Here is a 269502-nt window from a genome sequence, read left to right as displayed (position 1 = left end):
ATTTAGCCAAAGTCCCCTAAATGGCTAAGTCGGACAGACTCACATCACAGGAGGGAAGTTGTCTCCTTTTATTGACGACTGTTTTTATTATTTTTTACTTCGTCTCCATTCACAGAAATCCTTTTCTCTCATTTCGTCCATCTGATGAGCTGAAACTGATGCACTGACTTGGTGAGCTGATAAAAATAGAGGAACACGGAGGTAAACGGTATCACACGCAGCAGAGAGGAAGTGATTTACAGTCGATATTTAAAAGGGAAGCACCTTCAGTGTGAGAGTCAAATCAAGCAGCAGACTCGCGTGTGGTTTCACTGTTTTCTCTCGTTTTATTGGAGGCGGAAGGTAAGACACACATTTCACTTTAGTTTTCTCACAGACCTGACCCACCCTTCAGTATCTACAAAGTACTTCCTGTTCCTTCTCGAAAGCAAGAGCTACATCCATCGTACATGTTAGAAACAGTTATTTTAAAAAAAACAAAAATAGAAATAAAAATGTACAACATACACTTGATATATATAATATAATTTTTGCTCTTTTTTTTTTACAGAGGTAAAAATACTAAGCGTAAAAAATGGGTCTAATTCATTACAGGGAGTCTTTAAATTTTTTTTTAATCAATTTTAAATACACAAGGAGATAAAGAGGATGCGTTCAGGCACTTGTAAAATGGCTCTGACATGTGAGAACACACTCAAACACCAGACAACGAGAAAAAGATTTGACGCCGACTCACACACACACACACACACACGCGCGTGCACGCACAGTCTTTCCAATCTGATTGGCCCCCGTCCCCGATACATCACATCATCAAAAAGGATCCGATTATAATAGATCAGTGTTAGTATGTGATAGCATATTCAGCCGATCTAAGTCGCTTCGGATCAAGGAGCAGGAGGAGAGGGGAAAGGGATGTGGGATAAACACACACACACACACACACACACACACACACACACACACGCACACACACCAAGGACGTACTGGGACAGAAGACAGGATGTATGAAACAGACACAACCAGGGAAGGAAGAAGGACATCCTCAGGCATTCTGCATTTCAACTACAGTTAGTGACATTTCCTTGGCAAAACAATCGGGGATGGATGTTTGTCTCCGGGATTTCGGCTGTTTTTCAGACTCCCGTTTCTTTTCCAAAGGGACCTCACTGATGTCCTGCTTTTTGTTTCTTTTGTACTTCTAAAAAAGCTCATTGTGTTACCGGTCACATCCCCAACGCTGCCATCAAACCAGGCTTAGACGAGAACAAAAAAAAAAGCACCCGAGCAGTCGTCGGTTTAGTGTTGTGCTGTCAGTGTGGGGGCGTGATTGGCTGGCTCGAGTGTCACTTAAACGCCAGGTGACACGGGCAGGAAAGGACAGCGGTTTTTGTTTTCCTCCCTCGCCGGATGTTTGTACATCGACACACCCAGTGTGACCTCAATGACCAAACAGTTTCTTTCTCATTAAAGGACACGTTCACCCAAAAATGAACACTCAGTCACCATTTAATTATTCCCATGCCGACAGAAAGACCGGTGAAGTTTCATACTGCTTTTTTTTGAGTTTCTGGCTGGAGATTTGTCTCAAAACATGTAAAAGCAACTGAAATAAAACTTAAAATGGCTTCATACTGGTGTACCACTTCAGGAGGGGTTTTGAAATAAGTAATCTAAAAGTTTTTTAGGAGAATTCTGCGACACTGTTTTGCCGTCGAGCTCCAGAAATGTTTTGTGGACTACGAAAACTTCACCCGACTTTTCCATCGACAGGCGGGTCGGTAAATAACGACTGAATTAATTCAACCGAGCTGTTGTCGAACATCTGGTGTTATTCTTTGTGGGCATGATGATGCACCAAATCTGGCACGGAGGGAATAAGATGCTGTAGGACGGAGGAATAGAGCACGCCAGTCACAAACTAGAAATAAAAACTGTGGTCTCCGCAAGTTTTCTCTCATGTTAATGTCCGAGTTTGTTATATAGTTTGACACTTTGGGAAATACTCCTGTTAAAAAGTAAAGACAAACATTTTCTAGAGACCAGAAGAGATTCCAGGAAGTCACTGCATCCGGACAAGAAACAATCCAGCACAAAACCCCACGAAAACCGCAACATGTCTTTTCTTTTTAACACTTCTTTTTTTTTTAAACAAAGATCTTAAACAAGTTAGTTAATGAGCTGTGGAAGTGCTGGTCGGCGGATTCTGCTACCTCTGGAAGGAGCCAGGCTAGCTTTGTGAATGCTAAGCTAAGCTAACTGCCTGCTGGCTCGAGGTTAGCTTCATATTTTAAATGCACAAACATGACTGTAGTATCGATCTTCTAGTCCCTTTGCAAAAAAAGCAAAGTATTTCCCAAAATGTCTCCTCTCGACAAACATGCAGGCTTCGCTTTTACAAATAATTGTGAAATCAGACTCACTACACTGACGTAGTGACGTTGTACGCGTTACAAAATCATAGATGATTATATGTTTCTTGCAGAAAAAAAGTCTTCATACTAATTTTCACTATAGCAACAAGATTTGAACACCTATATATGTTTTTAAGAAGCGTGTTTTTGTGTGTTTGGGTCACATGATCGAACAGTTTCCACATATGTGACCGGCGCGCTCCGCTGGAGAGGGGGGTCGGCTCAAAGAGGGGAGCTGATTGTACATCGCAAACAAACTAGAGTCCTTAGTTTAAACACTTGACGTGAGTTATTTTCTTTACAAAAATAGTTTAAACTAAGTTTAGAAGAGTGTGTGTTGAGGCTGATTGCTTCGGAGCCGTAACCGCGCTCACACGTTACATTATCGCAGACATTTTCAGAGGGACGGGGGGGGCGACGTTAGGAGTTAGAAACATTTTAAGGCATAACGGGCTCCGACGTTAACGGTACTTGTGATTGATTTTTTTCAGTCCTTAAATGAGGAAATCAGAGCCTTAAACTTTCACACCCCTTCGAGCGCATGTTAAGTAAAATACAATCTCCCAAAAAAACTGACTGGGATTCTGGATGGGTTCCTGCTCCAGGCGGTAGTTTAGGCACTGTTTGAAAAAACGTGAAGAGGAGCCGGGAGACGAGGTGCTCGAGCGCCGCCTCATCGGGTGAGTAAATCGCGGCCCAGCGCGGCCCTGTTTGCTGGTAGGTTAACTCAGTGAGAAAATAAATAGGATAAAAACACGAATCTTTGGGATATTAGAAGAAGATTAAGGTGAGTACCACGTTTGTTTCAGTGAACAAAGAAGATGTCGATGCTGGAGAGCTATGTGGACTATATACATTAGCTTTACTATGAGCTGCAGTACAGACAACAAAAGACCTCGGCGCACATTGTAGGCATGCACATATACCATCCACACACACACACACACACACACACACACACACACACACTTGTCGCACACACACACACACGCAGAGAGGTGTAGTGTCTGATTTCTCTTGTAGCTGGAGTCGAGCTGAGCGGGCCTGATATTGGAATATAAACAAAATGGCCGCGCGTACAACAAAGGAGAGAGAGAAAAAAAAATAGAACAGAGGAACAATTTCAAGTTCTTTGACGCCGAGTCAGTGTACAAAGTATAAAGTACCTGCATATGTGATACATGACATATAGGTCAGCTATAAAAAAAAAAGGCCCCCTGAAAAAGAGTGCTCTCTCACTAGAAACAGAGCATGAAATGGCCACGTGGAGAGCTGAGAGAACTGTCTGCCGTAAGGGGGAGCTTATCTTCCCAGGCCGTTCAGAAAATGCACCAACTGTTTTTTTTTTTTTGGCTTATTTCAGTGTCTGGAATTTGTAGAGAAACCCAGAGAAACCAAGGCAAGAGAGCGAGCAGCCGCGACCACATGTCCCCTCTGTGTGTTTCCCCATCCTTCCCTTTCCCTGTGCTTGCGTTGGGTTTAGGTTTTTTTTTGCCGTTTTCCTCCGAGAGGTTTTTTTCCGAACGCGGCCGCTCAGCTCGCGGCCTTGTGTCGGCCCCCGCAGCAGCCGCACCTGAGCCCTGCCCGGTGGCAAGCGTGGAGAGGCGGGTAGAGGCAGAGGCACGGCGCCACCAGAGACAGGCCGAGCAGAGCTAACCAGCGCGAGCCGAGTCGGCCTCCCCCGCTGCCCTCGCCCCCGTCACAGGAGCAGGGGTCTGAGTAGTCCCCCTCTGGGTCTGACATGCAGTGGTAGAGCATGGTGTCTGCCAGCCACATGCAGCTGACCCGCTGGATGCACACCCGCACGGGGTCCGGCGCATCCTGGCACCGGCCTCTCCTGTTGTCGGAGATGTAAAAGGCCTCCCCGCAGTGCTCGCATTGAGCGCGCTCCACCCCGTCCTCCTTCCGCCCCTTCCCCCCGTTGGTGGACGGGGAGGAACGGGGGAGGAAGGAGTGGGGCTGGGAGGAGACCACAGAGGAGAAGCCTTGGCGATACGAGCCGCCGTGGCCCTTATTTACCAAGGGTCCAAGGGCAGGGGTCAGAGTCTGAGGGCGACAGGGCTGGCCCCAAGGGGTAGGTGTAGTCGTGCTTCTGCGCCTCCGTCTTGTCAAAGTGGACGTAGGACTCACTGTCGTCCATTTGGATGAACTTGTCCCGCACAGTGGCGTGGCGGTAGTCCTCGTAGCCCGTGAGCCAGGGGCGATCTGACATGCGTCCATGAAGGCGCTCGGTAGTTCGCTCCCAGCTGCGCTCTCGAGGGTTGATGCGGACGATTTCCTCGTCTTCCTGGAAGGTGACATGGCGGGGAAGCCGAGACAATGGCTGAGGAGAAAGACAGAAGGAAACTTGTAACCAAATACAGTTTGTTCAGCTTTATTTTAAAAAATCATGACAAAATCATGAAAACGGTTTCATCAGAAGTTTAACCAGAATATGCCGTCTTGGAAGGAACACCTGGTCCTTTGCGCTCTTGCTGTGATATAACTAGACGTTCTTGGTCTCACCTGGTCCATGAAGTAGTGGTCTGAGAGCCGGTAGGGGTCGTGGAGGTCGTGGCGATGTCCCAGCATGCACTTGTGTCTCTGCGGAAGGGGCGAGGACTCGAGCGGCTGCAGGGAGCTCTCCAGTTTCTGGGAGGAGTTGGATGAGCTGTCTGTGGTGTTCTGAGGGGACAAACAAACACAGGATGCGGGCTGAAAGCTGCACTCTGATTGGATACGGCAAACAAATTGTTAGTGCGAGAGGACGCCATGATTGGACAAACAAAAACAGGAAGCGTCGGCGCAGCTCTGATTGGGAAAAACAGGAAGCGGGAGCTCGCTGCGGATCACTTTGTGTTGGTCCGACTTTGAAAGCGACATCTGACCGAAAACATCAGCAACAGTCACTCAGACAAACATTACAACTATGTAACCTGGTTGTCGCGTTTATTTAGAACATTTCTGATAAATGAGGTTACCGTGGAGACGCAAGAGTCGAGTGATGTCAGTGCAGGTGGGATTTATTTCACTCTGGAAACTCAGAATTCCCAAATTAATTGGAAAATAAGTTCTTTACACAAATTATTCACTTCAGCCTCTAAGCTAAAAGGTTTAGGTTGCTAAAAAATGGATGCACGAGTTCGGCTGTGCGCCGAGGGTGTAAATATTGTCTTTTCAAATCAAATTTGGGATCTAAGTGTTCCCATAGACTTGGATCATGCCGGGACAGGTCACATGGAGCCATTTTATGTTTTATTTTTTACATTTCAAAACAAGTCCCCATCTATATCAGTTGTTGAGGAGCTCCAGAAATGTTTTGTGGACCACGAAACTTCACTCCAATTTCCATCCGCATGAGGGCGAGTAGATAAAGACTAACTTTTTTTTTGGTGAACTTACCCTTTAAATTCTACCAATTGTTTCAGCACTGCAACAAATAAAACAACAAAAACAGCACCTGCACCTGTTACACACACCTGAACACAGACTACTGTTGGTGTCGGAGCGACTTGTTATGAGGAAGCCGGCGTTCAGTTTTCCCAGTATCACCTCTTGTGGCCTCTCCTCCTCCTCAACAACCTGTCCTCCTTCCCTCAATCTCACTTCTACACATTCCACCTTTCCTTCTCTCTTCTCCACCGCTGTGTGTGTGTGTGTGTGTGTGTTTCTGTGTGTGAACAGTATCCTGTCCCCTTTCCGCTAAAGGCTGTCAGGGCTCGACTCCAAGTCAAACCTTGGCCAGACATTAGACAGTCGGGGCCGCTGCCGTTGTAGCGCTCAGACAGGCAGATTTCAGACAGGCACAGAGGAGGGCAGCCTGCAGTGTGCCAGCTGACAGGCCGGTCGTGAGGACTCCTGTCTCATTGTGTGTCATGGACAGAGATATTCACGGTGTGTTTGGCCTAAAGAAGGAAGGCTGCAGGTGTTTTTGTGCGAGAAGAATCAAAGCCGAGCAGAAAATCAATTTAGAAAGACATATTCATATTCTGTCTTTGCTCATTCTGTCGCCTTCCTGCGCTGAAATAAAGTTAAGTTTCCAAAAATCACTCTCTGCATTTCTTTCATTTGCTCCGAGTCCCACACGGCCAGTCACCATAGAAACGTGTATCAAAGGTTAACAAGCTCCTCCGTCACTGAAAAAAAGTTTTTACGTGGTCATTTTCTGCCAGCAGTTTCAGATTTATGTGCCTCCTTTTTTTTTTGCAGATGTGATTTCATTCCACGAAAAAAAAAAAAAAGAACAATTCCACCTGACGAGCCCCCCAAAAAAGATTTGATTCCAGTTATTTGATTGTTCTCATTCCGCTTCGACATGTGTTGGAAAAGACTAAAAGAAATGAAATCTGTTTCTGAGTTTGAACATTATTGGAAACACTTCTGACGATTTAAGTACAAAACTCAACTAAATATATAACAGAGGGCCTCGTTTTTAATGCAGCTTTAAAGCAGAAATGTTACGTATTATATCTTAAAGGGTTTAATAAAGGGGATTTAAAATGTTTCCTGAATGTTTACTCCAAATTTAAAATTTGAGCTCGCGGTGAATCTACAAGAAAAGTCATCTTACTCAGTAGGATTAATCATCTGGGGACCATCAGTGACGACATTTCTAGGCGTTCGATCCAAAATTCATGGAAAAATTCCAGTCTTGACCAAAGTGGTGACCTGACAAGGCAATGTGACAAAAAGCATCCACCAAAAAAGAGCATAACCCAACGGAACAAGGGCCCTGACGATGATTGCAACCGTCCTTTGGGTCTGTGGGAACCTCTCAAATTGAAAACCAACAGAGTTCCCTGCAGTGAGTCATGACACATGAGTCACTGTCAGATAACATATCACTCCGGAAGTCCCTCAGCCTTTCTTAAACTTACTGAAACTGACAAATTCTCACTTCGCGTGTCAAAACCTGGCACTCCAACGGGCCTAAAACCAACGCTACAGATTATATGCCAGAGGTATATGACCCAGATCTGCTGTGTGTGTGTGTGTGTGTGTGTGTCTGTCTGCTGAAGCTATCCCTATTATATCCTGCTCCCCACATGGATACCGCCATGCAGAGAATTTCCCCCAGCTTTCTTACAAAGCCCTCAGAGCAGCCGGCCAAAAATAACATAACATGCTGCCTCCGCTCCGGCCCCGCCCCCCTGGAGAAGACATTACTGGAGGGGGGGGGGGGGGGGGGGGGGGGGGAGAGAGGAGCTGATACGGTTTAAAACCAGTCTGACTCTGGCCTCCACCACGGCTGCAACTAATTCAAAACACAGACCAGACTCCTCTGCTGCGAGCTGGAGCTGCACAAGAGGACAGAGAGGAGTTGAGGGGGAGAGTTTGTATTTCTGGACATCCTCGCTCTATATATTCTCGGCTCAAGGCTGGACAGAGGGCATTTCAAGTTATTTTCTGACACAAAACATGTCCCGACTCAAAGCTCGGGAGGATTCATCCTTCAACAGGCCCGTCTCGCTCTCCTGGGATGAGCCCAGAATTGCTTCAATAGCTTTCACTCCCCCTGTTGTGAATGAGCCAAAATAGAGACAGAGCGAGGAGACGTGCTGAAGGGAGGGACAGAGGAAGGGTTGGGTTAAGTTTAGGTTTGGCGAACGAGGAATAATTTAGGGAAGTATGTCCATCCTAGCTCTCCCCCAGCTCTCCCACCGTCCTCCCCGGTCCTCCCACTCCACCCCACCTCCCCAAAGGCTGTAAATCTGCTGCAGCATTTCCCTCTGTCCACGGCTGGCCGCATCGCAAACTCTGCCGCCACCGCTAACTTTAGGAAAGGTCATTAACACAGGGTAAGCAAGCGGTACCGCGTATCCCATAATTATTAACCTATGAATTTTTTCTGCCATTAGTGATGTTACGTTTGACAAGGCCGATGGTTGTTGACATGATGAGGCTTGTCTTGACATCACACCGTTCACCAAGAGCATTTTCTGTATTTATGAACAACAAAATATGACAGAAAACCATTTTTGGGAACAAATTATTTGTACTTCCGAGTTTTAGTTTGAGAGGGGATTATGAGCTGTACTGCAACCAGCCACAAGGGGGCGATTGCAAAGTTCACCAAGCCCTCAACTGGAAGTTAGTCGGCTCAGTTTGCGGAAGTCTGTAGTGTGCACGCTCAATGGACCCCATAATGCAGAAGATCCAGGTATGTTTACACCCTGGAAGTGGAGGTTTTTTAGCTTCATGCGTCCACTGAGCAGCTTTTTATAGGAATAGGACGGGACTCTGCCTGAGTAGCCGTTCGAGGTCCCCAGTCAGTGAAAATCTGAGTTCTGATCTGATTTGATGTGTCCTGAAGACTTGACCCGAAACAACCCATACTGATAGATTGGACCCTTTCCCATTTTCCCATCTACTGTAATTCATGACATGATTGGGAGCAGATGATTAACGCATTGAAAGAGAGGAATTTACATTGGAAAATCACCAGTCTGCACCAACCTTTGCCTTCTTTGTGGGGACCAGTTGAATGAATAGATCTCCTTTCACTGACAAAACCAATCCTGTCCAAGTTCAAGAGAGTTTCAATGTTGGTAAATTAGAAAAATGAAGGCTAACTCATTTGTTCAAAATCTTCTCCTCAGCTGTACTAAAGTTGAGCAGCTGAGAGTCTTATTTGTGTGAATATAGCAGCTTTTTGAGTCACAATACCGAGAGAAGTTTCCTCGGATTTATTGCCCTGAAAGCTTCTACTTTCCTGAAAACCCGACGCTCCATTTTCAGGGATTGCTCCGCCCTCCCTCCACCACCCCTCCTCGTGTGTTTGTATGCGTCTCTGTGGTGGCTGTACACTCCCAGCAGAGCACCTATTAGTCTTGGCCCTTACAGACAGCTCGAGTCAAAGATGAACCACGAGGCACTTCCTCTCGTAAATCACCGGCCCTGCACTAAGCTGGGAAACAGCTGCTAGCTGCTAGTTTGGTGGCGACTCTCTTTTTTCGACTGGGAGGGTGGAGAGGGTGGGGGTCAGCAGGAGAGAGCGAGGTGGTGGGATACAGGAAGTGACCCCGTGACCCTGCCTGCTGCTCCTGGTGTCAGGTTGCAGCGTGGGGGGAGGGGGTCCTTCATACTAACTTAAGGTAGAGAGGCCTTGACACACAAACAACACACACATACTTCATGTGCTGTGGCAGGTATACGTGACAGGGAGGGGATACTGAGTGGAGTTTAAATACTTTCTGCTGGATGGAGGAAACAAAGTCTTGAGAGTTGATCAGTGTGAACTGGCAACTTTTACTTCAGCGCCTACTAGGAGTACTTCCTTTTAAAAGACGGATCCTGTACATGTTTAGATGCAGACTGGAGATGTTGAAGACGGACAGGAAGAAACTGAACGACCGTCCAGAACCAAAACAGCCTCGTGTTAAAACAAGGCAGAGGCTGTTAGTTGTTCAACGTTAACGGGCAGACAGGAACTCTGATCCAAGAAGTTTGTGTGTTTGTGAGTTGTGCATATGCAACGAAGGCAGCCTGTTGCATCTACTGTCTTATCTTTTATCCAAAAAGTTGCACCCTAACCCGAAACCCTTGTTTTGATAAAGCAGCGTTAACCCATCATTTTCACACCACTGTCGCTAATAAGACTAATAAAGTTGAAATGGTGCTTGCAAAGAAGCAAATCTGCCTTTTGAGCTTTCCGGCCAGATCTGCTCATTTAAACAAAAAGCTGCTGACTTGTGCCAACAGCACGGGACAACCCGCAAAAAAACTAGGGAAACATGTCTGAAAATGAACTACTCTTGACACACAAGTCCTTGACACTACTGTTACACCTTATTTTGTTTGAAGATAACACATAAATGAGGATTTGTGGCTGTAACAATGGGCTAACTTGCTGAATTAAACGACTAGATCGACCTCTATAAACCATTTTGCATGTAGGAAACAGTAAAGCTTACTGTAAAGACGTCGTCGTCACCCAGCTCGCCCTCGTTCTGGAGTGCTGTGGAGGAGGTGGTGGAGCCTACACAGAAGAAAACAGGAGCAGGCTTTAATTCAAGGATCCAACACTTACCGGATGATGCATGTGTGAGGGTAACCCTGAAGCTCATCCACTGGCGGTGAACAGGAGATGGACTTTGTGGGCACGTTAACAGAAGCCGAGGAGGCAGTACAACGATACGGGAACATCTTGGCGTCCCATCTGTCATCACTCATCGAGTTTAAGGCTCAAATTATCTCAAACTCTTTCAACATTAACTGTACACGTTTGGAAAGACATGGACAGTGTTTTAATCGTCACTTCTACCCCGGACAAGGCTTAAAAAGTCAGCTGCATCTGGTCCACTGCGACTTTGTTACCCCTGACTTATCTACAACCGCTCCTAGTTCCACTGTGGCTCAGCGTACCTTCAGCCAGGTCCTCGATGGCTTTCCGTACCCCCCTGTCGAACGCTCTGGCGTCAGCTGGACTCTGGAAGGACAGCCCACACTTCCTGTCCTCCACTTTCCAATGGTGAAATGTGGGCGTCGCTATGGTGTACACAAGGTCCTTCCTCAGCGGACAGTCCAGGATCACCTGTTTTATCCGACACACGTCAGCCATATTTAACACAACTCATCCTTAACTCTCCTCAACTTTGACATTTTGTGGTTGTTTGTATTTTACCTGTTTGTCCCGCAGCCGCTCACCGCGGATGAGGAACTGGGAATAGCTGGAGGCCGGCACGGGGGCCAGCTCTGGTGGCAGGAGGCGGCACACGCCGACCCGGCTCAGAGCTCCCCCGTCCTGGGCCAGCCAGCCCCCACTCGAGTCGTCCCGCGTCATCACCACCGCTTTCACACGCACGATGTAGCTGTCACTGGAGAGAGAGAGGGGAAGAATTATTGGAATGACAACTGACATTGTTATAAAACAACCATACAGTTTGACAGTGAAAGCAGCTTATTATGACACATCGTTAGGCGGTGACCTCTGGTGGCAGCAGTAAGTATTATGGCAGCAAAGGAGGAAGTCAGGTGAAGTAGTTTGAAGAGCAACAAGTCTGAGAAAATGTTACTAAGGGTGTGTGTTTAATGATCGCAGAAGAAAACACTGTTGAGATAGAGAACATCTTTAGGGAAAGACTCCCTCTCCACTAAATCAATGATGTGAATTTTGGATAATAAACCAGCAGGTCCGAAAGCAGGCGCTCACATGAAAATACCTCTGACACTTTAACATGACGACATGTTTTCTGGGAAAAAACATCAAATGAGCAAAGTTCACGGTGGGTTTTGGACATTTTCTGTATCCGGTGGAACAACTGATCACATGATCTTCCGCATTCAACGATTCTGTTACCACTATTTTCATTTTCATTGTCTGCTTGATAAATTCTTGGCGCTACCATATCTCAACACGCCACCAGAACAAATTCCTTGACGTTTGTTTTTGTCAACGAGATGCTGTATCTCTTTCATTTCCATGTAACTCTACTTCAAATTACTTTGCAATCGATTACCTCTTCAAGAGAACTGTGAGTGACGCCTGTGAACATTTCAGCTGATAATGAAAGCATTCAGAAGAGCACAGGAGGTTTCAATCATCGCAGAGGAACACAGCAACCTCAGCAAACACGTTTGGTTACAGAAAATTGTCCTGATGCAGACGCTTAGCTTGCATTTCATTGCTTGCCCAATCAGCTAAATTGATGATTCTTATTTTGCCGTTTGGCTTGTATCAGGTGTCACGTGCAGACAAACAACCACCAAAGAAAATGTAGAGAAATATAGACATAGTCTGCCGGTTCTTGGTAACTCTGCCTATAAACAAACAATATAACAAAGAATGGCATTCAAGCCTCAGAACTAAAAATCCTACCATTACATCCTGACCTCTACATGTCAAAAATGACTCTCCTGAAGTCTTAATTCTTCTGGCAGCAGTCTCACAGCGAGTTAATGCCACAGCAGTTTATTATAGAGCTGGAATCACACAGTGGCAGAATGTTTGAGGGCGTCTCAAGTCACGACTTCGCCCGGTCCTCGCTGCGCTGCGGTGGGAGGTGTTGCACCGGGACGAGTCAGACAGAAAACACAACACAAAGCTACATTACATTAAAGTCAGTGTGTGTGTGTCTTTTCATGCTTTTTTCTCAAGAGAAATCATTCAATAAATTAAATTCTTTCACTAAAAATGTAATCAATGACAATTTTAAAAACTGATTCAAAATGTCCAGCAATGTGGTGCGTCCAAATGCATTCAATGTTGTGATATCAAATGATAACAATACAGGCTTATTATAATATATTGTTGAATTTGGATATGATTTGGAGAATAAAAAAACAGGTGTACATGAAAGGTAAAGAAACCTGTATCTACTGTGTCGTGTGTTAATATTAAGAAAAGGGTTTCTTCTTCCTGCTCCTGTTTTGTTCTCGTAATGTGTTAAAGTCTTGTGGGGAAAGAACTGTATGCTTTGTCTTGTACAATTGTTCTTTTGAAAATCATCCACTTAAATGACCAAATATGAATTAATAAATTAAATTACTCATGAGACAACGATGAGTCATACTCAGCATGGGTTACCATCTCTGCAAAACATTTCCCTCGGTTAACCCTGCAGCTATATTTGTAAAAATGTTCCTTCCAGTGGTCTAGTATATAATAATATTATATAAGATTAACTGTGATGTGCCGGTTTTAATTCCTACATCCCTACACTCACTATGGGATAAAGGAAAAACATCCAAATAATGACATCTATAAGCTGGGATGGCCCTTATTTCAACAAGATGCATGCATTACTCCCAGCGAAATTAAAGAAAAATATTGAAAAACGCCCCATTTTTCAGTATTAAATAAAGTGACAAAAATCTCTTGGATCCGCACCGAAAGTTATTGGGGTCTATTCTGGGCCGTGACCCATCTTGCATCCAAGTTTGGTGGAAATGTGTTCTGTAGTTTTTGTAAAATCCGGCACACAAACCAACTAACCAAAAAACCTGACAGGGTTGAAAAACATAAACATCCTTTGCTGAGGTAATTATATGTTCAATATCAAGAAAACGTGCGAAAATGTAAAGATTTGAAGCGTCTTCACATTAAATAATCAAGAAATAACATAAAAAACAACTAAATTCAAAATCACCTGATAAGACAGTACTGATTGTTTCCTTGTTGCAGCGTGAGTAATCTGAGGATTAGCGTCTTTTCTCTGTATTATATTGTTAAAAGTCACTACCTCAGGCTCATTTTCCACTTTTTTCTGGCGTTATATAGACTAATTATTATCACTCAGTAAAAGGAAACTCACAGATGATTTGATAATGAATATTATGATTAGGAACAGCCTAATTATCACCTAAACCTGAGGAATTGTATTCTAGCTTCACACCAGTTGGTTCGTGTACACACAGCAGATGAGGAACCTCTGCAGTCAATAGAGACGTCAGTGCTTCTAACATGAGACGACACAATGGAGTCTGAATGGTAAAATACAAGACATTCTCAAGCATTAGCATGACAGCCACCACCCTCACAGGGACACAATGAACACAGTCAATCCACATGAATGATCTGACAATAACAGGATGTACCTCTGTGTATTGCATCGATGCTGCGCTGTGTGTTCGTACGCGCGCGTGTGTGTGTGTGTGTGTGTGTGTGTGTGGGAGAGGGTTGAAGAGAGGGAGAAAGAGAAACATGGAAAGAGGGAGGGAGGGAGGAAGAGTGGGAGTGAATGAGAGAGGTGTTGTTATATAATTAGCCTACAGACAGTCCCAGGGATTTGATGTACACACACACACACACACACACACACACACACACACACACACACACACAGGTGGCAGAACTGGTTCACCAGCTCCCACCCACACACATTCATAAAAGTGACTGAATGACAGACTGACTGACTGGGTGACAGCAGACAAACAGCTCGTACTGGAAAGCAACTACAGATTCACCCACAAGGTGTGCACTTTTATGTAAACACACACACACGGGCGCACACACACTTAAAATGAACGCTTCCTCTGAATCCGCCTTTCTCTAGTAAAGACCTTTCCATTGAAATATGAATTACGTTTCCTCTGTTACAGTATTGAAGACAGACAAAACCTGCCTAACAAAGTATTAAAACTGATTTTCGGCCTTAAGAAAACAACTTGTTATTAGCTAACTGAAGCTGTTGTGGCACAGAACGTAGGCAGGTAGGATTTTATTTGACATGTCAAACCGCAGCGGGTGGAGGCAAACAGTCATTCAGGTTTTGCCACGTGGGAAACTTGAATGGCAACAAAGGAAATAATAGACGCTCGAAATAGCAACGTTCTATTTATATTTCTATCACTTTCGTCGCCTCGGAGGGTCTGGGTAGCAAACTAGCTCGCTAGCTTGAGTATAAAAGGTCAGCTGGATGTCTGGTAACCAGCTTTTTCAAATAACTGAGTAAGATTATTTCATGTAACTACTGTCGGATGTTGGTTGTCACGTTAAGAGCGGTTGAAGTTTACATGCTGCCATGCCGGATTTTTCTGGTTAGCTCTCTTGATCGGTGTTGCCAGATTGGTTGGATGCATTCCAGCCTAATAACACCTCATGATCCACCCAAATGTTCAGGACAATAAACAACACTAATGAATTCATCAACAATGGCAAACGCATTATAACAAGTTATCAAAATAAATCACCCTGGTCTTGAAATAATCTCACTGGCCTCCTTGTGTGCTGTATATATTTTCTTTGGACGATGTTGGCATTAGTCAGGTTTGCTAAGCACTCTGCCTTATCTGACAACAAATACTGTAATTAGAAGAGTGTTGACTACTGAGCAGACGTTGAGTTCCTGTTGGAAGTCGTAGTTTGTATGTAGGTTTCGGTGCTTGTGAAGAGCCGAATACTCATTTCATTTCCAATTTCTGCCCCTCAGAGGTTACGAGGGGTTGTCGTTGAAATCTCCCTTCGTGACATGGGACAAACCTTTCAGACCCTCATAGGGCAGAAGTTGGAGTCTTTGATGGCGTTTATGTAAAGAGACGCAATCGGACATTTCGTATATGTTGTCTTCCGCTGTGGAGATTTCACTTTTTGTTACTATGGCAATCTTACTATTATCACAATGTGATTTGCCATGTCTGATGGAGACAGAAAAGCATGGCCGGTCTGAGAGATCCATAACTTCACGCTAACAATGGAGTCATCAAATAATAATTTAAAAAAAAGCTTTATTACCTGGTTACTCTTTTTAGGAATAGTTAATCCTACCCTGCCAGTCTGCCTGACATCCAGAAACGTACTCAGCGTAAAGATGGCGTACAAAGAGCGAGACGAAGCTACATCTTTGTACACTTTGTATATGGTGTACATTATAATTACACAAACTAGATGCACAATGGCGCTCTTGCTTGCAGTGATTTCAGAGGAAAGACACTGCAGCCGCCGTCCGTCTACTTCCGGCTCACGGCCCCAGGAAAAAAATCTCGAGCCTGTGCAGAACGTAAAACCCGATCCGATCTGATGGAACGTATACATGCACGAATAATGCGACTATCAATTGAATAATCTAGGTGTTTTCGGTCCGATTTTAGTCAGACTAAGGTGTATACATGCATCTTAAAAATCCGATCATAGTCGGACTAACACAGTAATTCGGTTTTCTCGAGTGTCATGTAAACGCACTGAGTGCAAAACCTAATGGTATGGCTAAGTGGTGGACGCTAGGGGGTGTTTCGTAATTTGGGCGGTGATTTCTGCCTCCAGCGCAGCTCTGACACCGACAAATGTTTAAAGTGAAAATCCCAAATTGCTGCCTTCAAATCAAAGTACCGCAGCGGTTTGACATGAGTCAAACACATGTACGACACATTCACATACAGAACCGCACATCCAGTCCACCCACATACAGAAATAACACCAAATTCTCTGCTATATAAGCTCAGGCGCTTTAAGATACACGATACCGGCTATCAGCTCCCTGAGATGAACTTGTCACATTTTGGGCTGTCTTGTGACCCGTGTACAGAGCCCCGTCTGCCGACAGGCCCTATAATCTGTGGCTGGAACACACAGACAGCCACAACCAGCAGCAATGCGCTACTTTAATACACTTGGGAGTGACCACACATTCTGGCACAAATACACACAGACACACACATACATTTGGGAACTGTGAATCTAATTCTGGCCCCACGAATGCGGCACGAGGTACCGATGCTGAAAAAGGACTGTGATGCCTACTTTAAGAAAAGGTGGTAGATGCACTATTAATACTCATCTATTTGGGTGGAATTCACATACACCATCTTTACCTTTATGCAAAGTTTTTCAAACATTATGGTTGCCTCATATTTGGACACAAAAATTGTGCTTCAGGTGGTTTACAGTTGCTACAGTCTGTGCTATGTTTAAGGGCTGCACCGTCTCTGTAAGCTGGCATGAGGATGCAAAGTGTTAAAAGTGGAGGGATGACTCAGTTCAGGAGGACGATAAGGTGGAAGTCACCACCGCACTGATAAGGAAAGAGCAGGTAATGTGTCACATCCTTTTTTTTTTTTTTATTCAATATGAGCTGCTGTCATCAGGTCAAAGGTGCAGGGTGTGTCTTGCTTCCACTTCTTTACTGTAGTTGCCAGACATGTTGCACAATTTCTTTCCCCATACTGTTGCCCGTTGGTGGTCAATGACCGGTGACTGTTTTTTTTTATGTCTTTATGCCACGTTTTTTGATTTACTGCGAGCTGACTTCCTCCAAAACATGACTCACAAGCTCTTTCAGTTAGGATGGGCACAGGCCATTATAATAATGATAATAACATAGTTTGAGTGATAGCACAGCGAGTATCATGGCAATCACTCACAGAAACATATTAAACAGCCTGGTATGCAAACATACCAACGTTTCATTGACCACACTGCAGCCATCACCATCTCTTCACCCACAGATGTAAAACAGCATAGACAGGTTATGGTGCCCGATTTCCATGTTCACAGCCACTTGTATATTTTATCAGGAGGAGTGATTGATGCTTGCTACTTTGGGTACCTCTCAGTGCAAATACTGATGTCTAGCATGCTAGTTAAACGTCCCAATCGCCAGAATAAATGTTGGTGATATTCGTTTCTTCATGTTACAATTTCACATTTCTTTAGGTTCAATTTCAAAATCAAACTCTGTGCTTATGACCTGGTTAGGTTTAGGATAAATTATGTTTTGGCTAAAATAGCTGTTTTTATCACCACAAACGCGGCTGCAGATGTCCAGACTTCCTGTTATAAATATGTTTTTTGGGGGAGAAATTGTCCTGAGCTCTCTTTAAAAAATAATGATGTCACACTTACAAATGTTGAAACGCAGTCTTGAACTGTGGTCACTGGCTTGCCCGCCTTCTCATGTAAACGTGAGATGAAATGTATCATAGGAATTAAAGTATGATATGCACGACATGTAAAAATATGAACGCATCAGTGGTTTGCAGAAACGTTGACTGCCAAAATTTTATCCTGGTGACTGGGCCGGACAAAAAAACATGCTGGACACACAACACGGGTGTGTTATTGTCTTCGATACGTTGATACGGCTAATGTGTGAGGAAACCAGCAGACACAGAGCAACATAAGCAGTTCATCAGAAGTGTCTCATGTCCATGATTCACTCTTCTTTTAGCTCCATTTTGGTCTCCACCGACTCCAGAAATATTTTGCTCCAATGTTGAACAGCTAGTCAATGTTGAAAATAGTGACTAGAACAAACTAAAACATCAGGCTGAAAGATGTTAACAAGCAAGTGATGATTTAACGTAGGTTCATTATGAACTATTATTATGAACTCGTACAAACACGTAGTTATGCTAAATCTAAAATTTGGATTAAAGCTGCTTTAACAAATCGTTAAAGAGAGGAATTATTCAAGTTTTTGTTCAATGGCATTTATTTATTTGGGCTGTAATGGGAAAAAAAGTATAACAAACAGCCAGTGAAGAGTGAAATATAACCTGCAAAATGTATTAAAATTAGCCAGTTGATTGTTTCCTCTACTGTAAACAAACAATTCTATACCACATAAGCCTTTAAACTGGTCGTCTTGGTTTCTGAATTTCACACAGTTCTTGCCGCGCTGTGTTTGAAGTACCCGTTCTGTACCTTGTATTTCTGTTCCTGGCCCGCACCTTTCAAGCAAGTCCGTATCATAATGAGGAAATGAGCTGTGGGTGGAGGACACACCTGTGGCGTCTCTGCCAAGTCACTTTAGTGCTGCACTGTCAGTGAACTCTGAAGTTCCTTTTGTTAATTTTATTTGCCTGTCAGCCAACACCGCCGAATGATAACTGGAACAAATAACTTTTTACTTTCAGAGCGTGTACTGTGGGGGCTGCAGCCCACTGAGCCGGAGCCTGCAAATACCTGACGTGGTCTGTGCTTAACAATATTGCAATAAAACAGTAAAGGGGGCTGGGAAGCAGTCTGGTTATCAGGTCTGGAATCCAGCTCATGTGTGACAGATAAAAGGGCCAGTGAGGGCAGCCCAGCCATGTGTGATAAGGGCGGCTATACTTCCTCTGATAAGGCATGACTGGCCGCGCCTCTGCCTGATCAACAGAGCCACACACACACACACACACACACGGGGTCTGCCTATCTCTGTGGAGCTCCACACACGCACTCACATCTGCAACGATCAGGAAGTGGCTGAAAAAAAAGTGCCTCACGATCAGGATGATTTCATTATTGGTTGGTACTTTTGATGCACTGAATGGTGACAGTGTTCTTACAGTAGGGATAGCTGCCACGCCACATGTTCTGAAACAGTTTATTAAAAGGATACGTTCATCCAAAAATAAAAATAAAAATTCGGTCTGAAAGTTAAGGTGAGGTTTTGTAGTCCACAAAACTTTTTCTGGAGCTTTGCAGCAGAACAGCGTTGCAAATAAACAAGTGAAGCAGCTGGGGACTTGTTTTAAAGCAAACAACAAATGTCTCCATACAGCTTGTGTAGCATAATACACGTCTGTGGAAGTTCCAAGATCCAAAAGTGAAAAGAAAAGACCTTGTATACACCTTTTCTTAAAGCTGAACTGTGCATGAAGGGGGTTTCAAATCGGTTTTGGGATCTTGGAGCTTCTGGAGACTTTAATTTGTAATTGTTTTATAGCTTCATAATTCATTGACTAATTAAATCATTGATTTTAGTTGTCAATTCTCTCTCTTTGAATTTACAGTACACACTGAAAAGTTAATAAAAAATATGTACTACAGAGTTACAGCTACAGTTACTATATTTGATGCTGGGCAACTTAAAAGCTGCAGTTCTATGGAGTTTCATCTGCATTTTAGTCTATTCCTGATTTAAAATAAGTGCTGGGAAGGAAGAAAAGGAGCTGATCAAAAGCATGGGCACAAATGTGTGGGGGGGATAATAAGTTGGATTTTTGTTGCAAAAAACAGTCAATTATGACAAAATAAGGTGAATTATGTAAAAGGAATGCGTTTCATTTTGGCTTACATTCATAGTTTCATTTCAATGTGTGAATGGAACGGAGGTGAGAAACAGAAAGAGAGAGCGTCAGGGTGAAGCGAGTTCATTCACAACTATCGACAGTCGAGGCTCCTGAGGGGACGTGTGATCGGCTTTCTGTCAATCAGCCGCTCACACGGAGCGCTCACATGTCCGGGCAGCACAAGACTCGATGCTGCTGCTGAGAGTGAGTGCGACTGTGTCAGTTGACATAACAGAGAGGTCACTAATACGCAGAGGAACGTTAATGGAAAACATCCCATATCCAACTGGCCAATCGCACTGCAAGTACAGACCCATTCATGATTACGCTGTCACAGTCTCACCGTGTTCAGCTCTGCAGTGCAGGACAAAAAAACATGCCATGTGCTCGGTAACTCAAAAATATATTAAAATGAGAGAAAGCAAAGCCTCAACATAACACTGAATCACAACTAATATGTGATTAACTATCAGGATAATCAAGATACTTTGACGTGTGTATGTTCAGGCGAGTTTTGCAGCCCAAAAACATGTTGTCCTACAACACGTGGATGCCGTCATCCCTGAAGTGATTCAGCAGCATGGAAACCAAACACAAAATAAGCTGATTGGGTCTAAACCTCTTAAAAAGCGACTGAAAAGCCAACAAAGACCATTTAATAACGTCTCATATCCTCTTATTCTGCGCTAGGCTTACCGCTCAGGGTCAAATACAAGCGAGGAGGGGTTTTCTAATCTTTCTAATTTCTAATTCTCTCTGTATGTGCGATTGGCATCCGTCAAAGCGGTGGCGCCTTTGATAAGGTGTACGTCTTCGTTTACATAAACTGTCAGACGTCAAAGGTTTATCTCGTAATTGGACGGCCTGTGATGCAGCTCGAGGGCACCTAACCAACTGAAAAATTATTTGCATATCGAACACTAGGAAGTCTGTTCTCTGAGGGCTTCCCCAGTCATAATACGCTGGTACATTTAGCACTACAGGCGGCAACGTTTCCTGTCGCTATTTACGGTCTTCTTAAGGAGTACTTTTAATTTGACGCCGACATGAAAACATCCCGTTTTCAAGGAGCATTTGAAATAATTTGAGCTGTATATGATTGCAACTTTTTCAGGACAGTAAACCATTTCGTGGTGATGAGATCTGCTATAAGAGTGAGGAAACTCAAACCAGGACAGAGGAGAACTGAGACTATCTTGCGTGTTGCAGAAGTAAACTCATATATACACACACACACACACACACACACTCAAATAAATATCATGTGTTGAGAAACTTGGCACGGGTGGAAGATAAGATAAAGCATAAAAGCGTTCAGCCTTGGTTCTCATCTCTTTTGAGACAGATCAGAAACGATGATCGGCTCGAGCAGCCCGGTTACTGAGGAAGACAAAGTTCACCAAGTTCATCCACTGGAGAGCTGAAGAGAACCTGGATTGTTGTATATGTTGTACCGAGGGGAAAAAACACCCCCCGAATGAAGTGAATGAAAACTCAAGCTATTATAATCTTGGTCATCCAGTCAGCTGATGAGCAGAGATTAGTAAAAGAAAAACAGGCAAACAATCCGGGTCCATTGTTTGGTCTCTAGATATAAACAGCTCAGGCCATTATATAAAGGCTCCGGATAGCAACCAGTGATGAGCTGCTCTGTAAAACACAGGAAATACTGTGAACAAGGATCTGTTCCACATGATGTGTCTGTGAGTGTGTGTGTGTGTGTGTGTGTGTGTGTGTGTGTGTATGTGTGGAGGGGGAGTACAGAGAATAGAGAGAGCAAATGCAAAGGGTCTGCGAAGGAAGTTCATTTGTGGACATGAAGCGTGTGTCGATATTCTCTTTCTTTGTGTGCTACTTGTGATCAGTTAGCGACATTATACATTAAGCCTACCGTCCGTGCATCTTTATACATATATTCATCCACGTACATCCACTCCGACAGACTGTTTCTCTAATTAAAACGACGGGAAAGTGCTGTGCCTATTCTCTAGCTCGTCGTCTTTCTTTGCCGTTCTCTCCTTTTTGTAATTACGTGATCATTCTGCCCACAGCACAAAATAAAAGCGTGTGTAGCGCAGCTCAATAAGCCCCATTCAACTCTCACTTTCCGCGCAGTCTTATGAATAGTTACATTTACGCAGTCTTGTTGCGGCATATGCAAATGCAGCACACATACAGCACATGTTAGCTCGCCACAAATAGAGTCTGACAATAGGAAACCTTTCAGCAGCCTAAAACATCAACAGGAAATGTCGGGTTTCATGGTCAGTCACTCAGAATAATCGCTGAAGAGAAAGCCAGCAAGACCATTTTCTACACTACTAGTAACCTCGATAGAGCAGAATGCAATGTAGCGCCAACCCACGTTGCCTTTAAAGTCAGCCTCAAGGCCCCATTTTTCCCTTTACTACCATTAATCTCTCTACATACGGTTCATTCTCAACTTGCGGATGAATTCAACACATCCAGGTTCTCTGGATGGTTTGTGTTTTGGGAATATGCAGGAAATAACTCGAGCAAGATACAGGAAAAGACCGATCGAAGGAGAGCTTTTTCAAATGCATAATTTCATTTTTGGTTCGTCAAAACCTCTGTTGTGTTTTCAGCTGCCAGTCGGTTTCGCTTCTGCCATGAATATAGACATCAATAATGCAAATGTGTCACCGAGGCGTTTCAGGAGAAGCGTGTTCTGTAGGAAAAAGGAGCTCCTGTAACTAAGACCTTTCACATGAACAAGAACCTATATAAAACACTGAAGGAAATGGAAAAAAAGGAAGGAAGGAATGTGAAACCTCTTCTGTTATAACTATTATTTATTACAAGTTGTTCTGCCAATTCTGCATTGTATCGGTAATGAACTTTATCCACTGTCCCAAAAATCCACACCTGTCAAATTTATTATAGTCTCGATATGTGCGAGGAACAGAACAGTCCTGCCGAGGGAACATGCAGACCTGCTAACGCCTCGCTGCTGTGTTTGCCAGTTGATGAGTGCTTTTTGTTCGGCGATGGATTATATTTCCTGGCTACGTTGACCTTAGCTGAATGTCACCGGGCATCTTCTGTCCAATACTGACTGTGCACATGCTGACCCTGCAGCAGCAGCAGCAGCACACAACGGATCAATACATCCTCTGCTTGTGTTGTGACTCTACCGGCTGTGTGTGTGTGCAAGAAAAATATTGTAAATGTCCTCAGGAAGGACAGGGCAAAGAGGCACATCCGCTCCAATTTAGGACACAGTTACACTTTAGGATATGTAGTCAACGAAACAGAGCATGTGTGCGTGACTCACATTGCCTGCCAATTCCGATGTGTGCGTGTGACTCAATCTCAATCAATAGAAAATCCACCCCTGCTGAATACAATCATAAGAGAGGTAGTGAAATATCTCACCTTTGACACAGGCAACATAATCAGGGGAAAAGTTACACTGCTGCACCTTTTAACACGACACAAAAGGTATAAAGGTGCGTCTTTTATCTAATGACCCTCCTTAATCCCATAATGGCTTTCGTATTTGATAAGGCAACCACAATACACAAACTAGCGGATAATAACACAATACACACTTTGGCACGAAGCAGCACTGTAGCACCAGAAATACGCAAAATAATCAGCGCGAGGCATCTTACATTTATACCGAACTTTTGTGTACGATGCAAAAAGGATAACGATAAACTAACTTAAACTTGAGACGAAAATACATGTTAACATTATGTTGAGTAGACATTTATCATTATAATATTACAGTTACTCATCAATGTTTTAAAACAACACGGTTCAATAACCCTTAAAAATACTGGAAGCCAATCATATGCTTTTAGCCGTTAGCTAGCCTAGCTAAGATACATCAACAAGCAAGTAATGATAGATGATTGCAGTAAATGCATTCATAAGGCCACCAATCTGCTGCTGTTGGATGTTTTAGGACAGCCCGGTCTGGATGTTAGTCAGCCAGTGAGAATCAAGAGATACACTGGCAGCTATTCACATCCGCGTCCATTAAAGGGCTCTGTGGAACTTCTGTGTTGTGCTGGAAGCCAATAGCCAATGTATGTTAGTGTACTCCATTTCTAAGCTAACGTTAGCTCCTGGTGCTCTGCGGACGTGCAACCTCAGTCCTTAGTTGGGGTCGACTAATGTGGCATTTTCTAGGCTGATACAGATTATTAGATTTCGAGGACTGGGTGTCAAAATGTAAAACAACCTGTAAATAAATAAACAATCGCACAATTTACCCAAGTAATGTCTAGGTACAATTTTCAGGTACTTTGCTTGAGTATTTGTATTTTCTGCTACTTCATCTCCACTGCAGTAATTTGACAAATTTAGTTTATAGTCACTTTGCAGCTTCAGATTATTTTATTGTGTGTCTGCTCATATATGACCAAAAAAAGTGATTAATATATGAACATTTCTACAAATTGTTACACAGAGCCCCTTTGATACACACTTGTACTCTTGATTATAGCATTAGCATTAACTCACAAACTTGTTTGACAGATCTTTGGAAAGAAATTTGACTTGTTTGGCGTAAAATATCTACATAGTCCGAGGACAAATTGCTTTTGTTTGCTAACTTAAAGTCATTAGCCCTTAGCTAGCCCTGTTCCGTGAATACGTGGTGGGCGTGGCATGCGAAAAGACACATCGTCACCATAGAAACGCTTCCTGGCCCGGAAGTGGCGGGCAATTAAGAGTTCAGCCGTTTATTTAGAAGTTTATGACTCGGAACAGGGTCATAAAGATAATATCCACTGTCAAAGAGGAACACTGGGAACATTAAAAGAGTTTTAAAAAGACGTACACGGCAGCTCAAAGTGGAGTCAGGTTAGTTCAAACACCTGTTTAATTTACATGAAGGCAGCTAGCCCCGGATGGCGCCTCTCGTGTGTTAGCATTACATTAAGCTAACAGCCTACATGACAGACACACACTGGGGCTGGGTGTCGGCCCGTTTCTTCCCCTCCTGTCCCCGTGTGACAGACAAACAGAGTGTAGCTTAGGTACGCTAGCTCCGTTGAGCCGAGTGCGGCCAGCAGGCATGAATGGGGACGTGCTGAAGGTTAGAGGGCTTTTATGAATGAGCCGGCGTCACGCCACAGCAGCGCAAACATCCCCTACGGTGCCCTTCGCCCTTCCACCCCACCGCCGACTGAGAGATCTGCAAGGCAGGCATTCCTACCGAGCACAGCCCCGTGTAGCCTGACAAGACACAGAGAAGTTGTCCACACGGGGCTAATGGAGCTGTGAAAACGGCGCCTGCTCGTATGTGTGCACATTTTCACGTTTTTTTAAAAAAAAAAACACTATTACGATCTCTCCTTGTGCTGCTTTTTAACAACCCCCAGTGTAGATACGATTCGCACGAAGCTGCAGCTCCTTCTCGGTAAAGCTAATTTTAAGTGTCCAGCAGCCTCCATATAGGCACGAACAGGTCTGCGGGGCCTAGACACATCGCACGGCTCCGCATTAGCTTCGTTTCGCAAGACGCAACAGCCCCGATCCACCGAGTCCTGCCTGTCAACACACCAGCGGACAGACGCCAGCTGATCAGCCTCGATTCAAGGAGAAACACACGCGTATTTTTTTTTATTCAGGGCAAGTCGTCGTTTACAATCTGTATTTTTTTTTTTTATGAATGGAGCGCGGTAGGCTATGCAAATGAGGGCGATTGAGAAAGAGATGGCGGATGAGGCATATCGGATATCTCATATCCTGTGAGACTTCCCCCTTCGGTTGGAAGCAAACATACAGATGTGGCCAAATAACCTCTGTAAACGCCGCAGGCTTTTTCTTTTTTCTCTCTCTCCTTCTCTCTATCCCTTCTTTCTTACAGAACGACGCACAAACAAGAGGTGCGTGATAGCCGCTGCTGTTTGTGTGTTTATAAAAGGTGTAACTTCGGGGCGTGTTTGAGTTTCTAAGTTACGCTGCAACAGGGCCTGCTCTGCTCTCTCGCTTCAGATCCTTTCAGAAAATGTTTCCGATCCACCCACGCTTATTCCCCTCCTCCTCCTCCTACTCCTCTTCTCCTTTCTCTCTCTCTCTCTCTCTCTCTCTCTCTCTCTCTCGCCTTTCTCAAGACCCAGTCTACACCAAAAGGTGGGGGCCCTAAAAAGAAAAAGAAAACCCCTCTTCTTCTTCTTCTTACAACACTGTCAATGCATTTTTGCTTTCCAGCAGCATCGAGCACCAAATGCTCACCGAGAAAGAAAAAAAAAACATGCAGGAAAACACACATGAAAGCCAGCTTTGTGAGAGAGGAGGGGAGGGGGGGAGTTTAAGGCTGCACATTCCGCCAAGTTGCCCTGATCATCTCCAACTTGTAGGCACAGGGGTGAAGCGAAAAAAAAAAAAGACACACGGATAGGGGGGAAATCTCATAGAAGCACAGTACTTACTCGTTTGGGTGTGTTTCTTCTATCATTTTCTCGTTTCACCTCAGGTAATGTACCACGGCGGTTGCATACTTTTCGCTCGTCATTCTTTCACCGCGGCTCCTCCGATTCTGTCTCCAATTCCGCATAAATCCCCCCTGCGCCTTTGTGCGAGTGTCGGCTCTCTGGCTGAGCCTTCGCCTGGCTGATCCTCCGTCTTCTTTTTCCTCACTTTTTCTTCCCCCCCTCGGAGCCACCCAGCCTCCTTCTGGATCGCAAATGCTTCCCCTGTCCTATAACTTTAATCCCCCCATCGCCTTCAGTAGGTAACGAAGCCTATACAGACAGTTTAGTAGCCGAATCCAGCTCTTCTCTTCTCCTCGCTCCCCCCCCCCCTTCCCCAAACACACACACACACACACACGCACGCACACACACGGACACGCAAGGCACACACTCCGTTTTTAAGTCCTAAGGCGCATGTTTTCACCGACGACTCCGGTTCCAGTTGTGCGTAAAAAGCGCGTCGTCGCTGTTGTTACCGAGGGGTGGCCCCGCTAGAGCCCCATCTCTCTCTACTCCATGTTGGATTGCAGGCAGCAGCCGAGCTGCTCCAACGACGCCGGGGGAGGGAGAGGGGGGAGGAGGAGGCGGAGGAGGAGGGGGGTGCTGGGCGGAAGCGGTGACGTCGGTCTACATTTTGGTGAAGGGCCACAATGAATGCAAGCCGGAGGGGCCCTTGATAAATGACCCCCCCCCCCCCCCTTCTTTCCCATCTCCGGATCCCTGATTTTAAATCCGGACATGTCACCTTTGTTCTCCCATAAAAACCCTTCTGCATCTACTTTGCTTTATTCCACAGGAAAAACCAAAAATAACACAGTGCCTTAGAAGGATTATAAAATATTAACTAATCACAAAAAATACAAGAGGGTAAGAATGACTGTGTGAACCAAAAGTAGCCAGTAGATTGAGTTATCATTTTCTTGAGTAGCTAAAAAAACAAATAAACAAAGTAAAGTGTGATGAAACAAAAAAAAAAGATTAAAGGGATTTTCAGGTTAATCTCGTTAACTTTTTTTACCACCATATCTTTAAGAGACTTCCAGGTAATCCATAGCAGCTGTGTGCAGTCTTTGAGAAGTAAACTAGTCTGCAGATTTCAGCGTTTTAACACCTATTGATCTCCTAAAGTGTTGGGAAGTTAGATGATTAGCCACTTTTGTTTTCGTTGAGTGCTGCCAGATTTGTGTTCCTGCTGCAAACAGTTGCCAGCATTGTTTTCAGGTTCACGGCTGGGCGAAGAAATCAACACGGCCTGGTTTTAAAGCTGGTCGTGCAGCTCCCTCAGCTGGTGATTCATACATCCTACATGCTGAGAGAGAAGGACTGAAATATCCTATTATTAAAATCATCCTTAAACAGCAGTCCTTTATATTTTGTCAGTATTTATATTTTTTAAAACACAAATTGTACTTTTTTTTAATGACATAAGCTTAGAATAAGTATCCTATAAATTATGCTAAACTACTTTTCATGGCTTAATAAAGGTAAATGGTAATAGTACACATTAAATCTGTCAGAGCTACTAGAGCTTGACTGATACTAGATTTCTGAGTCTGATCCCAATAGATTTGAGTCTAAAAACATATTCAATATCAATTATCAATCAATATTCTTATTTTTTCACATATCATAGAGGCCTACATAGACACATTTTTTTCAATGCTCAGAAAAAAAAGGTTTCTGACCAAAGGATTGCAGTAAACAGTTTTACTGTACATAATTTAATCAAAATGATCATTAAACAGCAGTCATTGTTTATTCTGCAGTTTTTTTTTTATTTTGAAAACACAATTTGTACTTTTTTAGGGCAATATTCAACTTTTTCCTATGACATAAGCTTTATATAAGTAGCCATATGAAAGGCTAAATTGCTTTTAATAATTACATCTGGAATTTTGTTGCCAGTGCTGATAGATATAAGCGTAAAAAACAAACATATTCTTTTGTTTTTGCAATGATCCCTCAAATGTGGTTATTGAACATGTGTGACAGAGATAGATATGTGTAGGCCGACAATGAAGGTGGAATATTTTATAGTTTAAACTGTAATTTTCCAAATTTCATCAGTGCACCAAAACAGGTAACAGAGAATTTTATTCTTTATTATGTTACTGAAAAAATAAAAAGTCTTCATATGGGTGCATATAGAAGAATACGTTAATACCAGCCAATATCAATGACCTACAGCCTGGATTGACCTGGATCTAGTTAGTAAACATTGTTGATTAGCCATTCAACTAAAAGAAGATAAGGGAGATTAAGGAGAAGGTCAGCACACATTGTGATCGTGGCCTATCAATCAAAGAAGCAACGGGAGTGGATCATAGGATCAATAGCACAAAAAACCCCAAACAATAGTTTCATCACAACTTGGGTTTCAATTGGCATGTTTCACAGTCCGTCAGTAAACTTAGAAGTCACTGTCAGGATGTGTCGGACATTTACTGTTTATCATTGAAGCTGGGAACAATTTCTATGTTAAAATCCAGTTGATCAGCTATTTAATCAATATAAACCACATATACAGTGTTGTATAATTAAGAGTTAAGATATTATGATAAAATATTACTTTTTTCTGGCTGTATGTAGTCATCTAAATCTTCTACATACAATTGCATGAATGTTAGTATTGCTCTGCTCTTTGACTCTAAGGCAACATTTAAATCTACAAAGTAACTAGTAACTAAAGTAATCAAATAAATGTAGTGGAGAGAAAAATACAATATTTAACAAGTACCTCAAAATATTGGGATAATTTAACTACACCAACACTGGGCATTACCACTAACTGCTGCAGATTCACCTCAGTTATTGCATTTACATGTTGCTGTTTGTTCATCCAAAAGGGATTCATTCATTTTTAATTTGTTGAAATGACCCATCATTGTATTTTTTCCCAGTTTGTGTTTGTCTGGCAGAAAAAGTACTTGCATTTGTACAAAGTGTGTGATATGTACAGTTGACTGAAATTTCATATAGAGGATTTTTGTGTATGTTTAAGTTTTCAACCTTCGAATTGAGCTGCTAATATATAAACCTGCCAGTAAAGTGTATTTTTTAAAGAGATGGTGATTCATAGTTGCCCTCATTATTTGTCTCCAGAACAAATTGGAGTATACCTTGCACTGTCTGAGGATTTGGATGCTGGAGTACAAGAACCTGCACGCTGACGTTTTAATAGTTTTCTTCTGACCAGGTAATGACGCTCAAACTTGTTTTTCATGTCATGCACCAACTGGGAACAGGTTTAGAGAGTTAACGAAGTTATTGTGTTATTAAGTGTAGTGTTATCACAATACCTAAATGAGTTTCATGGAGCCAGATGAATGGATTATCAACCCTTGTAGACTGATATTTCATTGTTAATTTGAGAAATAATGACATCATCTTGAACAGTCACCTGGGGTCTACACTGCCACCGTGTGGTGTAAAGATGAAAGTTCAGACGTTTAGTATATGAACTCAAAAAACACAGAAAATGTTTTTAAATAATGAAATAGTTTTTCTTCCAGTTGCAATTTCTGGTTAAGAGCTGTCTTTGTTACCATAAAAAGTACACCTATGTGGGTATAGTGTGTTTTTTCCTATGTTGCTGTGTCTGGTTTCTGTCAGTGCGTGTTGTTTTTGTATCGTTATGCTGTCCTAATATTTGCTTTATGTTCTGTATGTACTCCATGCAACTGAAATTTCCCCTCAAGGTATTGAAGGGTCATTTATCCAAAGCTCCCTTGTGTATATAAACACTTAATGAGTCCACTCATACAAAGTGAGCCTCCCATTCATCATCACTCGAGTAAATACTGCATTTACTCTAATTTTTCGGTTTCCCAGCTCTGGGAGACAGAAATTCATAATATTCTTATTTCACAGTAATATAACATAACATCACTGTTGCTGTTTTTTTTTATCCGTAATGAAGGCCACCCAGTCAAAGTAGTTAAACTGATAGGATCGTTAAAAAACAGTACACAGTACTGTAAACGAATAGTTTACAATGTAAAGCCTTTTACTGAAAAATGTACTTTGCTGTTGCTATTTTATTTGGATGTTTGACTGACGATGTGCAGAATGAGTTCGAAACAATACAGTAATGTTTTCACATTGCTGAAGGAGGAAAAGTTGCTCTGTGCCTTAAATCTGAGTTGAGCATGTTGACGTCCACTTGTCCGTATACATCCTTCATGTGATGTGTAAACGGTACATACAAGATATCTGCATTTTTGTTATACTAGATTTTTTTTTAATAAGGGGGGAGTGGGTGGGTTTTTGACAACAGTTGATTAAACTTAACAAATTCACAGTTTTATGTCTGAAAAGGTGGATGTGCTGATAACACAGAATTTGGAAACGGGTTCACGAGACTGCATCTGTGTCATTATAAGGCTATTGACCAAGAGCTTAATGTATTTGTGTAAATTTGTGCCCCTTTCCATAATTCCCAGTAGCGGGCCTGTCTTAAAGTCAAGCCTTTTGTGCTTCCTCCCCACTGAGAAAATATCTCCTACTGCTTAAATCTTTGGCAACTCTGTGCATGGGTGATGTAACGTAGGCAGTGACAAGGATGCAGAGGACTTTTCACAATGGTACAAATATATTCAGCAAATATTTTTGCAAATAAATTAATCAACTGGAATAACAGTCCTTTTTGTTATCAGCTTGACTCTTTCTTACTCTTTCACAATGTTTTCTGTGCTCAGTTCAGGAGCAGCTCCAGTCACAATGCTAAATACATAGAAGTTTTTAATGGGGTCAATTTGTCTCTAATTCAAACCACACCATGTTGCGCTCCCCCACCTCATGGAGACCCCTTCTGAGTATCACAAAACATTCATCAGCCCTGACTCCCTGACCTCTCTGCATCCCCTGCCTCCCCCCTCTGCCCAATCAGAATCAAACCAGACAGCGTCACTCTGTCTGTAACGTTTGTACATGTACATAAAAGCCTCCTTTCCCTTCAAGAGCGCTTACGACCCCAAAGCCCCTCTTCCTCCTCCCTCCGACCCCCTATCACAACACTCCACATCCAGGTGATAAATGAGGTTGCCCCAGTGTGTGGTATCAGGTCAAAGGTCGACCTAACAGTTCTTGTGGGGTTTGAGGGCAGATTGAAGTCACTGGGACGTTCATTACCATTCTGGTTAAGCTGCAGCCTCGTTCTCCTTCATCACCACAGCTCTGTGCTGCTCTGTTCCAGCAGAGGGAGACAGAGACTCACATGACTGCTAACTCCAGTCCAAACAGTGAAAATGCTTCTCAAAGTATAAAGAAGGTAATGAAGGAGCTTTTTGTATTTTTCAAAAAATATCCTAAATGTGTCAATTTGAAGATTTGGCTAATAACACATTGATCTCATAAGGCCACTCCTTTGAACTTTGCTCATTCAACTTTGCCCCTGTTTGACACAATGTTAAACTTCCTGGAGCTTACTCACCATTATATAGTGATGGTTATTGTTCAGTCCCACATCGGTCTTCTGTTAGAGCTGAAATGGTTTTTGATCCCGTTGAAGACAAAGTTGTAAACAGTTGTCTTTTTGCATGATTGAAGGCTGCAAATCAGCCGGTGTGCAGAGATCCCAGTTTCAACTAGTGTTTGTTGATTTGTTAGTTTGTCAGTTGACAGTAGGACTGTATGATATGGTAAAAAAATTATATTTACATAATTGTGATAATTACTGTAATCGTGATATGATTCAAGATTAGTAGGAATGATCATTTTTCGCACGTTATATGATGATGTCTGAAGAAGGGCTTGAGTTTGAAACGTCAATACATTTTTATGGGGGCCTTATCTGGTCTGCAAACTGTTTTTTTTTTCCTTGAGGTAGTCTTTAACTATTTTGGATATACGTACTTCTTACCTTTGTCAGTAAAATGTGAGAAACTCAGCAGTAGCTGGTTCTTTGAGAATGGCTGGTATTTTTACTTTTACGTACTTTAACGTTTATTCATTTCAAATAATTTCATGTCAATTAGGGCTGCACAGTGAATAGATGAAATCACAGCATGGCTGGGTGCAATACCTAGATTACAAAAGGTAGGTATGTAAATGTATGTAAATCTAGTGTGGACTGTATTTGTATTTTCATATTAAGGCTAACTGACCAAATGATGAATCAATACTGAGAGTAATGTTAGTTTCTCTTCTTGTCGTACCTTTTGCAAAGAAGTTGTTGGTTAAACAGACCGATTGAGACAGCAGATCAGAAAATGCTCATTTGTGTCCTGTTGGCAGTGTATGTATGTGTGTGTGCCTGTGTGTGTTTGTGTGTGTGTATGCAAGGTCAGCTCTGGGGTCATCAGTGTTTAGTCTGTGTTTTTCTCCGGAGTGGCGACTCCAGCTTTCTGTTCATATTACAGAGATTTATAGCTTAACCGCCTCAACAACGACCTTCTTGGTGATGTGCAAAATTACTTCATACTGCGTAGTCTTTAGACGCAAGCACACCATAGAACAAAAAAATAAATAAAAGAACAAGCATACATGAAGTTGTAAAAAAGGAGAATTTGAATTTGGTAGATTCAAAAAAACGTCTTTCCTACATTGACGTTATCATGTTGTCATGTAGTTCTGACAAAAGATGCAACTTTGATACCATTAAATCATCTTGGACCCAAACACTAACACATGTACCTACACCCTCACTTACATATCTAACTCATGTCCTGCCTGGCCCCTAGAAAGCTTGCAGTACTATCAAAATACACACTCCCTCTCCCACACAGCTTGGCCTCCGTGGCTCCAGCAGGCGTAGTAATGGTTCTGGGAGCCAGACTCTGTCTCCGTCGCCAGGCCCCGGCTCCAGCCCCGGCTCCAGCCCCTGCGTGTGCGACAGCAATTTCCTAAAGAATCCACAGCGAGTGCAACACTTCTCCTTTTATTTTTACAAACACACCACTGACCCCCACCACACACACACACATGCACATGCACACACATGCACAACACAACCACTTCTGAGAAACACAGAACAGTCACTTGCAATTACAACTCATCCAGGAGTATGATGTACAGTCCTGTCAAATAGCCAGCAGGCCCACAAGGGAAGCAGAGGGTCATTTTTTTCTTCTTCGACCATATTATTCAGTCAGTCTTTCTCCTGTTCTGAGACATAAAAATACACAAAAATACTCATTTTTTGATTAATTCAAGTACACAAGAAATTGATCTACCTGAAATGTGGAGAACATGGAATTTATTGTTAATCTCTCACCTTCTTTTGTTAGGGTTAAGGGCCGTCCACACAAGAAGGATAACTTTAATAACTTAATATATATATTTCGTAAAAATTGTTCTTGCCCAAGTGGATGGTCTACACCAAAACTAAACGACAGTGGCAAACATCACTTTCAGAGTGATCTGAAGATCGATAGAGACACTGACAGCCAGTCAAAATTGAATTTACCTGAGATATACTGACAACCAGTGTGTGAAACGAGCAGTGTAAAGCCTTTCGTGGCTCCAGAAGAAACTGCTTGTCATTTGATAAATTTCCCCAGTACTGTCACACAGTGGCTCAGTTGCATTGTGGGTAATGTAGGCACCAGGGTGTGAAAGGCAGTCCACTAGTCTAACACTACAGTCCTGTAACACCGCTGGACTCATTATGGACAGTTTAAAAACAATGATCAAAATCGGTACAGCATATTCTTCCTCTTTTTCAAACCCTAGTGACTACATTTCCCACAATACAACTCAATCACTAGGTGACATCACCGGAGGCAGTTTATCAGATTACATGCAGCTTTATAAGCTTAATACTACTTTTTTCACGTATGCAGGAGAACACGGTAAGTTGCATTCTGACATAATTTACATTTAAATGTTATGTCAAATGTTGCTTTATGAAAAAAAAACGAAGATGTAATAAACAAAAATGTAATGTAAGCAATTTGTCTTGGGCATCATTCACCTTATAGATGAAATTGTGCTAAATTCTGAGTGTTTCCCTTCGTTTAAGCTTCTTTTTAAGCATTAGGGAAAATTGTTGATCAAAAAAATATTTTAGTAGAGGAAATTGGAAGCAGTCACAAGGTGGAATTTAGTCTCTAGACATTATTTTATGGCATCACAACACTCTGTTTTTAAATTCAATATTAATGTCCCCAAAAATTATATAGAATTGCTGATTTGCTGATTGCTTATCTACACTCATATAAGGCCCCATCACATGTCGTCTAACATGTAACACACATAAAAAGGTCCAAACATTTGCAATTATTCATGACAGATCTGACATAAACAGCTTATCATCTGTCTAAAGCCTGCTCCAAACAAATCCACTGGTGATCAACCAACCTGATTTAATCTCCCACTTAGATTTCCAAACAAACCACACAGACCTGCATGTGCCACACACACACACACACACACACACACACACACACACACACACACACACACACACACGCTTCACAGATCTGAAGTCTTGAGTCCGTCAGCAGAGAACAAGCAGAAGTTTATGAGATTAGACGTTTGGCATCAACTATCAAAGCGAGCAACAGCAGAAACTGTGTTCCTTAAGAAGGGATCTGTGTGTTTCTGCCCGTGTGTGTGTGTGTGTGTGTGTGTGTGTTGTGTGTGAGAGGGTGGGGGTGTGTGTGGCCCTATCTAAACAATCCCCAGCAGCCCCTTTGTTGGCGAGTTGCTCCAGGAGAGCGTGTTGATGGAACCGCATCGATGTTCGGATTAGGGCACGCCTCCGTGATCAAGTGCTCAAACACTAGATAAGAGCGACAGAAACACCCTTTAATCCTGGCTAACCCTTTTCTAAATAGGATGGGATCCTCGCAGGCTCACTGGAGGGCAGGAGGGGTAAGAGTAGCCCAAAGTTAAGCAGCAGAATAGCTCGAATGCTATGATTTCTTTTGTTAGAAATAGCAGAAAGTAAAGTGTTGGATGAAAAAAAAATAGAAATTCGAAAGATATTTGATAAACATGATTAATGTGTAAAGGATATTTTGATATTTTGGGAATAACTCTGTTGTCCAACTTGCGATGGGTTACATGAGAAGATCAATATCATCTCTGTGCTTGGAGGTAAACAGCAACGTCTGTCAGACGTATCAATAATTCACATGTTTTATCTTTTCTTTTTGATAGTTACAAAAACATTTGATGCACTATGTGCTGTGCCTTACAATTTTTTTCTCTTGTGAGCTTTTGCTTTTGAGGCGCATTTCACTGGCTCTGGTCAGAGCCAGGTTAGCTGCTGAATGGTTTGAGGAGGGTAGGGTTGGGCAATGCCTGCCGAAACTGGCATATTATGATGTCCATAATGAAAGGCTGTGATGGACGAGGACATTGTCTGGGGGGAGGGAGTTGTAATATGTGTTTTTTTGTGTTTTTTTTTAAGTTTTGTGTCCCCTCAGTGTTGCTGTGAGACAGCAGCTGCTCATTCACACTGTAGTCAGTGCTATTTCCCACTGTCGCTCTAACAGCAACCTCTAACTGTCTCACCCCGTGGAGAAAATGGACTCCCGTTACTGCAGAAATACGTTCCTGTGCCGTGTTTGAAAGAGTCTTCATCTCCGCACCTCATGTCTGTAACTTAGCTGTCTTTAACCTCTAAAACTGAAATTGAAGACCTGGTTTGGTAAGAAAATAATAAATGGGACATAGCGAAGTAACATGAGCTCATTGAGGAGCAACAAACTCATTTTCATTTCTTCTCTCACATGTCAAAAACAACAACTCTCGTCTTGCAGCAAATCTGAGGGGACACACTACTTTTTTGTGCTCTCTGGTTAGGCGCCTTTTAAACCACAACTCAGAAGTCGAAGGCTGTCAGCCATTGATGATGGACGATGGCATCTTTCATTGTCCCAACCCTAATCTATCAAAATTAGCTTTAAATTTCTATCTGGCTTGTGTTTACAGGAAAAAATTCCTCCTTTTGAACAAACAACCAGTGTTGTTTTTGTCCTTGACAGTTGTATAAACTGCAAGACTTACTCCGTCCAAGCATGTCAGTTTCACATCGGAGCTAAATGCAACTCCAAAAGGTTTTTCCCGTGTTGTCTGTCTGGTGTCGTGGCTTCCAATCATTTATTGCAAGTCTCTTGGAACAATCCCATTCAGCACTCTTAAAACCACTGCTTTTCCTTTTCACTATAAGTCAGAACTGACAGGAGGGAGACACACACCTGATTAAAGGTATAGGTGTGAGTCAGGTCTTTTTTTCTCCTTTCCAGGGTAGAAGAACTGACAAAAAACCAAAAGAAAAACTCCATCAATTCCCAAGTTTAGGTCGCTCTTTCTCTCTCTCCTTCCATTTTCATTTTCACCCCTGGTTTCTCACGCTTGTGCCACAAAACTGTTGAAATTGGTTGTTAAAATACCTTTGCTTTAGCAACCTGTCAGCTTCAGGCTGATGTGTGAAAAGGTAATACAAGCTAGGCCTCTCACTGAGGGTCCCCCCGATCCCCCACCCAACCTTCACTACTGCTTCAATAGCTGCACCAAATTCACACTATTCTTAACCAAAGAAGATCACAACCCAAGTGTTTTAACACCTCATTAGAGAACAAACAATCCTGAGAGTAGTTTTTATTTGTGGCGCTCAGTATTTGGTTGTCAGAATTACAGAATCAAAAATAATAAATGTGATACATTTATTTCCCATCAGCATCACGTCTGCTGAAGGGAAGCTTCAGGGAGCGACCATGGACAGTAACACCGTTACAGTGTTATTCAGTTCAATAACACTATAATTAATGTTTTAAATGTTAATCATTTATAAGGCTGGAAAAAAATGGGTTGATACGTTTCGCTTCAGTAGACTAATTGATTAATCAGCAACTATTTTGATAATGGACTCATCATTTGAGTCTTTTTAAAGCGTGAGGATTTTCTGCATTTCTTTGTTTATATGTTATTATAAATTGTTAATATTTTGGGGTTTTGGAGTTGAAATGATCACTTTTACAGCCTTGAATATTTTAGTGATTATATAAGTGAAGCTATATCATCCTTACAGGATCTTTTGTGAAGCAATTGTCCTTTCAAGTTTAAATTTTTGTTTTGTGATGATGTTTGTACAACGCTGTGCCATGTCTCATCATCTTGTTACAGATGTCCAGTTGTTTCACGCTCACAAATACCAAAAAGTCATCTTGAACTTTGGTCTTTGGCTTGGCAGCCTTTGTGTTATGACACATATTGTAGAAATGTTGGTATGATACATATGACACCTACACATTTAAAATGTATCTGTGGTTTGCAGAAATGTAAAATACCAACAATTCACTCTCAACATCTAGATTGTTTGCTTAATGTTACTATTATTTTTTAACACAGGGCTGTTTTCAGTATGAATTATGTGTCTGTGGTTGTTCTTGTAGATGTATCTGTGTGTAACCATCTGAACCGACTTTAAAACTTTAGGGCTGTATTAAAATTCAGTGACACACATATACATCGTTAACATCCCTTAACACCCTAGTTGACACTAAGGGTGGGAATGTCCGCTCGTAACAACGCTAAACAAACATTTCTCGTAGACACGCCTTGTCCTTTCTGAACTTAACGACTTAAAGCACTCAATTAGGATGACACGAGCTGTTGACAAGAAAAACGGCAAGTCATTACACCTCAAACATGACAACCCCTGAGCGCCCTCACAAACGAGGATTGTTAATTCCTGCCTCTAGATTAAAAACACCTGTTGGTAAACAAGACAATTATTCTGTTCAGTCCGATGGGGAGCGCTGCGTTAATCATACATGCATCCTCCCCTGTTAAAAGGCAACCTGATATCTCCCCACAGAGTTCTCACTGATTAACTCGATACTCCTGACTGTTTAAAATTCATCCCACCAATGAGCGAGAAAGTGATCTCCCGTGTGTGTGTGTGTGTGTGTCTTTGTGTGTGTGTGTGCGTGCGTGTGTGTGTGTTTGTGTGTGTATACAATTGTGTTCTCTCCCCAAGATCCTGGAAAGTGTATGCATAAAATATCCCAGAGTCCCTGGCGTCAGCACAATTAGCTGTTAAATAAAATAGCTACTCCTCGACGCTTTTGCAACATTTTAATTAGACGAACCAGCTGAAGTGAGGGCCCGTTTTAGTAAAATAAACAGCACTGTTTGCCAAGAAAAAGCTCCCTGGAGGGAAAGGCACTAAGTGAGGTTGCTTGGGGCAGGAAATGAAGAGATAGCGGCAGTTTACCCGAGGAGCTGGAGGATGTTTGTTTCTTAGAAAAAGGAGAAAATGTGTGAACGCTTCTTTAAGCCAGCCTTGTTTATGTTTTCCATCTTCCTGCCAACTCGGGTCAGCGTGTGTCTTAATTTTACATCTGAATAACAGCAACCTGGTTTATGACTGACACTTCACATCACAAGGCTCCTGAGAAATAATTAGTTCTGTCAGCGTTAACAAATATCTAAACATGTCCAAGAAATATATAAAAAAGCGTCATTGTTTGTAATGACAGCAGTTTTAACAGACTTAAATAAGGGCTTTGAATTACAAGGATTTTTATTACATCATCTAATAGCTTTCAGCCAACTATGTTAGTATTGATTGTTTACATGCATGCAGCCACACAGGTTCACAGTTTAATTCAGGGGTTATTTGCCAAAGTCAGTTTAAATTGCCTGCATGTTTAGAGCACATAGACACTTAGTAGTTTAATGTGAAGAGAATTAAATTACAGTTAGAGTTGTTATGGTATGATGACAACTGTCTCAGAAAATATCACGGTTTTACAGAAAGCAGTTTTACACAATTGCTTCATTTGACAAAATATTGTGTCCTGGTTGACATGAAAGTTGTTTTAAACTTGAAATATATATGTTTTTAAAAGCACCTATAATAAAATATTCCTCAGCAAATGTACAAGTTGACACACACACACACACAAACACACACACACACACACACACACACACACACACACTGCTGCAGCATCCTCTCACTCTACTGACTATAGTCGCAAATCAAGTAATTTAGATGCCGTCGTGCTTAACACAAGGTACACAAACCTTGTTCTATTAATCTTTCTATAAAAATCTAAGTTTATATACAGTGTTGTCAGTTTTCCCCTGTGCTATCAACAATATAAATTTTGACTATCAGTGTTTTTAAGGTATTATAACAAAGTTAGTAATATTTTGACACACTAGATTTACATCATGTATAGTGTCTTACAAAAGCACTGCTTTGATACTTGAGAGTTTGTCATCCCATGTAATCTTCCGCACGCTGAGTAATATTTAAATTAAACAAACGTTCTTTGTGTATGATACACTCTCCACCCTGTCACCACCTCCACCTAACAGTATGTATGATGGTAATGTTGTGTAACTCAGCAGCTGCACTGCACTTAAATGCAGTGAAGTGGAGGAAGTCGAAGCACGAGTAGATATTTTGAGATGGATTTGCCGTAACCGCTCAGGTTGACATCCCAAAAACGGTTGCTTCAACATTTTGTCTGCAACAGGAGCCGAGTGCGTGTTCCCGGTTACATTTCCTGTCCTGACATCTGCTTTTTTTTTTCCTGCGGTAACAGAAAATATTGACTCGAAACCCCTTTTTGGAAAACTTCAGCTTCCAAACATTTCTTTTCTTCTTCTGTTCAGGTACATACATCATCTGTGGTTTAAAATGTGGATTGTGGTAGAGAAAAGTAGTGCAGGCTAAAGGGGGGAAGGAAATCTGCAACACGTAGTTTGTGTTGACATTATCTGTGTCATAATCCGGCATCAAAATGTACTTTCACACATCAGGGTCTGGCTCTGTTTTATTGTCTCATAACGAGATTTCTCCTGCACTTCCTTCTTTCGCCCTCTCCATCTTGTTGTCAAACTGTAGCAAATGAGGAATGAAATCATCATGTCTATCTTTGCCGTTGTCGTACACTTGTATTTAAGCTGGTTGATTACACCTCCATCACTTTGTTTTATCTCCTCTCATTCTTTCTCCTTTCAAACTCTTGCACATCACACCACTGCTTTCCATCTCTTGTCATCTATTCTCACTCCTTTGCTCCGTTGAGACGGTCATTCTCAACATTTCCCAGAGACTTTCAGTTTCTCTCTTGCATTCGCATTTCACTCTTTTTCCAGACTTTCCCTTGACATGCAACTGGCATACTGTCACATCTGTAATCACGTTGTCGGGGGCCATTTTCAAACATTGTCAATCGTTTTTGTTCCGCTGAGGCTGTCAGGCGGGGAAATATGTCCAAGAATCGAGAAAGAGTATTGTCAACATATAAGAGAAGAATATAGGTATTTCACAGGTATTTTTTCTTTAACTGAGGTTTTGTGTGGGTGCAGAAATGTGGTGTATTTGTTTCAGTATTTTAATTTGCAATTGAGTCCGCCGAGGAGGTCATGTTTTCACCCACACCTGTTTGTTTGTTTGTTTGTCAGCAGGATTACACCAAAACTACTTAACAGATTTTCATAAAACTTGAATGAGTCTCAGCCCAGAATTGACCCCATTTAATTTTGTTTTTGATCCAGACAAACAGAAAGATTCAGGATTTTTTTCCCTTACTTTATTTAACAGTGCAAGAATTTCTCAGTGAATATAAAATGGATCTTGATAAAAAACAATCTGGTGCATTTAGGTGGAGGGCTTCTCTGAGTGATGTGAATCTAAATAAAAATCCAGATTAAGCGGATTTAAATCTATTTAATTTCATATTAGTTTAGACTTGATTTAATTTAAAGGGTATTGTTGGGTTCTACTGAATGCCAGTGTAGTTTCCTGGTGCTAAGGATTCCTAGTGTCACCTATGACATCAAAATGTGTTTCTATACGAGTGTTTCTGCCTGTATGTCTCCATGCAAACAAAACTGAATTGGAAACTTGTAATTCTGTCATTTCTCCCCATAATCTGAACTGATAAATGCTTTGTACATCCAGCCAAAAATGCTCTGGACAAACTCTGCCACATATTGTGGAAAAGAACAATAACTCAGACACAGTAGACTTCACATTGTAGCTTTATCATCATCTCAGATACTCCCACACAGCTGGACACTGAGTGCTTAAGCGTCCTTGAGCAAGACACTGACACAGCTTGTAACATGAGACTGAACACACTGTTGTCTTCTGTATGGTGCTATGACATTGCAGAGAACTGTGCTCACATTGTGTCCACTGGGGGGCAATATAACCCCAGTGGTAAGCCACTGGTGGGCCAGAAGAACTCCCCCTGGATGTCCTCAGGTTTAGTGTCAGCCTCTGAGGGACAAAGTAAAGTGAGAGAAGCCACTCACACCAAGTATATCAACCTCTTCCTTTATTAATTAATGATTCCTCACCAGTAATGAAATAAATAGTTTTGCAGTGGGTCAATGAGTGAGTAACATCAGACCTGAAAGTTATTTTTATCAAATAAAACATTGCAATTCTATGAAAAGGACAGAATTGACACAGTGCGGTCTGGTCTGTGTTGTTCTCTGTAGATTAGTTTAATTTTTTTTTGTTTGTGTTACCGAAAATGGGTCCTCTGGCCTTCTAGATGTTATTAGTGGACAGTGGAGAGAGCGAGGAGAGATGAGAGAGCCAGATAGACTGGACAGAGAGGGTTACTTTAAAAAAGGTATTCCAATACAGTTACTAATTACCTGTTTGAAAATGTAGTCAGTAACGTAATCCATAAGTATGACAACACTAAACCCACGTAGCTCGGTTACCTTCTGTTACCTTTGGATTACCTCAATACCAATATGCAAATAAAAACAAGAGAAAATAAGATCAATAAGATAACTTTTATGTAATCTTAATCACGAGAATGTATTCTGTATCACTGTTAGTCATCCTCTTTTTTACTAAATATACCTGTAGTCTAATTTAATCTTTTTCCTATAACTTTGCTTGAATACAGTTATCTTATTTTGTATCCTAATCATGTAATCCTGTCACTTGTATATTGTTACTTAACAAGCCTGCGGATTTATTTTGAATGTGGTCACGACTTATATTAAATTCTAACTCAGAGACAGTAGAAGATCAGACTTCGTAGTGACAACGATGCACCACAGAAAGGCAGACTTTTACTATTTGTTTTTAAAAAATGATGCGGTTATTTTGTTTGTTGATTTTTATATCTTTGGACAAATACATTGTCTGGTTTTGAGCTTCTTGAGTATCCAGTAAAATACTTTTTTTTTTTTTTATTTCCTCCCTCTCCACTTCTACTTTCTCAGTTCTCAGCGAGTGTGTCTCGTATCTTTGCTGCAGCTATTTACAGCCACATAATGCCGGCTAGATAAACTCTTTTGATGTGCCGCAATCTCCGATCTCTTCCCTCTGTCTTTGATGGGAATAGGTTTAGACATGGCAATCAGGACGTATTCACGTGAAGGGCATTGATTGATTGTTAGATTATCTTTCAATGCAAAGTTTGGATTTCTTCCTTTAAAAGGGTTTATTTTGAACATGGTCACAATCAGCCGTGTTCTCAGCCAAAATAGTTTCCATGGTGGGAATTAGCTGCAGAGACAAAGTAAAGTGAACTCAATCTCAGAGTTCAGGCTGCCCAAAAAAGGTTTATGGCCTTCTAAGAAATTATTTTTGGCCTTCTGAGGGTCTCTCAAGTGTAATAAGATATTCTGTTTTGTTGTTCTTTATTCATCTTGATAATTTTTGAGTGATTTAGTGATCTTGAGAGCAGCTTTCAGATTCATTTTGGCACAGTAAAATTGACACAAAGGTGGAAAATTTGGTTCAGGAACTAACCAAGAGCAATAATTGTGCTGAAATTTCTCTGAACACATATTGACAACTGCTTATAGAGGCAGAAAAGGCAAGACAGACAGACAGACAAACAATAGTGATGTCAGGCTGCAAGTGTACGTTCAGCATCCAGTGACAGATATTGTTTTTCAATGCTGTGTTCCTGATAGATAGATAGATGGATAGATAGATAGATAGATAGATTGAGGGGAGAGAGAGAGAGGGGGAGAGAGAGAGAGATGGGGTGTGTGATAGTTCGTCAGTCCAAACAGAGTCATAAAGTGCTGCATGGTTAAGCCTGATGAATTAATAACAGGGAGGCAGATGGGTCCCAGGGGCACTGTGGGAGCAGAGCAGCATGGAGAGCAGAGAGAACACACGTTGATATCACACACACACACACACACACACACCTACACACACACACACACACACACACACACACACACACAACACACACACACACACACACTTTTCTAGGTCTGTATGACATCCATATAAACAGTCAGAAACTCATTTGCATCCATATAAAGTGCAGGGCAGACAGTGACACATGTGCATGTACTGAATACAGACAGACACATGCACACATTCAAACTCCAGTCTCAAGGTTGAAAGTTTGATCCACAGTAACAATGTCACTCGTCACAGAGGATCGAATTTCACATATACATTCGTAATATGAAGTATCGTATGTATTCAAAATCTTGTTGTATCTGACATTAAAGAATGAAAATAACCAAATAGAGAGTATAATGCAACAGCATTTTTATGTCAAATGCTTTCTCAGAAAACAATGCAGAATAATTCGCCCTCTACCATAAATCTGTTGCATAAAGTAATATTTATCACTTGTCATTCGTTCTTTAATTTATCTGCCCCTGCCCTGTGACGGTCAGTGTGGTATGGACGTCTGAAATTTGTGTAAATATTCTTTCTCCTTTCCATTTCTGTGTCCGTCTCACTGGAGAGGATGAGGTGCAACAAGACAGCAGACTACACGCCGTAAAGCGCCAGACACAGGTTGTGAAAACTAAAAAGGGAGAAATGAGGGAGAATTTGGGGAGAAAACCGGTAGAGGGCAATAAAAAAGCCTGGTTCGGTTGGTTCGGCCTACATGGAAATTTTGGCCCCTTTGCTATCAAATTCCATGGAAGAGGGACTCAAGTGTATTTTCATATGTGACTGGAGGATTTTGTTATTCACCAGTTTTGTCAGAATGAACAGAGATCGCCTCTGAAGATATCCTTGTCTGGGCCTCTTCATCAAAACACAACGCACACAGTGCCGGTCACCAATGGTTACGCCTCTGCTTTGTTTACTCGAGACAACGGCAGTAAAGAAAGTGTTGATAATTTCACGTTATGTGTTGATGCGTTTTGCAGACCTAATGAAGGCCAGTAAAGGTCAAACAATTGATAAATAAACTCAGCAAAGAGGCGTATTTTTCATAGTAATTGTTTTGTCTTCTGCGTCAAGCTCGGCAGTTCAGCTCTGTATGTGCGAGTGCGCTCGGTTTACAGTACCTGCAAGCCCCTTTATGTGTGAGAATGAGTGAGTGTAGCTGGTGCTCAGGTCTAATGATCACCATCTGAATCACTTTAATTGCCAAGTTCAATTAAAGCTGCTTGGGTCTACAATTTATTGTTGTTAAGATGCACAAGTCTTATCCGACTAAATCATCAAGTGGGGCTCCCATCACACTCTTATTTTCTCATTATTGCCTCTTTTGCTTCATGATCTGGTTGTTCTCCATCTTGCTGACTGTCCAAGTGCTGTAGAAACAAGTAACTGTGGTTGAGGGAAACCAGCAGCGTGCTTTATTTTGACCTGCCAAACTCCCGAACACATGCAGCTTTATTTTAAGGTGCCATTAATTACAATAGACACAGTGGCTGTGTTACAAATCTCTGGACTAGACTAGTTAGACTTCTAGACACCAGATTTAGAGAACGCTGTGTATCAAGTCTCTAAGTATAGAATCATACTCCAGCTGTGAATACAACATGAGCTCTCTCACTTACAGCGCAGAACATGGTCTAATACATACAATGGACTCACCAAAGCACTGATATAGCATAATGGCGGTTGTGGGCGCGAGCTGATGACACACCAGAATGAGGTGCCAGCGGAGGCTGTGTGGTAATTTACGACGGGGAGACAGGTCAAGGTTGTCATGTAATCTTCTGCCTGATGGAAAGCGTGTACGTGTGGTGGGAGGGAAAGTAGATGGTGTACGTACATGTGTGCATACAAGGGAGAGGAAGAGACTTAATTCAGGAACTGGTGTGTTTTTTTGGAACCTGTCTGATCAGGTGAATTGTATGGAAAACACTGTACCTGGGTTAAGATTGCAGTTAATCTTGGAGGGTGATTTGTGGGTTATTATGCTTAGATTTACATGTGAGAGTAGGACAGCTCAAACATATTTAGTTTAGGTTTAGTTGAAGTCGTATCCTTCTTTTATTTGATTATAATTATAGGCATTAAGTTGAACTTTTTCAAGGACTCCTTAGTTTCTGATCTGGGCCATGACAATACAGTGTTTAACGGAAATAGATAGAGCATAAGTTCACCCAAATTTTCATTGAACAATATCTCCTCACCCCATTCTGAAAATCAGGTGAAGTTAGGTAAGCTTCACAGCAAAGTGGCGTTGCAGTAATCTCCACAACAACTGAAGTAGATGGGGACTCAAAACATAAAAAACAACCAAAGAAACCGAAGTGGGTGCTCAAGCTCGACAGTGTGTTGAGGATGTAAATGTATTTTCACAGCTAGTTGTATGGAGCCATTTTATATTGTATCCTCCAAGTCCCCATCTACTACAGTTTTTACAGAAGAAAGATGCAACACTTTCCATCAGCATGGGGGTAAGTAGAAAAGGAACCTGACCTTTAATAATAAAGGCCTATTACTCACGACTTCATGGGAAGTAGTTTCAAAGACCTGTCGTGAAACCTGGCACATGATGGTTTTAAGGGTCACCACCCACCTGAAACCATTTAAGCAGCCTGGTTTTACTGGAGAACTTAGCAGGTATAAATGGCTTTTTGGAGGATTCTCACCCCCAAAATCTGATAAATCTTCTGATCTTAATCTGATCTATGCTTCTAATTATACTTTATGTGGCCCGAAAAACGGTCAAAGGTCAAATATAATCAATACAGTCTTAATTTCAACTTTATCAGTGGATGGATTGAAAAAGGATTTTTATACTCTGGAACTAGAACTTTTGAGGATGTTTATCTGATGTGACTGACTCAGGCGGTTGAGTTCTTATATTATCTTCATGTCGACATTTGAATGTATAGTATATATACAGTATTATATAATTCTCAACAGTAGGATGATTATAGCAAGCAAACCCTTTTTTAATACTCATACGGCATCACACTATGAACCTGCTCTTTATAAAAACAATTCATATTCATAAACTAGGTGCAGAGTAGATGTTTTTTTGCATCTATTTATTGACTTCCTCCCATGTCCCATCCCTCGGATCGGATCATATCTAGAGGTTTGCTGCCTCTGCCCCTCACTCACCAACTCTCCTCAACCTCCCTGTTCTCTCACTTTCCTCCTGTTGTCTGACAGAAGCAGATCTCAGCCTTCACCGAAGCAACAACTTGGTAATGACAAATTAATCCCGTTGGAAACAAAACAAAATATCTATATTTCATCAGGCGGCGGTGAGGGTCGTTTAGTGTTGTCACAACAAGTTACATGTTAAAAGGCCTTTGCTCCGTCTTTGGCTTCTCAATCCGCCAAGTTGAATAATTGAAAATATTCTCGCTGACTGTCAGGCCAGGAGATGTGGAGCAGAAGCACCATCTCTGTGAGTCTCGCAGCTTCTCGTCTCTTGTTTTCTTAAGCTCTGACATGGCGTTGCCGCATGCCTCTACGTTGGCGTGTGGGTGATTTCTCAGTTGGGTTACACATGGCATGAGTGTGGGAATACTGAGGCTGCCCGGCATCGGCTTCGCCAGCCAAAAAGTCTCCACACAGAGATTGGATAAATACGGATGGGCAAATAAAACACATACAGATGAAAAGACGTACGCAAAGCAGGGAATAAGCTCTGGCACACCGACAGCTGAATGTGAAGAGCACCACTGGCACATGGTAGATTATTTCTGAGACAAAGGTGGCAGAGGCTGGAGAATGTGGGATGCGGCACACACAGTTTGTTTGTGCACCGTAAGTGAAACATTTTGTCTTTTTGCTTCCCAACTTAAAACAGATAAAGAAACTGGAAAGAAAAGGACAATAAGGTGCAGAGTATAATGGGGAAAAGTGGAAACAAGACAGAAATTAAATAATTACACAGAAACAATCAAAGTAGGTGGTGCAGCATGAGACCAATATAATATATATATTTTTTTAATTCATAGATTAATTTAAAAATGTGGGCAATTCAGCATGTAGGTATATAGAATAACACTGGTTTTGGGGTGAAACTTGATGAAATAGTGGAGGAAAATGCTGCTGGATCCGAAGTGAATATCAAACTTTTAACCTACTTTATGTGGTCAGTTTCTGCTTTCTGAAATATTAAGTCTAGTAACGTTTAGGATACTGACATATCCGATATCCTGTCCTATTTATTTCTGTAAGTTAAACTAACCTAGCTTCATTTTAAGCACACATTGTTTTGCATCATGAATAATGCAATTTATGGATAACCTTGATCTTGTAAATGTGCCTGTATCATTCCACGTGGTCACACTGGATATAAACTCATCACAGCAGGTGCTGATTAAAGGTGCAAGAGTTTCAGCATTTCAAAATAAAGCTTGCGTTTTTGTTGAAATTTTACTTTGTGGCCATTTTACAAATGCAGAATTACTTTGAGCTCAATTGGGAGAAAAGAAAAACCTTGATGTACACATTCAATCACAGAGACTCTGCTATACAAAGCCTGGATGTCTGTGAGTGAGTATTTGGGCTGTCAGGCCGATGGCAGTCATGCATGTATGCATTTGTGTGCATTGTTTATGTGCGTGTGCCAGTTTCTCTATGTGTATGCATATGCATGCGTGTGTGTGTTGGCTGCCAAACGTGGAGAGCAGGAAGAGGAAGAGGCTAGATGGTTGGAGGGGGTGTTTATTTATTCATTACCCAGCGGCCTCCGTGGTTTCAGGGGGACATGGCAACACTTGTCCTGGGCCCTTCAGCACTGGTCTGTTTGTGGCCTGCTTTGGCCCTGCCAAAGCCTTCAGCTCTCACCTCCTCTGCTCCCTTCTCTCTTCTTCGTCTGCTTTTTATTCTTTTTCATTTGGACCCCGCTCAGGCTTTTACTGTTGCGTTCACTTATAGTGTTTGCGCTTGTACTGTTTCTTTCTTTCTGCTCTTGTGACTTTTTAGGTGACACATAACTCATTGTAAAAATGAGTCGTTTTGTCATTTATTTATTATTTTGTGCTGATTAAACAAGACACAGCATGTTTGCTTTACATGCCGTTGTATTGAGAGTCTAGACTGAATGTCACAGAGGCATTATTAGAAAACAGCCTCTGTCACTCTCATTTACTTGACTTCATTTCCCAGCCAACATGCCTGTACTGTTAAGTGTCAGTGTATGAACTTGTAGTTGAGATAAATGGCACAGAGATTTTTATCTGTCCTCAGGGAAAATGTGGGTGTTTATCTGTCTGCTAATAGTCTCAGCAAACAGCAAAGCCCATCAGCAACTGTCTCAGGGATACATACCTCGTCTTGATTTTTGCGATTCTTTCTAAATGAGACTTAAAAGTCAACTTTTCTTGATCTTCTTGACAATCAAAAAATACGCACATACTTTCCCTCTAAGTCTCAAGATTTAGCTTCTGTGAGGACACAAATAATATAATTTAGCACAAAAGACAAAGAATAACATATTGGGGATGGACTCCTATACAAACATAACGTAAGCTCATGCTGTGCTCTGCGTGACCTGACTGCTCTAATCTGCCCCATGGTGGGAATTCATCGATTCCCATAACAAAAGACCTGAGCCAGGCGCACATCTTGCTCTTGACCCTTCCCTCGATTCTCTGCCCGAGCTCGTGTTCAAACCTCAACCCGATCAATGGCCATACTGGGGGATCAATTTCTCAGGCTTTGGGGTGTCAAATGTAATATGGCATTACTTTGGCTGCTTGGCGTAAAGGAGGCCGGTCAGAGTGATGCTTCAAAGCTTTTGGTTCTCCTCATCAGTGGAACCATTCAAATCAAGATTCAGATCGGTGCTGTGAGGTGATGAGAGGGAAAGAGATGAGAGGGGTCGTCTGGCTGCCCTCCTTTTGTTTTCAGAAGCTCATTTCATTGGTACAGTCACCTTTGACTGATTGACCGTTGACTGAGTTGATAATTTGTGAAGTATATTTGTGACCCATGTGCTTCATATGTCTGTCTGCATCTTTGTTGTTAAGAAGTGGTGTTTTCTAAGCTGCATTCTCCAAAATCGTCATCTCTCAGATAAAGAAACCCGCTATTGCTGCTGCACGAAAACGTAACCACACCTCCTGATAAGTGATAACTTTGACATACTGGTGGCACTAGATGAAGGTCAGGTATCCTCAAAGCCATTACAATTCATCTTCAGGGCACCATGGATGCCTGTCCCAAATGTCATGACAATCCATCTCATAGTTGGCGAGACATTTCTTTACAAAACCAACTATTATCACAGTAGGCTTCATCCTTTTGGTACCGTAAATGTCTAAACAAAATTGAAACTATCAAGCTGTTGAGACATCTCTGATGGACCATATTGATGAATGGATGGACTGACATGGCTAAAACATCTCTTTGACGGCAAGAAATTGAAACCAAGGCCTTGCTGAATCTCATCAGTTTCTCCATTGTGATGCTTTAAACTGCAAGTGTTGTGACAAAATTTCATAGTATGGTGGTAGCACACAGAGAGACACATTAATCCAGGTCCCTGCCCTGCAGTGATGGGAGGGAGGGGTGTATAGGTCCTGCCCAGGAGGACCGTGGTCTCACCCGCTCCCCTATTCTCCCCTGGAGCTGCACACACACATTACACACACCTGACAAGGCAACAGGGTCATTCTTCAACACGGTCAAGAATAGTTCTCTGATGGCTAAGATCAGGTTTAGAATCACTGTTAACTTACGTTCCGCTAATATTTAAGTGTGTGTTTGTTTTAAAGATGTGGCGATAGATTACTACGAATACTTTATGTTGTAAAATGTCACTCTGCGAGGAGGGAGAAAAGAGTGCAGCACTTTTTCTCTTGGAATAATAACGTCATGATTCAAGAATGTGTTTTGGGAAGCTATACAGTTTAAAACATTAAAAAACAAAAAACAAGGACATTAAATAAATGATGTGTTAAAATCAGTGTTTGTATTTAAGTATTTTACGTAAACATATGGACTAAAATAACTAAAAATGAATGATGGGCGATTTGGCAGCAAAAGGCACTCAAGTATGAATGAGACCCTTCTTTGTTGAGAAGAAGCTGTTGAATTATTGATAGATTAGGAATGTGTTGAGGTTTTCTCCTAGTTTACGTTTACATGCACACTAATATTCCGCTTTTATTATGAATGTGACAATTGTGGATTTTTAGATAGTAGCATATTACTGTTGGATATCCTGAATTAGGCCCTTATTCTGAATGTAGCATTTTCCGATTAAGATAATATGATGTAGGAAATGGTGATATTATTCGGGTTTTAGGAGCGATCACTAGACATACATACAGTGCAATTGGAATATACGTCTTGTGAGAGACTCTCCCTCTCACAACAAATGTGGGAGGCAAATGTGGGGATGACAGGGAGGCACTGTTTGCTAATCAGAATATGTACGGCTGCATGTACACGGAAACGTAGTGTAATATTTGCTGCTTTTTCAACTGACAAATGTTATATAGAGAAATAATGTGAAAAAAATGTAATATTTTGCACATGTAAACATGAAGACTTGATGTTTTGAAGCTCAAGTGTGGAGGTTGAAGATGAAATGAGGGGATCTGGGTGCATCTGTCACATGGTGCTGAACCAATCATGTCTTTATCTTTATGTGTTGTAGATTATCCAGTTGGAAGTACATCTGCAATACACTGTTAGCAAGATTAAACCATTGCATTGTATCAGACTTTATGAGCTCTAATTTAATTTGGAATATTTCTTTTCAATAAACATGTTTTGCAGAACAAGATTAATAGGCCCGAGCCTCTCTGCAGAGCTACAGTGCTTCATAGTAATGCTGATTTTTTTTTCACATATTTTACCTTTAGCAAAAAAGAGATCAAGATTTGGATATTACACTGGGCGATGTTTTAATTCTGATTATATTTCGATCACTTGTGTAGCCTTGATTCTCATTTTCTTGCGACTTGTTAAACCAAGGTTTCAGTTTGGGACCAAAGCAGAATAAGCGACCAGCATTTTTTCAAGACAAAGAGAGCAGAGAGGACAAAACAGCACATAAGGAAACTGTATGAGATAAAATAGCAACCCCTCAAAAGAAGAAAGGGGGGAAAAAAAAACACAAAAGTATAAAAATTTAATTGAAAAATAAAAACGATGTTAGCCCATAAAAACATTCTAAGTGGGCTTGGTCGGGCTGTGTATGGCGGGAAGCCGCACGATGTACCTAAGGCACTGCAAAGTGTTAACATGAAAAACACATCAGAGGAGACGAAGCAGGGAGGGGCGGGCGGCCTGTGGGGGTGTGCATGCATAGAAATGCAGACATGTGGCTGATACGTCCCACTTTGCAATCAGTGTGCATGATATGACTGCTGGTACAAACGATGTGGGTCAGTTCTTCTTTTAAGGTGTGCGTTTCTCAAGAAAACAGTTCAGAGAGTCGGTTACACACCTTGTTATGAACATAATTGGCTTAAAACGTACATATTTTTATTCTTGTTGTGTGCTGTACAGCTGCTCATCTCAACATGTTGCGGTGGTGGGCGATTGATCGTAGAGGCATTTAAAAAGAAATGTTCTTTCGTATAAATAAACCCGTCAGCAAACTGGTGCTGCAATTGATAAGGGGATTGAGACAAAGTAGATTTCAGTGAAATTGGATCATGTATGGTCATTTCTTGGCTCAGAGGAGGTGACGGATCAAAACTACATTCTGATGCCATTTAGAGCTGTCACTTTACAAAGTTATCTGTGTCACTGTAGAGACAACATGACCTGTCATTTTAGAACTGTTTAAAGTATTTGCATGGATTAATAAATCCTACCAAATTTACATAGATTCCCTGAGAACTAGTAACATGTTGTATTTTAATCTCTAACCAATTTGGATTACTATTATTTAATCTTTTCCTTAAAAACAGGCCTTATAAAAAAAGTAGTTGTAGAGTTTGTCTCTATAACTCCTCAAAGATTTAGTGCCAAATCAGGTAAGTTTTAAAATCATAAGCCACTCTCTTTTAATCTGTAAAAATACCATTATATCCTTTTAATCCTACTAGATTGATGTCTGTTTGGTTATTTCGTATTTTAGTACAGGATATTTTTCACACCCGGAGAGGCGTGTCATCTGGGATCCATTGATCTCACCTGCCTGCACTCACTCAGTCATGATTGGGCGACAACCCTTTGCCAAGTTAATAAGAATGTTTGCTTGAGCTTTGTCCACCATTTTGTACCCTGAAGAAGACCTTCAAGGTCGGAACCTGTCTGTGTTTTGTTGTTCTGTAAGTAGCCATGTTTCAAATAAAGGCCTTTGAACCTAATTCAAGTATTTCTGTTTGTGCTCCACACATGAGTGCCTGAAGTTTATTTCCTCACATATGCTGACGCTTTTCTTCAAGAGCACCTGTGTTTTTCCTGAGTTTGAGCACACCATTACCTCTTTTCACAAGTATTAGAATGCCTTTATTCTCACGGCTTGGTTACGTGCTTTTGACTCCCTGATGAAGGCTTAATGCTGAAATGCATCAGTTTGTGTTTAAGGTCTAAGATGACCACACTGTGAGAATAAAGACACTTTAATAAATTGTGGTTTGGAGTCTCTCACAAACTGAATCTGAATCTGGGATGCTCTCCTACCCTTTGATTTATTTGATTTACATAAACCTGGTAAGTCCCAATGAAAAATGGTAATCCCCACATATGTTGACATTTAGGTCATAAAGACCTTTCTCCAGACATTGTTTTGTCCAAAATAAATCAGCAAAATATCCTAATTTGGTACCTTTTAGACTTGTACAAAGTACGCAAAATGAAATGAGTGATGTTTGAAAGGTTGAAGATTTGACTCCAGAAATGAAAAGTCAGCAGTCAATTAGTGGTGCACAATTAAATTTCCAGTATGCATGATGATAAAAAAACTGTTCTGTGCCAAACGGTAGTTATGCTGATGTTTCCCCCCTTCTGGTTTAGTTGGAAGACAACAGTTTCAGAAACAATTTTTAATTTCCTGTGTGGTGGAGCGAACAAAGTTGAAACTTGTCAGGCGCTCGACAAGTCTAATTGGAGAAATGAAACGCCTGGAGCAAACTTTTAAACAAAAAGGTATTTGTTTTCGAGGCGGAGGTGTGTGTGTGTGCACGCTTTTCTCACAAACTCACACATTCTCCTTTTCATTTTTTTGATGACGGAAAAGGGCATGTTTGCTCTGCATATCCCGGATTCCCAGATTCTTCCGCCACAGAGGAACGACTGAGGCAAAGTAAAGAAAGAGATGAGCAAAGAGAGAAGAACAACTGGTGGAGGAATTAGTCAGTTAAATATCTCAGGGACTTTCCCATCGTTGTCTCCTCTGAGTATTTACATCAAAACCCGTCTAAGCATTAAAGTTTGCAGGAAGCCACACAGGACCCGCAATCATACAGCAACACTGACAGGAATGCCCTGAAACTATTAACACATGCACACGCTTTCTCACTGCTTGTTTCCCCCCTTCCCGTCTTTCCCTCACACATAAGTTTAAACAGAATATTATAACGGGAGTAAACACAGGCAGATGTTGTGCTGTTCGTACACACAACCTTTTTAAAAGAGCATTTCAGAGCCTGCTTGCTTTTGAGTCTGTTACTAGTGGGCAAGTCCCTCATCGTCTGCAGTCAATACATCCATTTACAGTAAAATATGTCAAACCGATATGAACTCCAGAGGCCTCTCGTTAAAAGCTCTGACGGCGGCTGTTTAGTCACCACTGAGGTCATACGAAGCCTCAACCCTGCAACCAAGCTCATGTTACGCCACCTATCGTTCAATCCATCAATGCCACAGGATCAAATAATATCTGAGGATCTCATCCAGAACCTGTAGCTAATAGCCACCTCGGCGCGCTCGGCTCTGGGACTCATAATGGAATGAACAGAGCTGTGGACTTACTGCCGTTTTGGCCCGAGGCTGTAATCAATTTCCCCTTGTGAGGGGCCGGGCCACGGAGTTCACTGTTTGCAGGGTTTGATAAGAGGAAGCTCGAGCAGGGACCTTTAGTTTGGCCTAATGTCAGGTTCACCATCAGATAAACAGGCTGATTTGATCTCAGTGCTGCAGGGAGGAGATGACTGCTGCTGCACTCAGTGGAATTCTTACTATGTGAGGGTGTGTATGTGTATTTATGTGTGTGTGTGTGTGTGTCGTGAGCTTACAGTTGGCTTGTGTCTCTGCAAGTGAATGTATTAGATTGTATGTATGCAAACATGTGCTTGGAAGTTTAGTTCTGTAGTGTTTTTAAAGGAAGATCTGTCTGATAATATCTGCAACTGCACAAAATGACACTGTGGTAATAGTTTGATTCACTGGATGTAGACTTGAGGTATAAACCTGCTGATAGTCTACTGTTTCAGTTGGCATCTCCTCTTGCATTTTCAAAATCCTTGTCTCTACCGCGAGAAACAACAACCTCTGAGCTGAAAAACGTAAGTCACCCAGACTTTGTCACCAATGATATGAATGTAAATAAGCTTGTGTTTTTTGTTTTGTTCATACCTTTTAAGTAATTTTAATGCCAGGCTCACCTCCTCATGCCAATGTTTCACAAAAACAGCTCCTTAGCTTCAGGCTGCCCCAGACGATTGTGTTTGGTTTAGAAATGCCCTATATCAGAGGGATAACTGGTGCAACCACACCTTTCTTTAGTTCTGGCACAGGGCTGAGGAAAATGGTTCAGTATTAAGAATACCATGATAATGATAATTTGTTTAGGCCAGGCTTTTTTCCTTGGAGAAAGTGTGATTTTCTTGGGCAAAATGGTACTTGGATGGACTCACTATGCGAAGTTTCACTTGCCCACCATGCTCAGATTCTAAAATAGATAACAATTAGAGATCCTACACATTTAAAAAGCATTTTTACCACACAAAAAATAAAATGTCATAAACTTCTGGCGGGTCCAATGGAACTGTGGTCAACTGGCCCTACTTTGCAGCCCTGATTTGGGCCATCAGTGGAAACGTATCAAAATATTTGCCGGTAGATGCTCAAAATCTTTCAAGGATGAAGGCAGAAAAAATGTCACTTTACTTAATGCTCAGATTTGCTGCGTTTCAGCTTAAATATTATTATAAATGAAACATCCTTTAGTTTTAGACTTTTGGTTGACCAAAAAGCTGAGAAATTGCCACACTGGGGCAATATTTAATTCAAAAGCGGCATGAGACAACTGATAGAGCTCCTAAGTGGGCACATTATTTGGTTAAAACAAGGGAAAAATGAGTTATGTCAAGGGTAGCTGTCTGAAACTGACCACAATGCAGACAGACTGAATCACCAAGCAGGAAACTATCCGTGTTCTGAAACTATCCAGCAGGAATATGAACACTATTTCAACAGTTGTTGTGCTGATTCTGTTTCTGAAGTTTAGATTTAGTATTTTTCCAAGTATTTACATACTTTGGAAGTCAGTTTCCACAAGCTTTTTATTCCTTCCACTGTTTGTTTCCAGAAACTCTCAACGCTCTAAAAGAACAACTCCATCCTCCGTCCGTGTCCCCCTATGTGTCACACGTTGTTGATCTTTTCCCAGATAACCTGTATGTTCATGAGAATAACACCTACTTGTTGAGTTGATGAAGTTGTTATTTATTGATGTTGGCGATTAAAAGTTAAATGCCTACTTTAGATTCTTGCTTTCAGTTAAGATTCATGTCCGTCATCACTGCTAACAGATGGTGGGAATTGTTGAGTGATGGATTATAAGATGCATTCAGGACACATCTAACATTCTCAAACAGTTACATCACCACATACATAAAAACAAAAAAAAAAAACACGTCTTGGCTTCTCTAATGTAAATCTGTGTGTTTTCACGCTGGGTATAATAGCATTTTGCTTTACTCATCTTCCCATAAGTGCTTCTTATTATGAGACTTTTACCACAGTGCCATGAATGTCTTCAAGTGTAAAGTAGGGGTCATGTAAACTTTTAGTGTTTTGTCTAATGCTCTCATCCATCTATCCCGCCATTACTTCCCCCTTTTAATTGCCTAAAACACTTCAACCACTAAACCCTCAACCTGTTCACATTAGATGAGCTCTGTTTGTGCTCTGATAACCTCTCTCAGGCGGCTTCTCAACCCGAAGGCTGATGAGAGGGTATATTAAGGCTGTTAAACAGTTGAGGAGGGCTGGGGGCTTCTGGGAGCCCAAAGAGACAAGAACCTTTATTGGAAATGTAATTTTTGTTTGTCTGCAATTACCTCCCCGCTCATTTGTTTTACAGACGCTGTTGTTATAGTGAGGAGCGAGTATGCTGGATTCTCCCAAGGACTGCTCTTCTGAGAGGCTGCAGTTTATTACAAATGGGAAAGCTTTCATTGCAGATTGCCCCAGCGCTGCACAGAGGTACGTGACCCATCTCAGGCGCACTGGGATCGACTATATGGGGTTGAATTTACTCACAAAGTGCACAGACAAGATGATTGTGTGTGTGTGTTTGTAGACATAAACGTAAGAAATGTATTCATGAGTACTGTGTTTATAAATGAGTAACCATGCTACCGAGGAGATGTGGGTCGGATGTGATGAAATGAATGTAAGAAAAGTCTGTTTTTACAGCACACCATGAAATGGGTCCATACGGTTTTGTACAGTGGGCTGGTTTACATTAAGCATGCATGAATTTCCATCTGACATAGCTGAGATATCTTAGCCAAGATCTTTACAATTACACACCAGTAACATGCATGGATCATGCTACCAAAGGTACAGGAGAGGAGAAAGCCTCTCAAGAACCCTGACATGTTATTGTTTGTAAGTCAGTGAGTCATTTATTAATCCTACAAACACAAAATAGCAAAAATAACCAAAATATGATCTTCTCCAAATCCTAACCAAGTGTTTTTTCTGCCTAAGTTTCACCAGATCGAAGTCACAGTGCTGTCACAACATTAAAGAAAAAATGTGATCTAAAGAATGTCGAGCAGCAACAGAAAGAAATGTAAACTTTCACAATATCTATGATTTGTGGAGACATACGTTGGCATTCCCCAGATGTTTAGAAACACGACCACAAATTAAAGCTGTAATGCTTCTCCATATCTGCAGGATGTGTTAATAGGCAACTGTATGAAAACCCCATAATGTGATAATATATCAACGTTGTGTCAAAGTTTGACCAAGAAAGGTTTTGATATGCAACTTAACTATTCTGTATTTATTCAAGTACACCTATTCTCCTTTACATTCTACATTTTAGTAGAATTATGTCCCCATCTCGTTAAAGACATTTAAAAAACAAATCAGTGGACAACTGGCAGATTTTAAGACATAAAAAAATGAATAAAAAGCCAGTTTGTGGCTCTGTTTTGTTATGTTACACCGCTGCATACATGTTTATCAAGCTAGTAACGGCTAATCACTTTATCATCAGTGAAAATGCCGTTAATAAGGTCACTGCTCCCTGACCTCTGCCCTTATAAAAGAACAGGCTGGTTGTAGTTATTAGTCTGCCCCACACCGGGAGGCACCATTATAGCTCCTAGGATGATGGTGGGTTGGGGGAGCTGGAGGGGTCTGGGGAGTAGGTAATTTGATTGGAGCAAAATTAGGGACTCCTCTGCTGAGGCATTATGGGAGAGTTCCTGGTGGGTCATTTTAGCTTCACTTCCTCCATATTTCTCAGCTTGATTAAAAATTGATCGGCAACGGCTATGTGAATATATTATTGGGGCCATTATTCACCCCTGACAGATAATTGGATGGTACACACAACTCTATTTTCTTTGGGGGCAATGCCATCACTTGTGTGGTGTGTGTGTGTGTGTGTGTGTGTGAAGGAGAGAAAAGAAGATGGAGGCAGAGAGAAGAGAGTGTTTAAGTACTGGCTGGATAGATGGTTTAGGTGAAGCCTTTTTTCCCCCCTTTTTTTATTGTAAGCCAATAAATCACTCTCTCTCCTCTTCTTTCAAGCTCGTCCCTCCATCCCGCTCCAGCCCTACTGTCACTGTCTATGGCCAGATATGATGGATATGTTATTGAAACATCATGCAAAGCATATAATCATTTTTCTGGTAATCATTCATAACCTATTCTCATAAGAGTTTTGGAATGCGGCCATGAAATACATTGTTAGATAAAACCAACATGGATTTGGATTTTCTTTTTGGTTCGTGCTCATGCTCCATCTCAAATTCACTTATTACCAAAGATTGAATTTTGCTTTAAAAAGCACAAGAGCTGTGGAGAATGTCTGTGAATAAGCCAGTCTGATAGCAGTTAGCTAGCATAGCTGCAGGCACGGATGGATATTAGAATGAGCAAAAGGCAATGTGTGCTCGGTGGCTAATGCCATTTGCTATTTGCCCAAGGCTTAGCTTGCTGCCATTTTCACGCCTTCTTAATGTCTTAAACTGCATGAAGAAAGAGACAGCTTGCACAACATGTTATGAACCAGAGCACGGTTGTCTGTTGGTCTGCAAATACACACAGGGTATGTTGTCAGCAGTGTGCTGCCTTTAAGGGCGACTCTGACAATTTGCATTGTTGATGTTTTTCTTTGCAAGCCAAATTTAGCTGTTGAAGAATAAAAGTTTATACGTTTTGAACTCTCTGCTCATTAAGAGATCGTTTCAGAATCGTTTTGCTGTAATTAAATCGTCTGCTCATCAATCATAGATACTATGATTTGTTCTAATTAAAGAGTTAGCTTTGTTTACTGTAAACAAACTACTACTACTTACATTGGATATGTAAAGCACATTTTTTCAAGGACTGTGTTCCATAAACGTTGTTTAAACCAAACACGGAGACTCATCTACTCACTAATTGTACTATTGTAGTTCGTTTATAGCCTCTAACTTTAGCTTTTTATGTCTGGCGGTTGCATTTAAACTTCAAAAATCATAGAAATTGTGTTTTTAAGATTATCGTGCTGACAAGAGAATTATGTATCATAAACGTGTGTTCGCCGCAGAGCTTATTTTGAAAATAATTCCACTGGCTTTCTGTCGAGGGAGCCAAGGAGACGCTAACTTCTGTGTTAACCTACAGAAACACGTTGTCCATGCTGCAGAAGATAGTAAGATGGATTCCTTTAGGTCAGGTGGCGATGCTGATTGTTCCACGTGTCTGACACCACAGAAGTCACGACTGGCAGCTCGAGCCATTTACCCTAACTAAATCTTTTTCTACAGAGGCAGTTAGAACAACCCCCTTCCCATGTACAAATCAGATTAGTAGCTATGATCTCACTGATGGAGAGGCCTCTCAGGAAATGACATGTGTCTGTAACATTATTTGCAGCCAGGCTTTCTCCCACCCAGAATGATCCACCCAGTGTTGTTCACTTCACTTCCTCTTCTCTCTCTCTTTCTTACTTTCTTTTTTTTGAATTCTTTTTCCTCACTTTCCTTCTCTTTGTCCCTCTTTAGCACTCTTCTCTCCCTCCTTCTGCATGGTTCATTCATTCCTCCTCCATTCCTCCTCTCATAACTTTAATGTAATGGCACTTCTCCAGCATCCCTCCCTAATTCTCCTCTTCTCTCCATCTCCATCTTTCCCACTCTCTCTCTCTCTCTCTTTCTCTCCTTGTGGGGCGGAAAAAAACACTGCTTTCCCCCTCACAAAGACGCTCCTCCTGAGTGGAAATTACCGGCGGAGATTAATAACGACATTAGGCAGTAATGATGCTGCACCGAATGAAATATTTATTAAAGATCCCTCTGCTAGCAATTAGCGTGGCATGTAATCGTTCAGCACAAGAAATCAAGATGATTGTGCCGCAGTCCCCCATCCCCTTAACGCTCCCTACTCATACCCCCCCTTCTCACACAGTTGAAAACAACCCCCTGCACAGCCCCGACTCTCGCGACGCAACCCCCCCCAGCCCCCCAGCCCCTTGCTACCATCACTGCAAACATTTGCAGCCTCTTCCTCTGATGTCTTCTCTCCATGACAACAGTAGCTTTGGGAGGCAGCGCATGAGTCCGTTTGTGCGTGTTGAGGGGTTGAAGCGGTGGTGGTCCTGGGCATCCAATCTTAATTACAGGCACGCTGCCTTAAGCTGGGGGAGAAGACTCCACCAGGCAATTACATTGTCAGGGATGCAGACTTCAGGAATTGCTGTTGATCGGCGCAGGAGGACGTTGAAGTCAGACCGCAGGCACGTCAAAAGAGCGCCTGGCGTTTCGTCTTCGTTCCAAACTCCTGCCAAGTTGTCCAGGGCAGGAGCGAAGTGAGAGAAAGCCTTATTATTGGATGCCTGTCTTGAAAGTCCACTCACTTCCAACGCCTAAAGGGACGGGTTATCACAAGTTGCGCACAAGTTCTCCATCCCAGAGCTTTCACTCGCGTAACTTCTTGAAAAACTTTTTGAAGATGTGCCTATCTACATGGAGGATACTGCTTTTGTTACTACACCTTACTAAGTACTTGATATTTCTAAGTAAGTGTCACGTAATCGGAGCCTTCCCAGAGGCGGTAAAATCTTGCACCGAATCATTTCAAGGATGGACCGCCCTTGAGGACGAGTGCCCTTGTTTGTGTTCACACAAGCATGACCTCATTTTCAAGTCGTCACCTGAGAAGGACAATGGAGAGAAGGAGGCGTGAAGGAGGATGATGAGGAGGAAGTGGGTGCGGGGGGGGGAGGTTGTTGTTACAGAAAAGGTCGGAGGTCAGATAATCAAAAGTGTCCGTTTATTGGCTACATCATCAAACCTCAAGGAGCTCATCAATGCAGCCGGTCAGGCGTGTGGCTCCGCTAATCAGCTCTCACACCAGTGTTTAGCCATGCCGATGCCATCCTCTCTGAATGACAAGAAAGAGACAGAACGAGCGAAAGAGACTCAGAAGGGGGGGAGACGGAGAGGGGCGGGGGCACGGATGGGAGAGTGGGCTAATGTAATAGTAGTTCACTTCACAAACCCTGACAAAGGGTGGCGGGGAGAGACGGATCAATTTGCAATATCGTGGGCTGCGGCCCTGGCAACAAAGGCAGGACATGAAAGCAAGCACATTAAGTGATGCTCTTGTATGAACTCTGGCAATCAATAAACATCAGGGGCAGGGCGGAGGGGGGGAAGAGAAGGAAGTAAAGGAGAACAGGGGAAGAGGGTGAAAGAGAGGGATGAGAGAGAACAATAGACGTGGACGAGCGATAGCCGGAGATAACACTGATGTCTAACGACAGAGTTCTTTGTTTGACAAACTTTGTCGCTGTTCTTCACTCATATTGTTAATTAGATGGTTATCTTTAGCCCTTTGATGGATTAGATGAGCCGTTAATTAATCTTTGGATCTAATTAACTTTCTTGCTATTAATAGGTTTGGCCACATTGTTGTACCTTTGACTGTCAAAGTGCTGAAATGAGAAAACCCAGATCAGGCGTGAGGAGTGAGGCGCCTTTGACTGTTACAGTCTCGTATAAAATCATATTCCTGTCGGACACAAATCAATACTTAAAAAAACACAAAATATTCAATATAACCAACTTTGATATTCCAAGGTATGAATTGTTTGCAAATCTATTTGTGTTTTTGCCTTTTTCCTTTCATACAATTAGTCTGGTTTTATGTCATCCCGCTCTTTTTTTATTGTACAATGTAACAGTAAATTTACAGTAATTGCACAACAGTGAATTAAAAAAGGATGTTGTGTTTAACCTGCGAACACTGTCAATCGTCCTCCCAGCATAATTTACATCACTGTTTGAACCAAGCACACTTTTCTGTCTGCAGCGATCCACTGTGTGTATTTCCTTTTCTCCTTTGTTCAGTATTGACTTGAGCTTGTACCCTAAAGATGTATTTCTGGTTGCCATGTGGAGACAGTATTTCCTGTAACCTCTCTACAGAAGTAATTTCCCTTTGGGACAATAAAAATCTACCTTGACCTTGATCTTAAGACTGAGGATGATAGGAGAGGAGGACAAGGTGCAGTTAAGTATTTTACTGCTTTAAAAAGAAAGAGCAACGTCTTCGGCCTTTTATTCAGATAAAGCTGCTGAGATCAAGGGTCACTTTAACAAGGGAACACTGAAAGCTTTATTTATAGAGAGGTCTCACTATCATGTTTAATCTTATCCGATGACATGCAGAAAAATGATGGCGATGTACCTCTGTGTGGTGACATGAACATTAAGTACAGAACATGGACATTTATTCAAAAAAAATAAATGGCTAACTTTTGGATGGTCTGTGTCTGCTGCCATTTTTATGACTCAACTAAAAATAGTTTTGTTAATATCAGCCCAAGTTTTTAACATGTATTTGTATCGGGACAAGTATGTAGCATACACCACAGCATTTATAGCCAAAATGATTTTCAAATCCCATCTCTAGTTGGGCCTCAACAAATACACAAAAGAGAAAACAAACATGAACTCAGCAGTGAATACACTCAAGAATATACAGACACCGTAATGTAAAACACAAACTGTAATACAGTACAATAAAACACCAGATCATTCATGACTACAGGACTGACCCCTCCTCAAAAACTATTTCAGTTTGTTCATTTTAAATTGATCCCAGTTAAAATCCAGTTTGGGTTCTGCAGGTTAAGACGTCCACGTTGATCCGCCAATTAGAAATACATGTTTGTCCAAAGCAGGATTTACATAAAGGCACTCTTCCCTGAATGGAGCCACGAGGTCACTGAGCACCTGAGGAGCCTTTAAGAACATGGCAATGCTGTGATCTTATTGGCTTCCTGTTTCAAATGCTTGATTCTATATCATCATAGCAGACTGTCTCCGATAACTGTAAATGTAAATGTGCTTTTGCAACCTTCGCTCACCAGTTGAACAGGCTTCTCACATTTAAGAGTTTAATATAAGAACCAGATATTTCACCACCTCTTCAGTATGTTGCACATTAATCTTTTGGTTTAACTCATTAGCCTCTAATGACTGAGCCGTGGAAGAAAAGCTAATTGAGACAGTTTTTTTTAACCGTTCAGTGAGAGACGTTTTCAACCTCCTGCTTCTACAGAGTTTACATAATAACAGTATGGTTTAATGTTTAGAGCGATTCCTAATCAACACAAATGTTTTATTACAATTTCACTAAAGACATGATGATATACACTATGTCACAGCTATAATAATAATTCATACTGCAGTTAAATTGTGAAAAAGACACAATACGGCTGTAAGAGTACACACAGCTTTAATCAGTCTTACATTTTCAGAAGTAACATCTAAGTAGAATTTAAATCAACATTATTGTTACTTTAAAGAGTAATCTATGTACCTGTGTAAATAAAGTTTTTGCCTAAGAACGCAAGTGCGTGTTAAGATTTAGGCACAATGCCAGAAAAAGGAGGAAGGAAATCTGGATTGACGTGCAGAAGAAGACAAAGTGAGACAAAAAGAAAATAAGATTTGGAGAGCAGAGTGAGAAGGAAAAAAAGTGATATTCACTAACTGAAGTTGTTAAGTCAACTCTTTACTGTAATTGAGGAGTTTTAAAACAACACTTCTGTTTTTAATGTTCAAGCTTTTGGCCTGTAGCTTTACTTCTGCTTTTGTTTGATTTTGATTTTGCTTTGCACAGAAACAAGAGAGAAATATAGTGTCACTGCTTCACCTGCATGGTGTCATATCTCAGACTCATTCAATAGTCCTGTGTGTGTGTGTGTGTGTGTGTGTGTGTGTGTGTGTGTGTAACTGGACCTGGTCCTGAGCCATTGTGTTAGTGTGACAGAAGCCTTTGCCCACTCTTTGATGCCCCCTCCAGAGCTTTCCAGCATTCCCTGTCAAGAGTCTGGCTGTTCCACAACACACACACACACGCGCGCACACACACACACACACACACACACACACACACACACACACACACACACACAGTATCTCCCCGCTGGGACCAGTGAGCTTCATTTGCATTATGATGGCAGGCAGATTAAGTACATTCCACTGCACACTAAAGGGACTCAGAACAACACACACACACACACACACACACTCACACACACACACACACACACACACACACACACACACACGCACACACACACTTGTCTTTGGGCCAGTAAGGCAGGCTTCGAACAAAACTGGTGCCCAGTACAGGGTACCAATCCCATTACTTGCCCCGTCCTCTGTTGCCCCCTCCCTCTCAACTGAACAAAGGACGGAGACATCGAAAGGATCTAAACCTCGCCGAATCAGGGCGGGAGGAGGAAGAGAGGGGCTGAGAGATGGGAGGAGAGAGGGGAAAGATGAGAGGAAGGGTGGGTGTCAGGGTGGGGCTGGTTTTGGAGAAATAACTCTGACAGGCAGCTAGAGGGACTAAGCTCATTTAGATAAATCGACATCCCCAGCTGAGATAAAACCAATGATGATTTGTACTGTATCTTCAGGGGATAAAAGCCATTCTGTTGGATTTCATTGGGCCCCGGCGTCGTGGGATTTCACAGGCCCCGGTGCGGCGCGATTGTGTGGGTCCCAGCATGGAGGGCCAGGCCGCTGGAGAGGGGAGGAAGGGTGACTCCTGCTAAGAGAGGGGAGAAAATTCCCATCATTACTGGGAAATGTCAAACGCAACACACAAGGAAGGGACTGAGAGGTGATGCCACGGTCTCTCTGTCTCTGTTTCACACTCAAAAAAACTTGTCCATAAACATGTGTTGGCTTGGCTTGACTTGGTTTGAGCGTGGCAGGGATTTGCATGTCCATTACAACAGGCTACCAGCTGGATGACAACAGGCGCCATGGTTGCAAAGCCCACATTTGCAAAATAGTGGCTAGTGCTAGCAGCCAGGTTACTGTCCAAAGCAAAAAAAGGCTGTATGAATCCCAATTTGACCTCAATACTCCGATCTCAGTGCCATGAAAAGGCAGAGTAAAACACCTGGCTGTTTTAATTAAATAAGTAGACAGGTTTTTGTGACTTACTGATCTAGTAGAAAGAATGCCAGTTTTTAATCGTCTAAAGTCACGGTGGTGAGAAGAAACACATGTCAGCAGAGTTCGACACAACACTGGAGCACGTTCGTTCACTCTTGTTTCACCTCGGTTTTCTATTCTTCTCCCTCTTCACCTTCTTTACCTCCTCCATCAGCGTGGCTCCTTTTGCAGTGTAGAGTTTCCATAGTTATTCCAGTTGTTTCCACTGTTACCTCGGGATAGCGACTGGAAAACAATACACCTTCCTGTTCTGGTTGCACAATGGCAGATGCGCTTCTTTTGTGCCTTAATTCAACCTTTTTTCAGGGAAGAATCCAGCCCAGTGGCAAACAGACAGAATAGCATCCTGAAACAGTTTACAGGGAAGCAGTCTATACACAGAAGGTGTCAACATTTGTTAAATTCTTTCTATAAATTGTTTCTCCTATTGTCCAGATCATGAGGCAAAAACTGGGAGCCTATGGATCATTTTTTGATGGAGGTATCGATGTACCAGCAGAGCATCCTATTGAACTGCTGGTCACAGCTACAAAGAAAATAATATGGTAATCACATTTCTTTTTTTTTTTTTTTGCATTCATTCAACCTCATGATGACACACTCTTTACTCTGAAAGGTTCCTCTGGGTCTATTTGGTTTTGATGGCAGCAGTGCTTTACACTTTATTAATAATAAAGGCAGTGTGATCGTTCTCTACATTAAAAACTTCTACATTTAGATTTAGACCCCCCCTCCCTGCTGCCCGTAGCCTCAGGTAAAGAGCCTTGGGCTTGAAAAATTGAAGAGTCTGTAAAACCCTCCTTACAAATTAAAAAGTAATTAATGTCTCTACCTTGAATGTACAGTACCTCCCTCCCTACCTCCTCACTGAAAATATAGTTGTGCTGTAAAGTGGGTCCCTCTCAAAGTAGCAGCCTCCACCTGGCTAGAAAAAAAAAAAATCAACTCTATTGCATTAGAGCAATTAGACCATCTTGGCCTAAATAATAAACTTAAAACCCCACAGTCTATGTTCAATATTTCATCTTTTATTCAGGTACTGGGAGTGCTTCTATAGTGAACACACTTTGCCCACAGCATGGCTCTGTAATGCAGGTATTTTTCTTGGGAGGCTTTTAGGGGGGTAGTTAGGTAAAAGCCATTGGAACAGCCCTCCCCTGCCCATTCCTGGGGCTGAATAATGAATCTTTTACCTGCGTCCTGTGCTGAAGTTTCTTAAGCATATCCGGCCGGCCAAATGGGTAGGAGAGTTAATATTAAAGGTCAGTTTCTCTAAGCAGCAGACTGAAAACTGCAGGAGTGCTGTGAATAAACCAGCACTCCATTGTCATTTGCACTGAAGGCAAATAAACCCAGAATGATTTACATGGCAGTAGGTGAGGGGGTTCAGCGTTTAAGGAAGCTGTGGCTCTGGAGGAACATCAAATTTGTGTCTCCTCAGTTATGCTGCAGTCCTCGAAACCAGGAGGCCACCCAGACAGATTACATCATGTTTTTTGTCAAACGTGTACAAATATAGTCATCATAAATGACAAAGTATAAATGATGTATGAATTAAGTTTCTTGTAAAAAAACAATTCAGAGATTTATGTCCTTTTTTCACAGTTTGAATGCTGAGAGACACAACTGCAATAACTTCTTCGTGCCCAGTGTTTCGCATGAATGCGCTGAAAGAATGCGCTCATACTTTTGGCGAACAGTGAATTGAGCGTTGTTAACTCCCGCAAGAATTAACAACGCTCATAAGTACGACTGGGTTTTATAAAATTGAAGAAGGAAATGTTTCGTATTGCGTAATCACTGAAGCACTGAAGCACACATTTATTGCAATTCATTAAAAATCCAAAAACGTAGTCAGATAAGCAGACTGCGTTTGGTCGACAAAAGCAGCAGTCGACAGCTAACAACAATAATAACTGTTTTCAACACGGTAATTGGCTCAGTTATCACAGACGACATTCAGTTGTGGATGTGTCATTATGGAATTTACATTTATTTCATAGTCTCCAAAAACACACTGAAGTTCAAAACTGGATTACAAAACAACTAGAAGAGCTACGATCTCAATGGAGCCTAATAAGGTTCAACATTTCAAAATTATGAACTGTAAATGTGAACTAGTTCATTTTAATCTGTGTGAACTGAACTTTGATTAGTTCTTAAATGTGAACGTGCAACACTGTTCATGCAAAACATGTGGGCCAAAAACTCACAGATTTATAGTTTAAGTGTCGTGCACAACTGTGACTTTGTCCTGCTTGACACACGTGATTAAACACTGAACCAGCAACAGCAGCTCTTGGGTGGACAGCCTCCCCTTCTCTTTAAAGTGCAAGAAGGAAAATAAATGGTGTCGACACATGAAAACCACAGTCAATGTCAAAGGAAGTAATGTTTCTTCATGTAATGGGTGGATAAAGAGTCCAGCATGATCTGCGGTTCAACAATGACACACACTCCCTCCTGGGTGGGAGTTGCCTTTACTCTCCTACACTGACTGAAGTTGGAAATGTGGACACCAAGCCGAAAGATATTAGCCTTCCTATTCTTTGTGTTTTTGAATATATCATACAGATATACAGTAAATAAGAGGTGAAAGGGAAGGTTACCATGACTGTGGTGTTCCTTTTCACAGTGTCTCCATTCCTGTTGCCTTTACATAACAGTGGATTTTTGCGTGATGGTATTTAAGATTCAAAACTTTGCTGCCATCTCAACATGATTGATTGGAATAAGTTTAACTGAGCTCAAACAAAAACAGAAAAGGAAGAAAATAGTAAAACCACGCGCTCACACAGCGCCTGATACATTAAACAAAGTATAAAACATCTGTTGCAATAATCAAGACCTATACAACAATCATAAAAACATAAAAGCTTTCTTACAATAATCATAAAAGCCTAAAACAGACGGGTAGAATTAAATCACAAAGAAACGGCACAGATGAAACACCAGCACCTGTAGGGAAGTTAGCAGCAATATCAAATGACCCACTAGATAAAGTGCTTCGAGTGCTTTAAAACATCGTCCCTATGGCACAAATTATTTAACCTGCAGAGTGGGTTATGTTCGGAGTGTTAATGAGGCAGACAGCATCAAAATGTGAGTTATTCTTGAACTGGAGTCTTTTGTGAGAGGGATAGAAATGTAAAAGGTTGTAAGCTGACTGAGAGGGATAGTTCCAGATAATTTAAAGCCAGTTATCTAGTATTAGATATTTCCTCGAGGAGTGGGAGATCACATCCAATAATTCTGGATGGAGATGGCAGAACTTTGTCCAACTGTCTCTTGTCCTCAGCTGATGTGTTGCCAGGAAGGAATCTCTCCACCGCTGCTTCACAGTTTAAGGACCCGGTGCCAGAGCCATGCAGCAGGCCAAATGCAGAGGAATTTGTGTCATGCATTTAAAATTTCAGAAGTTAACAGCAGAATTTAGAATATCCAGCAACAACAACAACAAAAACAACAAGCAGGCTGAGAGGTGAAGGAGAACCGACCCACCACAGAAATCCTTTATTACAGGGACAGTGACCAAACTAACATGGAGCAGTAAGCGGGGTTAGCAGTAATTAGCACTGGTGGGTGCCCCGTTAAATTGAATTTAACGACAACACAGCAGTCTTACTGAGTGCGAACTAATCCTGGACTCTGGAGCATTATGGTTAATGGGCCCGAAAGAAAATGATGGCCTTTCAAAAGCAAAACCAATTAACACAGAGTGGAGATGTCGAGTGCTGAGCTTTCCAAATCTCATAAGAACTTCTGCCCTCATATTATATAACTGGATTTCTCTTCATTTTGAATAATGAAGGAGGTAGGGAAGCATGACATAATATAGCTATCATAACTCTGAGTCCAATGAAAGAAAAGTGGAATATGTTTCACACGGCGGCAGCGGAAGGCAGACAGTAATGTTTCACTCCTGCAGACGTGCTGCCGCTTCATTTAAATCTGAGTATTTATCGTAAAAAAACACTTCAGAAGAATCAGAGACTTCATAAAGCTTTTATATCACTTGAGACCATTTTTGACACATTTTTTACTTATATGTTCCTCGTTATTGTTGCTTAAGTCCAGGCAGAACTGCGGGAAAGTCTTCAAAGTTTCTTTGAAAATAACGTTTGTTCGTTCTTTTACTTTAAATATTAAAGATGGGACAGTCTGGTGGAAGAGACGAGACAAATCTTTATTGATCCCAAAGCAAATTCTTGTGCCAGACATTATGACTTAATAAGAATAAAGACAAAAAAAAATTAGTTATAATGTAAAGAGACACCAGTGCTGAAATTACAACAATTAAAGCAAAATACATTTAGTAAAACGAGTAAAGTAGAACAAACTTAAATAGAGGAAGTAGTATTGGCCATGATAATGAGATGAGGGATGAAGGTACGTTTCCGTTGGTTTTAGAAAAATGTGTTTCAAGGTTTTCTGTAAGAATTTTAAATCCAGAACTGTTTACATTGGTACCGGCTGGCACACTTCTCTGTCTGTGTTGACAAATTGTCCATGTGTCCAACATGTTAGCATGTCTACACATTGCAAACACTAGAGGGCGCCGCTTGGAGTCAAATCCGTCTCACGTGAACTCCACTTTTCCTCTGCCAACGTCCACCGGATTTAATTTCCTTCCGTCCAAACTGTTCTGTCGTAACCGTTTGTCTCTGTGCCCAGGTGAAGGGACATCATACAGATGTTTAAAACTTCTCACAATCCTCTTGTCCTGTGGTCGTGTCTCACTTGAACTATTGGCTACACAGCTCCGTTGGTCTGCACCTGAAATTTGGACGAAATGAACCAGAAGGCTTCACCTGTATGCCCATCTAACATAGAGCATAAATAAGCTTTCACTGCCGCCTGTAGATCTGTTGAATGTAGTAAAACCAACAAGACAAAAACAGATCTATGGTGCAAAAGCTCCACAGACAACATGTGAGTCCGAGACATGTTTTCTTTATGGGAAAACATTTAAAGTCAGTTGGGTCTTCTTCTCACCTTTACTTATTCAGGTTTCCGTCCTATTTGCTACTCAGAGCAGAAATGATATTATTTCCTGTTACTATCTGACTCTAAACTCTGATGTTTGGCTCATACTGAAACCCCTGAAGGTTTTTTTTGGAAGTCCTCTTCCCCATGCTCAGTTGGAGAATACATTCTGAAGTAAACTCATGAATGGTAATGAAACACAACAGTACCTTTTTCAAGTCTGTTGTCACCCAGTCAAGTTGTTTTTTCCGATCTCACCAAGACTTGGCCTTAATTCCCTATCTGTCCTGAGATTCTCTCTCCCACCTGCTGTGTGGAGAAGCATGCTGGGATTGAAAACCCTGTCAGCACTTCCTTTGGAGAGTTTCAGTGTCTAACGATGTCCTAAATGTTGTTTCAGAGGTGTTTTTTTTTACCCTGACAGGAAGGAGGAGGAGGAGTGGTACACATTTTAAATAATTCTTATAAAATGTGCCATTTGTTCATCTATGTGAGACTTAACTACACTGACGAAATACCCTTTTGTAGTAATGCACTGATATGAGTGTGGGAAGCTGAGGTCTAGTAAGACTTGGTGAATTTTTCCTGTCGTATCGAGGCCCGTCCCGGCCATATATCAACGTAATTAAAGGCCGGTGTAATGACGCAGGGCCTCAGCAGCATGATTTCTGTCTGATCGCCACGCTGCTTCATTAAGACCACTCAAGCTAACGAGCTGTGGCTGTAATAAAGTCCTCCCCCCGGTCTGCCGCAGTGATGAAGGAGCTACCGAGCACAAGCTGAGCCAAGGCCCTAGATAGAATTAGTACTGGAAAGGCTTCAGCTGAACTTACGTTGTGACTGCTGGTGGCCTGGTGTGGGGGTCAAGGTGCTTTTTGTGGAAGGCTGTTAAGTTTTTCGCATAAGTAATGTAGAGCATCGTGACTATTTAGTGGTAGTATATTAAGTAGAATATGTCAGAAAGAAGGTGGAACAGTCATTATCCTGTAAAACCAATTTGTCCACACATATTGGGTTTGAAATAAATCTAGCAGTCCTGAGTTTAAAAGTTTGTCTCCAATAAATCCACTCTTTCATCCGCTTGCAGATGCTTACCTAGTTTGATTTGCGACGGCTGCACACTAAGCACAGTAGCACAGGCATCCTTTTTTTTTTCCCGGCCACGTCCAGCTGCTCCTGGGGGATCCTGAGGCATCCCCTTGCTGGCTGAAATATGTCAACCCCTTCAGCACGTTCTGGGTCCGCCTTAGGGTGTCCTTCCCGTCGGACGTGCCCGGGCTGCCTCCCCAGTTTGGCGTGCATCTACCGGCATGTAATGTAGAGTGATTTTCTGCGTATGCTACTGGATGTTACACCAAACATGAACAGGAAAACTATAAAAATGAGGCCCTGCTCTGGTGTGCAACTGTGGTGAGGTGTTACAGTCACAGATTGCAATAAAGCACCTTTTTAGGGGAAACTTTATGACGATAGCAGTCAAGTGTGTTCAGTCACTCTGAAAATACAGCCATCACACAACGGACACCTGGAAAAGTGGGTTACACCTGTTTTGATTACATTTTAGGAAATTTTTAGGAGCAGCAGAGAGTAAATACCGGAACCGTTTCCGGGCAGTGGTTCCCAATCAGGGGTTCTTGTACCCCAGGGGGGTACTTGTGCAGTTGCCAGGGGCTACGTGGAAAAGATTGTAGAATATCTCAACTAATTTGAAGGAAAAAAAAAAGAATTTATGATTTGATTAAAAAATTCATCCACATATTGAGTCTGCTATAACAATTAATTAACGTGTTATTGCAATTAAGAGTGCAAAGAAATAGTTGGCGAATGAGCAGAGAAGATTAAATAGTTATGGAGTGTTGAAATAGATCACGAAAAGTCGTGGATGTATAGTGGAAATGCAGCTTTTGTCCCTCCACGTGGTTGGTGTATGAGTGCAAGATTGACCAAACTGTTTGAAAGCAACATTATTGAATTTTTACCTTTAAAATAACAGCTTCAAAAGATGGTACAGTGTCTTGTAATATGGTGAATGGTGCCTCTGTCTCAGCAGCTACTCTCTCCTGTCACTTGTTTCTCTCACTGTGGTGAGCGGGTAGAATGTTTCGTTTAGCGCTATACAACAGTTATTACAAATTTGGGTGAAACTGGATCGTATTTTATGGAGAAAAGGTTCCCTGGTTTTTGCTCTGATGTCCTCCAGGTGCTCTGGCTCAACTCTGAGATTTGCGGAGTTTCCTGCGACCTCTTATTGCTCCGTACGATAGCTTCAAGTCATCTCTGCTAGCTGAATCTGCTCGGAAGACCACCGGGAGGAGGAGGTTTTCAGGTCTGGGGCCGCAATGGGCACCAGAACTGGAGCCAGGCGAGTGGGCAACGGAACTGAGCTGAGCGCAGAATAGGATCATCGTGACAGAGGAGAAGAGACTTAAGAGGATGTGATGGAAGAAGCCAAGAACAGACAAAGAAATGGTAACTGAGCAAGAGACGGGAGTAAATCTCAGACTGGCATCAAGTCATTGGGGACAGCTTCACTAAATAAAAGGCTGCAGACAGACGCCGAGCTGGACTTGTTGCTGTTGAACAGTGAGTGATATTAACTGGCTTTCTCAGCTAGTGTCTTGTGTTGTTGCTCTTGCTTGACGGTGAAGTTGTCAACATGTTGGCTTTTGATCATAAAGCATGTCAGCCCATTTCAACAGGAGGTTTAATGGTAGCATGTTACAGCCTGATGTTCTTGTCTCTGGTTCACGTTACGTAAGTGTACCGGGCCGTTACTGTTCTGAGTTGTGCAAACTTTGACTCACAAAAAACTCCTGAGCATGCACGTTTACTTCAAGACCTTTGTTTTAATCACATAACATTGTCCCAGACACCTGGGATTTGTTTTCATTATAATTTCTACATTCTGTTGCTTTAAGTTTTGTCTTTTTGTGGAACTAGTTGGTGGCTTTAATGAAGGCGTTCCTCAGTTGACCAGACACGGATGTGGAGGTCTGTCTTCCAAAAAAAGATTTGGAATCGCTGCAGTAGAAGAAGGAAGTCTCTTACTGTGAATGAAATAATCAGATTACTTTCTCTCAGCCCGCTGTGCTCTGATATCTGCTTTGAATGGATTCTATGTGAGATCCCTCCCGAACATCTAAACACATTATTTGTCCTCATCACAGTGTATTTCCACCCAGGAACGACGACTACACGCAGCAGCTCCAATTTGTCGCAGCAGCCTCTGATTTCCCCCCCGATTTTCCACTGGTTCATCTGAACGGTTGGCTGTGATTAGTCACACAATACGACATTAACCTGTAAATTAAAATTCCTCCATGCAATTTGATGGGTGATTTAATTCCAGCATCGTGCCACCCCTCCCTCCCTTCAACCATCCACCCGCCCTCCCTCTGCCCACCTCTCCCTGTCCTCATCCTCCAGACATCTACCCACACACCCTCTTGTCTCTCTCTCTCTCCTTCTCCATTCGCCGTGGGCTAATCCCATTATGAATTCTTTATATAGCCTTTTCCCTTAATGATCAGTGGGGCCTACTCCAATCCTGATTACTATTGTACACTTAGCACTACATAAAGCAGGGGATTAATATGCCCCGCTAGGATCGTTGCTATGGATCCACTCGTTGCCTTCCGAGGGATGTTGCTGCCGCTTCAATTGGCCATAAATCGCTCTCCCCAGTGGCTTCCCACGTACCAGACAGGGCATGGAAGAATAAGGGGTGAATCTCTCTCTCTCGTGGTCTCTCCCTCTCTCCCTGGACCCAGACGAAAGTGATCTGCTCTATAATTCATGACCCAGCATTTTCTCTTTCTTCTCCTCTCAAATTTTTTCTCTCCCGACCAAAGACGCTGTAGTAACCCTCCTCCTCGGTAGCCTTTGCCCTGTGAAACGGTACGGTAAGAGTGGGTGGGCATCATACATGGACACACATTGTGAGAGAGTGGTTTTAAAGATGTAATGTATTCAGAAAAGAGCTGTGTGATGTCAAACATGGACACAGAGGATGGAGGGTGTTAATGGGCTCAGCTGTGTTCCTTGGTTTCAGTGAGGAATTCTGAGTGCTAACAAGCCGTTGCAAAGCAACTGCAGGAGAAAAAATGTGCAGTGGGAACTTTTCTCCAACAGTTTCTACTGCAGAAATATAAAAAATATCTTGTATTTGGGCCTAAGGATGTATAGGTAAGGCTTAGAGTTAGCGTAGCCAAGCCCTGTTTAAGATGACTCAGTAGTTCAAAAATTCAGGCGGTTTGATCTTAAGAAATGTGTTCTATAGATAAAGGTTAAGAATGTTGACTCATACTCCTCAGAGTTTTACTTTAATGTCGGCAGTTACAGTGTTTTGTAAAAGCTATTTTTACCTCTCAGATGGTGAATGAGTCATCTCGGAGTAAAACTCTTCATAGGGGGAGGAAAACAGCAGAAGGAGGCAAACTACAAATGGGGGGAAAACTGAGACTCCTCAAGCCTTGATGGTGTTCTGTTGGCTCCTGTAGCGGTGGAGGAAGATTTCTCTTTCTTCATTTGGCGCGAACACATCCCTCCTCTTTCTTCTCCGGTTTAAAGTGTGCGCTGAAACAAGTCAAACAGCGTAGTTTGAGGCAAGGCTCAGCGAGCTCTGGGGACACCTGCCGAGAAAACAGCGAGAAACACCTCTTTTTGATTCTCGTTTCTTTGTAGTTACGGTCTACCCTGTGAGTATCTTCATCACAGGCCCACTGCGCACTGCTGTTCTCCCCCTTTGCTGCACTTTCCTCTGAACCTGTGTGGTTCCTATTGGTGAAGACTGTATTGCACAGCATCCAGCTTTGTTATTGTTCTGTGGGAAAGAATTGTAATTGCACAATCCTTACCATTCTGATCCCAACTTCTTTATGTACTTGTGGTGCAGTGAAAAGGATATCTTAAGTCCACTTAAAACTTTTGTAGTCACAAACTACCTTTTTAAAACAAGAATGAATGCTTCTGTGTAAAGAAACTTGCCTTGTTTTATGTTTTCTACCTTTTGAGCTAGAGTGAAAACCACAGCCCTTTTCTCTGGTTATGTAACGTCAATTTCAGAAATATTTTCACCTTTTTACTGCAAAGCCGGCCCAGTTTTTTGTGAGGGCCATCTTTCAAGTGCTGAATTACTTCTTTAAGTTTCCAACTCTGAAGTCTTGCATGAATTTCACACATGTACCTAAGTTGGTGTCATGCCATTGTTCCAGAGGCCCATTATTCCAAAACCACAATAGTCCAAAAAATGCACCATTGGACTCAAAGGCTGTTTGTCTGACAGCCCATTATCCCGAAAAACGAACGCACATTGATCTGACAATGCACTCAGTGATGGCCAGTCGTCTCTATGATGCTGAATCAGCTGTTTTTTTGCACTAAATAGGCTAATCTTCCTAGCCTTACACCAAACGACATACCTTCACCATAACCCACTCAGTAATTAAGGGCAAAAAACTCCAAAGAAATTGACTTTTGGTTCAATAAGACATTTTTCTCATCAGGGTCCTACCTGAATAAACCAACTAGGGAAGGTTTCAAAACAGGGCCTGCTCTCATGTGTTAAAAACATACTGTAAAGACCTATGGACTCCTGATGGTGGGCTGCATACATAACATCACCTCGTCCCATTTTACTGAGTTGTCTCATTTCTGAATAGGAGATTACTGCTGTACAATTGCAGCTATAGCAGTTACTTGCATTGGCTGAGAAGCTACCTGAACCTTGTGATACACAACTATAAATTCCCCTTAACATTAAACTAGAAAATGAATGATGTTTACTGAAGCTTCAAGTGCCTGATATTTGATTATCATACAACCTTAAAGCAGGAAAAACATTAAGTTAACCCCTGACAGTTTACTTTCAAATGTTAATTTGTAATTTGGTTTTGTTTCACTGGACTTGAGATATAAGATTTACAATTTGCAAATATAAACGTCTAGAAATGTTGAGACCTTTGTCTTGCATTATCCTCAACTGTTTCAACATTGATCAAACCCAGAGGAAAGCATCATTCCGAGTCAGTGAGGAAAAAAGTCGACGAATGAGACTAAACGTAAAGTGAATACACTTTAAAACAGTCCATATAACATATCCCTGATGTAAATTACAAACTGTGTGTTAAATGGATAAAGTGTATCACTGAATCACTTTATATATTTATATAGAAATGTTACTTTACTGATTTTAAATAGATATTCCTGAAGAAAATCTCAACACGCACTCCACTCAGTCAACCGTTCCATCCCTCCACCCACTCCACCATCCCTCCAACCTTGAACCCCTACAGCATCTCTGAACCTCACAACCTGACAATGTCAAGCCTCATTGCTCTCCGTGGGTGTGACATAGTGTGGTGACTCCAGCGCAAGACTGTTAGACCCTAGAGTTGTGGTTATACAGTATGTGTAACACCCCATAACCCAGACACACACACACACACACACACACACACACACACACACTTTCACACACTGTTCTCCCGGCCAGGTCCACCACCTGCCCTGGCCTGCGCTGCCTTTACCCCAGCCAAGGAAGCTCATGCCTGGGCACTCTGGGCAGCAGCCCAGCCTTTCACATCCAGGTCCAGGGCCAAGAGACAGGGGCCAACAGCTGGCGGTATGCAGAAGGAGCCTGGAGGCTTCCACAGCAGATGAATCACCACGGATTAATATTTAACTCCAGACTCCTGCTTCCCTCTAGCATCTCTCCTTCCTCCCCCCTCTCTCCTCTTACCACCTTCCTTCTCCCTCCATCCATCACTCCATCCCCCATTCCTGCAGGTAAGTTGGCGTGTGCTCAACAGACTTAGACTGTAAATATATGATGGGGATGCTCTTTCTCTAATATAAAAGCATTTTGGTTGCAGAATGTTCCCAACTCGAGCTCGGTAACCTTGTTTTGGATTTTTTCAGAGATTGGAGGCAAAGTGCAGAGCAGTCGGGTTCTTTTATATTCTGGTATTAACTGGTTGCAACCCACAGCACATTTTTGCATTATGCAAACAGAACCACAAGCTTGAAGAATTTAAAGACAAAAGTAACAAGCTAGGGGGGGGGAATGAGGTTTACAATCTACAACAAAGCATTATTGAAACAAGCGTAAATGTTTCAGCAGCTCAGAGTTGCTCAGAAAGGCATTTTAAATTCCCTGTTATGCACAGCTTGTTTTCCCCTGATTTAATAAAAGTAGGAATTAAAAGTATAGCCCATTTCCACAAGAGCAAAGGAGACAGAGACAGTCCTTGTTAAATAGTTTATTTTTCCTGAATGAAAACATCTCAAAGTGTTCAGCTGAGGTGAGCGAAAGGCAAGAATTTCACACATGCCGTTTTAAGGGAGCCGTTTCATGTGCGGCGCTGCAGCATCGCAGCCTGGGAATCGATGAATGCTGTGATATTAAGCAGACCCAATTTTTTAGCAGGTACTAAAGGCAGGTCATGGCTGAAGTAGAAAGCCTCAGTGCTGCACGGTGCTGTAAGCCCAGTAGCGTTAGCCGCAACCAGAGCCAGGCCTGTAATAGCATTCTCAGATGGGATCCGTTATGATGACTGCATGCCTGCCTCGCTCCTACAGCTCTGATTTTGCGATTAAAGCACCAGACTGCTTTTCTTCCAGTTTTTTTTTCTCTCCCTCCCTCTCCCTGTGTCTCTTCCTCTCTCCGCCATAACCTTCTTTTAACTCTCCCTTTTCCATCTCTGCATCTTCTCCTTTTCTTTCTTGGCCACTTTTTTTGTCTTTCTTTATCTCCGTCTTTGGATCTTTCCTTCTCCCTTCCTCTCTCTTTCTCTATCTCTATATGTGCATATATGTTTGTAAAGATATATCGGTCCCCTGTGGTTCCCTCTCATTCGCATGCATGTTCTGTGAGCCTCAGCCATTCGAGTGTACATAAAACCCGCTCTTTATGGCCAGACATAAAAGAAAAAGGAGGGGAAGAGAAAAGAGATAGATTTTCTTCTGTTCCTTAAAGAAGGGACACTCTGATCTTGCTTGTAACGGATTAACCTTTGAAGCACCCCCTTTTCGTTTGGCTTTTTGTTTCTCTTTCGCTCTTGTAACTTCGGACACAAAGCCAATTTTGTCCCGACTAAAAAGGGCAATCTACTGTTATCTGGGTCATGTTGTGACGGTGAATGAATTATGATTTTTTTTTCTCGTCTCTCTCATTTCGCTCTCCGACCCCCTCTCGTCCCTTTATGGGCCGCATTCAAGGGGAGCACGGTGGCGCATCGCTGAATAAGTAACCAACCAACGGGCCAGTGGAATTGTGGGAATTCATGGGAATCGCCGTGGGGACAGGGGTTCTCGCAGGACCACTTCCTGTCTGTCTGATTCAGGGACACTCAGGGGTGCTTGAGCTTCCCTCCACGCCATCTCGAACTAGGCCTCAGCGGAAAATTTGTGTCTTTGTATGGGACGAGGCTGAATACGCTCAGAGGGGCCAGCAAACTTCTCAGTCGCCATTGTCTTTCACGCCGACCAGGGTCCAAATATGAATATGCATATTCATAAGCAACAGTTCAGTTTTTCATGGCCCCCGCCAGCCCCCTCCCCACCCTTCTTTATTCATCTTTTTATAATGTCCTTCCATCTCATTTTCAATTCCAAATGAGGCGTTCGGCATATGAAAGGTTATTGTGTCACACCCCTTAAGGTTTTACAATTGTAGAAAAAGAAAAAAAAATTATAATTACATCCTTTGCCTATGTGATTCTGTGATTAGTATCGGGTGATTATTTCTGGAGATTGAACATGTGTGGGTTGATACCACGAGGTGAGTCTCAGTGGGCTTCGGAGAGACAAAAGTACTTAACTGCTCAGTTTTTCACGAGGTCAATATGATATTATTTCCTCTGAACTCGTCTCTGTAGTTAAATTGTGAGAGACCAAATCCCACGCTGTCTGGCACAGGGAGCCCTCGCTTTCTTGTCAGCACTACATATTCGGTGCAATCACGGACGCTCTAATAGATCCTGATGTCTCTCGGTGAATGTGAAATGTGCCCTTTAAAAAAAAAAAAAAAAAAAAAAAAAAAGAGGCAGCGCTTTAATATCTCTGACATGTTTTAGTTGAGCGTGGAGGATTGGTGCAAGCGTGCGCTGCTCAGTGAAAATCAATGGCGCTATTACTAATCATAGTTAGCGTCTTCTCCGCGGAGTGATGAGAAGCTGCTGGGTAGGCCCTCGCTGCTTAAAGGGATACAGTTACATGTGAAGACAAGGCACGTCAAACTTGTACAGTGCAGACAACCGTGGGGAGTCGTTAGATCTTTTCGCCCGTGGAGGAGCATGTCGACGGATACGAGAGGACGGGGGAGGAACATCTTGTTGAATTTCATTTTTTAAGACTCAAAGTCACTTCAGAACACTTCCTTAAAGATGATTTTAAGGGGTTCCTGCTTCATAAAATAGTGCAGGATGACAGTAAAGATCTGTGGAAAGTCTGAGAATAAGGAGAGACAGTTTATACTCCGGATTCAAAACCACAAAATGTGCGCGAACGTGGTCCTGTGCCTTGTTTAGGTCCGCATGTGCTCATGTTTTGTTCTTTACTCTGTTGTAGTTGCACTCTGCTTATAAGAGTTGTGCTGCATACATGCATGGATGAGTGTTTAGGGGACAGTTGAGTGTGAGTGAGTGCTTGTGCAGATCAGATTACTGTATTAATGTGGTATCTTTATTTCTCATGTCTCCTGAAGGGATAATCAGGTTCACCTTGCACCTTGAATCAAAACTCTGTTCGGCACCTGCAGGAGCCTGTGGGAGTCATAAACGGATGTTTTTTTCTTTTGTTGTTTCTTGAATACACTAATGAAATCTGAGGACGTAGTAGAATTAATAGGATGTAGGGGAGGTCATCAGTCTCTTCCTGCCCATAGCTTTCAAAAATGATCAATTCAGGCCATGTACACAGTTCATATTATTCATAAGCACATGTCTTTCCTTGGTAAAATACCCCGGCACTACTGATTATCGTGTATCTTGATCTTGAATTCAGGAAACACCATCGGGGTCGGGTACAAAGCGTCAGTGGTCTTGGAGATCATTAGGGAATCTTTTCACTTTTTAAATGAAAGTATAATTGCATTTATTGAGCGCTGCTATTCAACATTGGTAATTTTGAACTGTTTTTATGCAAAAAAAGGCAACATGTCAGTGACCTTTTGTAATAATTTGATCACCATGTGTTAATAAAAGTCTCCACTGGAACACATCACATCCTCACACCTAAACAACTGAACAGGTCGATTGTCAGCATCTCCTAACACTACACGAGTCACCGTTCCCCAGGCAACATGACCACTGCAGCGTAACAGACCTTTGTCGTACAGTCGTAGTTTGGCTAGGTTGAGGAAAAAATTGTGGTTAGGGTTAAAATCACTATGTTACTTCTGAAACTTCTGTTACAAATGTATCCATATTACCTCGAATATACATCTTATATAACTTCCAGTACATACAGTCTACTTGGTTGAAGTCCTGTGCTTGTTTGACCCAACTATCCATCCCCGACCTCCTCTGCACACAGACTTCTCATCATTTCTTCCTTTGCATCTGTAATAATTACTACAGCTGCTAGAGGTTGTCGCCTAACAATAAATGTAAACGTGGGTCATAATAGGCTGCTGATGTTCGTTAAACTGATGAGGAGTGTCTCTCTCATTTGCAGCTTACAAACCCACTTTTATCTTCCCTCTGCTGTCCTAATGGACCAGAACAGTTTTTGCTTGAAAAGCTCACATGTCTGAAGTGTGAAAAACCCTTTCAAATGCATTATTAATGCTTAAAGTTATTGACAATTCATATCAATATACATAGTGTTTGTTTCTGTCTTCGCCAAAGTTTGTGTCGCAGGCACAAGGAATAAAGATGAGATGCGTTTGGCACAAAACAAATGTGACGGCATCCATCATAAATGAGCTGACAATGTATTCAATATGCTTGTAAAAGACAAAAACGTCATCAAAACAACTTTTAATGGCTCCACAAGACCAGACGTCGTTTCTGAAACACTTCCAGTGGACTTTAGGAACATGATGGAGATGTGACGGAGCGATGGTGCGTCCAGAACAACATGCTTCGAGATGCTGCAGTTTGACGGCTGATAACAAAAGGACAAAATCAGTTCAATGTATGGATAAAACTATACTGCACATTATTCGAAAGCAACCAAGCTACCCTGGATTTGCATTGCAGTTGTTGAGCAGGGGATGAGCGTGTGAGGTCGCACCCTGCCGTGTCTCGTCCACACAGGGCGACAACAGCCTGCAATCGTGGGTGGAGTCCGACACCAGCGTGTGACACTGGAAATCTGGACGTGATCATTACCGAGGCCTGGAGTCAAGGCCATTAGCTCCACTCCCCCCTCCGGTGAATTATTGGTCGTCTGTCACGGGGGCCCAGTGTCCGAGACCTGTCACGGTGAAAGATGAAGGGGTCCTTGCACTCTCCAATGAGCCGTCCGTGGAGATGCCCGCGACAAACGACCCATGAGCAGAGACACACCTTTCATCAGCGAGAGCGATGAGAGCAGTGGGACGGCTGTGTGTGTGTGTGCGTGTGTGTGTGTGTGTACGCAGGCGGTGTGTATATCTGACCTGACCCTTTAAATACCCCTCCCCCCCCTCTCCTGCGATCCATATTTTCCCCTTTTTCTTCAAGGCAGAGAGGCCTTGGGGTTGCTCAGAACATTTTCTTGCTCCCTCCTGACAAAAATGTAATCAGGCACCTCTGTCTACTTTAAGAGCACAGTATCAGTGATTCATGCAGCACGAGGCCTCATTATATCGCTTCTGTACTGCAGGAACAGATAGAAGAAGAGGGATGCAGATAATTAACTGTACATTTGTGGGACTGGGCTGAATGTGTGCATGAAGAAAGCTGAATGTCAAATTAAATACGGTGGACAAAATAACAGAAATGCACAATGTCTTCGAGGAATTGCTTCTATGTTCTCGACAATTCTTCATCTCACAGTTAATGTCCAACGCCATCGTCCCATGCAAATCCAGGAGGTAGTGCGGCCTGCATGTAGTGAGGCAGAAATTAAAGGTTTGGTGTTCAGTGTTCACAAAGGAGATCAGAGTTCATCTCCAGACAACATTAACCTTTTTTATTCAAGGGAGTGAAACATTTCTGCAAACGAATCTCTAAAATGACAATCAGGAAAAAGAAAACAATCGGTAATTTTATGTAAGGTAAGGTCACCTTCCTTGAGAGAGTCATTCAGAAAACCTAAACATATGAATTATTTCCTTGTTCAACGGTTGTTTAACAATGACGACAAAACAAGCTCTGTGTTTTGTTTTCAATGCTTTGAGCAAGAGGCAGCAGCAGAAAATGCAAAATGCACTCTTCCCTAAATTTAGTCAGCTGTTTCCACGAAGAAATGAAAGTCACAGCAGTCACAAGTTTTTGCCTCGCAACGACAAAAAAACAAGGTCTTTGCAGTTGTTTTACAGTTAAGACATGAACTATTTCAGCACAGAAAAGATTTTGCTACTTTTTCAGGTCCATTTAGCAATAATTTTTGTAATGTGTTGTTTGCTTGCACAGGTTGGTCTTTTGTAAATGGCAGCATTGCTTTGGCTTTTTAAACTGTCATCAATTAGTTTCTCTACTCAGTTTTATTTTAATCTAATTAAGGATCTTCCCCCAGAATAGATACTTGATAATAATATAAGTTACAGTCCCTTCAGCCTGTTTGTCCTCGATCTGGGTACTTGTGCTGCCAGCTTCATAATGATGTGTATTAAAACAAATCTGTTCTTTTACAGCATAAAACATGTTTTTTTTTCATTGTCTGTAATAAAATGTGACTCACCATGGCAACTCACTTGGATTCAGGGAGGAAGTAGACCTCAGATGTATGGAAACATGATTCATAGAATTGTCGTACAGTCTCTGGATACACAAAGTAATTACAACCTGAATCAAAGCCAACACAGACCATGACATACGTGTCCCCTGAGGAGAATGAACGAATCACCAGCTTGCATGATTATACTGCACATACATTTATTTACAAACATACATTATCTCACGCATGCATATGACTAAACAAGCACCTTTTATTGTTTTCTGTCTTAGTTCTTGTTCTGAGCTAATAGTAAAGTAAAAGGTCTGTATGTGTTCACGGCCGCCCTGTCTGTGACGTAATCATTTATTTACACATTCCAGGTATCATTTTTCATCCTGTCAATGGGAAAAGAGTAAAAATATTCCCCGGTGCGGTTTGTGGGGCTTCTCAGAATATGCAGCAGGAACTCCCGGCGAGAGGAAGTGGCACTAACTAATGTGCTTATTTGGAAAAGAGCAGCCAACACCCCCTCCTCCCCGTTCTCGTTCGGCTGCTAACTCCACTGTTTCACTGGTTTCTATTCACTAACTCATTTCATTTCTTCCACCTCTTTTTCTCATCTCTCCCTCTTCGTGTCATGCAGCTTCACTTCCCTTTAAACTGACATGGAGACAGTCCTTCCTCGTTGGTCGTCATCATCATCATCACTATCCAATTCTTTAAGGGCTCCCTCCATCTTCCTTCACCCCTCAACCCTCTTCCTAACTTCCTCTCCATCTCCTCTCATTCTTCATCCACCCCTCCTGCACCTCCTTCCCCTCCTCTGTAGTGGTAGTGTGTGTAGACGGTGCTGCAGTACGCTCCGGGCAGAAAAGTAGGCCAGGATTACTCTTGCTGGCTTGTCCCCAGTGAAGCGTGTGTTGCATGTGTGTGTGTGTGTTCTGTGTCTGTCTGTGTGTTTGTGTGTGTGTAGGTGTGTGTTCAGGCTGGGGAGAGAGTGGGCATACAGGCTGGCTAGCCAGCAGTCAGCCAGCAGTCAGGGTAGAGCTGGGCATATGGAGCCTCAGTATTGGGCCAGCAGGTATTTTTCAGCGTCTGCTCTCTCCTCCTTTGTTTAATATTTCCCTGCTTCTTGGCATCCTGGCTGCCGAAGCCTGTTCCTGCTGCCAGCACAGACCTATGCGATGGTATAAGCTCAGATGGAATATCACTTTTGTCGGATCAACATCATGTATGCTCAAATGTCAAACGTGATGCCTTTTCAGCAGGGGTTTACCAACGGTTTGAATTGTTTGGACATGACCCTATGGAAAGCTCATGAAAGTTCTCAAAACTGAACTCACAAACTCTGCTTGAGACGGGATAAAATGCTTCTTTGTGTTTTCAGCAACAATACAATGGCCGAAATTAAGAACCTGGTGAAAAGCAGTTTAAGTATGACAGGATGTGCAGGAGTTAGGTTTTTTTACTATTAACTTATATTTTATATCTGTTTATGTGTGTCTATGAACACTCTGATGAGACTATTATTTTGTTTGAATACAATCACAAACTTCTAAAGTATACAAGTATATTTCTTAGATGTCTTGAACTTGTGATGGGGGGAAAGGTAAGCCAAGTGTATATGTACAGCATCCACTCAAATCTTTAGGCAATTTACATAGCTTACACCAGCTATACAATGTATTCATGTTTGAAGATGTTCACGTTCTGAGAATTGTGCACACTTTTAATAGTGTGTAAGACTTTGGGATTAACCTGTTCTGTTGTTTTTATCTCATTCATGTGTTCACACTCTAATGTCTGTTCTAATGCAGCAGTTCTCTTAATCCAAGACAAGTTTCTTTCTGCTGCGGGAGACAATTAAGTAAACTTAACCTTTACGACAAAAATAATTAAGAAAAACAGGTCTGGAAACTAATGATAATTTTCATTGTCAATTAATCTGTTGATTATTTTCTTGATTGATAAGTAGTTTTTTAACCATAACATGTCAGAAAATCGTGAAACATTAAAGATGTCGGAATCAGAGAATTTTGACAGTAAAAAAAAACCAAAAAAAAAAACTCTTTGCAGCTCTTTAAGGTCCAGTTAGTTAGAGAGCAAAGAACATTGTTTTCGGGATATGGTGCACCTGGCAGGTGCTCCTTCCTGTGCAGCATGTTGCGTTTTTGTGGCAGTTCTTCAAAGCTGAAATATGTTCACCATGCACCTTGTTTCCCATCAATTACATATAATGTGAATGCAGCCTGACTCCAGCCTCTCAAAGCTGTTTTGTCCAACACAAGCTTTTCTGAAGCCTTTTCAAAGCACCAGTGGCGACGAGTCTTTGTGTGATCGGCCCCTGAGAAAGAAAGAAAGTCTGATTCCCAATTTGTTGAATACTGACACGTTGGAATTTGGAATTTCAATAAGATATAATCAAAAGTTTTAAACCTCAAGAACTGAGACTGGGAACACTGTCTGACATTCAGGCATCAAGCTTTATTCTTTAGTCAGTTACAGTATGATCTTGACAGACACACACACACACGAACACACACTCTCACACACGGAGCGGCCCTCATTTCCTCATCGCCTCTTACTTAATTGTTCTCTTAATTAGGTTGCAGAGCAGTGCTTATGGCTGGAGGGAACACGTGTATGTACAGTACAGTACAGTTAGGGAGTGTGTGTGTGTGTGTGTGTCTCTGTATGTGTGTGTCCATGTATGGATACAAGCATGTGAGTGTGTGTGTGTGTGTTGGTCTGTATACATGTATTTCCATCACCTCTGTGTATTGCATGGTGCGCCTGGAGGAAGTGGAGCTCTGATGTGTGAGCACCAGTAGCTCCACAGAGAGCGATGCATGCCAAAACCCAAATTCCCCCGTACATTCTGACACTCACCACCTTCCCCCCTCCTGAACATCGTCTTCCCTGGATATCATCCGTCTCTGCTGCCTCTCTCTCAAATTACAAAACCTTGAGATGTCTTTGTCCACTCGTCATCCGTAAAAGACTGCTTTTCATTTCCACCCCACCTCATTTAGCTTTTCATCTCATCCTGGGACTAAACCTCACTTTTTTTTTGCATCATGAGCCAGACTGGATGCTCGACTGTTCACATTTTTAAAGCTGTGAACATTTTTCCAACATTCTTTGTCAGTTCCTGCCTGCACCTCTGTGCGTACAAGCCTCGAGCCCCCCTCGGCCAGACACAGGCTTTTCCGTTACGTGTGTGATATTTTGGGGTTTACCTCTCGCTTTGGGCTCGAAGGTATGAGTAGTAGCCGCAGTAGAAGGCTACACAGCAATGGAAATGGGGGAGAAAAAGACAACATCCAAACTAAATGTGGCAGGAATATTAAGAAGATCTCCTCTTTTTATTCAGGAAAAATGCCTATGCTGTGTGAGGATTTCCCAGTTTAACAATCGGCATCAGAATAGTTATATGAGAATTCCCACCCTCCAAGAGTCCCTGGCCTCTTTGTTGCCAGGTGAGTGGGCCGGCTGCCAACAAGGCTTCAAGTCACACCAGTAGATATTTTTAAGAACACCTGAGCATGTTTTTTGTGGAGTCAAAACCTGTAGACATCTCCAGCTAGCCAAAAGTGGCTTTATATCACAGGAAGTCGGACCATCTCCATCAGTGATCGTGCCGACAAAAAACAGTATTTCAAGCTGTTTTCCCATCCTTAACCAAGTGGGTTTTTTTTTTGTGGCATTGTGACTCGAGAGAAATGGAATATTCAACCTAAACAAACATAAAGATGGAACATAAAGAAACGTTCAGTTTTTGGAGAAACATACTTAGCTAAGATTTATTCTGGCGATTGGGTTGAGTGATGAAGACCTCCCAACCAAGCTACCTCTGTCGTGAACTGTTTTAGGGTTAGGGTTAAAGTTGGGTTCCCCCCTGATGCCTACTGCTTATTGACATGTGAAAACTGATGTGGACGCTGAGTGATACCAGAGCCCTCTGCGGCCAGGCCGGACGGGAGCTCCCTTGAAAGCGCCTACTGTCTGGACCTGTATACATGAGATCTGGTCAGCCTCAGTCCGACCAAGGTTATGTGTGGCTGCTGTCATGTGGACTCACCACCAGCGCTCTGGTGTGGTGGGAAAAGCCGGGGCCTTGGGATTCTGACTCGTGGATTGACACCTTGGGTTTGAAAGGAAGTAGAACATGAGGTAGAGAAAATAATACCGACTTGAAGAAGTCGCGTCCGACTCTACAGACGGCACCAGGTCTGGAACCAGACTCCTTCATAGGGGTTGGACTCTGCTGGTGGATGAATAGAAGGACATCAGAACAATCTTGTTTAGCATTCTGCCACCACAACCCTGTTTGGACTGTGTAAGTACGAGAAGACCAGAACATGACAATCTGAAAGAGACGAAAGCAAAAGGCGTCTTGCCTCAAGGTGAGAAGTTTGTAACCATCCGGTGTTGAACTGCTGGTGACACAGTAACATACCTATGAGGGTTTAATTAAGCATATATGAGTCAGCATACTATTTATATTCTTCAAATACAAACTCCAGCCCAGATAACCAAATGTTTTTGGCACAAACCAGAAGATCTGGCACAAACCAGAAGCGTTCCTTGAGTCCACATACCACAAGGAATGATGGCACTTGGGCTGTCGAATGGTAGAATGAGCTGTTGTCCAGATTTGGACGAGTTCTGATTTATTCTGTTCCCTCTCGGCAGACTTTTGGCCGTGGCATGACATGTTTGTGGCTACGAACTGGCAAGCGGGACCGGGCAGCCCAAGTGCCATCATTCCATACGGTTTGTGAGGGGATCTGGGAGGGAATTTCACTGGCAATGGCAGACGGATCCCCATAATTACATTTTTAAATAATTACAATGATGTGCTCCTCTTTTATGTGATCGGCTCTTGCCAGATGCGAAAAACCTGGTTTGACTTACGGAGTTGATAACCACTTTTCCGATTAGCGTGATCACAGTTTTAAGGCTTAGTGAAGCCGGAGAATGAAAGATATTCTGAATATGCTGAACTTATTTTGTGGTGCAGGCCCTCAGGATCGCTTCTTTTGCCATGTGAGGCGCGAGCGTAGCCAGCGAACGGGTTTAGAACAGGTTATTGAACCAATTTCTAAGTCTGTTGCTCGTTGAGAGTTGCCCCTCAACGTTACCCCCAAATTGTGTTTCAAACCGCCATTACAAGTTTAGTACAAAGTCACTTCTACGCAGTAATTCAGCTCCACCAGTGGAAATATGATTAAAACCTGAAAAACGTAGGTCCGTCCAGGTGAAAGTGTTTAACGCTGGGTAGCATAGAAGCGCAGGTGAAAGTGTTTAGTGCTGGGTAATGCAACCTCTGTTGGCCCCCCGCTTTTGCAGCTGCGCGTAATTATAGTCCCTCTCTCTCTCCGTCTCTCTCTCTTTTGATTGCTTCCCTATGGATGTGCAGATTAGCCGGGAAAAGGACATGTTATACAGTATAAAGTACAGTGTTCCCTATTAATTCCCTCACTCCAATAACCTCACTGCAGCCAATCGTTGGGTTTTTTAAGAGCCAATCAAGGTATAGCTGTTATTGTAAGTCATTATCATTTTTAATAACCCTGTCTGACACAGGTTTGTTATTCAGAAGTGCTGGATCAGACGTTTCCCACTCGTACAATCGTAAAGAAGATAATGGTTTGTTCTTGTGCACCCTAAAAATTCAGTTAAAGCTTAAAAAACAACATAAAAAAAGGATAAAATCTACTTTTTTCCCACAATACCTGGTCATTCTTCAGTGTTTGAATTGGTTCTGCCTCCTCGCTGCTCTCTGTGTACAGTATCCACAGATCTGTGTGTATAACAGAGGGAGGAACATTCAGAAGGGGGGCGGCTCCATCAACCACCAGCCTGTGGCTCTCTGCTGGCTAATTAAGCATCATTTTACCCAGAGCCTGAGCTGCACTGATGGGGGATAAGCTAGCCTTTGACGGAACAAGGCAAGCGTGGCGGTTCCTAATCAGGGGGCCTGCAAGTGGGGCGGAAAACACCTGTTCTGGGTACAGGTGTACACCCCAGCACATGGCTGCACTCTTGCCCCGTACGCCCTCCCTCCCCCCCTCAGCTCTTTCTCCCACTCTTCTTCTCCTTTTACATGATTGCTGACACACATTCCTGCACTTTGTTTCACTTCTTTTTCTTTTGTATTTATTCTTCATTACAGCCTCCTCTACCTCTACGTGCACAGTAACCCAGTTGTTGGCCCATGTTGAAGAAATAAGCCTCATCAAAACACTGTAACTCTACAAATCGGCTGTTAATGATGATGATTTTTACATTTTTTTACCCATCTGGTTGTGCATTTCTTCATCATCAGGTTTTGGAAATCAGCAGTCGTTCCCAATCTTCATGTTTTGTCACCACTTAAAATGGACAGAGGTCGACTTATGATCCCTTATCCTGAATGCCAAATTGGGAGGACCCTCTAACATCTGACTTTTGTCTTTAATGTGATGCATCGGCACTCTCCCGTGTCAAATTACTCTGCAATCATGTGTGTGTGATCGGCTCTAGATCCGATCAGCTGCAATGGTAATTACACAACAACAGGCTCCATGCGCCAATATTCAATTTCCATCCAATCTCTGTTCAAGCAACTCTCAACTATGGGAATCGGTACCTGTTGGTCCGGCTCTTTTTTTTTCCTTTAATCATCTTGTTTCTTCTAATCTCCATCTGACTCCCAGGTTAAGAATCATTGCATAAAGCAATGACATTCTTCTCTTATCCAGGCCGGAAACGGTTAAAATGTATGTCTAACAATCATCTTATGATAATAAACACGTTTGTTTATAGCACTCATCAAATTGTGAAGGCAAAATTTTATTTTTTCAAGATTGTCAAATGATTCAAAGGTAGATAACAGCAAGAATACAATTGTAGAGAAACATATTAAAGAGGGATCGGAACACATCAGCGGTCCAGAGCAAAATAATAAAAGAAATAACAGAAATCTTTGTTTGCCATTAAAATGCAGTAGTTAAGAGTGCTTGGTTCATCATATCATTTTTCTATGAAGTCTTCGGGATGCATTATGAATTAGTAAAGTTAAGTAGTGATGTTCCTGTTATTTTCATGGTCCTGATGACATTAGTATTCCAGGAGAAGGTGTATACTCGCACGTCTACATCGTCTCCTCCATCCTGAATTTCCTTCCTCTCCTCTTTTGTCTTCATTGGAAACAGCCTGTATCTTCCTTTTCACTGAAGGAAGCAGTGCATGGATAATATGGTTACGCCGTTACTGATGCATAAAGCTGCGTGTCTGGTTCTTGTCAAGACCTTGCCACCAAAGTCAATTTGCCCGTGCCCTGGCAGAATGTAATATTTCTTTAATCAGATCAACACGGAAATTACGTCGGTGGACTGTATTGATACGAGAGGAAATAATTAAACTCGGGTCTCCAGGAATAATTTCACCCTCTGAGCATTACTGTAAACCCCATAAAAAAACAAATCCACCCTCTGCTCCCTCCACTGCAGGATGAGATAAAGAGGAAACCAGGAACGTAGATAGACGGATGAGATTTCATTTACTCAGCCTCTGTTTTCCCTCCAGCCTTTCAGCAGGTTCCTCTCACCCAGTCCTTCACTGCTACATCACCAGCATGACATCCGAAACCAGTTTCAGAAGCAAGGGCCGCGCAGAATACGCACAGAAATGAGTGAAACGAGTCTATAAATGTGTTCATTCTTTTCTCAGAGGGACTCAGAAATCTAATGTAGAAGTTGCACCTGAGCGTATTGAATGAATACGGCTGTTGCTCTGTGTTACGCATAGATTTGTTGCTGCTTGTGTTCTTTCCCACCCTGTGTAAGGTTGTTAACTGTGACGCTCAAATGAACCAGACCAGACCTCTCTAATGGCCCTTATTGGATCTCGCTGGAAGGAGGAGATTAGCCCCACCTGGGCTACCACCACCACCGCGTCCTATGCCCATCATGCCCTCCTCCCTGGATAATAACAGGAGGGGGGTGGTCACATCCATGACACAAACCCTCTTCATGCCTTCACCAAGGTCATTCATTAACAAAAATGCTTGCAGAGAGAAAAAGCAGGATATTTTTAATGGAAAAGTCACACTGGCAACAATGTAAATTAATTTTAGAAGGACTGTGTCAGTAACTGTGTACATTGTCGCAAGATACGGGAAGCGTTCTGGTTTTCATTCGTTGTCTGTTTCTACACTTTGTAATTTTGTAAAATCATGTTTGAGCAGGCTTTTGTCAGATGAAAGTAAACAGAGCACATGAGTTGGAACGCTCAGGCCAAAGTGCAATCTCGTAACCCATAAGCTATCATCTACTGATGATTTAGCGCTCTATTAACTCACTAAAAAACATCTGCATTCATATAAAGATAAACCAAGAGTCGTCTTAACACTGGAAGTCCAGACACAAATACCAGCTCAGACCGAAGACTTGCGACGTGATTTGTCTCAATCAGTTTTTTCGTGAAATGCAGTCTGTCTCCATTTGTAGGTCAACACAACAACATGTATCAACGCCTCACACCCGCTGGGGAAAAAAAAAAAAAAAAAAGTACAGCCATGGAAATCTGGTTTTCAGCCAAGGAAACACTGTGGAAACCCTGATCATGCCTTTCCTTTATTAGCAACACACACACACACACACACACACACACACACACACACACACAGGTTGTTACATCTCTTGTGTTTTATATTTGGCCCTGCTCGAGGGTCTCTCGATGGTATTTGATAAAACTGAAGTAAGCATTATTCATCAGGCGTCCCCACAGCACCTAATGGGTTCGGTTACGACCTGTTTGCGTGGTGTCAAGGTGACTGTGGCTACGGTGACGCTCAGCTGCACTTGATACAGCTAGTTAGTAAATGAAGATTAAGTGTTAGCGGGGATAAAACACAATGCACCTTGATCAGGCTCTCAAACGGAAGATTAATTTACTGTTCTCTTGAATGAGCAATCCTCGTGGTCCGTAATTATTTAAGTTCCATTTTGGGTTAATTATGGTCATTAGCGTTATATGTTCTAAGTGAGGGGCTAATTTTGAGAGAGGTGGCTTGAGATTTAAGGGTGGAAAAAAAAAAAAGGAACAAAAAACCCACACGAGGCTCTGAAATGAACAGATCATTTGGTTTTGAGGGGCGGAAATTGATAGAAAACAGCAGGGAAACAGCTGAGGAGGGAACAATTATTCTAATGGTGTGACAAACGCAGATGCTGCAAATTAGATTTAGTTTAGCATAGGTGCTCCCCTATCACTTACCACTGGGAGGGTGATATTGGTGGTGGTGTGTGCATGTGTGTGTGTGTGTGTGCATGTGTGTGTGTGTGTGTGTGTGTGTATCTGAGAGTAAATCGTACTCTTTAAAACAGAAGTCTTAGTGCACCTGTGCTGAAAAGGCTGCCGGAGATATTATTGCAGGACCAGGATGCTCAAAATGATCTGGAGGTTTGTCACAGTGTGGGATGTAAACATTAACCCTGAGCTGTGACGTTAGCTAGCCTGATATGGTTGGTGGGTGTAATTTGGTAGCGAGAAAATAGTTCCCACAGTAAATTGCTCACAGGAAGGTCAGGTGGATAAAAAGAAGTTAAGATCAATGCACTTTGTTAAATCCCAAAATTTGGAAATGTTTTTTGCTCCGCTTGCTTCAGGCTCCTCATCAGAGCAGAATCTGATGTGACTGGATGTTTATTCCTCCAGAAGATTTGGCTCAGCACCCGACTCTCTCCACCACAGTTGGCCGGTTCTGGGCAACTGATCCGTCATACTTTCAACTTTCGCAGAGACGCAAATCCCGCAAGATTTAAAGTTTTTGCCTCATTTAGGTTGCATCGTTTGTGCCGTCCAGCTTGAATACATTCACATCTTTGCATTGCATTTGTATGTAATCCAGACGCTTAAAAAAAATAACCATGAGTTTGAATGAGCAGAAAATGTGTCAGGATGTTTGTCTGATCTCAGGCTTTGTGAACTTTCGACTCAAATCAAATGCATTCATCGCGCGGTGTTGATCCATCCGAGCTCCTCTCATATGAAAGGTTTGGGAATCCTTGTGCTAACAGAAGATGAAACGGAGCGTGCGGCGCGCAGTGAAAGAAAGGTTGCAAGGGACAGGATGATGAAGGCTTGTTTGGCCCTCCTCGTTTCTCCTCAGTAGAGCAGCCCAGCGTGAGGAAAAGCTTGTTAAAACCCTAATAGTAGCTATCAAAGGCTATTGATTATCTTTCCCGCCCTGTTTGGGTGACAAAGTGAGCATTAGCTGGAGCCATAGAGGGCTTTTTAAGACACGTTTCCTCTGGGGCCGCCCGCTCCCCTGGGCTGTCCGCTGCTGACATCACACGCACGCACACACACACACACACACACACACACACACACACACACTTGTGTCTCTTCTTTTTCAAAGCTAACACACTGCTATCCTTTCACCCTCCTGCCACCAGATAATCCATTTTGCAGCCAGGGATCAAACATTGAGCCTTCTGGCTGTGTGCTGCACTGACTACTGTAACACAAACACACACACATACACACAAAAACCAGCCTTGCACACACATATTACTGAGTTCTCATAAAACTTGCTTATGGAAGTTTCTTGCCCAGTTCATTTGCTGACGTTCCTTTTTCCGTTTCGGCCGTCATGCATAAAGGATGCTATCCTCGGAGAACCCGAAATGAACACTGCACTCATACACTGAACAATGAGAACTCGCTCTTGTAGGTCGTGGCCGGTGATGTTCAGACGACAATGCATAGTCACCTTACATCCATTCTTCCCGTTTAAGTGCATTTCTCCTCCAGTGGTATCGGAATACTCAAGGAAATGCAGTAAAGTATGGTCGGAACAGGAGACGAGGTTATGTGAGGCAAGTTATACATAAGGCATTATAACAACCAAATTAATGGATGTCTGTTAAAGTATTCATGCGATTAACCCCCAGATTTAGGGCGGGCTACATGGAAATTCAGAAACTTCAAAATGGTGTGTTTGTGTCTTTTCTGCTCGGCTGGTCGGCATCTAGTATGCAGACCTGGAGTCATCAGGCTGCTGTCAACGCACTTGCTGCGCTCGGCTTTGAGTGAAGAACTGTGACGTTGTGAAATAGGCAAATTCTCGACTGTAGTGTATGTTGAAGGCTGCTGGTCTGGTGTAACGCTTCACGTGTTGCTGTGTTGCAGAATAAATTACCTCGTTTGTGGTTCAGTGTCAAATTATTTTCTGTTTCAGGGGAACTGTTTAAGGCCCTGCTGTAGATGTGGGAACTAGGGGTGCTGATGAGGAGGCTGAGCCTTCCTCTAAAACAAGGCTATCATATATGCCGAATTCACAACAGGGCCCAAATAATTAAGAAATTCTCAGAGACAGTGTTTCATTTTATAAGGGAGTCTGGGGAATTCTCTTTTCTTTCTCCGTGCTGTTGTTGACTGTAGTTGACGCGGCTGCTTTGACCTGTAACCTGTTGAAGTTTACCCTCTGTTGTAGTGCAAAATGTGTCTTATGTTTTAGCAAGAATGAAAGTAGTCCTGCTCTGGCTTCATGGCTCTGCGGACTGGAGCGGGGAGCAAACATGATCCCTCTCATGTGATCCTATGGGTAAGCAGACATAAACAAAAATGGAGAACGGCATGCTGCAACGACCTGCTGCAGTAATGTGCTGCAGTGAGAAAAAGGAGACACAGTCAACACGATATTCTTCAGAAAGAACTGGAGGTGAGATTGTAAGTCAACAGCAGTATGCTAGCTAACGTTAGCCTCAAGAGCTAAGATGTTTATCACTGCTTGGCATCGCCGTCAGCTGCTCTGGGATGCCTCTCTCATTGTTTTTTTTATGGTTTAGCTCGGAAAGTACTGATGTCTTCATCCGTATTTTCAAATATCCGGCGGCTGTGATGATCCTGTGAGCAGTTCTGGAGATTCAGAAGATCTGTAACCCCTGTAATTACCAGATAATCTGTGCTGAAGTGCATGTTTTGAACGAGCACGGCACTATTTCCTACGAAGTCCAAATCAACTAACAACACGCTGCAAGTTATTACCCCTGCGTGTCTCCCCGCTGCTCATGCACAGAATTTACTTAAAAGCACATGGGCCCTCAATCCAAAAAGCCTCTGCGTCTTGGTAACACCACATGACCTAAATGTTTATATTCCTACTGTACGAGTTGGTGGGAGGCAACGATCTGTATAGAACAGGCATCGCCCGGCCCACTGTAGCGTGACACTGCAGATGTATTTAGTAGCTTAGTAAGAGGATATTCAATTTATTCATGATGCAAACCACAGGGTTGATGTCTGTGTGTGCGCGAGTGAGTGTGTGCAAGCGCATGGTGAGTGTGGAGCGAACCATGAAATGAAAACACCCTATAACCATTTCACTGCATCTCTCAATTAGGACATCATCTATGCAGAGGGAGCATTCATGAGTGGCTTCTTCTTTATTTACAATTACACACCGCAGTGCAGACAAATGGGGATATGGGGGGGGGGGGGGGGGGAGGCTTGTGTGTTCCACTCTGCAAAAAGATCCAGGGGAATTGAAAAACAGACATGTGCTGTATAACTTGCTGCAATATCGTCTGTGACTTGTGGGCTTGATACTTGCCGTGCTTAATACTTAATATGAACTGCCTGGAAAAGTCTGGACACGCTGCACAAATCCCTCACAAAGACAGACCCCGTGAAACTTTTCAGCTCAACTGGGTCGATGCAGCATCACTGTGGGACTCATGCCTTATTGAACACTCGTTTTCTAATGCCCACCGTCCATTTCGGGTCCCCATGGTTTAACTGGAGATCTTCTGCAAAAGTTTTTCGACGCAAAGAAACGGTAGTCTCAAAATGTTTGGGCAGAGTTACGATCTGGGAACTTCTGGGTGCTCAGAAATCGTCATGTTTTTAGGGATTTCGTATTTCAAAGGTTAAACCTCGTCTGGAAGGAATTATGTTCGTACACCACTAATTTGTTTAGCCAAATTCATTTTGAGGGGAAAGTTGCTGATCAAGTTCTGTCGCAGTGCTTTTTTCTTAGGCAACAAAAGCGCTCTGGTGCGATGTTAATACGTCGCGTCTCATGCTTCAAGTCACATGAACTTTTCCAGTAACAAATCAAAACCAGAGTGTTTCCATGACTTTAACCGAGAGCTGCGAGTGCACGATTAGTAACCGTAAAAAAGAGAAACAATGCTGAAGCTGCAATAAGCATTGTGTATTTAGAAAGTCTGAAAACATATGAAGTCAGTGGCATAATGTAGCTCCTGAAATGTATCTTCTGTTGCACGTTAGTCCTGTATAAACATAAATGATTGGAGGTGGGGTCGTCCTACATTTCCTTCCGTTAAGGCTGATATGAAATGCTTGATGGTTTATGCACCTTAATTGAAATGCTAAACTATTTTAGATTTTTGATAAAAATAAGATATGGCTGGATAGTCCCGTGACAAATGCAACCAAACTGACAGAGGAAGTGTTTGTCAGTAAGTTTTCTACAAAACCACAGTTAAGTTAAAAAATGAACGCTTCTTTGTGTTGCAAGTTTTTTGGGTTTTCAGTTGAATTTTATAATTATCTCTCGCTGTGATTATGCTCTGGTCAGATTTAGGCACAAAAGCACTTATGGTTTGGGAAACATCGTGGTTCTGCTTTAAAAAACCTCGATCACAGATGGAGATGGTCAGACTTCCTGTGAAGAACAGCTGGGTTTGGTCGCCGCAAAAAGGGCTGGAAATATCCCAGAGGTCTCCCTGAAAAACCTTGATAAGCCACGTTTGGTGCAAACGCTGACCTTGGACGCATCTGAGCTCTGCAGAAATGTCAGGTGCTAATATTATATTCTGGGCTGGTCAAACTGCTCAGTAGGGTTTATACCACTGACGTAACATTTCTGTACACAGTTGTTGATGACATAAATATTGGAAACAAGTGTCCTGTAAATTAGAACATTAACTGTAAAGTACCACACACAACAACTATTTGAATCCCAATTTTGTCAGCAGAGGATCTGCTTAATAAACGAGAAGCAGCCAGATTCCCAAAAGACGGTTTTAAACCCAGAACTGTCCAGGGATCAACAAAAGAAGCGCTCCATACCGGCCCTTCATCATCCATTAGGCGCTGTAAACATCGGCAACTCCAGGTGTTGACGTGCTCCATAAATTCCAGCTAAGAATGTAGCGGTCCATTCAGGCCTCTTTAGAAATGCAGGGCCACTCTATTCCTCTGATATTTTATACATGAAGTGAGCCATTTACAGTCTGATGAGCAAGTCTGGCTTATTAATGATATGGCCGTGCTCTTAGGGTGTCGGGCGCCAAGCAAATACTCATGTAAAATTAAACACGATTTGTTTACATAGCCGTGCAAATCAGACCACTCTGGGGCTTTGTTGCAACGCCCGATCACGAGTCCGAGCACTGATTTCACTTCGTTGAGACATTTTCTGGAGCTCACACACCGTTTTTTTTTTTTTAGGAAACAGCAGTTTGAGATTCCATTTAAAAACATTCAACCGTTCTGGGAATGTGACTCCTGCTTGAGTATTTTTTGGCTCTCACACATCTGCTAAAGGATATTCAGTTTAAATGATGTCATAAGTCCGACAAAGTCCTGACAAGACTAGAAGGCTGAATTATTCAATGATGGCTCCACTTTTGTGGAATTATTTTAAGTATTATAATTGCAGCTGGGTTCGCCTTGGCCTGCTGAAGGGGAGAGAGTGGGGCCCTGTGGGGAGCGATCAGCATCAGTCAATGGTATCAGGTTACCGTGAGCGCACCAGAATACTCCCTTAATGATGGCCAAATTGAAGGGAAAGCATTGACTTGAGCTGAGACCAAACATAAGACAATATTTCTTCACATGTTGAGTCCTAACATGGCCTTGCAAGCTGCAGACAGAAAAACACAAAGCCAGACACCTTTGTCACCGACATAACAGCTGGAGTTTAACTCCATGTAAACATATTCTCGTAATGTTTTGTTTTGCACAAGGAATCAAGTAAACTTAATGGGGCAGTACGTCACTTTAATCACAAGAGAAAGATCTTCATTGACTGTTTTTTTTTAAAATAATTGTAATTATGCACAAACTCTGTTTGTTTGCATGACTGAATAAACAAACTGACCTTAAAGGTCAACACAATTTAATTCACTTTGATTATATGTGGCGGACCCTGCCTGGGGACCTTATTTTCTTCTGAGAGCAGCTTGTTTATTCAGTTATGGACAAAAAATGATATTCCAGAATGTATGCTATTAGCTGATTAACATCGTAAATATTAAAATTCTTACTTTGAATTTCTTCTGCAAAACTACATGTAACCCTTACAGAAAAAAAAAAAGAATCATCTGATCCATCAGAGTCGGTCTCAAAGATTCAGAATGCTTATTTCTAGGCTCAAAAGCAGTTTTCTAAATATCTACAGAGTGGAAACTATTTGGAAAAGAAAAGGCGCCACTTGTGTTAGTTATGGGGTAAACAAAAAGAAATCTGAAAGGACAAACTCATCAATCAGAGTTACATTTGATCGTGTTCGTCTTGCCACGGCTCACGTTTGATAAATGTATATGATGTTATAAAACACCGGAGCCGTTTCCTGATGCACTCCGTTAAGAGAAGCCTCTAAAAGCCCAGAGGATTCTACTTGTCCAATCAGACTCACCAGAGGGTCCAAGTCAAGAGATGAAAGAGCCAGAGGAAAGAAAAGAAGAAAATAATTCTCCCCTTTTGTCTCAGTTTCTGGGTCAAGGCCTAATTGATTTCCTGATTAGTCGTCCATCAACCTAAATCACAACCTGCTTTTACACCTGCGCTGGGAGTGTGACTTAACAGTTGAGGAATTCATTAACGAGCGGCTTATTTATCTGTTTAACGAGTCTATTCCGGTCTGGAATTTAATGAAACGTGCGGCACAATGAGGAGTGGAAAAAAAAAAAAAAAAACTGTAAAAAATTAAAAATTTAAATTATGGAAATTACATTTTTCTCTTAAAGTTAATTCTGACTGTTGTTTTCCCGCGAGGAATTTGACACGCGTGATTATTCATCTCCTGACAACAGCTCAATTAACACAATAATTTTGTTTTTCGTTTGTTATCATCAGGGGAAATATCCTATAACACTGGAACTTACACAGTGTAATACAAGCGGCGCTGGAAATATACATAGCCTGTTAGTGACATTCATGCATTTAATTTGTGGAATGAGGCTCGATCCTCATGTGATACATAGGCTTCAGCGCCGCAATTATCTTCTCAAGAGCACAATGTAGGCATAATTTCCCCAGACTGCATAATTATCTCTGAGTAGGCTGACAAACTCGTCACCGAAGTTTAAGAAACAAGCGGTTTCACTTCAACCAAGTAGGCTCCCGTTTCTGAATCAAGTGGAATCTATTTTTAACACTTTGGTAACCAGGTAGGTCGGTATCTTATTTACAAATTCAGCCTGGGGGGGGAAGAAAGAGTTGCATCCATCCACGCGGGCGCACTTCAAAGTTTTGCCCGGAGTGCATCATCTGTCCAGCTCTCTGGGCCGGCTGGGGGTTAAAGCTTCAGCTCCAGGATCCCTGATTCACTTCCACCAACACCGGAACAACCTGCGAGGCACAACAATCCCTTTTTTCTTTCAATCTTTTCTCTCCAAGGGATCAAAAACCCCCGTCGCCTCTGCATGTTTATAATGAAGTCTGCTTCTCAGAAAAAAAAATACCTTGCTCTCATCAGGCCGAGGAACTTTTAAAAGAGTAAACACTGTTTTTGGTTTGATTCCACAGCCAGGTTTTGGTTAATCCTTTTGGGACTGCAATGACGGGCATGATGTTTTGTTGGCACAACTTTTTAAATTCACATGTAGCAGCAAGAACCAGGAATAGCACAGCTGTAATGTTGGACAATTAAACTCATATCAATCAGAGATCTTTATCGCGCCTGGTGACAAAATAATCTCTCGTCGAGTTTCTTCCTGTCGGAAACTGCTGGTTGTCACTTTGCTGGACCAACGTCAGATGTTACAAAACACTCCTGTCTCAATGAAAACACCCATCAGTCCTTTTGACACAAGCACAGAATCACATTCACACTTTGTTTACTTTTATACCTTAAGTTTTAAAGCTCCCATATTATAATCATTTTTAGGCTCATACTTTGAAGTTTCTCACACAGCCTGCTCTCCATTGCTGCAGTACCACTATTAACCCCTGTCTCAGTGCCCTGTTTTAGTGCCTGTCACTTTGAGGCCCCCCTGAAAAGCCCAGTCCGCTCTGATTGGTCAGCTCTCACAGGCCTGAGCAGACACTTGCTGTGTCTCAGTTCAAGCTCTGCAACCTTCGGAGGCCGCATTTGAAGGCCGATTACGTCACAACGCCGCACGAAGGCTGTCCCAATTCGAAGACTCCTCCAAATGCAGCCCACAAATGCGGCCTCCTTTTCACTTTTTTTGGAGGATGCACCGCTACTGTTCTTCGCGTCCTCCAATATCCCAAGATTCTTTGCGGGCCCGAAAAAGGAGAAAGAAAGAAAATGGCGTCATCGCGTGGCATAGATCCTCTGTTTCGCAGGCCTGGGCGGCAGAAATCATGACATACGGGTAAGGGCAGGAACATCTCATGACACAACCAGGAAATCCTCTGAAGAATAGACCGTCCCATTGAACACTGGTTGACGCGGCCCTCGAAGGTCTCTCCGAAAGACTCGCCTTCGAAAGACCACAAAGGCCGGGTCCTTTGAAGGATGCAGACCCTGAATTGAGACACAGCAGCTGTCGCCTCTGAGTCTGCATCAAGCCCCCAGAAAAAGCTACCAGGCTTTCATTTTATTCTATGAATTCTTGTAAATTTACATATTGGACAACATGTTTTCGAGGCAAAGATGTATATTTTTTTAACCACCTGGCTTCCTGAAACTATGATTCAGCGCGAGCTAATAAGCTATCGAGCTGTGCTTTGAGCTGGGCATATTCTGCTGCCATGTTAACTAGTTAGCAGTACAACAAACATTTGTTGTTCTGACTGGTGATTGGTCTGTCCACTTGCATCCAGAGGCATTTTGGTTTTTGCCAACTGATAACGCCCCTTGGAAACATAAAATTGGCTTAGAGGGTTCAGGCAAATGGGCTATGTTAGGGAAGAAAAAACATGATAAACGGTCATGTCTCCAGGCTGCCAGGTACTGCAGGCTGTGGGCAAAACATTGCAGTGATACACACACACACACACACACACACACACACACACACACACACACACACAATCTCATATCAGTCTCTCGGGGTCAGACATAAAGGCTCACCTTTTCAGCAGCATCCACTTAGTGCTGAGAAGGAAGACAGACGTATTATCCATGTACCTTTGTCCATCATATTCACTTTGTATTGACTGAGTCAAACAGAACAACTGCGTCTTTATGTGGGCAGAGGTGAACGACTCGCCGAGGTTTCTCTGAAGATTGATAAAAGAGACGAGCGGAGACAGACGGGGGCTTCAGTCAGTCTGACTCGTCAGGTGCCGACGATGACTAAACATAAAATAGAAAATTAACCCCAAAGAAATAAAGTTGCATGAAGAAATACAAAGTTTTGACTCATCCGTGGTTCGACATTAATTGTACCGATTGGGTTGGACATCTGTGTCGTCTGTGTATGTTGGAGAATGATCACGTTACGAGTGTTGACAGGCGGAAGGGGAGCTGGATGGGAACAGCGGTCCCTGTCGGTCAGTCGGACACCCACTCGCTCCGCTGTGCTCCCTGCTGAAAGGGTGACGGCTATGCAGATGTGACAGTTGGTGTTGCTCACTTTAAAAGGTGTCGGGTTTTGTGTTTTCCAAACTCACCCTGTGGGAATCAGTCCGTGCTTCACCACCGTTGGATGCTTACACCTGTAGCTGGAGATGTGTGTGTGGTGTGCAAACTGAGCTGTTGACAGATGGGTTTTAGATTTGGTGGACGCCTCGTGTCAGCGGCATTTTTGATCCACAAAATGAGGGCGTCATCTCGGCACAGTGGGCCGAGGTGTGTCCGATGTAAATACAGGATGTGTCACACGTCATTCTCTTCTTTCTCACAATCTGTCCGGACTCACCGACTTTGATCTAATGTTGATTGTGCCAAAAATGTGATGTTGTCTGTCAGTTGAATTCACATCTTTGGAACAGAGGTTTTATTTATGGTCATACCTGGCAAAACGTACTTTTCCTCCTTTCATGCACCAACGTCTTATCAGGTTTTAAATAAATCTTCAGGATGAGTAAAATTAGTGATTCACGTGTTTGTTTCTGTGAATGGAAACATTAAAACTGACAATCCGTGAGAAGCAGTTTGACTCTTCTGCTAGTCAAAGACGTAGCTGGAGTTTAATGAATTCTGGCTATCACCAACACTGCCCCTGGGAAACTTGCTAAATTGCTCAAATCACTCAGCCTTTGCACGAGCAAAAAAAAAAAAAAAAGAGGGCAATTTATTCGGAAGTGTCACAATGTTGAGGATGATTTTGGCTTACAAGTGAGAAAACAACACATTCATCCCACATTGCTTTTCGTCAAAGACACTTCAAATATATTATCACTTCCAAACGAGAATTCCCTCGGTCCCTGTAAGTAAACCTTCCAAATCCCCGGCTCTCATCCCTATTTTCCTCCCAAAAACGAGCATTAGAAGGATTGCCCTGCTATTGTTGCTCCCCTTGGGAGCAAATCTATTTCTGCAGAGATGGAAATTGTCGGTCCCCACAAAGCTGCTGACACACTCTCAATGGAGGTGTCAATTCTCGAGGCCTCGCCATTGTGGACTGGATAATTTAATTGGAGAGGCACGACGGTGTGTCCCCGGTCGGGGCATTCAAATGTTGTATCGCTGCCTGTCCCAGTGCTGGCTCCTCTCCTGCTGCTGAGATTCAAGATTCAACTCGCCCCCCTCCTCCTCCTCCTCCTCCTCCTCCTCCCTGATCCTTCCCTCTCCTCTCCATGCAGGTGGGGGGGGACACAACACAGGCCCGAGCCCCTGAGAGAGCCCTTTGTTGGGGGGGGGGGGGGGACGCAGCCTTGTGGCCTCAAAGTCTCAGAGCGGCTGTTCTGGAGAGGTGCAGGGGAGGAGGGTGAACCTGCACCGCCATTACCTGGAAGCTGTCTTGGGGGCAGGCACGAAATTAGTCAGCAGATAATGAAGCTGTCTTTGATTGCAGGAGAGAGCGAGGGTCGGAGGGGGGTTTGGCGTGGAGGGAGTCTCCTGTACAGGGGGCCTCTACAGGGCATGAGAAGCATGTCTTTGGAGGAGCGCCTGCTGTCAACGGATGCTCTGTTTCTCCGAGATCCTGGCATAGTTTAGGGTTGAAAGATGCACAAGGGTCGGAGAGGAGCGCAGGGCGAACACATTCCTTTGTACGGCTGCTGCAGGTGAATGGGGTTCAAAGGCAAGTGGTTAGACAGACACAGGTAGACTGATGCACACAAATCTACGATGTTAAAACACCAACATCAGTCCACGTACAGTATCCTGTGTTCAGATTTATTTCTGGAGGAACTCTTGAATTAGGAAAAGCCATGTTTGGTGAACTTCTTTACATCCGAACTTTTCCTCTTCATGTAGTGACGCTTTGAAACGCGGCACCTGATCCATCGCAAATAGTTCAAACATTTAGAATTCTTCTCAGACGCGCTCATGTCTTTTCTTGAAACATTAGTTGTTGTGACTGTCTCGAGCAATTTTCATCTTCATCTCTGCGAGTGCGTGTGTCAATGCCTCTGTTTGTCCCGCTGCTGTGTTGTCACGACAACCTGCGCGCCCCGGCTCATGGCTGCCCTCCAAGCGCGGACAAAGCTGTCGTCGAATGAACCAGGCGTGTGTCCACCGGACCTGAGGGGTGCCGCCACCGCTAACAAAACACACAAAGACCCTCGCCCCTGGCACTGGCCCTCACCCCGTCTACCCGCTATCCTGCCCCTCCCACACACCGTCGCCTGCTGCTTTGTGCCCGCTCCAAGGAGAGGAAGTTCCTCTCGTCTCCTTTTCAAGGTAGCCCTGCCACCCATGCCCCCGCTTTCACACAGGCAGAGTCGAACGGGCACACACACACACACACACACACACACACATACACACATACACACATACACACAAGCTGCAAAGATATGCAAAACGACACACTCTTCAAGGTAGCACAGTTCATGAGCTTTTGTTTCTCCTGTGTCCTTTTGCTAAATTAGTTTTGATGTTGAAGACATTTTCGTTGTTGTACGTGCAAGACACTTTTGGAAAATATGCCAAAAGTACAGATATTCTTTACTCAAGAGGAAGAACAGATACTTGACTCTGGTAAAAACAGAAGTGCTGATTCAACTTCTGTACTCAAGTAAATGTAATAGAGTACAGGCTCTGAAATGAACTCAAAGTATAAAAGTCTCCCTTTGAAAGACATTTCTAGCGGACATTTCTGTGCAAAGCTTACTGAACCTCGCGTCATATTAATATAATTAAAACACTATTCAACTTAAAGGTACAATCAGTAGTATTTGTCCCAGCTGTTCCTAAACGCAACACAAAGATATGTTGGTAAAGCGTCCTGAGCAACAAAAAAAATGAGAAAATGAGAGAATCCGGGCAGAGGGCTGCAGGGTTTCTGCAGATATAAGACACCGACACGCCTCTTCTCCTCATTCCAGCCTCTCTCTACGTCTTTTATGTCGCTTTGTCTCGCTACGCCTGCTGTGCGTGATATGCACTGATTAAATCAGTCTTGTGATGATGGGAAGCTGGCGTGCAGTTACACAAAATATTATTGAAAATAATTGATAATTCCCCTCAAATGCATTAAAACTAAAGTAACGAGGAGTAGAAAGTGCAGATATGCAGAAGTGCAGATATAACACTAGTTGTTGCATCACAACAAAAGCGTCATGAGTGTCTCTGTTAGGTTTTCATCTCATCTGTTCCATGTTGTCTTTAAAGTAATGAAGAAAACTAAAAAGTGACTTCTGTTGCACATCCCTAAAGTTGGGGGAATTAAATGTACCATGTCAAAATGTACAAAACAGGGACAACAGCGGCCCAGATGCACTTAATTTAGGGTTAAACTCCATAAACACTAGAGCCATCACTTCCCATATGTTTTTGTAAACATATATAAACCTCCATGTGCTTCCTACTCCACGCACCCTGTTTGTAATGCATGCTCTCTGTTAATAATGGATCGTGTGGCCTCTTTGCCCGAGATAACCCTGATGACATCACCCGTGTTGTTGACAGAGCTCCTCCAGAGCCGCAGGAGACATTTAGCAACTGTTCTCACAGGCTGAGCAACACTCACAGCCTCTAAAATGATCTTAACATGTAAAATCGTTTGAATTTTAAGCAACATGCAGATTCATCGCAAACGTCTACCCGACTTACAAGTGATGAGACTGTTCCACGTCCGAGGACACGTTAGATCAGCCGAGTCCACTGCATTTTAAATGTAAAGAGTGCAGACAGGCCGTGTCAAGCGGTGAGTTTATGTTCTTTGCTGTGTCAGTCACTCTATAGTACGAGATGTGACACTGAGCTCACGCGTTTGTCACAACACGGCCGTGTCAGCTCATAATCACACCTGCATTTAACCGAGGCTGACAGACCGTTCAGGACTCAGGCAGAGAAAAACCAGAGAGATGTCTTAAATCTGAGGCAGGTTTCTCTTTCAGAAAGGCCTCTCGTCTTTCCTCTTCTCCGTCTATCAGCCCTGTTTCTCCTCTGCTCGGTTTGTCATTGATCTTTTACTAATTGGAAATGTGTTCAGTTTTTATCTCTACATGCTGCCACTGTCTTTGATTTAAGCCTGCGTTGCCTGGTAAAAGACATACCTTAAAAGCAGGTCCATGTGTTCTTAAAGCATAAATATTGACTTAGTGAAGGGAAATAATAATTTTATATTATTGAGTCTTTGAAAGCAAAGTTACTATCTGCTGGATCTGGATGTGTATATGGATCGTGCAATGTTTAAAGAAAGTGAGAACGTTTCCTGGATCCGTCCCTCTGGTCTGTCCACATCAGCACCAAACGTTAAATGCATCTGTTCTGGACCGAGACTCGTCCTCCATCCAAGTTTTGTGGAAATCTGTTTGTAGTTTTTTTGTAATCCGTCTGAAAAATAAAACAATAAACAACATAAACACGCTTTATTCATCTCACATAAGACATTTTCTGCTGTTCTGTTTTTCTCTGTGGTTGTGTCACCAAGTTTGAAAATGGGCGGGACTCAGCTGGTGATGTCACGTACTTCTGTGCACCAATCAGGATTCAGCAATCGGCTGGTTGTTCGGTCACTGTCTATCAAACCTGATCAAACCACACACTGACAGTCTTGATGACACAAATTATGGCCAATGTTTTGAGTTTTTTGAATACCTAAGGATGTTTCCTTGTGTTCCACTTTGATTGTTATTTAGTCGTGAACATTTAATGTCAGAAAAATGCTTTTAAAAGCAAGTTTTAGTGGCTTCAACTGGAGCAGGTTGTGTGCTGTCATTCACAAATAAGTTGTTCTTGGCTGACCTTGAAGCAGATGGAAAGTTAATACAGAATCAGTTACTAGATCAGGTTTTCTGTCAGTGGTTGGAAAATAACTAAGTACATTTACTCAAATACTTAACATACTTTTGACAAACTTTACTTGAATATTTCTATGTTATGCTACTTCACATTTTTACTCCACTACATCTGAGAGGGCAATATTGTATTTTTGCTTCACTACAGTTTTAGTTAATTGTTTCTTTTTGTATATAAAACATGATATGATAAGTTGCAGCACTGTAGAACTTATACTATATATGAAAATCTACAATATGTAGGCCCTATGTGTATTAAACAGAATATTATAATAAAAAATGATAAAACTTTGAGAAGAGCCAATCTGTAATTACAGTACGTTCACTTTTCATACATATATTGACAGAAATTTTACTAAGAATACTTTGAATGCAGAACTTTTAATTGCAACAAAGTTATTCTACTTTTCCTATATAAAAGGATCTCAGTTCTTCTTCCACCTCTGAAGGTTGTCCAGAAAGTATCTCAGCGGTGATGTCATGGAGGTGGATGAAAGGCGGAGAAAATACAGTTTGGACTCTGAACAGGGCCTCCAACCTCTTAATGAATATGACCTCTGAGTCCTTCCCACAATTCCCCGGGCTCTCATTCTCCCTCTCCAAAAAAACCTACAGTGTTTAATGATTCCAGGGACTCTGGGGTGAGCTCCAACTCTAATCAATGAGCCCCATCTACGGGGAGCCAGTATCCCTGGTGACACCATGGTGATGAGTTCCCGTTAGAATAGTTCCCCCCCTCCACCTCTCCCTCTCTCTCTCTCCCTCTCTCTCTCTCTCTCTATGTGGAGCGTCTGTCTGAACTGGCAAGACGGAGTCATTATGTAAAGTTTTTTTTTCCCTCCTCGTCTGCTCTTTTTCTGCTGAGAACAACAGAGTTTAAATATGTAACTTGTTTGTTTGGAGAGTTTGTACTCATCAGGAAACGGTGTAAAGTTGTGAAGAAACTAAAAAGAAGTGAAAGACAACATAGAGAGAGAAAGAGCAGCTTTTTGCTTAGGAATATAAAAATGAAAGCTGGTAGAGGTGAGTAAGACGGATGCAGTGGAGATGGAGACGTCTCGAGCGACGGCGGCGTTTCACGATGGCGTCCAGGAAAACGTGCAACCGGATTCTGGTTTACATTTTGCTCCTCCGTCACACCCTGCAGTGACTTTCTTTCATGTTTCTCGCTGTTTCTGAACCCCTCTCCCGCATTTGTTTAAGAATTTGCTTTTCAAAGACGTCTTCATGTACTCGCACTCACTTCTGCTTTGTCTTTTTTTTTTTTTTTACAGACCAGAAGAGCCCCCCCCCCCCCCCCCCCCCAAACAAGGGTTTAAAAAATTCGAGGGAAGAGCATTTTTCAGCGCTCTTCTCATTGATGAAATGTTTCCTCTTCCTCGTCAATTATTTAGGCCGTTTTCATTGGAGAACTCCCAGTGGCACCCGGTGAGATTTGCATCCTGATTTATTTGTCATATATCCTTTATATCTCTAAATTCTTTATACCTCTCCAGTGGCTCCATGCATCTTTCATGGGCTCCTCGGCAGTGTTTGCAGCAGGCCAGATCCAAACACATTTTACACGTCACGCTGCAGCTGCAGCTCGCCTATTTCACCTTGGGTGTGTAGGCTGGATGAAAAATTTATTGTCTGGTGTCGTTAATTTCTTTTCTTCTCTTTTTTTTTTGCCTCACACCACCAAGTTTTTTTTTTTGGGAGGGGGAGTTGTCAGTGTCAAGAGTCGCCACCTCACAGGCTCGTTTTTTCCCCCCCTCTACTTTCTCTCTCGCTCCTTCTTCTGGTATTTGTGTTGAACTTTTTCGAAAATTGCAAGTGAAGCATCTCTCCGACCTGGAAAAGGCTGTTTTTTTTTTTTTTGTTGAGGATGAGTGACTGACACAATTAGGTGAATATGGAAATGTGGTGCTGATGCTAACCCAGAGGGCGAGTCGAGTCGAGTCGAGACAAATTTATTTATGAAGCGCTTTTAACTGAACAAGTTGATCGCAGGGGGAGTTTTGAGAAAATAGAAAACTTCCCTGAGGAAAAAATCAAACGGAAGTAAAAGTCGTAGTGACTGTCGGTTTGACCTTTGACACTCTGTTATTCACTTCTTTACGAGGTCATTCTTCACCTCACATACTCTTCACTTTATTCTGTCCAGACCGTTGCCGTTGACAGACAAGAGAAAAAATACAAACAACAGGAGGGAGATAAGTTTGTGACACGGTTAAATGTGACAATACTTTGAACTGGCGTCACACAGACTTTACCCCCTCACCACAGAGCAGAGGGGATAAAGATAAACATGTTTGTAATGGTGTAAATTTAATTCTCCACTTGGCCTCCATCGCAGCTCGTCTCACCCACGCAGGGGGAGAAAAAAAAAAAAAAAAGCATTCCCAACTGATTAATTCCCCAGCAGTTATTCCCATATCTCCCTCTGTCTGTCTCTGTTGACATGCTGCCACTCCAAGCCGTTCCGCTGATTTTTATTTTTTTTATTTCCCTAACACTGGCACAAGCCGAGGCTCCGCGTACGTGGCGCGCAATGTGGCAAACACTCGGGCCTCTCTTCCGCCTGGATCGGAGCGCAGCACGCGGAGACAGATTGTGATGCTGGAATGCGCCACCGAGCCTTACAATCCCCATCTGCTTGGGCAGGCCGCGGATGAGCGGGGGAATGACGGAGGGATGGAGACACTGAGAGGGAGGAGAGGAGGCAGAATGATGGAGTGGCTATTAAATATACAGCAGGCAGTGAAGAGCATGCAGGGTGTTGTTGGGAGGCTGCATTATGGTGGCGCATCAGTGCTCCATCTCTTCATTTCTTCTCTCTTTTCTATTTTGGTGCCACGGCTTCTGAGCAGTGTCTCGTCTGTTCCCCTCGTTTTTTTCTGTCACTCTTTCCCGACATCTTTTCTTCTTCCCGTTTCTCGCCCTTCTTCTGTTGCCCTCCCTTTGTAATTCTCTTGCCCTCACTTTTCCTGTGTTCATAACATCTTTCCTCTCCGTTCTTTCTTTTTTATTTTTCATGTTTTTCTTTAATACATTGATTTATTCCTATTTAATTTTCAGCCTTTATACTTGTTCCTCTTTTTTCTTTCAAAATTTTCTCTCCCACCTCTTTCTTTTACTTTCCTATTCTTCTTTAACTTTCTTTCCTTGAGCCGATCTTCCTTGCAATTACTTTCCTTCTTTCTTTCTTTCGTACTTTTTCTTCTTTCTTTCTTGCTGCTCATTGGGATGTAAGGCCACCTATGTAACATAAATCAGAGATGAATCCAGCCACAGGCTTTAAATGGAGATGTTTTATTAGAACGGGTCCTCGAGTCCTTGGCGGTAGGAACCAGTTGATGTGAATTGAGTTGAGGCTAACCTCGATGTTAATTCAACCTTTTATGGAGCGGCTCTGGCGGTGGGGGGTAACGGGCGCCGTCTCAGGCTTCGTGACAGCTCGCTAACGCAGCTCCGCTGAGGTGTCTGTGCCACATTTTCTCCCCGTTTGCCATCTAATTCACACGTCCCCGAAGTACACTCCAAAAAAATTGGATGGTAAAACATTGTGAAAACATCCTCAGATGACAGCCGCAGCATGGCGGGGGGATGGGTGGGGCGAGGGAGAGGGTATGTGGGTCATGTATCTGTGTCCAGATCAGTTGGCAGATTTTTTTTTTTTCCCCCTCCTCTTTCTCTCTCCTTCTTTCTTTTTTCATTCCGGCAGATTTCTTCATCAGGTTGCGGGGAAGGCGGCCTTCTGTCACGAAACACTACAGTGTGCGCTGTGTATGGTGGAAGGGTGGAGGGAGGAGGGGGGTGGAGATAAGTTGGAGCGGTGGAGGAAGGCGGGTGGGTTTGGGGGGCAGTGAGGCAGCCTGACTGGAAAACTGTGTTCGGCTATTTTTAATTCATGGGATACCACCTGGCTAATGGTGTTTTTGGATCCGCCGGCTCCCTGCAAGCCCAGAACAGGACTTGTTTCAAATAATCAGGCCTGCACCGAATGCACTGAAATTATTCATGCAGGCTGCATTACGAGCCGTTGATCATAATATTGGAATATTAAAGCAGTTCAGAAATGTCAGGTAGCATTAGGATGCACCCAAACAGCTCCGGTGGGTCGTATGAGAAAAGTAAAGCAGAGGTTTCTTTCCCCTGGTAAGATTTTATAAAACTGTGCACACATGAGGCAGTAAAAAAAATGAAATAAAAGCAGAATAATATGAGGACATTAAGAGTGGAAAATAATGCAGAAAGGAACTCGGTGTAAACATAAAATATAAGACAGGCAGAACTTTTCTTGCCAAACATTAAGAGGCTCCATCGCCTCCTGGGCACCATTAAAGACATATTGCTGTTTCTCAGATTTGCCCTCAGTGGGTCATAACAGCATTGTGATGTCAACATTACAGGAAACGTTAACATAGTCATGCTGAACTTACAGTAACCAGCAGGCCACTGATGTTATCCTGCCCATTGATTTCCTCTGTGGCCCTAAGTACTGACGGCTTCAGCTTAAGATAGCATGAGACCATAAAGGGCAGATTGACCAAACGCAGCTTCATATGATTATATGAAATATTGATAAGAGTGGTCTCCTCTCCCATCAGGCCTTATGGACAAATAAATGGACAACTGACCGGCCCTGGCTGGACTCGAGCCGCTCGCGTAATGAACTGAGGAGCATGAGAGCAGCGCAAAGTGGAAAACACGACTGTGTCTTCAGGCTGAAAGCTTCTCTGGTACACATATCACTTATTTTATTTTTTATATGTGTTTTTAAAGATCATAATATAAAACCAGAGGTGGGAAGTAAAAGTACAAATACTTATTGTACTGAAGTAGATTTTCACTGTATCTGTAGTTTTTCTGACAACTTTTTTTACTTTTCCTGCCGACATTTGAACACAAACATCTTTTCGATTATTGATTATTTTTTAATTTCTGTCATTGTACGTCGCCTCCGTAACATCAAAACAAACTGCGTCAAAGTCAGAAAATCATATCTGCAGAGACTCTACAGCTCTCCGCCTGGATTTTTTTATTTTCTCAATTATTTGCTGCTCGGACGCTTCCTGGGAATGAGACTAACCATTTTTTTTTGTGGTGCGTTTAGGAACAACTGGGACAAATCCTGCTGATTCTACCTTTTAAGTTAAATAGTCTTTGATTAATATTAATATGACGTGAGCTTCAGTTAGCATTGAGCAGAAAATGGCTGGTAGAAATGTCCTTCAGAGGGAGACTGTTTACAGAGCCTTTACTAAAGAAGTCCGATCAGTACTTCTACTTTCAACAAAGTCTTTTTATACACAAGTATGTGAACTTCTACTTGAGTAAAGAATGTGTGAACTTTTGCCAGTTGTTTTTCCTATAAAACTCATGAAGAACTTAACTTTACCCCAGCTTCCCAGTGTGCTAGAGTTAAATTGAATTAATTCTTAAATATAGAATATACCAAGTATATAAATCTAATAAAGATTGATGGAGCTACTTACGAGATCGAGTGGACTTTTAGTTGACATAAATTATTCCTAAATGAATAAAGTAGGTAGGCATATAGACAGGCATATTAAAGACTACGTCACTTTCCTTTATGTGATTGTTGGTCTGTTGACCACATCTCAAAACAAGCAGCAGCAGAATTCGTTGACAGTGAACTAAAGTCGTGTTTCAGCCCTCTGGATGAGGGAGCTGAGGTGATACTGGGGTCTGTGATTATCAGGATGATGGAAAGAGTCGACCTGCAGGTGAAAATGTCGGCATTGAAGAGCGCAGGACTCTTTTTGTATTTGGTCCAAACCTTCTTCTAGTATATTCCTGTTTGATTAAGAGACACTGATATACACGGCTCAACAAAGAAGTCTTATCAGAGATGTTTATCTTGATTCACGCTGCGGAGACTGTAAAATCTGAGTAACGGAAGATAAAGTTATCTGTCTGAGCGATGTTATTTCTGTCAAATCGATTATCGCGGCTGTTATCTGCAGTTTATCAGAAGCTCCAGCAGTTTGGCAAAAGAGAAAGGAAAAAAAAAAGAAACATGACTGTTTTTTGGTGAACGGCACATATCAGTAAACTGTCAGCTTTCCATGAACATGAACCTCTGTGTGTGAAATGTCTGGATGGGTTTAGATGACACTCGCTCTGAGGACCGCGTCGGTCAGTCTGAGGTTCGCGTAAAAACAGCTCCATCTTCCTTCTTCTGACATCCCCAGCAGAGACTATTTTAACTTCCCAGCGAGCGTGATTCATTAGCTGCACACACATTTCAAACGACACATCGGCGGGGGAGAGAGCAGTTTTTAACAAGCCTTTAGTTGTTGCGGGGGAATAAGTGTAAGCAGTCTTCCGTCAGCTGCACACGTTCCCCTGATGAGACGACGGCGGCTAAGACGTTTATGCAAAGATGCAACCTCACGCTTTCAACTTCTCGCAGTCGCACGGACGACAACTTTGATGCCATATTAGATGTGAGGCAACAAACTTGATACGGGTATTTACCAACAAAGCCTCGTTCTCACTCGCGGGTCGTGCAGAGTAAGAGGATTAGGGTTTTTTTTTTTTTTTCTTCCCTTTCTTTTGCTGTCAGGGTTTAAGGGGAAACTACAACTTTCTGAATTTAATTGTTGTTCCGTTGACTTAAACCCAAAAATCTGACTTCGTGCTATACGGCCTGAATTCCACCAATGAGAGGAAAGCGTGACTTTGATGGTGTATGTAAAGCAAATAAAGCACCTCTTCAGTTTTAAATGAATTAGATTTGGTTGTTGGCACGTAAACACACGCGTCTTTACTCACCTGATCTATATATTATTGCTGCACTGGTGTGTGTGTGTGTGTGTGTGTGTGTGTGTGTGGTGAGGGGCTTTGCTTTTCTGCCATTTTGTGCCACATGATGGAGTTTTTTGGGACCCGGAGAAGACGCTCTGACGAACAACCTTCAGTGGCCTGCGGGAGACACTCGTGTAAATGACCCAGACACCTTAATGAAACGTGTGAGCGGAAGAAATTTACTCTTTACTGATGGCGTTTTTTGGCCTGCAATATTACATTTCACAGGCTTTTTAATCAATTTGAAGCCCCCTTGATCACGAAAGTCATTTTCCAATCCACAATTTGGGTTGGAAAGTCAATTTGTTCGACGTAATCAAAGATTTAATAAGAGCCAAATCTAAGAAACTCAAAAATGTGCTACCATTCTCATCAGTAAAAAGTTTTTTCGGTCCTGATTATTTCCCAGCTTGGCTCCGGCGTCTAGCATTTAAAAAGAAAACTCTCGGACGCTCGCTGACAAAGCAGAGGAGAGAGGAAGGTGGAGATGGAGAGGAAGATGAGCAGGAGCGGGGAGGAAGAGATGAGAGGTGGGCGGGGGGAGGTGGAGGGGCGGGTGGGGAGGTGGGGTTGTGGCAGATTTTTTACCTGAAGGCAAAAGCAGGGGAGAGGAACCCGAAGGTTCAGCGGGGAACAGTCGCGCCCGCCCCAGTTCCAGGAAGGCCCTCTCCGCTGTGATCCATTATTCAGCAACGAGCACAATTAGCCTCTGTCAAGCTATTTTTACACGCTCCGATAAGATAGATTCAGTGTACAAAAGAATGTGCAGCGTCTCCCCCCCCCTCCTCCTCGCTCCCCCTCACCACTTATTTATTTATCTGCCACGTTAATGCGTTAGAATGGTATCGATGTAGCTTTTATCCCTTCACTTATTCATCAGGGCTTTGAGAGAGTTTGTTTAGAGCTGTTTAGCGAGGCATCATCGTCAAAGCTCGCTGGGATGAGATGCGCTAGGACGACTCATCTATCTCGATGTTGTGATATGTGGGTGTAATTTCTCTGTTTGAATGCAGATGGTTTGGCATTTGAAAATGAATTGACCTCCAGGACCTTAACGAGCACTCAGCATCAAGCGCAGAACGCTGATATTTATACTCGGCCGCGCTAAGTGCAGGCGCCCATTTACAGAAGAGGATGACTTCAGGATGCACGCTTTGATTGTTTCTGGGTGCTGCAGGGGAACGTCGAACAAGTTCTCTCTGGATCCATCACGTGCTCCATACGAACCCGATCCCCCCCCCCCCCAAAAAAAAAGTTGTGACGCTGTGTGGAACGTAAATAAAAAACAGAATGCAATCATTTGCGAACGAACAGTGTTTACCGACTGAGCCTCTCCAGGATGCCCCTTTCTTACCCAACCATGACACTCTCACCTGTTACCAATGAACCTGTTTACCTGTGGAACCTTCCACACAGATGTTTTCTGGAGCGTTGCACAACATTCCCAGTCTTTTGTTGCCCGTGTCCCAACTTGCTTGAGATTCAGAATATGTTGTCTTTTCAATTGCGTAAATGTCGAAAAGGATTAGCGAGTGATCAAAATCTATTTTATTTGTGTTTCACAAAGTGTCCTAACTGCTTTTGGATCAGCGTTGTAGTTTCTAGCTCGCATACGTTTAGGTTTCTTTACTGCAAATTCATCCCCTCTCCTTTTTTTCTGGACCACATTTCTTCCCCTATGTGTGTGTGTGTGTGGAAATATTATACCTGAAATCAAACGTACAGTCTTTGAAGAACCCTCAAACCTGTCTGCTGCAGCACCTGGGCTTGTTTCTGTCAGTTTTTTTTATACCAAGCGTATATACAACAAATAGTGTCTTTTTATTCTTTTGTGTGTTCTGTTTTTGTGCGTGTATAGTTTGATTTCATGTGTTTTTTGTCTCGCATTGCATTTTCTTGTCTTGTGGGTGCTGCGATTTTTATTTGTGTTTTTTGTTGTTGTGTGGGCAAGGACCCCAAAAAGATCAGTGACCTTGATCCTACAAAAGAAAGAAAGAAAGAAAGAAAGAAAGAAAGAAAGACAGAAAGAAAGGAAAATTTACAAATGTGCTACTTAAAGGAACAGTTGACTCTAAAGCGTGGCGCGGGCAAAATTTCTCTGTCTCAATCCAACAGAGTCAGAGAGAGTAGTAACCGAGCCTGAGCCCGAACCGAACATCTGATTTTTACATCTGAACCCGACTTGAGCCCGATCCAGTTAATGTAAGCATGAGCACTGAGCACTGGGGTACTCTTTCCTGCAGCGGTTACCATGTTTACAGCTTTTCTTTTTACCCTGATTCTAGAAAATTACTAAAAGCATTGTTCTACAAACATAGATATACAATTTATTCATATATTTATGTCTATGATGACCCAAATGTGGACATCAGTTCAGAATTTCAGTCTGAGATCCTGCGTATCAATGCTGCAGTCGACACTCTGCGGGTGCATTATTTTTTTTCTAATTGGAGGGTTAGATTAGGGATTGAAATCTCTCTCATGTTGGTTTGTCAGCAAGCAGCTGGGCTACCTGAGAGCAGCATATAAAGAGTTGAAATCTGCTGACCAGCTCCTCTTAAGCGCTCTAATTAACATTTAATATGCTGGTTGTTTAATCCTTAAACAACCTGTGTGTGAAAACCAAAAAACGCCATTTTACAGGCGCTTACGTGCCATTAATTCTCATCTTTCTCTAAATCAGTAACCAAAAAAAAAAAAGAAAAAAAAAGAAATATGCTTATTCTCTGTAACTCTTCCTCTTAAGTGTGCCCAGCATCCACGTGTGAAATATGTTCAGGAAATAAAGCATTTCTTCAGATTAAGTGTTTCTCAGTGTGAAGATAATCTCTCTCGTCAGCATAATTTAGGTAGTTAGTATAGATTACTGCGCGGTATCATTATTCATGAGACTGCATTGTAATGAGGAATAAATGTATGATAAGGTAAGGCTTAAGAGCGGAAAGTGCCTGAGTTCTCTCCACATTTCAGAGCTTTATGTGCAAATTCCAGACTTATATGCACAACATAATTCAGTCCAAATTGGCTCACCTGCCACTTTCGCACAGTGAAGTGGGAAATATTTTGCCTGCGATACTCTTTCTGAGTCACGCCGGCTTCGTATCTAATTCTTCCCCAGTTTACCTCATCACTCCCTCTGAAAACTTTGTGTTTGGTCACGGCTTTGGGCCTCGGGGCAGCTCTGCTCCTCTTTCTTGAAGTGAGACGAGGATTTTTCTTCGCTCTCGTCAAACACTCCCGTCTTTATCGGAGCATCATTTTATCTTAATAAACGTTAATTTGATTAGATGGCTGGTTTGGAGGCTGCTCTATCTACCATCTGATATCTTGGATGTTCTGGGAATAGATCTCCTGCGTGTATACAGTACATCCACTGTTCAAATAAAGCTGCTTCTTAATCATCTCTGTGGAGAGGGATTAGTCTCAGTAAAGTGACAGTGTTAGATTCACAGGTGAGGAGCTCAAATTAGGAAATCCAAACCTGGACTCAATCGCTCTTACTTGTTAGGGAAATGAGACTTGAGTCGCTCGAACATTTGAATGATTAGAGTTTTTCCTGTGGGTCAGTACAAATCAGCTCTGCCTCGCCCACGTTTTGCCGATGCAGATGAGCCTCACGCGGCACATCTCGCATGTCCAACGCTGATTATAATTGCCGAGCACGGACGCGTGTGTTATACATTCAGTCGTGTGGGATTGATACCTGCAGTACGACCCGGCTTGTGAAGCCGGCGTCCAAGCGCCGCGCTACTTTCAAGATGAAAAGACACCGCCTGGTCTATGCGTTGCTAGTGATCTTTCGAGATCACATGCTGCCCCGATTAGCATGAAGCTAAGTACGCAGCATGATTAGCTCTCATTAACATGAGGTATTCCTTAACAAGGTTGTTAGCACATCCCAACTGCGAGCTTTGACCCCGCATCGCAGGTGCTGCCATCGCACCAGATCAGGCAGGTAATTAGGCTTCTTAAATGTGTGTGCATGTGTGTGTGTGGAGTGGAGTGGAGGGGGGTATTAGTGGGGTTCATTAGCCCACCCTCCCACTTATCCACCCCTTTACCCAACCCCAGTTGATCTTTACAAGACCTCCCTCCCCTTTCATTCTTTGCCTCCTCTCTCTTATCTCCAGCAGCGTTGCCCCTGACCCCCTTCAGCCTTCTTATTCCCCCCAGTGGTAGGGTGGGTGGGGTTAGGGGTGTGTTGGGAGGTGGACGGGTGCATCCATCGGGGGCGGCTGATCAAAGACCCGGGGATCCCCAGGGAGGACATTTTCAGAGGCAGGGGGGAATTTAAACAGCAGCCTAAGCCAGGAAACCAGAGCTGAGGTGAGAGGCGAGGGGGTTATTGTGGTTGTTTCTAACCCAGGAGAAGGGCAGCTCCGTCTTTAATCCCCCTAATGAGGGAGGGGATCTCACCAAGGCTGCTTTCACCTGTAAAAGGGTCCTAATGTGGTTTGCATGGTGATAACCCATGAAAGCCACTGGGTTTTTTTTGTTTTTTTTTTAAAAAAGGGCATAAGAAGTGTGAGATGTGAGAAATCTCTGGATTTGTAAGAGCAGCGTGAAGCGTATTGAGGATGACAGAAGCATCAGAAACAACAAAGTGGTCTCTGGAGGCTGACAATATCCTGTGTGTGTGTGTGTGTGTGTGTGTCTGCAGCAGTGTGTGTTGATGCCTGTCCTCTGAACCGAGCCTCTTTTTCAAAGTGTTTGTGCACGTCGCAGGCCACGATGCAGCTCCGCCCGTGCGCCTTTACAGTATATGAACCATGTGTGGGTGTGTGTTTTTGGCCTGTCGTAGGTCTGTGCATGTGTGTGTGTGTGTGTGTGTGTGTGTGTGTGTGTTGTCCGTGTGTGTTCTATCACGTCAGAGACATGACAGGCGCGAACGCTGATTCAGTCTGGCGGTGGTAGTGTCTGAAAGCGCCAGGGAACCTACCGGGAGCAAATGATATTCATTGGTCTTAAACGCTCGGGTTGGCCGGCCGGCCTTGTTGCAACCGCTGGTGTCATGTTACATTATGACCTGAAGATGACGGGGGACGACACTGCTCCAAAAAGAGGAGGGAGAGAGGGAAGAGAGGAGGAGGAGGAGGAGGAGGAGCAGGCAGGGAGGGATGAGGAGCGCCGGCTGCTTGGCTGAGGTCATTTAAAGCCCTAATCCACAGTTTGGTTTGCTGTGTGAATTCTTAGTAGATTCTGGAAGAGTGTAACTTCAGCAATCAGGCAGTTTAATACATTTTGCACTTGTGTTTTCTATTTCTTTTTGCTGTTCTTTATAGTTTAGTATTTAATGTATCTGTTTATTTCCCACAATTTACCATAATCCAGTTTAAGTCCTTCGTGTTGTATCTGCTGTATGTGAGGAGAGGCCGGACAGTATTTTACACAGTGGGGATATTATAATGGACACATGCTATTTTGGACTATTAAACTCACCTCATCCTGTAACGATAACACTCACTGCTCATCACCTCTTAGACTCAGTGAACTAAAGACAAGATAGAGCACAGATAGAGCCGGTGTGGGGAGATATCACGTCAACAGGGGGTGCTGCACTTCAGTTCAGCGCGTTGCCGCTTCAGCCTTTTCCACACAGCAAGTATTTCACAAGTTATTTAACATATGGAAGTGTTTTAGGTTTTAACGCATGATACATTTTTAGATTGTCTTTGTATCTCTTGTGCGTGCGGCTTTTTTTCTCAGGCGTGTCTCTGCCTCTCTTCTCTCCCGCTCTCTTTCCGTGTGAGCTCCCGCCGAACCAAAACATGGTTTTGAGGTCAGTTTGAAGTGTCTGCTATCTTTCACATCTTTTTTCAGAGCTTTAACCTTGGATTTTATACCGAAAAGATGGAGCGGATCGCATTTTTTTCAGAGACGATTAACCATTTACTGCTGCTGACAGCAGGGTGTGCACAGTGTCAACAATGACACTGCCAACATCTGGTTGGAAGGACTCTCCCTCGCAGCCACATACGAGCTCGGTTCCAAAAAAGTTGGGATGCCGAGTAGAATGTAAACAAAAACAGAATACCATCATTTGCAAATTAACTCTGTTTACTGTCAACAGTTTTAAAAAGTGTTCTTGAGCCCACGCAGTATCATTCCCAGCCCAGGCACCCGGATGTGATGTTAGCAGTTAAAGTTTCTATGAACCACAGATGCATCCAAGGTTGAGACTTGTACCAGATAAGGCATCACATTCACATCATGTGCTTGTTGTTGGACTTCCACACCAGGGCTTGGAGGGGAAGGTGGTGGCTTTCAAGTGGGCGACTGCAGTTCGACTCTGGGGGGAAATTTCCAGCCGTTTCGTAGGCGACCAAAACTTTGTGTTTGTCACGGCAGGCTGGACCATCTCCTGCTGTTTTGAATTGACCAAAATTGGGCGTTTGTCATCATCTAAATTAATTTTTGTGTTGACGAAAAGTGGGTGTTTGTCACAGCAGTTCGGACAATCTGCAGCCGTTTTATCGCCGACCAAAACCGAGTGTTTTCCCACGGGAGGGCGGACCATCTCCTGCTGTTCTTGTGTTGACCAAAACTGGGTGTTTGTCACAGGAATTCAGACCATCTCCAGCTGTTTTTTAATGGTGACCTAAACCATGCAGCCTTGTGACAAGAGAGAAATAGAATATTCAACCTAAACAAACGTAAAGTTGCAACATAAAGATACGTTAAGTTTCTACTTGGCTAACATCTATTCTTTTTTATGATTATGGTTGTACAAGAGATGACAATTGTAATTCTACCGGGCATAGCTTCTTGACAGAAAACCATGTTCAATATTAATAATGAAGTAGAATAATTGTTCTTGAAAAATGTTCTCTTAGTGTAACATCGGTGTGCACTGTACTCTCATATCGACTCTTTTTACATTCCATTTTAAGGGGATACATGTGGATCTGGGTGCCTGCACAAGGGAAAGGGAAGAAAATCAAATATGAGTGAGAATCATTGTTCAAAAAAAAAAAGAAGAGGAAAACGACACAGCTTGCCTGGAAACGAAACAAATAAGCATCTGTGCCAAAGAAGAGAAATCTTTATGAAGACAAAAACAATGGTGTCAAGCTAAAACAAAGGCAGCATTTGTTGGTTTGTGGCACTGAATGGCAGAGGTTTGATTGTGTACAGAAGGGAGGGGGAACAGCTGTGTGGCTTTATAAAGACGGGACTCTGAGATCCTCCATTGTCACTCCATACCTTGGGCATGGATCAGTTTTGACAAAGCACCATTATTCGCCGTCACCTTGCTCGTGTGGTCAGATAATGAGGATGTTTTCACAGGCTAACAGAGAAACAGACTGAGAGAGTCATCAAATAAAACAATGCCATTGTGCAGCCAGTGTCTGGAGTTGCTGTTGTAGGAAGGCAGAATGAATGGATTTGTCTCCACATTTTGTGTGGTGATACAGTTTTTCTGTGGGTTGTTTGTGCCTTTGCCAATGTTGACAGGCTCGGTTTCATTCCCGGCCTTGGCTCCACTTTCTGCCAAAGCTTCTGCTGGAGTCTATTAAAGCGTTGCACTGCAGGACCTATTGCCCGAGACCATCAGCTGTACACATCCAGACATCCCTGGACTGAATGGGATATTGAAAACCAAGTGGGATTTCTGGTAGATTGGAGAGAGTTTACTTTACGTTATATCGAGAAAATACACTCTGACTTCAGCCTTCAAATCTGTTGAGTAGATAATGATGGAGATTATTCTGTTTTTATCGCTGTACTGGACATGTTGGCAGCAACAAATGGCAATAGGAGAGATCCCAGAAATCCTGTGATGTGCAGCCATGACTTAACACAACAACACTCACTGATGCCAAGGTATTACATCAAACAATTAGTTTCATGGCTTAGGAGGAGAATGATTTTAAATTAAGAGGTATATATCCGTCACCACAGCCCAGCTTACCAGACTTCTAAGTCTGAAATTCTATCTTATTTCGATTTAGAAGGACATTCAGGATTTTTTGCACTGTAGAACCAAATAAGCTATTACAGAACCATCCTCACTGAAGACATCCTTCTGTCCTGAACTCAAAATAACCGCCAAAATTGCAGTAACACTGTTGTTATAGGGTCTTATGACAATGTAAATGGGGAACAACATTAATGATTAATATTCTGATTGAATTGCTACTCAAACTGTAGCTGTTGCAAAGCTAACACAGATGTTAGCCTCATTAACATTGAGGCTAACATTAACTTTAGCCTGTTAAAATTGAGTCAATGGAAACAATTTCCACTGACTCTATTGAAACCTTTGACTCATTGAAGCTAAAACTGAACTTTTTTTTTTCCTATAACCTCTATGATACCTGGCATGAATCATAGGTGTAACTTCAGCATCATGTCACTTAACCAAAAACAGCCGTTTTCCATATTAGCAGGAGGCTAATCCTCTTTCTTAAAGCAATAGGTCGTCTTCTTTACTAATAACACTATTTTTATTGCTTAGCCCACTTAGCTAACGTGTCTAAAGCCTTGAAAATGCTGCCAGTTATTATGATTCTTTGTTACTTCTGCGATCTCTGCTGAGCACTGGAGGTTTCACCCATGATCATGTCCCCAGTAACTGCCCTCAGAAACTCGGGGATAGCAGCTAGCCAGTGACCAGTGAGGTGAGAATTCACATCAGGGATTTTTAGGTTAGGGATTCTTTTTCTGTAATGAGGTCCCAGAGCTGTATTCATGAAAGCAGGACAAATGTAGCGTCCGGTGCAACCACACTTTGAGTTTTATGCTATGATGACTGCGTAAAAATCTCTCTTATTGAACTTGTTTTGATTACATCTTTGTATCTCCTACCTCTGAACTTAGCATTGCTACTTCCCAATCTTTTACTTTTTCCATAGTTCTACATTTCTCTCTAGTTCTTTGCCTCACTCTGGCAGAGTTGACCTCTGCTTCGACCTCCAAATCAGTCAGGTGGATGAGCTAGCTCTACAGCTAGCGCCCCAGTATCCCTCTCACACAGTCTGTGCACGTCTAGCACTAGCCGTTAACCCGCGCATCTCCTCGGCGCTGCAGCTGTGCCAACATCTGTGCACTGTGTCTTCTTCGTCCGCCCCATTCCCTCCAATAACCTGCCATCCCTCTGATGGGTATGAATAAAGGAGGGAACAATCTGGATACTCTGTTGCACAACATGCCGCTGGGACTCAACACAAATCAATAATAGATTTACCAGAACTCATCCTCTCTTTAGTTTTCTTTTGCATCTTATTTTGTCAATGGGGACCTTAAATGTACAGAATATTAAAACCCTTTTTGAGCTTTTTTATGCATAAATGGTAATGTCGAGTGAAAAAGTCCAACTGCTGTCTTCAACCTTCTTCAGCCTTTATTGTTGTGTGTTTAGCTCAGCAGCTGTCCTTGAACTCATCTTGTAGATGTTGATATCTGATTATGTCAGGTCGGTGGGGATGTTATTTCAGGTACTGTTGACCCTAAAGCCATTAATGCGGATGAAGCGTCAGATAAAGTAATCAACAATTCAATTATCTCATGCAGAAATAATATAATCTGCTATAGAACAGCACGACATTTGAATGACATGCTGTGAATGTTCACTGTACACATCACCGTATAGATTCTTAATGGAGGATTATATTAAATATAGAGGATTTTTTCAACATGTCAAGCTTTTCAGAACAAAAGTAGCTCATGTGTGTCTGATTGGATCTGAAAGTTTGTTCAATCCATCATTGACTTTTTCTGCTACTTTTCACCTCGACTCTTACAAATATTGTACTTCACTCAATTATGTGTTCATAACTAAAGTTACTAGTTACTTTACAGATTCTGATGCTGATGCCGCATCAGAGCCAAAGTAGCACTTTTTTAAGATTAAGTTATTTTATTTGCATTTATTTTAATTTTATTTTATATCAGATAAAAAGATGAAAAGATTATATTTACCACTATATTCTGAATACCAGATCGAATCATCAGTAGACCAACAGTACACACTATACATTTAAACATATGTACAATTTGCTTATAGTGCGTTTATTTTCAGATACTTTAAGACTTTTACTCAAGAACTCTTCATATGGTGACTTTCACTTTTAGTAGTTCATGTTTTAACATGATATCTTTTACTTTTGGGTATTTTTCACAAGACATGCTGAACCTCTCTCTTTGTAGATACGCTAGCTCAGCAACAACACAGGTGCCACTCATTGACCCTCCCTGCAGGTCTTGTTTGTGGTCTAGGAGAGTCTGAAGGATGCTGCACATGTCTGGTTCACTCTGACTACCATCTCTATGTCACTTTTGATGCAACAAGGCCTTTTATAGCTGCAGCCCTCCTCATCCTGTCTTACATTTGTGCAATATGCTGTGCGGCAGACTTCAGGCTGAATGTCGGGGTGTAGTTACCCTCTTTAATTAAAGGCATCCGAATTCACTACCAAGGTTTTATTGTGAAATTAAATTAAAAAAAACGGCAGCTCCTGTAAAATCCTGTTTGGAAATCCATTATTTGTTTGTGAGGAGCCAAGAAAAAAGCACAGTCTTGCACTGCATGATACCGCGCTGGGTAAGGTTACACGCTGAAAAAATCCCTTCCAGTTGCATCTTGGCACTGCACAAATTGGCATGTAGGCGGGACCATGTTAATATGGTGTGAGACTGCTAATGGCTTTATGATTGGATAATTAGAGGAAGGTGGGTAATTAGGAGAGTAGTCTGTGCTTGGCTTCCCCGTTGGAGTGAGTAGGAACAGGAAGACTCCCTGCTGGCTGTTGAAGGGTGTTTATGTGTGTGAGCGGGTAAGTGTGTGTTTTTGGATGTCATTGCTACCAGCTAATAGTATAAATCCTCGCTGCGCCAGTTCAGGATTCCAGTCTTTCAAACAAGGTAGTAGTGAGCTGAAGAAAGCTGGATTCTGGATGTGCAGTTAACGCTTCGTGATGCAGAAACCTTCGGGGGGGGTGATTGTATGAAAACCAGAGGTGGAATTCAACTGGAAGCATTTACTCAAATACTGCGTTTAAGAACATGGTTGACATACTGTGTCCACGTTGTGCTGCTTTATTCTTCTACGCTACAACATATCTTGATGACGAATATTGTACTTTGTTCTCCGCTACTCTTATTTGAAAGCTTTAGTTACTAATTACCTTGCAGATTTGCATAATTATATAAAATATGCTGTATACCAATGTATAAATTAATAGATTATGCTATATCATTACTAAGCTACCCAGCAGTACACAAAGTATCAAAATAAGCTTCAAATGCAACCTTGAAATGAAAAACACATGAATCATTAATTATAACCCAGTAATTTCATATACATTATTCTGTATAGTAAGCACTTTTACATTAAGTAGTTTGTAGTGTATTTTGATGACGTGCTGTAAATGTACACAAAAGTCATACTTGAGTAAAAGTTAAGATATTGTGTCAAAATATGACTTGGGTGAAAGGGTTCATTCATTGATTGAATGTATTGAGAGGCGGTATGAATCAGAACATGGAAATACTCTAATGTACTCTTTCAGACAGTACTTGAGTATTTTTACTTAGTTACATTCCATCACTGCTAATAGATTATGAACAAAACTACCCAACAGTACATGAAATACTTAAAATAAGCCCCATCTGCAACATTAAAGTGATGAACACATTAATGAATCAATAATTACAAATAAATTAAATGAAAGATATGATGCTGAAATGGGCCATTCTGCAGTTAGAACTTTAATTTTAGTTACTTTGAGTGTATTTTGATGCAAAAACTTTCCTACTTTTACTTAAGTTGAGTTTCCAATGTAGTATTGCTACTTCTACTTTGGTAAAGGATCTGAATGTTTCTTTTAACAGTGACAAAATTCCTAATATTCATACAGTACTTAATACGCAAATTTAGCTAATTCATACAACAAAACTTCTTGGTTTCTTTCCTGCTTACACTTTTATTATATACATCTTATTTATGCAATTTGTTTCCAAAAGTGAAGGATCTTGTGATGTTTTGAAGGCTTCCCTCTCTGGAGATTCTTGCTGCACATCGTCAATTTCATTCGCTATTTGCAGTGACGTTTAACAACACGTGGGAACAGACAGAGAAAATGATGATAATAGTGCAACACAGAATTATTTTATAAACGAATAAAATTCTAGTTGTTGAATGTCGTGGGGAGACTTTTGGACTTTTATTTTACTAAATGATAAAGTGAAGAAGTCACATGACGACTTGACTCACATCAGGAACTTCCTTTCAGAATAAAAAGACCCCACACTCTTCTCCTCCTGGTGACAGTGTGAGTCAGGACATTCTCCAGATTTTTGCAGAATTTCACATTTTCAGTCCTTTTGGTCGCCCTCGGTTCACCGGTCCACCCTGCTGCTTTAAGAGTGTGTTTTTAATCCTCGAGAAAATTACTGTGAAGCTAACGACTTCTCCCTCCGCCCGTCCACCATCTCCAGACATCATTAAAGCCAGGCTATAGCCCCGGGCTGCACATGAACCCGTTCTTCAAACTGTACACTTTATCCATAATTCAGCTATCTTCCCTGAATTATTCAAGCAAATAGTGGGGAAAATAATGGAGTTCACCGAATCTTACTTACACATAAAACTATTTTAATGTTGATTTGAATTTTTGAGTCTTTCTGATGCAGCGAGGGAGGGAGGGGGCTTAAGTAGCACATGTGGCCTCCTTTGCCTCAGTCCTGATCGGGGGCTGGGGAGGATGGGCGGGCTCGTAAACACATTAGCACAGTATGAGGGTGGTAAATAAATTAATTTTATACACATATGTGCATGAGCATGGAAATACTGCCCAGATTTACACGTATAGAAATATAAAAATACAGTTAAAACCAGAAGTTTTGAGATCTTTAGCTTTGACATTGTCAATCAGCATTTTCTGACTAAGCAAATAATTTTTTGATAATTAGTCGCCATAAAAAACAAGATAAATCATTGCTATTAGTAAATGTTGTGCAAGAATAAAGTTCTCTTTCCCCATCACTTCACAAACTGACTCAACTCTCTATCTAAATATTTACTGCGCGTGCTGACATGTGGCGTGACACGGCAGCGCTCGCTCGCTCGCTCTGCCCCCATCTCGACACATTAAAAGGGGACAGGAGGGTAAATGTGAAAATGGCCCCTACTTGATACCCTATCAGAAAAAGGCTGAATTAACATTAGTTGCTTACTTACCATACGGTGTGCCTCGGTGTTAAATCATTTACTCCCTTCGGAGTGGGTAAGGCCATGCAACTTTTATCGCAGGAAAAGAATCAGAATTCCCCGGATAGGAGAAGGGTGGCTCATGCATTAATAAAGCATACAGTACATGTTAGCACTATAACCTTGCTCAGGGGTTTCGCTTTAAGCAGAGAGCGCATTACTGAGAGGTTTTATACGGTATCATATAAAGGCTGTAAGCACATGCTTTATATCAGGGCCTCTGGTGGAGTGGGGCTGAAGTGGAGGAGAATACATCGGAGGCCGACTCAGGACCTGGGAGGACACACAGGAGAATGTCCTTGGGTCATACACATCAACACACTTCTGGATATTCCCACTTGTGTTTACCCTCACTCACGGTCTTGCCTTCAACAACGCACATGCACACACATGCAGACACGCTCACTGTAGGCTACACACACCACTGAGAGCATCTGGTATCATTTGATTTCAGCACTTTCCCCTCTTAGCTTCAGGAGAGCTGGAAAGACTTCTGAAAATGATGCTTAAGACACACAAACGCTAAACAAGTGACTATTTGCAACCCTACAACCTTAAAATAAAGTTTAGAAACTAATATGCAGATACTGTGTATTTAACAGCTGGATCGATCCAAATGTTCAAACTAAATGTTTCTTCAGAAAATTAACTCACAACATATTTTATATTTTTTCCAAACCATTAAGTTGGAGTTAGGGAAGGATTATAGTCTTTGTTGAATATTGTCAACAATCAATGCTGATGGGAAGCATGAGATTCGGATCTGATGTCTTTTTCTATATTTTAACCGAAACCTCTATCTTTTACTAGCTGAACTGTAGGTTGTAAACAAACACAGATACCATTTGATGTTACGCTACAAAATATATTGTTTATATCTTTAAGGTCCAGTGCATTGCCTTCATCATAAAACAGTTTTCCAAAATGTCTGAAACCTGCACCAGCCCAAAGATGGGAATGCTGTGATGTAAAGCCTTGCCCAACATGTACGTTGTTGTTGTGTCCTGCACGGTTGGCGCTGGTCCGCCCTTGTTGGCAGCTTTTCTGATGATTGAGCTCATTGGATCTGTGGCAGAGCTCATCAGTGAGACTGACTCTGATTGGCTGTTCAGCTCAGTGAATCAGGACGTGAGAAGCCCATCGAGCCTGTTGAAACATCCATTACGTTCACCAATTTATCGTGGTTTCTCCGAACTTTTCATCTCTGGGGATATATTTGTGAGAGTGGTGTAAAACTGAACGGAAAATGTTTCTTTTTCATGACGACGGTTTGTATCTCTGCATGTCCCGGTCGTTCTGGTTTCCCTTTTTGAATGACGAAACTATCGCCACCCGGTGGTGTGATCAGTTATTTCTTCCAATGCAGCTGCAGAACTTAAGAGCTAGTTAGTCATTGGCTGTAGTCTTTACTGTTCGTTCAAGTGCAGCTTTTTGAGACACAACATGAGACAATGGTTTCCAACACCTGTAGATGTTTGACGTCAGTTCGGCAGGTCTGGGCTCTACAACATTACTCTGTAGTGGTGCTAGTGGTCAAACCTGCTCACGATACCTTTAACAAAGTGTTTCAGCGATCAGAATTTAAGATAAGGGCAAACTAAGACGTGTTTCCCACAATGCACCTGCCGTGTTTGACCTGCAGCCTGTAAACAGCTCTACGCATCAACGTTCTTTCATTCACCACTCTTTGACCGCCTGAGAGACTCAAATATGTGAAACTACACATGAAGATTAAACAAAATACAGAACAATAGATGTCCAGATTTGGTTTGTTGCAGTCTGAAAGTGGATCTTGTGGTTTTGATGGGTATCTACCAGCACGGGGAAAAGCCTGCAGCGCTCCAGTAGCTCTACCTTTTCCCAGAGTTTTGCCATTTAACCCCACGTCTCTCTCTCTCCTTGGGTACGGATGTAGGGAAGGAGAGGGAAGCGAGGGACGGGGTCACAGGAGGAATGGAGCGCTACACGTGGGAAGAGCGAGGGATAGAATGACTGCGGGTGTAAAGAGCAACGGAGAGAAGGGAGCGAAAGATCACAGCAAGGTGGAGAGGAATGAGGCCCAGACGTGAGAACTAATTTGACACATTTGCCCAGAATTCCAGTGCCGTCTGCCACCATCAACACATTTACCCTCTTTGTCTTGTTATCAAGGGAGATGAGGCCTCTGAGGTCTAGCGTAGGTCAGAAAAGGCAGATCAAAGCTGGTGCTTTTCCAATAGAGGCAGCCATCCAAGTGCACAATCTCTCTTTCTCTCTTCATTCATACGAAGGGGAAAGAGATAAGGCTAAAAAGAAGTGAGACCGACAGTCATTTTCCTGTTCTGGGCGGGTGGTAAAATGTGAGTACATTGTATTTTACTATATTGGAAGCATATGGCTCCCGCCGCCTGTTTGGATCACACCCCGTCTTCATATATGTCTGGTTCTTTCCCTCCCTGTCTGACTGCCCGGATTTTACAGTGTTCAGATAACTTCCAAACTCCATTTAAAGGAGACATGATCATGTTCTCTCATTTCCTTTTTATTATTATCACTTCTAGCTTCAATCGGAAAGTGCGGTAATGAAGGAGTCCATTTAGAGGCCCCGCTTAAGAAAGATAATCGCTGGTGAATGTTCAACACACGGGTGACTTCTGTCCCCGTCTGATAGGAGTCAAGATGTGGATATGTTTTTTGATTGAGAGCGACCATATTCAGCTATTCGCTGTGAGTCAAGTGCCGTCTTTCCCCCTCATGTGATCAGGTTCCTGCCACGACGGTTTGCCGTACGCCCTGAAGAGCTTTTCTACCTTCAAATGAAATCTCAACCCTAAGAAAATGTGACCAGTATTCATGAGGCCACCCACAGGTGCCGGGTCAGCAAATGGTGAATTCAAAAACTTTGCTTGGGCATTTGTACATTTTTGCACTCGTGGAATTAGTTTCATGCGAAGATTCGTTGCGGTTAAACCAATAAAATGTAAGAGAAAGAGAAAAGATTGTTGATTGTTGAGTCTCATCCTCGGGTTGTCAAACATAGATCCTTTAGGTTGGTGTCCGACCAGAGCTGTGTCGGTATTTGACGACCAGGAGATGAGCTGCCTTTATTTTCTGGGCCCTTAATTCAGATTTGAGTGGGTATGTTTACTCAAAGGACTACGAGGCATACTGGTTTTGTAATGTCCGTGGGAAGAATGATATTCATTCTAGATTAAAAGCTCTGTTGTCATTGTTTCGACCATTTTTCACCTTTTTAGAGAACTCCTTGTGAAATACCTCACTGCTGCGACCTTGGGTTATAACAGAGGTCGCGAAAAAAAGGTGGATCGCGGTCTGGGAAGCCAAAAGCCATCAAATCCAGACTCAGACCTATAACTGATAAATGGCTGAGAATGATTCAAATCTGAACTTTTCTGGTCTTTCTGGCACTGATTTAATGGCCGCCAGAAACTCACAAACCAATTGCATGCATTGTTAATCATCTCATGTGATGCTATCTCTGCACTAGCTTTGACGACTCAACTTAGATACGCGCTCAAGATGAGAGACAACGTCAGAGGAATGATTGCGTTAGAGGAGGCTCACTGTTGGACCAACTAGATCAAAAGTCAGGGGTTCACCAAATTCATTAGGATTCATCTTCAGGGAACCAGTTTCAGGAAAAGTTTTAAAGGCATCCATCCAATAGCTGTCGAGATATTTCTGTCTGGACTAAATAGAGCCGCTAACGTGACTACAAATGACAGCAGGCTAACAGGAGATGATTGAGGCTCACAGCAGCGGATTGTCTTGCAGTGTGTGGGATAAACCCTGTGTCATCAAACCAAATTCTTTAAATAACAGTTTAAATTCTTGGCAGTAGGCCGTGTGTTCTCTTGTGTGGACATGACACTGTGCGCATTACTAAGGAATCTAAGCTCGAACGCATTATCACCCAGTCCAGAAATATCTGAGTTTTCTGGCGAATTCCATGACTGATTGCATCCAGACTAAAACTGGAGGGGCTTTGTCGCCGCAGCTCCATGTTCTCACTAGCAGCGCCTCCTATTATCAACCTTTGTCTCCCGTAATGAGATATTCACTGTGAAATGTTAATTACTAAACACCGGGCCGAGTGGCTTCCAGTACTGACCCCATTCTGATTGAACTTAATAACAATTACTGTAGTTCTCCGCAAAAGTGGGTTATGAGAAAATTAGGTTGTACGGTGGCAAGCGACTCAACTAGTGAGACAAAGGAAAAAGCCGTCGTCCAAGTTTGAGGAAGGAATCACAAAGAGATTTTGAAAAGAAGAAGAAAAAAATCAATTTAAAGTTAACGCCTCTAACTGAATCACAACAACGCGTCAATCAGGATGAGGTAGGTTGTGCTATTTTGTCGCGCCGTTCGTTAGGAGCAAACATTGTTTAGACAAGCCTGACAGGACTTTGCTCTTGCTGTAATTGCCTGAGTAGGAGCACAAACATGTTAACATTCTTGGATGTGTGTGAGAGATAAGAGATGGAGGATGTGTGTGTGTTGGCGTGGAGACGTCCAGTGGAAGATCGACAGCTATTTTCTCCTGTTTGTTTGGCTCTAAATCCACACGTTTCTGCATGAATCCGGCCCTGTGTGCTTCTTAATGGCAGAGACCTTCTCTGTTGGCTCAGCTATGAATAACAGTAATTGTTCAGCCCACTCCCCGTCTATTCCCTTTGTGCCCCTGCCAGCTGGCATCTGGTGCCCGCCGACAGTAATATTCACCCTCCACCCCTGCCATCATGTCCCCTCCCCACACACACACACACACACATCCACAGTATCACAGTAATGCACACTGCTGTACGTCTGTGGTCACGTGATCCTCCAGCTGTGTCCACATGACTCCTCAGTCACAGCGTAAGCTTGTATGACGCAAAGACACAAAGACATTCACACACATACGGTGCATGTAATGTAAAGTGTGTAGATGCTATAAGGAGGTCTACCAAGAGGTCACTGCCTGTAAATATACAAACATGCAGCTACACACTCGCTGCACTTTTTACAAAATTCACTCATGCATGCGTTCACACACACACACACACACACACGGCACACACACACACACGGCACACACACACACAGAGCTCCCCTCCCGTCCTCTCCACCCCCAGTCCAACGTTTTCCAAATGATCTCATCAGATTAGCCCCAGATTGCTACCTATTACAGCCTCGCTACTTATTTAGCAATTTAGCTAGGGGGAAAATTGCCCCCCGCTTGATGGCTAATTTTCAGAGGTGACATTTTGCCACATTGCGCTGCAGCGCTGAGGGGGCCTGTTGTCGGATAGACAGGGGGTCCAGTTGTAGCAGAGCCATTAGGACTAAATGATCCCCTCTGACTTGATTTACTGACGGGAGTCTTCACATTGTAACCAGTGTGGACAGAGCAGTGTGCGAGATGAGGGGAGCTGAATGGCGGCGCTGTAGTTGATGAGATCGAATCTGCTCCGAGCTCTGCGGCTTCTGGTTTAATGTGTCTCACTTTTGTCGCGGTCATGTGATCGAGGTGCCGTTATGGCCACACGTTCAAAGATTTTTTTCCCTCGAGCTTTCTCAATCAGAGCCGTAGTATGAGTGTGCTACGTTCTATTCTTCAACATTCTCAAGCTTCTGTTGTAAAAGCTCATGTTTTTATTTTGGCTTGACAGTAAAAATGTTAAAATAGTCAAAATGTCCACCTTTGAAATTACAAATATTTACTGGTCTTTGGATAAAGAGCAAAACAAAAATATCCAAAGGAAAATTTGCATTTTAAACCAACTGAATATACCTCGCCTCAACCTCCTTTCTCAAGCGTGCAGCAGAAACTACTGTGGCTACTGAAAATGCCCTCATTTGCCAGAGTTTGGTTTGTCCATTATGGGCTACCGTAGAATCATGGCTGACTCTGTAGATGAGGACCTGTCTCCTCTGTGGATAGAAAGACTCAATCTAAGGGTGCAAAAATACATTGATTCTTATTTTCAGGTGATTATACACTAATTAAAACATAAAATAAGTATCATAAAATTCAATTCTGCCCCTAAATATCTCTTAACCCTGTACAAAGGACTTCTAAGACACATTTATATTCAGTTAATATGTTTTACAGAGGCGCCAATCCAGTTTTATTTCTGCTGATTCTCTTTTTTTCTCCCAGATCTGTGTACGTAGCTGCATGGAACCCATCTGTGTGAAAGGATACGTAAGGCCAGGGTTTGCTATGGCACTAAAAACTGAGTTGTTGGCTCCTTGTGACTTAAAGAGTCATAACTGGAACAGACTTCCATAATGACATTTTAGTTTAAACTATATTAAATGTCGACTGGTTGGTTCTAGCCGACACCAGATCTGCTCAGTAAGGCTGATACTAATTAAATACTCCCATAGCAGAAAAAAGCATCAAAATGAGGCAGTCATAACCAAATCCATATTCAGAAAGTGTTAAAATATGAGTGTGTGTGCTTCCAGACACAATTAAGCAGTTAATTACCCTAAAATATTTTAGGGAAATAAATCCTGAATGCAAACGTGACTCACATTAGCTTAAAAAACAAAAAGTAACATTTTGTTTCTCAACTGTGTGATTTATGGTTTGAGTTGTAACAGCAAGGTAAAAATAAAACAGAGTGCTGTGTGCCCAATCTGCAGGTGTAGCATGATTTTTAAACAGCACAGAAAACAGTTTGGACTTGAATCCTGATTTTAATCATCTCTATGTTTCCACGCCTAATTTAGGCACCTTATAAGATGAATTCTTTTGTCATTAATAATGTAACACAATCAATTTGATTTGGTTAAACCACATGTGCATAACCTATTTTTGGCTACCGGCAATTTATGCTTGATGATTAAAGATTTCCCTATTAGGTGTAAATGGTTCGTCCTCAAAATGTTCAGCGTTTATCCCTGACTGTGGTTACAGTGGCAGCACCATTATTAGTGGTTTGATGGCCTTTTCTGGCACCCACATTAACAATATACTTACCCCTGATACTGTAAGGTGCATCGGCTAATGGCATCTGCCGTACCAAATGGGATATGTTATGCTGTAGTGAAAGTGCATCAATAATCCCTGGTGAGTTATGAACTGACCATGATTACGGCCCTGCAACTGCAGGAAATCCGTTTGAGGCTGTAAAATATAAAACCATGACATTATAAATATGCAGGCCATTAAAAACAGCCAGCTGACATTGCCAAAAATAACCCCGACACACTGCGCGAGGCAGAAATATGGATTATCGCCTAATGCAATACAATTCTCTTTATATCTTTCATGATCTGGAAAAACTCCCTCCGCTCTCATTTATAATGAATGGATAAACCTTATGTACAGTGTGTTTTATGCTGTCCTGATGATGTCCATGGAGGGTGGCTTTATAGCTGTGTGTTTTTCCCTGTTGCCTCTGGGATTATTTGTCAACTGGGATCATAGTTGGATTTAGAGAGCGAGGAGGGAAGGCACAGAGGTATTAAAGCTGAGCTAATATTACTATCACATGGAACTAGTATCAGATCCATGTCCGTAGTTTACACAAATAACAAAGCATTACAAGACTGAATATCAGTAATATAAATCCTGAGTGAATCAGCCTTATTTGTGATGTAAAGATCAAAGTGCAAATTAAATCCTGAGCTACATGTTTTTTGTTTGTTTTTTTTGGAAAATGTTTGTTTCTGTCTTCTTCCATAAAAATGCAGGAAGCAGTGGAACCTATAATCTAAACACCAGACAGTAACTGTCTTGGTTTACCTGGTTCTGTTTGCCACAAACATGTTAGGAAATTGTCCTGACGTCTTGTAAAAGACATCTAATCGTGTCACGCTTACAAGTCTTGAAATGTCCTTGAACAGCGGTCTCTGGCTTGGCAGCAATCTTGTAGCTGTCTCACCTACCTGTCCTTTGCACCTGTGATCACTCTCAACAGCCATGGTGTTCACTCTTACACCAAAATTAGCGCGTATATGCAGTATTTCTTTTGAACACGGGTAAACTCTCTAAAGAAAGGCGATTGACTCCTTTTTTGTATTGCCAGAAGACGAGTTTGCCTTTCGTTCCTGAGTGTCATGTTTGTGACGACGAATGCGCTGGAAAAACAGGAAACATTAGAACGCAGCGGATCAGACTACATCCAGATGATATTTAACTTGAAAAATCTTAAATGATAAGATTCTTCTTGAGCAGATGAGCAAAGTCGCAAATGAGTGAGACATCTCGCAAAACGCAGCACAGACTGAATGATGCTCAAATGTTTGAACAGAGACGGATGAAAGTATTAACGAGCCCGCGTCTGTAACTCCAAAATGCATCACGCCTGACAAGGGGAAGGCTTTATGTATTGAGGAATATTGAGGTAAATTTCAATTTGACCTTGGAAACAGAAGTAGATAAACAATCTCAAGTTGTGCAAGAAAAAAAAATCTGGATCTTCTGTTGTACGTGACGCTTTAGTGACAACCAGCAAATTTAATCAGGCTGTGTAAATGAGTTTTACGGAGTTCAGACATCGGAGGGTAATTCCTTAATTATCTGAGGTCCTCACACTCTGCTTCTCCCTTGTGAGTGAGACTAAAGACAATGAAAGACAGAAAAACAGAGATAGCAGCGTCCCTTTTGCACACTGATTATCTGGACTGAGGCATTAGTGGAAGCAAAACAACAGCATTATGGCCCTAATGATGACCAATTTGAGGACCCCCGAGGACCCCAGCTGTGTCCAGGGCCAGACATATTGGCCCATGATGGGCTAAACTAAGCCTATTTACCCATGCTCTTTCTCCCCAGCTCGTAACAGCCAGCCACACGCAAACACATATGCATAATGGTGAAATAATGGAATCTCCTAATAATTTGTTTTGGCCAGGGAGGAGAGCAGAGGGATGGAGAGTCGGAGGCTGGCTCTCTAAATGACATGCCCCTGTGGCCTAACACGATTAGAATTTAAACTATGAGACCGCCGAGCCCTTCTTCAGGGGTCGAGATGAAATATTGAGATTGCTGCCATGGCTTTTTGCTCTCTTCCCGGCTTCCCGCGACATTCCCCTCACTCTGACACTTGTCTGCCAATCAAAGTGACGGACAGCTAACACGGAGGGAACAAAGAGGAGGTCCGCAGAGTCAGTTTGTTTTAGTCGGTTTGGTGGTGAAGGAGGCTGAGTGACACCTCGCCGCTCGGAGACACAGTGCCTCACTGAAGTGATGTTCTGCAGTTTATTTAGTGGTGAAATCATGTGGAGGAAACCGTGTCACACTCAGAGAGCTGCTGCAGACCAAATTTATTTCCACAGAGTAGTAAAATATCTTTTTTTTTTCTATTATTTTCTTTTCTTGCCTGTATTCTCCTGTCTACTATTTGATTCCACAGAACCAATCCCAATGTTTGTTTACAAGAGGAAAGTGATTCATCTAAAAGGCCATTTTTAATGTCTCATTAACAACATCACTTCCGTTAGACGCAACTGTTGGGTAGAGATTGAAGATGGTAATAAAGCAACACAATACATAAAATAAGCAGAAACCTCAAATAGATCGACCATCGTTTTTTATTATATATCCTAAAACGTATAGTTACGGCTGAAAATAACAACAGAAATGTACAAATTTGGTGATATCAGATATCTTGGTAATGCAAATTAACTGCCAGTTGTCTACCTGGAAGTGACAGTTGTGATTCATACTATTCCAACAACACTCTTTGTTTTGTCTGCGTATTTTATTTGTTTTTCCACCAAAATCATGCAATACACCATCCATATGTAGTGAAAATGGCAGTATTCAACTCGATTCTGGTTGTGTTCAGGCACTTGGAGGAAGAAAAGATCATGTCTCGTTTTGATATAGAAAAAGTCAGCATAAGATTTTTACTAACATTACCTGAAGTCCTGAGCTTTTCTTAACAGAAGTGCTTTTGTTGCCTGATTAATTTGCTAACCATCCCGACCACCTCCCTGTGACGCAGCATGATGCTTTAAATTCACTCAGAGAAACCTTTTAATGATAATCCACGCAGCAGCTCCCGTTTTCAGCAAATATAAATATGAAAATAATGTTGTAATATGCAAACACAATATCTTGGGGGACAGGGTTGCTTTTCTAGCCTGGTGTATTCTTACGATATATCCTCAACATGGGTCCTTTTTCTGTCATTTCATTACATTTCAGAGATATTTCCTCCAGTCAAGCTCATGTGAAAAGATCGAGGAGGATGAAGTGTGTTGGTGTTTAGAGTTTCCTCTCTCTCTCTCTCTCTAATGTAGAGTGTGAACCACAGAAAGTGTTTGGCACAGAAGCAGAAGCTCATAATTATTTGAATATTTTCTCCCTCATGAATAATACAAAATATTGCTTGCTGGACTGGGTGCTGTGTGTGTGTGTGTATGTGTGTGTGAGTGTTCCTCTGTGGGTGTTTGTGTTGTCCGTGCGTACATGTGCACCTGTGCTTCCGAACAAGGGTGTGTGCGCGTGCACGTCGGTCTCCCCGCACTGTGTGTTTGTTGTGTGCACATGCAAAGGTTGCGGCGTATACGTCTGAGTGCGAGTGCGTGGAGGTGAAAAGGTTGCCAGTCACCGTCCTTCAGGGTTTCCAGGCTGCCAGTGAACATATGTTTGTCTCTGTGATCTCTTGGCCCACCAGCCATACAGGCTCGCAGTGTGCGTCCCCTCAGACTCCGCCACTGCCAGGAGAGCAAACATGTTGATGTGGAGTCTGAGTGAAGACGAGAGAGGAGCTGCAGCAGCGACCTGGTGGATGGATGCTTGAGGATTAATCCTCCTTTTCACCCACAAAAAGCACGGTTGGCCCTAAAACTGTGGTCCGTGCAGCAGCGTGTGCTTGATCCAGATTTGTGTCGGGCTGGCGTGGGGTCTATATTACATATTCCAAGCGGCAACTGGAATATGTGGACGGCTGCTCAGCTGGTTCACACTTCATTAGGGCAGCTAACCACACCGGTAATGTCTCCGTTTAATGACAAAAGAAGAATGATTTGATGCTGCTGCACCTGAAGAGTCGGCGCACATACACACTGTGTAGCATACTGTGGTTATAAAACAGCTGACATGACTGTGACATTTATACTTGTGTGGGAAAGTAAAGCCATCATCACCTGTCATGTCTTCGCCACAGCTGGTTGGATTTTGGCATCTGCCAGTGTAAAGCCGCCTCTGACCGTGTCAGGCTTTTCCTAATGTACTTCTACTGACAGTCTCACAGGAATGGATATGAAAAAGTAGTAACCCAACCCATTAAAAAAAGTTGAACTTTCAGAACTTTGGACGGAGAAGAAAGTTTTTCTTCCAATATTCTTATTGAGCCTGTGAAATGTCTTTTGACTGCCTCAATAAGTTTTGGATTCCACCCATAATACAGCATTGGTAGATTTCTCTGTGAATTTGACAAATGTGTGCTACAGTTTGTCAAACAACGTTGCTCCTAGCAAATAACCAATGGCTGAAATCCCTATTAGAAATGTGAACCGGCGTATCTGTTGCAGTTGTCACGTATGGAGAAAGCTTGTTTAATTATGAAGCTGATCAGAGCCAACGTGAACCGAATGACATGGCAACGACCAGTTGAACTTACAACGCTGTACAGAACAATTTTATGTTGTTTATTTCGGGCATGTCAATTCATAAACATCACATTTCATCATTATTCAAATAATACAATACACATGGCCGAAAGGGAAAAGCGGGAGAAGCCAAAGCTTATCAAGTCCCGCCCCCATGATAGTTCAACAATACGTAGGTGTAAATTAGAAAGGCGAGGTCACATCGCAATCTGTGTGTTTACAGGACGGAGAGTTATCCTAGAGGGCGTCTCTGTCTGCAGAGCATGTGTGCTCGTTGGTAGACGGGGAAAGCGAAGGCAGATTGTCCAGGAGTTAACTGATCCTGGATGACACAAAATGCTAAAATGGGTCGCCAAGTGTACCCAAGGTGGCTGCCCGAGTAAAATATGTGTGGGAAACACTGGTGTGGCTCAGCAGTGTGTGAGGTTCGGCTGCTAACGTGATGCTATACCAGCAATGTTTCAAGGTGGACTATGAAGGAGACAGTAATGCTGAATTGAAGCAGATGGCAAGAAATGTACAGTACAGAAATACATGGTTGGTTTGTTTTATAAAAGTTCAACTGTGTTCACTGTTTCCTTTGTGCGCCGGCTTCTTGATTTGAAAATGTTAGTTCAAGGTAGAAATCGGAAACGAGCGTCAACGTCCGTGTGTGTTGGGATTCATCGTGCTGGATGATTTTTTTTTGCCAGACTAACTAACAACAGAGGGATGAAACTGCTAACTGTAAGACGAGAGTCCTGTGTTTGTAGAAATCATTACAGTTATTTTAACGTGGAATGTGAAACTTCAACAACTCGAAACCCCCTTTTGAATACTTTGCCACAAGAGGGGGCTAGGACAGTACAGTGGTGGTCCATGACTCACTGACATGTGGTCATAAACGATCATCAGCCCTCTTCTCTTCTGTATGACTCAGCTTTGTGTGCAGTTTATTTTTCAGTTTAATCGGCGTGGTTATTGTACTCGGGTTCATTCGGCTCCGATGTGAGTCAGATAAAAGTTTCTCTCTGCCCAGAAACTCCTCCCGAGCTGACGCCACTCGCCCACTTCAGAGAGCCGATTTGATAGAGACGTCCAGCCTGTTTTCAGTGAAAGTCATGTCACATTTGTGCTAACTTGGCCTCAACAAAGTCATAGAGAGGGAGAGAGGTGGGGGGAAAAAAATGGAGGAAGGCTGGAGGAAGAAAGGAAGAGAATGGCCGCGGGAAGGCCAGAAGACAAGAAAAGAAAAGAGCCGTTCCTTATTCATCTGATTCTAATTTGGATGTAAATTGCAGGCTGATGTCACGGCGGAGCGGCATGTTGCTGGGTAATCACAGTGGAATCCAGGAGAATGAAGCCAGAAGAAAAAACGCAAAACTGCCAGACAGGTGCACAACAGAGCCTCTCAATAGAGCTGTCGTTTTATCTGCGCTATCTATCTCGCACACGACAGAACATGGGCGGCGTTGCATACGACGACGCCGATACAAGCCGTCAGGTTGCACAAGCCTCCGGTTCAATCTGAAGCTTCTGCATTGAGGCCGGAGCAGCTGTTCCTGCCAGCAGCGAACTCTCTTTCCTTTCTTCTTCTTCTTGCTTTTCCCTCTCTCTCGCACACACTCCCATACAAATGCATCCCCACCCTCATTCTCATTCTAATTGTTCCCTTTTTTCCTGCCTGCTCTGTCCTTCTTTCTCCTGTTTTTTTTTTTTTTTTTTTTTTTCACAGTGCTGCCACTAACTCTCCGCCTACATCGGCCCACTTCTGGGCGGCGTGCCACTGTCCCGGCCGCCGCCATCACATCTGCTGATGATAAGTTTACTTTCACTCGGTCGGCGTTCATTAACCAATAATGATCAGCAGCCTGTTTATTTGCGCCGAGGGCGAAGGATTTGACGTCTAATTGTTTAGCTCTTGTAAAACAATGTGATGTTGCTTTCCACGCATTCCTCCGGTCTGTCCTTATTTGATGATGTCACTGGTGGATTGTAGGTTTTCTTTTTTTTTTTTGGTATGGGGCAGCGTACGGCTAAGTGACTGCGAGAGCCTTCAGTAATCCCTCTGTTCAGGATGGGGCCCGCTGGGGCCCAATGAAAGATGTAATAGGATCCCTCTGTATGCCTGCTTCCCCTGCAGGGTTAGAGATTAACACTAGTGTCATATTCGGGTCTGTCTGCCAGAGCTGGACCTCTCTGTCACACTCCCTAACAAGCCTGAACATTTCACAGGCTTCAGACCAAACATCTACATAAACTATTGTAGTGTTTGTCAGGATTTCTTTTCCAGGGACAAGCCTTTTTTTTTTTTTTTTTTTTTAAAACAAAATTGGACTGATTCAAGAAACGTTTTTCCATGAGTTACTATATTTAAATCTGGAGAAAGTGGCATCAGTATCAATGTCCTTAGCCCGCACTGATGTGCTGAAATATGTAAGGTCGGAGCCGCGACCGCATTTCACGTATTGATACAAGCGAGCAGCCAAAACAAGCAGCCGTCATAACCAAAAGCTTCCCTCCTGTGTCTTAGTTATTTTTCCAGGTCTGCCTTCTCTGCCAGAGAGCAAAGGGCCTCCAGCATCATTTCCTTCAGGCTGATGACGTCTGTGGAAAAACAGAACAACAGCAGAAGAAAAGGCGGCGGTCGACGGCAGCCGCTTCTGTGTCAAGCCCCTCCGAGAAACTGTGACTCCCCCCTCCCCCCCCGAGGCTGAACGCACAGGATGGATTAGCGTGACGTTAAAAGTGTCAGTCGGCCGGGGTTTGTGTGAGGGCTCGCCGTTCCATATTTTAGATGCCACTTGTTCATCTGAAGAATACATACGCGCCGACTTCCAGACGCAGGCATGAAGAGAAATAAAAAATAAGGAGATACAAGGCTGCCAACGCTCACTGCCAGCAGCTCTGGAGCCACTGAAACAGCCAGCTTTGACCAGTTTCAGTGGCAGCAGTGACAGAGAGAGGGAGAGCTGCGGCTTCTGAGTAGAAACCCAGTCTGCTGCAGTTTGGCAAATCCCCGGACCTTTACAGTGAGAGTGTGTGTGTGTGTGTGTGTGTGTGTGTGTGCTCGGTCTCCAGTGCTGGAGAGGCTTCAGAGAAAAGAGAGAAGTGTGTGTGTGTGTGTGTGTCAGTGCATGGCTACAGTAGTCTGGCAAAGCAAACGTGCATACGTGCACACGGGGACTTAGCGGTGGGAAAAGTCCTCGGACGCGTGCACGTACGCACACAGGCGTGCACACACACACAGTCAGGAGTCAGCTGTCTACTCCTGCTTCTCAGCTCATTAAACCAAATCCCAGTGACTGGACTGAAGAATTTAAATTAGAGCCCCCCCCCCCCCCCCTTCCTTCCTTTGAAGTTTGGCCCCTTTCAGCTCACCGTAGCCGTAGTTGCACTTTACCAGGTACGACACGCCCACTTTGTCAGCGCTTCGTGCGCCTTCATTCAGTGCTGCGTGTGGCCTCTGCTGCACCTTTGGGTGTCACACCGGCAGCTTCGAGTTGAAACTGGCAACCCTTTCGCCTGGGCGCCGACCTTGGGGAGGGGGAAGTTAGTTTTAAAACCCTGAAATCGTATATACGTGTAAATCCGACAAAAATCCCCTGCCCAACACTCCCACCCGGCCCACGTTTGTCTGTGCCTTGTAGCTCCAGGGTCCCCACGGAAACTGGATAACAGCAGTGTGTTTAGAGCAGCTCAGGATTCATTTGGGATAACAGGGCTCGCCTGACAGGCCGAGGGGACCGTCCGTGGTCTCTTGCAACAGTAACCGGAGAGAGAGGGGTGAAAGGGAGAGCAGATTAGAGACTCTCAGTGTGAGAGTTGAGGTTTTGCAAGGAGGCCGATGCTCCTGCTCACCTCACACAACTGCACTGATGATTTTGTGTGTTTGGTGAACCTCAGATAACCTGTTCACACCCCAGAAAATTCCACACGAGTCAACAGAATTTTTTTTACTGTGGGAAACATTTTTTTTTAAAACTTATGTTGCGCTCTTATCTTGCGCGTGCTATAGAGAGTATTAGGAAATAGGTCAGAAGTGTTTATCCCTGGGTTTTTTGTCAATGAAAGACGTCCTTCAAGTTTTCAGTGTGCTTACTGATAGTTTTGACAGCTGTAAAAGTCATTGAAGAAGAGACGAGTGAGCAGCTGTCTCCAGCAGAAAAATGCAGAAATCCTCTCCATCATGCGATTTTTGGGTTCCTTGACATTTGCCACGATAGCTTTATTCTTGAAACTACTCAGAACTATTCAGTGTTTATTGATGTAAACAGAGATACTGTAAAACCTCCCCGGATAAAGCTCTGGAGCAGTGTCCTCTGAACCCACAGAAGCAACAGTCTGGTCAACAATCTGCATCTCTGTTTGATTTTTTTCTCATTTTCTTTTTTGCCGTGAACTTCACAAGACATCCCCTCCCCCTCCCTCGCACGTGACCTCCGACCCAACCTTGATTCTTCCTTTTTCACCGTTTGCCAAATATTTTTTTGGAAGAGGCCGTCCCTGGCTGTTTCTCTATGGAATATTCTCACCCACCCCACCAACCCCTCCTCAGCGCAGGCATCATCCAGCGGCCCTCGCTCTCTGTATCAGCTTTTTGTCAGGGATTTGCCTCCTCAATCCCACAAATCAACAGAGGATAGATGCCTATTGTGCCTAATCAAAGCACTTCCTCCTGGGGTAATCCCTCAATTTGAGCAGGAAGAAAAGCCCAGTGAAGGGGGGAATGTTCTGGATCAATCCTATGAAGGGCCCATATTATACACTCTCATTTAGATTTCACCAAAGAGACACAGCCAGCCAGCGTTCTTAAACCCCCCTCCACTCCACTCCAACCACCTCCGACTGCTCTCCTTTTCTGTTTGTGTTTATCTTTATTTTACTCCCCTTTCTTCCCTTTATTAATCTGTTTTTCCTTTGCTGTTATTGTCAGCGAGTGTCCTGGCGTGCCGGCTGGTTAGCACGTGGCAGCTCTTTCAGCTCAGCTTGTTTACCGGAGGAGAAGGTTGAGGATGATTGACTTGTCGCTGGCGAAAGCCTGCTCGTACAGTGGATGTAGGATGACAGGAGCATCAGCCTCGATGTTTCAGTCAGCCTCTACACAAAGGCCGAGCCAGCTTTCGTTGAGGAGGTGGAGATGTAAAGACATTTGTCAGGTTACCCCCATTGGGAACTTACCGTATGTCATTTTGGTCATTCATGCTCAGATAAGTGGGACATATTGTTGGATTGCTTCCATTTTTTTGATGCATGTTTACTCCCTTTCTCAATCTATGAAATGAAAGATGGGGATCACACGAAGGATTTTTTTTTCCCTATTTAAAGCAAACCTGATATAGTTCAAATGTTGTGACCTGAAATCCTCCAATCAATTCAAAATGATGAATGATGATGATGATGCTTCTCCCAGTTACACAATCAACAAGATGCAACAATCTCAAAAGATGACTCAAACACTGATTAGAGGATTTGCAGTTAACCAGATCTGTCAGTCAGGTCTGGCGCCGGTAGAAAGGTTGCTGTAGTGATTGTTACGTACACACGACAAGGAAAAGGGAACACATCTTGAAAAGGCAGGTGTGGATTTGTTGATCATAGCACGATCAACTGGAGGCCTGCCCTATTTCAATAGGAAAGGGCTGTGGTTCTTCAGACGGAGCCGAAGTCTCTGTGGAGCAGGAGAATAATCATTGTGATGTCATCCACTGGGCGGCGACCAGTTTGAACCCTTGAGTTTGCGGCCGTGATCGTATCCGACATCAGACATTGCCAGAGGTTGGGATTTCTTAGTCGAAACTTCCAACTTCCGACCTCAAAGCGTTTCAGATACAAGACGGTAAAATTACATCTTTTTTTTGCAAGTGTACAACAACAACAGTCGAGGTAACAGATGCCGTTGCACATTTTTTATTCCGGCACTTTTAAACTTGGAAATCTGTCTAAATATTCTGTTCGCTAGCCTCACAGAAAAACTGTAGTCTACAAATACACCGTGTCCCCTTCTAATGGGCGCTGCCATTGTTGTGGACGTCAGAAAACCACCTCTTCATGAAGTCGGGGTAGCTGGATTTCGCAAGTTCACGATTAGGATTTCCAACATCGAGTGGTGTTGCACAGTACTGAAATTTCAAGAACCCGAGGAGGTGCCTTGATAGCTGAGTATCAGTCACAAGATAGCCTTGCCTTGTCCATTTTACTCCACATAGGACCATGATTTACAAACTAATCATCACACTGTATTGACGAAGACTTGAAACTAGAGCTTGAAAACATAAACTTATTAGGAAACTGTGCGCTGGGGTAATGAATCGAGTGAGAAGTACGGTCATTTTCTCATAAGATTATATACAATCAGACCTCTTTTTGAAACCATTGGAGTGTTTTCATTTTTAAGACACTTTAAATTGGCTTCATTTTTCAGTCCCAGAAGCTCCGTCTTTATTTTATACGTTTATTGACATGACAGTGTTGTGTGGCTAACAAACATGACATTTTGGCCGTAAACAACAAACATCAGTGTTGATGAATTTGTCATTTTGGAACGAACTGGAACAGTTAGACACAACACTCCTTTAAAGGGAGAAATATACTTGTTAAATGTTCTTATTTTTACTGGAATGAAGCCTTACATACTTTTACTACATCGCTGGTTGGAAGTGCTGCCAGCTCCTCTATAATAAAGCACATAAAAACATAACTGTTTTAATTCTCAGAGTAGGTGCTGCAACCTTGTCCGACTCGCTGGCTTTCTTAATAAGTTGCTATGTCTAGACACCAACAGATGTTTCTCTTGTGTCTCTCAGATCTTTAAGTAGTTGTTGTGTTAGGTCTTAGAGACAGCTGCCGTTGGTTTCTGTCTAATGTCTGTCTTGAGAAAAGATCCCTGGACTCATCTGGACAAACCAGGATATACAAAAACACAAAACAGTCAGAGAAATATAATCTCCAGGCTCCACTTTTTCCTTCTACTGCTCTAATACTTATATAATGACAAATTTCTCTATATTTTGATGTCTTTGATGTTGAAGTCGTGTCTCCACGGACCGTCTCTTTATTCCACTGATCCAGTGATGCCATGTAACCCAAACTCGGGGTTTTGGAGCTGCATCAATAGATGTCATTGAACAAAGCTGACAGAACATGACCTTTACCGGAGTTCTGAGGTTACTGTTCTCAAGCGGAGGAAGTCAAAATAGATGAGTGGATTAAGTGAAGGCCAGTGTCCCCGGAGACTCATTAGAATGGGAGAGGAATAAGGAGAGAAAGAAAGAACAGGACCGATCCCAGCTGGACCGGCTTCCCTTCACATCTGACCTCATCACCAGAAAAGACGTCACGGCCGTCCATCTGGTCAGGTACCCAGACAGCAGAGGAAGCTGTGACCGTACACTCAAATAATTATTGTTCATGAACATTTACGTTAGAGTTCATTTAAAACTTGATCTAGTTGAGTAGTAGAACAGGCAAATTATCTCAGAATTAATCAACAATTCTTCAGTCATCACATTCAGTGCAAAGCATTAGATCAACAAGAGGACTATTTGATGATTTTACTGTTTTGTTAGAAAACTGTAGAAAATAAATGCGCCAATTCACCAAATGTGGCATCTTTAAACAGCTGATTCTCTCCAACAAACAGTCCCAAACCTAAAGATATTTAATGTAAAGTTATAAAGCAAACAGATCTGCAAATTCTGATGAATTTGAACAACTTGAACATCCAAATTGCTGGGGATACATTTTCTGTTGATTGGGCAAACTTGCTTTTTAGAAAGAGGAACCCAATCAGAACCTCACCGAATATGCTCAACATGCTTCGTCTGCACACAATTACACATACAATGTACGGTGGCCCTAAAGTACCACTCACAACAGTAAATAAGAAGACACAACAACAAAATTAGAAAGTACAACATTGTTTTCTTCTTCCTGTTAAAAAGATGGACAGTGCTTCCATCCAATCAGCAACGATCCCTTTCAATAAAAGGTACCGTCCTTTTCTGGTAGAAGTTTATGTCGTGTTGTGGTTGTTTTACTTTTTGCTGTTGTGATTTTGGGACACCGTGCATATAAGCTACTGTATACAACTTAGTCACCAGAATGAATAGTAGTACTTTTCTTTAAATGATGAATATGTTGAAACTTTTGATTGTTTAAGTTCCGTTTTCAGTGTTATGCCGTGATAACAATGTTCTTATTAGGTTAAGGTCTAGGCACAAAGACAACTTCGTTAGGGATAAGAAGAAATTCATGTTTTGGCTTACCTGGTTCTGTCGCATACAGGATCAAAAACATCCAGTTTGGTTGCTACAAACAAAGCTGGAAGACGTTCTGATGGCTCCTGATGGTTTCATGCTTACAAAATGCTGAGCAGTGGTCTCACCCAGCTGTCACACCACAACCATCCACCTCCTACATGACACGTACTGTAGAAATACATTTTTGATATGTATGTCATATTATTGGCAGAAAAGTAAAATGCTGACTGGGCTGCTGCTCCACAGCCACAGCCCTCCACTACTGGCTATTCAGAAGCATTGTTTGGAGTCTTGCCCAGAGGCACTTCAACAGCTTTCAATACATTCAAAGTACAGGACGACACTTTTCTCAGACCGATGGTACACACATGTATCTGAAGTCCTACTTCATCCATCTTCGGCGTGCAGCAGCGGTCCGGTGTAAGATGGCAGCCATGTGTGGCCCAGATTGTGATGATGTGATGGATGATGTGAGTAATTCTCATTAACTGGGAAATGGCACATTAACATTTATTACTTTTGAAAGAGGCATGATTACCTGCGTTTGCATCGGTTGAGCACAGCCCTGTGTGCAGGCGCTTTTAATTCCCAGATTACGCTATCCTCATATATATACGCCTTGTGAAACAGAACACACGGCTGCTTTATTTCCCTGCTTGCTGGCACTTCCAGTAACTGCTGTAAATATTTCGTCCAACTCCTCTCCTTACTGCGACTTCCTCCATTTAGAAGTGAGGGGTTTTTTTTCAGCAGAAAAAATTCTGAGCAGCCGTCTTTCTCCTACTTTCTCGGTCTGTCCACTCCTCGAGTGCTCTCTCCGCTCTCTGGGGCCCACAAGTGTCCCAATCCCTTCTTCTGGCCTCGGTTTCTAACCTAGATCAAATGTTAGGCTTTAAAAAGCTAAAGTTTGATGTGGATGAGCAACTGCCTATGAAACACTTTAATCCGCAATGCTGTAATGTATTTAATTTCACACCCTGTGATGGTGTTGCCCCTTCTTAGGATTACCCAAGGGAAGAAGGGAGGTGGGGGTGGGGGCACGAGGGCAATGGCAGGAGAGGAGGAGGGGGGCAGTCACTGGAGCCCGTCGTCGGAGAGAACAAGACTTTAAGACGTAGGATGAGAGAGAGAGAGAGAGAGAGAGGCAATCAGGAGCTGTACAAGGAAAGGTGGGGAGTGAGGGTAAACAACAAGGGGGGGAAAAGATGCAGGAAATAGGAAGGAGAAGGAGTGAGAGTCAGGAGGGAAAGAGTGATAAGTGAGGGGGAAAAGAGGCATTTCTTTAAACCGAGGAGAAATCTCGCCACGGAGCCGGCTTCACGGAGAAAAGAAGAATGCCACTTTACAATTTGGAATGCTTGTATTCAAATAGGAGGTCGGAGCTTTGGAGCCCGAAGAATGCAGCTATATCTGCATTGTCACACCCCCTCCCCTGCTTGGATAAGGGGAAAAGACACCCTGGCAAATCCCATTGTAGAGCTTGGGAGCTTCATAAAAGTTAAGGAGCGATGGATATAGTCTTGGCCCCCTTATGAGATGAGGATCTATCTGGCCTGGCTTCGGAAGCCGTAGACGCATACGCAGGGATATTGGAGGCAATAATTCCCCGGGACGGGAGCACACACAGGCTCCTTTATATCGTCCCCTAATATCCAATTTACGGGCTCAGGCCCTCCGCCAGAGCAGCCCCCGAGAACTTAGAATGCACAAACGCCAGCGTGAGATGGAATTAGGGCCAAGTTCTCTTTTCTTCTGTTTGCCAAAAGTTTGAGGCTTACAGAAATATGAAACTGTTTTTTTTCTCTCTCTCTCTCTCCTTCCCTTCCTCCCCTCCCCTCCTCCTCCTCCTCCTCCCACCCTCCTCTGTCCGTTAACCCAATTCATCCATTAAACAGACAAGGAACTGAAAGCAATAAATAATTTGGACGCGGGATGGAAAAATGACTCGGTGTTGTGTGGTTCTGGTTAATAACGCCGCAAGCTTTTCCAACACAGTGAGTAGGAAATGTTGTAAACAAGCATCGCTGATTGGACATAAGACGCCGTCGTTAAATATATTTGGTTTTCTTTGAAATTTGTCAGGCTGAGGGTATTATGGCCTTGCCAAAGTCTGTAAATAAGGGGGGGGGGGGTTTAATTATTTAGAGGAAAACCGGGGGGGGGGGTGAGGCGAGTCGATCATGCTCAGATGAGTGGGGATTTATTTAGGTTTTTTGGGTGAAAAAGTAAAAGTTAGAAAGTGTATACATGCTTAAGAGGCGTGATATTCCCCCTCTGCTGATCTCCTTATCCTCTCCTTAGCCTCCCTAAGCGGTATGTGGTACACACACACACACACACACACACACACACACACACACACACACACACACACAAGTGACTTTCCCTCCGCTATTGCTGGATGAATCTCCCATGAACCTTGCCAGCCTCCCTTGCCTGTGGATGTATTTACTCATAACAAGGGCTTAGGCCAATAAGAATATATGGTGATTTATACTGTGACCAGCAGGGGATTGTGTTGCCCTGATGCTTTAAGTATTTTACACTTTGCTAAACTCTCTGACACCTCCGTGGATAAAATCCCCCCCATTTGTACCAGCCCCTTCTCCGCCCTGCTAGCAACTCCGCACAAAGCGACAACAAAACAAAACCGTGATTGAACATCGCAGCGACGGCGAGGCGAGCGACGACTCGCAAAGCGCTTACACCGTACAGCGTAACGGGACGAGAGACCGACTTCTCGCAATAAAGGAAAGCATCGGTTTTTTCGGCAAGTGCCTTAAAATGACGTTAAAGTGACAAAGACTTCTAGCCACTGTGGTTATTCTCTCGTTTCCAGCAGCTAGTCAGCAACGGGTTCTTTTAACCATGTCCACGATTGTTTCTTTACCAAGTGGTGTTGTGTACGTGACTTTTATATTTAGATATGGAGGGGATTGTGGTGGATATACAGGCAGAGGGCTTCCAAGCCAGTGACCACAGTTCAAGACTGTGTTTCGACATTTGTAAGTGTGACTCCATTAGATATTTTTAATAAGATCTCAGGACAATTTCCAGTCGTGTTTATGGCGACTAAAACAGGTATTTTAAGCCAAAGCATGATCTCGATGAACCCTAACCACGTGGTTTTTTGGCCGTAATCTAAGCAGACCGTGAGCACAGCGTTGCAACAACAAGTTTCGACGTATCTGTGGTTGCAGAAAAGTACACAACATTTATTCTGGTAATTGTGTTGGTTGTAACCATGACAACATAGTCCGGTCTAATAAATGATATCAGATGAGGCCATAAACTTCAAATACTTTGTAATTGGAGGCATTTCCGTTACTGGCATCAGCACAGGAACAACTTTATATACAGTGTCAAAACAGTTAATTGTGTTTGATCAACAGAACATTTTTCTCGAGAATTATTCGAATTGTTTGTCATTAATCAGCCAAAAGTGCCAAATATCTGCAAGTCCCAGCTTCTCAAATGTGAGCATTCATTGCTTTTCTCTATTCTGTGCTGGTCAAAATAATATTCCCTCAGACTATTTTCCCCATGATTACAAAATGGTGGATCAATTAATTTGAAAAATAATTGACAGATTAATCAGTGATGATTATAACTTGTCACCAAATATGACAACATTGCCCTGACATATCTGCTCCTGAGCTATTATATTAATATATTATATTACACGTTTAGAAATATCATCTGAAAGTCATCATCTAACCTATAAAGATGTTTCACACTGTGTGGTTCTTCAACCAACGAGACGTCAGATAACATTCTTCTCATTGTCTGCTGTGATATGTTTTCTAAGACAAAGTCACTCCCGTAAGGCTGATTATTTTTATAACAAATTATTAATTTTTCATCTCTACCTTGAAACGGAGGAGAGAAACTTCAGGCAGCCTCTCTCGCCCAGGCCATCCATCTCCATCGGATCCTCTCGCTGTCTAAATTTACCAGGTCATTCTGGCCAAACTCTCCAAATGGCTCCGCATTCGAGAACCCACGATGCTGATATCATCCATCTACCTTCCCCGAAAAAGGTCAAGCAGAGTGTGCTGGAGTCATAAAAATCCCCCATCTCATTATTTGAGCATTTCTCCGGCCGGTGGCAGGGGTGCAGTGCAGTGGAAATGGAATGATATATCGGAGCTGGTCAATAGTCGATCTATAATGACTGTGTTGTTGGGCTTTCACTTTAGAATAATTTATATCCTCGCTGATCAATAACTAATCTTGAGCATAGTCAGCGCTGAAATAAAGAGGAGAATGATGATGGCGGCGGGGGGAGCTCTGCTGGAATGTGTGGGAAACTGATGCCCCCCACCTCCCATCACACACACACACACACACACACACACACACACACACACACACACACACACACACCAGCACCTAGGCAGGTCTCTGCTCCACCGAGGCATAAAGTAAATCATCAGAGTCTGGAAAGTTTTGGCTGGAACCACACTTTTTTTTTTCTTCTTTTTGGAGGGAAATCATTGATTTTGTGTTAAATCATAATAGCTCAGAGTTGATTGGTTTCATTAAAATTGATTCTCGTTGATTTTTCTGTGTGTGTGCGTGTGTGTGCATGTGTGTTTCCTGCGTGTACACGTGGATGAATGTGTAAATCTCAAAGTGTTTCCATCTGTTTACAAGTCATTTTACATTTTACACCTGTTTTTGTGTGTGTGTCTGTGTGTGTGTGTGTGTGTGCGCGCGCGCGCGCCTGCATGTGCGTGCATGTGCATGTGTGTGTGTTGGCCTGTGGAGCTGAGGGGGCTGAACCCTCTGCCCTCAGATTAGCCCCTGGTTGATAGGATTAGGCTCTAATGACTGGGACTTGGAAGACAAAGGGAGTTTCTGCAAAGAGGCTTAGATATGGAAGAATTAGCAGCAACCTTCCATTGCTCTTTCTTTCTCTCTTTCTTGCTTTTCTCCTGCCTTGTTCACCCCTTCTCTCTCCCTCTCCTCCTCTCTTTATGACCTTTCCTCTCATTGTCTCTTGCATATTGTCTCTGGATCTCTCGTAACCCTCCGCTGCTTTCTTCTAACTGTTTCCCTTCTGGTCATCTTACAAGTTTTGTGTGCTTATGCACCTGTCAAAGTGCTTAAAAAATGCAGCGCGGCTCACCGCCGCAAAGTGAGACGACTCTGCTCGTAAAGACACAAACTTTGCCTTCATATTAGAAGTTTAAAATTCACAGATTTCTGAAAACGGCTCTGCGCCTGCTAGCAGTCTGGGGTTTTTATTGGCATGTTTTCAATATGCACATCAGTTTTTGTGTTACAAATTCGAGTCTGCATCTGAACTCGTTTTTCATTTCTTTCATTTTTCTTCTCATATGAAAGTCCAAGTTTATTGCATGACAGGGCAGCCTCATTTCCACAGCATTTATTTCTATTGCTTTCGCTTCTTAAAAAAAATTCCTCCGTGCCCACAAAGAGCCAATTTGGGCTCCAAATATTTCAGGGTTTTTTTCGGGCATATTTATGTAAAAAGTTGTGGCAAAGTCCACATTCGCCCCCAGAAAACGATCCACATTTAATCTCTCAAACATCTTGAAGCTCTCCTGTACGTTTACATGCCATCAATTCACCTTCTGCACCGTGCTGCACTGCCAATAGGTCCGGGTTTTTCTATAGCCGGCCTTATTAGCCTCTATGCTAAATGGTCCGATGCCCAAAGGCCCCGCTCAGGTTCTAATTGCCCCGGTCTCAGATGCTCTCCGAGAGCGAGCAGCAGCCGAGACGCAACACAACAACGGCAAAAGAGAGGGATTTAAGAGATTTTCTGCCAGCTTACGTAAGAAGAGAGGAGAGCAGCTCCTTTCGGTTGGAGCTGAGAGGCTGCATGTGTGTTTATGTCTGCAGAGATAAAACCAGTGGTGGATGAAACCATTAGAAGAGTATTGCTCAATAAGCCTTGGTATTTTAATTTGGAGCAGAGCGTGTGTGTGTGTTGTGTTTTGGAGAGCCTTGTAGCGATGCCTGCGAAGAGGAAAAACAGCGAGGGGAAGAGCGGCGGAGGAGCCCAAAGTAAAGGAGGGTGGGGTGGACGTCGAGATCTGTTTGGGAAGTCATGTATGGTGGTGTGAGTACGAGGGCCGAGTGTTGGTTTACTGAGCCCCAGCTGGGCTCTAATCCGGCTGACTTTCATAAACCTGACTGGGCAGAGCAGGCAAATCACGGGCATTAGCACGAAGGAAGCACTGTGAGGTTGTCCACAAGCCAATCTCCTGTCAGTCTTAATCCAGTTATTGAGCTGTTTATTTAGTTTCGTGCCAAAGTCGCGGCTTTAATTTCATCATTAAGAAAATATAAAGGGCCACATCTGGACAGGCGGTACAAGCGACCTACTATCCTTTAAAAACTACACACGGGTGTTTTATTTTGGACCTTGACTTCTGTAGCCTTTATTAAAAATCTAATTTTCGTCCGTGAATATTCCCAGAAAAACGTAATAAAACACACAATAAGTGACTAATAAGTGGACTAATTCTGCTTGATGTGTTAATACCTCGCTTTGATTCTCATTGAAAGAAGTTCAAAGCCTGGACGCGGAGGTGGGATCTGTGAAGCAGCCTCGGCGCACATGTCTGAGGCCGCCGCATGCACAAATCCTCAAAGCCAAATCAACTGCGTTTACAGTGTAATAACGGTGACATCATGCCGTTTTCCTAACTATCCCCTGAGTTATGTTGAGTCCAATTTGCCCTAAAATGCTTACACACACACACACACACACAACAGTGGAGTGTATTGGCCGTACGCACACACACTTCTCCCCTGCGTTGTGCACTCGCAGCCCGTTGGCTTTTATCTTGCGCTGGGCACTAGATGAGGACCATATGCAGCCTCGGTGCAATTATAGTGTGGTGAATTGGTAGAACAACAAGAGGGCGTTTTAACGGAGCAGTAAATGCAGGTAAGGGTCTTTATTAAGCCGGATCAGGTTGCGCTGATGTTGTCAGCCGGAGACTGGCTCTCAGACAGTGTGTTTGTAGGTGTGTGTGCGTCTGCAGCTGAATTTCTTTTGCATTCTGCGATAGATATGTAGCCGTCAGAAAATCAGAGGAAACACTCACCTGTGTTACTTTAAGAAGGTTTTGGGTTCACGCGGCGCGCCGAAAATTGTGCGTCTGTGTCACACACGCACACAATTTACCTGTCTGACCGTTTGAGGGAAATTGCTTGTGATCTGTAATGGTTTCAGACGTTTCACCCCACCAGGCTTTTTTTTTTCTTTTTTGTGCCCGATGGGTGAAAGGTCAATCTCTAAAATGTTTATGCGCGGCCCTGTGATGTCGACTCCCTCGGGACGCTCAGATTAACCCACGCTGCTCCTAAATCACTGCTGGGTTTAGTGTTTCCACAGGTAGGAACAATGAGACGTCACAGGTCCGAATACATTTTGAAATCAAATTCCCACAGTTACTCTAACTGGACGTGTCAGAGAAGTAGTGCTGCCATCGTTTACAGTCCAGCATGCGAAGATTCACTTCAGTTAAAGCAGAGTTAGAGAGTAGAGGAGGACATGTAACCAAACCAGCAGTTTAACTACATTTCGGTCGTATTTGCACGACAATTCAAGTAGTTAAACTACTTTTTTGTGTTCAACTTTGGCCCATAAAAGGAAAGAAAAGATTTTATTTTCTGTGCTGTCAGTCAACACTGACATTCCTCACAATTTTCCATGAACAGAGAGGCATTTCATTTTTCTTTTTTCTGTATGATCTTTGAAGAAATGGGCACTTTATGCAATAAATCCAATTGAGTAGCAGTTTTATGCTTTCATGTGACTTTTTGTACTATAAAATAATGTTATATATATATAATTTTATATCACATGTACAGAATTTGATAACTTTACTTATCAAACTAGACTTTCTACTTAGGGTAGATGCTTTTTAAAGGAGCTTCACCAACACTGACTAAAAGTGCATAAATATTATCATCATTAAAATAAACTTAAAGCCAGACATAAAAAGTCCCGTCATGCAGACTGGATCCTTTCAGAGTGTTTTATTCTAATTTACATTATATTGCTTGACTGTGTTGTTGCATAAATATGTAAACAGTATTTTCATGTTGCAGTCGGTCCAGATGCTGCTAATTTTAATTGTGCATATTTATCCGGTATTACTTTATTTCTTTATTTCTGTGCGCGTTGCTTCTTTGTGCGACTCTCTCAGTTGACTTGCGTACAGACATTTATGTTGTTGTCATGGTGAATATACACACTTCAGGTTTACAATCACATTCTTTATTTTTTTCGAACTGTGTGTCATTTACTTTGCACGTACACAATCATATTTCTCGTATGTGCACCCCAAAAAAATCATCACTTAATTTGTTCATCGTGCATATTTTAATCTAAAATCAGAACCCGCAAAGTAATTCAAGCTTTCAAATAAATGTAGTGAAGTGAAAAGTACAATAATTCAAATATATATATGTAAAAACAACTGAAAAATATAAATGGATATACTGAAGTAAAGCCAAAGTGCCGTACAGATGTTACAGTCAACTACTTTATAACATCTGTCTGTTATTTCACTTGTGACTTAACAGCGTGACAGTGTGACTCACTCACCTGTTAATTAGTTTAAAACAAATGAGTATTATTGATCAACACTTCACTGTGGCCACGGGTTGATTTAACTTCCACATCCGTCCGTGATTCTCTGCTGTGAGATTGTGACACTTGATCTGTGGAGTAAATGAGATTTTTGGGGTTATATTCCAGGGTTTGGTGAAAATAACAGGACATGGGAACTGGACCCTCTGCTGCAGTGGAAGCTCTGGTGGTTTGGTGGTGAGGATCAGATCCAGGCACAATGTAATCACCGCTAACATGTCAATCCAGTCTGATTAACTCTGTCACTGTTTCTGTGTGGAAATCCCATTTTTTTTCCCCGTTCGGAAAAACACAGGCGGTGAGCCGCAGCCGCTCTGTTTCTGTCTTTGTTGAATTACAGTATCATTCAGGGTCTGTTTTACAATTCACTTGTGTTTATTCAAAAATTACTAATTATTCTAAATTGATGTCGTATTACTCGGTCTGAGTGATTACCACAAGTTCTCAGTGACAGAAAGAAACCACCTGTTTTTTTTCCCCTCATTTGATGAGTTTACAATATCTGGATAATGTTTTTCGGAAAATATTTAAAATTAAAGTTGCATAGTTGCAGAATTTTTTTGAACCTTGGAGTCAAATCCAAGTCCCCGAAGGTCGAGAAGGTTTCAGTGACCGTGTGCAAAACATTAAAGCTCTTACAAAACATACGCAATGTGACGGAGACGGCCGGGAAATTTTGGAAAATTTGGTTTTTGTTGTTTTAAGTTTAAGGTACAAACTTACAGAACTTTTCCATCCTTTTGAAAAACACATTTACCATCTTGGATGAGTCATTTAGATAAACAACATGTAAAACCAAGTGCACCTCCTGCTGCAGAAGGATTTATAGAAAACATTTAAGAGCGAGCACTGCAGGTACGGAGCTCCCATAATTCAGGCAATCTTAATGACAACGTAATGACTTTTAATTCCCCCCTGAGCCGGCGCGGTTTGTGTGTGCGGCGCTTTATAAGAGAAATCTTCAAATTTACAGGTTCCGTCTGCATTTAGAAAAATCAAGGACGAGGCAAAAAAGTGAGAGGGAAGAATAATTATGTGCGGCAGGTGTGGTATAATGTGTGATAAACAGAGGAGGGAAGAAAGAGCGACAGAACAAAGGGTATAAAGATAGAAGTGTCAAACAGTGGCGCGTGCCAAGTCGTCTGTTGTTGTCTTTTGATGGTTATGACACTTGTGATAATTAACAAAAGCTAAGTGGAATAAATTTACAACAAATCCCGCTACCTTGATTCTTTGACAGTTTGCGTGTGGGCATGTGGAAGAACTTTTCACGGGAGGCAAGTTTGCGTCTCATTGTCTGAGAAAAAAAGCCTTGGTGGATTTTCTTTGTAGCAGAATAATTGCTTCCATTTATTGCAGCAGAGCTACAGTTAGCGCGCGGCAGCCCCGGTCCTCTGTACCTCCACGTACCTCTGACATTTGCTGTTATGACGGGGATTTATGCCTTGAAAGCTTCTTTATTAGGATCCCGCGGGGTCGTACAGTACGCGGAGGATCTTAGACGAGATGATGTGACCGCTGACCTCTTCATGAACTTCAGTGGAGATAACTTTGTTTACGAGAGATGGCTGTAGGGTTCACTAGCAACCGCTGCAGTCAATCAGTGTGTTTGGTAATCTGATTCGCCGCTGCCAGGATGGACGGGCGCCCCTCAGCTGAACTGGTGTTCAAGAATCCGACCTGATGTGGAAACATATTTATTCTAAAGTGAAAGTTGCATCTAACATCAAACGTGCCTTTTTAGATCTTCACCCCGCTCTCAAGTCTTATTCCTCTGAAAGAAACTGAAAAGACAAACCCAAACCCGACACATGTTCCAACACCTGAAGGAAGACTCGTTTTGTTTTTCAGATTTTAAGATCGTTTTCCTTCAGTAGCCGACTCGTGTCTGAATATAAATCAGCCGGAGCGACCTGCAGTCCTCTGGTAGTGGAATTCTTTTTGTCCAGGAGAGGAAGCGGCGTTGGTGCCTGGTCCTCACTCAGCACCTGAAGGCATCTGAGCCTGATGATGTTTTCAAATGAAACCACATCTTTTCCTCGGCTCGGCATCCACGCAGATTACAGACCTTTTAGTAAACTGATCTTCCGGCGAGTTCCTTTCTAATCTCTGCTAGTCTTTTCTCTTTTTCCCAGCTCGGCTTATTTGACGTTATGAGAAGGAAAAAGACTCAGACTTGTTTCCACTGGAGTCTCAAACCTTTTACAACCTGTTATCTCGTATATTTCTCTAGATTGCATCGCTGTTACTTTGGCATTGTTGCTTTTAATGAATATTATTACGTCCGACAAGGAGGTTATATCTTCGCTCCTTTTCCGTTTGTTTGTTTGTTTGTTGGTTTGTCAGCAGGATTACACAAAAACTCCTGTATGGATTTGAATGAAACCCGGCTGAAGGATGGGTCTCAGCCCAGAATAGACCCCATTAACTTTTGGTGTGGATCTGAATAAAGGGATGAATTCTCTTAGTCTATAACACTGCAAGATACGGCTTTTTCGGACCGGTTTCTATTATCCCCTCTAGACTCTCTGTCTGCTTTACTTCAGTTTATTTGACATTACAGAAAGGAGGGCAACAAATCACACACAGCTACAAAATCAGCCTCATAGTCGAGGAGACTTCTTCGCATTATGATCCCAAAGTGTGCGCTGCCTTTTATGATTGAGTATCTAATAAATTTCACTTGATTTTATCACGAAGTTATTTTGATATTTTTGCTGGTACTGAAGTTTTTATTATTGCGATCCGTCTTTTTCCATTTCGCGTCTCTTTTTGAGGTTTCTTTATCTTTTACATGTTACAGACCTTTCACCTGAAGTTGGATTCAATCACTGGAATAGACAAATAAACCGTCAAAGTTTAATCTCACACTGTTAACTGTGCAATTTTATAAGACATTAATTAATTGGCTGTGTATTTTTCCTAACGGTCGGACTTCAGTGCCGCAGCTTTTATCACCTCTGCTGATGTGAGTCCTGCTCAGTGGTTTTGTGGGGTCTGTAAAGCACAACTGTACTTTCATCGACTGCGCGTTTACTGCAGACTGCTGGATGGTACGGATGAGCCACGAGCCAAGCGCTGGTCGTGGTTAAAGTTTTTATCCTCTACCAGCTGCTTTGGGCAACAAACCGGCCGTCGTGTGGAGGAACGGTTTTTTTACTAGGAAAAGAGTCCGAGTGGTTCAGTTTGTGAAGAAAATCACAAGCTTTTATTTGTGCTTTTCCTGACTTTACATATATGAAACATCCCAAAACAACCTCTGCACTCTGCAGTGACATGACACTTTAATTTGTCGCCACTAATAATTCATTTCCGGCTTTAACTTTTGCCTTTATTCTTGTTTTATGGAATATTAATTCAGCAGTTTAACACGTGACGTTTTGTACATTTCGAGCAGAATTAGATGTCTGTCATTTGAAATATAAACACAAATTCGTCAGATTAACAAACAGTAAAGCTGTTGTCATGTCGACTCTGTATGTGAGGCGGTAGCAGCTGAATCATTGATCCATGAGCCTGTAAACACACAGAATAGTACATTCTGAATCAAAGCCCTTCTCATGTTGCTGCTGCGTCTCTTCCGGGGGTTTGCTGGTTTATTACCACTAGGCTATGCTGTGCTCCCAGGCCACTCTCCACTCCACCTCAACTCACACCCATCCAGGAAAAGATGAGTCTTCACACCTCCTCTGCAGCCTCCCCTCACTCCTCCCTTCCTATCGCTCTGTCTCCCCCCCCCCCCCCCCGGTTTTATAGCTCGGCTCCAACACCCAGCTTTTTCCACTTGTTCTCTCCTCATCGTCATCCTTCATCTCTCTCCTTTTTTTTTTTTCTCACTTTCCCTCCCTCCCTCTCTGCCTCCCCCTCTCTCTCTCTCTAAGGTGCTGATCAATTCACAGTCTCCCTGGGAGGTGTGAGAACCCCCTTCCACCTCCTCCTCCTCCCCCTCCCCCTCCTCCTCCATCCTCACCCATCCACCCACTGCCACCCTGAACGGTGCGACTGGCCGACATGTGATACCCCTTACCCTTCCCTCACCCAAATCCTTCACCCATGGATTTTTTTTTTGGGGGGGGGAGGTAGGAGAGGAGTTCATGTGATGATGATGATGATGATGATGACAGTACTCCTTTTTTTCCCTCCTGTCCTTCCTTTTTTCCCCTTCTCTCTTTCTCCCTCAGCAAAAGTGTCTGTGACACCATTAGCACACCTGAAATAATAGCGCTGGTGACAAATGCTGCAGGAAGGGGAGGGCGAGAGACCCTGAGAGAGAGAGAAGGAGAGGGAGAGAGAGAGAGAGGGGGGGAGGGAGGGAGGGAGAGGGAGGGCGGTGTGTGTGATAGAGTGATGAGTTCTCTATCTATCTGTGAGGTTAATTCAGACTCAGCAGCCTTTCAGAGTAAAAGTGGAGCTGCTGACCCGGTGGCCGGTGGCACAATGTGAAAATTGACTGGCAGCATTCAGCACGATCACAGACCTCCACTGTGTGTGTGTGTGTGTGTGTGTGTGTGTGTGTGTGTGTGTGTGTGTGTTGCACATGTTTATAATTCCATATGTGCGTCTAATTTCGCACCATATAGAAAAAAAGCAGCTGTTCATCACGTATGTATCCATAAGTGTGATGCGGCGATGTCAGTGTGGCTCACACACACACACACACACACACACACACACACACACACACACCCAGCTTTCGGTGGTTTGCAGTTCTTTATGAGTCCACATGTTCACGTGAATGCAACACCTACGTACGGAGAGAAAAGCAGCTGCAGTTTTCTCACATTCAGGCCCTAACGGAGCCAAATGAGGCTTTAAGTGACTGTTTTTACATTTAACACATGAAGATACCGCTGATAGTTTCTTACACATAGTGACATCTAGTGAGGGGGGGGGGGGGGACGTTCTTTAAGAAGCTGCTGAGTGCTGATGTTTGTGCACCGAACTTAATGTAAAAGCTGATGCCGTAAAGGAAAAGTTCACACAAAACTATCTGCCTTTGTGGATGGAGAGTCGGGAGAGGTTCTCTGAACAACTGAAGTAGATGGAAACGTATAAAACAACCGAAGACAAACTTAAATGTCTCCGTACAGCTCATTGTATTCTGAGTCCTGATCTGAAAAGACATTATTTATAAAAGACATTATTTACGAGCTTGTGCACCAACACATTAAGGTTAAAAGCAGCTGCAGTGAAGATTTCGGTCTTAAAAAGGGTGTAAATAACATCTTTGCATACACAGTTGGCATCTTGGAGCTTCAGGTGACTTGAATTTTTGCCTTTTATTGTTTTAATCTGTTGTTTTATTACATTTTTAAAAGAAGTCCCCGTCTACTTCAGGTGTTCAGGAGAAAGCTGCGCATGCTTTTGTACTCAGTGTGTAGGAGTGAATGAGAGTGAGTGTATATAAATGTGTGTTTACGCTTTTCTGCTCCTTTTTAATTTATTTCTAGTATATTATATTTTCTTGTATGTTTTTATTTGTAAATATGTTAATCAAGACAATGCAGAGAAACAGAGGGAACTATGAGTTTCATTACACTGACGACGTGTTGATTTCTGCACTGAAGCTCCGGAAATGTTTCGTGGTGCAGATAATGACTGAGTTTTAATTTCCGGGTGAACTTCACCTTTAACGCTTCCATCTTTTTGGATGACTTTGTTATGAATTTGTTCATGATCGCAGCCTGCGGGCTCATTTTTTCTAGATTAAATGCTTCACGTCGTGTCACCAGTTTCTCTCTTACAGCTCCAAATAAAACAAACACGTTAAAAAAACACACACACACTGGATGTTTCACAATAAAAGGCAACACGTGGAAGGAGCGCTGGCACTGGGATTATACTTTTTATTGGCATGTTGAAATATTCACATGGACAAAGAGAAGGAATACAAACACGACAGCTTCTTCACAGACTCAAACATCACACTGCGCTTTAAGGTAAAACAATGTTGATGTGCAAAAACAAAAAAAAAAAAGTAGATTTATCCTGCAGGAGTTTGAACTTTTTGAATCTTAATTATCTGAGCTGCTTCTGCCCTTTTCTGCATGTCGTGTAATTTCCAACAGCTCCGGTAGAAGGCGCAAATGATTAAGCATTAATGTGTGTGAGAGGCGACCTGAGCAGCAGCAGCAGCAGCAGCAGCAGCAGCAGCAGCTCACAGTCACATTTTGGGCCAAACTGCAGAAACATCCAGCAGCACCAGAGGAAACAGAACCACCGGGTCCAAACTGACCCGATCCAACGCTTCAAAATTAACATTACGATTTATTAGATTTTAACCATTTTCCTCCAACTGTGATTTTTACACCACTGACCACAAACCAGAGTATTTACCGTGATGTGTTCGGTGCCATGTTGTTCCACTCCGAGATATTAGTGCCATTATTTAAAAATAAAATCCACCGCTAATATCGCATCCCATCATCCTTTGAGACGAACTGTGTGTTAAAATAACCCCAGTGCACTTTATTAAATCAGTAGTTTGGTAAGGCTTGGTGGTTAATCAGGGTGTAACACGTGTCTGCCTGCGCGTTAAAGCTCATTACACTAACTTTTAGAATAAATCTCAAAGGCAAGAGACGAGAAGAAGAGAAAGACGAGCGCCAATTTTTCCTTCTTCTTCTTCTTCTTCTTCTTCTTCTCCCCCCTGACTGAATAATTCCTGAGCTCACACTGCGCCTAAACGCACTCTTAATGAATCCGGCTGGGCTCCTCTGACAGACGATAATATACTAGTAGTTCCATATAATTAGATAAGCTGTGAAAACTTTGCAGCAGGTCTATCTGTCTGCCCTGAGAGCCGCGGCGGTGACACAGAGCAGAGCACAGAGGCTCGGTGGCCCCCTTTTTCTTTTTTTTTTTTTTTCCTCTGCTGCAGATCCCGACATGTTCGGGGCGCAGAGCTGCGGGGCTGCAAGAAGTTTGACCTCAGTTTGACTCCTCAGGCAGCCGGAGAGACCTAAAACAACAGCCAGAGACAAGCAGAGGCCCGGACCATCACACAGACCTGCACTTACTATTATTATTAGTGTGTATTTTAACTCAAACTGCACTTTTTGTTTACAATTAATAACCACATCTGCATTATTTATTAAAACATTCTCAGAGCTGAAAATGACCTGCAGTGACTTGTGATAGTGAGGAGGAACGCACACCTGACTCTCTGAGGATGTGTGTGTTTCTATAAACTCAACATAAGGGCAACAACTTGTTGTGTGCGTGCGTGTGTGTGTGTGTGTGTGTGTGTGTGTGTCGCGGCGCGCAGGCCCGCCTGATAAACGCGCTCCGGTTTGTTTCGCCAGTCGAACCTGCTGTCAATTTACATTCAGCCGCTCGAAAGTAATACCTGCTGATTTTATTGAAACGACTCACAGCATTACCGTCATCGCAAAGCGGATTAAACAGAAAATGACGGTGTTTTGCCACCACCACCCTCCTCCCCCCCCCTCCTCACCCCCCTCCTCACCCTCCTCCTCCTCTCCTTGCTGTCTTCCAGGATGCCAAAGCGCGCTGACCCTCACGGAAGAGCAACTCCAGGAGAGAAAGTGGAGCTCCAGTCTCGCTTTTATAGACGCTAATTGAGGTAGCTTAATTGCTTTATAATGCCACTGTAGTTATTTTACAGTGGTCCGGCGCTGATGTGGTCTCCTCTCATGTTAATTTAGCTTTGCTTTCTCTCAATGACCCTCTGATATTTAGTGTGCCTTGTGGTGCGGCGAGTTTTATAATCCTGTTTGCGTTTCTACTAAACCCGCACATTATTATTTTTTGTAAAGGAACGGCGGATTAAATAAAATAAAAATACTTTCCTTCAAGAAAATATCTGAGTGACAATAATTAAGCGTTTTAATTATTTAATGTGGCGTTAAAATAATAAAGGATGAAGAAAATGAGAGCTTCTACTCACCAATTAATAATTGATTTAACAAACTCGACGAGCACAAGGCAACCCGGGTTATTATTTGATCCGGTTTTCTCTGTGCGTAAAAGTCCGTGCGTCCTGCGCGGCTCCGTGGCTCCTCTCTGCTCTACGCGCCCCCGGAGCCTCGCCGGCCGGCTGGACTTGCAGGAGGTTTTTGATCGTCGTTACATGCCTGTAAAATGGTCCCATCGGATCCCACCGGTCGGGCTTTTTTTTTTTTTTTTTAACCGCAGGAATCAACGCCGAATGTGTGAAGCCGCATTATCATGTTATGACACCATTTCTGGCACCGGGGGCAGATGATCGATGACTGGACGCGCTGCACGGGGGGAGAGAGAGAGGAGAAGAAAAGAAAAAACTTCAAGCAGACCAGCAGCAACACCTCATGAGCATAATCAGAGGCTGTTTTACACACTCGGTTCACGTGTGATGGGCTGAGAGATAAATAAAAAAGTTGGGCGGTGGTGGTCGTGTGGAAAACAGACAGAAATCAATTATAATTTCTTTGGAATCCCTTTTTTTTTTACGCATGCGTCTCCTCTTAAAACCAAATCCTGTCCATGTGACTTATCCCATTTTTTATATTACTTCATATGCCATGAAATATATCGTAAATATTTAATGGAGATTTTTGAAGGTAGTTAAACTTCTTAATTAAAAAAAAAAGAAAAAAACTTGATAGATTAAATTAAATAAGATTTGTACTCCTTTATATCCCAGCGAGGAATCAAATAGAACGACGGTGACGTAGTAAATTCAAACTATTTTGTTAATTTACAGCCACACATTCATCAATTATATCATTACTTTTTCTTGAAATTACTCGGGTGGTAAGTTTCCCCTCCATAAATTAAAGTTCATCAATATTTGACCAAACTTTTACAATCTTCCGGCAAAGAAGCGTGGAAGCTGGAGTGAAGGGTTCATAATGAAGAGACAGGGAAAGTTTCACAACTCGTCTGAGAGGAAAGAAAGAAAAGTTCTGGACGTGAGTGGTGGTTCTGGGGTTTTTTTTAGGGGGGGAAAGTTTAGTCAAAGTGTGAGAGAGTGAGTAATTAAGTCAGTGATATGAGGACCGGTGTGTGTGTGTGTGTGTGTGTCAGAGAAAGGTAAAGAGTGTCTCGGTCAGATCTTCTCTGTTTTGGTGGATTTCCAGCCTGACCGAGCTGACAGAAAACGCAGAGTGTGTGTTTTGTGCCCGCGGACGATGTTTTGTTTTGCGCCTCCTCGCAAAATGTGGCCTTAAACCGATCAATCAGCCCCGGATCGATCATGCGGGGAGCCAATAGGGGGCTCCCATCGCTGAGCCTCTCTGCCATTGGACAGCCCGGGCAGACTGGAGCGACCCATTCAGAGCTGCTGTGGGGGGAGAGGCACGGACGACATGTGAACTCATATTCAGACCCCCTTTTTTTTAAAATAAAAACGCTGCTGTTGCGTTTTTAATCTCTTATTTCACAATTCAGCGTGCAGATTACGACTCTGTTCCCAGACGTGGACCAAATAACAAACATTTCAGATGCCTAATAAATAAACAGTGCTTCTGAATGAGTTGCAGAAAGTTGTTGTTATCGTGCTTTTTGTGTTGAGTTGACACTTTTTTTGTCTCGGTGCAAACACTGGGAGATAAAAAAAAAGGCTGCGGGGAAGTTGACAGTGAGCGACCAGACGCGTAAAAACCTGCAGGACTGGATGTTTTGGCTGCAGAGCCGCACTGATGTCATGCAGACGTGATGTTGACAGAAGCCTGACCGAACTCCAGAACCGGTTTCACACTCATAAACGTATCTTTATGTTCTCCACTAAATAACTGCCTAATTGCAGTGCCGGTCCAAAGTGAATCTAACACCCAGGGGCGTGCAGTCTCTGGAGGACATACCTGGAGATATCTTTGGGGGGGATCAGAGTTGAGAGACGGTTCAATAAGCCGTTAATAAACTGTTTTTACAGGCAGAGGAGAGGGTGCTGGACGCGCCAATCCCGAAAGGCAGATGTTGCGTATTTACAGGAAAAAGAAGACGCAGCGGACTGAAGAATAAAGCCACTTTATGAGAGTGAGACCTGGACCCGGAGTCAGAGGTGGATCCTCTGTGTTTATCCCCGCGTTGTTCCAGCTCGCTCCTGCGCGGCTCGCCGGGGCTCGCAGGGTCCTCCCACCCCCCCTCCTCTCCGCACGACTTGCTGCAGCCCGGTGCGTTGTGTAAGACGCGACCTGTTATGGCCACCACTACTTCCGGGTTTCGGCAGTCTGGTCCAGATCCTCCGCTCCTCCTCAGCTCAACACACACATCCATTGTACACAAAACGGGCAGGCGGCTCATGCATACACACCGCACTCACACACATACACACCAGGCGCGCGCACACACACACACACACACACACACACAGCGCACACACACGCTCAGCATCGATCGTGGCTCCTTTAAGAAAAGCCTAAGCCAGAATTATCACCCCACCTCCTCTTGATCTCCTCTAGACGCTTTTGCATAAGAAAATCAAGCCGGGAGCCGAGAGTGATCAAAGAAAACGAGAGGAGAGCCTGCTTCATTTTTTAACTGTGATTGTGACCATTAACATTTAGGTGGTGCCGATCCCGTGGAGACGCGCGTCGGACCATCATTCATCCGGTACTTTTGACAAGCCCTCGCGTTTTTTGACTGACAGGCGGAGTGGCAGAAAGCCATGAGAGTCGCCAGTTTTGTTTGAGGGGCTATTTTATTTTCATCCTGGTTTTGGAAAAGGAGCCTGGCGCCGCTGCCCCGAGGACAGCCGAGGACCTATTCGCCGCGCCTGGGCTTAAACTTGCGCAGAGAGAGCGGGGGCTGGCTTTCACCGTTCCGTGGAAAAAGAAGCACACGCGGATTTTGGCTGAAACATCTTCCCATTTATTTGGATTTTCTTTTTCTTCATTTCGTCTCCACCCTGGCCTCAGAGGGGATTTATCTAAACTGAAAGGACGACCAGGGAGTCAGGAGGGTTATGGCGCAACGGGTACGTAGGGCAATCCCCCCTAAAAAAAAAAAAAAAAAAAAAAAAAGTTTCTCCAAGTCTGCTGTGCTTGAATGCAATCCTGCGCTGTAACGTGGCTTAATGACACACATACCCGCGCGGACACACGACTCGCGGGCGAAAGTTTTCGGTCGTCTTCCTGACACATGGAGACACGGGCTCGCTTTTTGGCATCTTTTGGCACGGTATTTACGCACGGCCGCACTCGTTTGCTCCCACAAACCGGCCCCGCTGAGGGACATTGGAAGCGTGATCATATCTCACATCGGCTGTGTTTTTTAGATTAGTTATGACAGGCCAGTTACTGGAAGCGAAATAAAAGGGGGGGAGGGAGGGCAGAGAGGCAAAAACAAATCTCCAACATTTCTCCCTCAAAGACTCCACATTGTTGGAGTGGAGCTTTTTTTTTTTTTTTTTTTAAATTATTATTTACGAACAAAACAACCGCAGAAAAAAAAACAAAGCCCTCTTCTCGCACCGCAAAAAGTGCTGAAAACACGCGTTATTAGCATAAATGCCAGGGAGGCAGTTTTTTTAGTAACGAGGTGATGACAAACGCTTTGATTCATGCACTGCAGGACAGCTTCGAGACAGCGGCTGGGCTCCTCACACACACACCACACACACACGCACACGGGCTAGTAAACAGTGTAGAAGCAGAGATGTTCGGGAAACATTCAGCTGCTTCAGTTTGGCACCAGAGCCGCAGCACGCCGGGGTTCTGCACCTCCGTCCGCCTTTAGGCTCCAAACGCTTCAGCTTTTTTAATTTTATTATATTCATTATTTTTTTACTCTCTCCACTTTGTTTGTCACTTCTGGAGAGCGCTATCAATAATTCAAGCCTCTCTCTCTCTTGCTTTCTCTCTCTCCATAATTTTTATTTTTGTAATCTGTTAAAGAAGAGTAAACATTTATAGTTTATCTCCTGCACTCTCTCACCAACACGTCTGAGAGTTTTGTTTTTTATAAAAAGACACCAGGATGAAGACGAGACTGCGTTGTTTAACCCTCAGAGCTGGACACGTGGAAAAGTTTGAAGTTTGAACAATCAAAATGAAAACACACACACACACACACACACGCACACACACTAAACACACGCACACACAACAGGCTTTTACCTGCTGTAGGCTGCACGCACTGATCACACAGGTCCTGATGGGAAATAATAACATGCTGCACAATTATGAGCCTTTAAAATCCGTAAAACACTGCGAGGGACAAGTTGGAGGTATTTGTTGCAGCAGTGGAAACACAGACGGTGTTAAGACTCACCACTGCCTACTTTATTATAATTATAATAATAATAATGATAATAATAGTAATGATGTCTGCGCCATGTTGTTCTAGTTTTCCCGTTTTGCCCTCGCAGTATTTTTCAACACGCTCAATAATTCATATTTATTTCACTAACATGTGAGGAGCAAAGGTCAGCGAGGAGAGGCTGACAGCAAAACTAGTTTTCAGCTCCAGAATAACATTTTTTGTTTTTTTTTAATTTCTTGCCTGGGAACAAACAACCTGCCGCACAGCTCACTCTGACTTTATGTCTTTTGTAAAGTTAATTTTACTGAAAACAAGTGAAACATGAAACGCGTTTGTGTGAATTTATTTGTCTCGTTGTGAAAAGAAAGCGTCAAACATGTCGACTCGCTGTGGGGATGATTCCGCCCTGTTGTCAGATGTTTAACTTTCCTCTCTCCCATGAGTCCAAACTTCACTTCTGCTGCTTTAAACAACTTTTATAATATAAAGACAATAATTCGGGACACTTGTGGTGTAGCAGTGAGGTTGTGTTTGTGTCCCTGTGCTTGTGCTTGTGTGTATTCACTGTGTTGCTCCCGCGTGTTTCTCGTTGTGCAGTACGAAGACTTGCCCCACTACGGGATGGACGGGGTGGGCATCCCGACCACCATGTACGGAGACCCGCACGGCGCCCGGTCCATGCAGGCGGTGCACCTCAACCACGGGCCCCAGCTGCACTCCCACCAGTACCCGCACACCGCCCACACCAACACCATGCCTCCCAGTATGGGCTCCTCTGTTAACGACGCTCTCAAGAGAGATAAAGACGCTATATACGGGTAGGTGCGAGCCCTCCGAGAGGGGGGAAACTTGCTCTCCGGCGGGGCAGGCGGGCCCTGGAGGGGGGGCGAGCTGTGCGCAAAGTCAGCGCCGTTGTAGCAGGGAGGATCAGCGGGCTGAGCGGAGCCGAGCGCCTCGGTGAAGTGTCTGAGCTCCACACTGGAGCCCGGAGAGCTGCAGAGAGCCGCTGCAGCCTCTGGTCCTCCTTCATGTTGGATTTTTTTTTTTGTTATGCTTCTTCTTCTTCTTCTTCTCCTTTTTTTTTTTTTTTATAAAGTGAATCATATTTATCAGCTGCTCTGAACAAACAGAGGAGGGCAGAGGAAATGTGCACTTTGTTTTTTTTATTTATTTATTTCGAGGCTTGTCTCATGACTTCTCAGAAATTCACTGAGAAATTCTAATTAGAATGTGAAGAGTAACAAAGAGACAAAGTCCACTCTGATGAGCGTTTATTATTATAATTTAACTTTTGCTCGGTTTCTTTTTAAAGCTCCAGCGTTTTTTTTTTATTATGAGCCAAATAATTACCTCCTTCTCTCTTTTACCCGTTGTTAATTAATTAATTGTGTGCAATGTGTCAGGCTTCGGCACATTTAAGAGAAATACATCACGTTTTTAAAGGGAATCCCACACATGCATGTCATTTATTAATTTACAGCAGTTAATTAAAAAAAAAAAAAAGAAAATAGAACATTTTAGCATGAAGGGTTTTTCACGGTGGCTCAACGCGCCTGTGGAGACTTCCACCGTCTCACGACGCGACTGACACAACTTCCAACACAGCCTGCGCGTATTTACCCGATAAATAATCATCAACATTTACTCTACAGCTTCAAAGCTGAACACACACACCACACTCACACGCACACACGCACACACACACACACACACACACACACTTGAAAAATCCAAATGGAGACCTGTGCGAGAAATTGTTTGACTGACTCCAAAAAGCTTTCATGCCATTAGGGCGCACCTAGATTTTAATCACAGGGTCTTGCCCGCCTTTTGCAGCCCTTTCTCTTTTCTCCCCGAGCCTCTGCATAATATAATAGCGTTGGGCTGCAGCAGCGAGTCCCCATGGGCGAGTTGTTGAGGAGTAGCATGGCTGGCTAAATCTAGCCTGGAGTCGTCTTGACCCCGGCGCTGTTCTCTCTGGTGACATTTTGCTATTGTGTGTGTTCCCAGGCACCCCCTGTTCCCCTTGCTTGCACTGATTTTTGAGAAATGTGAATTAGCGACGTGCACCCCCAGAGAGCCCGGGGTGGCGGGAGGAGACGTCTGTTCATCGGAATCTTTCAATGAAGACATAGCAGTGTTTGCAAAACAGGTCAGGAAAGTTTGACTTCTTCTTCTTAAAAAAAAGAAAAGAAAAGATATGTTGCATGCTGGAGCTCCTCACCTGCAGAGAGCTCTCCGACTGCTCGTGCGTAAAAGAGACAGAAAATAAAAAGGCACTCATTAATAATAATAATAATTATAATAATTATTATTATAATAATTACAATAATAATAAAAGTTATTTGAAATTGTTTAATTCTAAATGGCGTGTGTGTACGTCAGCAGCTGCATGTTTGATCAAATCTCACTTTGTCATGTTTCATATTCACGTGTTTTACGCACATGTTTTATTTGCCTTTTCCTTTCTATAGATTCGCGCAGAAAAGCCTTTATTTTCATCGAATCCAGAGTTGGATAATCTGGTAAGATGCACTCTCACATTCTCTTTGTTTGTGTGTTTCATGTGTTCTCCTCAGAATAAAGCAGATGTTTGTTTTGCATGTTCATGAGAAACCATGCGGTGCTGAGGAAAAAAAAAAAAAAGTTTTGGGAGCAGTTATCGGAGGTGATGCTGCGTCTTTTTTCTCGGAGCTGTTTGATATCACGATGGCCCCCGGTCGTATCTGCAGATGAAGGGCCGCTGACTCACAGCTGTCACAAAACCTTTTGAACTCCGCCTGGAAAACTTATTCTACTCTGGCTTCTCCCACTTTGTACAGTTTGATACTCCGGGTGTGATGTGAGCAGGAACGCTTTCCTCACGACTAGTTGGTGGCTAATAGATCTCTGACTCTGAGGCTTATTGCAGCGCCGGGCTGCACCGTCTGCCTGCTCTCCATATTGCAATAACGTCCAAAGTTTAATATCAGTCCCACATAAAATCCATTCACATGAATATTTTGCTCGTCTGCAGTCACTTGTATTGAGAAAAACGTGCCTGTTTAATATCAAGAGATGTGAGCAGCTCATTTTTTATTGTGATTTTAATTTTTCAGATGATTCAAGCCATTCAAGTTTTACGATTTCATCTTCTGGAGCTGGAGAAGGTAATATTCTCTCACCGTCTTCTCTGTCCACTGTGCCGCTGCAGACCTTATGGGGCTGCGTTCGCACATGAAATGTATTTCTCTCTCTCTCTCTCTCTCTCTCTCTCTCTCTCTCTCTCTCTGTCTCTCTTTCTTTCTTTCTTTTTTTTTTTTTTGCTCGTCGGTTATAATTAGCGTCAAAATCAATCACGGGGCCATTTCTCTTCCGCGTTTAATCACGACGCAAGCTGTTACAACTGGAACGGATATCTCTGTGCCCAAATCTCTCCCCGCGCGTTTTGGTTTTTTTCTTTTTTTTTTAATGAAGTTTAATGCTGGCAGAAGCTGCACGCAAGGTGAAACGTATAGGCGAACTTTGCGGGGCTGTTTCAGAAAATGATTTCTTTGTGGAGGGCAGAAGGGCCCCCGGCTGCCATCTGTGGATCCGAGGCAGCAAGTGGGTGTAAAACTCTTGATTTGTCTCCGCGTCAGATGGACTACGGTGGCCTGTGCGGCCAACTTTAACCCCAACTCTTTCACATTAGGAAAACATCATCGGAGCTGTCAGAAAGTTTCGAGCTTTTTAATACTTGCGTGTCTCTCAGATCACGTTTGTCCAGAAACTGTGAATAAGAAACAAATTGAGAGAGAGCAGCTCAGAGGCGGGTTGTGTTTCCGCTCCTCGGGTGACGCTGACGCGCAGCATTGGCAGCGATAATGTAATAAGTAGCCGAAATTAAACAGTTTACCTTAAATGTCAGTCAAGCGGGTCACCCTCCTCTAATGGCCACTACCCGGGGCACCGATGATGAATTTAACACGGGTGTTGAGTGCGTTGTCGCCCCTGAGCCCTCTTGTCACTGTCAATTTTCGGCGATATCTCTATTTTAGAGAAGAGAAATAAAAAAATGAAGTTACTGTCACTGAACGCGCTGGCCCGGCTCGGCTCGGCTCGGGAACCGGACACATCTTTATATACGTTTTATAATTTCAAGACAAATGTAAAGCAGTATTACGTTTTTGTAAGGCAAAATAAATAAACAGAATTAAAGTTTTTGGCTGTATTTAGAGTCATACCTGTAATTTATTGAATAATAATGACACAGTTCAGATGACTGATCTGGGATCTGTGGTTGATCTTCACGTCACAGCTCCGGCGTGTGTTTGTGTTTGTGTTTGTGTGCGCTCTGCTCGCACATGTCACAGTTGTGTGATGATGTCCCTTTTGGGTGAGTGTGTGTGACGCCTCATGCCTCTCTTCCTCTTCTCTCCCTATGTGTGTGTGTGTGTGTGTGAAGGTACACGAGCTGTGTGATAATTTCTGTCACCGGTACATCAGCTGCTTGAAAGGCAAGATGCCCATCGACTTGGTCATAGACGACAGAGAGGGCGGGTCCAAATCAGACAGCGAGGAAATCACAAGATCATCGGTGGCCCTTGATCAGGTACATCTCTCTCTCTCTCTTTCTCTCTCTCTGCCTCAGTGTGTGTGTGTGTGTGTGTGTGTGTGTGTGTGTGTGTGTGTGTTCTCCCTGCTGGCTATTCAGCTATTCTGGGTCACTACTCCGCTGCGCTGTTATTTGCATATGATTAAAGGCCGTTTTACATTCCATCCATCGGAATGAAAAATTTTCTGAATAATGTTGCTATTATTGGCCCATTAAGACCTGAACCCGGAACCGACCTGGGGAGATTAGCTCGAAAAAGCATCGCCATAAACTTGACCTGTTTCATGTCGATTTTAATTTAGTGCCTCTCTCCATTTTCTCCTCTCTCCTCCTCTCCTCCTCTCGCGTTATCAGCCCCGTCCTGTGCGCGTCGTGCTGCCCAGGAGAGCAGCAGCAGTTCGGGGCTGCACAACTGTGGTTTAGGTGCCTTGGTTTTTTTTTTTTTTTTTTTTTTTTTCTCCTCCACTGTGGAGAGTTCACGGTTCATTACGCGTCTTGTCAGTATTTTTCCTTAGACATGAGTGCACATTGCTTATCGGGACCCCTCCTCTCCTCCCCGCCTTTATTTTCGCTCAGAGCGCACAGATTCAGCGCCAATAAGAGGAGGTCTATATTTGAGGCGCTATAGAAGAAGCAGCGGGTATTAAAGGTAGATTAGGGAGTGTTTCCTTTTGTGCCGATATCAGAGATAACCACAGCCTTCATTATGTGCTCCACTGACTGTTGGCACTCCGGGGACATTGTAGTGTGCGCACAGGCATGACCCTAATGGTCCATACACTGCCGTTAAATAATGATAACAGCAAACCGATGATTAGAATTATGCAAATCTGGATTTTTCGGCCATTAATAGCTGGAGTCATTTGAGCAGGGTTGCGGGCTATGAGACCCAATAAGTCAAACTATCCTCAGAGTTTTTTTTTTTTTCTTTTTAAGCAGAGGAGCGGCTATAACCTACGGATGCCGACGAGGGAAAAAGAAATCAAGTGTCCAAATTAAAGGGATTAGTTGGATAGTCCGACATAAAAAGTAATGAAGCGATTAGGCTAAATAATTTAAATCCGCGGACCTCCATATGGTTGAGTGGCTGGTCTGAGTGCGCAGAGAAGCAGCCACCGGCTTTTATGTCCTGTGCTGAATGGCCGGGCTGGGAGCGGGACTGGGGGGCCCGACTGGGAAAGACCCCCACACACTCCTCTCCAGCCCCGGCCCTTATGGCTGATTATGGAAATGAGAAAAGATCACCCGGAAGATAATACTTCATTTAATCCAGAAACAGAATTAAATAACACAGACGCCACTTGTGCATTTAAGTGTCTCTTTGAAGGGGTTGTGTTGTATTCTCTGGGGATTCAGTTGTCAAAGTTTTTTTTTTTTTTTTAAATAGATAGGTCAGGAGATGCAATGAAGCTTCATGGTATATAGAAGGAGTCTGTTAAAACCCCTGGGTTTCTAGGTATATGAAGGAAATGATGTTGTGCTTGAGGCACTGATGCGTATCTTTAATTGACTGTAAGATGAAGACGTGGCCTATTTTAATATAATGATGGTCTCCTGCATGAAGCCAATCCAGGGCTGAAACCACATTAAAGCGCATGTTTACTGTGATGTGACAGAGGAATATAAATGACCTACAGGGAGAGTTTGCATCAAAACACGGGGAAAACTTTGTGACAGATGTGTGATGGTGAGGGGCCGGGCTGATGTTCCAGGAGGGGAACATGGAGAGCGTCCACAGCAGCAGCAGCAGCAGCAGCAGCAGCAGCAGGCTGTGTGTAAATGGGCATATCCAAACAGGCAGAGGGTGCATGCCTCTCACTGCTGAATACTCACATTGTCAATCTTAATGGCGGTGCACTTCATAACTTACTCGGGGCTGAATATATATTTTTTTGAGTTTTTGTGGGCTATTTTGTGTGACATCTTATCTGCAGTTGTTAGGCGGTGACATCCCTAACGAATTTTGCGTTTGTGTGTGCATTATCTCTTTCCATATGTATTTTTAATATATGCCCTCGGGCATAAAGTTGAAGTGGACTGGAAAAAAATGCTGAGAATTTGCACAAAAGAACAATGTTAACAAGACGGAGAAAGCAGGCTCATTTATTCATAAACCAATTTATTCCAGTGAGGCGACTGTAGCAGAGGAGGAAAAAAAAAAATGTCAGAGGAGGGGGAAAAAAAAAATACTTTGAATTTATTAAACTCAACAATCCAAAGACGCCGACTTTTCTTGCTGCATTATGCACCCTTGCGTCATAACAGTAATTTTGTGAACCTTCTCTACGTGTCTTTACGTTGTTTTGTTAGTCTGCATATGGAGGCGAGTGTGCAGGGACGCCGAGCGAGCGAGGGAGCGAGTGAGCGAGAGCCCCTTTTAAAAGAAAGCAGAGCGTAGCTGAGAGGTGAAAAAGTCAGAGAGGCTCTGCACCGGCTTGTGAATGCAGCCCAGCCAGTTTGGGCTCACCCTCCTGTGTTTGTGTGTGTCTTTGTGCGTGGGTGTGTGTGTGTGTGTGTGTGTGTGTGCAAGCTAATGTGCATGAGCAGTACGCACACATATGTCCATAAGTGTATGCATATATGTGTGCGTGTTTGTGTGTGTGTGTGTGTGTGTTCAGACTGGCCTGATAAATGCAGCACCCCCCTCAGGTGCTATGTGAGTGGAGTGACTGGTTAGCACCAGTTGGACTTTCTTAACCCTTTCCCTGCCGCTCCCTGGAGGATTTCCCACCATGTTTGCCTAATTTCTCCACAGCTCCAGTTGCCCTGTTAGACACACACACATCCTGCTTTGAGCTCAGCTGTACACAAACACAAGAGACACAATTCGAATCTATTATTCCGGGTGAATTTGTGGAGTTCTTTAATGTAGAAACCCTCGTGTCCAAACTGTCTCGGTCTTCTTGTTGTTGTTGCGGAAATGTGGCAGCAGTCGCTCCGCTGATTGCATCCTTATTTGCCCGGCGCACATGTTCGCCTCCGTCTCCAGAAAAAGCGGGGAGGTATTTCCACGCCGCGGTACGTCATTTGCACAGTTGCCTTTAATTGCGCAGAGAGCACGGGGAGGGGCGCAGCAATTTGCTAATGAACTCCGAGGGCCCGGGCTCTCCGCTGTAGAGCAGAACACTACTAATAGTGCTGAGGACTCTCTCCAAGTCTCAAGAGCTCCTCTACTTGATTGAGCCATGCAGGCTGAAGTGGGGCTGGAAATAATTGAAATCTCCCTTAAAAATATTCTCTCCGCCTGCCTTTTAGTGGGAGAGTCCTCAGTGGTCGTGAATGCTCAGGGGTTGATTTGTTGACTTAATTCGGCGGGGAGGTGTTTCTACATTTTCACAGTGTGATTTAGCGATTTTTGCTGCTGGGATCATGGACGAAGAATGCGAAATAGCCGTCGATCTGAAACGCCATCTCCGCATTCGCTGTTTTCCTTACGTCCCGCGCAATCTCCCCTAAACAAACCCGGCCTGTGTGAGCTTAGTGTTGTGGTCACCATGTAAGAATTTACTCTCGATAGCGGCTATCGTGGTATCTTTTCCCAACAATTGGCGCTGTTATGCCATACAAGTGCCGGTTTCCAGGTCAGTGAGACCCAGCAGTGTTGGTTTAGGTAACTCCGGCGGTCAGAGAGTGACCCCTGCACCCCCCTCCTCCCCAACTCAATGGAAACCCTGACCGCCGGGGTCAGCCACTATTTTCCTAATCAGTACACCGCTATCGCTAATCTATCCGCTTCTCGTTGAAGTATGGATCGAGTTACACCCGACTTAACAGCCGCGCACACACACACACACACACACACACACACACACACACACACACTCTGTCTCTCTCCCTTTTTCCCCCCCTCTCCCTCTCCCTCTCCCTCTCTCTCCTACAGTGGCACGCTGCTGATCTTAATACAAACTTCTGAATCATCGCGGTGATTGTTGGTAATAGCAGCTTTTGTAGTTGAATAGAGGAGAGGTTTGACCCCCACTCGCCCCCTCCCTCCTCTACACCCCCTTCACCCTCCCCTCCCCTGAACTCCCCCCCCGCCTTTTTTTTTTTCTTTTTTTTTTCCTTCCATCGGGGAGTGAATGCGGGGCGGCTGTTCAGGATTCAACAAGTGATACAAAGAGGCGACCACGTGACTTGTGTGTTTCTTAGCCTCTTCATTATTGTGGTGGAATAGCAAGTAGGGGTGATTCTGGTTAAGCAAATCAAGGCCAGTGCGACTTCAAAGCACGGGGACGCACGGATCTTCTTAAATATTTTCCTATAGTTTCAGACGTCCTCTGTTCTCTCAGTTTTTTTTTGTTTTTTTTTTCCCCGGTTGATTTATCAGTTGTTTCTAAATCATTCTTGTACCGATGGAAAACTTAGCGCTCAGTGGAACAGATACTCTGTTGTGATAGCCACAAAATCCTGACTGCAAATAAAGTTCTTGGCTTGTGTCTCGTGTTACTCATGATGGGCGGCCATGTCTGTCCCCGAGGCCTGCTGTGGTTTCTTTGGCTAAGTAAACAATAACCTGGCTTAACACATGTGTACTTAGCTAATGGAAAGTTCCTCTCCCCCTTAACCCCCCGCGAGCTTCTGACAATGGCCACCGTCACAAACAGCCCCGTCTCCAAGGGATCCGCTGAGAACATCCCCTCAGCGCGCCGGCTGTGCGACTCGGGCTAGGCTAGGCTAACGAAGAAAAAACCGCAGCAAAACATGTCATTAAGAAATTACGGCTGCCTTTTCATTCACAGCTGAACAACAAGGAAATATGCTTTGTTTGGGGTTAGATAGCGCGGAGGGGTGGGGGTGGTGGTGGTGCTGGGGGGCACTCGAGTTAATGTTTTTGTTTGGATTTGAGCTCACAGAGAGTAAACACGGAGCCTGAAGTGGAAGAGGCCACAAAGAAAGAAAATCAGTTTGTCAGTTTCCGCGAGTGTCGTCTAAATGGACTTTGAAAGCTCTGGTAATTATCTCAAACATGTAATTATCTTTGCTTGTCTCGATGAGGTTAACCCGCCGCTTTTTTCAAAAAAAGCCGATTGAAGAGTACCTGACGGCGATACGATGTAGCATACTTTACTTACTCAAGAGACCAAATCCAGTTTTCTCCCTCACCCCCTTCAGCAATTATAAGGTTATTTCTTCTTTCTTTTGTCTATTGTGAAGAGTTAGGGAAGAAGGGGGAGTGCAGAACAGAAGGGGAGGGAGGGAGGGAGGGGGTGTCTTTTGCTCTCTCACTCTCTTTCTCTCTTTTTTTTTTTTTTTTTTTTTGCACCACGCATACCATTATCAGCCCCTCTTTTCATTTTGGAGGCACTAATATTGCAGCGAGGGGAGGAGAGGGGTGGAGAGGGGTGGAGAGAGCAGAGAAAGCGGAGGTAGTTGGGCGAGCACTTGCCTGGCCGGTTATCAGAGAGGCAGATCCTGCTTTATCTAGTCACAGTGGAAAGCAAAGTAAACAAGAGTTTACAATAGCCGGCCTTTCAGCCCCCTTTCACTAACAACTTCCCCACCAGCGTTCAGCCGAGTGGGAGAATGTGTCCGCGGTTATTGCAGGCCACCTCGCCGCTGCAACACATGGCATTCTCGCGGATCCCGACTCGAGGAAGCAGCGCCGTTTGCAAAAGGTCAAAAATGGTGTTAAAGAAAACAACCGCGGAGAACAGATGCACCAAAGCATTCTGGGGGATGGAGTAGTCCAACTGTCATCTTTGATTCAGATGTACCACCTCTGAGGAGTGTATATGTGGGGGGTTATTTGGATATTTATGTCTGTGGCGTTAAGTATGCACATACGATTATTCCCGCACGCTCGCTGGCACGGAGTGAAAAGTAAATATCCATATCATCACAAAAGATATTTCAGAGTGAGGAAAGAGAGGAGGGTGTGTGTGTGTGGGGGGGGGGCAAAGCACAACAACCTTAACCATTTTCTTTATTATTGCAAATGAATTGGCAAGGCAACATTTCTTGCATGAGCGCTTGTATGATATGGGCCCTGGCACAGCGAGGAAGGGGAAGCCCCCCTCGCATCTTAGACGCTTCACAATGAGAATGCATCGGATTGGAATGCCTCACCGATCATAGCGGAATCAGAATTTCCAGCAAGGAAAATCTTTTCATGGCGAATTAGGGTGGTGGAGGGAAGAAAAATGGTAATGAAAAAAAAAAAAAAAAAAGAAAAAAGGGGGAAGAAAGAGAAAAAAAAAGGTATGCACGGCTCACAAACAGGGTTCCCTCGGCTCGGCGCGGCAGATTTAAGAACTTTAGCTAAAGCTAGGCAGAATAGAATGTGGAAAATTGAATTTACTAAACAATTAAGCATTGAATTAATCTACATCCTGCACAGGGGAGAGCGGGCAAGAGAGGGAAAGAGTTAAAGGGAGGGAGGGAGGGAGGGAGGGAGGGAGAGAAAGAGAGGGCGAGAGACCATGGTGGCTCATTAAGGGGACAGAATAAATCAAGTGTGTAGCTATGTGTGCAGAGGGACAGCTCGCTCCTGCTCTCTGTTTCCTCCAGCTCTCTGTTTATGCATCTATTCATCTGGTGAATTTACATATTGAGAAGGTGGACCTCTGCATTGTTGGCTCAGGGTCTGTGTTTGTGTTCTTCTGACGCCGTGTGTCCCGTGGCCGAGGTGTGTGTGCTTTTGTGCGGCGGTTCTGTGATGTGTTCACAAAAAAAAAAAAAAAAAAAGTAGAGATAGTAGAAAGTATAAATGTGTGTGCTTTTATTTGTGTGCACACACGCTGTGTGACCTGTGTGCGCTGGTATGTCTGTGTGTGTGCGGGTTGTGTGATCTCAGCCGTGTGTGTATTAATTGCGTGTTAGATCAGTGCCGAGCCTGTTCCGTCCAAGGGCGGCCTGTGATTATAAATAAACTCCCCGTCCCCGCGGAGATGCCACCAGGTCCTGTCTCAGCCCCGCCCCCTTTCCCATGGGGCCTCAGCGGCCAGCTCCCAGCAGGCAAAGCACTCTTTTGTTCAATTACAGCTAATGCAGTAGTTTGCCATTTCCCCCTGCACTTTCTAATTATATTTTCAAGTGGAATTTGTTACAGAATTAAAACAAAAAGAAGAAAAAAAAACACATCCTTTCTGCGAGTCGAGGCTCTTGGGTTTTTAATACTTGCCGCTCGACATCCCCGGGGTGCTGCACTTTTCTTTTTCACAGCGCTCTGAATAAACAAGTTCTGCTCATTTTTAAAAGCTGCACTGTTGGAGGAGCTGGCAGAAGCCAGTGTTAACCGTTAGCGTGCCGAGCATGTGGTCTGGATTACCTCACTTCTGATGTTCTCTGGAGGTACTCGGTCATGCACGGCTGTTTCATTTTTCGGCGTTCTACAGTCAGCAAAAAGAGGATTTGTAAGAGGTGAAAAAAAAAGAGAGATCCTCTTGTTATCTTATCCCCGTTAAAATCAACGTTTATCTACCCAATCACCGTCTTAGTCATGCCTTTCCGCAGCGACTTTCCTCTTTATTGCAAAGACTCAAAGCCTAATTTAGAAAACAACGATTTTATCGTCCATGTAAGCACTGTATTATAATTTCATAGCCCAGGAACATCAAACGGGCTCTAATAGACCCCAAATGTGTTGAATTTGCTGACTTGTATTTTCTCTTCTGTTATTTTATTCCATTTACATTTTGTTAAAACAAACCCTGTGTCATGAATTAATGTCTCCTCTTTTTTCATCATTCTAAACTAAGCTCCAAATCCTCCTCGCAGAGGCAGCGCTGCCTGTCGTATCCCAATTGAAACCAGTTGTTCCCCCGTGTGTCTCTCCCCTCCTCTCCCTCCTCTCCCCCCTCTCCCCTGCCTCCGTGCGGGTTTCTATCACTCATTTCGTCACGTAGCCCTAAAAGCGTGATGCAGACACCACATTGCCCCCCTTGATATCTGCTTCATTTGATTTGACAGAGCAGAGATAGGCTCACGTGGGCGCAGAGTAGGCTCGAGTAAGTGAGTGTGTGTGTTTGGTTTGCCGCGTGTTTGTTTGTGATAGCTGGTTGTGTGTGTGTGTGTGTGGCGAGGCATTAGATTCTATTTCCTTCTATTTTGAAGTCTCTTTTCTCTCCTGTCCTCAGTGCTAATGTTACTGTTCAGAGGCGCGGGGAGATAAGAGGTTACATCTGGTTCAGTGTCAATAATGTGCAGCAGCTTCGGATGTGGCAGGATGTGATGTGTGTGTGTGTGTGTGTGTGTGTGTACGCGCCGAATCTGGAGTTGTGAATGTATGTGAGTCCCTTAAGATGTCTGTGTGTGTGTGTGTGTTTATTTGCATATGTGTGTGTGTCTGATCAGTATTTGTTGTGTGTGTGTGTGTGTGTGTCTTTATCCTCCTGTCTGGACCATGTGCTTCTCACTGTGTCCGGTGTGCAGCTGACAGTCATCTGGCCCAAGATTGTCCTTTACACACACACACACACACACACACACACGCACACACACACGTAGCGTACTATATATAAACGCAGGTCTCCCGCTCGACTCTTTTCTAGTCTGCCGCGTGTGTTCTTGTGTTATTTTTCCTTGAAGACGTAGAGGACAGGAATGGACCTCCACTCCGCGGTAAAAACCTCAACTTTATTCATTTGTCTATATAGAGTTTAAAGTCCGTTTCATGCAGCGTTTTTTTGTTTCAGTTTGTGTTTGAGAACAGGCTGTGGGAAAACTTCAGCTTATTTGGTTATGTCTCTGCTCCGGCTCCGCTTCCCAGAATGAAATTTAAATCTGCATTAGCGGGATTGGTCATCCATTTTTTTGTGTGTGTTTCATTTTTTGGACAAAGCGCAGTATTTATACTTGTGTAGCAATACTTTTGAGTTATTTACCTCTCTCTGCCTTTCTCTCCGGTCTGCTCTGCTCGGATGACATCACTCCCTGGCGCTGGCTGCGGCCTATCTTAAGTTGTAGCTGTTTTGTATTTTCATCTGCTAGTGGTTTGAGCCAAATGGAGGCAGCCGTGGATTGCATGCCTCAGAAAGCTGGGAACTAATACAACATGTTCGCTCGCTATATTCGTCTGGGCCTTTCTCTTCATCGAGCCCCAATAATCCTCATTCCATAAAATTGTTGAAGGGGCTCACACACACATAGACCGCGTGACTGTGCCGAGAGTTGGCAAATGATGAGTTTTGTGTGGAGTGTGATATGTCTGCGTACGTACTCCAGCCGACCGATACTGGATTTTTGGGGCTGGTGCTGATAATAGGAAGCAAAGATCCTGATATTGATTTATTGGCTGATATACACACATTTTTACACACAAATGAATCAAACTCTTGCCATAAAATATCTAACGGCGGAAGGATATTTTACACTTTACTGTCTGAAATGACGCCACATACAATCAACACAACTAATGACGGAAGAAACAACATGAGAAAGTTGACATTGGATTAACGGATTTATCTCTCTTTGTTTACCACAGACGTCCTGGAACAGAGATCACGATGACACGGCGTCCACGCGCTCCGGAGGGACGCCGGGGCCGTCCAGCGGCGGGCACACATCGCACAGCGGCGACAACAGCAGCGAACAGGGTAAGAGACTCATGTGACGCTCGCATGATTAGAAAACTTTGTGACGTGCGCCCAGAGGAGGTTTGACAGGCTCGTCCAGTTTTTGAAACGGCTCACAGAGAGGTCAAAGGTCTTGGCTAGCTGTGTAAGAGCGCTTCTCAGCCTTGTAGGCATCCGCTGTCTTGCTCAGGGGCACTTTGGCAGACATGGTGCGGTAGATGGCTCAAAGCAGAGAGCAGTTTTCTGGTGCCACCCTGGCTGCGGTTTGTCTCATGCTTTAATCACATCTGAGCATATTTGGTTGTGTTCATGTGCCTCTGCTTTTTTAGTATTATATCTCAGACTACACAGTTTATATTGTATGTGCTGTTTAGGGTTAGAACTCCCTGCTCCGTCTTTCTGCCCTCTTTCTCATCTTTTATATATTCGGTTGTCATATGAACACCTTGTCATAACCTGCTGATGCGGATTTTCACGTTTTACTATTGTTTGAAGGAGTGCACGAACCTGTTTGAAGGAATTCAGGCCCATAAAAATATTACAGATTCCTCTGTGGATATGATTAAATACACACCCAAAAACAAAGGGTGTTTTTTGCCGAATAGCAACGGCTTTGAAGCTCGCAGCCATTACTGCAAGTCAGAGTCGACGCACGTGAACCTGACTCAAGTGCTCTGGGTCGGAATCGTTAACGAACGTATGAAAAATGTAAAATGTGCTCCGAATTGAATTCATTTGAAGGGTCTAACACGTTAGTCTTCACTTCCTCTTTGGACCAGACAACTCTGCTGGGTGTGTGCGCGCTTTCTAAGAATATGTGTGTGTTTGTGTGTGAGGAAGAGAGAGAGAGAAAAAGAGGCAGCAGTGGGAGAATGGGTCGGTGGTGCTGGTGGTGGAGGTGGTGGTGGGGCGGCGTTGCAAACAAACTGTAGGCAAAAAAGCAACTTCATATATTATTGAAGGCGATGTCAAGGCGAGCAGTTTGCAGGGTTGCCAGTGCCAGGAGGCAGAGCCTGGGTGGGAGCAGAGAGCGCCGCCATGCCTTCCACTCCAATGAGCAGCCATTTATATAGTCAACACACACACACACACACACACACACACACACACACACACACACACTCTCTGTCTCTCTTTGTCTCTCTGTCTGTCTCACACTCGGTCTCATCCTCTCTCTTCCTGTGTCTTTCACACACATTCTCTCTCTCTCTCTCTCTCTCTCTCTTCCAACATGTTTGTCTTGCTCTCTCGCCCGTCATTAGAGGCTCTGAGGGACCGAGAGGTGAGACACGAGCGCAGATAAAAATAAAAGATAGATGGATGATGCAGAAGAAGGAGAACAGACTCATTTTTAAAGAAAGTGAAATTAGAGTGAAACAGCAAGACAAAGCAATGTTGTGTGTGCGTGCGTGTACGTGCACGCCCCTACCTCTGATGACTAATGGTCTTGGGCAGCCAGGAAAGATTTGATTGGTCGCTCTAATGAGCGTGCTCTGTGTCGAGTTTGGGCTCCTGCTTCTGTGACCTTTGCCCTTTATTGACCAAACTGACACTTCATTTTTCACATCTTTCCAATTATACGCCCGCTCCTTACGTCGTCCCGCCTCCTCTCGTCCTTCTGTCCCTCGCTCTCATCATCTCCCTCTCTCTCATCGTATCTCCTCCCCCCCTCCACTCTCAGCGGCTATTGTAGGTTTTTTTTTTCTGTTTGTTGTTGAAGTTCATTAGAGGGTAAAATATGGGGTAGTGTGTGTGTGTGTACATGTGCATCTTGTGTATCAGCTCAATGAATGAGGTGCTTTGAAGTGAAGTGCAGGAGAGTTGGGAGCTAAACATGATGCATGTATGAATGTATGTGTGTGTGTATGTATGTATGTGTGTAGGTATGTATGTATGTAGGTATCAGGGTGCCTGCAGGTTACTGAAACACATTTGCTAAACTTAGGTAAATCTTAAATAGTAAAATTACCTTAAATTTGTTATTATTAGCATCAAATGAATCAAGATTATTATATGCAAAACCACTTTATACTGATATCTGTGAAAGATCCATGTTGTTTAAACAGTTTTATACTTAATTCTCATTGAAGCAAATTATGTTATGCTTTGTAAAATTATGAAAAAACATATTACAATTGAGATAGTTGGCCATGTTAATGTAAAAAGTGCTTTGGAGTGCATTTAGTTGGACAGTACTTTAGATTTTTTTTTTGTGTGATTTGCCGTCTTAAGACTGACTGACTGATTTTAAAAAGTTGCCACTAAATCATTTCTCTGTATAGTTCTGCAACTTTCATGAACTATTTCAACAATTAATAACATCACATTTCCACTTATACTATGTGTCCTTAAAGGGTGTCATAAAAAAAGGATCATTTGAGGTCAGAGTAGATTTTAACGGCAGGAAAGAAAGAAGCAAAATGGAACATCAAAATTTGTTGAATCTCATTTGTTAGTTAGGGGTCGTAATACTGACGCTTTGGGGTTTTAGGTCGGGTTGGGCGCCTTCCCAAAGTATCAGTTTTTGACAGATTGGGGAAACCAAAGCGTCAGAATTTGGTTAGTTGGGAATGAGACTCAAAATCAACTTTTCTTATAAATAGGACTTTTAGCATTTCTTGGTGCTAGCTCCTTTTTCACCCCTTTTAAAACAAATTATGCTTTTAAAACGTGGTGGGAACATTTCCCCAATGTTCCCTTCACACCTGTGAAAACTACATTGACCTCTGTAGTGACTGATTGGGAGAAATCTCTGCAGCCATGTTCCAGGGTTCAGGGTTGTTGGGTATAACGTCCATGTGTCCACATACTTTTGTTCATGTCTAGTCCTGTATTTTTCTGAATTCAGGCTATTTAAAACAGCTCTTTCAGCATGTTTCAGAAGCCTGCGTTCCCCCTGATTTCTGTGTATGTGTGTTTTTGCTTTGTTTGTGTGATGTTTGACATGCACACACACACACACACATACACTGTAGAGTACGGGGACGCAGTGACAGCAGTAAATACCGGAGGACATCTTGGCCTGCGTTCAGGTTTATATGGGTTAGCAGCGATCACTGCCACGTCATATTGGCGCTGGCAAAATTGTGTGTCAGTCACTTGGTAATCCCAGTAAGCTGGTTATTTATCTGTTTGGCACTTTGCTCGCTCTCTCCCCGACAGTTTCACCCCGCTGTCTCTCCTCCCTCGTCCTCTACTCTTTCATCTTCGCATCCTCCCTCTCTTCTCCAGTTTTCCCTTGTCTCCCACCTACTCTCGCGTCTCCCTCTTTCATTTCGCTCTCAGTCGGTTTCTCTCTCCTTGTGAACCCCCGTGCTTTTCCTCTCTCTCCTCCCCGTTTTTTCTTCTCCGTGCCTCCCACTCACTCCAAAACGCTACCTTTGTTTATCCTTCTTCTATTCCCTTTCTCTCACCTCTCTTTGTTCCTCTCGCTCTCTTCTCCTTCCCCATCCTCCTCTCCTGCATTTTTCACATCTGTTTTGTCCTTTGTTTTCCTTTTGTCATCTTCTTCTCTCATCTCTCCTCTTCCTGCTGACTCTCTCTCTCTCTCTCTCTCTCTCTCGCTCGTCTTCTCTACTCATCCGTCTTTCTCTGTCGTGTTTATACTTCACACTCTCCCTTTCTCATCCCAATTTCTTCTCCTCCTTCTCGTCCTCCTTTTCTCAGACTCACTTTCTTCTCCCCCCTCTTTCCTCTTTCAATTTCTCCACGTCTCGCTCTCGTGTTTCCCTCCACCACTTTCTGTCCTCCACCTCTCACAGATTGCTTTCCCCCTGACCTTTTCCTCATGTTCTCCCTCTTCCACTCTCTTCATTTTCCTCCTCTCCGCCTGTAGAGCTGCACGGCTAATGGTCATCTTTCTCTCCTGTACTCATTCTCTCCTTCCCTCTCCCATCCACCCTTCAATCCACCCCTTCACTTTCTCTACTCAGTCTGTCGAGCCACCCTCTTCCTCTTCTTCTACACCTCGACTTGCTCTCAGTTCCTCTCTAATTCCTCCCTCTTTGTTTCTCCGTCTTTTGCCCCCTTCTTCCCTCCGTCCTCCCCCCCTTCAGAGCTCAGAGGAAGGATGCTGGACGGTCGAGGGCCTTTAACTAGTGAACTCCAGTCTCCTCTCTAAGCCTTTTTTCGGAGGCTATTCCTGAGACAAACACATGCTCCGCTCTGCCCTCTCCTCTGAACGGATCACTGCCCACTGGTATAAAAAATCCCCATCTCTACCCGGAAACGCGGCGTTCACTCTCTCGAATGTCTGAGCTGCAGGAATTGTGAGGACGCCTCTGCGTTACGTAAGATCAGAGGTCTCTCTGCGTGTGTTATTGAACTCCGAAGCTGCTTTTAATCCGGAGTACGCAATAACGTGATTTTTAAAAAATGAAATATTTATTGGTGCTCTTGGATCTTTCTATCCATCAGCAGGTGTTCTGCAGCGATCCAACAGCGAGAATGTGAGCAATTAAAACGAAAATATTTCTTTATTTTTGCATGTGGCGACAATGCTCTCATGCCGAGTTCCCAGTTATGGGTGTTTATGCTTTGACCACAGTGCCGGTGGTATTTTCTGAGCACCGAATTCCTTTGGCAGTCAGAAAAAAAAAAAAAATGGAGGGTGGATCACATTTGCTTCACACATGTCATTAAAATCAGTCCTGGGTGTCTCCTCTCGCGCTAAAAGAGCAGACAAAGAAGAAAGCCTCTTATTTTTCTCCTCCCTTTCTCTGGGACGTCTTTGTAAACATCCACAAGCTCCGACAGGGAGAGTCGGAGCGCGGCCCTGTAGTTAATTAGTCCCACTCTATTAGCCCAGCTGTTTGCTAGCTAGTTCCTACCAACAGGCCCCTTTGTTTAATACCCAGAAGCCCTCTGGAGAAACCTCATTGTAGCTGTTGTTGCCTTGGATCGTGCTTTTTTCTGTGAAGCGTAATGCTCGAAGGGCAGAGGAAAAGCCAACAGATCATATATGCCTGCGATGGAGGGGGGTCCCTCACGGACATGAGCGGGCCTTCTCTTTTTCTCCCAGTATAAAGTGCTCCTCTTTGCCTGTGTGAATTTGTAAGGACACCCCTTGGCTTCTCCGAGGGCCTGGCGCGCAATGGAAACAGAATAACATTCAGGCAGTGAATCGGGCAGCTGCAGCAGCGATGTGGATGCGAGTCGAGCAGAGGAGCGGAGCAGAGTGTTTGCTCTGTTTTTTTTTCGGAAAGCTACAGGGTTTCCCCCCTCCGCTTGTCAGAAACGTCCAGGGAGTGAGGCGATGACTGGCGATATTAGATATGTATCACCAATTACCCGGACCGTTTGTAAAGAGTGCAGTGTGCCGCGCCAAGGCAAATAGCTCCCTGTAAGGCGATGTGTTGGTGTCTGCATACATTTCTAGTGTCTGAGTAGGAGCCTGAGATTTCTGGTTGTTGGTCTGGTATCTAGCTCTGAGGTTTTTTTTGGTTTTTTTCTCTGGCTGGTGGAGCTGGAGGAATGCTCAACATGAAATCTGTGCTAATGTTTGCTATTTGACTGACCTAGACTGCTGTGAGTGTCCATGTTTAATACGAGCAAATCATAGACTAACATAGTTACGACTGAGTCGAAAAGTACATTTCTGTTGCAACTTTACATGTTTAGTTTTAATATTCTATATTGTGGCAGCACTTTGCTTTTGGTCTGGTCAGGTTTAAGAGGAAAAAACACTTGGTTGGGGTTAAGGAAAGATCACGTTCTAGTTTAAAATACCTGTTTTTGTCGGCAAAAACGCGGCTGGAAGTTGTCCTGACGTCTCGCTAAAAATATACTGTGGTTGTGATGCACAGCTTCCAGATGGTGCCGTCGTTTTCTTTCATTTGGCAGCCATCTTGCCTTACTGTCATATTTATGAAATGAAAAAAAAAGTTAACGTGTCCTGGGTTTGCAGAAACATGAAATGACAATATTTTGTTCTGGTGACCAGGCTGTCACGCATGAGGTCGTCTCTATACAATGAAATTTTGCATTGGATTCATTGTTCATAGTTCGAATCCCTGCCCCGTCTTCAGGATGTGGCTCTAGAACCGTTTGAGTCAGCTTCACTCCATTCATCCTGAATCACTGTATATAACCTCCACTGGCTGTGAATCGCCATCGATCAGCCCGAAACATTCCTGATGTTGTCATCCATCCAGCCACCCTCTGACCTCTGTGCCCCGCAACAAGGTCAGGCCACACAGGAGCGCTTGCTTTGCTGCCCCCTCATTGGCCGGTCTCCAGGGCCGGAGCGAGCAAACGGGGACATGGACAGGGGTGCCAGGCAATCAGCAGCCAGATCCGGCTCCACCAATCACTCGGCTTCACGTGGCCCCACAAAGTCACCGATTAATTGGTCCGATTGTCCAGTAGACTGGAAGAGAGGACTGTGAGTGTCTGTGGTGTGTGTGTGTGTGTGTGTGTGTGTGTGCGTTCCCCTCCCCGAATAGCTTTTCTCTCCCAGTAGCTTTTAGCTGCTCTCGAAAAATTCCTCTTGCAATGATGAGTTAAAGACTCACTCTATAGAGAATTGTATGCACTTTTTGTGTCGGTTCTTTTGGACAACTCTGAGAGACAATTTACAGCTTGCAGTTTCAGAATTATTAAATTCGCAAACACAGCAGTGTAATGTTACATTCGTGAAAAGGCGTTAAAGGTGCAATATGTAAGAATTGGTCAAATGCCAAAGTCAAAACAAATCAGGTTCAGCGCGTCACCAGAGTGCTGCTAACTAGTTAGCTCACCACTAGCACCGGAGCTTTGAACTGAGAGGAGCCAGGGCTAGCTCGTTAGCATGCTAACTTCAGTAGATATTGTGACATGTTTGATTTGTGCACATATACAGACCTCTACCAGTCCAGTAGAGGTGAGGTTGCCCTCCCCCACCCTCCCCTCCCAAGCTTGTAGAAGAGCCTATGATCACTGCCGTAAACACAGAAGGCCGTCTTTTAGAGCTACTGTTTGGTTTGTCCGTTCTGGACAGAAGACGACCCTCTCTGTCTGTAGATATAAAAGGCTCATTCTACGATAAAAAAAAAACACAATTATTCTTATTTTTAGGTGATTATAAACTCATGAAAACCTGCTAATAGCGCTCACCCTTAATCCTACACACTGTACCTTTAATTATTTAAATCTGCAAGTGGAAATATAGAAAGAGAAAACACTGCTTGGTTTTTTGAGGTTGTCTAGACGTTGTCTAGACGTTACCAATGAAGATTCTCAGTCCGGTAAGTGTCTTACTGGTGTCCAGCTTTCCTGGTAATCTGTTTAAATGCGAGGCTCTGTGGGTAGATAAAAGGCGTGTGGTTCCCTTGATTAGTCTGCTGTCTATATTACTGGAGGTGTGTGTGCAAGTACAGTAGCTGGCAGACACAAACACGGATCCCTCTTTGATTTCCCCAGAGCGCGAACACGGGGAGAAAGAGAGCAAGAAGACGAAAGGAAAAGAAAACGACAGAGAGAAAAAGCAAAACGAGAGCGTAAGATGATAAGGAGGAAGGAAGAGAATCTCAGTGTGAACGCTGTGAAAACATTTTGATGCTGACTGGAGCAGTGTGTCTGTGTGTGTGAAAATCCTGGAGTGATTGAGGAAAAAAAAAAAGGGAGAGAGGAAGAGCAGTTATCCCTGATGAGTGTGTTAAGTGCTGCTGAGTGTTGTTTGGGAGTCTATTGAGGCGTACGCGCTGCTAGCAAACAGCAATATCTTCTCTGCTGGTTCAGAGGTGAAAGAGTTGCAGCCGGGCCACCTTCAGCTCGCCGCCTGTCCCTTAGCGGGTCAGAGTCAAGAGTGTGCGAGCATGTGTCCATGTGTTAAAACGGTTTAATGTCTGCAGGGTAACAAGAGCATAACTTCCAGTTCACATGCTGCTTATGAAAATCAATATTTGAGAGGCGTAAAGGGTAATTGCATCTCAAAACACCTTTAGAAAGCATCCCACGACAACTCGGCGTTGCCAGTAGGAATGTTTATTCAGCCCGAACTGGATTTACTGCATCTCAAACATTATTATCTGTGGTTACCTGGGAAAATAGATGCTTGGCCTCTCAGCGTCCAATCACGACCTCCCTCCCTCAGATTCACAGAGGTCTTTACGACCTTCGACGTATCGCGGCGGCGGACACGTCCGTCGACATGTAGCGACCTGCCTCGCGGAGAATGATTGCCCCTCAATGACTTTTTATTGCCTCGTAGGCAATGAGCAAACTCGGAGTGGCCCGAGTTTGGCCCTCTTGAAAAAAGAGGAAATTGTATCAGGTTCCCACAGCGAGGGGCCAGTTTGCTTTTAGGATTAGGGCCGGTGTCACCGGGCCGCCGGGGTCGTGTGGAAGAAAGAGTCAGAAATACAAGTAAACAAAGTGACTTCCTCTCCTCTCCTCTCCTCTCCGTCATCTTCACTAACGTGTGATTTATTGTCTTGAACGAACATCTCGTCTGTGAGAAGTGGCCATAAAAGCAGTTGATAAGGTATCTCGGGTTATTTGACTGTTTGACTTTAGGATTTATGCGCTGATTGTTGCTGAGTTTGTTCACACATCATCATGCGAGTCTCATATTTTTATTGTCTGTGCAGCTCTCTTTCTCTCACAGCCCCCTGTTCTGTTTGCTCTCACTACTTCCTTGTTCTCCGGCCGTCTGTAATGACATTCAGAGGAACGCTGTGAGCATTTTGGAGGTGAATAAAATGTTTCCTTCTGTCTCTCTGTTACTTTAAATCCCCCCGCAATCGTTCACTCCGGCTCTCCCCGTCTGTTGGTTACATGTGGGCATGTTTGCATGACCGAAGAAATGCAAAGTCTGGGCCAGACCATAACAATATGCCTTGTGTGCACAATTTACATGAAATACATATTCATTCATGACATGCATGCACACGAAATAGCTTCTCCCTCTTCTTCTTCCCCTGCGTCTCTCATGCCTCTCGCTCTGTCGACGTGTTGTGTTCAGAAAGTCTTTCAAATGAATACAGCGGTGTCATTAATGTCTCTTGTTTCTTACATAATTGCCTTTTATCCTCCTTATTTTTACCCATAAATGCACTCGGATCACACCATGCCGCCGCTCCGAGAAAGAGCACAGCAGCCGTTTGTTTGAAAAGAAAAAAAAAAAACAAAACAAGAGGTTCTACTTCATTTGCTCCAGCGAGGGAGAGCAAGCGGGAGGGAAATGTATCTTTAGCTCCCATGTTATAATTGTGGCACGCTAATGATGTAGACACATTCTCACTGTCTGTTTACAGGAAGCGCTCTTCTTTAATTTGCGACTGGCGTGAATGCCAGATGCCTATATCTAATTACTGGTGTTTGCTAAAAGATACTATTTACACACACTTTTTGCCTTGTAGAGGTCTCTTGTGTGTCGGGGTGGGGAGATTATGACAAGAAAAGTTAAATGTGTAAACGTGGTAAAGACCAGTTTTTTTTATTCGGATTTATCTCCTTCCCCCCCCCCCCCCGTCTGTGTGCAGGAAGTTAGAACTCTTTTCCACATACGATACACATTTAGGCATGAAGATGTTTTCACCCAGCGCCTCTAAACCCAAGATCTTGTTTGGAGAGTGTCAACTGAGGACTCCGTTCAGGTTTATTTCTGTACGAAGCACCATAATTTGCGCCGTTGTCGTGTCATCATACCCTGAAAGAAGATGCCACTTTTGTCAAATTACTGGATAACTCCTTTTGGAAAAGAAATTCTTTCGCCTTGATTTGCAAATGTAAACAAGTGTAAAAAAACGTGATAATGCGCTTGTCATGCGATGACAACGGGATACAAAAAAAAAAAAAAAAGTTCCCTTGTGAGATAATTTGTGTTGGAGGGTCTTGTGCTCCTGCCATGGGAAACTTGTCATAGCTCAGCGCGGTGACAGATTTGGAATATGTCACCAGTTTGCGCTCCTTATTTTGTCTGTTTTCAATTCGGCTCCAAATTGCCTGGAATCAGACAGGGACACACACACACACACACACACACACACACACACACACACACACACACACACACACACACACACACACACACACACACACACACACACACTCGAAAGCTCTCCCGGAAAGAAAATGCCCTGGCTCTTAATCATGGCCAAAACAGGTTCATAGGGAATCACAGCGACTCATCACTGGCGTGTCACAACGCATTACATCTGGCCGATAAAACAACCCTAAACTCTCTCTCCTCATTCTTGCTCTCTCGCTGGCTCTGCCTCCCTCCTCCTCTTCCTCCAGCCTCCTCCTCCTCCTCCTCCTCCTCCCTGAAGAGGAGCTGAGCTCAGGACCCAGGAGGCCTCCGATCAGATAGTAGACGTTAACTTTTCTTGGATAACCCTGATAACAGGTGGGGCGGCGGATGACAGGAGTGACCGAATGAGCTTTTTCTCATGCTCAGCAACAATTAACACTCCTACAGGAGTATTTATTTTATATAGATGATGAGAGACTGTAGTTTTTTGGGCATTCAGTTACATGGAGAGAGAATGAAAGTAAAGAGAGAGAAGGAATGGAGGAGGGCGGGGGAGTGCAAAGAGACAGGGTATTAACACTTTGTTCAGTGGAGAAGCATTGTTTGGCCCCTTGGCACACACAAGAAGACACACACACAGACACACACACACACACACACACACACAAACAAGCAACTCTCACACACACACACATGCACAGAGCACCAACGTTTATTTAAGCTTTTGATAAAGAGATTAGCCCCATCATCCTACGCTCTTAAGCTAGCCGAGGGGGTCCGTGTTCAGGAAATCCTGGCTTTCCTGACACATGGGCTTATAGGGGAACTTGGCTCAAGCAACACTTATATGATATTAATGCAATTCCTAATGGTCAGATTAACATGTGTTGGTGTTAAAAAATGGAGGTCGCTGCGGTCAGATTGGTATATTACAGCGGAGCGGTTGAAGAGGGGTGACGGGGGGAATAAGACAGAAAAGGAAGTGAGAGAGAGAAAATGGAAACAGAAGAAGGAGGCGGAGTAGTCGTGCCAGCCGGGCTGTTTTTTTCTTTATTATTAGCCCTATCGCAGTGGTTGGAGTCCAGCTTAAAGCTACAAACAGCGAAGTGCTAATTTTAGCCTCCAAAGAGGATAAGGATAAATAGCTTGCTGCCAGTTTGCCATATGGTCCCCCGCCGATTATATTGTGTCAGGAATAATTTGGCCCCACCCCTCCCCTATATACACACATAAACACACAAACACACTCGCGTATCTGTTGTCTCAGCAGATATTGCGCGGGAGACGGCTTTATCTGAACATGTGGGAACGATTGAGGGGTTTGATTGCAATGAAATGATCATATTTAAGACAAATTGGCAAGTAAGATGTGCTTTACTCTCCCCAAAATGTCACAGGATTTACTCTTTCTTTTGTAAGAATAAAAAGATATGCCAATTTTCAGACAGGAAATAGTTCTTGTGGCGATGGCTGTCTTCTTTTTTCTATCCACTATAGCTTCCAGCTGCAAGGTGACACTTGGCCTCTTCTGTAATCTTCCACAACTTGGTTTATATTCCCGCTTGTAAATGTGAGCCCCCGTCGAAGAATAGAAATGAGTCTCTCTCCCTCTTTCTCCCCCTTCGCCATCAACACACATGCATATGTTTCACATGTAAATGCAACACACACTCGCACAGCCACTCTCCATTATTCTCTCACTCTCTCTCCCTCAAATTGAAATAATTCAATTTATGGACACAGTTCCAGACCTCCCTGGCTAAGACCATTATGCATGGAGCCCCCCCTCTCCTGACAAAAGAACGGGAGAATTTACCAGCCGGCTCTCCAAACGACACCCACACAAAGCCAATTTCATGCCAGGAAAACACCAGCAGAAGCACCATTTTCGGTCAAAACCGGCATCCCTGTGGGATTTTTTTCCCCCCCCTTTTTTTTTTAAATCATTGAATATGGGTCGATGGTACTTCAACCATAACCCTGATATGACACGTGCGACTCCTTTTGCTTGAATTCCACACAGGTGCTCACTCATTTTAAAGCGGAAGTGTGAATAACATCAGGTCACAGATTTGAACACACGTTTAAATATTCTGTTTCAGTTTGGGTGATAATGAATCGAACGTGTAAAAAATGAAATACCACGTTTTGAGCTGACTGGGTGTGTTTTTTGAGTCCTACGACGCAGGAGCTCCAAAGCAAAGGGTGGATTTAATGTGTGTCAACTGGGCCAGAGCCTGACCCAAGGCTGACCCAGACCAAACATGCTGCCCCCTGAGGCCCAACACCCCTCTGGTCCTTTTGACATGGATACCTGCTATAGGGGTTTCACTGAGAGATAAAGACCTCGGCTAACAGTTTAAGGAGAGAGGAAAGAAGGGGCTAGATAACAAATACCTGTAGATAAACACAAGAGCAGCAGGGTGGGCCGGAGGGCAGCGCTGACGTTTACTTTGTGTGTTTGCAGAGAGCAACACAAGGCACGCCGCTCACCATACACACACTCACGAACACACACATTTGGATGTAACCCGATCGTCCCCTCTCGCTCCGAGCCAGTGAAACTCAAAGAGATGAGCAGGGACCGGGGGCTGAGATTCTCACTAGTGATAACCTTTGGAGTAAAGAACTGAGTGGTCGGTGTTAAACACACACACACACACGCTGCATATACATATATTGTACTCGCAAAGTCTCAGGTCTTTGTTCCACCACTGAGGTTCTCTCTCGTGGCAGAGAGGTCATACTTTTACAGGAAGTCACCCCCAGAGAGGGCTGCCTCCTTCAGGAAGTGACTCGGAGGGGACTGTGCGGCGAGAGCGCCGGTGTCCACGGGGGGCATATCACTCCCGTCCACATGGGCCCACGCTCCACAGGAAGTAGGCCTGCTGTAAACCCACTCACTTCCTCTTCCTCTGCCCGTGTCCCGAAAGCCTTATCAGGGCTACGTATGGGGAGGCTGATAGGACTACAAATCCCCCACATCCCCACAGCAACACATCCTGTGCCTATCAAGGACACATTGACGAGCAGGAGGAAGTGGAGATACGGGGAGCGTTTATAAGGTTCATAGTAAATTCAGCTGGTGGATCGTGTGTGAGAAGGCATCCTATAATAAAAATCCCACATGCTTCTTCTCTACAACAGCTAGTGGCCCCTTTTACACATTTAAACATGAAAATTCAACAACCGTACGTATTAAAATAGAGTAGGTTGTTGTCTGATAATGACTGATCCTGTTTTCCAAACCACCCCTTCAGTAACCTGAGCTCGTGGGTGCAGACCATATTTCACTCCTTCATATTACTAAAACCTTCTGTTATTCCAAAAAAAAAAAAAAAACCCTCACTGGATGCTAATGCGCTATTATTAGCCTCTGCCACCGCAGGGTTAGCGTGCCTGTATTATCTAACTACATACTGCAGTTTGGCTGGCGCTGATAGGTTAGCATGAGTGGGAAAATCCTGGTGTATTAAAAGTGTTTATCAGAGGCCGTGTCAGTCAGACAGTCACCGCGTGGAGAGACGCACACGTGCATGTACAGATGTACACGCCAGCTCTATAAAATAAACTGGGAAACTTCAGTTTGGTTAATGGAACGACTCACTCCAAACATGAAGGCATGATTACAGACAGAACGTACTGATTGTTGGTGCTTAGAGGATACATTTCCACTTAATTTTAGTTCATTAAACTGCTGGCTTTGATAGCTTGGTTGGAGTTAAAACAAGGTAGTGCTGCAAGATATAATTTCACAAAATTTAGCTCATCGGAAAGGATGAGATCATGTGAAAGGATGGGCTTGCAGTGAATTCACGTTGGCTAAAAGAGATAGTAGTGTGCTCCCGAAAGTTAAAGAAAGTGTCTTTCTGCTAATAAAAAGGACGTTTTGATGGTTTATTCAAAGAAAATGTATTTTTCTTTGTGTATTCATTGTTAGAATGTGTTGTGAGGTCGCAACAAAGTTTAAATAGGATGTTTTTCCTTTGCTTTAGCTGAAGGTTCCCTGTCTTTGTCCCGTGTCTCCATTGAAGGACTTTTGAACGCCCTTCAGCACATCAGCTGACTTTTGGAAAGGACTGCCGTGCCATTGTGCTGTTAAGTGCTCTTAGCTTTTGTTATAGTCCTTGTCCTCTCTACCGTCCCTTCCCCCCCTTTTAACCACGTCTTCCATAGTCCATTTGACTCCCTCTCTGTGCGTCTGTTGTGTGCTGAGTTCGACTGGAGCTCGGTGAGTCGAAGGTGTCAAAAGCCATCTGAGAGGCAGCGAAAACAATCGAGACAGTGACAGTTAAGAGTGAGAATGTTGCAAAAGAGGCACGATTTTCAGGAATCAGAGCATTTTGTGTGTTTGTGTGTTTGTGTGTGTGTGTGTGTGTGTGTGTCTGAGGACTTCCCTTCACTCAGGCGAGGAATCTGTGGGCCCCCCTCACAAGTGCTCCCATTTGAACCGAGTCTGGCCTTCTATCTTCAGGTTAGAAGAAAAAAAAAGAAAACGGCAACACAAAGGCAAGAGGGGAAAAATCAATAGTTACACAGCAAAAGTGCTCAACATGAAAGGGTGAATTCATCGCCTTACACTTTCATTTTGGCTTGTACCGTCTGTCTCTTTCTCTCTCATTCTCTCTCTCGACTGATCTGGAAGTGGGAATAAAAGGCAGTCGCTGTGTGTGTGTGTGTGTGTGGTTGTGTGTGTGTGCGTGGAGGCATACTGCAGTTTAATGTCGTGTCGGTGCCCCACGCTTGAGGCAGTTTCCAGCGTGTCAGGCAGCCTGTGGTGATGACCCTTTACGGGAAAATGGCACAGAGAGAGCAGTCACATTTACACTGACATTTTTGCCATCACCTATGGCTATGTCAACAGGGCTGATCCCTCGCCTCCCCCCTCCTCCCACTCTCTCTCGACAACCAACAGTGGATGGGCCTCGGCCATAACACACAGAAGCAAAGGAACACTTTCACGGAGACAATAACCATTTCCACAGGTCTAAAATTCAATATTTTTTATAAACTATCAATCATTTGGTTGATAAAATGTCATAAAAACTGAGAGAAAAGCACTACATTTGAAAAACTTGAAACGAGTGATGGGTGATATATATATATATCTTGATATATTTGAAACATCCTAATCAGTACATCATAAAGGCGAGGAAGGAGCGACGGAATCAAATATCATGAAATATTTGACGAAATATCTGTTGGTACTTTATCAAAACATTAGAGGAGACCTGTTTCCTTTCCTTACATTTATTATAAAAGTTCTTGTGCATGTAAAAAGTCTTGAAAGTTAAAAAGCCCAACGACCACGCTAACAGGAGCTCCTCTCTCCCACAGAAAACATTGCTCCTGAAACGCCTCGTCAGTAGTCCCGCCTCTAATTCCGTGACTTTGTGACATCACACTACATCGCCATGTCACACATTTCCATGATATTTGCCTACATTCACGTTAGAGGTGAAGCTAACCATGACAGAGCCGGCCGGAGACACAGTGAGCGGTGCTGGCTCAGGCGTGTGTGGACTGACCAATCAGAGCAGACTGGGTATCTGGAAGGGGGGGGGCTTAAAGAGACAGGAGCTAAAACAGAGCGTTTCAGACGGAGGGAGAATACAAAGCTATAAAAAAAATTTAAGCAGTAACCAAAAATAAAGTTATGAACCTGAACATTTGTCTCAATCATAATAATGTGGATTCAGTGACAACTACATGTGCCATATCACGATATACAGTCTGGTATCAAGATAACAATATATTGTTTTCCGTCTGTGGCGCAAAACTAGTAAGAATGCATTCAAAAGCCACATAAATCTCACAGTCTGAGGCTTTGAGATACGCTTTTAATTAACTTCCAAGCATCACAACGAGCCCGTGCTTTTATTTTTGTTTGTTGTTCGACAGGTTTTATGTCTCTAGCTTCCTGCTCTCCTCCTCATCAGATCACCACAAATGAAATAATTACCCGAAACTTTGCTTGGATTCTCACATCAAGATGTCTCCAGTGAGCTTTAATTACAAATAACCCTCGTAAATGACTCACCAGTTACTGTCATTATTGAATCTGTCAGCGCCGATCCACAAAACTGTCATCATTCAAAGTAACCAGCTTTGTTATTGCTAAGCACTCATTATTAACTGTAATTACTTGAATCTTTGATTGCAGGAAGCAATTACTTAGCTCTCCCCTGATTGTGTACCTGGTAAACCCCATTTTTCCTTCTCTTTGCAATAATCACAACTTTCTCTAATCCGTGTGTTTATTATGTTGTATCCAGGAGGATTAATCTATGCTTCAGAGTGATACGATCTGAACGCGCTGGCTGAAGTTTGGAACAAAGACCTGAAAATAGTAGTTTCTCTCTGGCAAAGGCAGGAAGGGAAGTCTAGACTAGCCATATTGTTTTGTCGACAGCGCATGTCATTATCCGCGGAATAGTCGAGGGGATTTCTCTCTGTCTCTCCTCCTACTCTGGAATAAAAGGGAGGCGAAACAGCATTGGTCACAGAGAGTGTTTTGTATTGAAGTAAGTGTGTGTGTGTTGGTTTAGAATACTTTGGTCGTTCCGTTATTGGAAACTTGCCTCGTGGACGATCCTCTGAAACGGGTGCATGCGAGTGTGTTCGAGTGTCCGTCTGATTTGGATGCAGTAAAAAGGAGGGACGCTCTTTTAAAATGTGCCCCTAGTTGGGAATTGTGTTGCGAGGAATTCCTGCATGTTCAGAATATTTGCAGGTGGGAGGGGCCTGCAGGGCCCATGCAAAGGGAACCCCCCACCGCCTGCAACCCCCCCTGCACTCCCCCTCCCCGAGTCTAGAGCTTATGAATGGCCTGAATACAATAAACGCCACTTTTTTTCTCCTCTCCCTCCCTCTTGCGAGCCCTTCTTTACCTCTCTGAGGATTTCTGGGAATGCGATGTATGTGTGCGAAGAGTGTGTGTTTTTGTGTGTGAGTGTCAGAGAGAAAAAGGGGGTGAGAGGGGAGAGCACTTTAGTGAATGTACATCGGCATACGTGTGTGCGCGCTTTATGTATCATGTTTTTGGTGTGTGTGCGTGTGTGTTAATGTATGGATTCCTCGCCTGCCAATACGAGATGTGTGTATCCCATGTGGAACAGGATAGCAGGTCCCTGAGGCCTGGGCCTTGCCTGGGCAGCCAACCCAGGGTCATGTGAGCTTTCTGGGGTGTGAAACTCTAGGAGTGGCCCATGAGAGATCAGCTCCAGGTCACCCGCACTCGCAGCGAAACAGACACACACTCTCTTTCTCTGTTGCTCATAGAATAAACGCACTGTCATAAACTCAAAAAGACCTGTCTCCATTCCCCCTCCCACTCAGTCCGCGGCCTATAAAAAGCTTGCAAAAACATCTCACAGTATCCTCCGAAAAACGTTTAGCCATCTGCGAGTGATTCCTGCCACAGGATCCCACTTGTGACATCTGGCACAAAGCTAATATTCATAACCTCTTATTCTCCTCCACTCAGCAGTGCCTCTATGAAGAAATTATTAGAAAGCTAAATGTCATTATTCTCCTGCGTTGCGCTGGAAGCGACGTGTCTGACAAGATCGGTCTTCGCAGATGACTGACTGGTGAATCCGCTGCTGTTAATTTGCCAGGCAGCAGAAAAATGGCTGACACCTCGGAATGGCACGTGTGCCCGCGCGGAGGGGGCAGGTAGTACCAATCTCTGTCTTACACTGAGAGATGGTTCATAATCAGATCATAACAGATTAGCCTAGATACTGCTTGATAATGTCAGGGTACGCCTTGAGACAGAGAGATGTAGAGAAGTGATAAAGACACAAAAGAGGGAGAAAAAGAGGAAGCATCATTAGGACTCAGACTGAGAAGATCAGGGCTGAGGATATTGAACAATGTCAACCCATTTGCCCCAATTTCTATTTCAATGTCTGATTTTACAAAGAAATAAAGCTTCAAACCTGCAGTGACAAAAGGTAACAATGCCTCATCTCACATCCCCAAATATCCTCGATTCCAACCACACACTCCAGCAGACAGGCTGAGAGGGAGAGGCAGAGAGAGAGAGAGAGAGAGAGAGGAGAGAGAAAAAGTAATGAAGTAGGAAGGAGGGGAAGGCAGGAATGAAACATGAAGTGGCGGAAAGGCTTAAATAAAAGCCACCGAAGCTGAATGAGCATAGAAGTAACTGTCTGTTTTGCTAATGCTAACGAAGCTAGTGAAAATGCATGAAGAAAGCTAACCTAGTTTTTACGTCATTATCTGTTTGCACGCAGTGTGTGTGTGTGTTTGTGTGCGAGTGTGCATTTGTGTATACAGCGTGTGAGGGGACTGATAAAATATTCCTTCCCTTGGTTGGCCCCGGGGCATTTCAACTGCCCCTGGCTCCTTCCAGTCACTGGCCTGCTCCCTAATTGCCACACACACACAAACACACACACACACACACACACACACACACACACACACACAGAGACACACATGACATTCAGAGCTTCTGTGGCTGGAAACACACATGCATAAAGAAAGGCAGAGATAGACACACACGTACAGACCAATGCACATCCATGCATGCATGCATTCTTCACACACGAACATGCACCCCCACCATCCTGCATTGATTCACCCCCTCCACCCTCTCCTCCGCCTCCCCCCCCTCACCCAGCCCCTCCTCTAACTAGTTGCATAGATGTTGTCATGGCCGATCAGTGGGCCAGGCCCAGAGTTGTGCCTGTGGCTTTTCCTCGTGGGGAGACTGGAGCTTGCTAGCCTAGCTGCCCACGCTGTATGAATGCAGCCCAGGGTTACAGCCTGCTGATGCTCTTAATGAGCCTGGCAGCCTCTGTATGAGAGTGACTGACTGCTTCACTGGCTGACTTGCTGCCTGGCTAGCTCTCCGACTGCCTGAGTGAATGGCTGATTGACTGACTGGCTAACCGGCTGACTGACACGTTGTTTTATGACTGACTTGGTGGCTTTATAGACTGGCTAGCTTACCGGCTGACTATGTAGTTAACTGGTTAACAACTTCCCGACTGACCAACTTGGGGACTTACTGGCTGAACGATGAACTCATTGCAATGTCCACTAAGGCCGTGTTTACACCCATGCTGATACATTTGAAATTGCTGCTTGCATGTTTTCAGATCCTTTCAACGTTCTAGCGGCCGTCACTTAAATGGTCAGAATAAGCGTTGGCTAAGATACCACAGATAAGTTGAAACTGAACGTTTCTTGATGTTGCAACTTGACATCTCTTGTCAGGTTAGGTTTAGGCACAAAGACCACTTGGTTACGGTTTGGAAAACATCATGATTTGTCTTAAAAAACCTGTTTTAGTCGCCACAAATACAGCTGGAAATTTCCCCCACAGACTCAAACTGCGGTTGCCCACTCGGCAGCCTTGTGGCTTATAATAAACTCTCCAGAAAATCAGCAATTTATAATATTTACTCTCCCGATTTTAACAACCCAGCTATTTGACTGCTTCTTCTCTCTGTAAGTATCTTTTGACGAGCGTAAAATGGGCACTTGATGAAAGTGTAAGAGCAAACAACACTGTATGTATCCACGACAAAGACCTTTGCGGATAAGTTCTGTTTTTTCGGTGTTAGAAAAATGTCAGCTTCAAAGGACAAAATTATCTGCATTACAGTGGACACTGCCCGACTGACTGTCCTGTGTCTGATGTTTTCAACTGATTAACTCCATCTCTTCCCTCTCCTATCCATTATTTTCTCCTCCTTCATCGCCCGCTTCAGTGGCTTGAGTTTTTTCTTCCTCTCTCTTTACCGCTCTCACTGAACACTCCACATCCGTTATACCTCCTCTGCCTCTCTTTTAACCTCCCTTCACCATCTCCCTCTCTCTCTCTCTCTAAGGCTGAGGTAACACCATTGACATTTTCCCAACATGGCTGCCAGACACGGTTTCAACACCTTTCCTGCTTCACCCTTCCTCACTCCCGCAACCTCTCTCTTTTCTCTCTCCTCCGCCTGCCTCCCGCTCTTCCCCCCTTCGCTTGCTGGGACTAAAGCAAAGCAGAAATTAGCCCCAGACCTCGCGGAGGTGATTGGTATCAAATTGCAGTGAAAATGGAAATGCCAATAAAATTGACAGCCCTTCTCCAGCCCTCCTTCTGCCTTTTCTCCCTCTAGGTAAAGTAAGTGTCTATAGGTCAGACTTGCTTAGAAGTATTGAGAGGGCTGAGGAAAGAAAGGGGTATTCGGAGGGGTCTGGGTTCACCTCTCTGGGTCGGGGCTTGCGTAATGGACTGACGAAAACAGCTGGACTGAAATCTGCATAACAGTATTTGATTCCGTTTCTGTTTCCGCCTCGTTCTCCCTGCGTCAGTGCTTTGAGAAGATGTTGTGTATGTTTAACATGAACTTAAGCGGTGTCTTTTAAGTTCTTTTGACGCGGTTCAATAAAATGGATATGGATATGATGCGGGCAGAGAGTACTTCTCTCACATTATGCATCATTTTGGCATGTGATTAATTATCGATTAGCTGGAGGTCTTTGGGGTTATTTTGTATTCCATAGGGTCGCGATTAAGAGACTTAAAGATTTGTAGTTGCTGCTTGAACGCCATTTTATTCACCATTTATCGATAGATACAATGTGCTACTGTACAATATGGCTGCAGCAGTGCGGAATGATGTTGCACTATATGGAGCGGTGGCAGCGTAAAGGTTAGAGAGAGCAGGCTCGTGACCGCTTCGATAACTGGACTGGAAAGAGCAGCTGAAAAAGAGATTATTCACTAAGTGTTCCCTGTTGAATGAAGGTTAACGATAAAAAAACACACACGGTAATGTAAAGTACTGCATGACACAGCGAGTGTGCGAGGCAACACACCCTGTTTTTTCTGAGCATCCACACTTTTATTACCCATTGTGTGCCTCCTCCGTCCCCCCTTGAGTTTTCTCTCTCCCCATGCTTCTCACGATTTCTCACCTCTTCCCGAGCGTGCCTCCCTCCTCGCCCACTCTCTCGCTGCACTCACTCACTCGCTCATTCACTCACCCGCTCACTTACTCGCTCACCCACTCGCTCACTCAGTCATGATCTGAGCTGGTACTCCGGCCGTTCGCTTCTGTTTCCCCAACTCGCATGGGACAAGCCCCTAGGTTTGTTATTGTAGGCTTTGCTGAACATGAGCCGGTCTTTACAACGGATTGAAAGCATTTGCTTCCAATGAAAATCTGGTCTTAGATTACAGGGCCTCGGCTTGGCTCACCCCGTCTTTTCCAGCAGGAAGAGCGACGCAGGGAGGGAAAGAGAAAGAGTGAGACAGACAGAAGGGTGGGTGTATTTAAGCCCTGAAACAGTAGGCAGAAAAAACTCACTTGTTCAGCTCAGGCTGCATTTGTCCCGGGTTAATGATGTAACTGAAGCTTGCAACACGAGTGTGTTTTTAGACAGAGAGAGGTCTAAGAGCTGGGTGTAAGGGGTACTTAGTCTGTCATGCTGAAACAGTTGGTGGATTAATGAATTAAAGGACGGGGAAGTTGACTACGATAATTAGTCAAACGTTTATCAAGAGAAAGCCCCTCTTAGATGTAAGGATTTGCTGTTTTTCTCTGTTTTACAGCTTTTAAACTTAATATCTTTGGATTTTTGGGGGGAAAAAAGGCTCAAAGAAGTTGCATTGTGTACGTTTATAAATACTCAGACATTCAGTAGAGTGCATACCTCCGCCAAGGCCAAGCCCAAGCCCAAGCCGTCCCCTCTAATTCAATCAAGACTAATCCAATATCAAATTAAACATATTTAAATCCTCAAGATATCGATTATTTTCTTTTTAGATCTGCATCAAATTGTACTCACTCGTAGAGCCACCTAAATACAACTGAAGTTTTGTCAACATCCATACATATTCAATATCAATAACAATGTGGGAAAACAGCCAATGTCGCAATGCCAAAGAAGGGGTGGAAAAAGTCCTGGATCCGTCCCTTTATCTGGATCCGCACCAAACCTTAATGGGGTCTATTCTGGGCTCAGACCCGTCCTCCATCCAAGTTTCATGGAAATCCCTTCAATAGTTTTTGTGTAATACTGCTGACAAACCAACCAACAAACGGACTAAAACACAACCTCGCTGGTGGAGGTAATTATAATCCTGCATAGATGAATGTAGAAGATTTAAAGTGTGTCTACATGAGCTGTACATTTACTCATGTTGAACTAGAAGAGAGGTTACTACCTTGCTCGAAGGCACTTTGCCACGTGGCCATTGCCTGAACCCAACTTTTGACCTTTAGGTGGTGGTACAGTAGCCCAACCCCACCACCGGCTCTACATGCATATATGCATTATTAATGTGCAGTGGGCGGCGCTTGCATCAGTATCTGTGAAAAGCACGCTCTTATTTTTATCCCTCCCCCACCCTCCGACAGCGTCACCTCCACTTCCACGCGAGGTTCATTAGACAGCCTTCAATATGTGTGCATATGTATCTCCTTCTGCCAGAGCAGTGTGAGGGAGAGGGAGAGAGCGAGAGCTAGCCAAGAGTGTTGTTTCGTATGGATCATTGAGAGCCTCTCTCTCCTAATGGTGTATATAATTCAGGTGCCCTCCAGGCATGCTTTCAGGAATTCTTTTGCCTGAGGTAATGGGGAGCAAAGGCCTGGGTTTTAGGCCCTTGATTATTCCATTGATGTGGCAGGCTGGAAAAAAGTCATCTCCAACCGGATTAGCGCCAACATCCCCATTAATTATCGATGAATCGGGGGCTTAGGGTTTAGCTAGGTGCTGGGTGTCGCCCTCTGCAAGTTAGCGGAGTGCGGGCCCGCTCGAATGCAGTTATCTACTCCCGCCACAGTGAATAGACCTAGAAGCTTTAGAAGTGCTTTGTGTGTAATCAATAAATAACTGGATCCAATTCTGTGCGCCGCTTCAGTGTTTTCTATTTTTTTTTTCTTTCTTCCTTCTTTCCTTCCCCTCACTTCCAGTCGACGGAGGCGGAACGGGACAAAAGTCGGTTATCAGCTGGTAGATTTCAGGCGGTGAGGGCGCCACTTGTTTACCTCGCCTCATGTTTCTTTTATGATTACCGTCTTCATTGAGGGTGGCTCGCATTTTTGAATAATGATAATAACAATTAGGCTTTTCACAGCCACAGATGGGAAGAGCCTCTTTCTCTCCACCGGAGCCGTATAGAATGCGTACAGTAATTGGGTAGTCTTGAATATGTGCTGTGTGTGTGTGGGTTCATGTTGTTGGGACTGAATGCAGAGAAAAGGCCCATGGAGCAGCTTCCTTTCACTTTTTTTCCTCTCAGTGCTCAAATACTCCAAGCTGTCTCGGTGTTCCCCTTAGGTGAGGTTAACTGGCCTTAATAGAGCCTTATCGAAGCCCTACAGGTTGCTGTAAGCAGCCATGACGCCATTGTTATGAAAAGCAGCTAGCTTTGTTAGCGCTGTTTGTGCCTCTGACTCCCTTTTTTTCCACCTATTTTCCTTTTATTTGCTGCCTCCCCCCTCCTCGCAGCCTCCCCTTTTGTAGTGCCGTGTTACTCTTTCCACCTCAGGTAAAATGGCAGAATGCGCCAGGGCGACGCTTCAATAACTGTTTTCCCCTCAGGATAATAAAGACTAAATCTCTCTGTCATTTTCAATTCTGCGCAAGCTTGGATGGGAGAGTGGGGAAATGCGACCTTACAAGTCCTTTGTGCTCCCGTTCCCCCTCTCTTTCTCGCAGAAAGATGCGGAGCGCTCGCTGTGTTTTCAAGTGACGGGGGGAGAAAATGAAAGGCAGGGTTATTTATAAATGTATTAAAAATGAATGCATTTATGAGGTGCTGTTTTCCAGCCATTCTCTGCTTGCCATTGTTGTGTCTCTATACCCCTCCGTCTGTGCATACAAAGCCCTCCAGAATTCCTTCGAAATCGTATTTATTCCCTTTGAACGCGGAGGCGCAGCGAATGCAGGAAGTAAACAAACTGTGTGTCTGATCTCCGCTGTCTCTTCCTGTTTCTTGTCATGTGACAGGTGACGGCCTGGACAACAGCGTGGCTTCTCCGAGCACGGGGGATGACGATGACCCGGATAAAGAAAAGAAGCGCAACAAGAAGAGAGGGATCTTCCCCAAGGTGGCCACCAACATCATGAGAGCATGGCTCTTCCAGCACCTAACAGTGAGTTGAATGAAACGGCATTTGTTCTCAGTCGCTCTCAGTTTCATATCACGTGTGCACACTGAACTTCACAGCCACGGGCTCTCTTACACCAACACACACACACACGGACACACACACACACATTTTCTATGTTTGACACAAATACACTTGCACACAAAGGAGCACACACACTCAGTGACACACACACACACACCACCACCAGACCTCCCCTCCTCTCCTCCTCCTTCCTCCCTCCATTCTCCACATTGTATCCCGGTTCGTACGGTGAACACTTCAAAGACACACGCCCGTGTAATCTGCCGGCGATCTCGGCAGCTCTCGCTCCTCATCTGCTGAAACTGAATAAGGTTGAAGCCGAGGGAGAGACGCCCCTGGCCATAACTGCAGATACATACAGTAGATGAACCTTATTAAGAACAAATCTGTCATTATTTAACAGATGCCTGAGATGCTGCACAGGCCTGTGGTTTGGCTTTATATTTACTCAATTACAGCAGGGAACACCACTGACTGCAGCACCAGCTGACAGCGTCACAAATCGTGCGGGGGGAAATAGTGTGGGAAAAAATGCATTTTGACACTGGGAGATAGAAATGGGCCAACAGTTAATTGAATGCTGTCTTCTATCATTTCAAACACAATCAGTTTACCAGCCGTACTTATCATTGCCAACATCTTTTAATGCTCACCAAAGGAAGGGAAGGAGAGAATAAATAGAAAACTTGTTCCCTCGTTTAGCTAAACAGCAAACACACCGGGCCGCGTATAATTATTGAATGCATTTTTCGCACCAGTGGCTCCTTTAAGGAGTCACTTGTGGCCTCTTTCAGCTTAATGTTGGTGAAGTTTACTGACTGACAGGCTGGATATTCACTTCGGTTCATCACGGAGAAACAACCTGAGAAAATGAGGCGTGTAGAGAGCATGTCCTGATACGTATAACAAAAACAATAATGCAATAATGTTGCATTTTATTGATCAGTTTCTGGAAATTCTCGGTTTTATTATCATCACGGAGCCACACTCTTCAAATTAAAGCTTTAAAGGTGGATACAAACTCACCTTTAACCACTTAAATGTTAGAAACTAACGCAGCTGTAAACTTTATTTATTACTTCATTAAAATAAGTGTTGAATAGCTTTGTATTCCAACAGTAATCGGTGTTATAGAGGGTTTGGTTAGTAGTAGTCCATGTCTCTCCTCCTCTGGCTTTAAACAGCATGATGAAAACATTTCAGAGACTTGTAAACTGTCCAACATGTTTGTAATACATGATAAATAATACATCAATGTGCAATCCAGACTGAATATCCTGCTCGGTTTATGTCCAAAATTTACAAATGAATATGGAAAAACAGTAAACAGGGTATTTGTTGCTTGAATTTCGAGTGAAATTCAAACAATTCAAACAAGAGATTAACTGTAATTTAACTTACAGGAGTAAAACTGCATCGTAGATGGAGTTCACATGAAAAGCTGTAAATACTGATACTGATACTATATTATGGTCAAAGTCCTGATTACATCTTGAATCCAGTGCTGTGTTGAGGAAACGTTTGCATCACACACATTCTGCCTACGTCAGGAGAACACGATACAGCTCCGCTGAGAGGGTGTTGGTTTGAATTGCACAAGCCCACAGAGAGGATTCTGGGTAAAGTAATTTTGTCGTTGGATTATGGATAATGCATGGGGCTCCACTTTTTATTTATTTGCAGCCTGTTGTTGATGTTGATGGTGCGCAGCGTGAAGCGTCCTCCTCTGCTTCCAACGCCGTTAATGGTCGAGCTGAAGCTTCGTTGTGTGTCATGTGGCAGCGATCCATGTTGTATATCTGTGTACTCACACATCGCACAGGGCTGCTTTTCCATTTTGTTTCTCCTCTCGTCCTCCCCTTTCCATCTGACCCCCTCCATCTCCTTCGCAAACTTCTCCATCGCCCCGCACACACGAACACATCATCATCATCACACATGCACACTCGCCTCTCCCTCCAACTCCCTGACCTCGACCCCCTACACCCACTGAAACCTTTCGGGGCTGCAGAGGAAAAGGTGTTTGAAACATACACACATCCTGTCTGTGGAAAACGCAGGCCGGCGCGCACTCACAGCAACACACCTACTGTGTCATATTACACCATGAGTCGGGCTTATGGGAGGCTTCTGCTCTGTTAGATCTCAAACAGTGGGAAGGATATAAGTGAGTGTCAAGGGAGCGAGGGAGAGGGAGGAGAAGAAGCGGAGGAGAAGGGCGAGGAGGTGGAGAGGGGATAAGGAGGATCCATCAGACTTCTCTGTCTTCCAGGCGAAAGAGAACGAGGGACTAAAGCGTGCACACAAGCGGGCGCACGGCGGCACGTAGGGTCGGCTGCTTTAGTGCAAACAGAGCCTCAGAACCGTGAAGTCGATGGAAAAATCCCTTCCAGAGTGTTTAGTCTCTTTAGTAAGCAAAATAGAAAATGAAACCCAGAGCTGTTTATGGGAAATGTGGTCTTAATCTTGAGAAACACTGGCATTAACAATACCACTGGTGTCGGATAAATGCTCGCAGTGGTCTCATTTGTTTACACTAATCATTCTTGAGTGTCACCAATAATTTAATCAGCATATGCCCGTGTTTAAAGCTGCTACACGGAGCACCTCTAATGGAAGAACATTTACAGTATCTCTTACGCTGGCAGCTTGTCTCTCATAAACATGGACAGCTGATCCAGGCTCATCCGCGGCATCATCAGCTGGCCGGCCTTTGTCTCACAGGGGGATGGAGGATGTGAGTCTGGCCCCTTAGAGATAGACACAATGCCAATTAGGCACAGGCAGACGCGTGCACGCACACTACACACACAGATTCATGGAGTTTAGATCTGTTGTTTCTCAATATGCAGTGGAGAGACAGTGAGGCGTAATGCAACATAAGAGAGTGGAATAGAAGTTTGGATACCCACCTTGGTGTGTTTTCTGTTCTTCGCCCTCACACTTGGACCCTCAGGGGAGCTCCCATTGTACCGGAGCGGAAGGGGAAGGTGGGTGGCAGTCTCAGGCTGCAAGTGCACCAGCAGGGTAGGTGGTAGGTGGCATTCAAATGTTTTTTTAAGGGTTGTTTTGAAGATATTTCTGCATCTCTGCTCATGTATCCATCAAGGATTTGCTAATTTCCACTGCCTTGATCTCGCAGGAAAACCGAGACTGTGTTTGATATGAGCATGGACACCTTCCGCTGTCGCTCCCTAGATATCTGGTGTTATTATTACCAGTGTCAGCACTCTCGCGTGATGGTTAGACTGACAGATAGAGCGGCGGTATTGAATTTGTGACGATGACGACAGTCGCAGCTCGCCGAGTTCTCTCCAACACACCCAATGAGCTCATGTGTTGTCGACAGCACTTGTGGGACAAGTTTCATCGGAAGAATTTGGCTGCCCCGACTTGGAGAGGCTACAAAACATTAGCGTTTACCGCCTGTCACCAATGGGCGAACCGCGCCGCTCGCTGCCAGCCGGACATGCAGCTGTAAACTTGGTGGGGAACCAAAATAAAGGCGAGGGGAGGGCTTTCTGCTGTTTGTTTTCCTATTGACATTCTTAATTCAACATACGTCGTGACGACTCGCATAAATAAACTCCAAAAACACTTGTTTTTCCCCAACAGACAAGCTCACCTTTATAACGGCAGCGAGGATACATTTAAACTTGTATACCTGCCGAGAGTTTTATTGAAATAATAATGAAACAAAAATAATTCAAGTCGTAGAATCAATTCCAAGGTGGTTGCATAACCTCCACGTTGCTTTGTGAAACAAGCAAGAAGAGACGAGCCTTCAGAGTCAGAAGCAGAGCCCACTCTCTCTCCTCCATCCCTCATATTGTGCACTTTGAATCCCACCACTCCCCCTCCTCCCCGCGCCCCTCCCGCCTCACAAACGGTATTTTCTTGTTTAATTTAACAAGAAATGAGTAGTAAATGAAAGCTCAGGCCTCAAATCCCCAACGCGCCCTGTGCTCTGCTCTCCACTCCCCTATGAAAAGGCAATTTGTGAAATTATGTGATAGAGTAATTAGATGGAATTCACCCCCGCCTCCTCACTACACACACCGACCGTATCCCCGTTTAGATTGTTGCCTTGCTAAACTGAAGTAGGTGTGTGTATGTGTGCGTGTGGTGTGTGTGTGTGTGTGTGTGTAAAAGAAGGGCAGGGGGGTTTTGGCATTCAGAGTGTTAGCATCGGTATATTAGCCTGGCAGACTGGGACACACACTCTCTCATACACATTATCGCTAACACTCTCTCATTCTGGCTCTCCTCCCCTCCTATTTGTACACAGACTCAGTGTAACGAGGGGCAGCCGTGATCGCAGCTCATAAAAGAAGCCAACCCGCAAACCCTCAATGAGCTGCTTTTTTTTCCCTCCTCCTCCTTTCTCCCCTTAAAACGTGTAAAATGCGCAGAGAGAGAGAGAGAGAGAGTATAAAAAATCCAACTGGAAGGCATAATCCCCCGTTAATACAATTAGAGTCTAATTTAACCGCTCGTGTACGCAGATGTAGCCGAGCTGGGGGAGCCGCCGTTACCCCCCCTTGGAAATTTTTTTCGACGCAGCAGCGTGCAGCAGGGTTTCTGAGCAGAAACAGGTGTGAAAGGCAATATAATTCATTTCTGCGCTGGCAGAGGAGGCCGGGGGCCTCGCTGTCGTGGGCCCTGGGTGGTGGAAGAATCCAGGCAGGGTGTGCCGGGTGGGTGGAGGGTGGGAGGAGGTGATGGATGGACGGATGGGTAGATGGGTAGTCGGATAGGTGCATTAATCATTAAAGCCGAGACATTTTCTCCTCGTATCTCAACGACTGGGGATCACACAGAACGCATGCACTTTTGCACTTATACACCAAATTTGATTTCATCGCTGTAAATTGTTTTAATTTGACTTTATAGTTTTGATTCGTCCAAACGAGATCTAATATTTTTTTTACGACGATTATGTTGTGGTGTTGTTTGGAGCGCCGGACCAAACTGACTTCACCATGTGGGATCATAAAGTCGATCTGAATTTGAGAAGAACGGGGCACAGGACAGAAAGCGCTCTCTCTGGGCTGGAGGAGGGCGTCTGCAACGGACAACATATGTGATTTTAATGACAAACAATTGTTGCTTTGACTTAAAATAAAGTTCTTCCAAGAAAATATGCATCAGGGATTGAGCAGTTAAAGTCGAGCCTTCTGCTGGTCGTGGAGTGACTCAGTGTTTTGTGTCGTCTGTTCCTGATCCAGTGTATATAATCCGTATAACGCCCTCTCAGATCCTGAACTTCTCAGCTTAGAGAACACAAACCAGATATGTAAAGCCTCGTCCAAACAGCGGACGTGAGGAGGTGAAAAAAGAACTTGTGAGGTCAGAGTTCGCCGTTGCCTCAGATGCCATTAGTCTTCGGCTGTTTATTGCTGGAGCCTGGACATGTCAGCACCCCGACCCGCCTGGAAGGCCGTTACCCGACTGGGCCAACCGAGTTTTGCAAGTGCGAAATTGTCCCAAGTCTTGGTTTTATGTCGCTTATCTGAAGTTCACTCGTGGCCATTTTTGTTGCCTTTGTTCCACAGTTCCACAGGACAAAGAGACATTACTCGCATTCATTCAAGTTGTCCTGTGATTTTTGTCAGACTTGTTTGTTATCCGCTGCTCAAAATAAGTTTCTCATGAAAAATAATTTCTATTGATCGTCCAAGGCGCCAGGATGCCTTGGCCATTACTTTGAAGACAAAGGTCAGAAAGACAGATAAATAGGAAAACATCTGCAAACTTTTTTTTTTATGCGTCTATATCCATTTTTTCATAAACGACAACAAAGGCATAATGTCCATCCTGATACTGTAAAGTAATATAGTGGCCTATGTGGCCTGGTGTCTCCGATTAGGTCTTAATTTAATCTAAGTGGCAGTCAGAATCTGAGGCGCCACCGCATTAGGATTTCAAAGAGGTCCTCAGAGACGCGAGACAGACAGACGGACAGATCTGCCAAGGGCCTGGCATGACACTGCGATGAGACCGGGCGGAAAACAAGAGAACAAGTTAGTCTTATTCTCAGCATTTTTATAGAGTTTCAGATAGTTTATCTCCGGGAATGGATTTGGCTTTGGGCTGTGTGTGTCTGTCTTTGAAGGCTAGTGTTTGTGTAAATGTGTGTGTGTGTGTGTGTGTTTGTACGAGGGCATTTGGAGGCAAAGGCTTGTCCGTACCAGTTGCAGTTGGAGTGGTCGGTGTCAAAGAGGAGGCAGCTGAGTCAACCTGCCCACCCCCACAATACACACACACACACGCACACACACACACACGCACGCACACACACACACTCATACTGTGCACCAACCCCCACATTACCCCACACCTTGTAATGAAAACATCATCAATTATCCCTCTTGACAGGCCCCAGGGACTAAAGGCAGACAGCTCTCTTTGGGGGCTTCTCTGTGTGGACTGACCCTCGCAGATACACAGACTCGCTTCTCACACACTTTGCAACCATCTCATGAGTGCGTGTGTGCGTGTTTTCTCTTTTTCTTCTTCTACTGTGCGTATTAAAAGCTGATAGGCCAGATGACCTGTGTTTTTCCGGGAGGGTAGATAGCGTTCCACTGGAAGAGGTTAGATAGTAAAGACCAGTCCATGTGGTGGAGGTGTCTCTGTATGTGTGAATGGATCTGTGTGTGATGTGAGGTTCTGGGGGGGGGGGGCGTAAAAAGGCGAGGAGGGGTAATGGTATAGCCGGGGCTGGGGGAGGCCGTCAGTCCTGACAGGGAGTCCTGAAAGGCCATCTGTTTCGTGATTGATGGATGGAATGATGGATGGATGGGTAGATGGATGGAGGGATACAGTATATGGGAGAGAGACTGACACATGGCAGATGTTGGCAGTTTGGTCTGCAGAAAAAACGGGCTGATGTCTGTGATTTTGGTCGATCGTGTGCTGAGAGGTTCCTCCACCGTGGTGCAGATGCAATTTGGACCTTAATGTGTTTCATAAGTTCTGGTTTCTAAGCAGAGTTCATGTGTTCGGTGACCTGCCAGGAATCCGACGGTGGGAAAAACACTGCATACGTTTCATTTTTTTATGTATATATATAATTGAGTATTAAGATCATGTTAATATTGAATTGTGGTCTCATGTTACATGGAAATGTGAGCGGTAAATGTTAACTTGTTTGACTCTTCAGTGAACGTTTTACACCAGAGAAAGCAGTCCAACCCAACACCTTCAGGCTCGCGTGTGCTCGGAGAGCGATTTTCTTTTCTTTTCATGTATAAGTCAGGTCTTTCACAAAGTCCCTTTACATTTCTGTCAAATCCTTTATTTCGGCTCTTTTCTCCCACTTTCTCTCCTCTGCCTCTTGTATCGTTTTACCCCGCTTTTTAAAAGCCCTCAAGGGCAGTTAACTTTTAATTCATGTCCCCTTTGAACTTTTCCAAAATGTCTGCCACAGATCTGGACCGAGAGAGCGAGCATGTGTGCGTGAGTGTGTTGATCTGGCCTCAGTCGAGGGGGCGGTCGGTGTGTTTCCTTGAGAACGTGAGAACTTTACAGACCCTCAAGGTCGGTCAGTAGCACTGGAGGGGATCAGCAGTCGCAAGACATCTTACACGGCTCCAAGCAACACACACACACACACACGAACAAGCTTCTTTTTTTAATTTCTGTTTTATTACAAATTATATTTTTTACAAATGGCTTTTTAACGTGACTTGCCAAGTGAGAAAATGTTTTATACAAAATCTTATTTTGGCTCGGTGGTTGTTTTTTAATAATGTTTTAAAATTTAACATGTTTAAATGATTAAACTTCAAAGTGAGAGGAAATTTAATCTTCCTCTCTTAATTTCTCAATTATCTCATCACTATTATTACCATCTTCCTCGTCTTCTTGCCTCGCCGTCCTCCCTCTTTCCCCTCGCCCCTCCCCCCGCAGCCCTCATACAATTTCATAGTTGGGAAACTATGAAACAGTTCAGTGTGTGGTTTCATTGTTGTACGTCTGAGTGATTGATGGCTTCATGCTGAAGCTGTGTTTCACACTCGTTCTATTTTTCATTATCAGCTGTATGCGATAAGTGTGTGTGTGTGTGCGCGCGCGCGGATGTGTGTGTCTCCAGCTTGAACAAAGGCCCAATAACTCAGATGTGTGAAATCATTCTTGGTTTGGTACCCACTAATCAGTTTACGATGATTTGCAAATCCGTAGAAGAGGCCCACTCTGAGGCCTCAGACACACACAAACACACTCAGATGTAAACACACACACACACACACACACATGCACAGACCCACAGCAGTGACGTCAGCGGCTGGGTGGGGTGTGGAGTTCCCCACCATCACTGTGGTATTTATTGGAGAGTGAGTGGCAAGTTGTCGTGTGGAAGAGTCAGGGAAAAATATTGTCATACGTCTGTGGTTAGCTTGATGGAAAGATTCTATCCGACGTTTATAGATTAGCAATGTTCGTGGTTTCGCCTCTAAGTCATTTCCTTCTTTTTGTTTAAAACTCCTTAAGTGAAGCTTTGGCAGTGGAGTGTGGACCACCTCTCGAGAAGCAGAGTTTAGCATGGACTCTTTGTGTAGCATGATTTTTTTTGTTTTTTGTTCAGCCAGTCATATATTAAATCTGCTAAGTGTGAAATCACATTAGCGCTAGCTGTTAGCCATTATCCATTAGGCTGTGTTTGGTGATCCAGAGGATTGTGGGATCTTTTCTGGCTGGAGTCAGCAGCTCAATACCTTTTACTTACAGCAACTGCAGCAGCCTGCCCTAGATACATTTGGTGTGTGTGTGTGTGTGTGTGTGTGTGTGTGTGTGTGTGCGATTGCATATGCAGTTGTGCTATTATTTGTTCGTGTCAGCTTCCCGTCTCCTGTGTGAGTGCTGTGTGCGCGAGTCTTTGTGTCTCATTCCATGCGTGTGCTCGATGGATCCTGTGGCTTTGCCATCGTGGTAATCAGTTTGCGCGTTGGCTGAACTAATTTATCAATTCAGTTCCTCCCACTTGTATTCTCTCCCATGCGTGAACCCCGCTCTCTCTTTTCCACTACACTCCGTCTCAGACAAAACACTTCTCTCTGACAAACCATAAGGGTTTCCTATCTTTTATGCATGCCTTCTGCCTCTCTGACTCCTCTCTCCCTCTCCTCTCTTCTTCCATGACTCCCTCTCACTTCTTTTTTTTTTCTTCTCTTTTCTTTCTCTCTACAACGTACAGCTGTGTTGCCTTACATGTTAATGGCCTTGAACCATGATATCATAGTAATATTGGTGCACTTGGGCTCTTTCAAAGGCATCGGGGGGAGCGCTATGATTTATAGATGAGGTATCTTGTGATATCTATCCATAACTCATCGTTTTACACCTTCATGTCTCGTAATTTTATGATTAAAGTTTTCTGCTGAGGCTCATGAAGCACCGGAGGCAGGTGCTATGGAAGGTATGACCATCGGCTGGTAGTGTGCTGACCCAGGGTGCCCCTGTGGAGCGGGGCGGTCAAGTGTGTGCTTGTGTGCATCTGTGACACACACACACACACGCAGTATTACAGGTATGCTGGTGTGTACATGTGTGTGTCGCGATGTGTGTATTTGTGTGTGCGTCCAGTGAAGTGAGAGAAATCATAGCTAGTGAACCAGGTGGTGAATGCAGACAGGCAATAACTCATGGTAGAGGAGTCGAGCAGCGCTGAGGGCTCGCCGAGGAGATGTGGTGGGAAAAAACCCACACCGGCGCGCACACGCCTCCATTTTTCTCACTTTTCGCTATCTTGTCCTTCTTGTTCTCCGTCTCCCCCTCTTTCACAGATGTCTATGTTCCTCCTCTTTCGTTCCCTGCCTTCCAACACGCTCCCTCCCTACTATACATCTTTCATTTTGCATATTTGTGTGTTTCTTCCCGGTTCCCTTTCTTCCGCTCTCTCTGAAGCCGCACCGTCGTAGTGTTAGCAGCGGCAGGCGGGGAAGTGAACAGGGCTGAGGGTGCTGCTCACTTGTTTGTTACGACAGATTAAGTCATTGATTTGTAAAAGCGGTGCACTGATGGAGAAGGCCCTCCGCCGCCGAAGACGGGGAGGGTGAGAGAAAGCGGAAGAGGGAGACGGAGGGACGCGTTTGGCTGAGGAGAAACAGGCGAGGATATTAAAATCGCACATGAGAGGCAACGGTAAAGAGGGGAGTTAGGTGGAGGTGGAAAAAAAAGGGGGGAGAGGAGGAGGAGGCAGCATGAGATAGTTAAGAAAAACGCTAAATATAGAACAGAGGGGGCAGAGACGGGGGAGAAAGATACGGAGATAGAGGAAGGAGGGAGGGGTGTAGCCGTAGTTTGAATGACAGAGATGTCAGAGAAAGACAAGAGGAGGAAGAGTGAGAGGGAACGGCTGTGTCCTCCTTCTTTCTTAGACTTTGCCGCTCCAAAGAGCATAAGGGAGCAATTGTGAAATACCCTCACCTAGTTTCAGCACACCCCCAACCCGGGTTCTTTTCACCCCCCCGGGGGCCAACGGTGAGTTTCTAATTAAAACGTCAGGGGCAAAAGGGTAATTATGATAATAACATAATAATATCGCAGGGGTTATTAGAATGTTCTGTGGTCCCCAAATTGCTTCCTCGGAGAGATCGGATTTCAGTGGCATTACGTAAAGTCAAATTTCCTTGAAAGTCAGGTGAAATGAAATGGATTCCCCCATGGTCGCGGTGCAATCTGAGAATACGATTCCCTCTTGTATGTCAGAGACACCGAGTCTAAAAAAAGCCCCTCAGTTTTTCTCACTACAATGACACATATCCACACGCGCGCACACACGCACCCCCCTCCTCGCTTACTTCCAGCCTCAATTAAGTCAGACGAGTTTGTGTGATTAGCTTGTGTGCTCGTTAATTTAATAGTTTTTGTTTGTTGCCGTGAACCCTGCCGCTCTCCGCAACCCCCGTGTAACGAGCTCTGCGGATCGTATCTGCGTGTAACAACAGCACATTTGATTTTAAGTCGAGAGATCGCTGTTTGGATGCTACCTCCCAGCACTGTAGCTCGGAGCTAGCATGCTGGCGCTCCGAGGGGCAACCCCGCTGTTCTCGCTCAGCGTTCTGTGGTACCTGACTGGGATGAGGCTTTGTGGATCCCTCCTACTCTTCATTTACACACCCCTCCGTCCCCGGCAGCCCTGAGGCAGCCCACCTCCAGCTGTGGCTGCCGTTCACTGCGCCGCTTGGTGCAAGCACCGATTGCTTTGGAGTGCCTCCCCTCGCTCAAATAGGCAGTAATTACGGGCTTAAAGAGGTTTAGTGGTCCAGCAAACTACATAATCACCCCCTGAATTAGCCCTAGCTCATCAGCCTCAGTCCAACGAGCAGCGCTTACCACTAGCACTAGCTAGCATGCTGCACCCCCTTCCCTTTATTGCACAGAGGGAAGCACAGCAGCAGGTGTCGTGCAACATCCGGCCCCCTTAATAAATTTAGCCTCCCCTGAGCTGGAATAGGGAGGACTAATGAAGCACGCCCTCGCTCTTAGTGAAAGCAACCAGCGAGTGCAGCAGACGCCACACATACAGCACACAATATAAGATGCTCTCCATCACCACCAGCAGACCTCACCCTTTACATTCTATGCTAAACCCAACAATACGGCACTTTGTTAAGACTTGAGACTCGGTCATGTGCACACACGCTATAAGCTTCAGTGTACACATGTGGAGACCCACCCAACTGTGGAGCACACGGATGGTTGTTCACACCCTGCAGCACAGCAGGAGCAGCTACACACCGGCTGCCGCCCGCCAATATCTCATGTGCCCCTCAGAGTTCTAGGAAAACGGTGTGCGATGCTAATCATCAATTATCATAGTTGAGAAGATGGTAATGCTGTACATTGTCTAATCCACTTTGTAGTGGAGCTTTAATGACATACTTTTCACCCCTTTGCGCCGCTAACTAGATTTATCTCATTCCCATAGGCAACAGCGCTGTGAGATTTCCCTAAATCAACAAAAGCTGTTTTTTGAGGGAGAAATGCTCATTAATGAATGAAAGGCACAAGAACATCTGTTTTTTTTTTTCTTTATCTCCAGAAGAGATGGAGCGATTTGATGACAAAAACAGTTTGAATGGGGGTTTCTTTGTCATTTCGGGGGGTATATATATATATATATATATATATATCGAGGTTTTGGAAGAAAGAAAAAAAAGCGGTGGTGAATTATTCATGCTACAGGCTCAGAGTTGGTTTACTGTAGTCCAACGCCATTAAAGAGGCTTTTTTCTTGCGCATTACAGTGCTAAGATGGGGGGCGGCGTTTATTTTGTGCAGACATTACAGAGGGCACTGAGAAACTCATCCTGTAGTTAGTTCATTTTGAGTCTCTCTAAAGATCTGTTTCAGCTCTGTTTTGTTATTTTGCATTGGAGCAGCCTGAATCAGAGGAAATTAGGTTAGGGGTGCTTTGTTTTTTTTTCTGTTGTTGTTTTGTTCGCTCTCACTCTTTTCTTTTTTTTTTTTCTTTCTTTAATCCCCCCTTTCTCCCAGAGCCAGCTTTGTTGCTGGGTCCCTGCTCCCTAATGAAGTCAAAGGGATGTCAGTCGATGCCACCTACACAGAGAGGAATTTGAAATGGCGTAGCTCTCACAGCGCAGCTTGAACGCACACGCACGCACACACACACACACACACACACACACACACACACACACACAACCACACACAACTGGAGGATGAAACTTCCACTGAATGAGCAACAAAATTTCTGAAATTGGAAGCTTGTTGTATGAGATACAGCAGACTTACAGTTTGGACCGCTTGTTTTATAGTCTGCCTGTGCTCATGGTTCTGGGCATTTGTTGTTAGCATAACAATGTGCTCGCCTCCCCAAATATTTAAGGTAATCTCATACACGTCTGGCAGCAGCAAGGCTACACTTCCAGTAAACTGTGTGTTCCTGAATGTGAGTGTGTGCGTGTGTGTGTGTTAGACAGTTTGGTATGATACTCTGATGCCCTTCTAGCCAAAAAGGCCCCTGGATTAGCCGTCAGGCATTCCTGATGGGCAGCTCGGTTTCCACAGAGATTTGACCTGGGACCAGCGAGGGGAACAGACCCGGCCTCGCCGAGGCTTTTCACTTGTACCTCAACTGGCACATGCAAGTCAATAACCATGCATAATGCTGCTGTAACCTGCTGCAGGTCGTTGGGGTGACTTCTTTTCTAAGTGAATAGAAGTAAATTATTGATAACAGGAAAGTGCGGCAGGGTAAATTGCTGCATATCAAAAAGCTGTTTACTGTGATTCATTGCGTTTTCTGGCATCCTTGTGCCTTGTGGCAAACCCCAACCATCTGGTGGTAAAGTAAGCTATCTCAAAATACCATTGACCCATGTCATTTATGCACAGATTGTGCAGTGTCATGGCCTCCTTTTGAGGGACATCACATGACTGTGACAACATATGATTTTCCTCTCTCTTATTCCTCCCTCCATCCCGTTTCATGGCAGCAGTTTTATAAAGCTAATGTGGCGTGTCAAGCCTTTTTAATGGGATGCACAGAGGCTTGGTAAGAAGAGCTTTAAATAGCAATATATGCAACGATAACACTGTAATGCTAATGGCTAAGGAAGGACTGAGGGGACTGTGGCTGCAGTGAATTGGTTAACAAGGGTGGAATCAAAACTCTGACATGGAGACGTGTGAGAAGAAGGCACGAAAATGTGTAAAGGTTGAGCTTTACTATCGTATTTATAGTGTTTTGTCATCAAGGTTTATGTCACTTTTAAAAGATGGATAACCCGTGTTTGAGCCAAAGCCAAATTAGAAGAAAAATGACAAAGTGAAGGGAAGAGACAGAGACAGAGAGAGAGAGAGGGAGAAAGAGAGGGGGAGAACAGGAAAGACGACTGGTTTTGCTGAGGAGGCGCGATGAAGAGAAGGGAGAACAGCAGCGAGATAAAAGACATTTCTGGAATCGCCCTCCCCTCGTGGTAGAGCGGAGCATCCCCGACAAGAGTGACTCAGACTCTCGCTCTTTGTTCCTGTTTTTCCTACTTTCTCTTATTGCTCCTGAGAGACCGAGGTGAGGCGTCGAACTCTTTTCAAGTTGGAAAAAAATACAAAATTAGAGGTGCACGACCTTTAGAAAAGTCGGTACTTTTTCCTGTTTTTAAAAGTTTTCGTTGAGTTAATAGATAGATAGATAGATAGATAGATAGATAGATAGATAGATAGATATACTGTGATAGTATATAGATATAATGTGGTTGGCAGATGAGATTAAGGTTTTTGTTGGGGCAGTTTGTCCTGTGCAGGTTAATGGTTCAGTCCAGCGGTAGTTTCTTGTCAAAGTCACATTGAGCAACCTGTCAGCCGCTCCACCTTCAGGTTTCTCAAACATAAATTAAAAAGCAGAACGGGAAATCGAATCATTACGTTGGTACCTCTCAATGTTTTTGGAGATGTGACGACTTCAGGTCACTTAAAGATATTCTGTGGAGCCTAATCATCATCCAAAACTGATGAAGCATCATTTAAAATAACTTTTATCAAGCAGACACATTTTTACAGCATTTCTTGTCGCACTGCTCGCTGTGATGGTTGCCATTTTTAAATAGTTTTCTCCAGGGTTAGGCGCGGGACAACGGGAGGAAAGCGGGGGTCTTGAGGAATATTTATGCTCTTATCTCTTCGTTAAACCCCTCGGGGGCTCCAGATATCGTTTTCCACGTCTCCTCCCCTGCGTTCCTCTCCCCCTCTTCCTCTCTTTCCTCCTCTCCTCCCGTCCGTCTATCCCCCTCTTGTTCTTGTCTGAGGGGGTCAGAGAGGAAGACGGTCAGACAGGGAGTCGATGTTACTGATGCTCTGTTACTCACCCACACAGACATCTGCACGCCAACACACACACACACATATGACCACGCACAGCTGAACTTACTTGTTGGGGGCCAAGCGAACTCAGCGGTTCAAATGAGAACAAACACACACACGCACATAAACACACACACAAACACTCTAATGTCTGCGCTGAGATGAACTCGCTAATACGAACACACTCGAGCAAAAAGCATCGACTCAAACGGACACACACACACACACATGCACGCACACACCCACGCATGCACATTCGGACTGATAAGACTCACAGAGGAGAGAAGCAAAAACACACACACACACACACACACACACACACACACCCCTCCTGGCACCCACATGCAGAGCCCAGCAGAGAGCGGCGAGCAGGGTGGAAATTCTCATGAAAGGAGTTGTATATTTGGAGAAGACATATCATTAAGATAGGCGGAGGGAAGAGGGAACGAGGGAAAGGGAGGGAAGGATGCGCAGAAACTTTCCATCTGCTCTTTTAAAGAACATGTTATTGCTTTTCTCACTAAAGGCCTTTCTCTCTCTCTCTCTCTCCCTCTCCCTCAACCCGCTGAACCACAGCCAAAGGCCGTTAAGACACCAGAATCACTCACAGACAATATTAAAACTGGGCGACTTGTTGCCGAGCGAGAAACTAAATCACAGTGTTTTGACAGATAGGAGCTAATTTGGCGGTTTCGAAAAAAAGAGGAGGACAAAAACAGTTTTGATGCTCTGGCTTTCGGGCCATCTTTTTTTTTTTCCCTGGTAACGCTTCTATTAGGAGTGTCTTACTTCGTACTTGAAAAACTCTGGCGCACGGAGCACGTTGGAGGTTTAATTAGGGTCAGGGAGGACGTTTTTGTTTTTTTTTTCAGATCCTGCACTTAGGTAAAAGTAGCAGTACCGCAATGTGAAAAACACTCAATTATAGAGGGTGAAAGTCCTGCATTCACAAGTTTGATAAGTAAAAGTTGTGTTATCAGCAAGATTAAAGCTTGAGAAGTAAAAGTGGCCGCAAAATGCTCCCTGCCGGTGTTGTGTGATCATGATCCGACGCATTCTCATGTCGTAGATGATGGAGGTGGATCTACTTTGGCTCATTTTGATAGGTAGTTTTCCAAGCAGCCTTTCAAATTACAAAAACCCCCCAAAAAATCCATTCTTGCGTAAATATATTTATATTGCGCTGCTGGCAGGATGTGTGTGTTGAGCAGAGCACAGCGAGGCCACCAAGCACTTTTTTTTTTTTTTCTCCCAGCGCTGCTTGTCTGCAGTCGAGGTTGCGTGCAAGTCCGCCTGTGTGTGACTAGTCGTGTATAGCATTCTGTCTGCATGTGTGTGCTGGGAAGCTAAAGGAGGGAAGCGCTGAAACAGGGTGTATTTGTGCTGCATCGTGGCCGCTGGCGTGGCCGCAGCCCCCCGATATCACGAGGCAGACGCTCCTTTCCCCTCACATCTACGCCACGTAAGAATGGACACATTGATCTTCCTCGCGTTCAATCAGTTTTGTTTGTTGGGGGGAAAGCCTTAAAAGACATGTTGTTCACATGATGAGCATTCACACGTCAGCTGTTAGCCTGTGTGTGTGTGTGTGTGTGTGTGGGATCTATACGTCAAGACATCAGATGACACGAGCCCAAAGAGTAATGATTCCTCACTTTTTTGCACGCATGGGCAGGCGAGCAGTGCCCCAGATTTGCAGCTATTTTCATTCTGATAACATCTGATCAGTCGGCAGCATAGCGTGGATCCTCAGACACACACAGTGTATGAATGGACAGACAGTTGACAATCACTGATGTGTGCAACCACACACACACACACACACAGAGAAAGGCACACAAAAATGGTTGCAGAACAGAAGTGGACACAAATTTGGCCAGGGGCGACAATGCAATTATAACTTAGCGCATGAAATTAGCCTCCTTGTGTTCCCATTCCCCACAACCAATCACATGGACAAGGGAAGGCTGGGAAAAAAAAAAAAAAAAACTGTCTCCTCTCTCTCCGTCGGGTCGTCCCGGCATTAAACACAATCCTGTTCATTATGCGCTGAGAAAACTGTAATGAAAAAATGAAAACGCTGGCGCCGCACAGATTTTGCACGTCTGATTGACTATTAAGTGTGTGTGTTCTTGTTAGACATACTCTGTACTGTAAATTTCACAGTGTCCGTATTTGTGGCGCCTATTGTTGGTCACCGTAACATGGGAGAGGAGCTGGATGAGTGTCAGGAGGGTGGCCTATTCCTGTCCCTCTCCATTCATGAAACGGAACAAAGATACACAGATTTTTGTGTCGAGCAGCCAAAACACACGAGGAGCCGCTCTCTGCTTTTGCTGCGGATTTGTTATCTGATATAAAATAAACCGTATGAACTAGAACGCGGTGAAACTAGCTGACAAACTGTGTCTTTTAAAAATGACCACGCTTTTGCAGGGTGAATCGCTCAGTGATCTGTAATGGTTTATCTCTTTCCTAAATGTATACATAGCATTTTGCTATGAAGTTTCCAGTTCAACAATCCATTCTCTCCCTCGCTCCCCTGTTTCTCCCTCCTCTCCTCCTCTCCTCCTCTTTTATGGTGTTCAGCAACAGTCCATGTCTTGTCCTGGTCATGAACAGAACACTGTCCTCCACGAACAAGGCTCCGTGCAACTGTGACACCCCCCCCCCCCCCCCCCGCCCCCAACTCTAATATAAATCAACAACTCCCCGAGTTCACATTTATCCAATTTATTCATTTGATATATTTAAACAGGTGTCTGGACTTTAACTGCTCTCAGCTGGCCTCTCGGGGAGGGGCTGCCGTCAATAGTTTATATTTCGACACCGGGCTTGACGTCAGTTTGGGTCATCTTTCCCGCAATTGAGCTGCTGTTTATCAGGCATTCATGAATCATGTTTTCTACAACGTCGTTTATCTCGCGTCACTGCAAATTGTCTTGTTTTGAAGAAATTCATCCCAAAAAGTTTATCTCTGTGGGAAAAAATGGATTTATATCATATAAATGTTACATCATTCCTCCCCATCGCTGGCAGATATTTAGGTATTTTAGATGTAAGATATAAAGTAAGCCTCGCTGTGGTGGCAATGTGTAATTTGGAGGAGATGTACGTTCCTTTAAAGCTGGTGGTGAGAAAATTCACGTGAATGTATTGTTTAGTCGACATCATATGACGTTGAAACATGGCGGATGGAAGTAAACAGTGGGTTGATGGCAAGAGACTTTTACCAAAGTATCGTTTCCTTCGTCTCGTCACTCAAATACTGGAAACAGCTGTCACCTCCCGACTCTGGAGATGGGACCACCTGAGGAGCATGTGAATGCAGCAATACGCATAAAGCTCAGTGTAGTTTATGTGTTGTTCCCCTTTAAACCCAACCAGGAACTGCAGAGAAAGGCTAACTGTGTCCCCTATCTATATGCTAAGCTAAGCTAACCGGTTGCTGGCTGTGGATTCAAATTTAATTGAAGGCTATATTCCACAAACTGCTCCTTGAATCGATTCAATCGTTACTGAGCACGCGATTCTCCCAATGATGGTACATTTAATTCAGAATATGTCTACAAACGTGTTTCGCGGAAGTCCTCATTCTTTGATCAAACGAACCCATTCTGTTTTACACCGGAGCAAACTCAGGCGTCCTGTTCTCGTGCCGGCTGCAGAGAGGATAAAAGCAAACGGCAGCAACAGAAGAGGTTTTAAATCCTCTTGTCTGTATTCCATCGGGTTAACGTTACATATTCCCCCGCTCACTGATTACATATGCAGCAGGGTGAAAGGGGGGCCGTCGACGCGAATATATTTGTGTAAGAGGCTGCCTAATTACCAGAGCTGGTTCTCCACTTCACTTAACTTTCTAATTGGCTTGCCTTTTTGGCTGCCATTAATTACAAGATTTCATATTCCATTAATGATCGGGGGTAGAGTGGGCACGTTCATGTGCACGCGCTCACACATACTTACAGTATACATCCAGATAGGCAGGCACACGGGCTCATACTGACACCTACGCACCAATGAGCATGAGCACACATCTCATTCTGCACCTCTCATTACGCTGTATGGTTGTCTCTGTGTGTGTGTGTGTGTGTGTAACCTGTAACAACTCTGTCTTCACTAAGAGGCACATCAAACCTTTTTTTTTTTTTTTTTTCCAACAACAAGAAGCTTCATTAAACAATTTGTGGTCAGCCTTTTGCTCATAGATGTTGTCTCTCCTCTCCTGCAGCATCCCTACCCGTCAGAAGAACAGAAGAAACAGCTGGCGCAAGACACAGGTCTCACCATCCTACAAGTGAACAACTGGTAAGTCATTACAGAGTTTACATGCAGTCGATTTCAGGGGTTTGTGCCCCGGGGCTATCCAAGTTCTTAATGATTGGAATTAATGCCTCCACTCCACCCCTTTTTTTTTTTTATCCCACACACACACACACACACACACACACACACACACACACACACACGCACGCCACTTACTGAATCATCCTCACCTAGATCAATTCATCTAAAGAGATATGGCCTGGAGTGATTTTCCAAACCAACAGTCTAACTCAGCCCCAAAAACCTGAGCCTCCATGTTAATTAAAAGTCAAAGTACCATCTGAAAACATCCAATAAAATCATCCAACTTGCAAGTTTGGTGATTTTATTGGATGTTTTCCCAGTTATACAAGAATGATTACTGAAAAAAAGAAAGTGGCAGCTCTGAGACTAATTACAGGGTTTTACTTTGACTGACTTGTTTCGGGGGTTTGTGGGTTTTCGTAGCACCTTTGAGTGTGATTAACATTTGTTCCAATCACGGACCGAACGTCTCATTTAGCATTTATCCCCAGTTTGTGCACCGGGTATCACTTGATGCTAGCTTAAAGTTCATTTTACTTGAAGACAATGGCAGCTTTATCCGTAACGAAGAATTTCCCCAAAAAGTGCCCTTACTTTTTGGTTATTACGTAATAGTATCAGCTTCTGATTATCCTCTGATCGTTATGATGTTAAAAATAATTTCATTAGGGTGTCCACTGACCATATATCCTATTATAACATTATTTAGTTTCATAATGCATTAAGCATTTTCAGCTGTGCTTGTTAGCGAGGAGCTTAGCTTAGAAGCGTGCAGCCCGGTTGCTATCCTGCCTCCTGCACATCAATGCTCTGTAAGCGCCAACTAGCCTGTTAATTGGGCGTAAGCGTGACTGGCCCGCGCCGTAAAATGCGGCTGCTAACTAGCCGTTTTAACCTTAGGTAGCACTGTTAAAGGTAGAAAGGGGCCCTGTGTCCTTGTGCGGCTTGTCTTATCAGAGAGATGGCTATCAGCACATGCTTAGTGTTATTAGCCATGTCTAATTAAAGGGGCTGGAGTCCGGATAATTGAGGTAGGGTCCGGGCAGAGGGTGTTTGATCTGAGCGGCCCCTTAAAATAATCCTTGAAAGTATCAGTCAGTCGCTAGGTACGGGCATGAAAGCGGAGACTGCAGCGAGGCAAAGAGCAGCAGGAGGAGAGAGGGAGAGTTAAAGAGGCAGACGGAGTGAAAAATAGATGAAGAGAAAGAGGGGAAGATAAGGAGAGAGGGAGCGAAAGAGATGAGACATGATAAATCCCCATTACCAGCGGTCTAATGATGTTAACATTATTCCCAGCCATTGTTCAATCTCAGACCTCAGAGACAGACAGACGTTAGATTAGGGTATGGTGTATCAGTCTATGGAGAATTCATTTTATACCGGGCCAGAAATAATGCACGCACACACACACACACACACACACACACACGCACACGCACACGCACGCATGAACACACAGGCAGAAAAAAGGCCTCCTGACCAGAGGGAATCCTGTAGAGGTTATCAAATCACGTGACCCCTCTGAAATCCATGGGGGATCAATTCTTACAGCTGAGATAAAGCCAAGCAGTGTGTGTTCGCGTGTGTGTGTGTGTGTGTGTGTGTGTTGCATGTTGTGTGAGTCAGACAGTCACATGAACAGTAGCTTGGTCACTTGCTCTCACTCTGTTTGTTGTTTTTTATTGGTAGGGGGATAGCAACACACCCCCAAGGTGTGTTGTGTGTGTGTCTGTGTAGTTGTGCATGACCAACACACACTGTGTAAATCGTGGGAGGTTAATCTTAGTTTGTGGAAGATGTTGTTGTGTGTGTGTGTGTGTTAGTGTGTGTGTGTGTGTGTGTAAGAGAGGGGAACCGGGGGTGGTTAATCTAAGAGGTATTAGCTGTTAAACCCTGCATGCTGGGATCCCGCTGCCCCCTCACATTTCGCTGTATACAAGTGTGTGTGTTTGTGTGCGTGTGTGTGTGTGTGTGCGTGTGTGTGTGTGTGCGCACGCTTGTCCAGAGGCAAATTTCCATGCAAGGTTGTTTGAGCGAGTGAGCAGTACACTGTGGCATGAAAGGGTGATTGAGACGGAGAACAATGAAGTGAGCAGACGGGGTGACAGAGGGATAAAGTCGAGAAAAAGAGGAAGATGGAGTAAAAGAGGAAGAGGAGAGGTGGAGAGAGAGAGGACGGCGGGAAGATGACAGATCTATGGAGAGAGGTAGAGAGAGAGAGAGAGAGAGAGGTTACGTTAGGGGAACTGCCATTTCGCAGGCGTGTTGTTGTGCTGGTTGGGAAGCCCCGTCATTGGGTGTCTCCATAGCAACCCCCGGTGATGTTACCTCCTGACCCACTGATTTGGTGAAGTCAATTTCCCTAGCTGTGAGTCTGTTTGTCAGTGCTGCTCATGAAGACACACACACACACACACACACATAAATGCACGCATGTCTAAATTCTCTCAGCGCTACACAAACACACACACACACACACACACTTTCTCATGCATTCGCTCGCACTAAATCAGGTCTACAACTGTGACATCAAGCCGAAGAGGACATAAAACACTTAGCGGGAGTGTGTTTCACGGTCAGACCCCGGCTATCACGACGAACGGCCGCGGATGAACCGCAGGTCATCCGTGCTTGTTGTCCCAACAGGGGAAGACCTGACGGTGACAAACATGTGCAACCGACAAATAAAACGCACGGTTCAATCCTGTCACATGTTCCAGCGTGGAACGCACACACACACTCCCTGCCGCTAATTTGCACAGACACACACAATCTCTTTCTCTCTCACACAATCTCTCATACGCACACTCTCTCTCTCTCTCTCTCTCTCTCACGCACTCACACACACCATAGATGTGTTAACACACATGTCGGTGTGTATTATTGATGAGCGAGCACGCGGTAAGGCTCAGCAGATTAAATAAAAATGCTAAAGGCCGGCAAGGGGCGCAGATCACTCATGAATTATTGGCAGAAATACGCTGCACCAGGGAATCTCAATTTGAATGGAGAATTTTTCTCTGTGTGTGTGTGTGTGTGTGTGTGTGTGCATGTGTGTGTGGATGTATATGACTCATGTTGTGGGGACATTAATCTGCTCAGACTGACATGTTGTGGGAACTCGCCTTCCTCTAAGTCGCCATAATGTCGTCATCATTACATTTTTAGGCTGAAGACTTGGATTAAAGTTGGGTTAAGGTGAAGGTCAGCTTTAGGATTAGCCGTGTAGCATCGAGGGTCAGGTTAATGCAAGTAAGACGATGTAAAGTCCTCTGACGCGATGTTAACACGGCAGCTTGCGTGTGCGTTTACGCTTCAGAGTCATATATGTTGACACACACTGTCCACACCCAAATGCAAATACTAGGACACGTCCCTCCATAGTGGCCTGTGCAGATTATACACAGGTATGCTCAACAGGTGAGGTATGTACACACAGTGAAAGAGTGTATTGTTTCCACACACCCATGCGGCAGATAAAGCGCCGCATGACAGAAACACACTCTTACTCAAACACGACTGCTCGCACGGCGAAACGCTCCCACAATGTTTTTTTAATGGATACACACACACACACACACACACACACACACACACACGATCGCTTGTACAGCAAACATTCAGTCTCATTACGTGACGCATCAAATAACATTCTGTGATGTAATGTATTAAATACACAAAGACGAGTATCTAACCTCGGCCACGTTTGTATTTCTGAGTACATTCTGACGACTTGAAGGATTGTCGTGCACAGATTTAGTTGTTCATCTAAATAATGTTTTCAGTCAAACAAAAATAAATCTAGTTGTGAAGCGAACTGTTACGTATTTGCCCCAGTAGGAGCAACGTCTGCGGCCAAAAGCAGGCAGCCTAAAAGATCCAGACTCGTCGAACGCTGACGCCTTGAGTTTCCGCCTGGTTGGTGGCCGGCACGAACTACCAGCCTACAGCGCCAGTATTTGATAAGTTGGGAAAGAGACTCAACAATCAACCGTCTTACGCAGTGAATTGGACCTTGAAGCAGTCGAAGTGTGTCGGCTTCAAAAATCAAACAAATCTGAGTGGCCGTTATTTGCAGAGCAATTAGGTTAATTAAAAGCTCAAAGCTAATCCCAGAAAAGCCCTTTTAAAAATGATGTTTGTTGCGCTGAATAAACCTACTTCTGGACTACGAGTGCATCAGTCTGGCTAAGAATCAAGTGGATTACTTGAAGGTCACGCTTTACTGACATTCAACCTGTTTTTTTATGAGCAGATAACGACTTCTCGTTCATCGTTTCTGATCAATTCAGACACAATTTGACACGTATTACCAAAAAAACATGTGATGTGAACATATTCTACGCTACATATGGATCAATAAAAGGAGGAAGTCGGGCAGTAATCGGATCGTAAACGTAACCAGTTCGTCCCAGATTTGAGTCTATTAAGAACCAGAGTATCTGAACGTCCTTGAACAGTTCAACCTTTTACCTGCTCACGCGCTGTAAACCACTCCGAACCGCGCATCAGCTAAAAGCTCGGCAGCGTAACATATAAAATGTCGTTCTCCCTCTGCTTTCTCTTTCTCCGGCTACAGTCGGCATCTCTCTGCTAAGTTCTCCTAACGCTCCGGTGATGTAAAAATCGATGGCGAGGTCATCAGGTTTCCCTTGTTGGCTGCCCCTCCCCTTCCTGCCTGCAATTTAATAATGCCCCTTTAAAGGCAGTGTTTAAGCCTCGCCGAGCGATTGTTTTGTCAATAAGACCTCCTTTTACGAACGTCTTAAAAGCACAGACAGGGAGCGAGGGAGCGAGGGAGAGAGAGAGAGAGGCAGTATTTAAGAGGGCAGAGTGGACGGACGCTGAGGCTACTTAGGAAGGAGCGGCGTGGCACGTTCATATACGCCGCTTATCAGGTTTCAGAATAAACGAGCGTGGGGAGAAGAGAGGAGAGGAAGAGGTGAGGGGAGAGGGGGAGAGAGACCAGGGGTGGGCTGAGAGAAGGAAACATGACAACACGGACGGAGAAGAAGCACTTTGTTTTGTTCTTTTATCTATTTAATCTTTCTTCGAAGCGTTCAGACTGTTCTGTAAATGCGTACATGCAGTGTTCAGGCTGACGGAGCATATTCAAATCGAAATTAAACAATCATTCCGGTTTTATTACAACTGGATTCCGGCCGTTGTTTGTTGGCAGCTGTCATATATAATTGTACTCCTCTGAGGAGGCCGGGACAAAAACCGAAAAAGAAATCAGGCAGAGCGAGAACAAGAACACACCTGGAGCTCGCAGGTTAGCCAGAGAAAACAAAAGGCCGACTGTGAAATGATGACTTAAACAGCCCGCTGTAAACTTTCCTCACAGTTTACAGAACAAAATCCCGGTTCAGCTTCGACTTCCCGCAGTTTTCCTGTGCGATAAAGTATTATTATTCATGTGCGCTCCCTGATCAGAGCGGCTTTTAGACAATCTAGCGACGCTGTTAGCTCGTTGTTTTTGACCAGTCTGATCTTGTGGTTGCGTCCGACAAAGCTGCAAGAAAAACATTTACCGTATTTACTGGCAGGTAAAGTGTTATCATCTTATTACTGACTGTGACGGTCATGTTGTCGCCCTTTTTTTTTTAAAAGGAACAAAAATATCCCTCAGAAGAAACGCGAGAGAGACAAACAGGTAGAGTGAGATGAGTTTCATGGTTCAGTGTGTTGACAAGCTGGAGAGAGAGATGCTGGAACTTGTTCGTGGAAAGCCTTCTGAGGTGTGTGTGTGTGTGTGTGTGTGTGTGTGTGTGTTTTGGATTTAGCAGGCCCAGTTTCAGTCCATGCCCTAGAGCCTGTTTCATACACTGCAGCTCTGTCGGTTGCTTCAGCCTGAAACTCCCCGACATAACAGCAAATACCACACACACACATGAACACACACACACACACGTTTCTCTCTGGACACGACGTCACCCTTTAGATTTCAACACTTTCAGAGTTAAAATGTGAAAAATCAAGTTGGGAGCTAATATTTTCTCCCCCTCCACTTTAGAGTCTGTTGCCACCGATCGCCTTCGACAGGAATCCTCAGCCTGTGCAGACACGACGCTGCCTCCGCTGTATTATGTCAACACCAAATGTGTGTGGACATGCGTGTGTGCTTCTACACATATAGGTGTCCATGTGCAAAGAAACACCGTGAACCGAACACCATCTCCTCCTCCCCCCTCACCTCCCTCTTTCTTCCTCTCACTCTCTCTGTTTCTCTTACATCACAGCACGCCGCCCGAGGCCAAACCTGCATTTCTCTCCGTTCGCCTCTCTCTCTCTCCCTCTCTCTCATTTTTTTTTTTTTATTCCCCTCCTCTTTTCTCCCCTCTCCTCTCCCTTGCTTTTCAACCTTCTTTTGTAGTAGCAGAGAGGATCGGAGGGAGGGAGGAGGGGGGGGGGGGGGGGAGTCCAAAACATGAAAGGCGGCAGAACGTGAATGGCGGGGCCCTGTGTCGAGGCGCACACGGCCGCTGTCGCGCTTCGCTCCGCCATCAGTCAGTTGTTGTTCTCACGCTGATGTTTTCTTGCGTTGATCAAAAGCTGTTGTGGAGCGAAACCAGCGGGGGCCGCGGCGGCGCAAGTGTCGCGTGCCAAAAATTAAAACATCTAGGGGAAAAAAAAAATAGGACACCTACTCCGACAATTAACGAGCAGCAGAGTGACACTTATTTCGTGCAATTAAGGCAAGTGATGGTTCTGTGAGGAGGATTTGTAGACAAAGCATAAAATAATGAGCTAACAGACTGATGGAACAAAACCGAATCGGGGATTGTTCGGTGAATCCTGCGGGCATGTCGCTGTCACAAGACAAAGACAGATATTACCCCGTCAGTTTATTTTCTCTTTGGTGTTTGCTGACTGTGGATATCGACTGCCTGAAAGCCTTTTGCCCCTTTCTGGGCAGTCAGAGGGATCCCCACAGCGATGGCTGCTGTGAGCCAGTGGGGGGAAGTGACACGCGCAGAGACAGGATATGACACGGGCAGTATGTGGGGGGGGGGGGATTTAGGTCAACCACTGTGTGTTTGTAGCAGTGACCACTGTAAGCCCTGTCAGCAATACTGGCTCTGTGTGACACTGGTCATCTGTGTGTGTGTGTGTGTGTGTGTGTGTGTGTGTGAACGCAGATTTCTTTCTTTGTGGTCGGGTCTGTGTATTTTCTCGTGGTTCTGGTAAACGGAAACACACTGTATTTATTTACTTGCAAATACATATGCAAAACACACACAAGAGGAGTAATGCTAACATGGCCTCGACAAAGCATGCGCACACACACACACACACACACACACATATATATAGAGGCACATATATTTTGATCCAAGCCCAAAGGCTAAAGGACACACACTCTTTCCGATGCTGTGTTTGTGGAGTGGGCGACACAGGACCGCCATGTTGTTTCTGGGTGAAGCCAGGCTTGGAGCCGTAGCCTCTCTCTGGCATTGATGGATGACCGGCCGACTGAGTCCAAGACTGTGTGAATGTGTGTGAAGGGAAGCAGGAACCGAGATAAAGAGAATGGCGGAGGTCACATCTGACAGCTACACACTCTCTTCTGATGTCTTATTCTTGTTCTCTGCCTTTTGTTTCTTCTCCTTTGTCTTTGTTTTTTGTTTCTTTCGGGTTTCTCTCTCACCCTCTGTTTGTGTTTTGCCTTTTGGCGAGTCCTGTTTAGAAGTCAGCGAGTGTTGCAGAGCCAGCCCCGTCAGAGCCAATGAGTTCATGTATGTTTTTCAAGTGGCCAGTTTTTCTCTGAGAGGCACATTGTCGTGGACATGCACAATAAAAAACACGCTGAGCTCTTCTCCAGCTCCAGTGTGTGTGTGCGTGTGTGTGCGTGTAGTGCATGTGCGTGTGTGTGTATGTGGTTACCCAGCCTGTCGCTCTACTCTGTAAAACCAGCTTTAGTGGTAGATTCATGGCTCTCTTAATGGACACTGGGCTCTTGGGTAGTGGGGGCAACAGAGAGTGTGTGTGTGTGTGTGTGTGTGTGTGCGTGTGTGTGTGTGCTTACATACTTGTATTTTATGTGTGTGCAGTAATGGGGATTAAGTGACCCCATGGCTGCTCTCAGTCTAAAGCTCCTTTTAAATTTCACACTGTTTTTCTTATGTTTCCCTCCATATGTGGCGGTGAATCCAACTAATCCACCTCATGTTATTATGAGCTCGATCAGCAGACCGGCGTGCACTGAGTGTGTGTGTGTGTGTGTGTGTGTGTGTGTGTGTGTGTGTACATAGCTATGCATGAGTTTGGAAACGGTTCAGGAACTATTCGCCTGCCAGTAAAGACGTATATGTACCGCTGACTCAAAACACAGGCCTCCTGTCTAATAACAGCCTCGCTGCAGCACCCGGTCATGTGACTCCTGCATGACCTCACTTCAACCATACCTTCACGTCAAACGTGTATGTGTGTGTGTGTTGCACATTGTTTTTTATACGCCTGTGCGTGTGAGGTACCACACCTTTCCCGGGAAGACCTATGTCAGACAGGTTTTGTTTTTTTTTTTTTTTTCTGTAGGATGAGAGGCAGAGAGGATCATGGGTATGTTTGTGTGCAGGAGTGTTACGGACTTACGACACGCAGCTATTTGCAACCATTCGATTGGTCCGGGCAGCTTTTCAGGGGAAACAGTAAGAATGATGCCACTGGTTGACAAGTGAGTGCATGTAGCAGGATCAGAGCGCACGGTTGCGAGTACGTTAGCAACTCTGAATGCATGGAGGAGTCCGAACGTGTTAAAAGCTGCACGGATCATACGTCTCTTTGCACAATATTAGGTATGGCGTCTTTTTATTGTACACTCCTCCCCCACGTTCCCTTCTCTTAACTATATGTGGATGTGTGTGCGAGCAGCTGCATTAGTTTATTTAAACTAATCTGAAGCATCTGACCTGAGAACGACACCGAGGAGGAGAGGAGAGGAGAGGAGAGGAGAGGAGAGGGAGGAAAGTAGAAGGAGGTGATTTATGAGTTAACTCGTCAACTGAGGAGAACAAGGGGAGAAAACTCATAACTGTAATTCCCTCACACACCCACGTGCAGCGCGCTCACGTACATCTACAGACGCACGGTAATGCAGGTACATGCGCACAGACGCGCCGCCGCCTCCCCCGCTACGCGTAGGATCATGTGTGAGTGGTGTAATAAAATAACTACTTACTTAAGAAAGATGGAGATGTGCTGGGACACGGGATGGGATAATAAAGTTCTGCAGGGATACAGAGTGAGATAGAAGAATTGGAATGGGGCGTATGGTGTGAGAGTTAGCTTCAGCATGCTGCGTGGAGGCCTATTTTGTGATTCGTGACTGGTAACTGTGCAGAAAGTTTGTTTTTTTGTTAATAAGAAGGACGTTATGGCTGACTTTTAGAGGCAGGAGTGGTTAAAAGAACAGTTCGGATTCAAATAAACAGAATTAATTCAGATAAACTGAGAGAACAGTGTTTTATTTTGCATGAATAAGTGCGCGTGTGTGTGTGTGTGTCAGTGGCAGCAGGAGGGATATACGGGCGCGGCGTTAATTGTGGTTGAGCAGCAGACAATCGATGCTAGCTGCGCAGTGACAACCTGATGATAAGCTCCACGATTCTCCCCGTCAGAGCTCGCTTTCTTTTAGTGCTTTTAAATCACATTGATTGGCAGCCGCGAGGACTTTGTAGTTATACAGTTATTTTAAGAGGCTCTCAGATTTGAATATGCATGTAAACTCCTGTCGACGCGCTGAAATCCACCCCCAGGTCCTGACGTGTGCGTTGGTGTGTGTGATGCTGGAATATCCAGCTGTACAAATGTAAGGTGTGTGCAGGCCCGCGCATGTGTGTGCACATTCTCTCCGATTACTAATGTAATATTGGCAATGAGTGCAGAGGACATGTGTATATATGTGCACATGTGTGTGTTTCAGTGTGTCTCATATTACTAATATAATATGCTAGAAGGCTCAGGAGATGTGTGTGTGCGTGCGTGTGTGTGTGAGTGTGTGTGAGTATGTGTGCCACAGAAATTGAGAACTCCACATGAATTTAAATCAACGAGCTTGCAGAGTAACCTTTTGTATATCCAATCTGCATCTTTCCACTGCTCGTTATTAAATTATCCCCTAATTGGTCACGCAACAAAGGCAGCTGATGAAAAAGACAATTTCTTGCTTTTAATTGGGCATTTCACGTGTGCTTCGTGTACACCTGTGTGCGGCTGCCTCGGCTCTGTGCGACTGTGTACGACTGTGTGTGAGAGTGTGAGTGTGTGTGTGTCTCGGGTGTAATGAGAATAGGACATTAGCAAGGGCTTGGCAGACGCCGTCGCAATCAGTTCCACTCTTTCCAGAGAAGGAGGGAGAGGGCGGGAGGATTAATCCAGACATTAGCAATCTCAGAAGGAGAAATAGATTGGAGGCAGAACAACAAAGAGTGAAACTCACCCAGTTCCCTCGAATGACTTTTAAGAAGCCTTCAGTTGTGGCACATGTGGCCGTCATTTTTGATCCCGTTGTACTACGGGGGCGTGCGTACGTGAAGCATGTGTGCCCGCGGTGGGATCCAGCTCGCGCCACGCCGGACTCCCTGAGATTTTTTACTACGAGTCACTTTCCTTCCTCCTGCTTGTCTTTCGGTGTTCTTTTGCCCAACTTTAGGCGTACCACCAGTGGTGTGTCACGCCAAAATAGCCCAGCTATTGTTGCAGTGAGCGGAGCTGAATAGTGCAGCTCATTGTGTTGTGATGGGAGGCAGGGGAATGAACAGGCCATAAACACTGGCCCTATAGCACCCAGGGGTCGCGCAAAGGTGAAGCCTCACTCCCCCTAATAGAGAAGCTCCGCTTTCTCTCCCTCCCTCTCCCTCTCTCTCTCCTCTCTGTCTCTCCATCACTCTTTATCTCTCTTGGACTCTCTTCCTTTCTGATTTCTTCCCTCTCTCCTAACCTCTCCCTCTCTCAGTCTTTCTTTCTGTCAGCTTATTAACGGTCACAGCAAGAGTGTCTGGTTTGCAGACCAGAGCCCCTTGCCTTTTTTTTTCTTTTTTTTCCCCCAGTCTCTCACACTCCTCCTTCCCTCCCATTCTCCCGCTCTCCATCGCTCCGTTCCCCTGGCTGCTATTATGAGAGGCATTTTATCCTTTGTTCCAGCCCCCATGGTGCATCTGGCCTCAGATATGGGGACGACGGGGACAGGAAACCGGCGAGAGTTTTTTTTTTTGCGAGGAGGAGGGGGCTTGGCGGGTCAGAGTGTGGGTTTGTTGCTGGGAGGTGGACCGCCAGTTTCCACCATACAGGGAAGGAATGATAAGGAGGGAGCGAGCAGGAGAAGGAAACAGATAGAGAGAGGGACGGAGAGGGAGGTATGAGAGTCACTGTAGTTATTCTTGTAGCGGCAGCACCGGCGATAGCGGGATTATTACTCCACTGATACACAGTCTATTTAATCCTCAGAGTAAATAAGCGCCGGTGCCATATTTCTGGGAGGTCACGTCAACTTACAAGTCCATTACATTCCTCCCCGATCCGCATTGTGCCAGGAACAAATGCCCGACTTTTCTAGGTAGCGCACACCTATTGCCAAAACAGCCTCCTTCGTTGCATCAGTGGATTTCCGAGGGAGTTGGGGCGGGAAATAAAGCGAGAGGAGAGAGGAAGGACGGGGGAATGAAAGACAAGAGCATGGAGGCGAAGAGAAGGAGAGGTCAACAGTTAGCCGGCGCTGGCCTCGGGTTGACCTCGTCCGTCTATAAAGGGCCCGGAGAGGAGAGGAGAAGATAGGAGAGGAGAGTTAAAGGAATGCTCAGGCCTCCTCAACCCTCCTTGCCCTCTCTCCCTCGCTCCTCCTCTCATATCTCCCCCAGCAAAACAGGGTAGGGAAGGGAGGAAGGGAGGGAGGGGGTGTTGGTGATAAAACTCCAGACGTTCCCTCATTTGATGGTGCTCTGCCATGTCAGTGCATTCTTGCATTCCTCCCTGGTTCTCCCTGTTTCTGTCCCCCCCCCCCCCCAAATTCCGGTTCAACATATTTTATTATAACAAATTGAGAAATAAAATCGAGCTCAGCGGCTGACACGATCCCGGTCGCTTTGTTTTCCTCAGATCGCTCCACCTCATAGAAAAGCACCGCCAGCAACCCCTGCCGAAAAATTAACAATTTCTCTCAAAAGCGGTTTACAGGATGTAACGGAACAATTATACAAACACACACACACACACACACACAAAAAAAGAAAAGCGATGCGAGGCTGCTAATCATTCTCCCTTTTCTCCTGCTATCTGTCGCTGCCACTCTCTGTCTCCTCACTCCCCTGCAGCTCTGCCTTTAGGAGGTGATACGGGAGAGATAGCAGGGAGGAGCACCATAAAGCCGTTAGTGAGGGAATATTAAAGAGATATAAACCGAGAGGGTCCCATTCACTAATCAGGGGTCAAACAGATGCCCCAGCTAGTGGCCCTTTTGTTTCTCTCTCCCCCCTCGCCTCCTTTCTTAAGATCTCTTAAACGCTCCTTTTTCCAGCTTCTGAAGCTGCTGCGCGACTATTGTTTCCCCTAAAGTTCGGCTAAACGCTCCCCCCCCCCTTTTCTTTTTTTTTTTTTTTTTAGAGATGAAATAGAAGTGTCCGGTGCGGCAACAGCAGGAACACATAAATCAAGTCAGAAGCCCCCAAGAGCCCTCTCTCCTTGAGGTCATTACAGGTCAAAGGGTCATTTCACAAGAGGTTAGGCTGAGCAAGGCCAGAGCGCTGCCTCGGTGGGTGTGTTCCAGGGCGTGAATGTGCGTGAATGGAGCGAGATTAAGCCTCTGTGTGTGTGAGAGTGTGTGTGTGCAGTTAGAAAATGAAAGAGTAGCAGATTTAAATATGAGTAATGGTGTGTGTGTGCATGTGTGTGTGTGTGTGTGTGCTCTATAAAAGGTCCGACCGTGTGCTTTTTATTGGAGGTCACAGGGTAAAGGGTTTCGTCCATGTACCAAATCCAGCTCCTGTGAAAACACACACACACACACACACGCACACACTAAAAAAAGCTCCTGCTGTCACAGACTAACACATGGTCACCTGTCTTAGCAGAGTATCACCCAAAACAATGCCTCTCACCAGTGGCAACATGACATGTTTCTGTCAGCAACACTTCCAGCACCGCCGCGCTCGGGAAAAAAAGGCAAGCGTGTTAAACAGTCAGCAATCTGAGCTCGTCGCGAGGTGGAATGTCTCCAACAAAGCGAGATGGGTCGACATGTTTCAAACAGGCAGAGAGAAAATCCCGGTTAAGCCTCGCCCCACAAAGACCCCACTGTTCGGGCCGATGCGACTGTGTATAAGCCGAGGCTGTGCAAGTTTGTACAAGTCGTGGACTTCTGCGTTTTTTGGAGACAACTGCCTCGGTTGTTAGGGCTGTTAAGATGTGACTTTTTCTGCGGCTTTAGCGCGGCTCAGGGCCGCTTAGGGGAGAATAATTTCTCCATATCACTGTTATGGTAAACTAAGAGAAAGAGGCGGGTTTGGCAACACGTTTGTTTTCATGCTGCGTGCCAAGATTTTCACGGTATTAGTCAGCAATTTTTGCCTGATCTTGTTTCGAGAAATACACTGACAATGTTTCTGTCTCCTTCTTCTTCCTCCTCCCTCTTCCCCCCCTTTCCTCTTCCTTCCCTCCCTCCTTCTCTCCCTCTCTTCATCTTCTGCAGGTTCATTAACGCCAGGAGGAGAATAGTCCAGCCCATGATCGACCAGTCAAACCGTGCAGGCAAGTCTCCTATAGTTACTGTATTCAAGTCTCGCAGGCGAAAGCCGTCCACACTCCATGCACCCGGAGGCCCCTCAGATGGTAAATACAGGAATGTCCCGAACCTCCTGGGGGTTTCCCCTCCAGTGTCGTGACTGACCACTAAAATTAAGAAACCCAAAATGTTACAACATTAACAGCAACCATTAATCGACTTTGACGTGCCATTTGGGGTGAGAAGCTGTTCATTAATTACAAAATATAATCATTTGGCTGAAGATGAGTTAACGATGAGTGGATTTTTTTTATTTTGTTCACGGCCCGTAAACAAAACTAGCTGTGTTCTCAGCGCAGTTTGCTCTTAACCCCCTCACTCCCCCCGTCTGCCAACCAGGCAAAGGGGGGAAAAAAAAAAAAAAAACACTCGACCCTTCCTCCCCGGCTCGAACCAAAACATAAAGAGAACTGCACCCGGTTCTTTTTTTGGGTGACCGTTGTTTGGCTTTTTGGCTCCAGACCTGTTTTTACCCCCCCGACCCCTCCTCACTCCTTTAAACTCCCCCCCCCCCTCCCTCCTCAACCCTATTTGCGGCTGTTTCAGGGAGCGAGGGGAGCGAGTGAGCGGTCCCCCTGGTGCATGGCTTGGTTTGGACTGCCGTAAACTTTATTACCTGTAATAGGGGTCAGAGGTCAGGGTGGCATTAGGGGCGCAGTAAAGTTCAAAGGCATTCAGTGGGGCTGAGTTCTTGCTTTTGCTTGACTGACCCCCAAACAGCCTGAATCGAAGGTAAGTGGATTTCTATGAGAGCAGAACAATGGGGGCGAGGGGAAAATAGGAACCCTATCAGGTTTCACTTATCGTCGCTGCTCAGTTATAAGCAGTATTTATTAGATAAAAAGCATTTAAGGTGGGAGCAAGAATGACTTATTGTCTGATCGGAGCCTCAGCCCGGAGCTCGCTTTGTTCTTTGGATAATAATCAGACACCGACGAGAACAGAGACTAAATGTCATAAGTCCTACATAACAAGTCAGGATGTTTAATTTAAGGATTCTGAGTCCAAAAGAAGTTGGGTACGATGATTTGCAAATCCTTTTAGACCTGTATTAAAGACAAGATGTGAAATGTTCAGACTGACACACTTGGGAAGTAAAAATATTGTTACTGTACTTTTTAGTTTTACTCCCTACATTTGAGCACAAACAGCTGTACTGTCTACTCCTAAACAAGCTTGTTACTTTTAGTTTAAATGCTTTTGAGGAGAATTATAAATTATTTTTATTCTGCTTCATTGCACGCCACCTTCTCAAGACTCAACAATCGACAATCTTTCAGGTGCGTTTTACGAACATCTCGGACAAACATGACTGGTTCCACCTTTAGGATTAATAGTCTTTGATTTATATTAATATGACATGAGGCTCAGTTAGCTTTGCACAGAAATGACTGGTAGAAACATCCTGCAGAGGGAAACTACTTCTAAGTATCTGTACTTTTACTTGAGTAAAGAATTTGTGAGCCTCTGACACAAAGTGAAAAAGAACCACTTCATCCCAACTTTCTGCAGCTGAGGCTGTAGCAGCCTCGTTTTTACTTTTGCATGACTGACTTTCACATAAGAAAAATGTAAGCTACTTAAAAAGAGAAAGAACTGAATGTTAAGGAGTAAAATTAAAAAGCATTTCATCCACGCACGCACTGCAGTCATGCCGACACGTTTCATTGTGTTCCTGCAGTCACAGTTACAGTCCCCCCTTGCAGATGGCTCCAGTCTCATTCTGAACCAAAAGTCCTTGTGTAGTGTTTGTTGAAGTCTCTCAGTCCGATCCCTATTAGAGCATTTAGACGCATTAAAGTCTACCAGGAGCTTACAGCGGAGAAGCCGGCTGCACAGACACGGAGCAGAACGACGTTGACAGACAACGGTGGCGGCTCCCTGTGCGTGCACCGGCCGACAGATGATCCCGCTTCGGCCACTGAGCCTTAATTAAAAGCACTAATTGACCACTCCGTCCCCTCCCTCCAATCCCTCCATCCCTCCCCTCCCTCTGTCTCCTCCTTCCATCCACAGTAAGTCAAGGAGCTCCCTACAATCCAGATGGCCAGCCGATGGGGGGCTTCGTCATGGACGGCCAGCAGCACATGGGAATCAGACCACCTGGTAAGGCTTTCTCTGCGTGTCTGTTCCTTTCTTGCCTCCCTCTCTCTTCCCATCTTTCTCCTTTCTTTGCTTGCTCATTTCCATCCCTCTGCCCTCCTTTTTGTTCCCCGTCTCGAATCTTTTTCTCATCAATCCCTCCGAATTTATTCTCACTCTTGTCCCGCCTAATGAATCTCTTTCATCCCCACTTTCTCAGCCCTCTTGTTTCTCATCTTTGACTGTAACTCTCGGTGTCTTTGCCGTGTTGGTGGTTTACTCCACCAGTGGAGATCCCTGTCTTTTCTCACACACAAGCACTTAGTGGAATCTATATGGTCGCCGTGTGGTGGTTTAAGTGTAAGCTGGCCGGTATATGCACCCTCAGACACAGTGATAACGATACACACCGCACAGACAGACACGCACACACTGCTACCTCCCCCTCCCTCGACACACAAACCAGAACAGGTGTGGTCAATCACATTACACAACCATCTCCTTCCTCACTCCCACTCCCCTCGCTCTCAGTCCCTCTCTCTCACGCCATCAGGTCTAATCCCAGAGTTTGTCCTTAAGCTCCTCTCCTCCTCCTCTATCCCCTGTTTTCTGGGATTCTCTCAAGACTCTAACGCTATCTCACCGTCCACTCAAAGTCAGCAGGTTTGGATAAACTGCCAGGCTACTTAACCCCCCCCCCTCTCTCGCCCTGCCTCACCACACCTCGCCCTGGCAGATTTAAGCTAGTGCTCTCGTTTGCAATGTTGTCTGTGAAGTAAAGTTTCACATGAAAAATCATCTGTTTTAACCTTTTTTTCATTCTCCTGGTTGTAATAACTTAGAGGCAGGACTTGCTGGTTTGTGTCTCTAAAGGTGTGATGAGTGATTCTGCTGATTCCTTCGTCGTAAGTTAGAAATAATTTTGGTTAGTGGTGCGTCAAACTAAGCGTCTGTGTCTATTCGGCGCCCTGGGAGCAAAACCCAACAATCAACAAGGTGCCATACACGTGTGTAACAAATTTCATACATGTCTGTGAAAGTAGTCCCTTGGGCTGGTGAGCCTTTTTGCTCCGCCCATCGCCAAAGTTCAGTTTTTGAGCATGTTTAGGCCCCTTGTTTCGGGCCCTTGCTATCTTTCCCCAGAACTCCTGTGCAGAGATTGTATTTCTTTGAGTGTTTACATGGTTTTGCATTTAACCTCACTCCCTGTCTCTCCTGTTTCCCCAGGACCAATGGGTGGAATGGGCATGAACATGGGCATGGAAGGTCAGTGGCACTACATGTAGCCCCGTCTCAGTCCGGCCAATCGCAACACAAAGGGGGATGTAAGTACACATGATGTCATGGACACATTATACATGCGTACATCTACAGCAGATCAGGAGCTGAGGTCCGCTTTAAGTACCGATGCGCTGCCAAATAACTGTGACGACTTATTAGAGTTATTGGAGTTTACAAATGGATTGTTTTCGCTAATAGAAATTCTCCAGACTGTTGTTCCCAGGCAGATGTCTCTATGTTCCTCTCTCTTTTCTAACTGTCCCGCCCCTCGGCCTGGTGATAAGAGCCTCTGATCACAACCTTGTAACTGTTTTGTGTATGTAGTGTGTGCCTGTGTGTGTGTGTGTGTGTGTGTGTGTGTGTGTGTGTACACATATCCAATAGCTACAGGACCAAACATCCTTCATATCAGGGAGGAGTAAGATAAGAAGGTTTCCAGGATCAAAAAGAAAAAGAGAGAAAGAGGAGGAGAGAGGCGAACAGGGAGGAGGAAGACAGATGGATCCAACGTAAAAATACAAATAAGTTTTGAATGTTTGAGTGCGTCTAAATTGATAATCAATTGATCTTAGTGGGTGTGGGTGTGTGAGAGAGAGAGAGAGAGAGAGAGAGAGAGAGGAGGAGAAGGAAGGCTGATGGGGCAGAGAGGGGAGAAAGGAGGAGAGAGGGGTGATGCTGAAGGAAACGAGGCGGGGATGGGTCGGGACAGGAGGCGGGTGGTGAGACGGGGTGGTGAGACGGGGGGGACTAAGGGGAAGGGGGGTGGGTGGGTGGGTGGATGGGGGGGCAGGTAGGACGTTACCATGGCAACAGACTGATTGGCAAAAATTTAAGCAGTCGTCGCTGATGCAAGGAGAGAGAGAGGGAGAGGGAGGGAGAGAGGGAGAGAGAGAGAGAGAAGTGAGCGCCCCTTAAGTGTCATAAATCTGCCGGGTTGCTGTTGATGCAAGAGCCACATTAATACACACACTAACCAGCTTCGAGGAGCCCCCTCACCCCCTCACCCTCCCTCACCCCCCCTCCCTCACCCTCACCCTCACCACCCCCCCGTCTTTCTAATGCTCGTTCTATCTCACCCCCTCTTTGTGGTTTTTCTCACTGTCAATTCTCCTCCTCTATCTCTTTCACACAAACACCTTTTTTTCTGTTTCTCTTTAATTCTCTGCCTCCCTCTCTCTCTCTCACCTCCTCCCTCCCTCCCTCCCTCCCTCCCTCTCCCTCTCTCTCTTGCCCCAGGGCCAAATAGACTCCCACATAATTCTGGATGTATACAGGCTCGGTGTTGTCACAGCGCACAGTGTGTATAAAGTGGCTATGGGTCCAACCTTTGTGAAACATCATTGTTTCATATGTTTGTGCGTGTGAATGAATGTTTATCTGTGTGTGTATGTGTGTGTATACCATACAAACATTCATATATGAACGCATGCATTTTCCCGTGTGTGGGTGTGTGCAAATGTGTGTGTCCGTATGACTGTGTATGTATGTGCATGTGTGTGTATGGTAATAGGATTACTCCTGGCACAGGGAGGAGACACAAACTAGTGCAAAATGGAGGAGGTAGCCAGCAGGGTATGGAGCTTAGCTGGGCCTAATTGACTAGATCCAAATTAAATATGCCATCACCAGAGGTGTGACCAATGGATTTGACTTATTCAGTTTACAAAAATAGAGACCATTAACCCTCCACAGAGTGTGCGTGCGCGTGCGTGCGTGCCACGGTGAAAATATGCCGCCCTTGTTTCAGTCACAAACGTCCACGACCAAAAGCCAAGACACAAAATCTCACATCGAATGGCATCTTTCAGGTTAGAAATGCAGGGAGACATGGTAATAGAAGGGCTGTGCTTTCAGAATGAGACGTGTGTGTGTGTGTGTGTGTGTGTGCAGTGTGTGTGTGTGCGCCCACGTCTGTGTTTGTGTGTGCGAGTGTGTAAACATGAGGGGCTGGTTCGCCGTGTCCAAGCTGCCTCTTTCCAGCAGCTGCTAGCCTTCCCAGCAGACCTTGCTTTAAACAGCCTCAATTTGCCTGCTGAATCTCGTAATTGGGCCACCAGAGGAATCCTCTGCGAGACGGGCAAAGCACAGAGAAGACGAGTAGACAGTGGAGGAAAAAAGACAGAGGGAGAGGGAGAGAGAGAGAGAGAGAGGGGTAGACAGAAAGAGGGAGGGGCGGATGAAGAGATGGCGAGCGAGAGGAGCGTAGACGACAAGAGCGAGGGGTTGAGGGAGTAGAGGGAGGAAGGAAGGAACAAGGAGGAGGGGAGGGAGTGAGCCGGGAGAGGGATGGTGACAGAAATATGTCTCCTCTTCCTCCCCGACTGGTCGTTTCTTTACGGCTTCATTAGCTAGCCGCTGCTAGCTGCTAGCTCGTCTCCGTCAAATATTGCTACTTTCCTTTCTAGGTCAATTAAATGTAAGTGATGTGTTATATTCTTTCATGACCAATTAAATTAATAGGTTATTACGGGAGAGGCGGGGAAACGGTTATCTTATTTGATTAAGAGAGCACAGGTTCATTATATTTTATAAGCAATTTTCATTAGCAGAGTTGAGGTTTTGTTACCGCGGGGCTAAATTGAGCGGTTATTGTGCCGAGGAGTGCTGAGCCTCGATACAGAAGGTGTGCCTAGCAGTCACACTGCAACATTAGTTAAAACTAAAGCCAATTAGTCCTGCTTAGTGAAAAGCGTTATGCTTTCCACCCAATGATGATTACAGAGCTTATATCCCCCTGCGAAACAATACACCTGTCAGCCGCGATGAAGCCCAGCAAGTGAAGCAGAAGCGAGCCGAGCCTTTGATAGCGACGAGAGTGACTCTCAGATGACCCTTACCCCCTTTCCCTTCTTCCTCTCCCCTGCTTTCCCTCTTCCACGAAATTAGCCAGGGGTGGCCCCCGAAAACTGTAATTTTCAGTTTCAGGACAATAGTTATCACAGGGTGGAAGAATTAATCATGGCGCAGAGCGTATGGAATTTACTCCGGCCCTCCCCGCGCTCGGCTTTTCCCAAAATGTCGGGCTGGAACGCTTGAGTGAGCGCTGCCTGTAACCCCTTTGCTGCCGGTCTCGGCTGGAGACCCTTTGTCCCAGGATTCACTGCTCCAATCATTAAGCACAAATTTGTTAACCTTCTGCTGAGGGGTCAAGATCCCTCCCGTCACCCCCCCACCACTACCACCACGCACCCTCCCACCGTCACCCCCTACCCTCAACTTCTCTTTCTGGTGGATGAACTTTTACTATTAACGAACATTGGAGGAAAAAACAGGTCCCGATGGGGATTTTGTGCCCCCTCGTATTGTCCATGTGAATGTGTGTCCCTGTTGATTTGGCCCCTCTGGAATCCCCCTCGGAGTGTAAGAAAGGCGGCCTGCAGCTCGATGTATTGATTGGCTTATTAAGTGAAAAACCTTATTAGCAATGTGTGCTCTTTCAAGCATGCATAGCATTTATTAGGACCTTGACACGGATTGACTAAAGTAATCAGGAGGCTCTCGTTAACCGGGGAAACAACTTGAAATGGTAATCCAACAATTTCTTGATCATTATGGGATGTTTTTACCCCGTGAACGGTCATTGTTGTGGCGTTTAGTCACCTGTCAATCAAACAGTGACTCCTGCTCGGCGGGTTTTTCCGCTGAAGTTTTTGTTTCTGGAACTTTAACGACAGAAAACTTCCTTAAAAAACAAACAGATATTTAATTGTATGGAAACAAAATGGATCAGTGCCTCTGCGCTGCACTTAAGCTAGCATCGCTAATGACCTAGCTTGTTGTAGCGGAGCCACAGGTTGAGTCCCACAATGGGAAAGGTCACAGGTTTGGTGCCATTAGGGTCCAGAAAGATATGTAACCTCCACCACCTCACTCACTGAAAGGAAGCTAATTGAAGCGCACACAATAGCTCGCCCTTCTCTTACGCAAGTCGCACCTATTCTCCTCAGTAGCCCAGGTGAAAACTGATGGATGAGGGGGATGACAAACGAGGGCCCTTGCGTTCCCTCCTCTGTTGTCCTCCTCGCCGCTGCACCTCTTTGTCCTTTTCCCAGCCTGCCTTTGTGTAGTCTGTAGTGGCCCTCTTGTGTGTGTGGCGAGCACGTGGACGGGCCCCGGGCGCTCTCAGGTGACGGGCGGCCGCGAGCCTCACCTCTCCTCTTTGGTTTTGACAACAATGGCCGGGGCTCCTCGGCGGTGACTTTCCACCTGCGGAGATGGATGGCGGCTATTGTTGGCTTTAAAGAGAGGAACGTAGAGAGAGAAGAGGCGTCAGATGGATTTATTTACTTCATTTGTTAGAGGAGGTTCAATGCAGCGCACCGAAAGTGGGATCAGTTTAAGAGGTTTTGGTTGAGACGTAACAACCAGTGATGGAAGGTAACTGAGTATATTTACTCAAGTTATTTGAGGTACTTGTACTTTGCTTGAGTATCTAAATTAGCTGCTACACTGGACTTCCACTCCACTACATTTATTACTTTAGTTACTTTGCAGACTGCATCAAAAACAAACGCAACAGATTTTAATGAATTTATTTAATCTGCAATCGATCAAAGTAACACAACAAACATACATGTAAATATATGTTTAAGCTACTTTGACTTGTACTGTTGATTACTTTTAATACTCAAGTACCTTTCAGATCAGATATTTTCAGACCCATTCATATTTTATCACAATACATTTACTTTTACTCAAATATGACTTTGGGGTACGTTTTACAACACTAGTAAGAACAATGTGTGAGTTTTAGATTTTGCATTTCACTTTAATACACAAGATTAAATTGTGTCTCGTGTTAAAACTGACCTGAAATAGTCTCAGATGTTGACTGTGAACGATCAACAGATAAATCAGAGGCTAATTTTAAGATTCCTCGTAGTCCAGTTTAACAGATTATCCAGGAAAATGTTAAGTACTGGACCTCGGTATCACTTCAAGTCGATCATGTGTGTTTGGTCTCTAAGTCCTCTCCTACTGCTAAAGAAGCATTACTGAGGGTGTAGGATTAACTCTCTAAACCCTCCACTGCTCTCATTCATCCACAGTCTCAGTGAAGGGCAGACTACTGCGGTCTGTATTCTGACCCAGATTAGCACTTTGTCGGGTTGGCAGCGGTCGCCACATACTGCACTGCTCCTCCAGGGTCTTATCAGCAGGTCCTGCCATGTTCAGAATGTAACCCGAGCGCCTGCTTTCTGAAGGCTACTGTGATCTATTGTCGTATTTAATGAATGATTAATGACATCTAACTCATTCAACAGTTTTTCTTTGGCAGCTAACGCTCTGCGCTCCAGTGGCGGAGACAATATGCTAACTTGCACAGAGCATGATGATATTTGCATGATACACGATATGGAAGCTTTTGATGAGTGTGTCTTTATACAGTGACCACATTTACATGTCAGTGCTGCAGACTGAAGCCTTGTTGTCTCTGCAACATCTGATCATTTGGCTGTGAATGAGTTTCAACCGTTTAATTCCTGGATTGAAGTTGTCACTATTTGACGAGTACAGATCGAGTACTTTTTCTTTATAGCACCTTTAAAAGCTTTTCCATAACAGCAGATGCTGTCTGTCAGGTCCTCTCGGTGATCAGCCCTCCACAGCAGACTCCAATCTGTTCACAAAATGTAATCTCTATTATTCACCTGGGCAAAATGGATCATCGATTAACCATTCTGGTCTCCTCTTTCCTCAGAACTGCAGGGCAAACCAGGGGATCACCTGTCTCGCAGAGGGCTACCGAGCATCGGAACGACACTCCTCGTCTTCCCGATGACAACAACCAACAGCGAACCCCTCTGTCCACCACCAAGACCCAACAACATTTTATTCGGCTGACATGTGCGACATGGAAACCTGCCTTCAATCCTCGTATCCAGCGACAGAGATGCACAGATCAAACCTCATCCATCCCAGATGACCCCCTGTCCTGACAGACCCCTGCTTCTTCTCTGGCGGGCACTAGACTTCGCCCCCTTGCCACTGCCCACTACGTTCACACGGATTCCTCCATTCAAAGTGATTGCGATTGCGAGCATAGACGACACACAAGAGACACGCTGTGTCCTTTGCCTGTACCTTTGGCCAATGCAGCACCGGGTGATATATACTAGACTCTTTGGCAAACAAAAGAGACTTCCTGTGAAGAGCACTCCACTCTTTGGGACGACTGAATTGGACCAAGGAGAAGCCAATGTCTGTATCTGACAGGACACTAACAAAGCAAAAGAGGTGCCCTTTAAAAAAAAAAATATAGTGGATTGAAACATGGAAGGAGGGAAAGCGAGAGAAAAGAAATTAAAAGTATAACTATATCAACTCCTAGTTTGGGAAGCGAGTGGAGAAAGAAAATATACTGTATACTGTTGTAAAATTACGCTGGACTCTCACAAGAACTGGGAATTTAAGTATTGTAAATGCTATTGTATTGTTCTGCATATTATGTTGTTTCTAATAGATTTTTTAAAAAAAGGATGTGAACTTTTTTCTCTTTTTTTCTGATTTCTTTCCACACTATGTGTGTGCCGTCTCTCCATCAGATTTGACCTCCTGCCCCCTCCCTCCATTGAATCACGATGCATTTTTGAAAGAAAAAAAAAGTGAATAAACGGACAATTACGATCAGTCTGTCATTTCTCGCAGGCCTTTATTGGATGGTAACAGAGAGTGTGATGGTGATTCAGATGTCCTGTTTTTTGTTTTTTTTTACTGACACGGCTCGTCTACGTACACGCAGGGTGCAAACGATTTTGTTTTTCAACCTTGTAACTCCAATTTTGGTCTTTTTTTTTTTTTACATTTTCATATCAGATGATTTTTTTCTCAGCTGGTGCAAAAAGTTTTGGTTGGATTAACTCCGAACACAAGTGACGACTTGTGCGCGAAAAAAAAGCAGTTTCTGAGAAGCTAACATTTTGGATGTACGAGGCTGTTAACTCATTTTTTTTGTTTTTTTAAAAACTCTGTTCAGATGAGGACGGGCATCGTAGCGTAGCTGTCGACACGGCTAACATCGTGACGGGCTAACAAACGTGAGAGAGCTTCACAAATGATCTAAAAAAGAAAAGAAATCACTGTGGATGGGGAAACTACAAGTGTGTGTCCCACGAACATGTTTCCTGTTTTTCTCCGTGTGTGTGTGTGTGTGTGTGTGTGTGATGGAGGGCCTCTGAAAGTCTATTCCAGTGTCCTATTGATGTGTTTTATGTCACAAGGCCGAGCACTCGCATGGCCGATGGATTTTCTTGCCCCCTCGGTGTTTGACGCGGCCTGATGACAGGGAGAGGAGGAGGTTATGGGAAAACACCATTTATACCACGAATCCATTCATTTTTTCTTTTTGATTTAACCAGATGATGTAATGCTGATCAACAGACAGGAGAGAATGTAAAAGTCACTGCGTGTGTGTGTGTGTCAGTGTGTGTGTAAGGCAGAATGTGTGTGTGTGTGTGTGTGTGTGTGTGGGTTATCAATGCATCCATTATCCATTGCTTCAAACATGTATTACGCACATCTTTAAGATTCCTTTGAAGACGAGTCATGTTTCTTATGCTTTTACTTTGAAGGGTATATATGTACATCTGTGTTGTAAATAAATACTTTTTGTTCAAATAACAGAACTCAGAAGTAGTTTCCATTATCTTCTGTGATTTGAAATAAAAAAAAGGTTAAATGATTTGAACAAAAAGCAAAAAAAAAAAAAAAACAACAATAACAACAAAGTGATGCTGTGAAGCTGAAGCAGGCACACACATGTTGACAGACAGCAGAGGTCCATGTATTCTTAAAGACACATGCACTTAGAGTCCAGCGTCCTCCTCGCTGCTGTGGATAATGTGCAGCTAATGCATGCGTTCTGCTGTAATGTTCTCACACATGGGGAGGGAAGAGGGGGCTCGGCGAGAGGGAGAATTATCCTCCATTTAGCATTAAAATTCATTTAGGTAAAATTGCTACAAACATGTAAATGGGGGAGATTAGTTCTCCCTCACGCCTTGTTGCCCGCAGTCAAAGGGCTCCGCTTGAAGCCCGGCGCGGTGCAGCCGAGGTTGTCCCCGGGATACAGTGCACTTCAGGAGGCAGAGGCTGAGCCGAGCGCGTAGAGCCGAGCGCGGAGAGCAGAGCGGAGGAGCCGAGCGAGTTTTGTCTAATTGATACATTTCGGGGAGCAGCTCTGAATCCCAAACTCTTGTTTTTTTTTTATTTTTTATTTTTTTCAGCCCAGCGAACAAGAGAAGGTCTGTTTTATCCATAACAATATGCGCGTGTAAATCAATACTCTCCCCTTCTCCCTCTCTATCTCTGCTCCGCGCAACTATTGTGTTTTTACTGCCTTTGCCGAGGTGAATGCTATTTACACTAAAAGAGAAGAAGGAAGAAAGACACGCTCTTAAAAAACCCAGGCGACGTTTTAATTGCTTCGCCTCTCCACCATGGCTGGAAAATCCGAGGCTGTGAAATGTGAATTCCTGAGCCAGTGGCCGCTGGGAGCTGTGGAGACAAGAGGAGAAAGCCCATGCTTGACTGCCCTCTTTAGGGAGGCCTGGTAACTGTCCGGGGCAGGGACGTTTGGAGATGGCGCACAGCAGCACCTCTCCTTTTTACGCACGGACGTAAAGCAGACGGAGGCGCGCTCGGAAGTTTGATAAAAGTCGAAAAGCAACGATGAGATTTATATATATATATATATAAAAAAGTGAAGCTGCAAAAAAGAGCGCGCTGAGAACATCCATTCAGAAGAAAAATATTTCTGTATCTCAATTTGTCAAATATTTTATTTGGAACCAGATTTTTCTTTAAATCATTTTCGAAAATGTTCAAATAAGTTATTTTACTTTTTAGAAAAGGACGAGTTATTTCAAAATACTTTGATTCAATTAATATCTTGAAATAACTTTATTCACCTCAGTGACGTTTTAAACGTTTTTTTTTGAAAGACGAACCAGGGAGAGCTGGTTACATTATAATATTAACACTTTTATTAATGAGCAGCTCCTGTCTTTTATTTTCTCTGGTCTATGTATTTGTTTGTTTTTTACATGATTGTGATTTTGCATGTTCAGGGACTTTTACGGTTTTGTCACAGCTGACCTATATTTCTGCTGAGATGTGCCTTTAAGTTTCTTTTTGACTGTTTGTGTCTTCTGCAGTTTAAACGTCGTTTTTACGCACAAAACTACACCAAGATCGACTTGTGCTTATTTAAAAAAAGCTGGAAGTCGAAACATTATTTAAAGTTAAAGATGATGATCGGCCTTACCCACCCTACCGACCCTCCCTGTTTTTACTTACACACACACACACACACACACACACACACACACACACACACACACACACACACTGACCGCGCAGTGAACTGTCAGAGTAATGAATTGAGCAGAAATGTGTTCCAGAGCAGTGGAGGTGCCCGGACAGGCCTGTCGTCCTCCCACAACAACGCAGATATTTATGCGTCTTCATGTTCGAGAGAAGCTTGGACACGAAACTGTGCGCCTCGTGTTCTCTGCGACACTGCGTGCCGTGACAAATCTCGGCGGCACCAACATGTGCAGGCTTATTAAATAAAATCACTTGTTTGTCACCGGTTGCTGAGCGCAGAGGCCTGCTCGTTAGAAATCTGAGTGTGGAGCAGATATTTTTTTTCTTTTGTCTTTATTTCCGGCTAAATTCTTCAAATTGAGACATTTGAAACGTAAACGCATATTTTGCCTCGAGTATTTTTTGTCTTTTATTCATTCCCATATTTTATTTCTAACAACTGCAACACTGAATGTTTCAGTTCAGGATTAATTCTTCTTTTCTCTTTTTTCTTTTTTAAAAAGAAATCAACTTGGGATCGCAGGAGAGAGACAGAGGCCGGAATTTAATGCGTAAAACTGACTGAACACAAGCTCTCTCTCCATTTTTTTTTAATTACCTTTATTCTCCTCCAGAGAGCCAGGAGTTAAATGTTAGCCGTAAAATGTGCAGATTATGTAGATAAACCCAGCAGGCCTCGTTGCACTCGGGCTTCGTAACTACAACTTGGGAGGAAAAGATGGAGGAGACGGTGAATATCTGACACGAGAGCAGCAACAGAACGACACCCAGCTGATCAATGTGCCAGAGTTTCCAAAGCGAAAATCATTACACAGGAAATACACAAATGTCCGAGATGACATGTCAATATCTGGGCTGCTTTATGAGATCAATGTGGACACAAACACGAATTGAACGGCGGCGCACAAACAGAACAAAACTCTCAAAACCAAACCCCCCCCCCCCCAAAAAAAAACCTCCACCTTCAAAGGTCGCGCGGCAGCTGGTTCCGAGACAAAAGAAGGAGGGAGAGAAAAACAAAAAATCTGTTGGTGAGGAGAGAAAAAAAAAAAAAACAGAAAGAGAAGGAGGACTGTTGAGCGGGGGCCATTTTGGATGTCATCTGTCTCCTTGGCGACGGGGCCCCGGCCCTCAAAAGCCCCTTGGGCGCACGGATTGTTTGAGAGGAGCCCGCTATTTTCTGCAGCATCATTTATCACTGTCACCACATAATGATTCCCCTCGCAGCTCCTTATTGATGTTTGTAATTGCATTATCTCATAAGGGGGGATGATCAATGGAGCCGAGAGGAGCATCGAGGGGTCAGGAGATGTCGGATTGCTGTTTGTCCGTTTAATGCAAGCAGGCGCTCATTATCTGCAGCCTCTCTGCGTCCAGGCTAAGTAACGTTTGGTCTGCTCTCCTCTGAGGTTTCACAGAGAGGAGAGGAAGGCGAGGAGGAGGAGGAGGAGGAGGCGAACAGCTCGTTTCATTTGTTTAACCCCAAGCCACTGCAGATAAAAGATTAGAAATGCAAAGGAGCGAGAGAGGAGAGTGAAAGTAACGTGATTAAGTGTTATGTTATTGGATCCATTAGGTCTGAAAAACGAGATTCCGAATTAAAGCGCACAGCTTTGGGCTCTCGGGCATCCGTCTTGTAGTGGTCATATAACTTGTGATGATTAAACATATCTATAACAATATGCCCCCGTGGTTAAAGCGCTCAAATTGACCTTATGCACATGAAGGGAGAGGAGTACAGAGGAGGAGGAGAGATTCCAACTGTGGTTCAGGTAATTTTCTGTTTTGTGTTTGTTTGCTGCGCGGACAGAAGTCTGGCGTTGGGAGCATCAGGGCCAGACGATGCTGTCTGCAGAGGCTCGTGTGTGTGTGTGTGTGTGTGAGTGTCGGGGGGGTTGAAGTCATGAGATCCAGTTTCAGAGCCCGACCGAGGCCCCGCGTCAAACAAAATGCGATACTCTCCCTTTCCAAACGACCAGAAGGAATACCGACGTAATTACTGTGACGTGAGTTACTTCAAGTGCCCCCCCAACCCCACCTCCCCACACACCGCGCGCACACACACACACAAACATACACACACACACACACACACACACACACACACACCAAAGAAACCTTGTAGCCCATCACAACTATTTCAGTGTCATACTTCATAAAGAGGACAAGATGGCGTCTCCGAGGCTGGACAGGCAAATTAAATTTTAATATTAAGAAGGCAATTGCATTTTTGAATAAAACTCCTTCTGAGTTCTTCAGTCGAGCAGATTTAGAGGTTTCAGCTCGAAAACGAATCCTTTCATCAGAGAGAAACGGCACATGGAGGATGTGAAAGAAATGCAGAAAAGGAACATTTTTTTTTTCCGTCGACTCCGTCGTAAACTCCGCGCTCCTTAAAGATTTTATCAAATTAAAAAGTTGTCTAAAGAAAATTAAACATGACTAACGCGTAGGATAAGAAGTTCCGCTCCTGCTTTGGATTTTCTTTTTTTTACGCTTCACAGCGTCAAACCGCCCTGTGATACATTACAAATCATTTTCTGGCGCGATGTAAACCTTCTTATTTAGTTTGTGTGGCGGAGGAGACGGCTGCGGCTGCTGGGTGACGTCCTGCGATCTTGCAGTGAACACGCTGCGCGTCATGGCGCACAAGGGGGGCCTGTCAGCAGGTATGAGTGTGGGTTTGAGGGCCAGAGACCGGAGACATGCGTACTGGTGCGTGCCAGACGCAGGCAGTGACAGAGAGCCTGGCTCACACAGGTAAACTCCTCAACAACAGGGTTGTGGAGAAATTACGCGCAGCGCGATCAGAGCAGTAATCTTCAGCTTCGGCCGTTTTGTGGGCACGTGGGGTGTTTCTCCACTCTGCAGCTTATAACCGGAGACATCCGGTGCTTTGGATAACATGTTTTTGGCCTCGGTGTTTTCCCTGGTAGCTGCTCCTGCTGCGGGCAGGGAGACGCCGCTGGCAGCGCACCTTTCCAGAGGAGAGAAGCAAACCGCGGCTGGTTCACAACCAGAGATGTTTCTGTCAGCACCTTCCCCTCTCTCCCCCCTTCTCTCCCCCTCTTCTCTAGAAGGTCACCTTGGCAGCGCCAGGCAGGGCAGGAGAGCCAGAGGAGCAGGGGGGGATGTCGGCTCCTCAGCTCACCTGGTGAGGCCGGATCCATTAATAGCGACCTCAAACACACGCACAGCCCCTTCTCCTCTCGCTCCACCTGCTAGTGGATACAATAAAAACGCCAGCTTTGGCACAGAGTAGAATAATCTCCGCCGAACTTTGCGCACAAAGTGTTATATTTCGACCTCTCACACTTCCTTATATCCAACATCTCCTCCCTTCGCTCCTCTTTCTCAAAAAAAAAAAAAAAAAAAATCGCGTGATTCACAACTTCTCCCAGAGCTTTGATGCTCTGAAACTGAAGCTGAAACAGTGACTCAGCTATCCAGAGTCGGCGCTTCGAGTCCCAGAAGAAGAGATCTGGACACAGTAATAACATTTCAGCCTCGCTGCCAGGATCTGTGACTGGGGCTGACAGGAGAAAGGCGCTATTGTGTGCGCGTAAAGAGCCAAAACCAAGATATTTTAATTTGAAAATCTGGAAAATATCGAGATTAAAATGTCTATTTTCCCCCAGAAATTATTCAGGCATAATCATTATGACTATGAGTATTATGATTATTATGATTATTATTGTTGTTGTTATTATTATTATTTAATTTAAATAATATCCTTTGTTGATCTTTCCTGCAGTTTTACGCATGAAAAAAAAAATGGAATCAGCCTGCGCGCCAAACCAGTTCTGCGTCCTGATGCCGAGCCGCCCTCATCTCATTAATTAGCTCGTGCGTAACTGCATCATGGGTGAGTTTTAATTCCGCTGTCTCGCGGCTGGACTCAAAGTGCCGCCTCTCCCTCTTCTGCACAGTCGCACCATTGAGCTTCTGCGGGGAACTGACTGCTGCTTGGCCCCCCGAAAGTAAACAGAGAGGAAGCGAGTCGAGACAGGACAGAGGGGTTGAATTCCAGCCACAATACTGATAAAGTATTGGCCCCGAGCCACGTCATTCATTAGTTTATGTGTATATGTTGAGGCTTTCTATCTCAGTCGGAGCTGTTAACTTCTCTCATAACAGGCATTGTGAATTATTTGTCACGATTCCAAAAGAGGCACAAAAGGTGCTTTTTAGTAAAAATATCTCTGATCTGTACGCCCGATTATATTTTTATAGACAGAACTCTGTTTGCATTTGGTGATTCAGTCTTGGGTTTGTGTTAAATCTCTCCTGCACCCTCTCACTGCAGTAATTGATGGAGCCGAGGCTGTGGATGTGGATGTGGATGTGCTACACCCCTTCTCGCATATTCATCAGCCTCACATCAGTGATGGGTAAAGAAAAATGTCAGCTCCACACGCTCTCACCCTGTCAGCCCGTCTCCACCCTCCAACGGTGACAATGTGCGTCTTCATCTCTGCTGTTGTTTTGTCTGATTCTCTGCTAGAGATGCAGCTTCAAATGTGTGTGTGTGTGTGTGTGTGTGTGTGTGTGTGTGAGCAGGGTGGACTGTAACAATGAAAGCAGCTCTGACCTGCAGTCATTTAAATATAACCTTAGTTCAGATTTAATTTGTGCCTCTGGACGTAAAGGAACAGATATATTCAGTAACAACACCCGCCGTGTTTCTCCGGCAGGCTATTTTCTGTCGATCCCTTGTGATTCGACTTTCTTTACACTTTTCTCTAATTAAGTAAAAGTTTGATTAATGCGAGAGTCTCGGAAAGTTCACACTTCTCTGCTCCAGTTTGTAGACTTAAGTTGCACTCTGAGTGGAGTTTCTTCTGCCTGTCAGTAGTTTTTCATTCAGCGTCTCTCAAACAGCAACTTTTTCCTTTTGTAGTTTTCTGTTTATGTATTTATTGATTTGATTGTGATTGATCTCTGTCTCCTCAGGTCTCATTTCCACCTCTTCTGCCTGCAGTTTGAAATCTGTGGATCGAAGGTATTTGTCTCTCTGCTGCAGCTCTTTACTTCATCTGTTCACCTTAAAAGGTAAAGAAGTTGATTCTGGGGAAAAAAAAAAAAAAAAACTGATTCTCATTCTCAGTTCATAAAACATCAACGCTTTGGGGAGATGATCGACCCAAATTATTAACCCAGAGTGTCAAACGAGACTGAACAGTCAGCCAGCTTCAAAGGGGCACTGTGTCGTTTTGGAAAGGAATTGAAACTTTTAAATATTTACAATATTAATGAAGTAATAATACAAATTTATTAACAATCTATCTTTTCCACAAGTGAATAAAAAGATGTTCTCAGAAGAAAATAAGCTCCTCTGAACACTGTTTGAAGCTAGAAAGGTGGCAGGGTCCGCCACATATATACAAAGTAAAACAGTGCGAGATGTGTCGTCCTTTAAGCTCAGTTTGTTTATTCAGTCATGGAAACAAAGACAGTTTGTTTATTTAGTTTGTTTGGGCAGAAAAACAAAAACCAGTAAGAAGATCTTACAAAACTACAGAATGCACCTTTAACACTGATGTTATTCTTGTTGTTTGTTGTTGTTTTTAATGTCTTTTAAAGGGACGGTTGGCCGTAAAACTTCCTGTTGGTCATCGGTGGTACTGCAGGATTAAAGCGCTCTCACTTAAAGGATTCGAAGGCTTCATCATCACATGCAGAGATAAACAAGGTATCAGTGTAAATAAATCTGAGGTCACTGTCTCTACCTCATGCCGTAACTGACCCAGTTACAAATATTTCCCAGAAAAAAACTCCCTCATTAATACATACTGAGGTGAAAAAAACCAAAAGTCCTTCATGTTCAGGAGAAAGACTCAGTGAGACGTCAGCCACGGTCAGCTGATGTATCCTCCTGTTGACTCGTTTAGTTTCTTCACAGTTGTGCTTTCAAACTCTAACCATGGAGCTCAGTTTTTACAGATAGAACTAACAGATAAAACGCATGCACGCAATCCATGTTTCTTAACGCGCCTGTGCAGATTTGTTTTATGCATTTTCCTCTAAATTGTTCACAAAACGGGACAATTCCCTGCTGACGACTGGTGCGAGCTACGTGTTGCTCTCCACATGTCACTCTCAGTGTCTGAGGGTCGGATCCAACAACCAAGCGTCTTTTTTTTTTGTTTCAGATGAAATATTTAAATGGTATGCGTCTGTAGGGGGCTTATCTATAGCCATTCCTCATATTTCATTCCATAGTATGACAGAGTGTGAATGAGCGGGAAGACCGTGGCCACGATGCATTTCGGCTTAAGACGAGCGCCAGCTGTCACAATGTGACGGCACATATTCAAATTGATGTTTGTTAGAGCCTGACTGTTTATCAGTTGGTTGATGTTATTGGTTGATATCGGCAGATGCAATCGGTATCGGCATATGAAAACCTTTTTTTTTTTTCTTTTTTCGAGATAATAATGCAAAAAAAAGCTCCAACATCTCCAGTGAAGTTTTCAGTTTCAGTGCACTGATGTCATTTTTGTTTGATCACCACATTTAAGGGATAATCGCAAAAAAATACGTGTATTGGCTGATATCAGTGTCAGAAATGTTTCCGCTCTAATATCAGTTTTGGCATCAGACCGAACAACTGCAGCCATCGGTCTGGCTCTAAGATTTACAAAGTAAACCGAGTATGCAAAGTGAATTTAACCTGAGTGTTTTTATTCAAAACATCTGGAAGTAAAGCTGAGATGCACCTGATACTCTCAAGCTTTGGAAATAATGTATTCTAATTAAAGTACAGGACTTTAAAAACAGTAAAAAACCACTGCTCACTGATGACAGCACACGTCTGACTCTCCGTCTGCAGGGTCAGAGCTGCTTATCTTTATATCTGCACGTCACACAGAAAGTGAAAACATGTCACATCTGCGGGGTTAAATGACAGCGACAGAGACGGAGCGTGTTTAAAACTTTCCCCCCTGCCAGTTCCTCCCCGTCTCCTCTCTAACACCCCCTCGGATCTCATCGCACAATTTACTAAGCAAATCTCAGCCGGGGCGGAGAGAGGAGCGGCGGGCGGGGGCTCTGAACGTGCGTGTCCCTGCAGGCCGACACTGTGCAGTGCTATGCTCGGCGCTGCACAATTTATGGACCATGGACAGTTTATAAGAAGCAATGTAGTCTATCACAGAGGCAGGCGGATTGAGGGCAGAGGGGGGATCGTTTCCATGCAGGAAGCTGTGTTTTGGAATAATATACGCCATGATAAAGATGTTTCCCCTGTGACGTAAAACAGCAGGGAGCACCAACGGCCACTTACTCCTCCAACCAAATATGAAGGAGAGTCTTTGAGCTGCCATGCTTTTTTTTTTTTTTTTTTTCTCTTTCTCACAGGCCTTCTGTGAGATGTTGAGACTGTGGCGGCTTTATCCTCCAGCGCAGTTTCCAATGTAAAGGATGATTATTGAAGAGAACGCGGTGCAGACAGTGAAGTGATGGAGCTGTTGTCACTTTACGTCTACTGCGGTTTAGCCAGACAGGAAAAACAAACCTACTAAAATACCAACTGTACAACTATAGGGATCAATTTATAATAACGTTAATCATCAAATGATACATTTAAAGTTGATAAAAGTAAAAGCAAAGAAATGCTTTATGAAACATTTATTAAGCAGTTGTAAAGGTTAATAAACATTAGTTGCGACATAATAATCTTTATAGACGAGCGACAGTGTTTTAATCACCTCAATGAACTAGAACAGTTTTTGTGATGTCTGACTTTCTTGGATTTATTTTTATTTTTCTAACCTGATTCAAGCAGTCAGCATCAAGCGTACTACATCATTAGTTTCAGGAGAACTAATAGTCTCAGTCTGGATCATTTAAATCTGATTTCTACATTGACTGTGTCTGAGAGTGGACGAATTTGGTAGAATTTTATAAAAGTATTTGGATGCTTGAGACCACCGTCACATTGTTGTCGTCATCTGACCTTTCCTCAGCAAGTTACAGACATTTATTATAATATCATCCTCGGTTCCAGCTTTTCAGTGAAAAACAGACAGAATCCTGTTTTTTATTTACTGACCATGTAGAAAAGACCAGGAAGTAAACATAAAGGTTCCAGAAGTGACTTTTGTTGAACGTGAACAGCAAAGGCAGCCTGACTAAAACCATCGCCTGTTGACCCTGAGGGTGGAACTAGGGATCAGTGTTGCAGAACGTGATGGTGTTTTCATGTTGACGACAGAACCCCTCAGAACATGTCAGATACCACTGAAGAGCAGAGAAACTCCACTTTACATGAGCAACATTTAAGAGTATAAATAAACAATCACTTCATACATAATTTAGAAAGCACTTCATTGTTTGTTAACAGTGGAAAACGTTCATAGTCCAACTATTGCAGAGAAAGTTGGTTGGTCTTCTTTGTAGAATCATCAAGTATGGTCGGTTATAAAAATAGGATTTAGGACTTAATGAGCGCTGAATACGAGTTCTGTTTCTGATCACTTGTTCATTGTCTTGATGTAATTTGCTGATTGTTTTCAGTCGCTTGTTTCTTTCATGTGAAAAATGTTTTGTTGTTTGTTTTAAGTTCATTTTTCTTCCTTTGAATGAAACTTTTTTTTTGCTGCCGTCTCAGCCGGGACTTGCTTGTAAGAGAGATTCTCAACGGGAAAATTCCTGAAAATAAAGGTTTAATAAATAATACTAAAAATATAACACAACAAGAGACGCTCTTTTTAATTCAGTCCACAAAACAAGATAAACTCTTAAAACAGGTTCCCAATGCAAATCAACCCGGTGAACGCTTCATAATAACCATCATTAATAAATGATTAAATAGTTACTAGTAATCATATTTAGTTAATTAAACCTTAGTTAACAGTTATTTCACTGTTAACAAACAATAAAATGCCTTATTAAACACATATTAAGCCATTGTTTATCATGAAGCCACAACTGGTTTTTATAATTATTTGTAAATTGGTAATAAATACTGTTCAGTTCATCTGTAAACATTTAGATGTCATTATACAGTTGCAACTGTTTATAAACCTTTACAGCTGCTTAATAAATGGTTTATAAAGCATAAATAACTATTAACTAAAGTTTAATTAACTATATATTTACAGTTATTAATGGTGGTTATTAAAAAGTGTTGCCATCGAATCGTAATTTTTTAAATTAAGTTCAATTTTCTTTACTAGTTTCGTGTTCTCTCTCATCTTGTGTTGAGATGAAGACATTAATTCTTAAAAAATTCTTGAAGCAGATTTCTTGTCAGAGGATATTTGCTACGATCAGAATCGCACTGATGCGAACAAGCTTGACGGTGAGCTTCACAGATGATAAAAAGAAACTAGTCATTACAGTTCATAATACTTGATATTTAATTGATAACACCTCCGATGACTCGTTAGCCGAAACAAAATAAGAGTTCTTTCACTCCAGTAAAATCTAGAATGGAACTTTACACGCTCCCCCTGAAAAAACTGATCCTTTGTTATTTTGTCCTCACATGATGTTTACGACTGTCAAGTGACTTCTCAAACAATGTGACGACTCCAGCAGAGGCTGTGATGAGACGTGACTCACCTCAAAATAACAGCGTTTGCTGCGAAAGCGGAACCCCCCCCCCCCCCAAAAAAAAACTGAAAGAAGCTTGGAAAATGATGGAAGGACGTGACCAACCTCCCTCACGAGGCTGACATCTGTCGAGGCGGTGGTGTCACGAGCGCGGCTTGTTATGTAAATGGGTGATGCAGCCCCACGAGACGCTGACGGGCCAAAGTGTTAGCTAGCTTGACATCAATGAGGACGTCACTCCTCCGGTCGGGTGGCGCGTCGCTGCTCACACGCTCCCTTCGCTTAACCGTCGTGTGGTGTTTTTGGGATTAACCAGCGCTGGTGTCAGAGAGAAGGAGAGAGAAATCGAACATGAGGCCATTTTTCATCAGCTGGGTTGATGTTGTTTAATGTATCTTAGAGGGGAGACTGGACCAGAGAGTGGCCGACATAAGAGCACTGAAACAGAACTCCTAAACATGGAAGAGTCTCGACCGGTCGGCGCAACCGGCCTGTGGTTCAGGTCGTTTATGTATATGTGGGGAAAATCCTCGGCAGCAGAGATATCAAACACATCCATCTGATAAGAGGCTTGAGAGGGAGCTCCGGGCCCCAGGACACACACACACACACACACACACACACACGCACATACATTCACAAGCACACATATACGTGAACACACACACATGCACAGCTTCAGCAGCTCTGCAGGTTTCACATAAAAAGCTTTTAGCGCTGCAGAGGCAGCTTGAAGACACGGCTATTGTTGAGCTCCGTGATGGATGACGTCGAGGTATGTTAGTGTTAGCAGACTAAAACACAGCTGAATTTATTAGGCTCCAGATAAGCAGGGTTACCACCTCCAAATGGAATCCCAACAAACCAAATACGATTTTTCGAGGTAAATGGGGAGCACTTGTGTGAGAAGGTAACCCGAGCGCCATCCGGGAAAAAAGTGTGCGTATGTGTGGCACGTGTGTGAGCACGCACGTGGAGCTGAAGGTTGAAATCAGGTTCATCTTTAAAACACTGAACACCAGAACATTTGCTGTTTGGGTGTCATCTGCTGTCAGTTTCTTTTATGTGGAACTTTTTATCCCGCGATCTCAGCCACAAATATCTCAGGTAAAATAAATAAAAGACTTCAAATACAATATCTCTGATTTAAACCAAAAGATGGCATCCATTCATATAATCATGAAGGGAATTAACATGAAGTACATTATGGTTTGGTATAACTGAGAAGTGATGGGTCTTCTTATATGCCTGTAAAATAATTTGTTCTTTGAGAGAGAATCATTCAAGATGATGGTGGCAGGATTTTAAATGAAAACCTTCCTTTTAACCAGCGATGAACACATTTTTTTATGGCATCATGAATCTATGACATAAGTGAACAATGTTTCATTTGTATTGTTTTGTGGACAAGAGATCTGCCTACTAATCATCAGAGGAATCACGAAAACTTAAAGTTCCTCGTAGTCACTTAACTAACGTACGTTTTGTAGCATAAGAACAAATCACAGATTATTATTTGATCCCAAAGCAGGATGTTTTTCCAAACCTAACCAAGTAATGTTTGTGCCTAAACCCAACCAAACTACAATAGTTTAGAAAACCCTAACTTGGCCGCAGACCCCTTCAATTGCAAAGTAGTCCATTTGCACGAGTACTTTTGACTAATCATGTTTGAATGTGCTTTGGATACAAGCAGTGTTGAGAGCGAAAGAGGCGTAACACACTGGCACTGAACACCATGACGATGGTGGAGATTAGCTGACATGTTGTGTCATATCCATTCTCGTGTCTGATATAGATGACAGATATCTCTGCTCTTACACCGGAAAACATCAGCTGTTGCCCCGAGAGGCCGAGTCGTCAGAACTGAGATTGTGGTTTCCTTTAATAGATCGATGCACTTTATGCTGTCGTTGCATATAACCAACCCAACTGCCCGAATAAATGCTGGCAAAGTACATTTGTGCAAACCACAAAAAATGTTGGAACTCAACATTTTTTTTATGTTGCAACTTCACGTTTCTTTAGGTTCATTTTCCTGTTTCACGTTGTGATCAATTTGTGCTCTGATGTGGTTAAGGCATTGACCAAAAGTAATTTGGTTAAGGAAGCGGAAAATATCACGATTTGGCTTAAAATAGCTGTGTTGGTAGAGACAAACATGTCTTGACTTATCCTGACATCTTCTCAAAAACATAGTTTTTTTGTTGCCACAGGCTTGAATTTGTCACAAGGTCTCTTTAAAAACATCCAGCGGTTTCACGCTTACAAATGTTGAAATGCAGCCTCCATCTGCGGTCGCTGACTTGGCAGCCTTCGTGTCTATAACCCCACCAACTCGCCCTCCACCTCCAGATATGACAGTCAGGTCATAAACACGTGATGTGAACGTGATAACACACATTTTATGGGCTGGCACAACACAAACTAAATCTCTGTGTTTGTGTGGATAATACTCAACTTCTCTGAAACATGTTTAGATATAATCGAACCAGAAGAAAATAACACAAACGGATAATTTTGCAGTATTGTTGTTGGGAATATAACAACCAATCTTTTCAGCTACACAAACGCAAACAGATCGCCATGAACGACTGACAGTTTGTTTCTACGCTGGACAGAATTCAAAGTTGTCAGCGTCATCTTTGTTCACCAGAGAGTCCACATGGGCCGACTGCATCAGGCAGAAAGAAACCCCAACACAGAAGACTCCGTAAACAAGGCCTTCATTGTATTTTCTAAACACGATGGGACGGATCATCACATCTGGTTGGATACTTCACTTCACACGATGGATAATCAAGTAGAAGTGACGAGTTCAGTTACAGAATGCTACATACTATCATGGTTCAACACTGATGATGAGTCCTTGATTGGTGCTATTGTGGAGGCAAAGGCGGCTAAATATAGCCAGCAAGAGAATCATTTTGGAGACGGCGCTTCAACACTTGTAAGCACAAAACCACTGGAACATTGGAACATTTTCCAGCCGGGTTAAGTGGCGACAACACCAGATATTTTTACAAGACCTCGGGACAATTTCCATCTGTGGAAGGACCAGGTCAGCAAAAACATGATCTTCTCTTAACCCCAACCAAGCGGTGTTATGTTCCTAAACCTAACTGGACTTTACCGAGTTGCAACACAAAGAAACTTTGAGTTTTGACATTATTTGTTTTTTTGCAGGAACATACTGCCCGTACGCTGCCAACATTTGTTCTGGTGATTCAGTTTTCAAAACACCATCACTCATTGTTTTTCTTTGCAAGCTCACATATCGACAGAGTTGTGACAAATTCTAACTCGTTAGAAAAGCAGCAGTTGTATCGCAAACAACAAGCCGGAATAAATGACGTGATGCTTCTCGGCGTGCCAAAGTTCCACGAGCATGTTTATGTGTGTGTTGATGCGCTGTACGTGATCTTTACTCCACATCCATGTGTGCGCGATGACACATGGAGACATCATGTATCATGCATTCTGTCAGGAATTAATGCTACACATCTGCAAGTGGTTGGGGCAGTGTGTCAGGATACGAAGCTCATCAGTGGACAATGGCTGTAAATTACGCAGGGACAGCTCCATCCATCCATCTATCTATCCACCCATCTATCCATCCCCCCATCCTTCCTCTCTCATCCTCCTCCGTGACCCTGAATGCTCGGGGCAGCGGCCGGCCTTGGCTTCCCCTCCGTCATGACAGCGAGCCCGTTAACAGCGGCCGTGAGTTGTGGCCTGGCGTTAAACTGCGCTCCAGCCACAGTCAATGTTTATGTCTACCAATCAAACGCAATGTGTTTATGTTATATGGCATTATGGACAAGGAGGCTCTCTAAAACACACAGGGCTGGAGGAGCGGCGCGGTCCAAGAGGAGAGGGTTTACGGTCTGCTGAGCATCTGAGAAAAATGAAGCGTCGGCTGGAGACGAGAGGTTGAAGAGATTTCGAGTTTGACAAAAGTTAAAGATGGAAACGATGAAAAAGATGTTGGAGAGTTCGTGAAAATATTTCCAAATGAGTCCACAAAGTCTGTGTCTCAAAATCTGGGGGAGAGAAAGTGTAGCCTGAAACTGAGGAAGGGTCCCTCAAGTGTCCCCTCTGAGAGTGCACACTTCTACACAGTCTGTACTTTAACTAATGGTGCCGTACCGCAACATTTTATCTAAATGCACAGTAACTGTAATCATGTTGCCTCTTGGGGCCTCTCCATCAAAACAATGGAAACACAGACGTAGTTTGACGACGTCGTGAAGTAGCGCGGGATTACGGGGGTCATCTGGCAGTGACTCAGACAAAAACGTTGACGGATGATGTAAAGTGTCAACATTTTATTCACGTTATGTTTAGTCATGTTTGCTTACTTCCTTTTTCAGTCTTTGTATGAGTCATCCAAGTTTAAGCCAACTTATAGTTTGGTTTGGTTTGGTTTGGGTGGGTTGAGTTATGGAGATGTTTGTTTTACGGCTTATGAATCTGCATTGTTGTTGGGGGGCGGGAGGAGAGTGGAGGAGGACCAGTCACATCCCGCGCACACTGTGTAGCTGCGCTGGTTAATGTACTGACATTTCAGGGGCGATAAAATAATGTGCTGAGCAGAGGGTGGACAAAACGATCATTACATGTTCTACTATCAGTATGAAGAGTTAAATATATACTTTGTTTCCTGTTTGAACGTAATGAGTATCAAAAACAGCCATGACATTTAACTGTTTAACATTTGAACATCCAAGAACACTGAGTGCTTGTGCGTTTGCACAGATTAGGTGAAAAGATCAGCCACCGTCCCGGCTTAAACCTTTGTGTCTTTGTGAGTTGTGAGGACGTGTGGAAACTGTTTTGTCCTCAAAGTAGCAAAGCAAACACACACTTAATCCTTCCAGATACAGAAACTCGGTCCCTGTAGGGGAGAAGGCCCCAGGACAAGTTCCCTAAACCCTCATTCGTCTCTCTGTTTCTTGGGAAAAATCATTTTCTTTCTCCATCTTTTTCCACTCTTAAAAGATCTGGATCGAAGACCTGACAAGGCACCTGTTCATTCAGAGCAATCTACCCAAACTGTTGCTGAGAGGTTAGCAGAAGACTGGAAAGCTTTCCGTGAATCGGCATCTATATCACACTGTCAGTGAACATGTCTTCCCTTTTTAAAAACCCTGCACTGCCTTGTGATAATTTAAGAGAGTGTTGTCTTTTATTTTGGCGAGATCCATGGAGATAAGGGGTCATTGCTAGTTTTTTGCGCTCCTGGACGCTCATTAATGACAAAACGTTTGACTGAGAATAAAACAAATTCAAGCTGTAAGTAATCTGCACAGCAAAGTTCGAGCGCTTGTGCTTACTTTCAGAACATAAAAAAATAAATACACTTTGCCCTCAAACCTTGTGTTGTTCCCAGTCAGCTCTCGTCATTTTCTCCAGCTGGTTCGTCAAATTTTCACCACTTGAGATAATGAGAGGCCACTTACCAACAAGTTTGGGAAAAACATCTGGATTGCTACGGTCCTGTCTTTTTCCACAGATAAACTCTGTGGAGAAAGGATGTTCTGTAGAAGAAACAGAGGGCACTTTCAGTTTGATCGTAGTGGATTTTGGTCTGCGAAAGGTCACAAACTCCTAAAAAACATCATTGTGCCGCTCTGTGACCAATGCTCAACTCCGGCCAAACAGTCTCAAGACCAAAGAAGCCTCAGGAACGAAACTAAAACAGGAACTAAAAGTCCCTTTTTCAGTTCCCGCTAACCCTAACCCTGTTTGTGTTTCTGACATATGAAGATCTGTGAAGTCGAGGTGGATTAGACGGATAAATCAAACGCCTCCAGTCCCCACTGTCCTTTATTTACTAGTTTTCTGGTGATTTTTCTCTCTTAGGATAAACCACTGGTTCTATTGTTTGCCCAGTTGTTCTCTTTATTGCCCTTTCTGCAACATGATATTATTTAAACTTTAATTTAAAAAAATAAATTCCCTCCTAGGCTCAAACGCTGCACAGACCATGGAGCAATCACGAGGCCCTTTATTTGCAACCGTTGCAGCACACCATGCTCCAACCCACTAGTTCTTGAGAGATCCAGATATGTCATGCCTCAAGCAGGGATAATTCCAGGCCAAGAACCAAAATTTAGACTCTTGTTATTCTTGTCAAAATGAGGGAAAAGTCCCTCAGTTCCTGGTACCATTTTGTGACCTCAAAATAACCCTGCCTGAGAGTAACTGGAGCAAAAACTCATGATAGCTCTTCATTTCCTTACTTACAAACTTTATACATAAAATAGTCAAAAACAAGTTCTTAGGTGGAAAAAAAACAGACAATTCAAAGAGCAAAACACATTAAAACTACAGGATCTTGCATCTTTTCCAAGTTAAGAGCTTTAAAAACTGATACAAACTATATATTGCTGTAATTGAAATCTCAGTGGCTACATGATGCACCGATCATCCAGAAGCTGGCATGTAAGTGGTTGAGAAGAGAAAAGGAAGAAGAGAGAGTGCGTCACTTGTCTACAAGATCACTTATTGGTTGTTGTAGGGGGTAGGACAGGCATATATGCTCATATCTGTCAAATAAACAGCTTCCGGATCTCTGGTCCAGAGGGAGTCTTTTACAGATAAAAGCATGAAGAAGCATCCATGATTACAGTTTTTTGTATCATGAAATATGTTAATCAAAGTGACCTAATAGACATGTTAGAATAAGAGAAAACAGTTTTTGATGCACGACTGAAACACCAAGACACTTTGTGAGATGGCAAACCTTCGTACGTGCTAGTTTGTTAGTTGTTTGTTTGTTGATTGCACCTTGCCGATGTGTTTTTATCAGGAAATTGGTCTAAATGAAAAGAATCATGAGAATCTAAGCTTTTCAACAATGCATCGCATGACTACACTTAAGTTGAGGCTTCCAGGATTCATGGAAACTTCAAGCAGGGCCCAAGACTGTTTATCTTCGTTGGGTCTTCTGTTGATCAGGTTTCAGCAGGTACTGCTCTTTGCCCTTCTTTTTATCTTGCTTTCATGAATCAAACTAAAAAGACAGTCCTTTTCTTTTGTCTAAGCAGAATCACTTGTTATTGCAGAAATCTGAAATGCCTGCCTTCCCGTTTGCCAGAGATTGTTCCCAGAAAAGAACTACCAAGCATCTGGTGGTTGAACAGCAGATGTACAAACTCACATTAATCATTTGGCTGAATCATCGTTGGTTTGCATCAGCTGGAGTTGGAAAGCATCGCAGAAAGGGACAAATACTATAAAGGATGCGGGGACTTTTTCTGGCCCATTCTTCTCTCTCTCATCAGTCTGTCTCCAACATCTGCAAAGTGGAAGCGATAAAACAAAACCAATAACTTTTCCAATGTTCCCTTCGAAACATCTCCTCATCTTACCAAACTGAAAACATCTGTTCGGAAAAAAAAGAAACGTTTTTTAGTAAATATATCTAAAAGATTGAGGATCGATGCCGTTAATGTTTTATCATTTTGTCATTCACAGAAATCCAGTTATTTATCATCCTTTTGGAACAAAAACCTTATTTGTTCAATGTCTTTTTCCTTCCCTTAAGTTCTTCATCTGTCTCAACCTGAAGCAAAATGGATCAATTCTCCTGCTTTTTTCGTTTTTCTCCTCAATTCTCTCCCCTCAATCCGCATATTCCTCCATTCAGAGTCACATGCCACAGTGATAAATCCTCACAAGGTGGTTTCAGACAGAGTGCTGTAACTCATGTCCCCACTGGGGCTAAATCTGAGCACAGCGGACAGCGCGATGCAAGCGCGCTGGAGATATATGCAGGGGGATTTATCGTGGTGTATTTCATCTGAGGCAATGCCGGGCCTGTTCTGATGTCTGTTTTGCACTTGTGAACCGGGACGTCTTGCAGAGAGGCACACGGACGATGCTGCTTACTGTCAGTGCAGTGATAAACAGTAAGAACGAGGTAAAGAGTGAGAAAGAACCCTCAGGTTTCAGTCTCGTTTCATATGTTGTAATATCATCACTCAAATCAGTCTGAATGAGAGTAATGAACTGAGTAACAAACCAATATCGTAACTATCTTTGCTAGCTATCACAATGCATGTTTTGCTTTTCATACATGATTTAACACTACCTGCAATAAACTCTTCGTGTGCCATTTTATACGTGAATGTCATAGAAACATAAATACCAGGTGATGTAGTATGAAGAGTGAGAAAGTCCAACTTGAGATGGTTGTTGGGGTCATACTTGAGTAAATGTAATGATATTAGGTACTTAAGATGTATCAAAAGCCATTTTTAGTAGTAAATGATACATATGTGCATAAATAGTCTACATTACAGGTCTACAGATTAACGGCCTGGACGATTTTCGGATTAGACATTCAGCATTTTTTTCCCCGATTATCCTGATCCGAAATAAAAAGGTACAACACTTCCTTCCAAAATGTATCCATGTAGTGGAGTGGAAGTAGCATAAAATCAAAATACTCAAGTAAAGTACAAGTACCTCTAAATCTAAAGTGTTGTACTTGAGTAAATGTAATTGTTTACATAATTACATTCAAAAGCAGGACTTTCACCCAAGAAACTGACGTCTGTGTCCTGTGTGAAAACCACAAGTCAACTTGTTTTAAGTAAAATTACGCAATGTATTTAATTTAATTAAGTTACATATTTAAGGTAACTTCACATACAACCAAACCCCAACCTTTTCACAATGTTAACCGCATGTTTTTTACGGTTAATATCCCGACAAACGTTACCTGACTACGACAGAGACCGTCCCGTTACCATTGTTACCATGACGACAAAGGGTCACATGAAGATGGTCGCCTCATTTTATCCTCCAAAACTC

At 43.8% G+C, this 269502-nt stretch overlaps 1 protein-coding gene and 1 pseudogene across 6 annotated transcripts; one reads left to right on the top strand and one right to left on the bottom strand.

The window, feature by feature from the left end:
• Positions 1-301: 301 nt before the first annotated feature.
• On the bottom strand, positions 302-26851 carry LOC115596943 (sprouty-related, EVH1 domain-containing protein 2-like; annotated as a pseudogene).
• Positions 26852-111255: 84404 nt separating this feature from the next.
• Positions 111256-249419, top strand: meis1b (Meis homeobox 1 b). 6 transcript variants are annotated; one of them, XM_030442436.1, is made up of 15 exons: positions 111256-111327; positions 155172-155264; positions 167865-168085; positions 169278-169419; positions 169742-169792; positions 170366-170416; positions 171694-171840; positions 181265-181376; positions 205288-205433; positions 224536-224612; positions 238339-238397; positions 239688-239711; positions 240448-240537; positions 241741-241838; positions 247496-249419. In XM_030442436.1, exons 1-14 carry the CDS (start codon positions 111271-111273, stop codon positions 241797-241799), a joined length of 1329 nt encoding a protein of 442 aa, XP_030298296.1. In that variant the 5' UTR covers positions 111256-111270; the 3' UTR covers positions 241800-241838; positions 247496-249419. The 6 variants fall into 6 exon arrangements, with proteins under 6 accessions (XP_030298296.1, XP_030298297.1, XP_030298298.1 ...); XM_030442437.1 differs by lacking the exon at positions 239688-239711; XM_030442438.1 differs by lacking the exons at positions 111256-111327; positions 155172-155264 and adding an exon at positions 148325-148419.
• The last annotated feature ends 20083 nt before the right edge of the window (positions 249420-269502 follow it).

This window comes from Sparus aurata, chromosome 15 (assembly GCF_900880675.1).
Source record: "Sparus aurata chromosome 15, fSpaAur1.1, whole genome shotgun sequence".
Taxonomy (NCBI): domain Eukaryota; kingdom Metazoa; phylum Chordata; class Actinopteri; order Spariformes; family Sparidae; genus Sparus; species Sparus aurata.
This window is presented reverse-complemented; position numbering and strand designations above follow the sequence as displayed.

Bases quoted from the DNA above. Each gene is read 5' to 3' on its own strand.
- meis1b (XM_030442436.1), top strand. From the start codon at position 111,271: ATGAGAGCAGCGCAAAGTGGAAAACACGACTGTGTCTTCAGGCTGAAA. The intron at 168,086-169,277 runs GTAGGTGCGAGC...GTGTGTTCCCAG, and splicing joins GATAAAGACGCTATATACGG to GCACCCCCTGTTCCCCTTGC. The intron at 171,841-181,264 runs GTACATCTCTCT...TGTTTACCACAG, and splicing joins CATCGGTGGCCCTTGATCAG to ACGTCCTGGAACAGAGATCA.